Genomic DNA, 283,821 nt, shown 5'->3' with positions numbered 1-283,821 from the left:
AATAAGAATCATAAAAAAATGCACTAATCTGTTAAAAAGATGCCTCTTTTCCCCACAGTAATAAAATGCAACAGATTATATTTACATTTCATTTTCAAATATCTGTGCATATTATTTGATGTCCGTGCTCTGAAGAAACAGAAACAAACAGAGGTTTCTCTTCCTTGCTTTTCTTTCAATGCCAGGAAACGGCTTGTTGCTGGCCCCATCTTTTCTCTGGTGACGTTGATGCCTCTGCCAGCTCTTTACACATGTCGCCTACTGTCTATTACTGCGATACGTAATGTACAGTTCGAAGCCACAGAACATTGTGAAATCATGCCTTTCTCTCCCTCCTGACTCACACCTTCCACAGTTTTAACCCAGAATGAATGCCCACCTCTCCCTATATTTCTATATTATCCATACAATTGTTTCTATATAATACATTTCTAAGATTTCTTTAGTGCCATTTCAATCATCAATTATCAACTCAAACAAAAGCTCTGCTTGCCCTTTGTTATATCAGTGTTGCTCCTGAATTACGAATGCTAAGTGCGTGAGAAACTGCAATACGACAGACAGACACACACTCACACACACAGCCCAACTCTTTACCTTAATAATAGCTATTGCTGAGTCAGCTGGACAGTTGATAGCTTTATTGTGTTAATTAGACCCTTTTCTGTCTAAGACTTATCTCTTCCTTTGTGTGTGTAAGAGACATACTGTATAGTGTAAAGTGATTAGAATACAAACATGGCAGGTTTGGAATATGTTTATAATAACAGATTGGCAACTTTTTAACGCTACATGACAAAGATAACTAGAATTCTGTAAGGGGCAGAGCAATCGGACCCAAATGCGGCATGCTCAGGAAGGTGATCCAGGAGAGCCGTCGGAGCGAACCGAGCAGCAGAAAACTGTCCGGCCATGAGCAAACGGAACCTAGAGGGCATTCGCATTAAACTCGGGGTCGGAGAGGTCTTTACCAGGACAGAGGTGAGGCAGGATGTCAATAACAGGCAGGGTCGGTACCGGTGATCAGTCAGTAAGAAAACACTGGAATGACTTGCATGAATGCTGAAGATAATCTGGCAGAGAGGGGACAGGAGGCAGGAGCTTAAATACCGGGATGATTACTGATTCCGAGCAGGTGAGTGAAATGATTCTTGGAAGAAAAACTGTGACAAATTCAGACGTAATCGATGCCTAATGTTACCGAGAGCTCCCAGTTCATTTGAGTGGGACAACAACTCAAAGAAGCTGGCGACTGTCCCTGCATAAGGTCGGCAAACTTCATAAAAATGTACACAAATACAGTTTCAGGTCTCCAAACACTAATGATGTCTGCTATTTCTATATAGTAGAAATTCTCAATTAAGCCGAACATACATAAAGGCATCATTGGGATGCACACACTTTTAAAAGTTACTATAAATCAGATAGATATACATCATTCATACGATAGAGCTTAAACTCACAATAATTATAATATGTATATATAATTATAATTGTAATGAAATGAATTTGAAAGCTTCCTCTTATCTTAAAAGAAATTAATTTTCCTCTGAGGTGCTTTCACTTAAATATGAGTCCTTGATTAGATTTGGATTTGTGCATTTTGCCTTCAGAGGTGCCCTGCGGAGTTTTTGTGTAAACAAACAAAAGCTCCATTTATATTCAGTGTTACTCCCTGGAAACTGTCCTCAATATACTAAATCCTTGAGGTCTAACAAGCATGTGGACTCAACACTTCCCCCCCAAACCTGCACTCCTAATGGGCAAGACCAGAAGTTTTCCTTTTTGTATGATTTGGTCAGAGTTTATGGTATTTTACACCAATACTTTTTTTTACCCCTTAAAGGAAAATCACATTATTGAAGTGTTCATTAATAGTTTTATTCCAAGGGAGGTAAGAATTATCAATAAAACATACAAAATCAACATAAATGCTGAAAAATGCATATAAGTTGCTAATTTAAAAGATGGGTGAGTAAATTTATTGTAATTTTAGCACTAAAAATGAATATTAGGCCTTCTCTACGACTAAACAGGTTCCATAACGAGGCTCTCTGTGATGCCTTTGGATCTGTGGGAGTCATTTGAAAGGAAACATACTTATCAAATTCAAAAAAATGGAAATGATCATGTCAAACAATTTACACTACATCTACATTTACAGTGAAATCATCACGTGAGCCTTAAATCTCATCGGCCGCCATAATCACTCACGACAAAATGGATCCATCCATCCTGACAGGATCTAATAGAGAAACACAGTTTGGACTAATAAAGTTATGTTTTATCCCTGAGGTTCCTCTCAATTCTGCACAATAGCTTTGTGTCCGAAAGAGTTGTGCTGCTGCCAAACCATCACATTGTCACGAAAAGAAGTGAGATGAGCTGCACATTAACAGTAAAAATTTAGTTTGAGGTCAGGACTCATCCTGAGTGTGAAACATCTTCAAGGTGTACAGCAAAAAAGGTCAATTACTTTCAGATAGCGCTGATGTATCAGAGGATTAAAATAATTAGGAACCCACCCGTAATGTTCCTGCAGTGTATAAATTACCCGCAGTACGGTACAGCACTCAGCGCCCCTCACACTTGCCTTTGCTCTCTGTACTGTGCTCGTCTACTCTGTAATGAACCCAAACTGAATCAATTAATCTTTTAGCTCCAATTTAATGGTTACAGTTTTTCTGTTTCAAGTTTAATGCACATGTATTTCTATTGCTTATTTTCAGATGATCTTAAAATCTAAGATTACACATTGGTTATTCATGTTTACATAATTTGGTGTATTTTCCCTTGAAAATATGACATATTTTGAATATCTTGGCAAAAATCCCCATGAGACTTGAAAGGTTTTTTGGAACCAAGGTACAATTCAAAAAAGAAATAGCAGCCTTTTACTTCTAACCTTATTTAAAGTGTTGGTGAATTTTGATGAACGATTGACCTGGTATCCAGCTGAAACAAACGATTGTGAACTTCAGTTAAATGACAGTTCCACTGGAATCAAAACTGTTTATGTACTACTTTATGGTGCCCTGTTTGAAATGGAAGAATTTAACGTCTCATAGCGGGTAATTAAAGCACAGATGATGAACTTTATTGCAGGTAATTACAAACTTGGTGGCAGTCAATATTGTATCTTGGCTAATAAAGCCAGACTCAAACATCACTGGATGGCAATCATGCTAACAGACATTAATTGTGTGAGATGGTTAAAAAGAAAAAAATAAGACAGTTTATTTGCCAAACTGTGTTCATACTTAAAAGTATCTTGAGTAAAGAAGGTGTCGTCAAAGGCTGAAGGCCACATACAACATAGTTTTAATTAAAATCCATGAAAACACCCACGAAAAATCCTAAAAGACCGTCAAATACTCAATGAAAGAAATTTGGGAGTTCTAAAAGCCTGTTCTCAAGGTCTCATCCAGGCAGAACTTTTTTCTATTCTATTTTTTTTTTTCAATAGAGAACTATTGTCTGATTGGTCAGGGATTTGGGGTGGGCATGGCTACAGCAGGAAGCACAAATATTGTCTATTCTGCTGGTGTGAAAGTTAAACAGCAATGATAGCGTTGAGAGCTGCTCTTGACTGAGCTGGTAAGAAATTACTAAGATTTTTTAAGCATTGTGTAAAGGACCATAAAGGCTGTCTTGTGCTGTCCAGGATGAAAATTGAACATCATGCGGCAAAAATGTGGAGTTGTCCTTGGTCACGGCTCTGACGGTCGTCTTACATCACACTGTGAGATGGATGCAAGGACAGTTGTGAACGTCTTGCGACCAAAGATAAAAATATGATGTCAGAAAGGGAATATGAGTTCTATTTCTCCTCTTCAGATGTTTTTCTGCGCACATTAATGCCAATATAAGAAGAGTTCCAGCCTGACTAATTTAGCTAATCTGGAACCGGGACAGACTCGCAAAACACTTTTTTTTAACATTACTTTTAAAGGTACCTACAAACCATAATGGAAAACGATTAAAACATGCCAAAACATGCCTTTTAACCTTTTACTAACAGGGGTAAACATTTTCCAAAGGACGACACTGACAAAATACAAACGGAGATAGCAGGTAGAATGCCAGGGATAGCAAGGAAAAACAAACATGATCATGAGCGCAAACAAAGGATGGCACAACCTGAATTAAACATTTGGTACAAAAAGGAAATTATTCCCCTCTACTGGCGCTAAATCATCAAACCCCTTTTAGTGCCCTCTCTGCTACCTCATCATTCTAAATCCCTGATGCGTGAAACACTGATATTATTTGTATTATGTTTAAAAAGATGAAATTTTTGGTGGCAATGTGAAACTACATTTGGATATAAATAATGGCCTCCCCATCGTGATGTGCCAGCGGCAGCAGGACGTCATTTTGTTTGTCCATCTCGCGCGATATCACGAAGGGCGGTTTGAGGTGAGAAATGTGATCCAAACTAATTAACATTTGGGTCCAAATCAGCCCGCGAGTGTTCGACAAAATGACTCGTTAATAAGGCTGAGTAAATATTTATTGGACAGCAGTGATCTTCACAGTGTCTCCCTGGCATTTTCAGGAGAATGTGACACACAGTAAAAGACCTTTTCCCGTCAAACTTCATCATCCCAAGTGACGAACAGAAGATGGAGACGCCCACACATGCAGGAAGACAGACAGTCATCACGATGAATATCTTTCCAGAGAACACTGTTTTTTTCGGGGAGGGGGGCAGCATTCCAATATTTATGGCGGCGTGTATTGCATGGAAATTGTTCACGCAAGTCCTAACAGCTCTCAGATCGCACGACAGGAGACATTTCAAAACAATCTATTGAACAGCTGTGTGATTTCATAAGAGGGCATCAGGTTTCCTGTAGCTACTGTGTGTGTGTTCATGTAGAACAACAGAGAACTGCCAGCATGGTTTTGACAAATATGATGTTCCAAAAATAAAAGTTTGCTTTACTGAGAACAACCACATAGTGCTAGTGGAAAAAGCAAAGCCTCGAACAAGCTAACTGCTAAGCAATTTTCACTGATCTTCACTTTGGCTTTCAATAAACAACGAAGTTGATCATAAACTTCTGAATTTTTTTTCAATGACAATAAAACAGCACATTTTCCTGGGAAGGCTCACATTTCATGTCTTTCTCATTTCATCATGAAACTAGTAAATATTGGTCCTAATAATAATTTAATGGTCTGTCCACTCCCTGTCCCATATAAGGTCACTCGTTGTCATTGTTTTCTTCCTTTTCTTTATAATTCTGCCTCCCCCCTCCACCCTACTCATTCTTCTGGATCCCTAAACAGTTCAAGCTAATTAACAAAACTTTTTAATCTTTTCCTCACTCTTTCATAAGTTATCGTCTCCCTCCACTATACCCCTGCTTTGGCTTGCTCCTCCCTCAGTGCCTCCATCGGTGCAGGCCAAATTTACAGACCATCCTGGATAAGGAAATGTTTTTGTCACTGACTTTATTGCCTTCTACGGACTAATTATGCTGAAACAGTCCTTGTCTCCACGCAAGAGCTATGGGTGCCAGAATTCAAGAGGTTAGGAAAAAAATTGGTTCCGGTGGGAGAGAAAGAGGACAGGAAGTGGCCTTTGATGAATGAACCAAGGATCCAGCTGCCTGAGAAATGAATTAGAGCCTAAAGTCTATATGAATCCAGTTTGATGACTGTTATATGATATATATCGAAGTTAGTGTATCATACACACCGAGAAATGCAAGTCTTGCTTTTTCTATAACTGATATGACAGAAATTATGTTAGCAGATATTTGGCTGACAGGAATTTTTGTTTTTTTCCCATCATTCAGCAGGTTGGTCATTTAGAGTCTTGCACTAGCTTAAGCAATTCAACTTTAGTTATATAGCCTCTGTGACAATCACAGTTGCCTCTAAGTACCTTACAGAAACCTAGAGCCGGACCCCAAAATAGGCAATGGTGCAAAGGAAGAAATTCCCTTTTACTGGGAAGAAACCTTGAGCAGAACCAGGCTCATCTGGGGAAGCTGACCTGCTGATGGTGAGCCAGGTAAAGGAGGAGGGAATTGGAAGATTGGGCAGGGCAAAGGATGGAAAGAGGAGAAGAATGGACGCATATGTCATCCATGCACCCCAATCCCAATAGATAAGACTGTACTGGTATATATCTGGCTGCTTCCACTTGACTGTGCACCTCCTTCTTCACTGTGTTGTCCCCTTCTTGCTAACTTGGACTCCGGGTGGCTGAGGACAGCCTTTGCTCCTGCACATGCTAAAGCTGGACCCCGTTCCCTTGGTGTCGTTGGGTTTGCTGCAGCATTTCTTATGCATCAGTCCAATGAGAAGCTGCTGTACGAGACATTATTAAAGATAAATCCAAATGAAGTTAAATGATATTGGTTTAATTTACCGCATCTCCTCAGGGATGAGCTCTTAATTAGAAGAAATGTTAAACAATTGACCTTTTCCAGCTTGGAAAATACAAAGACAAACCAAACTGTAAAGTTAAAAGGGTATTTACAAACTTAAAGATGGGAAATAGAGGCTCATTCAGCTCTTTTATCCTCACTATGGTGGTTTAAAGTGTGACCTACATGCACATTTATTACCCCTTGACTACTTTATTGTTTGATTTTCATGAGCGCAATCAAAAGGCTCTCCTGTGCAACGATGCACAGAAGTTAAGCACACTTCTGTGTCACATAAACATTGTCTCTATGTCATTAAGCGCCTCGCACCTCTAGGTATTGCTTTTTTAATTTACGCGTCTGCAAGCAGCCCGGACAACAGACATATTCTTAACCAGCCAGTCGATGTTCACTGTTTTGATCTGGGTGTTCTTGTCCTTCCTTAGCTAATTATGAAGAGTTCTGAGGAAATGACTCTTCATCAGGACTTATTTCTGCGATAGAAGAGTTTGATGCTTCGCTGCAAATCAGTGTTTAGCTGTGTGTCTGATGTTGCGAAGTGGTCCAGGAAGAAAGGTGGCAGGGAAACAACAAGCGCTGATTCAATCTGAGTCAGTAAATGATCAAATCCACACGCCATTAATGGCTATCGCTCCGAACACCTTGAAGGTTTTTTAATCTGACAAAAAGGTTTATGTGTTTGGGTTTTTCCAAGCATCGCACACTGGGTAAGCAAATTCAGCAGATCTTAACGCCTTCTCCGCATTGCACCTGATGGGGAGAATACCCGGCACATGCAGTTTTCCAATCCTCCTTCACCCCATCTAATCCCCGCGTTCGTCTTTGCTTCCATCTCTTTCACACCACGGCGGCCTTTCTTCCCCATCTTTTCCTCGCTCCGTCTTTCATTCTCTGTTTCTTGCTCTCCGTTTCCCATTCTTTTATTTTCAGTCCCTCGCTACCCTGGAAGAATCATTCAGAGCACAATCGGCACAAGACGTGAATACAGAGCAGAGCCGCCCCCCCCTCCACACACGCACACACACACACGCGCAAGCACAATGAATGGCTGAACTCGATGATGAGAACACAGAGTGCAGCGAGCTCTGTACTCGTCTCTGCAAACTAGACTTAAACTGCTACTTTACTTTCCCCCTTAGAACTGTGCACGCAGTCTTACACGAGGTCCTCTTGTTGACCTTAAAGATCTTTAACTCACAGAACCCCTGTGTCCGTATGGATTTTTGATAGCTCCTGCATTTATTAAATCCAAACTAAATATCAGAGATGACATGAAGTATAATTATTGATAATTAGTGCATCAGTGTAGGACTGTTAGGGTTTAAAGTTCAAGGCTTGGACTGGTGAGCAGTGCTTTCAAGACTGAATATTGATTTCCTCTGGCAGGCCTGTAGTTTATATATAGCAAGCTTTTATATCAGTTCATTAAATAACTATACAAATAATTGCTGGATATGTGCTTCATGTACTGGTATACAGATTTATAGTAATTGAATAATCTTAGTGATAATATTGTTACAAAACTATAGTCATGGCTGTGTGTATATTTACACATAGAAATGCTGTAAGTGGCAAGGAACACCGACTGAAGCTTTCAAAACAATTGATTTAACCTACTACAAAGGTTTTTGGCACGAAAGCCACACAAAAAATAGATGAGATTGTCCTGCTAAATATAAATCCAATCAGGATCAGGAATATGGTCGATCCAACTGCCAGACGTTTCCCAACCTCTGATAATCACTGCTGCAGGTGGAAGCCATTAAACACATTAAACCTTTATTTAGAGCAGATTACGCAAAATAAACCAAAGGGAGGCTTATTGGATTACATAGTGGTCCTTTTAACGACTGAAAATATACAAAACCATAACAGTTCGCTATTGTACATGTGCAGCCTATAAAAAGTCTTAGAAGCCCACGTTTAGCAAAAATAACGTTGATCTGCTTATCTGGTTTATTACCTTGTTCAAGTCATATTCTTTTGCTAATGATCATTAGCTGTGTAGCACGTGTGGTTTCCTCTATGATTTTTCTTTCACTGAACCAGCGTAAAGACCTCTGCATCTCCCAGACAGGAATAAATATGCTATAGAATAAGAAAAATAGAATACATCTGGCTATAAGCGGCTTATTTTCCATTTTATCAGCTGCTGACACACTTGAGTGTCAGCAGAACCTGTAGAACCTCTCACAAGCCAGGAAAGGTCTGACCCAGGTGGTTAAACCAGCACAGGGGGTCGGGAGGAGACCCTGCCCACCTTCTAGCCACCATGATAGCATGTGCCTCTCTCCTCAGGAAGGAGATGCAGGTCCAGAATTGAATAACTACGTCCTGGATCTCCTTGACTTCCAAACAGCAGTTGTGCTGCCTGGCATATCTTTGGCAACCTAAATCTGTTTATCAGGAGCTCCATTAGTGACTCAGGAGGATCAGACATGGTAGACGTGTGCTGAAGTGCGACACCTACGCACACACAGCGGAGTGCAACCCACCGAGTCCCTAATGTGTTATTAGAGATCAATATTTCATTTCCTCTTGTCCACCATCTAGATGCTGACCGGCACCCTGTCCTAAGCAGGCAGCTCAGGGACGTGAATACACATGCTTACACAAGCGCTCCCACAGCCAGCACACACACACACACATTGACGCAGGGAGACATTTGCTTTGACTGACGCATTGTCCGCACTGTGCTGACATCTCTCCGACACTCCATCCTCTTCCAGATGTGCGCTGCTGTTTACTCTGAACTGAACGTTTTAGTATTTGACTTTGTGTGTCCGTCATCATTTCACACGTAGTCGGAATAACGCTGTTTACACGTTTGAGCAAGGTCAATGTGCGTGTCTGCCTGCATGCCTGTGCTTTTGCTTTCTATTTTTTTGTGAGGGGTGTTTGCTGTTGTGTTTAGACTAGATCAGGGGGACTAATAGTAACCCAGTGAAGAGGCGTTTAAATGCAAATTCACAGCGGCACGGTGAAGGGGAAGGGAGAACGGCGAAGTGGGGACAGAGACAAGTTTGAGGTGACAGACAGGAAATGAGGGATTTAGTGAGAAGGGAGTTGAAAGATGGGAAAAAGCAGATGCGGCGATGAAAAGGGATTTGGTAGAAGGGAGAGAGACAAGAGGTCAAGAAATAAGGATGGACCATACGCTCTTAAAGAGCAAAGGAAAGATAAAAGAAGAAGAAAGGAGAAGGTGTAAAAGTAATTGAAAGCTAGCAGTGGATGGTTGAGTAACTCTGTGCTTGACTGAGACAGAACCGTGTCTACCTGCGAATGTGTGACAGGGAAACCAGCAGTTAAAGTCCAAATGTTGCCATAGTGATAATTAGAAACACGTCTCGCAAAAGTGAAAATTTGTTCATGTCAAAGCCAGAACCAACTGTGAACCACTTCAAGAATAGCAAGTACCTGAAGTAATAGGATGGACACTGTAAAAGGAGACAAATTATATGAATATGTGCTTGCAAATGCCCAATAAGAACATTTAGTAATTCAATTATTTTCATTGTGATTCATTTAAATTTGGAGCGCTTCAGAGTTCTGTGGTCTGAGACCAGATTAAGGAAAACAAATGGAGACATAGGAAGACAATCTTTACTAGCTACGCCAAGCTAATCAATTAGCCACCTAGCAAGATTAAATAAAAAGTCAGGACATAGTACTGAGATGTTAGACACTGTGTATAGTAATGCATATTGTACATTAATGTTAAACCAAATCATGCTGATCGTGTATCTCTGCCTATATTATATGCATTTCCAGTAATGTAAACATGAAAATTCAAGCACTCTCAGTATCATGTCTGCTGTGGGAGGTCAAGTGTTTTAATGGACCACTTATAGCAATGAAGCACTGGAAAGTGCTTTCACAGTTTGCTCCACTGTAGCAACAATTTACACATTTCTCTTTTGACACTGACCCGGCCAATCTGTTTTTGCAAAAACTCTGCACACCAGGAGAAAGAAAGCTCTGCTGACAATTTGATGCTTTTCTTAATTATTTCACCTTTTTGCTTTAAATAAAGATTCGGTAAACATGGCGCTCCAACTGTCCGAACATTTTTCTCCATTAATTGTGTTTGTGTGCTCATGATGCGTGTCATCTGCCTGTTCTGCTAAAGGTCTCGGCTCGTGTGTCAGAGTTTTGCTGCCTCTGAGCCATTAAGACACAGCTCTGACAAATGGCGCCACTCCTACACACCAACACGTACAACCATGTTTTTGTCATCCATCCCTCAAGAGAAGCTCCAGCTCCTATGGAGCTTGCTATTGTCCCATTTTTATGGGATGGAGAAGTGGGCCTCTCTGGCGGCTGACGTGTGGCCCACCTGTGCAGGATCCTGACGATGGCCATCTGCACCAAGCTGCCTCTCTAAATTGACTCACTGTGCATCACATACTGTTTTATGCATGCGTAATGAAGAGTTCTATTACTCGTTGGAGTGTATGAGCTCATCTAAGTGTCATTGTGCAATGCATTTACGTTCTCGGATACTCGAGCAGGGGAGATTTATGCGCAGAGCAAAACGATGCGCACGTATAGAGAGGGAACTGTCGGGGTCACACCAGTGTATTTAGATAAATGAAGAATGCTACATTATAATGTTTTGTACACGTTGTGTAGTGTTCCGTGATGGCTCTGGGAGGTCCTACAGGAGGCTCCTATAGAGAACTATAAGAGATTATATATGTTAATCACAAAACAAGGTTCCTAAGGAAGATTCAGTGTCATGTAAACTTTAATCTTTTATTGTTTTACACAATTAAGCCAGTGGTTGTTAGAATCTATGTAGTCTAACATCAGGACAAGGTTGGAGTGAGAATGTGTATTCAAACAACTGTGGAGAACTTGAGGAGGGTCCAAAGAGACAATGGTGGTAACCTGGGGATGTGAGGTTACTTTTAACTCATTTGAATAAAAAGTCAGAACAACAAACACTAAAATAAACAAAAATCCAACCCATAAAAAATACCAGTTCTTTGATGGATTTGGAGCTGATCCCACCTTCAGTGTGTATTTGCTGAATAAAATACTTCTAAAAAGCTATCTAAACACAACCAGATTACCACATTTCCATTTCAAACAAAACATGTCCTCAGTCGTCTATTTTGAGATCCGTGGTCGGCAGGTTAGCGCACATCAATAGGTGTTGTGTAAATGTAAACATTTCCAGCGTATCTGTGTATAGGTGTTGACCTGTGTAGGTCTGTGGCTGAGCAGTAATTACCATCCGCTCCTGTAAAGAACTCCTGCAGGCCTGTAATCAGCCCCCATAATCAGCCACAGTAGACAATAAACACAATGTAGACAATGTTTTTCTCCCAAATTCTGGGTCCATCCTCTGACTCTTGAAGAAGATGGAAGCATTAATCTGTCACAGGCCAAAACTTTCAAGGATGCACCTGAAAACATGTGAATTCTAGTGTTTTATAACCACTCTGTGTGCACTTGGGTTGGTTAAGCTCAGGCTTTTGTCCTCCTCAGTCCCCCTAAATGTGTAGATAAAGTAAATAGGACACTTTGTTCTTGTTTCTTGCTGATTAATTAAGGTCACTTTACTTTATTCTGTGCCTGAGACTTGAAGATTCAAACAGAAAGGAAGCTTCAGTTTGTGCCAAAATGTCTTGCTTTGTACGCACAAATGAGGTGATTTGATTAGGAAAATGAACCATTATCTTTGGGATTATTAGCTAACGATCTGATTTATTGACATGTAGTGGCAATAAGCCCTACTAGAATATTCACTGCTGCTTGGCCAATAGATCGATATCAAGTATACATTTTCTTTCCTTTTTTTAAAGAAAAAAAAGAGTGTGCTGCTGGAGAACAGCAAAAATACGTAAATGATTAAAAAAGCTTGCAGCCCAACCATAGAAGTCCCTTCTGTAATAAATCTGTATTACCAGGATTGACCACAGAAGAGTTAAACATACAAAGTGATCTCCTGATGTGCAGAGACATGCAGGCCAAACTGCTTTTATTACTCAGGGCAGACTCAACATGCCTCCTGTGAATGAGCAGCAGCACAGCGGTGATGGAAAACACCCTTTCGGAAGGCAGGAAGCTGTCTGCAGGAGGGTGGTCATCTTCATTTCCTGGCTGGGCTGAGAGATACACATAAAAGGAGATAAACTTTATAAACGTTCTAACATCAAACAGTAAAAAAGCTCCATTCTATCAGCCATGACTCAATATTTAACATTTATCATCAAGTCACATAGCGTAATGCGAATATTTTGACAATACTACAAAAACAATCGCTCCCTGTGTGCCTTCTTTCTTATGATTGTTCTGATAGAATATTACATTTAGATATCACTCATGCTTCTAGGTCTACATCCTATTTCCACTGAGAGCACTGCAGAGTGGAAGGTCTATTTTAAGTGCCGTTAGAAAGCCGTGGCAGCCAGCTATATTTAATAAAAGCCTTCCGAACGCTGCACCAATCTCTCCCTCCCCAGGGCTATCTGAATTTGACTAGCCATGTCTGTTCCCACTTAATACGAAGTGGCAGACAGAAGATGTGTCAATCTCTTTGCTGGGGTCCTATCCATGGGTGCAGAAAACAAGAGATGACAGAGAAACTAATGGTTTAATATCAATGGAAGGTGGTTTTTACCCTTCACCTCACCTTTGCCTCCAATCCCATTCCTCTGTCGCACTGTGCACTCCTTCTTTAACCTCAAAATGCTTAAAATCTCCCTTTTATAAATGTAAGGCTAACCTGAATTTGTTTTTCAGTCTCTCCAAATCAATCTTTAAGCACTTAAACTGGTAACTTTGTCATCACTTCACCTTCAGTGTTTATTTCCGTCCTACTGCCGCAAACCTTTTATTAAAAAAAAAAAAAAACTCTTTCCTTATCACGCCTGCCGTCCACCCTGCGGCTCATCCTGGCGCCGCGCTATAGAGCAGTGTTTTACTGAAGGGCAGACCAGGCCACATGACTCATTCCTAGGAGCTGCTGCACAGGCTGGCCTGAAACAGAAGACTGGATCAGAGCAGCACCGGTGTGAGTCCAAGTGTCGCACTACAGGCTGCATTCGATAACGGTGGGCTGCTGCTGCTCCACAACATGAAATATCCATGAGTGAGGATGGGCACCCAGATGCCACTGCACCTTCTGAGCCTCTTAACAGGTGTGCATGTGTGTGTTCGTGCACACGCTGCAGAGTGAGGCCTTGAATGTGCATTTCACTAGCAAACTGAGGACATTTTGCAGGAACTGACTTGGTTTTAAGATTTTGTGTTATTGTGTGTGTATGCGAGAAAGGGGGGAGAGAGAGGGAGTGGGTGAGAGAGGCAGATGGAGACAGAGCAAGACAGAGGAAGAGAGAGAGGCAGAGACAGAGGGAGCGAGACAGAGGTAGAGAGAGGGAGGAGAGAGAGAGACAGAGAGTGAAAGAGAGAGGGATATTTGGCTGAGTTTAAAAGGAACTTAAAAAATGTACGTATTTTGCCAAAGCACCCATGTCTGTTTTGATATTCTCAACTGGTCATTTTTGCCACAACGTCTGTGGGATAATGCATGAAATACCGTACAACAAAAAGGTAAACAGCTTTCACACTATATTTTTTCTTAACAGCAAAAGATAAAATGTGTTCTGTTTATATATTTCTCTTTACTTTTACAAGCACTTACAAAGTAGCATCATCTTGAGGTTTTATTGTACTATAATTCTGACCTCTCCCAAACAAAACTCTAACAATCATAAAGTATAAAGTACCTTTGTGAATGAACAAATAATACCTTCGATAGAATTCAATTGCACGTGTCAACTGTTCATCCATCAACTCCTTATGGAACATATTTTTAAATGTGTACTGTAAAATCCATTCATGTTCCAGGTTCCAGGAAGAGCCAGATTCTAGGAATCTATTTCAAAGGCCTAGCCTGGGGATGGGGGGGATAAGAGAAGTCAGAGGAGGCAGGTGGGGGCACAAAGCCACTGGCATGAGGAGCAACAATGATCAGATCTACATTTGCTCTCAGCTGAATCCCAGAAAAGAAGACCCAAGTGAAGTAGAATCCATCTGATTTGGCACATAAAAAGTGCACATGGCAGCCTGAAATGTTTTTCTATTGTGAGGGGGCCGGTGTGGGTGCTGGTGTGGAAGCGTTTAAGAGGAGGTGAGGGAAGGGCCCTGGTGGGAGCCGGAGCAGACCGAGTGACGCTCCCTAACTGTGCTTAGGTTGCTGCTGTCCCAGAAACTCATGCATAACATCTGTGTGTCAGCTGGTCTCCAAGTGCATGTGTGTGTGTTTGTGTGTGTGAGATGAAGCAGAAGGAGTCGTGGTCTGTAGCCCCTGTCTGTCGTGTGGGGCCGCGTCTCCTTAAAGTCCATCGGGATTCCAAGCAAAGGAGAAATGACCCAGAAAGACGGGACACACAGCTGTACCAATGTCGAGGAAACAACTCTGTTGCCATCAGGCTGCGCACGGCTTGACTTGTCTCCGCAAACCTTTCAAACATTCAGAACACGAGCTGTCATTTAGCATTCATTTCTGACTGTTTTCCAGATTTTTGTTCTTCACTGGAAATCTGTTGTGGTCATTGTGCTGAACGTAATTACTGACATTGGTTAATGACCAAAAAGGTACTAAAAATGTTGTCATTATTTCTCCTGCAGTCAGTTTTCACATATTTATCCATCCAAATGATCACTTAATAGCACAGCTTTACTATATACAGACTTGTATTAGTCAAAAGCACACTCCACCTGATTTAATCCCTCTTTTAAAAAAGATTTACCAAGATTAAAGTTCGAAATTATTTCGAGCGTGAAGAAAAGTCCTGGGCAGGAGAGAGAAATTATGTATTTATTTTGTTTTGTATGATTTTTTAAAAATGATTTCAAATCGGTTTGAAAGGAGTTCTTGTCCTGTTGCCTTCGTGGTATCTGGTTTTGTGGTAACTGGGCCCACCCTGGGCTGTGTACGCATCAGTGCGTGTTATTTACATATAGATTTACTTTAATCAAATACAGGTGAAATGAAAACTTCTGAGTCTTTAATAAGAAAAAAAATCAATTTTATGTGGAAAATGAGTGTTTTGAAAGCAATGCCTGCACCGCAGTCCTCTGTGGTTTAATGTCAATAAGAATTCAATGTTGTTTGTGCTTATGTGAGCTGATGGTTTGATTGTAGACAATGAAAATAAATACATTTCGCAGAGCTGCAGGCGTTTGATCAAATATCCTGTGAAGAGATTTGATAGATCACAGCCAGTCGAACAGGTTTGAACAGGTTGTTCCCTCTTTTAAAAGTCACAGTCACCACGGCGGCGTTCTTTAATCCAGCCGAGTGTGTGGAGTGGTTGGTTTGGGCGAGATGATTGAGGGGGGGGGATGGGAAAGCAACACCATCTGTGTCCAAATGTGTTTGCTCTTGTCTAGCATAAGGTGTTTAAGATGCACTTGCAGCGGCGTGCACATAATCTGTTCCACGCCATTAGGCGAAAGAAGAATGTGCATTCAAAAGCAGAGGCGATGCTGAATTGAAGACGATGGCTGATTGTGCATTCATTCAAAACGATGAAGGATGAAGTTCGGCTTCAGTGCTCCAAGGGTCCCATTAGATTATTGACTGGTAAAAAGAATAAAGTGAGATAGAGGACAAATTATACAAATTATTTTTCAATTGATATTTAAAGCTTCCGCATTTCCCACTGTGTTTATTCCATCACTTAGCCCTTAATTCATAAAATTATTACAAGCGTTGAGTCCAAATAACTTTGGAACGCCAAATAATGCAAAGCCAGGACTCAATATGTCGGCGAAAGCCCCCATCCAATATGGTTAAACAGATCAATATGCCAATTTTTAAATTGATGACAGAAGTACAAACTCACCGATTTTCACTGCCCAGTAATTTAAATGCTGCAAACACAATAAAATTCCAAACAATTCGCCTACAATCAGCAAAGTAAGTTCACCCAGGCAGCAAATTTGACCCAAAATGGCCCCCATACTGGCATGGGTATTGATCTGGGTACAAGTTATACAAGTCAGCAATTCTAACTGCTGAAGAACGATAGATAGATAGATAGATAGATAGATAGATAGATAGATAGATAGATAGATAGATAGATAGATAGATAGATAGATAGATAGATAGATAGATAGATAGATAGATAGATAGATAGATAGATAGATAGATAGATAGATAGATAGATAGATAGATAGATAGATAGATAGATAGATAGACAGACAATAAACAACTCCACAATTTCAATGTAATAAAAATATCTCCGACACTCCCAGACGATGAATTTCAAAAATGTCCAACTTAGTTTGCTTCATCATTGATTTGGTTTTGGTTGGCTTCACATGAGTCAGATTGTAACCATGCGTGTGCACATTAGGGTCCGTTAATTGCCTAAATTCTATGAGTGTCTACCTGGCGGCCCAGATTTAGACTGGAATGCTGAACCAGCGGCGTTCCGCTGTGATTCTACAGCCTGGTCTCGGTTGTGTTCTAAAACAACAGCAGGGACACACGTGAATGTTACCCTTGATTTGCAAACGCAGCCAGCTGACTCAGCCAGAGACAGAGTGGAGCAATCGGGAGTGAGGTCAAAGTATCGTTACCAAAATGACAAACCTCATTATCAGCTGTTCAATACATGATAGGCACTGACATTAACTCTGACTCAGTATCTCATTATCCTCTAATGAATGAGATCATCAATGAGCTCTCTTCTTTGATGCACACTCACAATTGAACCCACTCAGCAGGACCAACAGCCCAGCTTTATTTCCCATTACTGGTTAAAATGCTCGAAGTGTGTAAATGAAAGCCACAATATTAAAAATATTGTTTTCATCTGTGTCCCATGTCCATAGCAAAAGGCACTTGTGAAAGGCTTTATTGCCCGACGTAACTAGGCTCATGTTGACTCGTGATTCATCACTTCCCCAGCTTGAGTATATCACCTATCACACGTCAACTGCCGTGTAGGGCCCAGAATAATAAGAGCGGCTGCGGTCATGCTGTGATCTCTGCAGTTACCTTAATTTACAGAACAGCACAAAGCGGTCCAAACTTTTCCAAAGTGTTAAATAGGAGGGCTTTTCATCTTCATCTTACTTTTGATTTATCCGATTCCCTACAGAGCCTTTATGAGGGGGATGTAAATGCTGGTAGCAATGGCTGCCGTGCTGCAGGCGAGGTGACGAGCAGCTAACAAACTATTGCCTGGAGAGATCGCCTCTTTCCTGTCTGGAGGCTGGTGTGTTGGTGTGTACTACGGGCGTGCGTGCACGTGCGTGCGCCGTTGTATATTTGCATCGTGTGAGCGGCAGGAATCTCTGTCGGATTCTTGCAGCAGAGGCGCAAGAAAAAGGTTCTGTTTCCAAAAGATATGATTATAATAACAGGAAAAAGATGAAAACTGCAGAAAATGTCCTGTATTATCTCCCATGTTGCTTATCTATAATAGCACATTGTTCACCTGTTTATACCGTCTTTGGTTCAAGTACATTTCAGGACTTTGGGGTTGATAATTTAACCATTTAGATTTCTTTTCAAACTTTTTTTTTTTTTTTAAAAGTGGCCTCCACCTGGGTTATACTGTTCTTTCATCTTTTCCCACCGTCAAAACTCAGAGCTGCAGGCCTGGTTCTGAAGGCCGTGGCTCATCACAGGCTGGTTCTCCACCATTAAAGGGATCTACTATTCTCACACTTACACCTCAGTCACATAAGCTCCAGGGCACAACAGACGATCTGCTCGCACAAGAGTCCACCGTGGCCCCTTTCATCCTATTGAAAATGACCCTCGACTTTGCTCATTTCACATTCTGTAGCTCTGGAAAAATGGAACTTTAGGCCTACAATGATGTAATTTTTACTACTGGACAGAAACGAATCAAATGAGATTGAAAGAAGCCTAAAACTGTGGGGGCAGCTGCCAGGCTTGATATGAAATCACTCTTATGTCCACTCTTACATCAGTGTCTAACAAAAGCCCGACAATGCAAATGGATGCACACGCAGGAGGTGGCTCTTCTGTCCAGCTGCTAGATTCGAAGCTTTTCGAAGCAATGTACCGCCACTCCTACACTCACGCCATACTCTACAACAAGGAGCACGGAGTCGGATATTGCAGCTACAGCACTTCTTGTAATACACATGTCAAACCTCTGATTCACCAAATTCCATGTAATGATCAAGGAAAAAACAAAAACAAAACCAAGGCCCATCTATTGTAAGCTGCGAACAATGAGAGAGTGTGCAGAGAAAAAGGACAGATGGAGACAGACTGATGGGTGTGTTGGAGACTCACGATGCTTCAGGGAGAGTTGGACTCCTGACTCGATGTTAGTCTGCTGATTTATATGTAAGGCTGTGTGCCATCTTTCTCAGAGGGGTGAAGGATAGAGCAGAGATAGGTGTGGGGTGAAAGCATTAGATCACCTTAGCCAAGCGATCTGTCGATGAGCGCGGTCGTTCTTCAGGGAGCAGCCCCGCGTGTTCACATCAGTCATAGGTTTACTTGCAGGCACTTTTAAGGTTCTGATCAAAGTATCTGTTTGGTTCCGACACCTTACGTTTCTGTTTCACAGGTTCCATTCAACCCCAATGACAGCGAATAAAAAAATAAATAATGAATTGCTGAAACTAACAATAAAATAAGTGTTTGTGTGTCAGCAGCGGATTTGGATAAAAAGAGAAATGACTGCGACAGTAAAATGAACAAAGACATGCAAGGTTGTACAGACACACACACACACAGACACACACAGGCGCTAACTCCCTTGGCCAAAAAATGCCTGCGCTAAACCCTTCAAGCAATTAAATCGTTCCAATATCTCCGTATCCAATCACAAGACTTATGATTACAGCCATGACCAATGCGGATGAAATGCTTCGACTTTGTATATCTGCCACATTATTCAGCCAATCATGTTGGCCTGAAGGAGTGTGGAAATCACAAGGTTCCATAACCAATCCCAAACATTCAGGTAAATACATCCTAAGTGATTTACAAGACACTGATTTACTGACAATACTAGTACTACTACTACTACTACTACTACTACTACTACTAATACTAATACTAATACTAATAATAATAATCATCATCATCATCATAAGTATACTAATAATATGTATACTAACTAGTAGTATAACTGGATAATGAATTCAGAAGAATTGATTATGTATCAACAAAAGACTTAAATAAAAGAAAAAAAGCTTAATTTACTTAATATATAATATACTAAATTAAAAAAGTGATACCAACTTACTCCTAGAGGCCATCTGTTTTTTTGGATCATAATTGTCTCAGGATGTATTTCAGTAGACCTTTACGACACAGGTCGCATGCATTAGTGGTGCCAGCACAAAAGTGGTGCACGCAAGTGTGCGCGCACACACTGACAATGGTTATAAACATGCCAGAATCACTCAAAATAAAACATGAATGCAGTCAGGCGTGCACACGTGTGCATGTACGTAGACACATTGGGTGCAGACATCAAACAAAAGACATGCAGACAAAAGCAGAGACACACCGAGCGCTCATGATGACTGGGGTAATAGTAAAAGCCTCAGGGGGGATTTGCCCCAGGCTCCACTTCACATGTACAGTGGGATCAGTTGGAATACATCAATATTGGAAACACTGATGTAAAAAAAAAACATTGCGGCATCCTAAAGTTGTGTACCTGCACTTGTGCACAGGCTTTAAAGCAAGGGTTTTAATTTGCATGTGAACGTGCATCTATGGGAGCGGCTGCGCGTCTCCTGACTCAGAATGCGTATGTGGCCCATGCAGGTCAATTAATAATGCAGGACTTGCAGGGGTAAAGACGGCCTGTCTGTCTGTCTGTCTGGGCGAGATGTGGACGGGGCAGTGAAGGAGAAGGAGACAGAGGCAGACAAAGGGAATGAAGTGATGGGTGAAATGGGGGGGCGGTCAAAAGAGAACCAATATTTCGTTTTTCTTGAGGGACAGGATATCTAAAATGAATGTCTTTCATTTCAAAGCTTTAATTTATGTCCTCAATTATCTTGCCAGTTAATGAGCGCACACTGATACACCGAAGCATGTCTATCTAAAGTGACGTGCGTCTGCATGGTGCTCGCATATTATGTTTACCACGTGTTTTTACCTCACTGCCTCACCCCGTCTCCCGCCAGAACAGCACAGACTCAGGGCAATTAATTGGTAGTAGGGAGCTGCTTGTTTATCATTAATGTGATTGTCAGGTTTCCAGGAAATGATTTACGCTCCGTGAAAATAAATAACGAAGGATAATTAGCTGAAAACGAACTCATCGTTGCGGCCTCAGCAAAACTGACTGCGATTGGATGTGGTCCCGCTGCGGAGGAGGATGGGGAGAGGTAAAAAAGAGACAGGGAATATTAGCCTGAAGGGATTTTAAATGGATGAGAAGATGATTTGAGACAGACAGAAAATGAAAAGAAAGGAGTCATGGTTGGTTAAGGGGGGTTAATGTGCTACACCCAGCAGTTATTTTTTCACTATTCAAAACCTTTATTGGGGAATTGTGTTATTAAGACTGCAAACATGGCGTATACCTTACTGCGTTAGGGTCTGGGACGGTGATGGAAACAGAACCAGCGGTGATATCACAGTGGTCGGAGCTGTGCGTGTGCGAGTGCACAGGGTGTGCATGTGTTGTCTGTAGCAATGCAGGAAGAATGTGAAGGAGGCGTGGTAGGATGGACAGGAAAACCGAAGGAGGGGGCGTGAAACTAGAAAATGTCTTTCAAGAGATAAGAATGGAGCACAGAAGCAGTACGGCAATACATGACTGCATCGCTGGAGATGCAGTGGAACCTGTGGTCCAGGAAGAGGAAGTCAAACAGGAAAAGATGAAGAAAACAAGTGTGTCTGTGTGTGTATGTGTGTGTACATGCCTGCGAGAAGTTAATACAGATGCGGGTGTGGGTACCGACGTGAAAAGGATGGATGTGAATGTGTGCATGAATGAGAACGAGTGGTGGTGCAGAGAGGGATGAATAAGGGGATGAGTTGTTTTCTAGAGACAATAGCCATGGATCACTGGGTAAGAACTTTGGGGGGGGGGAGGATGCTTGAGAGACCAAAGAATGGGAGGGGGAACCCTGTGAGAACTGAGCTGGGGCGTGGGTGGAGTGGCGGGGGCAGCGTCAGGAGAAGGCGGGTGGGTGTGGAGTAGGAAAAAAAAGGATCTCGTATCATAATCAGCAGCTACGCCTCTGACATATTGGGAACAGTAAAGGGGCGCTGCAGCTTTACGCAGCCATGTCATAGCTGCAGGCAGGTACTGGATACTAGTTCCATCTGCAACAAAAGACTGTTGATACAGCAATGTCTGTTACCACGGATACTGTGGTAGCAAGAGCCTCATTTAAGATTGATGACTGGACCTGACATTTGGGTTTAAAGTGGGCAGCAAAGTGAGAGCCCTGTCTGCCAGGACACAGCGGGGATGGGGGGAGTCAGGTGAATGGAGAGGATGTCGGCCCATGCACCTGTTGCCGTTGTGAAGGACATTTTTTGTGTTTCTTCTGGTGGTAATCATTGTTTTTTCCTCAATCTAGTGCAAACCTGATGATTTCATGGCACAAAAGAACCGAGGTACTATATATAAATTATACATCCAGAGGGAGACAGGGAGAATGAGCGAGGCGACGCAGACGTTCCTCATTTCTATTACACAATAAAGGCATTTTGTTGAGTAAATTTCTGCTGGGAAACACAACATTATTTTCTGGTTTGTTTAATTTCTTTTATACACTGTAGACATCCGGAATATATTAAGATAAATATAAAGTCCCTTGCAGATGGAAGGTACCAGCAGAGGATGAGTTGCTGCAGTAAAGCTTGTGAGTGTGTGTGTGTGTGTGTGTGTGTGTGTGTGTGTGTGTGTGTGTGTGTGTGTGTGTGTGTGTGTGTGTGTGTGTGTGTGTGTGTGTTAAAATCACGGCTAGATTTTTGAGGACTGCGGCTTGGAGCCCTCGACCACATGTAAAATGTGGTTTGAATCTGCAACAAACCGCGGGGTTGAGGTGCAGAAGTGGGATGGAGAGCCAGATAAAAGAAAGGGGAGAAGAAAAATTGGGCCTGACGAAGGAGAGGAAGAGAGTTAAAGAAAAAAAGAAAGAGCCAAAGTTTGAGAAAAGAAACAAAGATTAAAAAAGAGATGAGGTCAGAAGCAAGATAAAGAAAGAGAGTGATATATGGGCATAAGGTAGGGAGGGAGGAAGCGAGGCAAAGAACAAGTGAGACAAGTCATGATGAAGACAAAGAGTAATAAAGGGAGAGGAGGTAGAGAGAGGGAGCAGAGCAACAGTAGAAGAGGGAAAGAAATAGATGGAGTAGCTGTGAGCAAGAGAAGAGTACAGGAGCGTTGGATTAAAGAAATAAATGCAGAGGAGGACTCTGGAGAAAAAGGAGCAGATAGGCGAAGGAAGGAAGGCAGCAGAGGAGAGAATGGAGAGATAGAACGAGGCAGCTGGGGGGGTGGGGGGGCAGGTAGGAGGAGAGATTAATAGTTTTGTAGATCTGCTCTTCTGTCGCTACCTCAAGAGTAATGCCTTTTTTCTCCCATTCTTACCTTCGTCCTCTAAGATTCCCTTAAAAAAAATCCCCGACGTTTTCAAATAAGCACAAAGTTACACGCACACCTTAAAGCACACGCCTGCGCGCACAATGAATATCTACGGTGATTCATGTAAGCTGTCTCTATTCCGCTGAGCATTTGCCAGCTCACTAATAGGAGAAATTCTTTAATACGGTGCCACTGTGGATTTCAAAGCCACTTACTGTGGGTTCATGCATCTCGACGCACCCTCCAAAGCCCGGCCACTCAATTTACTGTCATAAATAACCCACAACGTGGAGCAGGTTGCTGTATCCAGAGGGGATACCTGCAAGAGCGCGTGCGTCGATTGGCGCTGCAGTGCCTGTAATGACGTGGCGAGCAGACATTAAATAGTCCCATCTGCAAGTGTTTCTGGAGAGGAACTTTGATCTTGCCGCTTATGATTAATTGCTTGAGCACCATATCTGTCAGTGCCACTGAGGCTCCTGGGCCTTTCAGCTCAATATCCTCCATGTACAACATCAGCATGTTCAAAGCTTTTACCAGAACCTTTTGTCTGGGTTTTGCCTCGTGTGCAAAAGGGGGAAGGGGGGGGGACTTGCAGTGTGGTAAACTATGGCTATTTTGTGACTTAATGTAAAAGCTGCAGTGATTAAACAAGCTTTCCGACCTAATTTATCCTGGCAGGACTTTCGCTGCCACCCACTACACCCAGACAAAATCCTCCATCAAATTATGTTAATGACAGTGTGAAACATTTATAGGTTTTTAGTTCTTAGGGCTGCAGACGCTGCAGTTCTACTCCTCAGACTCTTTCTAGCCTCACCTGCAGGAAAGCCGAGTCCCTGCAGCTGACGCAGAGCTCTGGCATCATTAATATTTAGCTCTGGAATGCTAATGATCTCTCTGAATCATATCATCAAGCTTCAACCTCCAATTAACCTCTCCGGCGCTCTCTAGCTTGCCAGTCCTCCCCCCCCCCATTCCTGATGCTTCTCTGCACTTCCTCCGTGTCCTCTCCCTCTGACTTCCTGCATTTTGCTCTCTGCTGTCCTCCCTCCTCACTCAGTCTCTCTCTCTGGGACTGGATGCCTTTGCCTCCCTCACCTCTTTTTCATCTCTAACTCTCTTTGGCACACTTTGCCTCTCAAAGAATGAATGTTCAGACAGTATTCCCTCTGTGTTTATGTGCGTCTGTGTGTGTGTGTGTGTCTTCGTGTGAACACTGTCCAGAAACCTGAAAGACCTCCCCTGTCTTCCAGAGTTCATCTTGTCTCCTGAGAGGTCCTTCATATGTCCTTCATTTTTAATAAAGCTAATCGGAGATTGGTGGATGAACTTCATCACCTGCCTGTCACTATTTCACTCCTCACATTCTCAAGCTGTGATGACTCCCGAGAGCCATCTCAGGAGTCGAGGAGGCTCAGTATAAAGATGGCTTTCTTATCTTCATGTGTTGTCAAGAGCTTCCTCTCCAATCTGGGGTTCTAGGCAGGTTGAGTCCAGGCTAGTCTGATCATAAATATTGCAAGCCTGAAAACTTTGTACCTGCAATCTTTCTGACGTGTTGTTATTGATGCAGGGGAGGACCTTTGCATTTCAGTTGCTGTTTTTGTTGTATTTCTTTTTCATACAACAGACTCGTTTCTGCCTGCAGAAACATTCTTTGTTATAATGGCACCGCTGACCTGAAGAAGTTGTATAAAAAGCCCGTATAGCTGATGATTCTACCTCTGTCTTGTTGCATTTGTGTGATTACATGCAGTCATTAGTCACATTTTTGGGATGTGTGCTACACATCTTTCACACTCACATCATCTGCATAAAAAAAAAAATCTGCTGCTTTTTTGAACTCTTACTTTCAATTCATCGCCTCTTTTGAACTTCATGGTAAGTCCCAGGGCATCGAACTACCTTCAAACAGACACGCCGGTTGCACGCTGCAATTTTCATACGGCCACTGGGACGTCTCACTTGGTTCCATATCTCTGTTTCTGCAGATGGTTCTCTAGTTCCTTAAAAGTCAGGAGACCAGGATGTTTAAAGCCATTTTTCTGTCCCATTGCATCCAAATGCTGTATTTAACTTTCATTAACCAGTCTATAATCATAAACCTGTGTTCATTGGGGGGGTTAGACCAAATTTTGACCCTATTTTCCAGGTCGTGACAATGCGGTTGAAGCTCCAACATCAGTTGAGCAGCTTGGACAATATTTGTCCAAATGTGTGGACGAGTATGGAGTTATTAATAAATGTGTTAGTCATTGCTTGTGTGTGATTCATTCATGGATGAGTCACTGCGAAAGGACCAAGTGGGCTTAGTGGCGGACGCGGATGTTTCTGCACTCAAGGCGCCGAAGCTTAGTCTGACTGAACTACTTCAGTTTTGTCTTTAAAAGAAAATGTTGGGAAACAGCTAGGGTTAGGGACTTTTTTTTTTTTACAATATGATGATAAATTTAACCTTTTCAACATATACTCGCCAAAACTTTGCCGCAGGCAGAATTTTGTATGTGGCTAGGCTGCCATGACATGTTATGGCCACACTTTCCAGGAGCAAGTTCTGAATTTTAATCTGTGTGGTACTTTAAGGTTCCCAGTGTGTATTTTTTGGGTATCCCTATCTCAGGGCCTGTGGACTTTTGGTCTTGTTTTCAAAATGTTAGTGATGTTGATTCACATGATTATTTTATGATGTTGCTAAGGTTAACGACTGTGTTTATTGCTTTCTCTAATTTGGTGCTGGTTGTTGTTTTATCCTGTATGTTAGATTAGCTTCTTCCACTCGATTTCATTCGTCTTTATATTTAAGATACACTAGTGAAAAATAACACCAAATCATATAAATAAATGGTCAAATTATTCATTTTTATGCTCTTAACAGACATCAAAATTAATTTCTCTCAGGCTTTTTAAATGATTCTAGAGGATCTCAAGGATCTGTAGAACCATTTGTTCAAAAAAAAAATCTTTACTTGGGGTTATTTTTGGAGGATTAATAACACTTCTTATTACAGCGCACCTGTTAAAACACTGAAAAATAGGTTTTTGATAGATTCCCTACCTCCTCCACTCAGCAGGGATCCTGGGATCATGCACTCTGTGTGAGTCCTTTAACTCCAGCTGAAACCTACCACTTCACAACGCAGTGCAACCCACATTCCATTATATCACCGAGCTGGCACACAAATGAGCACGAAACACAAATGTTCATTTTTCTCTGCTGCTGGTTAAAAAGCTTTCAGGAGTGGATGCGTACAGTATATCCTCGATTAGCATCACAAAGTGTCCTTTTAGTGTTGTGCACTCAAAGGAAGCTGAATTAACATAACTCTTATTTATAAAGAGTATTTCCCAAGACTGAGCAACTTCTGTGAGGAACATTTTTAATTTTTAGTGTCTTGCATTTAGACCTACTGTGTTTTCTCTGTGAGGAAGCTGCTGCAAACCACACTTGGTGAGTTGAAAACATCAGATTTGACAATTAACAAAGGAAGACTCAAAAAGAGACAATATTTAGGAGAACTTGTGTGGAAAGGGATGTTGAGAGTTGAAAAAAGAGAGTTAAAAGAAGAAGCACCTTGTTTCTCATCCCAGGGGATGGAAAGTAGGCTGAAATGTCAAAAGGTCAAGGAACCAGAAGTCATGCTGGTGTTGAGAAAATTGGTTTTTCTAAACCTTTTCTTTCATCCAGAAACTTCCATCAGACACTAAAGCCGTAATAGGGTTTGACACTATTATAACCTCTGCATGTAAGCAACATTCAACAAGTCCAGCAACAAGGTACTTTGCCATCACCATGGTAACCAGAAGACTTCAACCATCAACCCTGCCTATTCAGCACCAGTCTCAGGGACACAGAATGTCCCTCTTAAATTCTTCCAAATGTGCTATTATTAATGTTTATGAAATGCCAGGCAATCAATAATCTGTAGCATGTTTCAAGACTTGATATTATAGATTAAGCTCTTCTAGATCTAAAGAAATAATTCAGACAGGCTTGATTCCAACATTCTTGACCCTTCTTATGATGCTGTAGTTCAACTCTACTGTGTAGTGAGTTTTCAACCTCTACAATTGTGCTCTTTTGTAAATGGCAATGAAATTTGATCATTTGTTCCACATTAACTGCTGGAATTAAGTTCTCATGCAGGTTCAGCTCCTATACAGAGAAGCTAAGCAGTCCTATTTGAATATTATCCAATAGCTGACACTCACACAGTGCACATATGATAGCTTAGAGACGCTGCTCAATCCTGTGCCCGCACTAACTGTTTGTAATGTATTAATTCCAAAAGATTAATTGCTCCATGTTAATGTATTAATTTTGACAACCCTAATTAAAACATGATTTAAATATCATATCTTTTGGCAAATTGGTTAAATACCCACTCACACAGCACAAATACATTAAATCATAGGAGACTTGGAGCCAGTGTTCCTCATTTACATACTCAAGGTCAAAGCATTGTCCATTGAATCTGCTCACACTGGGAAAGAAACATGCTGTAGAAGAAAAGAAAGAACATGTAACATGTTATCATTATGGTATTTGCACTCTTGAAAGCTGAGGCTTAAAAAAAGGAAATAAAAATGCAGTTGAATTAAGAGAAAGGACGAAGTAACCTTTTCCTAGGCTGGAACAGGCTTGCAGCTACTTGCACGATACTGGGACCATTAATATGAGTCGGCCAGGTTTAGAGTCTGTTTTCATGCAGCTACACTACTGAATAAAAGGTTTGCACAAATGTTTTATACTCCATTCCAACTTCGCAACGTTCACAGGAGCAGCCGCATTCCTGTAATTTCAGAAGCTCTTTGGATTGCTGGTCAGGAGCGGGAACCCGGCTCTTGCTGTCTTGTTGCTAAAGGAGGCATGACAAAGCTGAAATTCATCCCCAAATTTGTAAATTAATCATTCTTTTGCTAAATTGGATCCTAATACATGAAGAACGTTGAGCCTTTGACTCCCATCCGGTTCCTTTCTGCCTCAGCTGAGCTCAATGCCCGAGGTCTTCCTCCATGGTGTCATCTGGACCCAGCTGATCCCGCAGACAGACGAGCACCAGAAACATCAGAACCATATCAGTCCAAGATCACATCTCTAATATGAGATCCAAATGCTCTTGGCTGCCTCTGTGGTAAAAGTGGATCTTTCTCTCTCTCTCTCTCTTTCTCTCCCTCTCTCCATGGTGGATGTAAGAGTGGGGACGACCATTCACCTGCCTGTCTGAGAGAAGCAGTGTGTGGCCAGTTTAGGTGCTCTGCCTCTTATTGATGACATCTATGACCGAGCACGCCTGTCCGCCCCAAAGAGTACTCCATCCAAGCTGACCCTGCCTGTCTGTCCAAAGGCTGCCTCAGCAGCCACATCTCACACCTCTGGCCCTTTTCTTTACTCACTGCCCAAGATCCTGACCACACAACAGGGTCCCTTTAAAACAGGGCTCCTGATTCATGAATCAGGTTGTCAGGAAACATCTGGCAGTGTCCCATTTTAACAGGTAATATTAATAATTTGTCATTTTTCTGTTGTTATGCTACAGTGTCTCGTGCGCTCGTTTGTTCATCTCTTCGTTGGACTTCTGCAGAGCAAAAACACACACACGCGCGCACACACACACACAACACACACACACCTGTGGAAGACACCTGTTCCTGGACTCTGTTGTCCTTGAGATGAGCCAAACAGGAAGTAAAAACACTGATATATGTCTACACTGAGGATTGTCCTGAATGAATTACCACTTACATTGATGACTTTGACACTTTCTGAGGAACCAGGAACCTATTTATGCTGCAGGTGTGAATAAATGGTTGTAAATTTGGCAACATGAAGAGGCCCTTTTTAAAAAAAATTAACTCCCATCCCCTCCCCCACAGCCCTCAATTTTTTGTGAGGACTTTTAATACACTCACTGGACTGTTGCTAATGTATTGCAGTACATAACACTGCACACTTTCATCTCTCCCCTCCATTTCCCCCCTCCCACTCTTTTGTTGCAGTGATTGTGATGAATTGAGTCATCCTAAGTGTTTCCTCTCTTTGTGCATCCCGGGAGGATTTCAATCTCTGTTTTTGCCAACCCCACCTCCCTCTCCCATGAATCCCCTCACTCGCCGTGCACTCATCTCCTCATCTCTTCCCAGTTGTTCTTCCTCTCCCTCCCTCTCCATCCCTGCCCTTAAGTCTTAAAGCAGGAATCAAAGGACACTCTGAGCCCTCCATCACCTCCATCCTGCGGTAAATAGACAAACTGCATCAGACACAACGGGTGTTAGCATTACGGATGCATGAATTGTCATGCATATCAAATTAAAACCCTGGCAGCTGCACAGTGACACACACACACACACACACACATACACACACACACACCCACAGAACAAATTGTATCGCCGCTTATTCAGTTGCGGTCCTTTGCCGAGTCATGACCTCCAGCCATTCTGCATCATAACAGCCAATCAAGACAAGAGATTTAATCAACTGCTGGGCTGCATTACAGACATTGCTGGATGATGATATCTTAGGAAAAATGGATTTGTTTTTCACAGTCTCTTTTGGAAGGGTAACAGTTTAGGCCATTATTTGAGATGGCTGGACTTATCACTCTGTTCTGACTTGCATCCTTGTGAGCAGATCAGATGAACTGTTGCATGAAAATTAGTCACGCAACAGATATTTCATCAATATTTTGCAGGCCCGAAGCAACCAAAAACACAAACTCTATGAACTCATTCCCTCTGGGCTGTTCACTTTAATGTTCTAGTTTGTTTTCGAAATGTTTTTGAAAATGAGCAGTTGCCAAGATCTCACGAAAAAACGAAAAAAAAAGAAGTCCTAATCCACTTCATAAAGCTCTGTCACACCTTTGCCTGGTGGGGTTTTGCCTAATAGAGGCGAAGATCTTCCCAGTGAAAAGTATCAGCGCTGCTGCAGTCTGTGGGAGACGCCTTTGATTTGCCAATCAAGATGTGACTTTTGAACAACCGTCAATGCCTTCAAAGCCAAGGGCCCACTCAGTTTAACAGGCTCTGCGTGTTGCTACTCTCACTTCAAGAGATGGCACATCAAGGAGCTGTTAGTGTTGCATTTAATACATCTGTACAAATGCTGGATCATATAAAGAGAGGCAAAACCTGCTGAATCGCAAAAGCTCCAAATCTGTATTTGCATGAATGCACACACACATTCTGCCTTGTTTGGGCTATTATAGACACAATTAATTATCCAGCCCACTACCTGAACCCTCCGCATCACAGCTAACCTCGTGATTCTGACCCTTAACCTTAAATCCTTTGCTTAACCCTCAAACAGTCCTTTGAGGTAGGGAGGACCAGGTCTTGTCCTCACTTCCCAAAAATGCCCTTACTTAATATGTATTACAAGAACACTCACGCACGCCTTTTCATCGACAGTTTGATGGTCAGGTAATGTGAGATACTAGATGAAATTGAAGACATGCTTAATCGTTCCTGAGAGGGATGAGGTACCTTTGTGAGTTTGCGTTTTATGCAAATTTGACTTTTAAGTTTAGACAGTTGCTAGATGTCACAGATGAATCAGACACAAAGTATGTATAATCTCAGTCAGAAAGAGTTTTGAAATTAAAATGATAAAAAAAACTATGAGAAAAGAATATGCGACACTTGTGTAAGTTAGGTGTTAATGACTGTGATTCAGTGGCACTTCTGTGGTTCCGAAGTGTGATCCTTTTCAGTGCTATTTAAAAGTACATCTGTGACAATTAATTCAGCTACATTGCCGAAACAACTGTTCTACAACCAAACACATCATCAAAGTTTTTTCTGGATGATTAAATGTGTGTAGCACCTGCTGGGGATAGATAACACTGGGGAAAGTTTTGATCTTTACAGAAACAGGACAAAACACCCGAGGAAGGGAAGCCACAGTTGGTCCACCATGGACAGACGGACAAACTCACTCAGGTTAGGGAGGGGGGGTGGTGTTGCAGCTCCCAGTGGTCACCCTGAAAGCAAAGCTTCTTACCCTGCCCCATTAAGGTCGCACACTCTTTGGGCTGAGATCAGCATTTTCCGAGCTGTCTGAAATATTAACGTCACCAGCACCAGCAGCAACTCTCCCTGACATGAGAAGACATGCTCTAACAGTATCTAGTCCCTCAAAGGTGTCATGAGTGTGTGCACCATAACAAAAAGGAGTGTGTGAGAAGCGGGGCTTAGAAACACACACACAAGCCCAGATTTAAGAGGTTTTTTAAAAAATGGCAAACGTAAGGTCACGAGGAAGATTGTTCCAATAAATCTTGGTCACTTTTATCTGCCCTAATCAGTGATATTTGACACCCCTGACAAGCAAACGGAAGGAAGATGATCGATCACAGGTAACACACCCACAGGGGCCCCCACCCATGTCCAGATGGGTCAGAGCTGGAAGGCCACCATGTGACAAGTGCCCCAGCTGATTCCCCTTCATATTAATACGGTTCAAACCTAAACTAGATGGCTTGACTCTGGTTTTATGGCCGGTGGAGCGTTCCACAAGGAAGCCATGGCTGTAGTTTTTGCCTTTTTTTCTCTGCTCTCCCTTTTGGGTTGTTTTTCCAAGTGTCAGAAGTGACAAGTGTTAAAACACCCACAGCATGTTCAAAGTAGAAAACACAAGTTTAACAAGATCTCTGCACTCCACTGGGTGACACATCTGATGGAGGCTGGCAGTGTGAACTTGGGTCTGATGAGACTCAACTCTTGACATATAAATTTGTCAAGTTTGGATTCAGCTTCAACACTCACAACACGACTCTGTGAGGTCAGCACAGCCGCTGAATATCTAAAAGATTTTCATCTGGTGATTGGATCTGGGGGTGTGAGCCCAGACTGGCAAAAAGGGCATTTACAACAGGAATCATGACTTAGGAAATGAGGATAAAAGTTTGTTTTTCTTCTACATGTCTGTGTAGATTCTCAATCATCCAGGTCATTGTATCCAAGGTAGTTTTCTCTGTCAAGTGGACTGGGTTTCTTCTCTTGAAAACGTTTCATCTTCTATCCAGAAGGCTTCTTCAGTTCTGAAATCGCTGGGGAGAGAGCTTGAAAATATATAGCCCCTGTGGACCATTTGCATGAGGTGGTTCTTAAAGTCCTTTTTCTTCTACCTTATGCTGATCCACAGAGATTAATTGGTGAAAATATTACAGCTCAGAAAAGAAGTTCCTTTGTAAACTCCTGGAAACATTTCAGTCTTTAAAATTCCCTGAGGCATATACCTTCACACACTAACTATTAATGACAGAATTTATTTATTTTTTGTTCCTTCTAGATGTTAATGGTCAACACTACTGCAATTTTGCAGTTGGTTAATAAAAGTCAAACTAATCTTGGATGACCTGTTATCCAAATTTATTGTTCCTTGGTAATTTGGCCTTTGCAGCCTTTACATAATAGGCGTGATTATACATCATGTTTCAGTCGGAGGGTTAAGTTCTTGTCCATCAAGCTGATAGGAATATGATCAATGATGTTTTTAGGATATGAGAGGTTTATTTGTTCTTTCAGTACAGGTAACGTTTATGGTTTGAATGTACGCGTGCCTACAGTAGGATCTGGGTTCAGGCCAACATAGTAATAAAACGCATGACAGATTGGGCAACACTCTCAGACACAGAGGAATTCAGTGGGAAAGCAATGTCTATGAGGCTAAAACAAGCTCAAGAGGATTTATTTTAAGTATGGATGAAACAAACAGGCATTTACGTGTTTTGTTCCCGTTTTGTGTTCAGTTTTTCAAGTGCCAAGATTGCTGGCAGGCACCGAAGGATTTACAATGTGCTGCACACAAAATATTGATGCGCATTCCTCCAATGAAGGTGAAGAAAACTAGAGTGAATTTATCCTTGATACCTGGTGTTATGGCCTTCGCCTAGAAAAATCTTTGAAAACGGGTGGTTTTGTGCGGAGAGGCTCAATTTTGGATTCACTTAGGTTTATTAATGTTTAAAGCTAGGGCTACTTTAACAGTGCTGGATTTGTTCTCATGTAGCACTCAGGCTCAATGTTTCATGTTACAGTGAATGAAACTGAAGTTAAGTCAAGGATAAAGACACTAACAGTGTCCTCTTTACAGTAATGATGTAAGTCCAATATGAAAATGATGGAATAATCTCCTCAACTTTACATAAAATGAGGGCAAGAATCCGCAGATAATGAATCAGAAAGAGTAATAGCTGACTGTCAACTATGATGGTTTTGCTCAATTCTAGTTGGATGGAGTAATATATAATACATATATCAATCAGAACCACAGCTGGCATTGCTCATCTGAGTTGGTGGTGTGACATCGGTGATGCTAATAGATGAGTAACCGCCACGTCACTCTCTCAAGACGTGGTTGGGAATGAGCCTGTTTCAGACTAAATCCTTTGTTGTTCAGGAGATCGATACTTATTAACAGAGACTGACAGTTGTAGTTTCATCAGACCTTTTATTTTAACTGACATAGAGTTTAATGCTGATCTATTGATCAATTTGTTCAGTTTTGCTCTCCTCCTTTCTCCACTCCTCTTTGTGTCCTGTCCTATAGCCGCCCCCTACAAATTATCTTAATCCAACAGACCTCAAGCAACCGGGGTCTGCTGAAGGTTTTTTCCTGTTAAGAAGGAGTTTCTCCGTGCCACAGCTGCTCTAGGGGTTCAGTATTAATGTACTGGGGAAAATAAACCCACATTTTTTTCCGAAAATGTGAATAAAAAGTTTCCATCAGGTTTAGGTGCAGTATTAGATAGCAAAAGTGAATGAATAAACTGGTTGTTAAGAAATGTAGCTACTGAAAATATGCCAAGCAAAAATTTGTAATACTGCCAGAGTAGTGCAGTACTAACTTTTTCAACTCTTTGCATCTGTAAGAACTAAGAAGTCTGGATTTTTATCCCATATCAAATTTAAGTTAGCGATGTCATTTATAAAACACCTTTACTCTTTCTTCAAATAACCAGCCGTGCACGGTTAACAATCAACAGTCAGAAAATGTCCTTTCTTCAAGCACAACACAGTTTCACAGGAAACGTGTTTTTCTCATGGACATCCCAAACAGAAACTCTGACATACGTACAGCTGAGCTGACATTTCTAACCGTCAGGAAGAATCCTGTCAGAGTCCCTCATCGTGGGATGTGAATGTATGCGTGAGCTTGGCAGCGTGAGTATGTGATGAGTGAGTTTAGAGTAACCCTTGCCTTCAGTTGCTCAGGGCAAATATGTATATAAAGACAGTGATTTAATTAATTAAGACACTTCTGTTTCTTAACCTTCAGAAAGTCTTGAAGTTGGGACCAGCCAAAATGGAGAATGAGTATTTTGGTACTCAATATGTAGCAAATAGAAGGACACACACACACACACACACACACACACACACACACACACACACACCACACACACACACACACACACACACACCTCCTTCCTCTCATTGTGTCCAAACACACACTTATTAAATTAATTAAAGTCGGCATTTTGCAGCCACTCTGGTGCAAAGAAATAAATCACAGTGTCATTTAGTGCTGATGGGATTGAACCTCTATAAATAGTCATTTCCTGCTTGGCTTTAATTAAGTGGCACTACTGTCAGCTGTCACAGAACACAATTATCAGGCAGACCTATTTAGCAAATTCACCCCTTTGCTTTGTCTCTTGTTTATCCCTCTGTCAGTCTGTAACTCAGCACCGACTGCTTCGATGCCTGTCTCTTCTACCCCCATCATTATCCCCATTTTCACTGCTTCTGTGTTTCATTCTTCTCACACTGGTCAATCTAAGACTGTTTACCTTGTCTTATTTTTGCTTGATACCCCATGTTCCAGTCAGCCATTTTCTGTTCTTGTTTGCTTTGCCTGCCATTCCCTCTCATTTTCTACTCTACTGCAAATTGTCTTTCCCGACAGCTTGTTTCATCTCTCCTCCTTTGTTACTGACATCTGCCATATATATATATATATATATAATATATATATATATATTATATATATATATATGTATATATATACACACACACACACACACACACACACACACACACACACACACATATATATATACTATATATACTCGAGTATATATATATACTCACGCACTCTTTTTTGGTGTGCCTGCAACCAAGTTTCCCTTTAAGAAGACCTCCCCTATGTGTCCCTGCACATGCAAGCATTTATCATGGCAGAGGTGTGCGGTAGCTACAATGGCACGTGTTGACTTAACAGGTCTGGTGGAATGCTGATGGGGCTGCCCTCTGCCTGCCTGCATCCAAAAGCTCTGAAGCATGTGATTCTGCTGCTATAGAAAGTTGGAGAGATAGAGGGAGTGAGAGCAGAAAAGAAGGGTGAAATGCACCGCAAAAGAGAAACAGTGTGTTTGTGTGTGTGTGTGTGTGTGTGTGGTGTGTGTGTGTGTGTGTGTGCGTGCGTGCGTGCGTGCGTGCGTGTGTGTGTGTGTTGGGCCAAAGAAGACATCTAGAGATGTAAGGACAGTAGATGGAGGAAGTAAGAGAAGGACACTACAAGGACAGTGCCGAGAGGGGATGGGAGGATGTAATCAGGGACAAAGGACATGCAGACACACAGAAAATAGTATGTTACTTTGCACTTAGTGCACAACATGGTTTGAAGACAGTCGGTAGCTGTGTCTCACACACACAACTTTTCCTGAATATGCCACTTATTTAACCAAGTAATTGTTTAGTATTCTCTGACATGCTGGATATTTGGTTAGGTTCTTTTGAAGAAGGGGAAGAAAAAGGTCATATGTGCTATGAAATATTTAATTCACCCCTTTGGAACTGGTGAGATTTCATTTGGTTTCCACTTTTCTTTAAATCACAAACTTTACAAGATCTTGTTTGACAAAGATCAGTGCATCATTAGTCTCTCATACATCACACTTTTGGGAATTGCTGACTCTTTGATTCCATGTTGGATCTAGAGGATAAATAGTGAGCTCTGTCCTTTTTGGTGAGTGTGTGTTTTCCCCATTTTCCACACAATGTTGAAATGCAGCACACACACAAACCACTCAAGGGAGGCAAAGCCTAAAGTGAACCATGGTTTGTCACAAGTGGAGCAGCGGCGGATTTATCACCCTGGAAGTGTGCAAAAGAACGAGGAACAACACTTTCTCTGAGAGAGGAAGGACATCAGTTGCACACACACACACACACACACACACACACACACACACACACAGGCGCGCAAGAGCAGCATACAGAATATCTTTAACTTAAGATGGTTTTCATGTGCTCTTCTTGTCTACTTATTCTGTTTCTCTCTCTTACACACACACACACACATACAAACACACACACACACACACACACACACACACACACACACACACACACTCAAGCACACACACACAGATGAGAAAGTCCAATTATCAGCTGGCATTCCTCTCTCAGGGTAATTTAATGCATTGGGTGAAAGCTTCTCATTTATGTTTGGTAATTACACTCTCTCTGCTTTACACTCCCTTTAATAAGCTCTAACTTCGCTGCATAAACCGTTAGATTACATAGACACACGTGCGTGCACGCGCACAGATAGGAACCTCTGCATGCAGAAGCACACTGTCTGGATATTATGCTTATTTTTTGATAAGCAATGGCATAAATATAGCGTTAATGCACAGGTGCACACATGTACGGACAAACCCAAACTTTGCCCCCCGCCCAAGTCTAACTGACACCTTTAACTGTCGGCCTCAGTGCACCGCAACACTTGTTGCCACATTATCATCCAGTAAATTATTGTACTTGTTTTGCCAGTTGGCTGTTTCCCGTCTATAATTCATTTCTTCGTTTGAATTTTTATCAGGGATTATGTTTTTGCGTTATGGAAATGCCTGTGATTACTATTCATTATGTGGTTTCATGAATCTGACTCTTTTAAATTTATGTGAAACCGTGCGCGCGTTGAGACTCTCCAATTCGGATAGCTTGAACAGACACAAACGTGCGCGTGTGCGTGCTGTGAGCACGTCTGCATATTTCTTAAACTCGAGCAGTCGCGAACCTCCATCAGGCAGAGAGTGTGCAGCGACTGTCGATGGAGCGTCTGAAAGAGCAAATTATAGCTGTGTCATCTGCTTCAGTTCCCGTTTGAAAAACCCAAATCAGCCAACTCTTTCAGTCACTGCGGGAAAAAAAACACATTTAAAGATCTCCAGTGGCTTGGCTAATAAACATAAACATACAATGAATAAATGTCCTAAAATATATATTAGCCAAGACAAATGGCTCAAATAAAGTGGTGATTTGTTGTCACGGTGCACTCCAAATCCCTCCATATAAATGATTTTAAGCCTTCTAGCCACTTTTATGGCCACATTTGTATACATGCAGGCTGGCTCTACTAGGCCAGCATACACCAGCATTCAGCGGCTTCAGATCTCCACACTTTGTGTGGCCTCCACATTACCTCAAGAAAAAATTCTGTGTGAACCGTTTGGGGGTTTGCCCCTTCATCTTCGATGACCCCCCTCATGTTCCAGCAAGGTCTACAAAGACATGGATGAGTGAGTTTGGAGTCCTTACCTTTGCCTGAATATGACACAATGGGAATGAATTAGACAAGACTGGCAATTAGGTTTTCTCTTCCACCATATATGCCCGACCTCCCAAAGGATGGGTCCCCTTAGCACACCTCTAAACCACGAGGGCAGAAAGAGATGAGGCTGTTAGCAGCAAAGCCAGGGCCAGTTCCAAATTAGAAGAATGGGACATCATTATCCCACATGTTCATGTGTATGTTAAAGTTGTCCCAGTACTTTTGGCAATATGATCATTGGTGGAGATCTGAGGTCAAATCTGTCTTTGGGTTTGTCTTCAGTAACTGAGTAGTTGCTCTATTGTGGTTGAGTTTAGGGTGACGGAGCCTCTGCATCACTGAAAAACTTTGGTTTTCAGATCATCGTCCATCTGCATTAGGAGCCCTCCTCTCCCAGTTCTGATGCCTTTGTCGGAAGGAAGACAGAAACTATAGATCTATACATTTGAGAATTTATGTCTGTCTCTCTTCTTATCATGCTTACAACATCAGATTGGATGTGTGAGTTGAGCAAATCTTGATTGAATTCAATCAAATACATTTTAGGGGTATTTTGAGACAACTTCCCAAACACTTGAGCCAATTACAGTGTAACTGGCTCCTTTTCCATCTCGTTCATCTCAGAAGGCCACTTATTCCATGTGTGTGGTAGATGTCCTCTCAGCCACACAGAGAATAACGAATTACACAGCAAAGCAAGCGGATTTAAATATTTAGACTTTTTAATGATTCATGTGTGGAAAGATACAAGACATCAGAGGAAAGATACGCAATTCAATTTAACATATAATTGTGTATACTGATACTTTAAATAAGAAAGAAAGAAAGGCTAGAAAAACCTCAAGGAACAAGACAACAAACAGGAGGCCCAGCAGAGGCTCCTGCGAGGTACCATCAGGTTGTTCAAAGATTCTCTTTTGTTCACAAAGTTGTCTCGCTCGACTCAGGCTGAGTGTTTTCTGTCAGGCAGATCTTAAAGCACATGGCGAATATTTTAATCAAAGGAAATGGAAAAAAGGACAATGAAGCTTAGAGTAGCCACCGATGAATAATCTGCCCTGTTATTGTACTGCGTGTGCACTGCTACAGGACCAAATACATGCCGAGGATGAGGTGATTTAGATGCAAAGCTGCGCTTTGCTTATATCTGTATCTGGTGATTTTTGATTTAAGTATTTCTTTGACAGCCAAAACCGCCCTTTAATTTACGTGTTTCTTATTGCTTCCAGCTGTTAAGGGAAGTAATTTAGGGAGGTATTTTCATTTAAAGCTTAAAAATCTTAATTACAGATCTTAGTTATGGATTCATGATAGACAACAAAGTATTTCCTTACACATAAATAAATATATATGAAACAAAATCTATAAGATTTTAATTTGCTGGGATGGTTGTGGCTGTTCAAAGAGACGTTATCAGTGGCATACTAAAGGTTCTTGAGGACGGATGATGCTCTAGGTCTAGGCCATAGATAATTGGATGCCGTGATGTCACTGCTGCTGACTCAGCCTGATCTTTCACTTTGACTGGCTGGGAGACGTCTTACCCCCCTCTTCTGCCGCCACAGACGGTGGTTTCGGATGCCCGCTGATGTTAGTGAATATGGTTGGCTTCCTGTTTCAAGGCTGAAGCTGACCTGATGATCACAAATCCACATTAATTATTTAGAAAGAACTTTTAGGGTTGAAGTTTTTCTGGGATTATCTTTGGCCACTGGACAGTCCATGTGGCGGTGTATATAGCTTTAATGTCAGCTGTGGCACATAATCTATTTCCCTTTGCTTTGATCTGCACCACAAGCACGCATGTAAACATATAATCATAATTTTGTTCAAATTGCGCTTTCGTTCAGGCCTTCTAAAATGGTCAATCTTGTCTCTCCATTCAAATGAATAATCCAACCATTTGCTGCAATAACAGCTTGTAATGTCCTTCTGTTAAGGCTAATTATAGGCTTTTAATTCTAAGAGAGAACCTATTTTAGTATCGTATTATCTGCCAGCATGTCTCTCTCTCTCTCTTTCTCACACACACACACACTCACACGCTCACTCCACTCCATTAGCGATGCCTCTCTGTGATGCAGGTGCAATGGGGGTCACCTGGCTGGATTTAAATAATGCAATATTTCACCTTCCACCAAATTTGCTGTGGTTTCACGTCACTTCCACTGCAGCACTTATCTGCCCAAAATTGCTTTTATTTATTTTTGACACTCATTGCTTTTTTAAATCCATGTCTAACATAATTTTTGGCCCTTTGACTTATTTTGCAGGTGCTCAAACAGGCGAACCTCCTTTTAGCTGACCGTATATGCAAGCCCAATCAATTATTGCATGGTTTTAATTAATAATTTATGTTATTCACGAGCAGTGGTGTGAAAATGAAGTTGAAAGTAATGTGATGGGCTTCGGTCTGCCAAAAAGTTGTGCGCAATGGCAAATGGATTAATGCATATGTGTACAAATGCAGGAGTTCTGGACCAACATTCACTACCACCGCCTTCCCCCATCACACACACACACACACACACACACACAACACACACACACACACACACACACTTGTGGGTAGTGTCTAAGTGTTTGCTCCTATGGGAGAAGGTGGCTAATTTTGTCTAATAGCATGGCTACCCTTCATCTTCCCTCTGGGACCACTGTATTCAATTAACAACGGGTTATACCTCTCACTCCTCCACTGTTGATTGCCGCTAGCACTGACAAACTAATGGGGCATCATTCTACAGTATTTATGAATGCACCTTGCTTTGTGTTTTGATAAATTAAAGAAGGAGACGCAAGGATTATCGCATCATTTCGTCATAGACTTGGTTTTTGCTGCTTGGTTACTGCCTTCAGAAAATATTTAAATGGAATGAACCGATTCAGGGGTTGTTCGTGGCAAAGACTTTTGATTAGTAGCAAATCTCAGCCATGTTTAAGGTGCTATGGCTGATTGGAGGAGTGCTTAACTGAAAAATACATACAGACAGGACCTGTGTAGTAGGCATTACAGTCAGCTGTGGGCTCTGCTGTTTCATTTCTCAGGTCGGTCGGTCGGTCGGTCGGTCGGTCGGTCTGTCTGTCTGTCTGTCTGTCTGTCAAGTCCAAATTACCAAAAAGCAGAACAATTGGCTCTTTTTTCCCCAGGAATGACCTTTAACCTCACCTTCTGGACAACTTCAAAGGTCTGCATGGAGAGTGAAATGCTTAGAATATCTTTCACACTGACATCGAAGTCTCCTTTTGGATGTAAAACTTGTTAAAAATTAGACATTACTGGCAGCTGCATCTTGAGTTTTGTCACGTGAAAACTCTGTTTGATAATGAGCAGCTTTAAATAAATCTTTAACTGTCAATTACACAAGACGTGTTTTAGAAGTGCATTTAATTAGCAGTAAATCATACACCTCTGTTGATTTCACTTTTAATTAGTCTGCAGTAGCAAAGAATAATTTTCTTTGTGTTACTGTGCAACTTAGACTGATGGGTCAAAAATATGTATTTGCACTGAGTACAGGATCTCCAGGGAATCACATTCACATTTTTCAACTTTTCCTCTTCGCACAGGCAGCAAAGATGAAGAGATTCTCCAGATCAGACGTGTTCACAAATACATAAGATGGCTAAACATTTGTATAATGAGCCTGCTGGATTAAAATCCAGTTAGTTTAAGTTACCATACAACAATGCATGTGTGCAAAGGGCTTACTTAAGACTGAAATATGAATGTATACTTTGTCGAATTTGTGTAATTTTACCCTCTGTGAACGTCTGCCATCGTGATGGTGGGTACACTCGCACAGGCGTTTGGTTTTCCTGAACACCTTAAACATCTGTTTGCATTTCTTTGGGCTTCTCTTGCAGCAGTCGTCAGGCCCATCGATGAGAAACAAAATTACGGGAAAGTGAAATGTACAATTTAACTGATTGTGCCATCTGTAAGTATCCGCAGCAGCACTACAACAGCTGCTACTGTGCTAACACACACACACAACACACACACGCATACTCACACACAGACACACGCATCCTTGTACTTCTGTCTTTGTGAGGACTTTCATAGACATAATGCGTTATCCAGCTCCTAACCCTAACCGTCCCTACTAATCCCCTGACCCCGATCTAAACCCACTTCAAACATAAAATCACATCTTAACCCTCAGACAGCCCTTTGAAGTCGTGAGGACAGACCAAAATGTCCTTACTTCCTAAAAATGTCCTCATTTTGCAAGTAGAATGATCATTTTGGGTATGTAGCAAGTACAAGAACACACAAACACACACATGCACTTGTGCACACACACCACATACTATTTACCTTACAGTGATAACATTAGAACTATTAAAACTATATAAAGTTAATAGAGAATTAATTGGTCTAACATTTAAAACACTGGGATTAAAACATAATTACCAGCAGAAGCAGCTGAGCAGCCCAGAGGTCCAGTTTGCAAATTTCTTTGTGGAATGAAAATTTGGAAAAGGCAAAAGTTCTGATGGGCAGCTGGGTAAAGGAGGGGGAGAAGGGTGGAAGAAGTAAAGACAAACAGAGGAGAACCAACTCCTGCAGGACAGTTTACAATTCCTAAAGATTTTTAGAGTTTTACATTAATTCTTGATGTTTTCTTCATTTTCTGTCTCCAGCCTCAGCAGCCTTGTGGGCGATGTGGCCTTGGGTCTTTTCCGATCGTTTGACCTCTGCTGTTTCTTGCCAGCAGACAAAGAATCAAGCGAATGCTGCTCCTCCCTGGTGTCACTGCCATGTCTTCTGGAGCCCCGTGTTTGTACGTCCTTTCCCTGGATTGTTCAGACGCTGTCTCTTTAGGCGAGTGGGATATTCTGGGCTTTTTCAGCAGGGGGTCAGTGATTTCTTCTGGCTTGGAAGGTTTTGGATGATGTGTCGGAGAGGGATTACAGTTGTTACGGAATGGAGCGAGTGGAGCGGCCCGGCCTCCCCAGTAGGGATGTTCCGTCTCCTGCAGAGGACGACAGAGGAAGAATATACTAGAGTTAGTGGTGCCTGGCTAGTCAAAACTCTTACATTTACATCTACATTTACTTTACATTTTAAACCTATTTGACACAGTCGTGTTGTTTCACATTGGAAATCCGAGCGCAGCGGTTAGCACGGTTGCCTGAGTGTGTTAAAGCTCTAGGTTTCCTCCATTGGTCAAAAAGATGGAAAAAAAATGATAACCACTATTTATTCCCATACATGGCAGTTTAATTAATGGTTTATTTCAATAAATTAACAACAAAATAACAATCAAGCACTGTTAATAATATTAATAATATGATTAGATGTATTTGCAACACCGCATTGCTGCTTTCTCTCCGCTCCTCCTGGATAATCAACCATCCAACCATCATATCGCAACTCTGCTCAGGTGTTTACTCTAACATCCCTGCAAGGTTATCCCAGGAAACAGATGTCAAATCTACCCAAGGTGGAATAAAAAATATATTAATTACTCCTTGGGCCGCTATGAATAGGATAGTCACAGGAAGAGAGATACGCTCTCGCTGAATTAGCAGCTTTTTGAATGAATTGTTCTGCAACCCTGACAACAAAGCACCGCGCGCACACGACCTTGAACAGAAGTCGGTCCTTCTTTCCGCGGAGAGCTCATTCCAAAACTGTCACGCCTCTGTTGCGCCTCACCAACCTATATAAATATCACAGTTTTGTTGAACATAAAAGAGCAGCTACCTTTTAATAAGCCCAAAGGTGGTGGGGGAGTATGGAGTTGTTACTGAATGACTGCTGTTCCAACCCTGGGAGGACAAAACAACACAGTCGCAAGTCCCGCCTGGTCAGTCGATTTTCCATCTGTTTCGTGTGCAACTGCTTTCATTGTCTCTCAAATAACAAAAATGGGGATAACAACCCTCTTGCCTTTGGGTTCGTACGATCCATACATGGCATCTGCTGTGGCGTTAAGAACTGTGATAAAAATAGTGCTGATGAAAATCCAAAGTTCATTTAAGTTCGTGGACTGACTAAACTACCTGAACAGTTGCTCGCTTTCCTCTTGACCATCAAATCGGGAATCATCTCCTGCTGTCCCGATCAAGAAAAATCTGTGGCTACACGATACGAGTGAGTCAAAGGTGCTTTTGATTGCCAGCAGACAGTAGAAGCAGTCATGGAGTCCTAAAGGCCTTTAGACATGTGTGTAATGTCACCTGAAAACTCACTAGTGGAACATTGACTGCATCTATAAATTCACACTCGAGCATGGATTCATTTTCCCGTGATGGTGGTTGATGGGAAAAAGGAAGACAAATGTTGACAGATGTCTTTACTGAAGATGTTTCATGCAATAAATGAGTGTTTGTGATGGAGTGCATAAATCTGCTGCCTCTGTTCCCACACGAGGGCCAGACCAGATCCTGCCATTCCATTCCATTAGTGAAACAATTAGCAAGGACAGTACTTAGCAAAACAAAACAACATAAAAGCCATTAAAAGGTTTCCCATTTGAGAAGAGTAAGTGCTTTAGCATGATGTTGCTTATTAGCAGTGCCATGCCGCTACTTGCCCAAGCTGTGTTACAGCTCGGAATTTAAAGTTGGGTCTTAAGCTCAGCGTGACACAATAAATATGTGTAGCTACCAAAGTGGCCAGCTGCTTTGAACCTTATCTAGACCCTTCTGTTCAGTGTGGAATCAGAGGAAAGATTAGTGCAACATATTTTAGCTGCAGAGTTGCTCTATTTACCCCCCGTTCCTCTAAACCAGCAAACCTGAAGGAGTCCTACCCCCTGCAGAGGGAGACGGCTGATGCTTCTTGCAGCACATTCTCGCATACCTGCAGTGTTTGCAGATAAATAGCTGCGTGTGTGAGAGTGCGTGCATGGGCGTGAGCGTGCATTGCGTGCAGGAGTGTGAGTCTGACTCTCCCCATATTCAAAATAATGAAAATGAGTCGGTGCTTTGAGGGACGTCTCCAAGGGTGAATGTGCAAGCGGGCAGACGTGCACGCGAGATAATTCAGTCTGCTGCAGCAGGAAAGTGTCATAACAAATTATATTCACCGGAGGCACGAACTCCTGAGCTCAATTTCAACTTGATCCCAAATCCATGAAGGAGTATGTAAATATATGCGCCACATGGAAACATTACAATGCTACGCCACTCCATCTAGCAAAATATATTCCTATCTGGCATCAAAGTTTTCCTTCTTTTTCTCACTCAGCAACCCAATTAGTGTGTGTTTCAAATGATCTACTACCACTGCAGTAGTTTTAAGTTTCCCAGAGCGCATACTCACAAATTCAGGCATCACAGAGGCCCATTTTCCCTCTATTTGTACTTGTTTGTCTGCACTTTCAAACATTATTTTGCTAGATGACAGAGAGGCCTGGTCCTTCACTTTAACGACGACTGCGTTGTCTTGTCAACACGCAGGTGTGCCGGATGTGGAGGATTTCACATAAAAGCTCATTAACGATGCGGCAGCGGCGCATGGTCAATAGGCCATAGTTGGCATCTTAAATCAAGAAGCTGCCAGTTTTGCATTGCAATTAAAGGACAAGATGTAATGCCATCTCTTCATTATAGAGCTTGGGTGCATTGTTGGGGTTCTGAAGGCATTAAGCGCAACTCCGGTCGGCTCTTAAATCACAGCCGTATCATGTTTTGCTAATGACATGAAAAGCTGTTCTCGCCCCCATCTCCATTAATCGCGTGGGCGCGCTGAGATAAAACCTGACAGCGTTCACAATACCAGAGTGATAAATCTTGGTGAGGGTGGGGGCTTCACACTGGGGCCACACGCCTAATAACGCTAATTACGTTGACATGGCTGTGGAGGGGCACAATCATCCACCTGCACTTACACAAGTTACAGATGAGATGCGTGCACCTTTGGGAATAATCAACCACGTGTCCTTATGTTTGGCTCCTTTCCTTTTTTCATTCCACCAGCTCGACGCTGTATGTTGTCAGATAATCATGCATTGTTAATCAGCAATTAAACACCGTAAGATAACACTGGCTGTTTAATATGTGATTAATATAATTAATGGCACAAATTAAAAGTGCATCGTATTGGTTGCAAGACTGTGTCGAGGCGTCAGTGTGAGACCGCAGCCCGTTCGTCTGCACTTTATTCTCTGTCAGAGTTGAAGACGCAATGAAGAGAAAGAGAAAGATACGGGCGTCGTTGAGGTTCAACAGTTTAATCGTGATACACCTCTCTTATGTTGGGAATGAATAATCCTCAATGTTTCCCTGCAGTTTCAAAAGAGAACAATGATTCATTATGCTTCTCCAGTGGCAGCAACAGGTTTTCCTGGAACAAAGCTCCTAATCAGAATGTGGTGCGACAGCATTATGAGCGAACTGAAGGAAATCTATGGAGCCAGTTGATCAGTTGCCTGTTTCTCCGTATTGACTGACAATTGAGTGATATGCGAGGTGATGCAGGAGGCCGGCACAGGCAAAAGAGATTTGAAAAGTTGTTAATGGCGGCTCAAAGAATATCTCCCCAACAGGGAAGGACATAAGAAGTGGCACTTGTGATAAATTGTCCCAAACAAGAACCTCTGCAAAGTAAAGCCAGGCAGGGTAATTGCTGCGATGCTAATATTTGATAATCCAATAAAGGCTTCTAAAGTGACCAATGATAGCCACGAGCACAGCTGGGAAAGATTTCATTTTGCTCTCAAGAACACAAAAAGGAGGAGAAATTCTCTTATGGATAATGAGAGTGAATAAGGGATTTAATACTAATGGGGTCCTTCTTATTTCAGTGAGATAGAGAGCAAAGAATATGAGTGGAACTTAAATTTCTATTCAGAACAAAACATGTCCCTCAGACCTTAATGAAAATGTGATTGAATGGACCGTTTTGTATAATAAAAGACATCCTTTGAAAGAGTATGTACACAGAAATTTCTCAAAAAATGTGCTAATTAAAACCATCAAGGTAAGGAAGCAGTTCCTTAATTGTTTTGAGCAATATTTTGAGCATGTGCAAATACACAGCAGCAATACATAGAGCTCTCCATTCTTAGATTCTTTTCAAACAGGATACTAAAAATGATGTTTTATATTCTAAATCCTGTCATAAATAAAGCAAAAGGGGGTTTAGAAAACACCGCTAAACATGTTGGCTTTAACACCCCCACATAGCGAGATGTTTAAATAAATGTGTTCCAAAGTAATTGCTAATTAGACGGAGGCTCTTCTACATACCACCGGGGAAACAATGAGGCTGTTAAATGAAATGAGTAGGGATCAAACTGAAGGAGGCTCTGAAGCCTCAGCAGTGACAGGCGCTTGTTAAGCAATTGCAGTCAAACATGTGCACGGAACCCTACAATAGACGCACACACACATCCATTCACTCATCTCCTGACACTCAAAATACTCATCTGACACTCAAACGCCGGCAACTGACAGCTACGACATGCTGCCCTGACAGATCAAACCTGATTTACAATGCATGTGTGTGTGCGCGCGTGTGTGTGTGGATGTAGAGCGTGTGAGAGAGAAAGAAATAGTGTGTGTCGGAGAGAGTTCCTGTGAGATGGAAATGAGCAGAGTTAGGGGTCAGAATTGTAAATTTGACTGTCACATATCATGTCAGTCACTGTGCCCTCTGTACTCTCTCTGTCCCTCACACACACACAAACATGCCTACACACACGATTGCACCACCAACCCTTCCAGCTATTCATTCCAATCTCCAGGATAATCAATCAGCATGCTCTGTGTTATTTTGCTTCATTTCATTTTCTCATTTCCTTTTTTTTTTTTTTTTTTTTGGATTATGGTGTGGTCAAATGTGCAGCTCCTCAAGAGGAGGCAGTTGAGATATCTAACAGATTTCCTACTGGGTTCTACACCTGACAGAGGATGACATGATTTCTGATCATACAACTTAGTGGTGGGGGCTCAATGTTTATGCAACAGAGACCATTTTAATCCACGACACAGTTCCTACCGGTGCTGCAAATGTAATGAGAACAACGGTGGCGTGGGAAAGTTGCTCTGACCTCAAAAATGACTTTTCTTTAACTACTTAGTGCCAATGTGACTAAAGTCAATAGCAAAGACTGTTTGTGTCAGGGGATAAACAGAGAGTAGTGCTGGTGTTTAATCGTCCTTTGCAAGAGCTTTACGACTGCAAGAGCTCTATGACTCGCACTCAAGCACCTAAAATGCTAAAACAGTGTAATGCACTATACTGTTGTTTATTGTGTATCTGATTGTATTCTGACCGACAAGGTCCTAAGAGGCCTAGCTCCATCCTACCTGGAGGAGCTAGTGACACCTTACCAGCCCAATAGACTGCTCCGCTCTCAGAATGCTGGTCTACCTGTGGTCCCCAGAGTCTCTAGGGGTAGAATGGGGCGCCGAGCATTTAGCCATCAGGCCCCCCTGCTGTGGAACCAGCTCCCCGTCCAGGTACGGGAGGCTGACTCCATCTCTACTTTTAAGATTAGACTTAAGACCTTCCTCTATGGAAAAGCTTATTGTCACTAATTCTGTAGTTGTAGTTATTATCCTAGACAGACAAATTATCATAATTAGAGGGTCGACTAATTATTAGGTTAACATCTTAGTTATGCTGTTGTAGGCCGAGGCTGCTGGGGTTCAGAAACATGATCACCTGACAGGCCTCTGTCACCCCACTGGGTCATACTCTGCTCTGCTCTGCTCTGCTCTGCTCTGCTCTCCTCTCCTCTCCTCTCCTCTCCTCTCCTCTCTCCTCCTCTCTCCTCTCCTCCCCCTACATGAGCCTGGTCCTGCTCAAGGTTTCTTCCTGTTAAAGGGGAGTTTTTTTTCCTGATTGTAACAGATGCTATATAAATAAAGATTGATTGATAAAGATTGAATAGTGCATACAGTATTTAATGCAAATGTATGTATTTGTGTGTGTGTGTGTGTGTGTGTGTGTGTGTGTGTGTGTGTGTGTGTGTGTGGACTGTGGGGGTGGGGGGTGGAATAAAGCCTCAGGGCATCAGCAAAGGTTGCTGCTGAGGGAGTTCCCCTAAAAGGAACATGCATCATCCCTGACTCTCATCTTGATTTTGCATGCTACAGATACGATCACACCAAACCCGGCCTCTCGCCGCTGCACCACCACACTCTCCCCCAGCCTACAGACATCCTCGCTCATCCAAATGTTTACTCGATACAGTTTTCCGCTTATTCTCAGAATGGCACAAGCACTCTAAGTCCCCCCTGCAGGCATTGCACAAAATAGGTAAAACACTGCTGCCAGGAGATGAGCTGCAGAATATGAAAGTCTCAGGGGCTCAAAACAGTTCCATTTGAACGTATTTACTATGGAATCACTTGCATTATGGAAACTGTGTTGTCTTGAATAATAACAATAGTAATAACAAAAAAAACGCCTCACCATCATGTCACAAACTCTCAGGCATCACCCACAGTCGATGTCTTTTCAGTGAGAGGCTGCCAGATGAGCCAGAGGGAAAATGTCTGGAAAACCATAAAGAACCTGCTCCACTACTCACAGGGCTACATATCCCTCCCACGCAGTAATGCACGTGTCTTTCTGTTGTTGTGCATCTGATAAAAATGTCAAACTAAAATCTAAACCCCATAGCTAGTGGCCATTAGAGTGTTTAGTAAAAGCAGTTTACAGTAGGACTCTGTAGGAGCCTCAGAATATTCATCCCCGGGCGCTTCTTGCATCTACAGCCTGTTAGTGATGTCTGTGGTGTGTCTAGTTTCTACATTATACTGGAAGGAAAGTCAGAAAATGGAAAGATCTATAGGGCGGGTTTCACCTGTCCTCTCGCTGAACATAGAGAATTTAATAAAAGCAGCAGAACAGGAGATCTACAGTGGTCACGGTTGTAAATGTCAAAATGAAGGCCTCTCATTGTACCATAGAAATTACTGACCTCTTAGATTCCTGCTGTGCTTTAACAACATGTAATAGTCTCACTGAAGAGCCAGTAGAGTGTGAAGGATGTGGAGCCTCTGCAGGGTAGCTGTCTGCTCCAACCTAACCCCCCGCCGTTCCGTGAGGAAAACAAATAAAAAACCTACCGTGGATTATAATAATAGATGTTCTTTTAAAATATGTTTATTATAATATATAGCTTTGATCTGCCAACACCTCTTGCGAGAAAAACTACTTTAATCACTATGAGACCTCCTCGCTACAACATATATTAGCCTTCGCCCCGATCTTTATTAGCCCTCACCCAGAACGTTTGCACTTTATTGGGCAGTGCAGTTGGCAGCGGTCAGCTCACCCTATAGACCGGTGGGCCCATGGTGATCACTTTATGCTCTGTAGCTTGACCAACCAGTCAGTTGTGTCATCTCTCCCTCTTTATATTTGGAGATTAAAGAAGCCGACAGGTCAGTGTCGCCCTGTTAGATGAGGAAAAAATATTCATTTAACAGAAGCTTGTGGTTAGTTTCCGCTGCTGAAGCGGAAAGAAGAAATGGCACAGACAAAACTAATAGACTAATCAGCCCGAGCAGGTTCTGAGCTCTGTTTAGACATTCAAATAACATTCATTTCCACTAACTGACCTGAGAATGAGGACACATTAGCATGGTATGTCAGCGAAAATATTGATTCGCCCACTTCCTGCGTGCACAAACAGAACCAGGCATTGTCCTAAATAGTGTGGTTCACTTGCTGTGAGTGTAAAAGATGTTTTCAAGTGGGAGGAAGAAGCAGCGGACGGAGTTGTATACGTCCCCAAGAATCACACTCTTACCCGCTAATTAGCCGCCTGGATCGGAGATGAGGAATTGATGTAGGATAACACAGACTGCATTCTGCGCTGACACGGAACACGGAGCCAGGCGGTCCATGGTGACTCTTCACGTGGCTGTTGGAATATTCATCAGCATCTTCTGTACAGAAAAATAGCCTCCATCCATGTTAATCACCGAGCCAAACAGTACGACATGACACATTTTTGCTATAAGGGAATTATTCACTGAACATTTGTTGTTTTTAGCTTGTTACTAAACTCAATTAACAAAAGCTGCTGCAAATATTATATTTTTTTGACTATTGTTTGGTTTACGTGTCTCCAGTGTGTGAAAGTGTTTGAAAGTGAAAGTTTGAAAGTGTTTATTTGACACGAGAATGAAGCTGCTTTGTCTGCGTGATTTTAGCTAAAACGTCCAGGACGTGGGTGCTGCCATGTTGCATTGATGGTGTCATTTGCTCAGCAGCATTTGGGAAGCCGCAGTTGTCTCAAGGAGAGTTCAGCTGTCATTCAAAATGGTACTCCTCCTAATTACAGCTATAAATGATGCATAAAAACATGGAAAGCTCAATAATACTGTTCACAAACCTGGTCAGAACCGGATCGCTCTGAGTGGAGCACAGTTTAGGAGCCATGCAGCAGATTTCTGAGCATCCATACGTCTACATCCATCGCCTGTAAACATTTTGAATTCCTCTTTAGGCTCCGTGCATGTGTGCGCTCCGGAGCCTCTATGTTTTCCTGCTGTCATTCCTGCTTTCCTCATTTGTTGCAAAATGCATGTGCAGCTCTCTTTCTCTACTTTTTTAGGTGTGATTAGACAGGACAACTCACGCCCCTGGCAACTCTGTTCTCAGCACTTTAGATATGAAGGCTTGTACGATGTGTGTGTGTGTGTGTGTGTGTGTGTGTGTGTGTGTGTGTGCCACCCCTTGTCAGACTGAAACGAGGCCCATTTTCACTTTGACCCCCTCTTTTTTAACGAACAGCCGCCGCATATGCCTCAGACTGGAACAGCTCTGGGCCTTCATCTATTAAAGGTCCAACCACCCGACCGCCATCGCATTTAATTTTAATATCTCAGTAATAAAAAGATGCTTACACGGCAAAATGAGTATTTCCCTGAGACCTGTGTGCCGCAGTCAGAGCCTGCCTAGAAACCCGTATAAGCACTTAAATACATGCCCACGCACACATAAATGCATTGGACAAGGTCAATGCACTCAGCCAATTATGGCCAATGAGATGTTGCTTTCTGTCTGTATGCGCAGTCTTTGCATCGTGTGGCATGATTACATGTATATAAGACTTTCTTTTGATCCCTGGGGATTTACGTGTGTGTGTGTGTGTGTGTTCACACCCCACATCACATGCCCTCTGTAAAATCTGAACCTTTTCTCTTATTTCTGTACTCCCTTTCTTTCCTCCCTTGCGTCCTCCTGACACAGTGAATGCAATTCCCGGTAAACAGCACAGATATATTCTCTTTAATTTTAATCAGTTCAAACACAATGCAAAATCATTTCGCTAATGGCCCAAATTTATTGTTCTGTTCCAAATCAATTCTTTCTCTCCTGGAATAAAAGACACATTTGGTTTGGAAGGGAAGTGACCTTCATTGCTTTCATCATATCGCCTCTCAAAAGTCTCACAGGAGCTCAACAACTTTCTGCCCCCAGTTGATTGTTACCATGGAAATGCAGCTCTTTGCTCAGCTGTATTCACCATTTTTGCTTATTGATTAATTAGACAAGTGTCTGTTGGCATTCTGACTGCACCTAAACTTTGCTCTCTAAACAGGTTTCCAGTCATTCAGTGTCTCTTATTGGTGATAAGGTTAAAAATGTTAAAGGAAGGCAGATTTGGCTCAGCCCATTTATGGAGCCCTGAACTCAACGCTGGCCTCAGCACGACTGGAACCTGCTCGTTACTCATCCGGACACATTGAAAATTTTCGGGGTTCATTTCAGGGACACAAAAGGGGTAACATCAATCCACACTATTACATGTAACAAGATTGGTTCAATCAGGAATAGATTACGCAGGCAGCGCTCCCTCCCTCTGTCTGGCAGCTTTGTTAAAGCCATGATGAAGGGGCAAAATATATTCATCGAAAACAGTTGCTGCAGTGGGTAACAAATTGGCTCCCAATAAACAATAGCCGAGCCCGTGTCGGGCTATTTGCCGCAGAATAAAAACGAGTGCATACAGCACTGCAGAGCAAAACATGCCCAAACAGATCTATTATAAGCTGTATTGATCCATACTCCGAGATGGGCACCTCGCAGCAGCGTGGTGCGCATCAGCATCGTACGCTTCGAAAAATAGAATTTCCCATGAGAAGATAAATGTAGCTAAGCCAGGAGAGAAAAAACAGAAAACAAATGATTTTGCCAGTCGGGGTGATGAAGAGCTCATCTTTCTGTGTGATATTAGGACATACAAGTGAGTTGGAACAAACAGGGATTCCCTCCTCCCATCATGCTAAGTCCATCTAATAAAGCAGGTTGAACTCTGGTCAGGCCATCAATCTCAGCCAATGGAAGAGTTGCTCCGTCTGCACTGCTCACCCGGGAGCAAACACAAGTACAAGTCCAATGTGCGGATCCCAAAGAATGTAATTAATGTGAGGAAGAGCAGAGTAGGATTGGATCACTCATACATGGGCAAACGTGGACGTTAATCTCTCCAAGGAGGATATTACATCATGGCCTGACATTCAACAAAATTACATGAGACACCTTTTCATTAAAGATATATAAAGCAGAGAGGGGAGCGCACCGGCAGGGACACCTGAAAGTTGGACGAAGCAATTGCTTGGCATTAACTGTCGTCCTTCATGGCCAAACGTGTGTTTATTGACATCACTTTTCCCTGAAAAATACGAAGGTGCATGTTTGGGGAGAGAAACGATGGAGAAATAATGAGGAAAAAAATCAAACCTTTACGCGGACAAACTGTTCAGCAGGAGCCTGGCTCGACTGCGCAGATCAAGCAGCGAGCCAACAATTAACCACGTGTTTGTCACTTGTGGGAGTTAAGTTTTTAGCTGAAGGAGGCTGGAACAAAGTCTCTTTTTGGCACCGTTTCGTTGACTGGCATCTGTTTCCTGCATTAATTTGGGAAAACAGTGACTGGTTAATGTGTAGTTACGCTCTGCAGGCATTAAAGCCGAGGATGCTGCTCCTATATCCTCCTGCTCCTGCAGCTTAGATTTGTCTATCGTTATTTCTGGCCATATTCCACATTGGAGGCGTCTTTAAACCCTTGTGTGACTTTGACCACTGTTGTGACAGGAAAGGAGCCGTGGTCCTTACTGACGAGGTCGATTTCGTTCTTTTCTTATCTTTTCTTTTCTTTTCTTCTCTTGCTTTTAGTTTTTGTCTCTGCTCCTTCAGACCTCTGTGGGCTTAAAAAATCAGCCGAGCAGTTCCATTATAAAGACCTATGTGCACAACTAATTCCAGTGTAGGATGGGAGCATGTACAGGACGAGCGCAATGCAACCGCTCAAAGGCTTCATTAGAATCTTGTTTTTTTCATCCAGAGATGAACGGTTGAAAGTAAACACTGAACAATATTTAAAGGCCATCCTCTCTGTCGAGTCTGTAATTATGACGCTCGCCATGGACTCTGCTATTGGAGATTTAAAATGTTGTTTTCAGTGATTTAGTCTGTGTAAATGTAAAAAACAGAAGAGCTACAATACAAGTCAAAGAAGCCATCACATCTGATCAGTCTCTTTACTTTTAAATTTGCAATTTTGAACTAAAAATGCATGAAATCATACAATTCTTTTTGGGTGAAACCGGACGGACTGCAACATAACTGTTGCCCCCCCGACATCCCTCAGCTGCTTCCAATGCTACTTCCAGATCTTCCAGGAAAGCAGATGGTCTCCATTGTTACCGTAGTGATCCCTAAATGATCTCAACTGTTTCGAGAGTTTTGAAAACAGCCTGAATGGATGTCTAGGAGAAATTACTGCTTGTGTTGGGACAGGGAGCCCGCGGGGTTTTTAAGAGAGGCAAATAATGTGATTTAGCCTTGCTGCCGTTAAAGAGTTAGCACTCTGAGCCATTACTAGTTAGGAGCTGCTGCTCCCTTGTGTGGGGTCATTTTACAATGTCTGGAGATTTAACTGCTGGGATTCATGTTCTTAATTCTTCTAAGAGCCTCAGAGTTTGATAACATCGTGCCATTGGGTGGTCTTCGACCTTCACACCGTCCATCACACCAGTCCGGGAAAGAAAACAAATTCGATAAAATTGCAAAGAAGGAAATGATTCAGAACATCGATGCTGAGGGCGTCTTTGTTCTTCTGCTGGATGAGAAAGAAGAAAGACGCCTTAACAGATGACTAAACATTCCTTTGTTTTTATTTTAAAATAGTCAAATAGTCAAACGTACAAGGAAAAAAAGAATAATTATAGGACAATAAATTAGGACAAATCTTCTTTGCAATAAGGCAGCAGCTCAACGTTGTCATACATGTGTGCAAGTCATTGGCTTTAAATTTTATTTTAGCATATTTCAGGTAGAAACATTTTCAGATCCTCTATTTTTCTCCTTCCCTCCCCTCCCTTCCTCTCTCTCTCCCCTCTCTACCCATCTCCTTCCCATTCTCCCTTCTCTCCCTCTCTCACCCTCCCTCTCTCTCTCTTCCTCTCTCTCCCTCTCTACCCATCTCCTTCCTATTCTCCCTTCTCTCCCCCTCCCTCTCTCTCTTCCTCTCTCCCCCTCCCTCTTTCTTGGATTTGCTGAGTGTGGATTGTATAATGAGAGAACTGTGACGTTTTGCAGAAGAAAGAGAGAAAAGTAAGCAAAGGTGGTTACAGGGGGTGTGGGGGAAAATTCTTGGTCAAGGTCTTTTGTAATAAGGAAATTATCATGCTGAGGTCTCACTCTGCACCTCCTCCACAGCCTTCCTTCCTTCCTTCCTTGCGCTCTTTTACTGTCAACCAGTACCTCCTTCCTTTATTCCCTGTCACAACCTACTTTCTCATCACTTTACTTGACCTTGGTTCCCACCTCACTCACATTCCCGCTTGTATCCCTGCCTCCCAGTTCCTAAAACCGTGTTTATTTTCCATTGCGTCCCTGTTTCCTTTATCACTTTTTCTTCTTCTCCTCCTCTTCACTCTTCCTCCCCCTTCTTTCTCAGAGTTCCTCTCGGCCTCGGGCAGTACTCTGCTGCTGTAAAACCTCTCTATCAGTGCAGCCCTGCAACAGTCACTATGACACTCAGTTTCACTGCGGAATTGCCTGATTTACCACATGCATGCACACGCATGCACGCACGCACGCACCCTTTTTGTGGCGCAGACACAGTGTCACTGCATCTTCTGCATCACTAATAACAACATTGGATCCTTGTGCACGAATGATTCAATTTAAATGTGAACAAGTATGACTGCATATATATGGTGTGTGTGCCTGTGTGCATGTGCATTGTTCCAGGGTGTGTCCGCTCTCCCAGTTCTTCTCCTCCAGCTCCCTCCTGGTATCTGCATCAGCCACACCAGCATAAAGGTCACACGCTGCAGCAGCATTTGACTCTGTCGGCTGTTAAATAATAACATTGTTATTTACCGATTGCGACCCCGGTGCGGAGCCCCGCAGGGCCCCGCATGGCCCCGAGGCTCCATCATCTCTCCACAGCATCACTCCAGCAGCAAAAGTGCCAGTGCCAGTGTGCACTGGGCCAGGGGCCAGTTTTTCCAGCATGTGTTGTGCAGCATCCCACCTTAATCTACACGCCACCACAGAAACTGATTCGAAATGATGCGTTAAAGACAAATAACACATCAAGAAATTAAGAGAGAAATGTTGTGGAGAAAATCTGTTTGTGTAAAGCAAAGATGGTCAAAGGTAAGGGAGTCAAAAACAGCATTTGTAGATTTTGAATAACACACTCCGGGCTGTCAAGAGAATATTGACGTTCTTGTCACATGTTGACGAGGGCTTTTATTTCCGATTCTCCTGGAGGCCTTGACAACAACATCCCACCACTGGCACAGATGACAGCCACAGCCTCTATTTCAGTCACATCTGAAGAGTCAAATTTTAAGTTCAAGTTTCAAAGTTTGAGTTAGTTCCATCTGCTATTTTAAATGTAGACCAAAAAAGAACAACAGAAGACTAAATAACTGTTGCAAATGTGCTCTAAACGTTGATCAAACTGGGGTGGAGAGGGAAGCTGCCCCTATCGGAACAAAAATAACACATTGGACCTTGTATTTCCTCCGATTCTGAAGCTCAAAGCTTTACACCCCACCCCAATGCATAACAACGACCGAGGTCAGCTTGTTTCCATTATTACCTGTTCATGCTGTAGGTACCTCAACATCCATCACCACGTCTCAACTGACACAACCCTGGGAAGATTGCGTTTGTGATAAAAATACAATGACTGCCATCCCCGATCACCGACACTGCCTGGTGGGGGTGCGAAATGTTCCTCCCTGGCGTTATTAGAAGAACAAACTACCGATGTGATCGTGTTGGTCAAAGGTCAACGGGGATCTCCTGCCGTAGTGTCATCTTCAACTGGGTATTAATTTTTAATATTTGGCACTTTTAAAGTCGTGGACCAAAGTATTTCTGTTAATATTGTAAAACAAAGGACAGAAGGAAGCTTTCATTGCTGGTGAGCATGTTTTTCCTGTCATTGAGTGACTCTTTCACTGTTCCTGTATGATGTTTTAAGCCTCTGAGGTTTATTTTAATTAGTCTTGTGTAAAGTTAAGGTAAATTGGCTGCACTGCTGCGAGGACAAAAGAACTTTGGTCCATTTTAGCCATTGGTTGACCGCTCCTTAAAATTTCGTTAGAACCCTGTTTTTGCCTGTAGACTACAGTAGTAACACTGTGAACCGGCTAAAACTAGCCCGATGTGCTCATGAATGCTGAAAGGGCTCCACAGCTGAATCCAAAAATGCTTCCAACAGACATAAGGGGCATTTCTACTCACATTAAATCCATTACTGTCAAACAGCAGTGGGAGATCCGCGTGTAAACCCTTCCCAGACCTATCCTAGTGGCACGAGTTCCCTTTGCTTGGATGGAGTTTTCTTGTTGCCATCATTTCACTGGTACTCCTCAGCAACAGTACTGACTCAAGACATGCCATATCTCTTGTCTTTTGTGTTATCTCAAGTACCTTTTCTCCCAGGAGCTTCGTACAAACACTACGGAGAGACTAAACCTTCCCCCCTCCAGGTGAATGGGCTCCAAATGTGAAATCAGCTGTCTCGCTGTGTTTTTATAGCCTCAATCTTTGTGTTGCTCTCAATGTCCATTGTACATCTGTGCATGGAAGGGTGTGCGCTTCCACCTGTTTATGAGTGTGTATGTTGAACCTTCTGTTGCCTGGCCCAGATTACTCAGCTAATTGCTCCTTATCTGGTGACTTGTCAGCTCATATCATTGTGAGTAAGGGAGAGGCCTGGGAGAGCAACATACTCCACCTCCAGATCCTCTCCCTTTCTCTCTCTTTAATGACCATCAGGAGTGTTTTGAGTGAGACTGGCCTGTGCATATGTGTCTACATGTTACTATGAGACAACAACAACATACACATAGAGAACATATTTAGCTATTGCTGCATTCAGGGAAGATACCTCTTTGGTAAATATTGGTCTGACACATTTTGGGTTGTGGATCCTTGAGAGTTTCTCCAGTAAAGCTTTTAGGATTTGTTTGTGCTGTAAGAGACAAAGGATTATTGTGTTTGTGGAGAAAAAAAAAAGAAATAGATTAATGAGGATGAAGAGATTTCAAAGCTGGTAAGAGAATAGAAATGAGAGAAATGACTTCAGTCCCATCAGCTGTAGTTTACATCATTGCCTGTCCAACCTTAACAAGACAAACTTTGTTACCGCATCTATCACTGTAAATGCTAGAAATAATAAACAGGGAACTAAAAGAAGCTTTATAGCTTAGACCTCACTGTTAGAATAAGCACTGAGTCCAACTATCCTCTGTTATTAATCAGATATTATAGTTCAATCAATCAATCAATCAATCAATCAATCTTTATTTATATAGCGTCTGTTACAATCAGAATTGTTTCTAGGCGCTTTACAGAATCCCAGGGCCTGACCCCCAACAAGCAAGTGGCAGGAAAAACTCCCCTTTAACAGGAAGAAACCTTGAGCAGGACCAGGCTCATGTAGGGGGACCCTCCTGCTGATGGGGGGCTGGGTAGAGAGAGAGGAGAAGGGGGGGAGCACAGGTAGAGGAGAGAATAGGCAGAGATCATGCAAATACATTAATTATATTAATTATAATAAACTGCCCATAGAATTGAGGAGAGGAGAGGAGAGGAGAGCATGACCCAGTGGAGTGACAGAGGCCTGATCATGTTTCTGGACCCCGGCAGCCTCGGCCTATAGCAGCATGACTAAGATGTTAAAAGTAGAGATGGAGTCAGCCTCCCGTACCTGGACAGTTATACATATAACTGGATGTAGTTATATGTCCAGTGTGAGTTAGGGTGAGTGATTTAAATAAGTGAATATGGATTTGACACTGATTGTCCCCACTTGGACCCAGTGACCCAAGAAGCCTTGCTGTGGTCAGCTACCTGCAAGGATGTCAACAGTCTGATGGTGTATAATTTAACAACTAAAAACAGAAATCCCATTACATCCTACGCCTTGCATCAGTCTTGGTCCATTATCAAATGCACAAATCTAACAAAATATTTCAACTGGACATCTCCTTTGACCCGCATTTCTGTTTTATCAACCTCAGAAGGAACTCCTCTCACAGTCAACCAGGATGAAGTCAGTCATGCCTTTGTCTTGTCCAGTTTGGACCAGGCATCGATCAAAAGTCCATCTCTCTCCTCCAACTAGTGAAAATGCAGCGGTGAAGCTTCTCAGAGGTGTTTTCTGTCCGTCTTAGAATTCATTTAAATGTCCCTGTGTGGCCGCCAGTTAAGTGGGTGGCTGACACTGAACGTGCCATCCTGCAGCCTGCTGCAGCCTGGGGTTGGGCCCTTTCTGCTTGTTTCTAAGTTGGAGATTAAATATAACTGAGCTTTAAGAGGATCCGTCCAATTTTGAACAACCTGCCCAAGGACAAAAAGGTCAGTTGGGTCAGGGGATTCTTTTAAATCTCTTCGTAAAGCCCACTTTTATGGACAGATAGTCTCTTTTAGCCCTTTTTAGTGTCTAAAAAAGGAATATTTCTTGTTTCCTCGTAGCAATTGCTCAGAACATTTCTATACACCTTTAATGTTGCATATTCCACTTGTGGGTTTCCTTTAGTCTGATACAAACACACATGCACTTCTGGTTGATGGAAAACTACCTCCTGGCCTACGATCAGTTTGATGCCAAACATAAACAACTGCCAAGGCCGAACATCACTATGACAGTAACGTTTGACATTTGACCTTTCTTTATACTGTGTGTATCAGAGCATCAACTTATTTCTTGAATTTGGATGGAAAATGTCTCTCTAAGTTCACTTAAGGTGTCCATTGAGGGACACTAATCAGAAGGATGGGAACGCATGTGACCCTCGCTGCAGCTGTTATGGTGAATCAACATGAAAGGAATAAATACATGTCAGTGTGTATGTGGGCTGCTGCATGTTCGTACACCACCACGAGTCAACTATAATTACCTATTCATGCACGTGTACACTATGCTTTTGTTCTTTGATCAAACTTTTCATTGGTGGCTCAGCAGCAGCTGTAATTGGTCTCCGATAGGAATCATCCAGTGGGTAGCAAGCGAGCTAAACCGGGTTTGGATCATTTCCTCCAAAATTTCCGCCTTCCCGCTCTTCCCTGACGCGTGGTCAACAACATCTCTGAGCTGGCCACCTTTTGCCAATGAAGGGAGGGAGAAACGAATGGCATAAAGGATAAAGACAGTAGGTTTAATGGTCCACTGTGGCTGTGTTGCCTACATCCATCATGATGCCAGGTTGTCATGCAGCTGGGGGGCTCTGCAGCCGTGTCTGGTTTGCTTCAAATTCCTGCTACCTCATTATGTCATCTTCTTTTTCTCTGTCTGCTTAATAAATAGACATCTTTAGGAGCGGAAAGTTTGCCGCTGTGCTGGATATTTGTTTTCAGTGCTTTACTGGCAGCCCATCATTTCCAGGGTTTCACTCTGCTTTTCGGTCTCCTCCTGCTTCACTTTCTCTTTTTAACTGAGTTTCTGTCTAACTGTCAGTCTTCCTCTTCCTCTCACTACCTGCCTACTCATTCACTCACACTCTCCTTTGTCCACATTCCTGTGTGTGTGCACATGAGACTTTCTCCATTCTTTTCACAGAGCATCCGCGGATCCAAGGTAGCGGGAAAAAGATAATTCCCTGGTTCTGTGTGGGGAGACACGCAAGTAAAAATAGAGAGGGTTACCTTTCATGTTCAATTTTAAAAGAATGTTTGAGATTTCCCCAAGATGATTAAATAGGAATGACAAGGTCACACAGACATATAGACTCATGTAAACACACACACACACACACACACAAACACACACAGAGGCTGTTGAAAACAACACTAGGATGTGCAAAACATACAACTGCAGAAAAACATGGAGAAGAGAAGAGAAGAGAAGAGAGAAGAGAAGAGAACAGAACAGAACAGAACAGAACAGAACAGAACAGAACAGAACAGAACAGAACAGAACAGAGCAGAAGAGCCTGAGCAGTCAATCCTGCAAAAGCAGCAGAATTGATTTGCTGTCTTCATTGTTCTGCCATTTTTCATCGTTTACGTAATGAAGCAGACTTTGCGCACATGTATGTTTGCATTTTGGCACTGCGTGTGTCTGTAGCATTTTCATTTTTGCATGTGTGTGTGTATATTTACAGCCTTATTAAGGCTTCACTTTTAGCGCAGAGCTGCATCGTATCCCCAGAGACCAATTATCTGACAGGGTTAAAGAAACTCTCTGGTGCCAGAGATGGGAGATTGTGGCATTCTGACAACACTCCAACATGTTTCCTCAGGCATGTGTGTGTGTGTGTGTGTGTGTGTGTGTGTGTGTGTGTGTGTGTTTTGTAGTCAAAACCCCTTGATAGATTACAAGTTTGTCACAAACATGGCTTTCCAGGGTCTTCGTCTGATTAGCTTTGGATCCAAAACAACAAGCATTACCTGATGAAGCTGCATGTCGCTGAGTCGACACCGTTGTTTGCTCAAGTATTCAGGATGGCTCTCAGTCACTTCCTAACTATAGCAGAACCTCACAAAGGCACTGTGGCACAAAATGTTGGAGTTTTTCTTTTTTAAATGAGTGATCATGGATTCAGACTGCGTCCATGTCCCAGGGAAGGGATGAATGGTTTGATTTTCTCCCCTCTTCCTTTTTTACTTACCAACCCCCCTCCCCGCCCCCTTAAAGTCTCTGAAGTTCCACTCTCCCAGTCTTGTATATTCAGTAGGGTATCTTTGCGCACCTTTCCTTACTCTCATTTTTGTCTCATCATGCCTCATGTTCTCATCATCAGCGATGGCAGGAAGAAGGTACCGTGGAAGAAGATCCACTTGTGGTCGTGACTAGTTTTACCTTTGGCCATATTCCTTTGCAGTGGACCCATTTGTCTTTCTAAATATTCTCTTGTTTTTGCTGCCTTGCGCCTCTTCCTTTTCCGACTTTGACAAATGTGTTCTTTTTATTAGCAGAAAAATGGAGCGTTATCGTATGTGCAGCCGGGAAACAAACAACATTTTCAGTGAATATTTAGTATTTTGTATTTAGTAGTTTGTGTTTATCCACTTTAGACCTGCACTACATTTGTTTATCGTAATATAAAAATAGTGTCGAAGAGGCAACATGGGACCCCCTTCCCATGGGCTCACCACCTGCAGGAGGGGCCAAGGGGGTCGGGTGCATTGTGTTTTGGGTAGCGGCCGAAGGCAGGGACCTTGGCGGTATGATCTCCGGCTGCATAAACTGGCTCTAAGGACATGGAATGTCACCTCTCTGGTGGGAAAGGAGCTGAGTTGGTGCGCGAGGTTGAGAAGTTCCGACTAGATATAGATGGCCTCACCTCGATGCACAGCAAGGGCTCTGGAACCAGTCTTCTCGAGAGGGGTTGGGCTCTCTACCACTCTGGAGTTGCCGATGGTGAGAGGGGATGGGCAGGGGTGACAATTCTCGTTGCTCCCCAGCTCAGTGCCTGTATATTGGAGTTTACCTCGGTGGATGAGAGGGTAGGCTCCCTTCGCCTTCGGGTGGGGGGACGGATCCTGACTGTTGTTTGTGCCTATGGCCCAAACAGCAGTTCAGCGTATCCACCCTTTTTGGAGTCCTTAGAGGGAGTGCTGAAGAGTGCTCCTTCTGGGGGCTCCCTCATCCTCCTGGGTGACTTCAATGCTCACGTTGGCAATGACAGTGTGACCTGGAGAGGTGTGATTGGGAAGAACGGCCCCCCTGATCTGAACCCGAGTGGTGTTTTGTTATTGGACTTCTGTGCTCGTCTCAGATTGTCCATAACAAACACCTTGTTCAGGCATAAAGGCGTCCACATGTGCACTTGGCACCAGGACACCTTAGTTCGCAGATCGATGATCGACTTTGTGGTTGTGTCATCGGATTTGCGGCTGCATGTTCTGGACACTCGGGTGAAGAGAGGGGTGGAGCTGTCAACTGATCACCACCTGGTGGTGAGTTGGCTCCGATGGTGGGGAAGGATGCCGGACAGACCCGGCAGGCCCAAACGTGTTGTGAGGGTCTGCTGGGAATGCCTGGCAGAAGGAGCTTCAACTCACACCTCTGGGAGAGCTTTGACCATGACCCAAGGGAGGCGGGGGACATTGAATCAGAGTGGACCATGTTCCGTGCCTCCATTGTTGAGGTGGCTGACCGGTGCTGTGGCCGCAAGGTGGTTGGTGCCTGTCGTGGCGGCAATGCCCAAACCAGCTGGTGGACACCAGCGGTGAGGGATGCCGTCAAGCTGAAGAAGGAGCCGTATCGGGCCTTACTGGCCTGTGGGACTCCTGAGGCAGCAGATAGGTACCGGCTACGGCTGTTGCCGAGGCAAAGACACGGGCATGGGAAGAGTTCGGTGAGGCCATGGAGAACGACTTTCGGACGGCCTCGAAAAGGTTCTGGACCACCATCAGGCGTCTGAGGAAGAGGAAGCAGTGCACTGTCAACACTGTGTATAGTGGTGATGGTGTGCTGCTGACCTCAACCAAGGATGTTGTGGATCGTTGGAAGGAATACTTCGAGGACCTCCTCAATCCCACCAACGCCTTCCAGCGAGGAAGTAGGGCCTGGGGACCCGGGGATAGGCTCTCATATCTCCGGGACTGAAGTTGCCGAGGTAGTCAAAAAAACCCTCGGTGGCAAGGCCCCGGGGGTGGATGAGATCCGCCCAGAGTTCCTTAAGGCTCTGGATGTTGTAGGGCAGTCGTGGTTGACTCGACTCTGGAACATCGCTTGGACATCGGGGGCAGTGCTGCTGGATTGGCAGACCGGGGTGGTAGTCCCTCTTTTTAAGAAGGGGGACCGGAGGGTGTGTTCCAACTATAGGGGGATCAAACTCCTCAGCCTCCCTGGTGAGGTCTATCAGGGGTACTGGAGAGAGAGGGTCCCCGGATAGTCGAACCTTGGATTCAGGAGGAGCAATGTGGTTTTCGTCCTGGGCGTGGAACAGTGGACCAGCTATACACCCTCAGCAGGGTCCTCGAGGGTGCATAGGAGTTTGCCCAACCAGTCCACATGTGTTTTGTGGACTTGGAGAAGGCATTCGACCGTGTCCCTCGGGGGGTCCTGTGGGGGGTCCTCTGAGAGTATGGGGTGTCTGGCCCGCTGATACGGGCCGTCTGCTCCCTGTACGATCGGTGTCAGAGTTTGGTCTGCATTGCTGGCAGTAAGTCGAACTCGTTTCCGGTGAGGGTTGGTCTCCACCAGGGCTGCCCTTTGTCACTGATTCTGTTCATAATTTTTATGGACGGAATTTCTAGGTGCAGTCATGGTGTTGACGGGGTCCGGTTTGGTGACCTCAGGATCGGGTCTCTGCTTTTTGCAGATGATGTGGTGCTGTTGGCGTCATTGGCCCGTGACCTCCAACTATCACTGGATCGGTTCCCCGCCGCATATGAAGTGGCTGGGATGAAAATCAGCACCTCCAAATCCGAGGCCATGGTTCTCAACCGGAAAAAGGTGGAGTGCCTTCTCCGGGTCAAGGAGGAGATCCTGCCCCAAGTGGAGGAGTTCAAGTACCTCGGGGTCTTGTTCATGAGTGAGGGAAGAATGGAGCAGGAGGTCGACAGGCGGATCGGTGCGGCGTCCGCAGTAATGAGGGCTCTGCACCGGTCCGTAGTTGTGAAGAGAGAGCTGAGCCGAAAGGCGAAGCTCTCAATTTACCGGTCAATCTTCGTTCCTACCCTCACCTATGGTCATGAGCTTTGGGTAATGACCGAAAGAACAAGATCACGGGTACAAGCGGCCGAAATGAGCTTCCTCCGTAGGGTGGCTGGGCTGTCCCTTAGAGATAGGGTGAGAAGCTCTGCCATCCGGGAGGAGCTCAGAGTAGAGCCGCTGCTCCTCCGCGTTGAGAGGAGCCAGATGAGGTGGCTTGGGCATCTACTTAGGATGCCCCCTGGACGCCTTCCTGGTGAGGTGTTCAGGGCATGTCCCTCCGGTAGGAGACCCCCGGGAAGACCCAGGACACGTTGGAGAGACTATGTCTCTCGACTGGCCTGGGAACGCCTGGGGATCCCTCCGGATGAGCTGGAAGAGGTAGCTGGGGAGAGGGAAGTCTGGGCTTCTCTTCTTAGGCTGCTGCCCCCGCAACCCGACCCGGATAAGCGGTAGAGGATGGATGGATGGATGGATGGATGGATGGATGGATGGATGGATGGATGGATGGATGGATATTACAGAGAAAAAAGAAACATGCTGCTTTGTTGCCATTTTAATTCATAGAGAATCCTGTAAAATGCTCTTTCCAGCCACTCATTGCTTTGTGTCTGCAGCTGAATTTGAAATGTATCTGGGGAAGTTGAATTATGCAAATCAATTTATGAGTTGAATCTACAGCCAGGAATGGAGGGAAGAAAAGTTCATTCAATAAAAATGAACACAATTCCCTTAAACCAATGACCTAATGTGATTGCTTTAAAGCTGCTAACTCAGCATTTTATCAGGAAAAGAAAATTGAGGTAAACATCAGACCTGAAACTTCACGACACCTCATGTCCTAAAGCAATGGCCCATAATGATGTGAGATAGAACCAACAGGGAAATAAAGACGCATATCTGATATTGTTAGATGAGGTTTTTCAATTTGAGGGGACAAAAGTTAGGAACTTGTCACTAAATATTTCAAATATGATGATCAGCAACAAGATAAAAAAATGTATTAATCCTTGACAAAATGGAAGTGGGAGAAATGTTCACAGTAGTTCACATGCAAAATACTTTCATCCCCGGATGCTTTCTTCAATGCAAATGCCAACTGCAGTCTTGGCCTCTCAGATGTAAACTGTGTTGGGTTTAGGTGAAGTTCTGCACCTAACATGTACATACTTTCTCCCTAGATACATATATACTCACATGTGGATCAGTTTCAGCTTCATTTGTAATGTTGCTCTATTAATACACACTGTTGCCAGGAGTTTTAAGGTGGTCATGGCAACATTGTGACCAGGGCATTTGGAGATATCACAGAAAGAAAGTGTAGGTATGTGCAGCATCGTTTCTTATCTCTGTGGAGTAGAGACCTGCTTTACTGTCAAATGCTGAGTAGATGGTCCATTTTATAATCTTAACTTACACCAAAAACTAAGATGTGCAGCAAACTGGAGAGTAGTGAAACAGCAGGAAGATGCAACATTAAGCCCTAAAAAAGGTCTGTTGCCCTGATTGCCCTGAGGGCTTTTTTAATTTAAAAAAAAACAACTAAACATACATCTTGACAAATATATTCTTTGTGTCTGAAGTGTGCGTGTATGTGTGCATGTGCAGATTTATACTGGAGTGAGGTGTTTGGCCTGTTCAAGTCAGAGGCTTTGGCTGAAGATCAAGCCTCCATGGACATGCTGGTCAATGGTAAAGGGGCTGTTTTCTAGTGACCTTTGACCCTTCAAAGCACTTTACATTAAAAGTATGCATTTAGGCTTTCTAAACTCACTGATGGAAGAACAATTTAATGCTTGCATGATGATGGCCTTTTCCCATTTTAGAAGAGAGGAAGATTGGGGAAAGAAAATAGCTGGAGTTTGGAAGAAAAACATAACTGTGAAAATGTTCCCAGGGTAGAAAACACATTTATTTATTATTTATGTCATATATGTATATAGTCATTTATATTAACAGAAAAAATGTATTTTGAATGCCAGTATGAAAACATAAGAGGTTTTCTATTATATGTGTTTATTCTGAGATAATGTTTTGGTTCTCTTTTAGTGAATCAAGCCAGTTTTAAGTCGTAATTGTGTGAAAACTGTTGCAGCCCTGAATGCAAATTTATATATTCGCATGGGTTCCTGTTAGTAAAAAAGAGTTTATAAAAAAGGCCCAGAGATGAAAACGTCTTTGATGTAGAAATAGTGGGACAGAAACTGTATTGATTAGGAATAGTATGCTAACATGTCCAGAGGGCCTCCTAACACACAAAACAAGCCCATGCATATCAAAGTCCTCATTGCAAAAAACCCAACGCAATTTTAAATATTAATTAGATAATTTATTTATCGCATCACAGCGTGAATGAAAACAACACAATGGACGAAGGGAAAGTTTGAGGATGTTTCTCTTTTTTATGGGCTCTAATTTTTAAACGCATTTGTCAAACTCATGTAGCACTCATCTGCACAGCCCTTATTGCACATGCACAAAGACACAAGGACACACACACACACACACACGTACATACAAACACAAACCCACACTTACATACAAGGTCAGACTCCTTAAATACACATAAACGTGTGCAAAAAGAGTAACAGGTTATTATGAGTTTATTAACATTATCCTCTCTTTCTCTCTTTCTCTCTCTGATACAAACACACACACACACACACACACACACACAAACTTTATCCTCTCACCACTTCTATCTCTCTCTCTCTTGCTCTGGCACAAACACACACACACACACACACACACCACTTATATTAACTTTGTTCTCTCTCTTCCTTTCTCTCTCGCTCTGTCTCTCACACAAACACACCCCCCACCCACACACCCTCACACACTTACATGCAAGTTCACGGTTCACAGAAAAACACATGCAAAAAAAACCCGGTTATTATCAGTTTATTAACTCTATCCTCTCTCTCCCTTTCTCTCTCCCTCTCTCTCACACACACATGCACAATCACACACACACACACACACACACACACATACACACACAAAGCCAAAAGGATATTCATCTCTTTGGAGCAGTTGCCTATGAAAGGTCAGCCTGTGAGTTATGACAGTATCTCCTGGATGCAACAGCCCCACAAAAGTGTGGGTGACAGAGCAGTGAGTGTGTATCTTTTTAGTAAATGGTTGAGGGATGCAGACACAGATATGGAGAGACTTGTCATTAATGAGCGTCTGGTGATGTCGCAGGGCACGAAAGGTGATAGGGGAAGGAAAGTTTGAGAAGTGGGTACAGAAAAACCTCTGAGTCCACGACAGCGAACGACAGGTTTGAGAAAAGTCAAATAAAGGAGAGGTTCAGCGAATTTGGTAGTGAGGGAGGAACAGAACAAATTTGGAGGGACAAAGCTGTGAAAGAGAACAGACAGAGAAAGGAGGCAGAGGGACAGTTCCAGGAAAGAGGATAGATTGGCACATGGGACAGGGTCATTCATGCTAAATGAGAGGTGTATGTCAATCTGTGTGAGCTTTTATGCAAATACTGTGTGCATGTGTGTGTGTGTGTGTGTGTGTGTGTGGTGTGTGTGTGTGTGTGTGTGTCTTGGCAGCAGCATAGGGGCAGATGCTGCCTACGCTCCAGGCCTACTGCTTTACGGGCTTCTGCGGAAATGTTGCTGTGCCAACCTCAGCTCTCATCTGCAGCCAATCACACGCGGCAAAGAGCTAATGCGCAGACACGGGCACACATGTACACATCCACTGACAGGAACACGCACTCACCTGCAGCTGCGCATGCACCGAACATCTATAATGAGAGACAGAGATAACAAATGGAAAATGTGTGTGTTAGTGGTTGTTCTGTTCATTAAAGTGCAGGGAACTGAGTGTGCCTGTAATCAGCAGGAGGCTTTTAGAGCAAACACACACACATGCACATGCACACACACATGCACACAAACACATATATATACACACACACACGCACACACGCACACAAACACATATATATACACACACACACGCACACACAAACACAAACACATATTCACATTGAAGGCAGGCACATGCACACACGAAAACCTGCTTGGCTACTTATCGAAATCATTTAGGGATGATAAAGAACAGACAGGATCAAAAGCTATTCCAACCTTTTTTTAGTCTTTGCTGCAGGTGATATTTAGCCGCACCACGTTGCTTGCGAACCACACATGGAAAATATTTCCCTTTCATTTCATCTAGACTTTGATGCTACATATTCTGTTATAATACCAGCCACTTGTGTGCTGCTGCTGGTGCCTCAATCTATTTACAGAGCCCGAACAACAAATGTACCAAGGATTCTTGCAAATTAAAACTTTACTTCAGCAATTCCTTATTGATGGTTCACTTTTTCTTTTGAAAACCTGTTGTTCACCTGGAACATCAGGATAACAAATCTATTCTCTGTATTTTTGTGTTTTATGTTCAAGCCCATTTTGTTTCCCCAAATTATACAGTAGTTAAAAAATAAGAGAGCCAGTTTTTAGAAAGATTACTTGGGAAGAACAGCTCAGAAGGACGGACACGTGGGGTAACAGGGCAAAGAACGATGTGCACGATGTGAACGATGTGCACAGAAGAACAAAGAAAAGGCAGCTAGAAAGATACATGAGAGGAGGGCAGAACAGGGGGATTGAGATGAGAAACTAAGGGAAGAGAACAAAGTGATACAGAAGGGGAGGCTGAAGGTTGAAAGGTAGACAGACAGACAGGCAGGCAGGCAGACAGACAGACAGATCACAACCACACTGAGGCTGGCCGACAGCTGTGAGAGCAGAATCTGATACCGTGACACACCAAAATTGGTGCACGTATGCAGTGGCAGGAAAGGCATGTGGTATGTGTGTGCGTGCACGCCATGTGCACAGATGATGGCAGCCTCGTAGGGACCACGTACACATGCTCGTGCTACCCAAAAGAGCCAAATTACACATAAAATATTAATGGCGCAAAGCAATCAGCAAAAATTGAGACGGGGAGAGAAAAGGGGGAAGAAGAGAGGGGAGGGAAAAGGGGGGAAGTAAAAAAGACAGATGAAACTGATATGTCTGCAACAGAGTGACAGTGACGATCAGCATTTTTTGTTGTTCACAAAGAGCAATAAGTTACTTGTTGTGACAAAAACTCCTTTCTACAGGTGAGAGATGACGCAAGAGCATTTTACCCGCAGGCACGTGCACTTAGGTACATGCGTTTTCACTTCTGAGTGTTAATTCTTGATGATAAAGCACAAACACTCAAGTGTCTTTGTTCTCTTAAGCACCTTTCCGCCCCTTAAAAGCTGCAGGTAATAACACCATCCATCACTGGCTGGCTTGCACACGTGTGCATGTGATGTGTGGGTGTGTATGCATTCAGCAGAAAGGTCAAAACCGAGAACAGTTTGCAGAGAAATGGGGAGTGGATGGGGTATCGCTAACCACAGGAGTTTAATCAGAAGGAGAAATTACACCAACCTCCATGCGCTCATACGTGCACACACAGAGGACATTGGACATCAGCTGCTTGCATGCATTAGCACACAGCAATGGCGTCTTCCTAATGAAGGGGGAAAACATTGTGGAACGGCATGTCTGGGCAGGTGTAGGGAGAAATAAACAGATAATGGGATCAACGCCGCCACGATTTCAGGCCATTCATTACATCACTTAATCTGCTCCCCACAAAGACTGACTTGTTTCTTCATCTTTTCATTAGGCAATCATCTCTTGCTGGCATCTGATTTTCTTTTTGCATTTTCCCTGTTTTTCATACCCTGGAACATCGGCCATCGCATCACCTCCCTGGAAGCTTAACAGACGCTCAACTGCAGAGGAGTCGGTCAGGCTGACACACAGCTGACAGCAGACTCTTGCTGCGCTTAATTTATCTGGCTGGATGACAACTCCAACATTATTCTTGCACAACTCTTGTTTTTTAGGTTGTTTTTTTTCTTTAAATGGAGCAAAAAATGATCCCGACCCCCACCCCCCAACCAGATGAATTAAATGCTGGCATCAGCCGGAGTTTCATTGTGCAGGATTTATGCACGCTGCTGGGCCATGGCACTTTACTTATTGCACAATGATTTGTGAAATTTAGCTAGAAAATGACTTCAACGCTAGCGCGATGTTCGAGCAGATGTCAGTATATTTGCAGCCAACTGCAATTTCCTCTTAGTGTACCTCAAGGAATTTGGCTACAAGTAACTCATTTCTGCTGCAAATGATTCAGAGCCTGCTGACTCCTTAATAATCTTCTACTTTCACCGTTGGGTAGCAAATGCTCAGTAGCAATCCTGGCTGTTTAGGACAAAAATGCACATTACATCAAGAAGTCTATGAAAATGTTAAAAAGATCTCATTTTTGAAGACAAAAAGTTGTGTCACTTATTTACATGAAGCATTTCATTTCAGCTGTTTAGAGTTTCTAACTTTTCTCCTTTTTTCCACAGCTGGAGCTGTTGCAAGCAATTTTCTAGTGAAGTTAAGTCTGTACTGTTTGTGCCAACATGACTGTTATTCTGATGATGGGGGGAAGAGGAGGTAAAGCTTCCTGATCTTCATTAAAAATGACTCAGCTGCTTTTTTTTCAGTCCGTCAGCATTTCCAAAGGCGGTGAGGTTCCAACAGAGCTGCTCGGACAGCTCTTGGGAAGAACGGAGCCTTGAATCAATCTGTTACCAGCAGCTGTGGGAGCTATTGTATATTACGTATTAATTTGCTGGAGGGTCAGGTAGCAGCCTCACAATAAAGGCTCATATATAGCTCATATTGTTTACAGATATTTCTGAGAATGGATGAGTGAATTGATCCTGTAAAGTTTGAACCGTCTGAAGCTGTGAATCCCTAAAGGGGATTTCAATAATGGATCAATAACAAGAATGGATCAATTATACGATTCATTCTGCCACTAAAGGGCTGAAAGCAAGACGCTCGAAGAAGTTCAAAGAACTCAACAAAACTCATCGTAGGAAATGTATAAACCCAATTAAACACATTAATTTGTCCCCAAGTAAACACTGTAAATATTTGTGTTCCACTTGTCACAAAAAAATCTAATTTGTGAAAGAAATGAAAAACATCTCGTTTCAGAAATAACTCTGGGTTTGGACCAAGATGGTGGCGTAAAAATGTAGGGATAGTAAAATATATTGATATATGAAATAATAAAATATATTGTTGTATGGATGACTTGATTACAAATTTTCATTTCTGTGACAACAGTTGTGAGAAAGAAAGTGGTTTTACACCATTGAGATCGTGAAGTGGTGGATTGATACGGTTGAGATTGTCCCAAGGTGAGAACCCAGAGCCTGAACCCTGACCAAGCAACAGTGGTATAAGAAAACAGGGCAAAACCTTGAGCAGGACCAGGCTCAAGGACCCTAGCAGGCAGGGGAAAAGAGGAGGACAGAGAGGAAGGCCATGAAGAGGAGAGGAAGACACATGCCGCACACATGCAAATTAGTTCTTATTCTGAAGATGAACTGAAACTGGGTCAGTGGGGCCAGAGGTCAGTGCACAACTATGGAGTCAGCAATGCCAGGAGAGAGAAAGACAGAGAGAGAGAGAGAGAGAGAGAGAGCGAGAGAAGAAAAATACACCAGAGAGGAGAGGAGAGGAAAGGAGAGGAGAGGACGAAGCAATAAGGTGAGAGGCCTGCCTATTTTGCCTGTAGCAGCCTAAGTAAAGGCCAGATGACTCAGTTGTAACAGAGCAACACGGTAATGACTGTAGGGATGGAACGGGTGACTGTAAGCTTTCTCAATGTAATCACAACTATAGGAGACAGTCAAACCAAACATTGTTAAATGGGCATCAACGTTTCAAATCTTACTCCTTGTGGCTCAGGATGCCTAAATGTTACTGTCCCACAGTGCAGCAGCCTGGCGTTAATATTAATATTAAGATTAAGATGTACTTTATTCATCCCCGTGAGGAAATTGAATTGTAGTAGTAACCTATATAAAGTATAGAAACAGAATAAATAAATACAGATAAGATTAGAACGTTATAAGCATATATACAGCATATATTATAAGCATATATATATAATATATACATAATATAATATATACATATTATATGTCCATATTTGTGTCCACCTGCAAACCTGCCCTGTTGAGGACAAGTCGTACAATTCACATGATTGACCCTGACTCTACTTAGTGGCACTGGAGACACGATCGAATCTTCAAGGCCTTCACTTGGCCATGACGAAAGAAATCAGAGAGCACATGCCAGTCAAAGTCAGGATGATCGCATGAAACAGCTTCATCTAAAGAAAGGAAAATAGCAACTCTGGGCTGTGTGATGAGTGTCGACCTGGAGAGGCAGCTGAAAATTGCAGCTAGCATCAGCTCTCATCATGCCCATAACTGCTGAACAACTTATCCTCCTCAGCCTCTAAGTGTACATGAAGCAATGGATGTTTGAAGGGCAGAAGGAGGAGGAGAGGGGAGGGTATCTAGTACTGATGGAGGCCTCTCAGCGCAATGGCCAAAGATGCAGGTCATTCAGTCTGGAGCTTGTTCCCTCTGCAAGGCCATCACCGTGAGGGGGGCATCCAGGTGGCTCTGGCTGAAAATGGGTGACACGTGGGCATGACAAAATGCCACTTGGAGACAGGCCGAGGCCTGAGCAACTGTAGTCAGGTGGTGTGTGTGTCTGAGGCAAGACCTGACGAGCCAGAACACCGAGGAAAATGAAAACACAGAGAAAAGGTTAAAAAATAAAGGGTAATTAAACCAAGAGAATTATCAGTACTGTGTGTTCGACAGGACATCTTGACAGCCTGGCCAAGAATTAATTGTATATATGACAAATATGACAAGGTTGCTTGCTAATTTGTGCTCTGTAAAGAGGCAAACCACACACACAAGAACAAATGTAACTAATTACTAATAAATCCTCATCACAAAGAACAGTTTAAATGCTACAAGTCATAATTGAACATGTGAAATCACTACAATATATTACAACATGGATGGTCTCTCATATCCAAGGAAGAAGGAACTGCTCTCATGGTCCAAACACATGTCCTGTGACAACCTTGCAACCTGTAAAAGATGGGATAGGCTTGGTAATTACATTAGTAAGTCCATTATTTGGGTTTATTTTTGATAATGCTGCAATTCACAGTTGAAAAACAAATTTGTGGCTGTTGTCCTGCTCTGAAACAGACAGTGACTCATGTAATGGGCCAGTCTGGCCCACCTGTTTATGTTCAGTGTAAAATTGCCGGTTTCCATAGCAACTTAACCTTTCAAAAGTCAAGAGAGAGTTCAGGAATATTTACAATTTACCTGTCTAGAAATGGTTTGGGTTCAATCGGTCAACCTTGGTAGTTTACAGGAGTGGACTGTGAAGGATGTGCAGGTCAAAGAAGGCTTTTAGAGGGCTGATTTTGTGGCCTCTGGCCTGAATCAGGGTCCCACCACATATTTGCCTCTCTTCTGCTCTCCATTTCCATGGGGTAGTTGGATGGTGTCCTATAACCTGCCAAGCTAATACTTTGGATTCTGCAAGTTTCTAAAGAGGTCACATTTTTGAAAACTTGTTACTTTTCTCTGTCATGATGTGTGTAAAAAATAAATGTGGTACTTTTAGATCTTAGTAGTAGAACCACCCACTCTCAATATTCCATCCACTCATTTGTTATAAAACAAAATAAAACTGGCTTGTAGCTTATGCAAGTTTTTCAGTTAGTTAGTTAGTTAGTTTAAAACACAAATGTTCATCCAAGTTTGACCAAGTCACCACAAAAACCACTTCAGCCCCCTCAAAAGGAACCATTCTGTATCCATCCAATCAGAAAACAGAGATGAAAGCAAAAAAGAAAAATGAAAGCAAAAAGAAAACCGGGCACATACAGGAGGCAGTGACGGAGACACAGCGTATCCCACCTGAGCTGGAAATTCCCAATGGTTTCACAAGCTAAAAGGAATCTGCTAATCAAGCAAACTCACTGCTCTTTTAAATCTGTTTGAATTGTACTGCCGTGTGACAAGCCCTCCGTGTTAGTAATCATCACCTGAATAATTAGTTACCTCCGCCCAGTATATGTTTGTGTCACAGCCCCATTCCCCCAGTTCTCTCCTGTCCAGGTAATTTTCCACTCCACCTGCCAGCCACTCCCGCCCCGTCAGCTCAACTCCACTCACCTGCAAGCACAGCTGCAGCCAATTCCCAAACGGCCCAGTTTATAAGCCTTCCCTGCACTCTCAGTCCTTGCCAGATTGTTCTTCTGCTTTGATGCGAGACTTTCCAGCGTTATTTCCCTGCCGGATTACCTGTTACCGACCCTGCCTGTCTTCTTTCTGCCTGCCTCGCCTGTTCCCTGGAAAACCTACCTGCCTTCTGCCCCTGACCATGACTTCTGCCTCAGCGTTTCTGGTTCCTGCCCGCTCTCCTGGTCCTGACTTCTCCGCATGGCCCCGACTTTGCTGCTGCTCACCCCCTGTCTGCTTAGATACATCGTCGGCCTCATCTCCTGTAAGCCCCGTTCTGTCACTCCTGCCCGCTGTAAACGGGACTGTACGGTTCCGAGGATTCACGTCCTCCCCCCTCGGTTCCGCACTCCGACTCTGCTCGACCCAATCCCCGAGCCTGAAACCCACTGACTTTGTGTGGGCCCTGGGCCTGAAGAACGGACTGTTTCCTGTGCTTCCTTGTCTGTCTGAGTTCCTGTTTGCCCGTGTGCTAATAAAGGTCATTACCATGGTCCAGTTTACCAGAGTGCTGCTTTTGGGTCCAAATTGCACCCGTCACATTTTGCCCTGTTTTGACTATATGTTGGTGTGTGTATCTATAGATGATATTGAAGCTGCTATTCTGCTTTCATTTATATATAAATAAACCATAAACACCAGAGACTTCTAGTGATTAGCTGGTGCTGCTCCATCTTTGTGAATAAAATGTTATTGGTTTACATCTCTAAATGTCAAAAATGCCCCTAATGCTTTAGCGTCTGGGGTTCAACAGCTGGTATTTATTGAGAATCCTGAATCTTTCCTGTCCCCCCCCCCCCCCCCCCCCTTTTTTTATTTTCAATAAACAACTTGTCAGTACAAACTTTTAAATCTTCCAGCAATGATTGTGCCTCAGGCTGCTGTTTGTAATTTAACCTTAGCCTTTAGAAGAGCACATTCTCCCAGTCACAATCTGATTCCAGCATTAATCAATAAATACTGATCACATTCCTGCCAAAGTAAATTGCTTCATCAAAAAAACTGCAGCAGCTGCCTTTTTTAAAAATTGTTGCAATGTCATTGCCAAATTAAAGTAGGTAAAATATTAACATAATCAGTGTAATATTACGATTATTAACTAACAGTCAATTATTTAAAATCTCATTAGGTTCATTTTTGCAAACTAACGTGAAGGCAGAAGGTGTCTTGTTGCATCTCTGGTTATATTTTCCATTACACTAAATTATAAATATAGTGTGTTCCAATCCCATATGGGAGTTGTAACACTATTACGACTCCCATATGGGATTGGAGCCTTGGGTTCATTATCAGGCTATCTGCAGGTAGGTGGGCGGAGCTACATCATGGATGAGTTTCACCTGGACAGGTGGGGTTTAGGTTACTGGTATACTGTAAAAGCTGACACTTTGAACGGCAGCTGTTGGTTGGTTCGGTTATGTTTCCTACTACCTTCCCACACACACACACACATGCACACTTTTACGGATATAATACATTACCCAGCTCTAACCCCAACCACCTGACCCTTACTCCAACCCTAACCTATAACCAATTCTTACCTCAATTACAAACCAAGTCTAAACCCTCACCAGGTTCTTGGATTTGTGAGGACGAACCAAAAGCTCCCCACTTCCCAAAAATGTTCTCATATTACTGGTGCATTTATCAAGAACTCTCTCTCTCTCTTTTTTTATGTTGTTTTGTATTTTGAATGTCTCTCAGCATGTTAGTAATTTATTTCACTCTCTACGTGAAGTCTCCATTCAAATAAGGGTCCTTAGTGTCATGTACTTAACATCATATGTTATTCATACATCATATCCATCTTATCCAACATGTGGAGGAAAATCTAGGACACACAACAATCACACCTACTGAAATAATATTATGAAAAAAGGGTCGCACTGAAATGCAAAACCCACATTCTTGCTGTGTCGCATTCTCACCTTTCACAAATTTCAGAGTTTTCATTCTTTAGCTTTAAGGCACTGAGCCGTTAAAATGTCCTGAGAAATCACTGTTACAGTACATGTAAACAACTGTAAACATGAACAGGAACAATGTTCCCATAGGGGTCACTATACAGATAAAACATGAGCTTACAGGATCAGTCAGAATCTTGCTTTGGAGATATGCCTGTGCACAATACGGCACCACAAGACAGCTAAACAGCTAGAAGGTATTTTTTTTAAAATAACAAAGAACCAACGTGTAGTAGTTACTGTAAATGGCCACATCTATACATACATTTATGTAATGAGGTGTTCGCACAAATGGTTCTATGTTGTATTTTCAACACACCGTAAAATAATTAAATCAAATGTTTTGTTATCTTTAATTCCATTTTGTCAATGCTGTCTTAACACCCCAAAAACTAGAGGTGAAAGTAATTTACTTGATGGAAAACTTCGCTAAGGCCCTGGTCTTTTGTCCTTTATCTTCATTCTTGTTAGTCTTGGCTTTTCCTGCTGTTTATATGTGGCAGCAAATTGTCAGTATTCTCCCCTTTTAAATATTTGACAGGTTTGTTTTGTATTTTTCTTCCGATACTGGTTCGACTGTTGTGGCACAAATGATTTGGCTTCTGTTATTCTGGCTCTTTCATGTTGTTTTGAAAGAAGCTTCTAACTGCTGCTTTGCTCAGTCTAATTTAGCTGAAACTGGCATTCCTCCCAGAGCCCACCTGTGCTACAGTTTTCCACTCCTCTAATTATTTCAGATTACATTTTTGTCATTATAATATTAAATCTATCTTGACAAAAATGTTATCTTGGAAGCTGTCGTAGATTATCCAGAATAATGGGGATTTTAAACAGTCGTGTTTAAAAACCTTACACTCCTTTTAATGGAAGGTCCATTATTTCACGCCTTAATACTTTTTAATAGAGGTAATTTGCTCTGTGTTTCATCTCATCCCTTAAATCCCAGATATCATTATTATTACAAAGTTGCCTTTTATGTCTAATGCAGTCAAATGCAATAATTTACTGTTATTATTCAGAGCATGTAACCATGTCCAATGAAATTGTATAAAAAGTACGATTAAAAGCCTTTTAGCTGCATGTAGGAAAATGGAGTAGTTTTAATTCATACAATCTAAACACTGCAGCCACTTTAAATCTGCATGTAACCATACTTACGACAGTGTGCAGCAACTGTCATGCTCATGCCTCTGCAGACTCCTCGGATTAGGACTTCCTCAAAGGTCACCTAGAACAGGACTCAAAACCATGGAAAAAGGTGCAGGTGTTAAGTTTTAAAAATATAGTGACTGTGTAGAAGTGTGAATATGGAATTAGTTAATGTCTTCCCTATTCATGCAGACCATCACTGAATAGCAGTGGTAATGTCAGGGGCTGACAAATGATTAAAAATCAGGGAGCCCCTGTGAATTCATTTTGGTTAATCACAATGAATATCCATCCGTTATTAATCATGTTTCAAGTTGTTAGGGCAAAAAGACACAAGACACTTTATTTCAACCATTAAACAAATAGACTCCAAGTATAATCTTCATCATCCTGATCATCCTCAAAAAACTTTTTACAGCTTGTGTTCAGAACCACATCAACCCTTCTGCAGTTGTTTTGGGTTTTTTTGCAATCCACTTCACAATCATGCCAGTCAGGTTGTCAGACAGAGGCTTAGTGAGAACCCTGATGTTGTGTATGGGGGGTTCAGCACAAGCCGGGCATCACCAATGTACTTGCCGAGGAATCCCAGAATAATCTTTGCTTCTCTTTCATGTGGGACTCCTGGCTGGAAGTGAGACAAAACTCCCTCCTGCATGATGTGGAAAGTATTTTATATCTGTCAATCTGTAAACGTCCCATCAGAAAGGCTAATGCAGTGCTGAGAATGGCCCATCTTGATCAGGTCGATTGCGCAAGCGAGTAGTGCTGGAGCACCAGTTTCCCTGGTCTTCCCGGTGAGTGGGATTTTGCATGCCCTGCACGGGTCTGCTTGCCCAGTCATGATATTTTAAAGCAAGTTTCTGTTGGGGAACATTTGGTCGCGAGTGTTTATGTGCATATTACCTACAAACACGTACCACACGCTCAGACATAATCGCCCAGGGGGGTTATTCCTGTGAGGAGGATAACAGCCCGGCCACCACAAATGTATCCTTCAGGAAAGCTTTGAGGAACATGACAAAAAGCTCAAAGCTCTGACCTGACCTCCAAACTCCCCAGGTCTCAAACCAATCAAGAAACACAGAATGGTACAGAACAGAGGTATCACACACACGCACACGCACACACACGCATGCGCGCACACACACACACAACACACACACACACACACACACACAGACCCCAGTAATCCACTGTCTTTGTTCAAGTGAAAGGTGCTGTAAGAGGCCTCCTGTCCAAATAAGACCAGTTTGGATGGAATAAAGAGGAAGTGACACAATATTTGGCAGGTTGTTTTAATGCTGCCAAGCAGTGAGGAACTCTACTGACACTCTACTAATCATTTAGAGCTTCACCATTTTACGTAAGAAATACAAAGAGGGCCATTATAAGATAATGATACAATAATGAGGGATTAGCCAGTATCATATATCAATGCTTGGGGTACACGAGCACAGCAGGTGTCATTAGTGGGGTAAAAAAGGAGGAAAATTAGTCATTCAGTGACTGGGATAATAAATTCACAGATATCAATGAAGTGTATTATTAGTATCTATTATGGCCCACAGCAGTGTTCTTTAGTTTAATGTGAAAATGTTGCATTTTCAGACTCTAATAATCAGGTCTTTTGTGTGGATTTCAACCAAATGTTATGGAAGTGGCACCACAATGGAAATCAGCGGAACCATTCAATCATGATAATGTAACAGAAAACAAATCCAGAAACATCCGGCACGGCTACTCAAAAGTCAGATCTCAGGTTGTGTTTCACAAACGGATGCAGTCGGTGGTGTGAGGTTACAGCAACTGATCGCCCCTGACAGCAGGAAATCATGTGCGCGACTGCGCCGAAACAGAAATACACAGCAATCGATAAACCCTGTCGTTTATTTGGGTTGAAGGCCCAGAACCAAGAAAATGGTAATGGGGCTTTGGAACATCCACTGTAGGTAAGTGACTTTTATTGAGGAGTTGCTGGTGTTTCATCAGAGCTGAGGCTCTGCGTCATGTGCAATTAAAACATCCAACTTCATGAAATCATGAAAGGGATTATAAAGTCGCAGATCTACAGTCATCCCACATAACCCTGTAGGCTTTTTTCAGAGTTTGTCCTCATCACTCCTCAGATATTGACAGTTTGGGAATTTACATGCAGACTCTGAGACTCTTCAGCCTCACTCCTTTTTCCCTTCCCATCTCTGCCTGATTAAAACTTCAAGGAGGAGCGGCTATGTCGTCAGAATATTCTCCTCCTATTAACACTTCCTGTTTACGGCAGTATCTGCATCACTTGGAGCCAACATCTGCCATATTTGATTTGCCGGGTCACAGACTGATACATCGGTAAGAAACTCACAGATAATATATCCCCTGAGTGTCGTGCAGCATGTGGAGAACAAGCAGCACAGACAGTCAATGACATGAACACGGCTATCTAAGACTCCTGCCTTTAAATACCCCGCAGAATAATGTGTGTCTGGCAAATTGATCTTGCTACTTAGTGCCGCAGTTGCCAAATGCTATGAAAACGCCTGTGTCAAGATTGTCTAATTCATTTTTCCAAATTCATCCATGCAGTCGTGCACGGGAGCTGTGATCCCCCTTTGTGACAGCACAACTGTAGATTAGGCCTTTAGGCTATAACGGATGTCAACCCAGGTTATGTTTCCCCTGCCTTCAACTACAGCAAGCCAAGAACACACGCGCGCACACACACACACACACACACACACACAGACGCAATGTGTGCACACACGCAGAGATGCATAAAACCACTTTTCATTCAATATGCAAATTGAAATTGCAGTTCATTTGCTGATGAAAGGGGATTCGCGCTCAATTATATCTTAATGGGTTGGATATAACGGTGTGTTCGGGCCACAGATTCTTATCAGATTGGTTTTAGGTCAAATCTCCTTCAAATTTCCTGAATCAGATGAAGTAGTAATGGCCTACGTGAGCTGACCTGGCGCACTCAATAAACGCACCCCGTTTTATTTTTTATTTTTTTACTTAAAGCATTTTTTCTTATCACGCACGCTGTGTGAAGTGTTTTTAGGGCTGTACTGTTAATGCACATGCGGCGTCACCTCCAGAGGGCGTGAATGCGCCAAAAGCGCATCTTTACCTTTGGAATGCGAAGCACGTAGAGACGCCCCTTTACACACTTAAGTTCTTCCGAGATAGGGTGAAGAAGAAAGTGGGAGTGGGGGTGAAACCCAAATAGGTTACTGTAGATCTCTGCAGTTTTGGGGGAGTTGACTTTTTCAAGGCGAAAACTGAGCATTTGGTCCTTTAATATATGGATATTAGAAAGGCAGGATGGGAGCAGCAGAGCAGCAGTGTGAGGGGAAGGTCGGTAGTGTTCAATAGTATCAGCACCGCTGCTGCATTGCGCTCTTCAGCGAGCAGGCCGGTGCGCACACGCACAGCACCGTAGCTCCATCAAAATGAATTCGCTGCGTGTGAGGCAATTTCCTCACTCAGGAATATTATGAATGAATTCTTTTACTCTCCTCATAAAAAACAGCTGCAGCAGCAGAAACACGTCAGAGCAGAGGCCACATTTCTATTACAGCCGGATCACTCTGCTTTCTCTGCGCCTGTCTTTGTCCTCAAATGAATATGTGAATAAGGATATTTTCCCCCCACCAGGAGCTGTCACCAGCCGGGACACGGAGCCATTTAATCTCGCTGTATGACAGGAGGAGGAGAGGTCCGTCCTCTGCTAACCGACATACATGCACACATGCACGGCGACCCAACACCGCCTCTGCTGCCTCTCCCGTTACAGCTGAGCGATCGAGTTGCGCGGACCAGGAAAATGTTGCAGTAGCGAGCAAAGAGAGAGAGGGAGGGAGAGAGAGAGAGAGAGAGACTGCAGCATCGCTTGAGATTGGCAGCAGCAGCAGTCCCAAGCAGTGCAGGTGAGAAGGAGAAAAAAAGAATAGGAGGAGGCGCATGAGGAGGGTTGAGAGAGAAAGAGAATGCGGGACTCTCTCGCAGAGACGCATCTATAGTCGGTTCATCACCGCATCACCAAGACGTGGTTTCCCGGGACTCTGCTGAATGAATTGAGGGCGTCAGGATCTCCGTCTTAGCCCATCAAGAAGCAGTTTGACTTTTCCCTCTTGATTTGCGTGAAGACAATAACAGGAGAAAGTCTCCATTCCCGCATCCTTGTAACTTGCGTGAAGCTATCCGACAGCTTGGCACGTTGTTCCACTGCGGGAAAAGAGAAAGGAAAAGCAACTCGATCGGAAGGTAAGAAAAGATCCAGTTGTGGGATCCCAGCGACTTTAAAAGCGATTTTTTTTAAATTCCTCCTTTCAGAACGTGGGTTCTTTTTGCTCAGCGTCCGGAGGGACCGGCTGTCTTTTTAAAATCCTTTGTCCGGTGCTGCATTGCAGTTTCCAACTGGGAAAGCCGTGAGAAGTCCCAAGTGTGACTGGAATGTAAAAGAAAGAACTTACAAATGTTGTAGATGCTGATACGCGTCCTCTTGTGACTACGGGATAGAGCTCCGATTTACGCCAAAGAAAGGAGTGAGACAAGTGGATTAATCGAATAAGACTGAGCAGTTTCTCATTCTTCACACGAGGATGGATGTTTTCCATAGCTCTGCGGTATGAACAGTCCCGCAAGACAATGCAAATTATTCTATGATAGAAGTTAAAAAGACGCGACTCTTTGTGCGGGGGGCGGACAGAGAGGGCACCGCATCGCTGAGGTGAACTCCGCTGCTCCGGACGTTCGGCAGCAGTGCTCAGAGAGCTGCGAGCAAGAGGATCGGAGACATCAGACACCCACGTTTCGGGGCTCAGCGCATCGAGGAAGGAGGGAAGGCGATCGGGCAGGCAGATAACGGGTGAAGGAGAGAGGCGGGAGGGGGACAGAGAGAAGGAGCCATGCAGAGGCTTGGTGCAGTGCACTCCTCCGTGGCGCAGGCTGTCAGCATCGTGGTCTTAGTGCTGCAGCTGCTGACTCAGCTACCGGGAGCCAACTCTGCTCTAAGGTACCGGGTGGCGGAGGAGGGCCCTCCTGATGTCAAGATTGGAAATGTGGCCGCCGACCTGGGCCTGACTGCAGGCACGGGCAGCGGGGACGTCACATTCGCCCTGGAGAGTGGTTCCGAATACTTCAAGATTGACAATGTGACAGGCGAGCTTACAACGGGCCCCAGGCGCATTGACAGAGAGAAACTCCCACAGTGTCAAATGATATTTGATGAAAACGAGTGTTTCCTGGACTTTGAGGTGTCGGTGATTGGGCCGCTGCAGAGCTGGGTGGATCTGTTCGAAGGCCGTGTGGTCATAACTGACATCAATGACAACACACCCTCTTTTCCCTCACCTGTACTCCAGCTTTCAGTGGAGGAAAATCGCCCGATAGGAACCCTTTACCTGCTTCCCACCGCAACAGACCGGGATTTTGGCCGAAATGGCATAGATCGATACGAACTTATTCAGGATGGTGCAGCTGGAGCAACTTCAACCAGACGCACAGCAGGAGGGAACCCAGTTACAAGAGTGGATGGAGTCGGTGACCGGAGGGGCAGAAACGGGGAGAACGGCGGAGCCAGGAGCACGGTGTTTGAACTACAAGTTGCAGATATACCTGATGGTGAAAAACAGCCTCAACTTATTGTAAAAGGTACATTAGATCGGGAGCAGAAAGACTCATATGAGCTCATCCTGAGGGTTCGAGATGGAGGAAACCCACCCCGGTCCTCCCAAGCCTTACTCCGCGTGTCTATCACTGATGTGAATGACAACAGCCCACAGTTCGAGAGGTCCACGTATGAAGCTGAAATGGCAGAAAATGCCCCTCCGGGGACACCTGTCCTCCAGGTCAGAGCGTCTGACCGAGATGTCGGAGTTAACGGCCAAGTGGAGTACGTCTTTGGAGCTGCCACTGAATCTGTCAGACGTCTCCTCAGACTGGACGAGGCTACTGGATGGCTGAGCGTTCTCCACAGGATCGACAGAGAAGAAGTGGCCCAACTGAGGTTCACAGTAACAGCGAGAGACCGAGGTCAGCCGCCCCGAACCGATCGCACAACTGTAGTCCTCGCCGTGCGGGATGAAAACGACAACGTCCCAGTCGTGGAGATCCGAAAAATCGGACGGATCCCCGTTCGAGACGGAGCAGCGTTGGTGCCAGAGAACGTCCTGGTGGACACACCAGTGGCTCTGGTGCAAGTGTCGGACAGAGATCAAGGAGAGAATGGGGCCGTGACATGCACAGTGGTGGGAGATGTGCCGTTCACCCTGAAGCCAGCGGGTGAAACAGTTCTTCCACCCCTACCTGCTGAAGACGCCTTTGACAGGTGAGGTGAAGGTAAAACCTAAAGCTGACTGAAAACAGCACTAATGGTTGTGCGTGTGAAAATGGGGGATAAATAAACAACCACATGAATTAAGCATTGCAATTTCAATAATAATAGCTCACTAATATTAGCACCCCTGGGGGAAAGCTCGCAGGAACACCGATGATATTTTGTGAAAGAGCTGGTGCAATAATTCAATTCATCAATTAGTCGATTGAAAGGAGCTTAACGGATATTTTTGGTAATTAATTTAGGTTTTTTAAGAAGACGTCAAATGATTCGTTAATAGGGTCACTTTAATTTATTAATGTGTTTATGATTTGTGAGGCTCCTCTCATCTCTGTGTAGAACAAAAGATGTAATGTGGTGACGTCCCTCTAGCCTCTATGAATTTGTATTTAATAATAACACAGAGCTTTAATAATGCTTAAATTAGAAACCATTATTGATGTGATCATTTGATTAGTACCTGATTAATTGGCGATGAAATCATCAGTAATGGCAACTTTTGTTCCTGAGAGTCAAAAATATATAGAAATGCAAGTTATAATAATCAAGATCCTCTACAGCTCTCAGCTGCTGCGGCTCCAGGAGGTGTTATTATGAGATGAATATGTAAAGAAGTTAGAGAACTGTTGCTCAAGTGAGACCTTGCATGAAAATGTCACATGAGTTCAAGCAGAGTCGCTGCTTGTGATCCTTTAAACCTCCCATAATCACACTTGTAGAAGCACTTTTGATAAGTTAACTGTTTGGACTTTATTATAACCTAGTTCCTACGGTGGTGACTGCAAATGTCAGTACCTTCCACTTCAGTTCTAAATCTCTTTTGTATGGAGGGAAATGGAGGAAGTTGTTTTGTGTCATCAGAGCTGCTACTTTTTGTGTGATAATGCTGGCCTCAGGGCTGTCCTGGACTAATTCAAAATCATTGCTGTGAGAGGTCTGCAGCCACTTGATTACTTGATTTGATTAGAATTTCTGTAATATTATGGATGACAGAGGCACAATATTAAAGTCTCTACAGTTGGCCGTACTATTTACATTGATTCGCTTGATTTGATTTGTTTCTGTGTCATTGGATTCCAGAGTCTTGGTTCGTATTTGCAACAAACTCATTACAAAATATTTGCGTTGATTCTTTTTGATATGAAAAAATAAAGTGTGTTTAATATGTGTGTTTAAGTCAACATCTGCATAAAGAGGGATTATTTAATTGACTTCTATTTTGTTTGTGCTCTCAGTAAATCAATAATTTTTTTTCTTCTTCACAGGAATAAGAAAAAATACTTTTTACACACTTCTGCCCTGCTGGACTATGAGACCACCAAAGAGTACAGTGTGACCATTGTGGCGGTAGATTCTGGTAGCCCCAGTCTGTCCAGTAATAGTTCTCTGATGGTGCGGGTTGTAGATATCAACGATCACCCTCCCACCTTCGCCCAGAGTGTTGTCGAAGTTCACTTTGCTGAAAACAACTCACCTGGCGAGAGAGTGGTCACCGTTGTAGCCACAGACGCAGACAGCGGTAAGAATGCAGAGATTGTGTTTTCTCTGGACCCTGCTGGCAACGGGCCCTTTTACATCGACGCAGATAATGGGGATATCCGTGCAACGGGGGTCCTGGACCGTGAGCAGCGGGAGAGGTATGAACTGAGGGTTATTGCCAAGGATAAGGGCACTCCATCTTTGCAAGGCTCAGCAACCGTTGTCATTCAGGTGACCGACCGCAATGACAACGCGCCAAAGTTTGCTCAGGAAATTTTCACATTCTATGTAAAAGAGAACCTACTTGCCAACAGCCCAGTTGGCATGGTTACCGTGACTGATGCCGACGAAGGTGAAAATGCTGAACTTAGTCTGTTCATAGAAATGGATGGCAGCGACGGGAGGAAGATGGGAGGGGAAACAGAAGATGAGAATGGTGAGAAAGGGCAGGAAGAGGTGTTTTCCATAGAGAACAACACAGGAACTATTTTCTCATCAGCCTCCTTTGACCGAGAAAAGCTTTCCATCTACACCTTCCGCGTCCGGGCTGTGGATGGAGGGGAACCCCGAAAAACTGCCACCGCTACCGTGTCGCTTTTTGTGACAGATGAAAATGACAATGCCCCTTCCATTACCTCTCCTGCCAATGAGTCCTACACCCTCCTTCCGCCTGCTAGCAGCGCCCGCACCGTTGTCAGGACGGTCAAAGCCATAGACTCGGACACTGGCCTCAACGCAGAGCTTCACTATGCTCTTGTTGGGGGAAATCCCTACAGACTGTTTGAGATTGGTCACACTAACGGAGTGATCACCCTGGCTGAGCCTCTGGAGCGGCGTCACAGAGGTCTACATCGCCTGGTGGTCCGGGTCACAGATAGCGGGATCCCGTCGCTCTGTGCCACTGCTCTGGTTCACATCTTCATCAACGACAGCCTGGCCAACGCCTCACTTGTAGAGGCACAGGTACTTATCTCTGTGTGTCTCTTACTTTGTGACTTTGTTCTACCTATCTGCAAAAACTCCCAGTAGTGTCAGTGACGATAAGAAGATAACTTAATTGCTAGAAAGAGCTAAATGCAAATTTTGCAGACATTCTGCCAGAATAATTGTGCCCACATTTCTTCCAGACAAAGATCCCATCTTCATTTTAAGGTTCCTTTTTTTTTTTTTTTGGCAATGGCCTCTGTGGCGTGGCTGTTCATTGTCCCGCTACATTCTTATAATGACTATGTGGTCAAAACTGTCACAAAGTGGTTGTGCTTTTATGTTTGCGAGAGAGAGAGAGAGAGAGAGAGAGAGAGAAGGGAACAGAAAGAGAGCATTATATGGATGAGTATCTCAGAGAGCCAGAGAGAGAAAGAGAGATGGTCCTGTCCCACTTTTGGCTTCAAGTATGTTTACTTGAATAGAAGTTGTACTTTAGCCTCATCCGTCACCATAGCCCTGAATATCGATGAGGACTGAAGAGGGGGTGTTTCATTGTGGCCTGTGCTGCAGCCTATTGCAGTCACACGTGGAACAAAGCCAGAGAAATGCACTTTCTAAGCAGTGATATTGACAGGAGGAGATAGAACGGGGGATTTATGTGTATTTCTGTATTCTATATAGCTCAGGAAGACAGTAAGATTAGTGTTTGAAACATCATTCTGGGTAAAGAGGTAATTGTCTCGACTCAAAGCCTTACTGAAATACCAGAAATAACTGTGGCAGCATGGGCTCAAATTTAGATCATACTATGCTGTGAGAAGTCCGTTTCTCTTCTTTATCACGATCATATAAATAAGAAATAACTTCCATTTAGTGATTTAAAAGGACTGAGCTTTAAATTCTGCTAGTTATTAATTGCTGAACCTCCATTACTGGTGAGGGAGATCTTAACTAATGATATAATCAGCTCAGTGGTTTGCGGTTTGAGTGTTTCTTTTGAGCGTGTGGCCTTTTAACCTCCTTTATTCCTTCTCTTTACCCAATGGAAGGAAAAGGTGCTCTGCTGTTAGGTCTGTGCACATTATATGTCGTAGACGCATAGCTCTGTGCTCTCTCTGAGAGGGGGAATAGTGTGTGTGTGTGTGTGTGTGTGTGTGTGTGTGTGTGTGTGTGTGCGTGTGTGCGTGTGTGTGCGTGCGTGCTTGTGTGTGTGTGTGCGTGTGCGTGTGTGTGCGTGTGAAAAGTGTTATGTTGCACTTTTTATAACCTCATTTCTTTGGCTTTGTTAAAACTTCAACAACAATGCTCCTCGCAATACTGATGCTTTCAGCAAGTTTAAAACCTGCTTGTGGTAAACGCTCATGTCAGCTTTGTCAGCTTCTGTCAAAAGAAAATAAAAGCGCTTGGTCGACTGTGAGTGATCTACAAGTGAGCAAGGTGTGCTGTACAACAACTATCCTGCTTGGTTCCATAGCAACTGTTGCAACAGACTACATACCGGTAAACACTGCAACTATGACAACATCCAGCTTTAAGCGCCACCTTGATTTGGCACTCAAGACTTTTAGAAATTACATATCTCGTTTAATATGAAGTTGAGATTTTGAACTTGCCTCATGCGGAATAAACTCAGCATCCATGAAATAAGATATTACAAGGTGCTGATTTGGGCCGGAGCCAGGGGGCAACCATTCTTTAAATGTGGCACTGCAACTTAAATATATTAAGTGCAAATTGAACACTTAAGGAGATGAGCATTAGAGCAGTTAGAGGAAGATATACAACAACAGTGTTGAAAACTTAACACTAGCGCACGGTGAATAATGTGTCTCAGGCTTCGAATGCATCAACACTTAAAAAAATAAAAGTCCTATTTGTTTACTATAGTTTTGCTCTACGCTCTACCTGGCAAAGTAATTGAGTAGACACCATTGAAGAGAGAATACCTCCATCACATAATGAAGTCGAGCTGACTGGTGGATAGATGCCAGATGTAATTAGGAAAGGAAAACGGCTTCTAACGCAGCAGAAAAGGTGTTTTTTTTATCCAAGGATATTGGGTGAACCATGCTTTTGGTAATTAGCTACAATATAATGTAGAGTGTGAGCTGGAACAAAAGTGAGATATAAGCTGTATTTCCTCGAAGGGGCTTGGAAATGGGAGTTTGACCAGTTGTGTATTAGAGAATAGATTATTACACTATTATTGTGATCAGGAAAGGTGGTAGTCAGATAAAGTAGTTAATATTATTAAGTCTCATTGATAGTATCTTTTTTCAATTTTGGTAGCAGCTGCCATACTGCCAATATTTGTTCATCAGAAACTTGGGTCGATAGTGTGGTCAAGCCAAAACTTCTCTTTGTTGCAGTATTGGCACCTTGAGTAACAATCAGATAGCAGAATCTTTGGGGAGCGGAACAGATAGAGTGTAGTGATGGCCAGATGGAACAAAGCTCATGCAGCAGAATGAAAGATTTCCACAGGGAGTTTGGGGATGCGTCAGAAAGCAAAGCAGTCACAACACAGCCGTAAAGGTCAGTGCATTTACCCTGCACACCTCCAGTCGGAGACAAGTCTGCAATTTATAAGGTCAGGTAAATCCATAGTCACACAAACTTGGCTATCGTACTTCTAAATCGATGCGCACATGGCTGCTACTTGTTACTTGCCTGTTACTTTTCCTCGCCTGTGTATGCAAAAACCAGCACACGGTGCAGGGCTGCAGCGGACCTGAGACATGTCCAGCAGTAGGACTGCAGACAGGGCAGTGGATCTTTGGAGAGCACAGAGCCTGGTAGTGGAAAGAGAATAATGTAAAAGAACTAAAACAACTTACTCAAGAAATGTAACTTAGCCCAGAGTTGGATAATGATAAAATAATGAAATATAGTAGGGTCCCATTCTTAGCTTGAGGGCAGACAAAAAGTGAATAATGTGGTTCTCCATATGAGTAAGCCTAAAATGCTTCAGATAACATAATAAGCAAGTTACACAGTACGGTTACACAGAACTGTTCTCTCTCTCTCTCTCTCTCTCTCTCTCTCTCTCTCTCTCTCTCTCTCTCTCTCTCTCCCTCTCTCTTTCTGTCTGCAGTATTGGAAATACCCCAGCTTGTACTCTATTTTAGTTGGATATTGCAAACCAAATGGAACTTTCTCTCTTCCACTCTGTCTTCACTGCATCTTTTGCTGCTATTCCTAAAGCAGCTGGGATTATATGAATATATAATTTGCAGTCTTGGCGGAAGGATGTATGAGCCCTGAGACACAGTGTCACCGCTGCCAAGGTTTATTGTTGTTGTTGTTGTTGTTGTTGTTGTCGTCGTTGTTGTTGTTGTTGCTGCTGCTGTTGCTGCTGTTGTTGTTGTTATACAGATTATGTGTAGGTTAATATAAAATATCACACTGCATGTATGTATGTGTGCATGTGTAGAATTGGGTTCATGTTGGGGTTAGAGGGTTAGTTGGGATGTAATGCATTATATCTACAAAAGTCCCTACGAAGATATTGTGTGTGTATATACGCATAATTTTGTGCTTGCCTTGTCTTTGTTGTCTTCTCCTTATACAAGATTATCCAAATATTGTTGGAAATGTATGGATTAGAGATATTCAGATTCTTGACCCCTGTGGCCTGCCATTATCAGGGATGTGCAGGACGCCACTGCCACACTGCCTCCTGTCAAGCAGGGTTCCAAAAGCAGTAATGGCTGTGTTTGTGTTCCAGCATAACCCACTTTCTCCTAACGATCCTTTTATCCTCATTAGTGTATGAGCTCTGGGTGCTTGTGACTGAACAGTCCTGTATATGTGCTCATAATGGGAACAAATTTATGTTTGTGAACAAAGATAAGAAGAGATAAGATAATATCACTCTGTCTACACCAGTTCTTTATAATGCAATCTGTTCTATATTGACCAAAATGGATTAGCATGGATTTGCGTTGAAAACAATCGTGCATAACAGGATCGGATTCAAAAATGCAAAAACAAAAGATTCCACAGGGCAAATGTATTTACAATCGCTCAAGCCCTAATCTACTCTTTCCTCTGTGTTCAAATTGTGATAGAAAATCCTCAATGACTCTACGCCTACGTTGTCATTTGGCGTGTTTGTGCCTTGGGGGTGTCGTCACAGGAGGCCTTGAATGTGCGCGTCCTACCTGTTTCTCCCACCTTCTTCTCTTACTGTTCCTGAACTCAGTGTCAAAACTTTCCTTTTGTTCTTTTCATCCGCTCTAACGTGTAATGCGCTCATTTTCTGCTTCAGTGCAGAGGAAGCAAGCTCACCAGTAAAGACTTGCAATGTTGCAGATGGGAAGTGTGGAGACTTGTACTTGTAGCAGCCATCTGTGTGGGAATAATGAAGATGTTACCCTGTTTAAGCCCAGCCATGAGTTTGCTTCATTTAAAAATGCTGTTTGATGTTATTCTCTTCCTCATGTCGGCGTTCACAGCTCGTGCCTTTTGTTGCTCATCTTCCTTTACCTTCTAACTCTTTTTTTGTTTCTACCCCAGATCGCCCGTAGCCTGATAGCTCCATTGTCGCTCGACATCGCAGGAGACCCTGACAGCGATCGTGCGCTGGGGAAACAGCGTCTGTCTGTTGCCATTGGTGTCCTGGCAGGGGCTGCTGCCGTCATCTTGGTTATCCTACTTGTTGTCACGGCCCGCCAATGTGGTGCTCAGGGCAAGAACGGGTACGAAGCTGGCAAGAAAGAACCGGAGGAAGACTTTTTCAGTCCTTCGGGGGCTCAACCACAGGTGAGCCGTGGCAGGGGATCAGACCGTGGACGCAAACCTCGACGGGATAAGCGAAGTGGAAGTAGTGGCAATGCATCCGCTGGAGGAGGGAAGTCTGACAGGTCACTTTACAGTGGCATCGTCACGGTCAATGGGCTGCGTCGCCATGCCAATGATGATGAAGAGGAAGAATTGAGCAGTGCCAGTGACCGCCTAGCAGCCCGCTATTGTGTGGTGGATGATGACCCAGGCAGCCCGCGGATGGGCAGTGGCAGGAGGCACCAGTCGAGCCCAGATCTGGCTAGACACTACAAATCCAGCTCGCCGCTCCCAGCTGTGAATCTGCAGCCACACTCACCCCCAGCTGAAGGAAAGAAGCATCAGGCGGTCCAGGATCTGCCCCCCTCCAACACTTTTGTGGGCAGTGGGGGCTGTGTGGGGAGTGCAGGCTCCAGCAGCAGCAGCAGCGGCGGTAGTGGCAATGCAGACGCCATGTCCTTGGGATCAGACCAGTGCTCAGAGTATGGCTGCCACACCGGGAACAAGTACAACAAACAGGTAGGAGCTGCAGAAAAGGCCCCACCCAACAAAAATCCCACATTTTTCCAACTAATGCTTCACAGAACGTCTCAATGCGCATGGATGCAGCTGTGGATCTGCATCCTGAGACTTTGAAGAGTGTGATGGTATATATATGACCATGTCACACCGCAGTCCATGAATTGTACATAAACACGCATGACTTTATTTGCAAGTGTGTATATGTGTCCACATTTGAATAACCCTGTGGAGTTCAGTCAGAGCCAAGTTATAAAAGCAGTGGGCAAACAGTTGCTTCCTGCGGGGTAATTGGTCATTTTATATTTTCTTTTTCTCTTATCAAACCGCTAACTCCCAATTATCTAGCATATGCATGTCTATACTGAATAGCTTATAACATTAACAGGGTCTTTTGCAGAGATAATGGTCGCACTGCCCTCAGCCTTTGCTAAGAAAGACACAGTTGAAAACAGAAGTCCTGCTGACACATAAATACTGCATAGGGACAGTCAGTCAGTCACCCCTCAACCAAGACAGACACGCACACAGACACACACACCCTTCATCTATCATCGTAGACACACTGACACAGCAGGGTCTCCGTAGCCCACGAGGAGAGCTCCCGAGAGTGATGTTTGACTGACAGCTAAACCTTCTTTAAGGGGCGGTGTCTCATTTTCATGACGGACAGCTCCACATTTATCCTCCCTGCGGTGAAAAACTGCTGATGCGGCCATTAAAATGAGCCAAAGAGGAGCTTCTTAACTTAATCAATTCATACATGTGCACTCAACACGCACGCACACGTACACACACTCCAGAGGTTAATCCATTACGGAGTCAATCCTCTTAATCTGCTGTTCCCAGGGAAAGAAAATGCTTACTGGGAGAGTTTGGTGTTCATGCTTACGTCCCGGCGCATATAAGGAGACACGACGACACGCAAACTGACAGCGTAATGAATTATTGATTGCAGGGGGTAATTAACTCCCCTGCTGCAGTGAAGCGAACCACCTCCCGGTCCGACCCCCAAAATATCAGTAGTTGCTTATACATCAGTGGGTGTGTGACACTTTGGGCGCACGTGTGCGTCGGTTTTCATGTCGGAATTTGTTAAGTGAGCAGGTTTGTGTTTGTGGGAGCCTGTCACTTTGCTGGAGGGTTTGCTCATTTCATGAAGGCATACGCATTTTAAATGTGAGTGCAAGTGAGAGATAGATTCAGAGAGTAATAGGTGGTGAGTTTATGCCAAATGCAAGAACTGGGACGCTGACAGAATTTGGAATAGCATTAGATGTGGGAGAGAATTATAGGTGGAGAGGAGGAGATCAAGTAAACTAGATTGGTGGAGGGTTCAAAGATACTTTTACTGGGTCGTTAAAACTTTAAAAAACGTTCATCAGAAGTAAGCACATCATTAGGCTATGGAGGGGATTACAGATGGGGAAAACAAGTGAAAAGGCAAGTAATTAAAGTAACTGTAAGGATTATATATGGGGGTACGATTAGAGAGGTAAGGAGCTGATATAGCGGCTTTGTTTGACTGGGCTGTTATTTAGTTTCAAAAGTTAAAAAAGGCAAAGAGAACAGAAGCGAGGAAGGATATTGATATCCAGGCTTGAATAAACACAAAAGTGAGCAGATGAAGGAGTAGGATAACGAGATAAAGGTAAAAAAAGAGTGAAGGATAATAGGTGTGCTTTGCTTTGTTTCTCTACCAAATCCTTTTTGTTTTATTTCACAAAAGGAAGACAAGTTTTCAATTTTTACAGACAATTACTCGCAGAACGAAAGGCAACAAAGTGAACACAAGTGATACAGATTCTGAAATAAATCCACAAGATCCGCGAGACATTTTTCTTTGTTGTGCTTCTGATGATTTACATTCCTAAGTGAGTGCTGACACTGATGGAGAGAGGACGAATAAAGTGTAACAGACAGGGAAACGTCGAGGGGGGCGGGGGGGGCAGTGAGCGAGGTCCAACGTGCTTAGCAGCCAGTAAGGGAGAGTGGACTGTTGAGATGTGGGTCATCAGGATACCCGCTGGCATTGGGAGACATGAATGATCAGTCACATGGCACCGCAATCAATATGAGCAAAGTGACCTCGTTCTAGTTTTAAACTCACAGCATACACACACTTGACCCACACTCCAACACACAGCTGCTTCAACTCAATGGTTGAAGACACTTCATCTAAATGTTTCTTTGACTGTTCTATCCCAGTTTCATTTCGCCAGAAATCCAGTACTCTATGAAAAATCAATTCCAATTTTAATTGAATCATTCACTTTTTCCCAGGAGCCGTTAGCACGATCTGCTGCTTCTTCTTCTCTCCATCCCATTTACCGCTTTTTTGCCAAATGCATCACCATGAATATAAACATCCCTCCTCTGCATCCGTCTTCTCCTCTGGACTCTGACCTCTGACGATAAGTCCACTCAGCACTTTCCTCAGTCCCACTTCTTTTACTGTTGTGAGCACTTTCTCTCTGGACTCAGCGGGGGGTTTGTTGCAGTGCCACAAAGGCTGATTGGAACAACCCACACACACACGGGCATGTGCGTGCACACACACAAGTACAAAGTGGAATCAATGCAGCCAGCATTAAAGGCCCAAGACTGCAGTAGAAACAGGTGGGTTGACAGCACACTTTCACAAACCTTGGTGAAGGTCAGAGTTGGGATATTAAGACGTGTGCCAATGTTTTGATACAGCAAAGACTGGCAATGAGAGAAGAGTTTTGTGGTTATTATAGCTCTTCCATCCGGTCTTGTCCATGTAATTGGACTGTATGGACGGTAACTGCTGGAGAGATTAGGTCTACTGGATTATAAAATTGAAAAGCAGCTTTTCATTTTCGACAAAATCCTTCCAGGATTAAATGTGATGAGCGTCTGTCAAAGACTCGCAGTCTCCTCTCCCTGTGCTCAGCCATGCCTCATGAGCACATACACACATACATCTCCAGTAATGCATTCGGGTCATGGGGGTGAAGGCATTGTCAACCAAACACACACACACCACACAGCACAGACAGACACACACAATGGAACCATCTCGTGACCCCTGTCACGCTACCAATGAACTGATGAATTTATTAAAGCTATTATGGCTTTATGCCGTGAAGCTGTCCATATGCTCGTGGGGTTTAAGAGGTGAAGAGGTTGAGGTTAAATGAGAGGTGAGAAGGACAAGGTGGCTATAGTGAGTATCACCCAACGCCGGACTGAAAGTCTACGTAGTGACCCGAACAAGGGGGGGGGGGGGGGCAATGTTGAGTCAGTGGGCATTGGAGAGAGAACGTGAGCCACAGGGAAACAGGAAAGAGTGAGGAAAACAAAAGGGGGGGGGGGGTGGATGAAGAAGGGTTTGGACATTACTCGAGTCTAATGTGTTGGTGTTAGTAGCTCAGGCTGTTGAGGTGTAACACATGCTCATGCTGTAAACATTGATTTTCCGCCTGACTGGGATCATATCTGGTTCACATCTGCAGCCCAGGTTTACCAGCCACGACCAGACAATAAAGAAGTGCAGCCTTAAATACTGCTGCTTTTACGCTCTGGTGTCTTTAAATCCATACTAGTGGTGATGATGAACCAAATTAAAAAAGGTCAACTCTAACGCCTCTCCACAACCTGACAGACCCATATTGTGCCCTATAGGGAACTATTTCCTCTGTTTAATATGCCAAACTGTTTACAAATTAATTTGAATGTGGACATTTGAATTTGTATTCACAGATGTTTGCCACTGCTTATAAGCTAAATCCAGACTTTGGTTGTCATTGCCCTTAATTGATTCACCGATCTCCCAAGGTCACACAGAAGTCAGAGCAGTCCTGTCCTTTATGGGATGTAAATTTGATGCCATATTTATATGCTATCACATACATTACAGCTTTATTATACTATCTCATTTCAGTTTGGAAGAGGCGGTAGTTTGTGACAGGGACATCAGCGTCTGTTGGCATGCAGCTTGGGCCTTGGGCCTCAGATGCTCGACCCCAGAAGCCTCAGCGTTGTCGTTTGTGCCGTGTAACAGGATGTGCTTGTGAGCATTTGGGCTCCGTGCAAATACATTTGCAGTAGGTCGTGACGGATTTGCTGATTCATTGGCAAGTTTGTGCGTGAGCGCCGGACGTCAGGGGAGAGGACAGGAAGGCAAAAGGCGGTGAGAATCAGGGGAGTGTAATTGTGGGAGGCAGACAGAGAGAAAATGTCTGTTTCTACACACATCAAGGTCACCCAGATCCACATGTGATTGGAAGTTCCCTGTCTGTTCTGGCACCTTACCACACAATATAATATAGCCTAACCGGCTGATAATGTTACTTTGGCAACATGCCCTCCCTTCAGAGTTTGTTTTAAACTAACTGTAATGGCAAGAATGTGGGACTAATCATTCTCACGGACCTGTGCAGACATGCTGAGGCAGGGACACACTGCACAGACATTGTGTGATGTTTGATTTTAACACACGTGGACGTGCCGGCTGAAATGCGCTCTTGTGTGCGTATAATGGCTCATAATTACGCACCCTCCCCAGTTGCTCATACTTTTCCCAGCGAGCAGACTGATAAGAATATGATGACACACGAGTGGAGGGGAAAGTTTTCTGGCTCTTACATCAGTTTCTTTTCCATTCCCACTGGATTGACTCATGCACTGTGTCTGCTGAAATCATACGCATCTGTCGGGCCTTACAAACATGCACTGCCGCAACCGGCTGACACACACATGGTCGAACACACACAAAGACCTACATAGCAAGCCCCTCGCGGAGATGCTTCCTTTTATTTGCTTTTTGAAGACTCTACTCTACGTTGGGCTGCTCCGCATTCAGCCGGCCTTCCTTAAAGCATTACCTTAATGGGTGTCTGTGGGCTGAGCAATTTTACCCAATATTGCGAGACAAAAGTGCTTTTTTTCTAGCGCCAAACAGAGATTCCAGACATTTTAGTTGCCCGTTGACTGGTTTCATCCATGTACACAAAGAATTTCCAGTGCATTAAGCTGAGCTGAATTAAATTGACGTGAATAGCTTTTGAATAAAACGCAATTGGACTTCAAGTCAGCTCACTTATTGAATCAAACTGAATTGCAAACTAAAGTGACTTTAACGTGTTCTGCCTTCTTATGAATGTTGCCAGTATTAATGCAGTGGCTGATATATAACAACTGGATAAGAACTGATATTTAGCTTGTTTTGTGTGACATATGGAGATGCTGAGAACTCCTTTCACGGATGACCTTGTAAAGTCACAAAAGAGTGTCAAGGAGTGAAAAATTATTATCAAATGTATTCTCCATCAGGATGCCATAGCTTTGAATGGAACATGAAGAGTTATTAAAAATGATGGTGACACTGATGCTTGTGGTATTTCGCTGCCTGGCATAACATAACATCACTTTAGGACAAGCACTCGCTCGTGCCCTCTGTATTGTCATGAAAAATACATGATACGAGTTGAGTAGATTAAACCTGAAAAAAATATGTAACCAAATGTTTTGTGCAAAGGGAGGCAAAAGAGAAAGTCTCCTTATTAAAGCTTTGTGAGCACCAAAAGCTTGATTGTTTTTTTTGAAAATTGGACCGTGAGAGATGCCTCGCAGCTAATAACAGCTGACAGATGATTGGTCAAATTAGGCCGCCGATTGAATCGGTGATTCAGCAGCTTGGAGCAAACGTTTAATGTCCTTGACTCTGTCTTTGTGGACTTCTGTTATTTTTTATAAGAGCCGCACCCAATCACACTGCGGAGTAAACCTGTCGGAAGTCTGCGAACACACAGTCGGGCGTGATTTATTTATCTCGTGTGTTTGAGAATTAATCTTGGCGCCATGGAACCGACTGCACAAATTTGAAGGGGAAAGTGTGCTGCCAGAAACCTAATGTTCAAACTCAGAAACATAAGGCCACCAGAAAACAAGTGAGCTAACAGCAGCACATTTATACAAGCACGATAAGGACAACACTCCAATTTTCAAGCAGGCCAATATAAATGATTTGACTCTTCCACACACCGCTCTGTTCCTGCGCTCTGTAACTCATCCAATAAAAGTATCCCTTTCCAACCCTCCGTCCCTGATGTCTGTAGTAGGCACACAGTCACACCCACATCCTCCTCCATCTTTCTTCCACTTGATTGATCGCTATGTTCTCCCAAAGCGGTTTCATCCTTTTTCATCACCCTCCATCTGGACCCATCTTTTCAAAACAATTTCTAATGGTTACCAGTTTTTTGGTTACCAGTTTTAACTCTTTCCCAAACATTTAATAGTTTCATGAAATTTAACGAGCAGCTCTGAACACCCCTTCGAATTCACTCCTCCTTCTTCTTTTTTCTTTATTTTTTAGACTTTAATTAACGTGAGCTTTAATCTTTGCTGTTTTCCTGATTGGAGGAAATGAAGCATGAGACCAGGAACTGAGCCTAAGGTGTGAATATCTGCAGCGTGCAATATGGTTTATGCATTTTTGCCACTGGCAAATCGCATTTCTCGCCGGATATCAGCTTATTAGATCTAGCGTGAGTGTGAAGACTGCCCCTCGTAGCGCCGTAGTCCAAAGCCACTGTTTTTGCCCTGGGCTAAGTGTAGCCATCTGTTTTGGAATTGTTGGTGGAAGATAGATAAATCGGAAGATTGAGATGGAGATAGAGGAGGAGAAATGGAGAGAAACTGATAATAAGTGGAGGAGGAGAAAATAAATTCCTGGTCAGCACTCGTTTGTCACCAAACTGCATTGGGGTGGGGAGGGGGCAGGTGAGGTTTATGAGAGTGTGGCACGGAGATGAAGGGAAGACAAATGGGAGAAAAGGCAGAGCTTCAGTAATTGTGAGGGGGTGTGGAGCTACAAAATGAGAATGTGCTTCCAGGTATCACCTAGGGGTGGAAAGCATAGAGTGCAGAGAAGCAGGAGATTGGATGAAAAGGATAGCATAAGGATAGTATAAAAAGGCAAAGAGAAGAAAACTTTCCAGTTGGAAAAGCTCCATTCTTTGCGCTATTTTTTTGGGGCGTCTGTGATTGAGAGTGAAAGAGAGTGACAGCGAGGGCTCCAAACCTGCACTCCAGTTACATAAATGTGAGTAGGCAGATGCTGTGCCTGCGGCTACGGGCTATATCGTACCACTGACCTGGGCCGATTTACCGGAGCATCTATGCATGTTTTCCTGCTTTCCTGTTCAGCCCCGCTTCCTTGTCACAAGTAGTCCTGATAAGAGACGTCCACCACCAAGACAGTGCTCGCACGCAGCGAGGAAGGTAAGGCTGAACTACAAGATCTAGGCGGTCAAGCCTTGAGAGAGAAACCCCCCCGGGTGCTCTGAAACAGAGGCATTAAAATAGTTTGACCTCTTTGACATCGGCAGGCTCACGCAGACTATATTAGTGTTCCGTCAAACCGCACTGGACAGTTTCAGCTAACATTGTTATCTCTGATATGTAAAACAGTTTGATGTGTATTTTTATTCCTTTCTACAAATTTCAATACATATGAGGAGTGAAAGGAGCTGGGCTCCTTCGATGCCCTACTCTTCAATGAACAATTGAATTGAGCTCAACAACTCAAAGGAACATCACCGTAAAGGTGATTCCGTAATGAGTCAACGCTACAGCTACAAGTCGCGCATGCATTATTTAAGAGGCTCTCTTCTCCCGTGTCACAAACACTGAGATCCTGAGAAAACAGCAAGACAGGAAAACAATCAACAGAAACAAAATAAGCCACTTTTATTGAGTATCATTCAGATCCCCAGATCTGCACCTCAAAACAAACCCACCTCATAAAAAAATGTATTCAAAGTCATGCAAATGTATTTGCTAGTTGGGTCCCAAACAAGTTTCCATGGGGATGAAGTGGCAACCTCTAATTAGCTGGATAAAAGCAGGCTTACTTCAGAGCCAGAAACACCAGAAAGCTTGGAAAGAATACGGATCCTACATGCGTGGACACAGATGTAGCGAGGAGGGGATTAATGCATGGTTGGAGCACCCAAACGCAGTATCATGCTACGATGTGAGGCAGAGCTGGAGCGTGTCCACACAGATACGGTTCACTGCTGCACTGTGCTGGGGCACGCACATGCTCACTGAGCGGTCAGTCTCCTTTAAAGGCGTGAATCAAGCATTGGTCGCGGCATCGTGTTAACACGAAAGCTTTCATGCCAGTTTAAAAGAGCCGGCTTTGATTAGAATTAGATCTGCGAGAGTGTTTCTTAACGCTGGGTCATGCTGACAATGGCACTTTTAAATCCCCGTCGCAGGGAGCCGTCCATCAGAAATATGTCCAATCGACGTTCCACCTCAGTATTGTATGGGCTTTTTCTTTTCCTCATTTTTTTCTGCTCTTTTTTCTTAAAAAGGGCAGTAGTCAGACATGTTGCTGTGCCAATTCTGTGTAACTTCCCAACCACAAAGGGAAGGCAGCATCTAAGTTTCAAGCATGATCAAATAAAAAGTGTTAAAATGATGCCCTTGACTGTTAATTGAATATCAAAGGCTTATGTTTTCGGGTGCCCGCATGAATTTTACAATACACTCTGATTGTACCTGGACCTGGTATTGAAAGCTATAATAATTCCTTCGATATTCCCATTTGGGATCTTATGTAGAAACTGAGTTGACTGTTTTCCAGAGAGATAATTTTATTCAGGAAAGGTTGTTCTGCAGCTCCTCCAGGTTTTTGCAGACTTTTCAGTTTAACTTTTAGAAGTTGTGGTTTCACTTCTAATTCGTTATGGGCTTACTTCAATTTGCAGAAAAGTGTCTCAGCTGTTTTAAGCATTGCATATAACTTGCAACATAACCAACATTGGTTAAATGTCAATAACAAAAAAAAGACTCAAGAACTTGCAAACATATTTTACAATATAACAAAACAGTTGCTTTTTGAAGACATATATATATATATAGTATATATATATATATAGTATATATATAGTATATATATATACTATATATACTTATATATACTATATACAGTATATATATATATATACTGTATATTAGTATATTAAAAAAGCAATTTTCACAATTGCCTTCTTATACCCTATAAAATGACATATTAAAGGTGAATTAAAAAGATATCCAGTGGATGACATTTCTTTGTGGCTCACAATGGTGCACACGACACAAAACAGTTTATTGCCACTACAAATGACACATCCAAAAACTGGACCTAATATTTGTTGGCAAATGTCTCTGTTTGGGGGACATGTCTCTGTCTTCTGTGCTGCTGACAAGGAAGCAAACATCCACCAAGCCGGTGTGACTACAGTTATTGGTCAGAAGAGCAGAAAATTCACTACAGTTGAATAGGATGGAGAGGCCACATCAGCACTGCAATATCCTAGAAGGACTCTTTTATGTGTTTTACATGTTTTTAGTGCATCTGTACAGTTGAATCGGGGTGGAAGAGCAGCCAACTAGTTCTTACTGATCGAGGCCACAGCAGTTAAAAAGCTTATTTATTATACTCCACAAAAGGCATGTCGCCATGTATTATACTTACTAAATGTAGAAAATATTCTGCCATAAACTTGCCCATATTTATTAGAAAGAACAACTACATAGGCCCCCACCACCACCCGTTAATATAATCGGCGTTTGTTGCACACCCACGTGAACGCATAAACACAAGTGAATTAAAATCAAAACTCTAGTGTATTATGCCCATCATGGCCAATTAGTGCAGGATATGTGCGCAACAAACATGTTTTCAATCGCACTTTTATTCTTTTACTACCGAGGCCGTGAAATAATTAGCATTTTTAAACCTTTTTAATGCCATGAGTCACATAATAATTGAGCCGACTCCCTGAAACTCTGCTGGTTGCGACTTCAGCGAAGTTATTTCTTAATCTTAATGCCGAATCATTGTTTTCAAAGAGTTCTACTGAAAGTGAAACCACGTCCGTGTCATTGTATGTTTGAAGTGTGGGGAGGAGGTTATCGATGGGTGTAGATTTCTCATTAACTCTCTTCCATCCTTCTCCTTCCGCTCAATGGCCCGACTCTACACTCAGTCTCCAGTGTATGAAATGCCCACATGCACATGCACACAAACGCACGGGAGCACACTTAGATATACAGTGTATGTGCAGACATGGAAGCGGTCTTTAATGTGTATTAGAAGCATACTTTATAGAAAATGAAAGCCATGTTAATTCTACAGTGATGCACAGTTACACACAAACACACACACACAATGTGCTCAATGTGTGTTTGTGTATGAATATTTTCTTCTCTGCGTCAAAGGAGACTGAGCCTGGGAATGATTGAGTCTCTTTCTGCGTCCGGCAAAAAGGGAATGAGAGATGTTGCAGAGGGAGAGAAAGAGTGCACTGTCTCTTCCTTTAATGTGTGTGCGCGTGTGTTGGCGTTCATGTTGTCTACCCAGTATAACGCCCTCTCTGTGTCCGCAAGTCACTCAAACACACTGAGACGATTGTCGGGAGCTTGGGCGAGACGCCCCAAGACATTTCTGTGACACCGTGTCTGTCATGGGGGGTGATAGGGCCGCCACGGGTTCACTCACGCACAGGCGTGCTCGCTCACTCATGTGCTTTGATGGACTCTGCTGTTTTTGTCTTTATTGTTTTACAGTGGCACTAATATGCATGTAAGTCATGTCTGTGTGACAATCGGATAGTTTCGACAGTGTGCGCTCGCGTTTCCAGGCCGTGTTTGTTTGTGGCTGACAGCACATTAGTCTAAACTTTCCTTAACCTTGTAAAATGAGTGACGGCAGTTCTAAACTGGCAGGATGGATTTTGGTTTTTGAGATGTTCCACCGTGTCTGTGTCTGATGTGGCAGTCCGTCCATTCCTTCTGAATAAAAAGGAATTCCAGAGAGGAGACTGTGCAGCGGCAAGTGAGGGGAAAAAATGTAAATAAGCAAAGGTCAGATACTGTATGATACACTGAATAATCATGAAGGAGGAAGCAAAAGAAGAACAAAGCTGGATCCTGGTTTCGGAAGATGGAGGGGAAAGGGAGTTGGAGGCAGACCTTGCTTTTGTTTCCACGTGTCTTTGAGGTCTTTTATTGACTCTATCTGTTGTTCACAGCAGCACTCCTAATTACTCTCAACAGGGAGGTTGTGTATCTGTGGACAAGCCCGCCTGTCCAACAACCCCGTGTGGAAGAGGACATATCTTTAGCCTCAACCCCTCTCCTCGTCTCTCCGACGCAGGCCCCCACAGTGAAGTGATTGTTCTCTCTCCTCTTGTCACCCGTAATGGACAATAGCAGTGGGTGGGAAAAGTCTGTTCCTAACACACTCACTATTAGTCTAATGGTCGTCTCACACACGTGCACACTCAGAGTGGACAGTAAATGGTGTCTAAATAGCAAGGCATACATATGTATGGTCTCTCTTACTCACACAGGCACACAGAAGGCTGCTTGTACTCTGCCATCCTGTTTGCATCTTTTTTGACAATGGCCACTGTCACGGATTTTATAAGAGTTGACTGTTTTAGACGCCAGCAGTGGAAAGCGCTGAACACCATAAGCACGCTTGCACATGCAATGACAAAGGAGCTAATCTGAATCATGGGGCATTTGTCCGGTAAGCCTCGCTTTACGTCTAAGTCCACCAGCTTTTGTGTGGGTTTTGTTTTTCCTCCCTATAGACGACACCACACCGGCAACAAAAGGATGCGCATTTCAAAGAGCATTTTGGATTTTGAATGGGGGCGGTGATTATTTTGTTTTTAGTGTGAATCTGCTGGGCAGAGAGTCCAGATGGAGATGGGGAGTAGTGAGAAAGCTCAATGGCAGTAAATTCAGCTTGCTGGGAACAAAACTGTGCTGGGTAGTATTGCAGTAGACCTGCATGCAGCGCTGTAATCTCTCTGTCTCATGCTCTCACTCTCTCTTCCTCTCTCTCCTCTTCTGCATACACACACACACTGGCGCACTTACAGTAACTACTTAGAGTCTTGTTAATGAGCAGTGGCCACAGGCTTTTTCAACAAATGCTCGAAGTAAGAGAAAATGATTTATGGTCTGCACGTTTGTTTTATGTTGGTACAACTGCTCAGTGGTACAGACACATCCGTAGAGAGCGCGGCCAGTTCTTCCGCTAGCAGCCACGAGGGGGCCGGCAGCATACTGCAGCAGTGGTTAAAGCAAGGCAGACAGGGTGAGAGAGGGACCGCATAGTAGAGATCAGATGACCTCGCTGCTGCAGTTAATGTTCTTTGGCGCGCAGACACAAGGCTACGGCTCTCCCTCGTTCCGCAGGGCTGCTGTGTAACAATCTATTGTGGTGCTCGGAGTGGTGTTGCTGAGTGTCTTTGCATCAGGGCACAGATACGGGGGAGTAGAGCAAGAGAAAAGGGAGGTGTATGTTTATATTGCCATTTTTCCTTTCTTTCTTTCTTTCTTTCTTTCTTCTTTCTTTCTTTCTTCTTTCTTCTTTCTTTCTTTCTTTCTTTCTTTCTTTCTTTCTTTCTTTCGTTCTTTCTTTCTCTTAGCTGGCATAAGACAATTCATCTCTCTTAGTCTTTCCATACCCTTGCTTGTTTTTTGCCCCTTTATTGCTACTGCCGTAACTGCCCCCCCTTTCATGCCCCCTTTCCTCCTTCTTCTCCCTGTCTCTCTCTCCCTCACCCCCTCTCTTCCTTCTCTCTCTCTGCAGTGCAGCACAGTGATTATCATTCCACTCACAGAGTAAGGCCTGATAGTCAGATACTGCTGAGCACCATTCAACATCACCTGCTTCTAGTGGGAGCAATGGAGGGAGAGAAACTGAGACAGAGGAAAAGAGATGATGTGGGTGGACAGGGGTGGAGGTGGGGTGGGGCAGTTGCAGAATAAGAGGGATGCAAAGGAAAATGACAGAAGAGTAAATGAAGGGTGAGAGAGGACAGGAAATATTGAAGGGCAAAAAAAAAATAGCAGTGTTGAGAGGGGAGGATTGCTCTTACTGCAGAGGTGGTCCCACTGCAACATACAGGCTGCATACTTGTGAATGTTGGAGCGTGCGTCTGTACGTGCACACCTGCAAGGGTGTGCAAGCATGTCTAATGCCAGGATTTGTGCTGTCTGCTTTGTGCGTGTGCATGCGTGTGTTTTCTTGAGAAACAAGGCACCTTGACTCATCAACATCTGTGAGTCAGACAGGTGAAGAAATTCCGCTCAGATTGCTTCATCTGTCCCTGAGCTGAGTTTGAACCTGTTTCCTGGATTCTGCAAATACCACAACAGTCAATCGTCTCCCCCTTGACATTATTCCTTCTCTGTCTCTGCCCCCCCACCCCCACACATACACACACACACACACGCACACACCACCCCCAACCTCAATGGTCACGTACAGCTCATTCTTTTCCCGGATTTTCTAACAGGAGCTTTCCCTGATTCATTAGTAGTCATAAATCTATTAAGTTCTTCTTTTATTTGTCATCTGTCGCTCTCTCCCTCCATCTCTCCGTGCCTGTCCCTACCTGTCTGACTGACCTAAAGGGTTTGCTGTGTAAACATGACATCTGCTTTTTTTCCCCATATTGCCCCGGGAAGCTGCATTCCAAGTCTGCACGTCACTCTTGTGTGACATGAGGTCTGAGAAGCAGTTTTAGATCTGTTCTATATTTAAATCACCAGTGCAGATATGTCATTGTCAAATGAATTGTTAACACATCTGTCCTCTCCATGCGGCCCTTGTGAGACACCTCCTGACAGCTTTTTTCACAGTTTCTCCTCTCCGCTGTGTTTGATGCACAAATTAACCTGTCAGCAGCAGGAAGTTTCAAAAGGCCCCCCAGCAGCTCCAGTGAGCTAATGTAACCCAAGAACAAGAAAGTTTTGACCAGATGACTCAATCATTTAGTCAAAGTTAGGCTTGGGTTTGTTTTATTAATTGGCCCGACCAGCACTCCGATAGAACGGCAGGGATGAAAGAAGTGACAGAAGAAAGTGCTGACGCGAGATGCTAGAAGTCACAGAATGATTTGCTGCTGTTTCTGTGGATGAAAAGGCTCCTTTGATTTCTCGTTAACAACCCTAAAACAGCCTCATGAAACATTTAAACATGCAATGGAGCGTGTTCAAATGCTGCTCAGGGGTTACAAACAGTTAATGCACTCTCAGAATTCTCCAATATTTGATAAATCACTTCACTCTCACCCTACTCTCAAGATGAGGGCTACACTTTAGCTGTAATAGCACAGCAGAACTGACGGATTCCCAAACGGAAGCAAAGGTCGTTTTGACTGATCAGCATTCCAGATATGAAGTCTGGACTGTACCCAAGTTTTGTCAACAGCAGCATATTAGTTTTCGCTGTGCGGGATGGCAGCGGAGCGCAATATCAACTTACACGTTGTGCTCAGCCGTAGCTGTGACCGGCCGACGGCCGTCATTCTATCAGCTCAAACATCTTCAGGCCGTAAATAATGTATCGCCTTATTGGACACAGGATGAGGTGACAGATTTTGAAGATGTGCTGTCATTAGCAATGCCTTTTGTGATTAAAATGCAGTGTGTGCACTGTCCCACTTCATCAGTTTAGTCTCAGTTACTTATTTATTCAATTAGTTGTTTTGCCCCTTTTTCCACAAAACACAAAAATTTAAGTCAGGACCACAGCAGTCTTGGTTTTTACATTTGCAGTGATTTGTAGTTGCTCTTCAGGAATTCCTTTACCGTACTTTTACGGAAGGTCTTCACCTGTCTGTGAGAGCACAATAGGTAAATTGTGTTGCCATCTGTCTGTGTGATAAAGAGCCTTTTTCAAATGTCCAGACTGAGAGAGGAGGGGTCAATGCTGAGGAAGGATTTTACAGGATTCATTTCTCACAAACAGTGTCAGACTGCAATAGAACATTGATCATCTTCTTCTTCTGTGAATTTATTGCTGGTCTGCACTGCAGCGGGCTGCTGTGAGCTAACAGCAATTTACATAGCTGATACAGCCATTATTAGTGTTATTAGACACCAATTTAAACATTCTTTGCTTCCCAGTCACTGGAAGCCACATTTTACATATATTTCTGTAGGTCAACCTGCCAGAACAACCGCTGAGCCGCTTACTTAACACTTAGTCAAATATCATGTACCTACAGGCATAAATCGTGTGAAGGACAAGTTGCAAGGACATGAAGCTGCAAAGCTGCACCTCCGAATCAGCATTAGGAGAAACTCAGGTGTCTAGGGGATTACAAATCGGACGTCTGGTGCCTGCTTGATTGACATTTGTTTTGCAGACCTGTCCAACTTCTGCCTGCGGCTTCAAAACTGGGTGAAAACTTAGTTTCTACCGCTGGTGCTTGTTTTGGTTTTGTTTGTTTTTTTACAAACAAATGTAAATATGCAGCAAGAAGGAGGGCTGCAATTGGGATTCTGGGTGAAGTGAGACAGAAAATATAATCATTTAGTTCACGTGCGGTGCAAATGTAAACACATTAAGAGACTATAAATGATCTCATGTTGTCAATCAGGAAAATCAAACTGGATCGGGCACCAACTTCCGATCTGAGCGTTGCTGAAGCCCAAATTTTGGCTAAGCAGAGAAGAGGAACTAAACAATAGAATGCATATGTAACTAACTAATGAATAATGGAATCAGCCATTACCGGCGGTGGCTGCCTCTTTACCTGGATGATGTGAAACATAAATGAGGCTGAGCCGGCAGCCGACAGGAAACGCGGCCCAAGTCCTTCAGCCGTATTTGTTGTTTTGGTTTATGCATAAGCCATATCCTGTCGATTGATTATGCAGGCCACGGTTTAGCCAAACAAAAACACATCCGAATCTGCTCTCAAACCTGCAGATGTTGCACGTACATACGCAAACACACGTGTTGAATATGCAGACACATGTAAGGAGAAGACTGTTAATTAACCAGAGCTCGTTAATTCTCTTTGAACCAACAGCGAGGAGGTTTATGCACTAATTACCTTGATGACTGAGGCAACCTGTGCACGCACGCAAATACACACTCTCACAAGTTTTAACACATCAAACACACATGCGCGCGCACGCATAAGCAGCTCCTCACAAGCTGTCATAACACAACTCACAGGCTTTGAATGTCTCACACTCATCCGCCAGAATGAAACGCAAGACGTAAAGGTGCGATGTCTCACTCAAGCACATGAACACACACGTGCACTGCAACACACTTTTGCCCTGAAATGAAAGCTATATTAAGAACTTTTTTCCCTACAGTTCCTTCAGAGCTGTGAGATTTGGATGATTAAGTTTATTCTAAGTTCAAACCATCTTCCCTTTGTTTGATTCACACAGATGTGCCAGAAATAACTCCTCAACAGCTTCCATATCGTACGAGGATGCTCATGCATGTGCACGCAAAGACACCTATTCAAACAGACTCATGCAAGACGGGCCAATCTTCCGTGTCAACTGTAATGGCTTGTGTCCGATTAAGGGGAGCGTTTGGTTTATGTCCTCTGTCAAACTCAATTAGATTTCCATCAGCTAATTCATAGGCCACAGAGGACCAAGTTGCACCAAAAAATGCAAACATACAAACTGTGAGCTTACTGGTTTAGTCCAGTGAATGGTTGGTATTAAATGGGTGAAATGGAAATGTTAGGAAGGGGGACTTTGGGACACAAAAGGCAGGCTGTGCAAATAGTGGGCAACCAGAAATCCAGGAAGGTAGAGGAGTTATGGGTCAATAAAGGTAGTGGCGCTGGAGATAAGAGGTCAAGGATATCATTGATCGCCACATCATAAAGCTGACTGACAAAAGATGAAGCAACCAGACAGGAGTTTAGTGAACAAAGTGGGCGGCAGGACAAAGAAAGGTGTTGGCAGGATGAGAAGCCAAACGGACATGTGAAGGAGTGGAAGACACAGTCGGACAGAGGAAGGGAGGATGGAGGGGAGGAATCGAAATTTATATTATCAGGGTGAAGAAATGAAAGAGGGCAGCTCTGGCCAGAGAGAGGGTCAGAGGGAAATTGAATTAGATAAAATCATGGCGACCAGATGAGTTTTGTTATGAACCACACAAACCTGTACACAGCATCCTGAACCAGACAACATGTTAGTTTCATTACTCCCATTGTGGTTTTAACCACATTTAGGACAATCTGAGGGGGACAGATGCAAAAATAGGAGGGAAGCTCCTGCTGATGGCAAAGGAGAAGAAGCAGACAGATACAAAAGAGAATGGGCATACATCATACATGCAAAAACATTATTTACACTGTGTAAACAGTTAAAGCTGATCAGGTCAGTGGGATCAGAAAAAGAGGAGAGGAGAGGAGAGGAGAGGAGAGGAGAGGAGAGGAGAGGAGAGGAGAGGAGAGAGAGGAGAGGAGAGGAGAGGAGGAGAGGAGAGGAGGTTTATGGCAGCATAGCTAAGATGGTAGCCAAAAAAATCCGCCCTGTTCTAAATACTATCATTAGTGTGACTACAGTAATGACTGTAACTACAGAATCACTGACAATCAGCTTTCTGACAGAGGAAGGGTTTTAACTCTAATTTTAAAAGTAGAGCGGGAGTGAGCCTCCAGTACCTGGACAAGGATCTGGTTCCACAGCAGGGCGGCCTTTATGCTCAGCCCCCCATTCTGCCTTTTGAGATTCTGGTAACCACAAGTAAATCAGCATTCTGAGAACGGAGTGGTCTATTGGGATTATAAGGTGTCATTAGCACCTCCAGATATGATTGACCTCGGTCTCCGATGAACCTTGTAGGTCAGGAGAAGAATTTTAAAAACTTTTTTTGATTAAATGGGCGGCCAGTGAAGAGAAGCCACTTTAGGAGTCAGGCGATCTCTTTTGTCAATGCCTGTCAGAACTCTAGCTGCGGCATGTTGGATCAAATTGGGGGTTCTCATCTGGACATCCTGATAATAATGAATTACAATAGTCCATCTTGGAGGGAATAAATGCCGGACAGACTTTTCAGTATCATGCTGAAGAATAAAGAAAAGGCACGTCTCGAGACTGTTTTTTTATTCCTTGTTAAAGAATAGATTTTGGTCAAAGGTTCGTCCAAGATTCCTCAAAGAGAGCTCAGAGGCTATAGAGATACCCTCTAGAGTAATGATGTGATTTAAACTATTCATGAGAAATTTAGGACCAAACACTGTGACCTTGTTTTGTCAAAAATAAGAAGAAAACTTGAGGTGATCCAAGACTTTATGCCTCTATGAGGAGCTTCACTAATTCATCTGTCTCTTATGGTTTCATGGATAAATACAGCTCGGTGTCATCAGCATAGCAATGAAAATGTATTCTATGCTGCTGAAATATGTTTCCTAGGGAAGAATGAACAAAGTAAAAGGGTCATTGTACAGAGCCTTGTGGAACTCCAAGATTAACCCAACTATGTGAAGAGAAGGCATTATGGACATAGGAGTAGAATGGGGGGCAGAGCATTTAGCTACCAGGCCCCCCTGCTATGGAACCAGCTCCCTGTCCAGGTACGGGAGGCTGACTCCATCGCTACTTTTAAGATCAGATTTAAAACCTACCTCTTTGAAAAAGCTTATTGTTGCTAATTCTGTAGTTCCAGTTACTATCATAGATAGACAAATTATCATATTTAGGGGGTCATCTAATCATTAGGTCACATGTTAGCTATGCTGTTATAGACCAAGGCTGCCGGGGTCCGGAAACATGACAGGCCCCTGACATCCCTGACAGGCCTGTCACCCCACTGGGTCATGGTTTCCTCTCCTCTCCTTTCCTCCTCCTCATCAAGCAGACTAGTTATGCTGATTCCTGTGTAGTTTTTCTGCTTCTCTTCCCCCCCTCACTATTCATTTACAAGTATCGCCGCCTTTGGAGCTGCATGATGACCTCCGGCCCCGCTTACCCTTGTATAGTGTATTTTTGTGTGTGTTTCTGTGCCTCTCCTCTCCTTTCCTCCTCCTCATCAAGCAGACTAGTTATGCTGATTCCTGTGTAGTTTTTCTGCTTCTCTTCCCCCCCTCACTATTCATTTACAAGTATCGCCGCCTTTGGAGCTGCATGATGACCTCCGGCCCCGCTTACCCTTGTATAGTGTATTTTTGTGTGTGTTTCTGTGCCTCTCCTCTCCTTTCCTCTCCTCTCCTCTCCTCTCCTTCTCCCTCTCCTCTCCTCTCCTCCAGCAGGAGGGTCCCCCTACATGAACCTGGTCCTGCTCAAGGTTTCTTCCTGTTAAAAGGGAGTTTTTCCTTGGCACTGTTGCTTGTCTGGGGTTAGACCCTGGGATTCTGGAAATCGCCTTGAAACAATTTTGATTGTATAAGACGCTATATAAATAAAGATTGATTTGATTTGACATGAGGGTATCTGATAAATATGATATGAGGTTGGCCATTAATACAAAATCCTAAAAACTGCTCTGCTTTAATATTATCAATCATACGCTAACATTAAAAGGTACATGACATGACTAATGGTTTCTAAATTTGTTTTGGATTGTTTAATATCAAGGGGCACCATTTCAGTCTCCACATCAGCCTTGAGTTAAATGAAAAGATGAAATCGCGTTAAAACAATTTAGTCTTGAGTGTTAAAAGTGGATAAAAACAAACACCGTTGTCTGTGCTAACACCCGCCTTGCTTTGGGCAAACACAATAGGGTACTTAAAGAAATATGATAGCTGAGTAGAAATAATACGGACATATCAGAAGCACAGTTACTGACAATAATCCACAACTCTGTGGTAATCTTATTTCCCTACAATATTGGGTTTCTGGGCGGAATCCTGAGAGAAAATGTGTTTGCTCTTGTGTTGTGATCACTAATAGCTTTAACTCTTAATCATTTAGTGATAGTTATGAGTGAATTATTCCAGCATTGCCATTATTTTAACAGGTTTCTTGTTTGGCAGCATACTAAGTCACTAACTACAGCAATTGTTTGACATATTGATCACTGATTGGGGGTGGGGGGTTCCTATCACAAGAAAATTAATAATCCTTTCTCTGTCACGATGTTTCTCACCCACTTCTTCCCTTTCTGTGCCATTGCCCTTGGTCCTAAACTGACAGAAAAGAGGTTGGACTGCTTCATCAGAGCTCTAAAAATATGTCGGTCCCTCTGTGCAGGGTTTGAGATGAAGCCACAGAGATTCCAAGAACTGCTGCTTTTCCATTAGGTTCTAATATCTCTTCCCCTGCCTCAGTCTCAGCTCACTATTTCTGCTGTCAGTCGCCCTGCTTTCATCCCCGCCTCGCTCCATAATGGCAGGAGAAACATGTGCTCTATTAATTTCCTACTTCTGCTTAATTAATTTTGCCACGTCCCTGTCTCCATGCGAGTTGAAATGTTTAAATGCGCTTAATTCTTTTGCTGTTTGTACGGAAAAGAAGAATTGACTTAGTCTGGATGTTGGTGCCAGACGTCCATCAGTTTCTCTCCAGATTATCCCGAAGCTACATTCCGATCTTAGGTTTTCCCCCCACCCTAATCTGCGTCTTGTCTCTGTTGCTTTCACTTCTGCGTTATACAGGGCAGATGTAAATTGAAGGGATTGTAATTTGGCGACTGGATAAATGAGCATGAGCAGAGATGCAGGGGGGTGTTGGGTGGAAGTAGGCTTCCTGGTGCAGAGTGGTCCCTCCAGGCCAGAGGGAGACATTTAACTGTCTCTGATATTTTCTCAGCATGGATGTATTACAGTATGCCCCCCATAAAGTCGAAGCTGCTCTGCTAACTAGACCAGAGTGATTTGTGTGCTGAGATGTCAACAGCTTTGATGCTCAGTTTGAGTGAATGATGTCAGTTCTTAGTGAATCACCAGCTATTCCACTGCAGCACGGACAGAGTTGATGGCTACTTGTGTGTACTGACAAGGATGGGAACCGCGTGAAAATATAGACTCTGTCTCTTAGTTTTCAGCCAGACCTCACGGCAGTTTATCCACAGAAAAATGACTAATATTAAAGATTCTGAATGGGTTGGGGGGTGTCATTTAATAGCAAACAATGAAATGGAAAACCTTCTGAGCAAATCTGCAAAGCATATGGGTTTCAGAAGAGTGACACTCCAAATTTGCTAATAAAGCAATTATACACAGCAATGATAGCATATTTGGAGCTGATTTAAAATTCAAACAAATGGACAGAGTTTATTTGCAACATTTCACAACTGCATGGTTCCACGTTTTACGGAGCAACAGTGTGACTGTATCAGGCAGGTCTGCTGTTAATGGTAACACCAAACCTGCCTGATACAGTCACACAGTCGCCTGACGTTGTGGCACAACACTGAACACGAAAGCTTGCAGAAAATCCTCCCAGCAGTGACATGCTTCCCAAGGCTTGGATCCAGTTAATTAGCCATGGCGGTGACACGATCAACTCGACTGCCGTCTCCCATCTCCTTAAAAAAGCAGACGAAGTGACATCTTGGCATGGAGTTATTCCAATGCCAAGATTTGGCAAGAAAGATCACTTCTCTGAGGCAAATCTCACCAGAAGAGTTGCACTATTGTTGGTGTTTATTTTTCCTGCATATTTGAAAAGCGAGTGCTGGACACTCTTTTCCAGGGTAGGAAGCATAATATTGACAAAGCACCTGACACAGCAGCGGTGTTTTTGTCAGTACACTCTATATTGCCAGCTGCCACTTGTAGGCACATTTCCAACTGGAAAATAAGGCCAAGGTTGGTAAACATCAACTGCATCCTGCAGCATCAATCAAAACTGGGATTAAACCCCCCCAACACTTAAAGATGCTGTGGTGGGTTAATTATTATTACCCCTGCATCGTAGCATCTAAACTCATAATCAAGGCAAACAAGAACAGATAATCTCAATATGTCTGTGCAGACCCCTGCATCAAACAGTCTAATCCCCAGATTTAGGATCTCAGATTAGGCATCCTGGATGATTAATACATTGTGTGTGTGTGTGTGTGTGTGTGTGTGTGTGTGTGTGTGTGTGTGTGTGTGTGTGTGTGTGTGTGTGTTTTCCGCAGGGGACCCTTCGCCGAGTGACCTTCTCTGTGGTCAGCCAGCCTCAGGACGGCGGTTGTTATGACAGCGGCCTAGAGGATTCGGAGACTCCCAGCAGCAAGAGTTCATCGGGGCCACGCCTGGGAGCCCTGCCGCTTCCTGAGGAAGGCTACGAGCGGACCACCCCGGAGGGCAGCGTCGGGGAAGAGGAGCATGTGGAAAATGGTCAGAGCAGGCAAACAAACGCAGGCATTGAGAAATTACGGAAAACATCATAAATTCATCTTTTCATTCATTGCTGAAGGTCTTTGTCTTTCAAGGCCATTTTTTCACACACACGTGCACGGACACATGCATGTGCACGCAGGTGCTGTAAAACCTTGACTTGTCATCAAGGTTTTTGAAGGCTTTTCTTTTCACGCAGGATGGAATTCCTTTCTTAGTATCTTTTTTAGAAGCTAATGCACAGCAAAATGTCCCTGTCAGTCAGCAGCTCAAAGCCAAGAAATGTGTTTGTACCTTATAACTTTTCGATTTCAGGTCTTTGTCAGGGATCAAGAGTCGCAAAAAAAAAACAACGTCTTTGCTGTTTCTTTTCTTTGTGGTCATGCTGGAACCATAAAAGCTCCACGTCAGCCCTGGCGACTACATTTCTAAGGGTTAAATGTTACATTTCTGCTGTCTGAGTTTTTATTTACTGTTATAAGATTCTCCCTTTTTTTGCTGTTGCTCACTGTTAAAAGTTGTGTTTGCCTTTAGCACAGTATTGATTATTCTTGGAAACCAAATGGCCTCCTTCCATGATATTAGAATAACCTTTGACCTTACAGGACATGGACTGTGGATCATTGGTGACCTCAATAACCTCTTGAACCAGTTGAGGGGTTGTTGTTGTTGATGATGATGATCATGATGGTATCTGACATGCAAAAGTTCTGTCTAAACTGGAGTCGGCTTGAACTCATGTCAGTATTCAAAGTGAACAGTTCCTGAACGAACACCCCTGATCATCTGTGTGTGATCAAAGTTCTCAGAACAAATGACGAAGGCTAATTTTTTAACCACCTATCGACATTTGTGGTCATTTATAATAATGAACATCTGAAAAATGCAGAACACAACCTCAGCTGTTTCATTTGATCCAGCTATGTATTAAAACCATAATTCCTTCACTATGTGTGAGGCCATTAATATTTATAACCCAAATTTGTGGCAATTATCTCCCCTTGGGCTTCAATAGATGTTTGATTTGACCTCAGGTTTCACCTTTCATGTAGTGCTTAATGTTCTTTTAAAGTAAGCAATTTCCATTTTGCAAGGACATCATTTTTCATGCTGATTTTTTATTCTTTTCTCTCTCTTACGAGCTTTTTCCCTCACTGCTTAACCACCTTCTTACTCATGTCTTCCTCACCTGATGTTTCGCTAATTTCTCCTGGCCTTGGACCCAGTGCAGTCGTACGTCCAGCCACTGCCCCACACACTCACCCCCTCCTCCATAGAGTATTTTTCTGACTGCTCTGGTCAAAACCATTAAATGATGAATTTCTAGGTCCCTGAAAACCGTCATTAACAAGTAACGTTTTAGGGATTCATGAGAGCTTTTCAGCAATTTCAGCCTTCAAGATTGGCCACTAGGTGGTGTTTTCTACAATCGCACACTTTGAAATGGTCAGCTCTTCTTTGCCAGCTTGTATCATCTTTATTTTCTCATTCTCTTTTGTACGTCCAGATGCCAGGCAACTGCCAGATGTCGCTCTGACTGGAAAATGTACCAGGGACTGCGATGAGTTTGGCCACTCTGACACTTGCTGGATGCCCATCCGGCCCTCACCTCGCCAGCGTCAACGCCATGGCAGCGACCCTCCAAGGCTCTCGACCTTTGCCCCCGGAGACGATAACAACAACCTTCGCCGTAACGATCACGAGAGCGACAGCGAGAGCGCTGGCAGCGCGGGGAGCTCAGAACCTGGCGTTGTCAGCAGCGAGAGATTACCACTGGCCAACGGCGACCCCCTCGGCACCCTCAGTAGAGGAGATCGCAACAGGAACGTGGGCGATCACAACCGTAACCTTCTGAACCGCAAGATGACGTCAGCATCCTACGACACGTTCAGCAGCGCAGGCCTCGGACGGCGCCAGCAAGAGGAGGAAGGGGGAGAGAGCCAGAACCCACCTGAGGTCATACCACTGACGCGGACAGGAGGGGACTACAAGACCGCGTCCTGCCTCACGCTGTCACGCCGTGAGGTCTACCTGTGACAGCTCAGCAACAGTGCAATCATCACCACCCAACACACTTTTCTAAAACAAAAAGAAGACAACAAAACAGATTGAGATCTTACCTGGCAAGTTAGGAATTTAGACCTCCTTTTTAAACTTGTGACAAAATACCAAGTCAGAACTGCTGTAAATCAAATTGGACCTTTTGGATTCCGACATATATTTAAAGGCACTTAAACTAAAGCAAGCGATGGATCATCGCTTTGGGGAGGATTTAACAGGAGTACTTTCTAAAAGAAAAAAAAACGCTTTTTTTTATCCAACACTGAGGTCGCCGAACGGCAAATATTCTATTCATGGCCATGTGGAGGAGGATAACTTCACTCTTCTTTTTACCTGAATCCAATGCATGTCTGACCCTCCCAATCTGGGTGAAGAAGAGAGAGCTGAATCTAAGTAAAAACCTGATGCTATAAATATTTTGGCACACACTTTGGTGCATTTGCTGAGGCTACATCGAGCCTGGACTCAAAGGCTGAACCATCTGCTGAAGGAAAACACTGGTCTTCAGAGAAACTGACAAAAAAGAAGTAACAGGCATCAATTTGATTTCTTTGGCTGCAGCTGAAACCAATCAGACTCTGTGTTGTCCAATCAACTAGATTGTACCACAGCGGGAGCCTTCGAACATGCGCTTCATTGGGTTTGAAGTGAATTTTAAGCAGAGTACATGCGGCTACTGTACAGTTATATATGACTTGAAAAAAAAACATGCTCACGTCAATCAGGCATAAAAACACAATTAAGTCAGAACACAGCAACAACTTTAAAGGACTTCTTACAGTAATTAGACATCATTATCTACAACAATGCTCTCTGGTAGTGTGTAGTCTGGCTAGTGGATTTGGTTTTTTTCCCCTTCCTAAACGCCCCGTATGTAAACCGTGTATTATATGTGCGCAACTGATGCAGCATTTTTTGCCTGCTGTCAGCCGCCGTTTCAGAGCAGACTGAGGTGCTGTGTTCACCCGCACTTTACAGTAGACAACGTGTCATTGGTGCTCTTATGAACTCGAGCCGCACACATACATGCACGCATGCACGCGCTTAGCATACAGATCTAAGCATGCAAACACAAATTCATGGTGCGTCCGCGAAATGTGAACACGCACGGAGCCACGGTTTGTGACACGATTCAGTGGCTGTGTAACATAGCATATCTAAAACCGACATTAACTTTCATCCTGAAAAACATAAGCACAGGCATACACACAGCATATAGCCAGTATTTAAGCATAAAATGTATTAAATAAGTACTCATCTGTGACTGATGTTTGAGGCTACGTTAAAGGGAACTTCAGACATCTTATTTGTCATAAGAAAATGTGGGAACATAAAATATTCAACAACTGTAAGTAGGACTTGGGGAAAAAAAACTCCTGTGAGGAAAAAATAAGAAAAAAAGGACTCTGCATGAAAGAAAGATAATGCTAACTTTTTTCTCTCGTTTAAAACCACATGCCTTTTTTGAATACCACGCCTATTTGGAAACATCTTTGCTCCCTGCGTGTGCTAACGGGGGAAGACTGCTGGCGGCGAGGGAGTGAGCTTCAGTAGGTTCAACTGTTTATCGTGGCGCAACTTTAGGTCAACCTTGGGCCTTTTTCTCCTGTTTGCACAAGTCGGTGTAAAAGGGTGCCACGGGCCAAACACGAAGCCTTGCTGCAGCCTTTCACACAGTCCCACACGCCCGTGCTGCTGTGCTGGACTGCACAGATAACGCGCTCCTTTGCGCTCGTCCTTCCCAGCAGCTACTCTACTTATTCAGACACACTCGGCTGCACCGGGCTGACGAGTGGGTGAAGATTGGAGGCCGGCACATCTTAATTCCCATCATCAGTGTGTGGTTCGGTGGTGTGATAGGGATAATAGGGTTAGGTCGTCCCTCTGGTCTTCACATGTTTCCTTTCTCTCCTCGTCTCCTCTGTTGATCTGCACTGATCTCATTAATGTCTAAGTCCGAATGTAACGGTTCTGGATGTTTCCAGTCTGCGTCTTCACTTCTCTGGCTGTTTTGGATAGGATAAGGCGAATAAGACATGCTCACCGTGCTGTGAGGGAGAAATTTAAAGGTTAACAAACAAACTGTGGTCACTGTGGACTGTAAGTACCATGATTTCATCTTTTACTCCGCAGCCTAAGAAATGATTGCCCACGCTTTATTTTTCTTCATTAACTGTATATATGTCCATCTTCTCATCTGCTATGTTAGACCACTGATGTACTTACTCCCTAAGCCTTTCACGACCCCCTTAATCCCCAACATGGCTGTTTACGGAGCTCCGTTATTGATGGACTGTGCCCGGGACGTAAAGAACACTCGAGGCCTGACGCATGAGGGTAATCGGCTCAGAGAGAATTCACATAAAGCAAAGGTGTGAAAACAATCACAGCGTCCTGCAGGATGTGGTGGAAGCACTGAGAGACTGGGGACACGCTCTCTCTCTCTGGGAGAGAGAGATGCGCAACAAAGACTCGGACATTGCGGTTTATCGTCACCGCGTGGAAAGAGACTCTTGAAACAGCTCTGATGCTTCAAAGTGGCAGATTCCCTTTCTTCTGCAAACTGCTGTTTTAAGGCAGTTCTTTTAAGGCGCCTTTCAAACTCCCCACCCCCACCCACCCCACATCTGGATTGAAAGGATCCTGCTGTACATTAATCTCTTTTTTATACTGCACGTTTAAACATGACTCTGTTTCTGTCATTTGCAAAACAAAGACGGGAGACTGACAGCGAACGCCGAGCCTGAGATCTGTCACTTACATCTTTAAAAAAAGGAAAAAAAACAAACAAAAAAACCATCAGACTTTAGCGCACGTCATGTACCTGTCATCTCCCACTGCTGTAACCCTTATAGCCATGTAAGATAAAACGTACACTGTAGAACAGACAACTGGAAACAATGGCATGCTTAAGGTCTTCAAAATTGCACTTGAGAAAAAAAGAGGTGAAAACAATGTGTTTCTTATTTTCCTTTCTTTTGTTTTTTTATGGGGCTGGCTGTGTTTTTCTGCTTCCCCCTCTCCTGTAATTATATACTAAACTAATTGCATTTGCTATGTCGCGGAAGGACGAGGAGCTGTCGGCGGCTGGTTTGGTATGAAGTTGAATCGTGTAAAAGTTTGACTTTGACATTAAAAAAATTCAAACACACACGTCTGTCCGCATTGTTTTTGTGTTGTTTGTATTCGTTCCCCACAAGGAAGGCAACAATAAGACAAATGGAAACTGTATTAAACTGTGTTTCATTGTTCTATTACAAAAAAAATCAAGTCTATCCCATATGGTAATTATATGATCCAGCTATACATCATCTCTTCTGATTTTCAAGGTCACATCCTGCAAATCTTCCGTTTTGATCCAACCAGAACAATAAACCCCGTCCTCACTCATATAATTTCCGTCAATAACTCTTGCTTGTGGTTGTCTACCAATCTGAAAAGAATGTATTTCCATGCCCTATGTTATTTAAATGTGGCTTCATATAAGAACTCTATGCTTAGAAGTTTGATTTTCTTCAGTATCCTGTTAGAGGGAAACTTTTGGAATATATTTAGGAGGCAATTTGTTCGTGGATTTATCTGAACAGACTTCAGAGGTATTAACTGCACGCTGCAAAGATTAGCGTGAAGGACTCTGAATGTCAAAGAGCGACACTTTGTGTCCAGTGTGCAACACTGACACCATGCGGCCAAGAGTCGACATTACCTCCATTGTCCGGGAGTCGCAGGGAGCGTTTCAACCTCTGGTTTTACTGATCGGAACGGAAAGAAAAAATATCTTTACAACAATTTTACCAAAAATTCCATCTTAAGTCTATTTAGAATGTGCGTGTTTAGCACATAGCCACGCATGTTTATTTCCTTTTACAAAAATCTTCCTTCATTAATACATACCCATTAAATTAATAACCTGTAATTACAAATGTGTGTTTTAACATCCTTGGTTGACTTATTTGATGTAGATGGACAATGTTTACCTGCTCTTAAACCATGCCTTGTGTCAAAATATAATTTTAAAATGTCATTTTGCTGTGTTAACCAGCCAATAACTGTTGTGATGGAACTGCGAGCATAAGCTTTTAACTCCAAATAATGAATTACTAAACATTCTTCTGGAGAGAAAAAACCCCAAAGGTCCAATTTGGTGTCTTGCAATAAAGTCATAAAAGCGAGCACAAGATATTTATTGATGCCGCGCAATATAAAACATGTTGCCAACATTTCTGGCTCACTTAATGTGTCATCAGTCATCTTCATGCTATGTCAGCTCAGTGTCTCTATGGCATCCATAAAAACTGGATAACTGGACAAACTGCCACTTGGGCAGCAACAAACAACATCAGTTTCTCTGAACTCTTAATTAAATCCTGGGAAATGACCCCAAGGGAGCTACAGGTTATTGATTAGAAAGAGAATACCACAAAGAATGTGCTGGTGAAACCTCACAATCTCACACACTCATACACCCTTCACTATGATTTCTGGAGCCATCTGCTCCAGAGGTCTGTCCCAATGATCATGGCCTTGTGTTTTAGAATTATCCTTTCATGCAGAGAGAGTGGGAATCAGCACCAACACAGCCACGTGTGAAGCTATGCAGAGCTGCAAACATCCTTCCTTGATAACCTTCCAGGTGCTCCTGGATGTAAGCTTCAATCCTTCACACGTTGCTCCTTCATTTTTGCTCTTTTAGCGGCTGTTGGCGGCATCACTCTAAACCTATGGTGGCTGTTCTGACAGCAAAAACAGATCTGGCTGTGTTAGATGTAAACAGGATTCCTGTATTAGCCTTGAGGTACTGAAGGAATTTCAAATGAATTCTTAAGATGCAGCAATCTTCATTCTTAAATGGCTAAAGCAGGAAGAGCTGCACAAATTAGGTTTTTAGTATTTTAATAACCTAGGTATTGGTTTAATTGGGTCTGGTATGTTCTGATTTACACCATATAATGGTGACAGCTCTAGTTTCAGCTAACTAAATGCTACATGCTACATAGAAACAACAAGCTTAAACTGCTGACAGAAATTCATTTGCTTTTAATTTATACTTGCCTTCCCAGTTTCACATAGTGGCCATCTAGACATAGTGTTTTCCTAAACAGGGGTGTGAGAACAAGGTGTTGTTCCAGCATTTATGGAGTAATTTGCAGTTTGCAGAGATTGCAGAGGTGTGTCCGCTCTTCTCTTGTCAGCTCTTGCCTGCTGGCAGCTCCTGGCTTCTTCTGATTTTCTGAAAGAGCAGGCCTGTGTTGTTGATGCTGTTGTTGTTTATTGGGTTGAACTTCTAATTGAGAAAGTTTGTTGCTTGTGTGAGAGCTGCATTTGTGACCAGGCTGATTTGTGAGTCAATCATGCGGAGCTTGGGGCTGTAATTTTGAAACTTGTAATTACTTCTGTGTTTTATTAAGCAGAAGTTAAGTGTGTTGGTAGTAAGGCACATCATAATTAGGAATCTTTGCTTGGTGGCAGCTTATGTACAGAGGCCATCCGTCCATGCCTCCACCCAGGTAGTGGGCAGGGCCACTACCTGGTTCAGGCCCATCAGATCCTCTAGACACCTGCAACTCATCTATGTTCAATCATCTGCGCCTGCCTCCTGCTTAAGAGGCTGATTCCTTCTTTGACCTTTGCCAGTTCATTGTCCTCTCCTTTGATTTTTGCTCATTTTGCCTCTCTTCTGTCTGCAGACTTCCTAAACCCGAGCTCCACTGCCCATATCACCCAGCCTGCTTCTTGCTTAGCCGTGGTTTTATCTATGCTGAGAGTTGTTGGCAATCACGCTGTTCATTTTCAGTAAAAGAGCTAAACCTGATCTTGTAGTGTGAGTCTGCATTTGTAGGGTCAGATCCCGTCAATCTTAAAATATCGATCTGTCCCTTTATCTATCTCTAATCATGCTTTCCTAAAGCTTAGCATGTATTGTGTCTCTAAAGTCTCTGCATTCAGAAACCCACAGTGCTCATGCAGGCAGCAGTGGCTTGTAAAAACAGTTTTAGAGGAAGAAGCATTGGGCAGAAACCTGCAGATATCAAATTTAAACATGACTAAATAAGACAAATGTATCAGGTAAAGTTGAGAATTTTTCTTTCCATGTAAAAGTTTAGATCTGCTTGTAGGAACTCATGTTTAGGACAGACATGATTAACAGGAATGATACAAATTTGGACACATATAAACCTCACTGACAGTAAAACCTACCATTAGCATAATCTGCATCGACAGTACTTCGTCATACTATGACATTTAGTTCTGGTTGTTATTTACTGCATTTACAGGGTTTTTTGGTTTGTTTTTTTCATGGCAGCATTGCTGGATGCAGCTCTGGAACCATCAATTGGGGAAGCGTGTCACAGCTGTCTGAGTAATTTGCCATGATGGAGCCTTCTGTTATTGCCAAGCAGCATCCCGTTCCTTTCAAGGGATACTTATGACACCTGTTCCCATTTCTGCACAGGCTAAACACACAAAGCTACTATTTTCCACAGTTTCCTCACCTCTGTGATTTCACATCTGCTGGAGAAGCTGGAGAAAATCCATCACTTAAGGTTTCCAAACCTGAATATTCCATGGCTTTAGTTTGATCCCAGAGCAGATGGCAGCGGCATGGTGGCCTCTTTTGGTTTCTCTGAAAGTGACCTGGAACAATCATAATGCCTCCTGTGATCTACTGCACTTCACCTTCAGAAGCTGAAAGTGTTTTCACCCTCAGACAGCCTGCATCTGATGAAGGTGAGGAACACGTCGAGTTTGGCACTGAGGTCTGCCTAATGTCTGCAGATTACACGATTGAAATTTATATATACCAACAGAAAAAAACCTTCCAGTATGTCGAGCTGGATTTGACTGCATGAAAGCAGCAGTTTGACTGCACGATTGGCATCTTGCTACCCATCATTTCCTTTTCAGGAGCTGCCTAAGACCAAGTGATGTCAATTTCTGCAACGAAGAAACTTGAAAATAAACCCAGCCGATGCTTTCAAGGACTACAATAAAAAAGGAGAAATTCCTCAGGGACGACAGATGGCTGTATTAATAGTACAGATGTGGCAATTTGTGATAGATTGTGCTGTGACACATTGAGAGTGAAAACATATTCAATATTCAACAGCCCCTGTTGGAGTGCATTTTTTATTGGGTTATTATAGGATGAAGGGACTTTTTCAGTTTCACATTTTCGGAAGAAAACCATCATATTTGCCAATATACTTCATATAATCCTCTACAACATATAGAGTATATACACAGTTTTCTAAAGTATTAGGAAGTCAATACATCTGTTTTTATTATTATTTTTCAAAGTCTTCCATAGTGCTAAATTAGTTGTGTGGTATTATAGTTGACCTTAAAAATGACTATGGAACGTATTGATGACATGTTTAATATGCTGCTCTGTTGATAGTAATTCTGCATGGTCAGCTTTAACTGGCTTCTCTTAACTGCATTTGGATTCAGTTACATTTTAAAAACATCCAGACTCAGAGTCGGTTTGCTGCAGAACACTGGTCATTTTAATAACCGCAATTATTGAAAATGTCACCGACTCCATCGAAAATAAGCAACGTAAATCAAAAACATGAAAGAAATGGAAATAGTGTTTGAACAAAGGAAGGGGTCATACAGAAGTTGATTCCTGGCAGCCAGAGATCCACCTAAAGGTGCTTTCAAACGGGGAACCAGGCAGAGATCCAGATATGATAGAACCGGCAGTAATGAGGGAACTGGGCAAGTGTCTTAAAGATGACCAAGGAGTAGAGAGTTGTTCCTATGACAACAGAACCCTTTTTTACACTGCAATTACAACACGCAGCAACATAAAAGGCACCTGTGTGAAGGATTGCTTGTTTTTGAGGAGATGAAAAGTTGGAAGGTGAACTGATTGTGGAAGAGGCGTTCATTAATTTCCACATTTCTCCTCAGTTCCCTGTAGCGGTTTGACTGTGTTTCCATGGTGAACAAATTCCTTTTGAAGTGTTGGAGTTGTTTTTGGAATCCCAACCTCTCAGAACTCTTCATAGGCTTCATCACAGCTCTTTTCAGAGGCGCCGTCTCCTCACGGTTTCTCTCTCGGAGGGCAGGTTCAGGTGTCCACTCCACACATTCAGACTGAATCTCCAGCACCGCTCCTTGACAGTTGTCGCCTTTTGAATACATCCTATCTTTGATGTCGGGTTGCTTCTGCAAGAGACTCCAACTCTTTTGGGTTGAAGGGTGTGACACTTCTTTCTCATAAACGTCACATTTAAAGGCTCTCTGCAGGGACGTGTTCTTCTGGCTGCTGTGACTGGAGGTGCGACCCCTCCATCTCTCATTGTGTCATTCACAAAACACTTTGGCTCTCTGCGCTTCCTCATCCCTTTTTCCTGCTGTGTAGTGTTGTGTGGAGTTGCATCTCCATGTGGCTGGTCTTCAGATTCTCACTGATGCACAACCAATAGTCCTTCATCTATTTGTGGAACTCTTTTCTATTTCCATTTTCCCAGATACATTTCTGGACACATATTTTATAGACTGTATATTTTCTGTCTGATGTTATTCGCGAGGGAATCGTGATAGCTGGTCATTCTCTTTACACCATGGCTGTCAACATTTTTTTCCAGCAGCCTTTCAGAGATTTTAGATTACTCCTATGGCTTTCTGTTTAAACTTCTTATTTCAGCTCCAAGTGTTTATGTTGAAATGGAATTTGAGTGTGAAATGTAAATTGAGTGCAAAAGGAAGGGTTGAAATGGAAATTTAGGAAGGGTGTGGTGGAGACTGGGAGAGCAGATGAGTCCGTTCGCCACCTCATGAATTTACAGAAAACAAAGGCGCCCTGAAGTTCAAAGGAGACCTGCGTCAAACGACTGGGGGGGGGGGACATTCTCAGTCATTCAACTTCTTGCGCCAGCCGGAACACATGCTGTGAAGGCACCAAACACATGCGGTGCATGCAGATACGCTGTGAAGACGTCCTGTGTCCGCGCCTCGGAGGCGGGCCAGATCAGAACTGTGTACGTTTAAGCAGAGATCTCTCTGCATGCATCCTTGTATGTATCCTGACCGACTGACTGGAATAAACCATCTCCTATGGACTAACTTAGATTCATCGTTTACTTCTCCAAACGGCTAAAGTTCCGCGACAATGTCATTTCTTGTTCTTCCCCTTTTTTGTCTTCTGCCAGCCTTTCAATAATAACTAATGATATCAGTCACTGTGATATTTAATAATTAGCTTTTTGCAGCCTTCTAAGTGGCTACATCAGGAAAAACTGTCATAAGGAGCAGTTAAAATAAATGTAACATATAATCTTAACAATTTATTTGGCAAAAGTTTGTTTCTACAATAAATGATAATTGTTTTATGAATCTGCCATGAAACGTCAACATCTTCAGTAGCAATTTTAAAAAGACATGCAAAATCTGCCGCAGGAGTCCTGAAATTTTTTAATGACCCAATCTCACTCCTGAGGCTGAGCTGAGCTTTAATGACTTTAAAAATTTGGGGATGGTTTACAGGTCATGGTCTAAAACTCCACATACATCAATAAAAATGACATGAACATTAAATTCTGTTAGCTGTTGAGGGTTTATTGCTGGTGTGTTGTCATCTGTATGTTGATGTGAACTTGTGCATTAAGTCGCCTCTGGAAATAAAATAAACACGTATAAATGATCACGGTGCAAAAGAGCATGATTGTGTTTAAGTTTATGAGCGTTTAGTAATGAGAGTAAACATAAAATCCCAGGCTAAATGATCGCCTTGTTCAACCATTAAAACAGCCAATTTAATGGTCCTGCTGAAATCACCGCCGTGCTGTTTATTCATGTGCCCACAATGCACTTTTATGATTGATAATAATACATTTTACCAGAAGTGTATTTAGGAAATGGGTTTGATTTGATTTAACACCACAGAGCTTTTAGGTCGTCACAGCATTCGTTTCTGTGGTTGCAAACTTCTATTATTTATCACGTTTATTACCTGATGTCGTTTGCATTTAAGCTTAATGTATTCACTTTGCATCCCAATAGTGTGTGTTAGCAGGGCAGAAAATCACCCGTGCTCACTCCCTTTTCCGTGTGTGTGTGTGTGTGTGTGTGTGTGTGTGTGTGTGTGTGTGTGTGTGTGTGTGTGTGTGTGTGTCTCCAGGTATATGTAAGTCAGTAAGTGAGGTGGGGTGGGCTTGTGTATGGCTCCGTCTGATCCTCGGTGTGCTCCTGGTCCCCTGTTGATGGTACCGGCGTGGTGAAGTTATGGCATCCCAGTCTTACTACAACCAAGTGTTAAAATAATTAACTTGTCACACACAAATGTTCAGTTTTTTGAGTACTCTGCATTAATCCATCCACCCACTCATTCATCCATCCACCCACCCATCCATCCATCCATTCATTTGTTCATTCATTCGTTCATCCATCCATCCATCCATCCACCCACTCATTCATCCATCCACCCACCCATCCATCCATCCATCCATCATCCATCCATCCATCCATCCATCCATCCATCCATTCATCTGTTCATTCATTCATCCATCCATCCATCCATCCATCCATTCATCCATCCATTCACTTTCTTTTAACTGATTAACCCTCATTACTAATCAGGGCCACCAGGGCCAGTTGGGTTGCTGGAGTCCACTTGCTAATCGTCCCAAGCTGGACATGAAAAGTAGATTAAAAACCTGTTTAAATTTCTCTCAGAATGTGTGGGTTAAGTTTCTTAACTGTCTAAAATGAATGATGCTTAAACAATGCTTGGGGAGGGGGGGAGAAACCCAGGGCACGTTTTTGTTTGAGCAACAGTCAAGTCTTTATTCACCATTTGTGGTTCCATTGAAGACAAACAGCAACAAAACTGAGTGACAAAGAAACAAAGCTATTTAAATTTTTACCAAGAAAACACCCAGGTTCAAAGAAATAAGGACATATTAAAAAGCATTTAAAAACTTGTTAGCAAAATGTTGAGAGCTGAAGAAAATAGAGCTCAACAAAACAATAAGGATCTAATTAATCAGAAAACCATCACTTGTCTCACAGGTTTGTGACATTCTGGTAGGCAGAACGATGTGCTTGTATGCAGTTAGTGGGAACTGAAATGTTTGCACACACATCTGAGTGTGGGGGTCGAGTGCAAATGCTTTAATGCGAGTTTCAGCAGTAATGTTCAAATGAATGGAAGCGTGGCTGTCGCCACAGTCGGCGTCAATAAAGCTTACACTGAACCACTCCAGGAACACGATTGTGCTGTTTAATACAAGTGTGCTTTAAAACTGTTGAAAGGATTCAGCCACCATAACAATAAACCACAAGTTGTGCAATATCTAAAGATTTTACATGCAATATGTATAAGGGTCAAAATCACCATACAGAGCCTTTGTGAATTTTCTACCATTTTTTTCAGTAGATCAGACAATTTTAACAGCTACCTTCAAAGATGTTGCAATGAAGTTACTTTTACACCCACTTTTTAATTAAAATAGCCACAGTGGGGATCCAGGACGTGCCAAAATCACATACACCCAATCCGGGAAATGGTCTAAAATCAAGAAAAAAACATTTTGCTGGCTTAATATTAAAGTGACATGTGTGGGAATATTTGAATCTCATTAATTTGGAATATACTGATGATGACTGAGCATTTGTGATGGGACATAGCAAATGCGCCTTCTGGTGATATTGACCCAGAAATGATATACTTAAAGCTGGGCTGTGCAGGATTTTAGAACTTCCAATTCATCCTAGCCCCCCACAAACAATCCATGCAGGCTCAGTGCTGAAACGTTCCAAAGACTGATTCAGTAGTGAAAAGACTTGATTAGCTGAAGTTACAACAGCAACAAAAGCTACTACTGACACAAGCTCAAGGCTTGTCAACATCCACCAAGTTGATATCGTGGGGTTTTTCCATTCAGTCCTGCATAACCCACCTTTAGGACACATTGACATAATTATTGCCAAGATGCTGGAGAAATCTGTCATTTCTATTGCCGAACACCAGACGGGTATTAATAGAAGGAGCACCGTGTCTAAGCAGACCCACACAGCACAGGTGACAGAAGGAATCAGGGTAAAGTCATGCTCATGGGAGAGGGGATAACATTAAGACATGACACAGGGGACAGCTTTTAGTTTTTGGAAGGGGGTTTACATCAGACATGTGTGTCTGCGTGAGCACGGGTGAGTGCACATACGTGTCTGTGCCCCAAATGTTTGTGAGTTCCTGACTGACGGTGGTTCTATGTCTGTTTAGTGGAAGTATTGATGTGCTTTTCTTTTACCTCAAGAAGAACAAAAACCACCAAAGTGAAAAAGACGGTCCTGAAAAAAGAAATGCATTCATGCCAGTGTGCTCACACTTCCTGTACACACGCAGACACACACGTACACACGTACTCAGAGTTCAACCAAGGCTGGTGATGTTGGAGCGACCGCCAGGGGGCGCTACAATGCGGTGGCCAGACCGACGAGGAATGTTGTCATCAATTTGTGCCCCTGGAGACATAATTACAATAATCTATTAAGGTAAATGAGACAGACAGACAGACAGACAGACAGACAGACAGACAGACAGACAGACAGACAGACAGACAGACAGACAGACAGAGATAGATAGATAGATAGATAGATAGATAGATAGATAGATAGATAGATAGATAGATAGATAGATAGATAGATAGATAGATAGATAGATAGATAGATAGATAGATAGATAGATACCTGACAGGCTAAAGTTGGACTGGTGGAGGTTGCGTATTGGTGGTGGTTGGTGTGAAGTGGGGGACGTTTTGGCTGATGGTGCAGGAGTGATGTATTTGGGAGTTGGGACCATGTCATACACAGGGCCATCATACATCCCACGCATCACACCTTGATTGACCCTTACCTGGAAAGAAAACACATAGAGACGCAGCATTTCTTTAAAAAGACTCGAGCCTGAAAACCCAGCGTGTGGAGTGTGGGTTGACACTTACAAAAGAAGCCACGAAGCCCTCAAAACTAAAACCACATCTTGAGAAGAGCCACCCCACTCTAGCTGGGAAGCCAGTGGAGTATGTCAAGAGGATAGAAAATGGACTAATGGCATTTTACTGCTGGTTTTTGTCCACTATGATTGGCAGAGTAGAGTGAAGATGTGATTTTCTGTGCAGAGCTACCATCATGAACCGTGGCTCAAGAGTGTTTCCATTGCCTGAATGAGCACTTCCTGAGATGGAGGAAACATGATGGTGTAATCAGTCACATACTTGACCGGGCACCTGATGCTAAATGGAAACACTGTGTTTCTCAGCACAACGGCCTCAAATACGGTCCGAAATACAAAAAATATATATATTTTAATACATAGATTTACAAAATATACAGACAATATAGCAGAAAATCTTAAAGGAGAGTACTGCAGCGCTAACAGATGTGTGTTCCGTACCTGGTTCCTGCATTTAACACGCTGATAAGCGTAGTCTGGGAATTGTTTGCGGGGAATAAATCGTCCGGTGCCCTGCTGAACCTGCAGATTTCCCTCTTCATAAACTACTCGACCTTGACTCAACACCAGCGCGGGACCCCCGCGACACTCCAGACCCTCAAAGATGTTGTAATCTGAAGCCTGCATGTAGAGGAGAGAGAAGACATGAAAAAGAAAATGGGAATGAGGTTCAAAGAACAAAGGAAATCCCTTTGTTCTCGCTGACATTCATGATTGCGACCCGCTTTGTAATTTCAGCAGACATTGTATCTGAAATCCCAGAGAAGTAGTTGGAGGGATGGGGGGGGGGGGGGGGGGATAAGTGTAACATTCGGGGTGACAGTTGAATAGGAAGGGATGGAGGGAGAGATAGTAGCACAGAATGGGTGAGGGGCGAAGAGGATTATACCCGAAAGCTGGCACCAATCTGGATTAGAGTCAGAAGGAGCAGAGCAGATTGAATACATCAACCAAAGCCTTCTATCTTTCACTGCACTGCACTCAAAAGGTGTTATCATTTCAAAGATTGTTTTGCCATGTAAATGACAAAAAAATGCATATTTATGTTTCATTATTTTGGTTCAGACGCCCTTGAGACGTTAACCTTTAATTTGCATCAATGAGATTTTTTAAATGATGGAAAGGGATTGAAGGAAATTTTGCTTGAGGCATTAAAAAGGTTTTATTTAAAAAGTCTGATAAAATGATATTGTTGTCTCTGACTTGTTCTTTTTTTTTAATTATTCACAAAATCCCGTCATATGTAATAGTGTTCATGCCCTGAACACAGCAGACAGCCTTTCCCCTAATTTCCTGCCATTTTCTCTTCTTTTTTTCTCTCGTCATCTCACCGACTGCTGAGTTCTGGCAGTGATGGTCTTCACGCTGTCGGGGTCCCAGATGACCACGTCGGCATCAGAGCCCACGGCAATCCGGCCTTTGCGTGGATAAAGGTTGAAGATTTTCGCTGCATTGGTCGAAGTGACAGCAACAAACTGGTTTTCGTCCATCTTCCCCATGGCCTGACAGACAGAATCTTGAGCATTTAGAATGTACGAACCTTTCACAGATACAGGCGCTATATTAATGCTCACCACAGCTTTGTCCCAGACGAATCCCATCCTCTCTTCAACCCCATTGGTCCCCTCTGGGATCAGGGTGAAGTCATCTTTGCCAATTGCTTTCTGGGAAGTGTTGTATGCACAGTGAGCGCTGCCCACCACCTGGAGGTCCCCGCTGTGCAAATATATATGAACTCATCAGTGTGGCCCTAAAGGTGCAGGTCTCAGTGCCAACTGTTGAATAAATAGTCAGCTTTTAATTTGGTATGTACTTCTGTTCACCACTAGGTGTCTTCAGTGAGCTCTGGGGCAGAATAATGAAATGTTAAATAATGACCTTGCCAGGATTGTGGAAAAAAACTAAAATAACATTCCATAAGCCTGAACTGTGTTGATCAAAGACCTGCATCACCAAAATGCAATCAATTATCTTTTCGATCTGAACGAACATAAGAGGCTGCTTTTCGCACAATAACTGCCTGATTACTGGAATGTCAGGCAAACGTGTTTTTCTTTGCACCTCTTGAACTAAAATTAGATCCTGTCACTTCAGCAGGAGCTCAGGCAAAACAGCAGTATGATGACACCACTGGCATGACAGCAAGGACCCACCCAGAAAGTCTCAGAAGAAGAGGGGAGGAGGCATGAAATAAAGGAGGAAGTGGAGGCTCCTGGTAGCCAAGGCAACAGATGATGAATAATTCTAGTTGCTGGTTGCTGTGCTATTTACGGAATTGAGGGCAGTCAAAATTGTACAGCAGGATACTCCGTGCATTGTGTGTGTGTGTGTGTGTGTGTGTGTGTGTGTGTGTGTGTGTGTGTGTTGATATCTATTTATACATAGTATATATTGTATGTTTAAAGTGGCTGCTAACGTGGGCTTGATATTTTTCAATTAAATGTTTAAGCCAACCAGGAAATACTGATAATGGGCACTGATTTTCACCTTAATTTCCTCTCCATCTGGCTGGGCCCTCTCACTGATGCAGGTCTGACATTGTGCATTACACTTTGCCGTGATATGAATACTAAACTGATATCTAAGCACAAACAGAGTTAGATTAGTGTAGGTGCATCTTCAGAGTGTCCTATGGCTAATTTGCATTTCACTTTCTGCAGAGGTTACAGCAAATTAGGCACACGCTCTGAATTAATTCAAAGTAATTACATGCTCCAGTATTCCAGGAAATATACTTTAGCTAAAGGCTTATCTTAGAATCATCATCATCATATACTGCAACATTTATGTGACCTTCCAATTAAAGGAGGATTAGTTGACTTAATGTGTGTGAGTCACAGAAAAGTTTCAGTAGATACCAAGCCAGAAGCGTGTGTAGATGGTCCGGGGTTGTAGGGTCGGGGCTCAAAGGTGGAGATGTCACGTAAGCAGCTGCTTTGGCCCAGTTCTTGCTAAAATAGTGAGAACCATCTGTGGCTAGGCTGGCTGTGATCGGCTCCCCGAATACAACAGATCCTGTCCAGAAGGATACAGAAGACAGAAAATGAAATATGCTGTTTGAGTGTGGCTGAGAAACACTGGGAAACAAAACAACATAGAGGAAGAGAGAGTCTGACCCTTCCTACGGGCCTGCGTGATCGTGTCAGCTGCACTCTTGCTCATCACCTTGGTGATGTAGACAGGACAGTTAACACGGCTACCCAGAGTGATGGCGCGGAATACTGCTTCAGCCTCCAGCTGCGATGCGGTACGTAAGAGGAACGTTAAAGGGACAGACCAAGAGAAACAGTGAGACGCATCAACGTGTTATTACCTCTTCGGGACGACTTAGTGGATGGCCTTCCGGTCCAGTTATTCCCATTCCGAGGATTTTCTTCTGCTCCTAAACAAATGAACAGAATTATCTTAAAACCCAAACAGTGACTGTCGACTTTACATTGAGGAACTCTCATGTCATATTTTAACCACCAGAATGCTGCTTCGGTACCCTCACCTGAGTCTGAGAGTGGACAATAATAACTCTATGGCCTGTCATACTATGAAAGAAATTGATGAATCAATTACAATCAATTACAACATAACCTTGTTGCTATGTAGTGGCTATTGTTGCGTCACCCACCACTGATTTCATCCTTAATTTGTGGTAACTGTGGTTAATGGAACACACATTTTGTTGTCATTCATCAATCATTAGCATCATCCTCCCATCAATCATCATTGGTTTTACCATATCTGACATTTAAATAACAACCAGCATCTCACCACTGCTGCCCACAGCCCTGTTACGTCATCACCATTAGTATAAAGACAGGCCGTGCCCAAGTCGGCTTACAAAAAACCCACAAAACCAAAATAGACCCTGAGTCACTCACTGAAAACAGCTCATGTATAATGTTTGGATGATGAGAGTTTCTAGTATTATTTCACAGCAGGAAATTTAACAGTGTGTTAATTTTACTGGCTGTTGATGACGGCGAAGGAAAATATGTGTTAAGCGACACTTACCTGAGCGATCAGGTCCCCATTTTCAGCATGAACTAAGACCACAGCGCCAAGCTGTTTCAAGAAGGAGAAGGCCTCATAGAGCTAAGGGAGTCCCAAAACACAAATGGGATTATTAAACTCTCCAGATTTCAACCTAAACACACAGGGTTGAGTAAAATAATCTTTGTTTGGGAAACCTACCTCTGAGTCTGACAACTGGTACACATCCTTGTAGGCCATGTACACTTGGAAGGAGTTGATACCTACAACATCATACATGATTACTGGGGAAGATTCAAAAGCGAATCAAGAAGATCAAAGTTTACCCAGAGGGGCGGGTGGGGGGAGTGAGGGTGGGGGCATTTCCAAAAAGGCATGGTAAAAGAGAAGTACCATTGTAACATTTACTTTTGACAGAATTCGGGCAGGCAGGCAGCTGCCTCTGCTTATTGTACGCCCTTTGTTACAGCTCTCCCAATAGTAAAGTCTTTTCTCCTTACTTAGAACAGATTACATGTGAAGTGTCTACAGCGCCACCATGACAGCATTGTAATGAGTACAACAGATTTCTACCCTGAGTTCCATATAAGAGGATTCAATTGTGGGCCAAGTTGTTTCTAAATCTGTCCCCATTGTTCATGTGAAACTGTTCCAACATTGAGCTGAGCACAAGTCTGAAACAGGAACTGTGCTGGATGAAATAGGGACATACCTTTTTCATGCACCAGCAGCTCCAGCTCGTCTTTAACGGCTTCATTCCACTGGGGGATGTCCACGTGCAGGGAGTAATCGCAGCACGCCTTCTTATCTGCAGCCTCCTGCCAGCATTCAAAGGCCTCTAGCAGACTCTCGCCAGGTTGTGGGGTCACATGGTCGACTGATGGGTGGAAGAAATCAGAAGTATAGATGAAAAGATGCATGCTAGATAGACAGATGGATGGGCAGACCGGCAGATGGATAGACAGACAGAGAAGCAGATGAATAAATGGATGGATGTGCTGTACAGACATATAATGTACACAAACACTGTCTGACTATATGTTCACAAACCGTACACACAAACTTGTTTAATTCCACACTCACATTGTTCTACAGCAACGTCTGTGCAACATACATTGAGATCTTTTTGTGTATATTTGTATACATAGAAACCCAGTGAGTTTGCAGTGGGGCAGCAGGACTCACTGATCATGGTGGTGCCTCCTGTGATTGCAGCCTTGGTGCCCTGACAAAAATCATCCACAGGTCTGGTGCCGAGGTAGGGCTTCATCAGGCAGGTGTTGACATCAATCCCCCCTGGCATCACCATGCGGCCATTAGCCTCGATCACCTTGACATCGCCGGGCAGAGCCAAGTCCTCCCCCACCTGCCTGCCGAGGTAGAAACAGAGAAATGATGGCCAACGTGATGGCAGTGGTTGTATCTGGGTTTTCAGGGGTGATGTGGAAGAGGTCAAGAGTGAATGAGGACACACTTGATGAGTCCATCCTCAATGTAGACATCAGCGTAAAAAGACTGGTCGTCGTTGACCACCCGTCCTCCTTTGATCAACACTTTTTCACTCTATAAAAGAGAGAAGAGAGAGAGAGAGACTAAAAGACTAAACTGAGTTTTAATATTACACAATCACTTAAATAAACCACAGCCTTACACTAATATGGAGACACTGGATTATGAGAGTGGACAGAAATAAATAATATAAATGGCTTCTTCTCATTATAATCTCTTTACACTAAATGTAATAATATGATGACCTTTGAAATGTGTTACATCCTGTACCAGTATGGATGGTACCTGCCTGGCAACAGTAATGGGAAGATGCACTGTCTCCATGGTAACCAGTGATCACCCATGGTTCAGATGTGCTGCAAGTTGACAGTCAAACCGAATACTTCTGATGGATGCTCTCTTTTTTCCGTCTGCAGTGTGAAATTTAGCTCAGATGTTTTTTTTCATGGATTGACAGATTGCAGGATTGAGCGCAACGTTTCTCAGTTCACATTTCTGATGTTTCCAGCAAGCAAATGCAGCATGCAAGTGAAGGATCTTCTGTTCTCTGCCACTTAGCTAAGAATTTAATCCCCTCCTTGCCGGTATTGGCAGCAGGGATTTACGGACTATATTGAAGAGATTCTCCGGCCACCGTCTCTGGCAGGACCGGAACGCTCACCGTCAGTTCGGGGATACCGTTCTTTTCCTGGTCCCTGGTCCCAGACATGCTCCGTCTTTCTGCCCCCGACAGTGAACCCTTACAGCGGCTTGCGATGCAATCGGCGGCCCTTTGTTCCCAACGATGAATGCCGCGTTTCCGTACCGAGCGACGAATCCGCCGCTGTGCGCCGCCTGCGTCAGGACGCGTATGCGAGCTTGTGCGTGCGCGCCTGTCGAACGGGATCTTCTGTCCCTGAACGCCACGGGGCCCATTTAGTCAGTACGTCCATTTCAGAGCCATCCATTTATTACTTATTTACTTCACCTTGCTAACTGTAGATTATGATTCGCAGTGTCTGAATAAACACTATTGTGTGTTTACCGCGCCGGATATTCACACATGATCCTTGGCACACAAATGCAAGTGCACACAAATAGTGCACTTGAGTAATTAAAATGAACCTTTTGGGGCATTTTTTTCTCAGCTGCGTTGACGTAAAGCAACATGGGCAACCTGCACTGCAGCAGGAATGTATTATTTATTCAGGTCTTTGTGGGAATAAAAACGTAGAGTGTTTAAATGGGCCCATCAAGTTTTGATTGTCCACAACTCACCATCATATAATGCAATTGGATGAGATGCGAAGTCTAGATGATGCTTATGCATGCAGAAATATTAAAAGGCGTAAAAGAGGTTAGAAATCTGACTCTTTCATCCTACCTTCCCATCTGGGCTCTCCTTCCCCGCTGAACGTCTGATTTGGACACCTGGCCCTCCGTCTTCTCTGCCTCCGGGGGACTTCAGGGTCCCCTCCCGAGCATCGCCGGGCGTCTTCTCCGGCGGGTCACAAATGTCTAGCCTCTCCCGGCTGCCGCTCCTCGGGGTGCGGCTCCCTTTCCTCCCCACTGTGTAGTTGTCGAAATCTATGGTTTTGCTTTCGAACGCACCTTCCACGGAACTGAACATACCAAAGCTCTTCCTCTGCTTCGGCCCGGTGCTGATCGGTCCGGCCAGATAGACCGGCAGCTCATCCTCCCGGTTCCACTGTCTTCTGCAGTCAGACATGATGGCTTCCTCCTTCCGAGTCTGGGAAATCTGGACGAGACGAGGGTGGAATGTTGCGCGTCTAACGGGGTCACCGACAACCCCGCCAGTGAAAAACGGCTCTCAGTAACACACGCGCGCGCACGCACGCACGCACGCAGGCACACACCAAAATCGTATCACTGCTGCAACTGAAATATTTAAAGCAAAAATCAAAGTACATTATTTAAAGTATATTTTAGATATTTATTATTATTTTATTATTTTAATGTGTATGCCAGTGTGTGAAATGACAAATGCAAATCTCAAATCTAACTGATCATGACATCATTTCTCCTTTGATGTGGGGGGTAGATGGTGAGCACATGAGCGGATTAAACCAGCATGTGTCATCTTTTAACCCACATCTGGAGGGCGAGACAGAGTTAACTGCTGTTGTCATGGGGGGTTGGGGGTCTTTCATTGCACACTGAACTGTAAATCAGAGAAGCTGCTGTGCTGAGCAAAACCTGCAGGTAACTCAACCTCGTTTTACCTTTTATTATTAAAGTCACTGACCTGTGTGCTAATAGGATGGCTGCTGATGTGAGCTGACAGGGAGAGGTTTTTTTTTTCTTTTTTTGACAATTATGGGCTATCCTCGGGGAACAGGGATAGTGGGGTGGAGCGAAAGCTGACTTTTCAGTACTGGCTTAGTTGAACAGCTCCCTGAACACAACGCCCCAAAGAGCCACAACAGTCAAAGGACATGATATGGTCCATTGTGGGACACCATTAAGGCAACTGACCTAAGACGTCTGTAGCTCGCTCAATAAACCTTAAAAAAACATACATAGTGAGTGAGAATCAACCACGCCAGGATGACAAATCCTGGTATTTAATTTGGATTCTGACAGAATCAACATTTGTTCAAATCAATTCCATATTACCAGACATCAAGCACAATCATAAAGTCAACTGTTAAAGGAAGTGAACAGTCTGGTGAACATGAGAAGGGACTCTGAACTGCGAGAAGGCAGGTAATCCACTCTAAACCAATTAGAGCCATTTGGTGTTTGATAAGCAGTGAAGTCTGCCTATTAGAGACACATCTATTTCAAGAGGGCTGGCCATAAATAACGCTGTTGCTCTCACAAAGCAGAACATGAGAGTAGTACCAATGTGTGTGCGTTTCTGGTTTCGTGGAGCTGGAGTCCACGAGGCTTGGCAGGGTCAACAGACGCAACTCTTGACTTGACACAACTGAGGAGAAACTAGCATCAAACTGGTAAGTTAAGGAACATTTCTGACCATTTGGAGCAAATAAGTGGCGCAAGAGCTTCTACAACATTTATGTCTGGTACAAATAAGGTGTACGAGTAACAGTCAGGGAGGTGAAAATTGTGTACTTAAGAGTGAATACACAGGACATTAATAAGTCAAACCACGTGGTTTTAATGCTATTTAGTACATTGTTAAAATCTCTTCATGATAACATCATACATAAAGTGTAATCTGAGCAGATTTTGAGCCTGTCTGACAGGAAGTGGGAAGTTCACTGTGAAATGCGATATAAATTGTTCTGAAATGTATTTACTATATTTACAGTAAGTGAAGTACACATCGCTTTTACTCCCGCACCATGGAAAAGGGTTTCCCATCAACTCCTGCTGATGACAGCACCCAGGGGTCATGCCCTGTCCAGGACGGACCTTCTCAGCCCTCCCCCATACAGATCCCTCCTTCATTTGTCTCTGATAACACCTCCAAGCCAACAAAGTCTTCATCCTCCACAGATCTCCAAAACGTATCTTCCTCCTCTTCTCAGCACTCTGCTCACAATGGCTCCGGACTATCTGATTCTCCTGCAGAGGGATCTCCCTTCCCATCCTCGTATCCTATATTTGAAACTGATTTAATAGAAGATTCCACTCTGGCCTCAGAAAGAACCCCATTAGAGTCTTCTCACCAATCTTCTCCCAATCAAATTTCATCAATTCCCAAAGAGTCAGCAGCTAAGTTCTCCTGCAATACTGCAACAGATTCAACCTGCTCTTCAAACTCCACAAGGGCTTCTGCAGCTACCACTGTCTCCCCAATGAAGCGCAGCTTTGCTTCCATGGCCAAGCTGGTGATATTACAGGAAAAGCTTCGAAAATCACAGAAGAGAGATGCAAATGATGAAGAGGAGGGTGAGATTTCTTTTAACTCTGGAGCCTTGTGGTGGAAATATGAGTGTGAATGCTTGACTTGTCCATCCATCTGTCCATCCATCCATCCATCCATCCATCATCCATCCATCCGTTCATCCATTCATCCATCCATCCTTCCTTCCTTCCTTCCTTCCTTCCTTCCTTCCTTCCTTCCTTCCTTCCTTCCTTCCTTCCTTCCATCCACTTTCCACTTGGTTGGATATTTATTCTCTTGAGACCCAGAAAAAAAGATTTTTTTTACCTGAATGAAATTGTTGTCTTGGGTGAAATAAGAGGTCCAGCTTTAAAACTGTTGTCCTCTGGAGAGGACAAAGATGTACTGTTGGATCTCAAGAGGATATATCTTTTCAAGTTACATCAGAGAGCCATTAAATAAAGTGTCTAAAAGAATCTGGTCCAGAGAAGACAACACATTAAGAGTAAAGTAGAACACATAATTTTCTGTTTTACGGAGTTTACGGAGTATATATGTGTGTGTATGTATGTATGTATGTATGTATGTATGTATGTATGTATGTATGTATGTATGTATGTATGTATGTATGTATGTATGTATGTATGTATGTATGTATGCATAGATAGATAGATAGATAGATAGATAGATAGATAGATAGATAGATAGATAGATAGATAGATAGATAGATAGATAGGCAGACAGACAGACAGACAGACAGACAGACAGACAGACAGACAGATATATACACACACATATAGGGTATATATAGCTCTGTGTGGGTGTGGGTGTGTGAGGTTTTTCCAATTTAAGCACACCAATTGTTATGATTTTGATTAGTTTGTGAGTGATAATTCCATGAATATAAACCGACAACTTTTGTGGTTCAGCTGTAATCAATAATTGTCTTTATGGCCAACATTCTCAGTCTCGTGCATTTACCAAAATAAACCTTGACTAAAACTAGTTGTAATGCAGTTTTTGTTTGTTGACTTTAGTACTCGAGTACTTGATGATCAGCTTGTTTAGTATTGCGTCAAGCCAGCTTGCATTGTAGTTACGAACGTGTTTCCATGCTTGTTTAATGTCTCAGCTCAAAGCTACTGCTGTCTATTGTCTTTTTTTTTTAAAGTAGTCCAGATTTATATCAGAAGTCAAGCGATAACACAAAGAATTTCTAAAAAATATGCAAGTCAATGTATTTCATCCATTATCTACTCTACTTATTACTGTATGTTTTTTAGTTTTGCATTTTAGAGCTGTGAAAGTGCAAAATCATGGCTGCACCAAGAAGAAAGTATAAAAAGATCTCCTCTGCCTTTAGGCTACTTGGCAGTTATGAAGAGTAATAAAACTTTCAGCAATCAACAGCTTCTCCAGTGACATCAGAGCTGGTCCCAGGGTTGATAGAGGTTCCTGGGTGTGGCCACAGTCAGAAAACCCCACTTGAAGTGTTTAAAATGCACCTCAGCTCCACCACTAAGTTCTACTTGTTCTCACGTTGTTCTCAATGTTTTGAGGCCTGAAAGAATTTGTTGTATGTCATATGGATATGGATATGGATAATATGAACATGGCATATACATGACAGAGGCATCTCCTTGTCCTCTAGATGAAGAACCGGAGGAGGACTTGACTGTGGAGCAGGTGAAAGAGAAGGCCGAAGCTGGTGATGCCCCTGCTCAGACCCGGGTGAGAGAAAATACATCCACACAGTTTCAGTCCTGTAGGTTGACTCAGTCTGGCAGCACTTGTTTCTATTTCTGGCTGTTGGGAAGATGATCCCAGGCTTTCATATGCTACACAGAAATATCCTGTGTGTGTGTGTGTGTGTGTGCCTCTCACACAAACACACACTAATAATAATAATAATAATAATAATAATAATAATAATAATAACAACAATAATAATAATAACTGATGCTATAGTATGCATCGCACTATGTGTGCACATATAATCTTTTCTCTATTGATTTTCTAGACCTGTAAAAAATAATTAAATGCGCATAGAATAGCTGCTTAATATAATGGTTGTTTATCTGATAAGTGAATTGTGTGTATGGTAAAAGAGTCAGTTATTTAGATCATATCTCAGTGATACCAGACAAATAAATTCAAACACAGGTTCAGGGTTTTATTGATTTCTGAGTGTCCCCCTACACTACAAGCTGCAATTAAAATTCCTTCTCTCATGAATGGGAAGGCTCCTTTGGCAATGTAGATTTGTGAATCTAAATATCCGGGATGAGGAGTCATCCCCAGATAAATGCAAGCATAAACTTAAGAGGAGATGGTCCAGAAGGTTAAGATTAGAAAAAAGATAACCTGATACGTCACCATGGTCAGCAACCAATGCTGTACCCGGTAATTAGCCATAAAGGAGAATTATAGCTTAAAGCACAGGGAATTCTGGGATATGTAGTGATTTTTGATATCTATAATGTTGGCTGACTTTCTGGCTAACTGATCTGTGCCACAACTATAAACCACAATTAATAAAATAAGTTTCATTGTTTACTGAGACCTATTTGCCTTCAAGTTGACATTAGTCTTATTATAATATTCCAAATATGATTTCAACATGTTATTGTACAGGTATGCATAATTACGTCTGATGCAAGAAGTGTAACAAAATAACCAAGGAAAAAATTATTTTGCTTCAGCTGGGTGAGCACTACCTTATTCTTGCTGAAGAGAAGGACAAAGAGCTGAACAATCGCCTGGCTGTTGACTGGCTGATTAAAGCAGCTAAACAGGGCAGAAAAGGTGCAGCGAGACTACTGCAACGCTGCTGGATCCAGAAAAAAGGTTGATGCTTTAGAATTGGTGCAAGCTCCGCCCTGTCGGTGAGTTCATGTTTGTTGGTCATATCTGTCTATTTTTGTTCAGGAATCACGCCAGAGAATGAAGCTGATGTTCGCAGGTTGTCGGCAGAAAGCAAATTTGAGCTGGCCGTGCGAAAAGCCGCCATGATGATGTACTGGAAACTCAACCCAGAGAAGAAGCAAAAAGTGGCCGTGGCTGAGATGCTTGAAAATGTCAGCCAAGTCAGTGCACTGCAGAGTAGGGTTCACACACACACACTCATACGTGCACACACACACACACACACACACACACACACACACACACACACACACACACACACACACACACACAAACACACACACATACACGCAATTTGGATAATAATCTTTGACAGCATGTTGATATGTCAAAGCTAATTTGCTGTTAAATATACCATCAATACTGATTGTGATTTTAGGATTTACAGCTGTCATAGCGACAAATATCACATTACATGTAGGCCTCTGAGGAAATGTTTGCACCTCACCCCGTAGGTATGACTAATTCTCACCAGCAGGTGGCACTGCAAGGAACTTTCCCACCCCAACCTCAGTCCAGACCCAGAAAGTATTGGAGAGTATGGTCAACAGTGAGTGTAAGCATCCAAACCGACGAAGATGCTATAAATATATGTCGAGACAGGCATCGTGTCTTACTCTGTGTGATTGCTGCTCATGTGATCCAGCTACGCAGTCGATGGATCTGGATGACTTTGTTGAGATGACTAAGAACTACGCACAAGGTATCGTGCCGGCTGTGAGCCACAGCACCCAGGGGAGTGACGGGCAGGTATTTAAATGAGCCAACCCAAAAGAGACTTGGTTTAGTTATAGTGAAGGATGTTTAAACTACAGTGTGTTTACGCTAAAGATCAATGCTGAGTTGGCCTCATCAGGAAACAAGAAGACCCAGAGAAGTTCCTGGGGGTTTGGCCGAAGCAATTTGATGCTGGATTCAGAGCAAACTGGGGCCATTAAAAAGGCCATGGATATGAAGTTAATGGTAATTATGATCATAACTGAATTTGTCATTCTTGGGTAAATCTCTTCCTAAATTCTTTGTTTCTAGCTAGTTTTCCATCCTGATGACCTCATCTATTCCTTCAGATGCTCCAGTACCCACTCAATGTCATTGTTGAACTGAAGGAGCATTTAGTCGACTGGGCATCACGAGCCGGAGTCCAGTGGCTGAGCACAATCATCCCAACACAACATGTCAACGCACTTATTTTCTTCTTCATTATCAGCAACCTGACCATTGACTTGTTTGCCTTTGTTATCCCGTTGCTTGTCTTCTACCTCTCCATTTTCTCCATGATCATGTGCACCCTCCGGATCTTCCAAAGCACCAAGGTGACTCCAGTCCCGATATATAAAGCAATTAGAGTAATACTGTCGCACATTTAGAGAAATAGCCAGAAAATTGGCTACACTGACATCTTTCTGCCTCCTTTTCCTCCCCTCAATCTGGAAGACGTGGGAGCACTTCAAAGCCCTCACATCTCTGCTGACGTGCTTCGAGCCTAGCCTTGATGTGGAGCAAGCAGAGACAAACTTTGGCTGGAACAATCTGGAACCATACCTTTATTTTATCCTTTCAGTTTTCTTTGTCATTTTCTCCTTCCCTGTAGCTGATAAACAATGGATCCCATGTTCAGAACTCTCCACCGTGGCCATATTCTTCACTGCCGTCAGTTACAACAGCCTCAGTCATACAGCTACAACGTATGCACGCCGGGCAATCATCATAGAGGTCAGGCAGTACTCAACACAGGCATTTGATTAAACTAAATCATTAAACACACACTATGTAACCAAGAGGTAACAACAACATTAAGGCCATTTTAGGAGGTTACAGCAACATTACAACCTTTCTTGTTGGATAAAAGCAAAAAAGAAGTCCCATGAATTCTAGATGTGTTCGCATGGATTTTTCCTGGGTCCAAAGATGAAACAACATCATTTTCATGTGACCTTTTCATTTGGGGTCAGAGTTTGTGCCGCTGTGATTGCACCCATGGGAGTGAGTTCTGGCTTTGACTAAATCAAGACCGGGGTACAGTTTTCAATCAAAATATTTGTATCACTACTAATTACCACTGATTAAAGCTGGGAGTGATGACTGTTAGCAACACCAATTATACAATGTTGACTATTTTGTTGTCACATTTTCTCAGATCATAACTGTGTTATTTTATTCTATTTTCTCCAACAAAGGTGGCATCATCCCTCTGCAGCCTGACCCAGTTTTTACCAGCAAACCTTACGGCACTTCGTTTCTTGGGGCGCACCTTTGCCACATTGCCACTAGGGGAGTCAGTGGAGCTGAAGCTCAGTATACCCTGCCTGCTATATATTTACCTCTTCTATCTCATTTTCAGGTATGATGACATTTTTAAAAGCACTATTAGGCTCTTCTTTAAAGTGAAAATGTTTAATTTACATTCCTCCCCTGTGTGTTTTTACCTGCCAGCATGGCACGAATGCGTGGTTTCAGAGGGACTTACTGCGTTCTGGTTCCTTACCTTGTGTGCTTCATGTGGTGCGAGTTCTCAGTCGTGCTCCTACAAAATTCATCTGCTGTGGGATTGATCCGCACCTGTGTGGCCTATTTCCTCTTCCTCTTTGCCTTACCTGCTCTTGCTTTTGGCCTGGCCACCATGATGTGCATCCAGTTTTTAAAGTGGTTCCTTGAGCTGGAGCTCACCAAGATGATCGTTACCCTGGTTGTTTGTGCAATACCGGTCACCCTGCGGCTCTGGACACGATTCAGCATGTCAATTCTCAGTGTTTTCCATTCACTGACCCATCGCGGCCTGGTCAAAGTCATCCTGCTCTGCATCTCCATGGTCATGCTGTTCTCCTCAGTCTACGTGTACCATGCAGAGGGGCAAGCGTACAATTCCACATTGACTTGGGATCAGTACAACCAGGCATGTGGGCCCCCTGCATGGAAAACTAAAGGCATGGCCCAAACACAGATCTTCTGTAGCCACCTGCATGGACACAGGGTCACCTGGACTGGTCATTTTAGGCAAGTACGAGTGGCAGAGACAGAGAACGGAGCACGATCAGTCATCAATATGTTGCCATCGTTCATGGGAGAGTGGCTGCGCTGCTTATACGGAGAGAGGTATCCCAAATGCGACACCACAGTCACTGCTGGTCAGGCAGAAAATGGGACTACATCGGCTACAGCTTCACAGCAAGGGCTGCTTCAAATTCAAGAGGAGCAAGAGTTGTGCCAAATCAAAGCCTTGGCCAAAAAAGCCTGCCATATCAAGCGCTATGACAGTTACCGCTTTGATGTTACAGTGAGGAGAATTCAAGCCGGGGCTGTGGATGACCCAGCCATGGACATCGTCCTGATGGCCAGTCATGAGTTCAGACAAGTTTTGTTGAACCTGAACCCTGGAAATGTGGTGGAGTTCAGCACCAATTTGGAGGGGCATCTGGGAGCCAGAGCTCCGGCATTTGAGCTAAATGCAATCAATTGTGTGGACTGCTCTTCTTCTCTGCTGACTGGGGGCCGACATGTGAAGATTGAGAGGGACTGGAGAGGAGCCACAATGAGAGCCATGAAGTTCGCCTTTGATTTTTTCTTTTCCCCGTTCCTGTCTGCAAAAATCAGTGTGAACTTTCAATGATGCGCTTGAAAACATTCAGGGTCCTTGTTGATTTTCTCATTGTTTACAAGAACATGGGTCTGCAGCTCATTGCTCCGTGTTGAAAGCTTTAAAAAGCAACAGCTCCAGGAAGTGACACTTTTTTAAAGTCTTTTTAGCATTTAAGTCTAACTAGTGGACTGCCACAAATATGAACATTGTTGTAAAATCTATTTTCATTGAAAGATCTGATTGTAATCTTTACCACTGATAAACGACAGAACAGGTGATCTGCTGCTCAAAATAAAATGTTACCAGAGAAAGTAGAAAGATGAACATGCTGCCTTTGGATGTTATATTTAGGCCACACTGGAAAATGGAGTGCATGTTTGCATGTGTGTGTACATGTGTGTAAAATACAGCACATTCTGAACTTGACCCTGTTCTCTGCAAATGTAAATCATAACAAACACATGACTCTAAACTACACTATGATGGTAATGTGGTAGCACATCAAATGTTTACTCAGATTATATTTTATATTTCCTTGTCTGGTCTTAAAAACCTCTTGTCTTATGACTTCATTAATGTGGCCTTCAGCTACAGAATGAAAGCCAAAATATAATTTTTTTTATTATTATTTGCTTGAATTCTATTTCTTTACTGTGTGGCCATAAATATAAAGTCCTCATTTGAATCTGGTAACATAACAATGCAGGAAATATTAAAGGACTATATTTATTTTTGGTGTTCTTTCTTTTATTTTGGGTGTTCTTTGATTTAATTGGTTATATTCTCTCAACAGCAGTGAGGGTAAAACACAGTCAAAGCCAACTTTACTTACTGAGAAGTCATAACATTAATGTTTAAAAAGATTTAGCTTGCAATGTGTTAAACTATAGTATAAAACTAAATATACGATCAGCACAAAATATGTGCTCTGTGCTGAAGAACCAGTATTACTGTTGGACAAAAGCAACCACTGAAAAGCAACTACTTAAAAGTAACTATTTTAAACCAAATGTTTTTGGTTGGATTTATTAATCAAAAAGTCAGACAAACAATTAGTGCAGTTTTACATTATTTTATTAATGCACATTCCTTTCATTCACCTCATTTGAGCTTTGTTTTTAGGTTGTTAGAATTGTCTCTTCTTTTCAGGTATGATAGATAATATGCACTAGTAGCATTAACTAATGGGTACATGCTGCTGCAACTGTGCTGCTGAAGTGGCTCGGTGTATGTGTTGGTGGCTATGATGTGATTACATGGAACCTGCTCTAAATGACAGCTCGCTGTTGGAGATCTGAGTTCAGGTTATGGTTAGGTAGTCTTGCATTTTCATACTGGCTGGAATTCTGTACTTTAAAAAGAAAAAAAAACAATCTGGACAAGATAGCGAGAAGATTTTACAACACTGGCTGACATTGTTGCAGCCCCCAAGATCAAACAGAGCTTTAACCTTTTTAACTGAAGACAAGGCAGAAAGGTGGAGATCAAATTGTCTCATTTTCTTTCACAATTATGTCGAGTTAGAATGAAAAACAAACAGTGAGGAATGATCCAATTTCAACAGTACACAACCAGATCACACAATATTCCTCGTAGGGGTCAAGGTCACTTGAAAACAAAGCACTGACTGCTCTACAAACTGAACGTACAGGCTAGCTTGTGTTCCTGTGAGATTTGTGGTTTCATGATATTTAGAACCTGTGAAATGACACATTCGCACAATAAAACATTGTTGTTGTTGTTGTTGTTGTTGTTGTTGTTGAAGACAATACAGTGATAATGAGCTGTCTGTCCATAACATAATGGAAACTTTTCCTGTTTCTCAAAATGGGGATTTGTTCATGAATAATGAGCTCAGATCTTCCCCTTTTAAATACCCATAAGGCTGAACCGCATGTTCAAGGTTGAGCTCAGCATTTTGGGTAAACACATGAGAAGGAGCTCTGTATTCAAACGATAGTTCAGCCAACGGAATGAAGAGCAGGATCAGATTAAATGTGACCACTTTTTTTCTTTTGTAAACCCTTTTTTTTAAACGTGGAAAAACATTCATGTATAGTGACTTTACTCTAAGTATGCACCGTCAACTAACTGATGCTATAATTGTAATTAAATGTCAATACAATCATCAGTCAATCAATATCTCGCTGATAAAATTCAATGGATTTAAGATGTGTGTTACCATTCCTGAACAAAACATCTTATTGCCTTTTGAAAAGGAAATAGAATATTTACAGCAAAGAGTAAAAAGATTTTACACCTGTGAGAGGAAAAAGCTCATGTTTTTAAGTATCCTGTTGTCCTGGTGCCCTTATTGCAAAGTGAACAGGTCGTACAATTATAGATCATTAGTGCGTGTGATCTCTGAGAGCACTGCTCCGGCAGAGAGAACACCAGGATCAGGGGGCTGTGTAGAGCAACGCTTCTGATTGTTCCAGAAAAATTATTCAGCTTTGGGTGCAGGTTCTGGCAAGTTTATTGGGAATTCCAAATCAGGTCGGTCCTAAAACCAATTTCATTCTGTGTCAGAATGAACCAAAATGTTAAAATGGAGTATATCAGTGAGGAGTGCAACAATGTGAGGTCAACAGCGCTGAGTCATTGAAGAGGTGTCCCTGCACCTTTTTTACACCGCGCAGATAGGAAATGTTACGCAATATCTCAAACAAGTGGACCAAAACACATCTGGGTGCTGGAGATGTCAACTCCTATTAGAGTTGAGCAAAGAAAGCGTCACCTTCTTCTGAGATTTGATATATTAAAAGTCTCTGTGGCTTTGTCTTGAATGGTTTACCATCACAAACATGTGCTCAGCATGTCATAAAACACCTTCAGTGGATCTATTCAAACCCTCCTGGTTCCCTTCTCCAGCCCATTCTGACCAACCTCGGCCGTTCTCTGAGAGTACTGCGTCTGCCATTCCCCTTTATGTGTGTCACTGCCCCTGCGTCTCGGGGTTGACCCGATCCTGGAAGATGTACAGGTTGTTGGTGGCTGCTATGGCGATGATATTCTCAGATGGATGCCAAGCCATGTGCAGGATTTTCTTGGTGAAGTCCAAGCTGTCAACGCCCACATCTCCACGGCGACGCTTGCCCCCGGTGTACACCCTCCGGGTCCGCAGTACGGCCCGGGGCTTGCTACTCTCTCGCCAAGCCTCCAGCGTTACTCCTCGACCCGTCTCCCTGTCAAACATCCTGAAGAAGCTGTTGTAGGCGCCGGTCATGATGACGCTGGAGACAGACAGAGAGAATGGGAATGACTGATGGTGCAGAGTGATGCAGTGCCTCTAAAACACACTCTTCCTGCATGTCCGGGTTAAATGCTTCCTACGCTCTGACCTGTCGGAGCTGTTCCAAACGCACTCGAACTTGTCAAAGATGCAGTCGTTTTCATAGAGAGAGCACAGCTTACTCCTTAAATATTCATGAACCTGTGGAACAATCAGATAGTCAGTCATTCTTCTGCAGGACTAGTGAATGTGCACACTCTCTTTGGAGGTGTGATAACCTAGAAGTGTCTGATCTGGGGTATTATTGCTTTAAATAGAAAAAGACAGGATCACAAATTAAATTAATGCATCTTAAAAAGAATGGCAACGCAAACAACGACAAGGTTCTGCGACCTCACCTGATATGTCTCCACTGGACCCTTGTCCATGTTGAGGTCCCACACCTTGGCGGTGAGGTAGTCTCTGGTCAATAGGTAGCGTCCACTGTGGCTGAACTTGACGTCCGACACGGAGGAAATGATCTCTGAGAAGAAGGATCTGCTGCCCGGATCTTCAGGTTCTTCAAACACTGACCGATGACAGGAGGAAGCTAGATTTCTTGTATCGGCTACACTCACACAGAATCAGCAGGAGATGCTCACGTTTGGTGTGTCTGTCGCAGAGCGCCGAGGCTCTCATGTCACAGAGGCGCAGCGTGCCTTTGCTGCTGCTGTACACGAACAGGTGGCAGTGGTGAGGGTGGAACTCCGCTGATGTAATCACCTCTGTCAGATCCTCCATGTTGGCTGGTTTGATGTCCACAATATCTGAGAAAAAGTTAAGGATCGAAACTTCAAGGGTTGAGCGGTCACAAAAAAACATTTGGGGTATTTTTCTTTTCTGATTTCAGGATCATGCCCGGTCGAAAGGGTCACAAACTGACCCTGATCTGGAAGTGCATGCCTCTGCTGCTTTCCCTGTTCTATTTGCAGCAGTCCTGTGTGGTTCAGCAGAACATGTAGTGCTCAGTGAATAATTTAAACTATTTTTCCATCGATGCTCCTCTGATTTTCTAGGTCAGCTTTCATTTGAATGAGAAATCACCAAACACAGTCATTCGCACATGCACTCAATGAGCTGGTGTCAACACATAAATACAGACATAATAAAGGGCCTTTATGGTAAATATGACACATGCGTACACAAACATATAATCTATGTTTGTTCCAGCAAGTATGGGCACTTGTTATAAAGCTCAGATTAATACTCTATTCCACTGTAATAGACTAATGTCACTCATGAGAGTCTCAGATTGATGCATCACATTGTATTGAGTGGAGACTATTCAAAGGAAACGGTCACCCACGGGCATCCCATACTAATACTACTAAAAGGATATTAAAGCTGCGGTCTGTGATGTCAAGATGCCACATGTTGATACGGAGGTCGTCAGCAGACAGGTAGGTCTCCCCATCACTGTTGACAGAGATGGAGTTGACATGGTAAGTGTGCCCGTTGGAGAACACTCGTCTGGGGCGAACCTCTACCATCAGATCCGTGGGTTTCAGCACCGGCACCTTAGATGCCGGGATTGAAGGAAAATGAAGGGGAAAAACAGAGGGATACCAAAAAGAACGACAGTAAATAATAACAAAGCAACCTGAAACACAGTGTACTTTCAGCCAAATGGTCACGCGAGCTGGTGCACGTACCTGCAGGGAGGTGATGGTGGTCATGTCCTTGAGCCGTCCCTCCTCATCTTTCAGGTTGTATCCTTCCGGTCGCTTGTCTCTCTCACTCACCTTCCACAGTTTAATGGTCTTATCTAAAGATTTGCACATCACAGGAGACTGATTACACAGATTAATGCTGAAAATTGAGGAACGTGTTTGTTGGAAATAGAAAACATATTGTTCCTTCTCTTCTTTTTTAACAAAAACTTTGAGTGAAAGGTTGGTTCCATCCCAATTTTAAAGTTGTGGAATGAAACTATTAAAATTAGCTCATCAAGACAATAACATACAGTTTGCCATTGGCAGAGATGTTCATGTCTCATGGCACACAGGTGTCAGAAGCTATGCTGCCACAATGCTGGGAATATGACATTTGACACATGACAGTATTCAGGACCGGTGAGCTGTCCAGAGCTCATGTCCCATTGTGTACAGGCCAAACCACCAGGAACTTGCTAACACTTTGTGGTTTTTCAATATACATGGCCCTGATGTCAACATCAATGATAAATCATGTTTACTGTAAACGCCTCATAGTGATGATTTTTTGCTAGTTTGAGTTCATCCTTTACTGAGAATTTTGGTGTCACTGTTATCTCACCATTGGTCGAGAGCAAGAAATGTGCAGCATTCTGCTGCGGCAGCCATCGGATCTTGTTGATCTTTTCTTCAATCTCCAGACTCTTCAGGTAGTCAAAGTCTGGTTCATGGCTCTGGAAAGTGCTGTAGACATTGTACTCCCCTGAGTCCACCGTCTCCCCCACCTCCTCTGGTTCGCCTTTAGACTAAAATGTACAAAATTGTGCATGGGCAATGGGAATGCAAATGTATTAATCTGACAACTTCACTTTAAACTACACAGAATGTTGTGAATTTTCCAATATTCAGAATTTGGGCCATTATTTTTAATTTTATGTCTGGAAACTGACCTCGGTCTCCCTCTGGAAGATGACCACTCGGCCACCTTTATCCCCAGTGGCCAGGAGATCTCCAGTCTGGTTAAATTCCACTGTAGAGATGACATCAGCTGGGAGGAGCAGTTCAATAAAAAGAGATTAGCAACAACAGTGACAAAGAGACAACAGAACAGAGAAAATGAAGCAGGGAAACTATTTAGAATGGTGAGAGCAATGCTCGATGGTGCTTAAAAGAACCCGTTCAGCCATACCAGCCTCTCCTCTGGCACCACAGATTTCCATGACTCGCCATAACTGGCTTTCGTACCTTCAGTAACATAGTCTCGCAAAAAAGTGTGGTTGATTTTGGGACTCTCAGCGTCCTCGCCCATCTGAAGCTGAGGGAGGGTGACCCGCCAGTGCGCCCGTCCTGAGGGAAAGGGTCCAGTCTGTGCTCTCGCTCTCCACCCAGGCTCCGCCCATGCTGCTACGGCCTAGCAGAGTGGCCTGGGACAAGGCATCCTGGGAAACCAGCTGGCCGGAAGAAGACGAGACGTGAAGGGGATGGAGATGCAAGCTGATACCAAAATGGTTAAGACTGATGGGGTAGTGGAGAAGAGAGGAGAGGAGAGCAGAGAGTTGTGATGGCAGACAGTATGTGCACACAGCCTTCCAATTGATGTGCCCGTTGCTAAATATTTACCGCACACCTAGCAAAGACAGGTGCGAGGCCTACTAAGCTGTGGAATGTTTAAGAACAGTGTTGCTGGGAAGAGATATCAGTCTGTTTGAATGGTGCTATTAGAAATAATAATGAAATAGAGTCCACTGTAACATTTTCCTTTTGCAGCTCCGGTACTAGTTAAGACTGCTGAGGTGTGGTAGTCATGTCTCTCCAAATCTCTTCTTTACATCAGTTTTAGCTCAAACATGAAAACACACATATTCACACACACATGCACACATCAACTGACACACTAAAACAGAAACTCATCCATAGACCCTACTCAAATGCATAGTCCTTGAAAGAAATCAGAGGAGAAAGCGATGTCTCGCCAGGAGCCAGGCAGGCCTGCAGCACACCTACCGGTCCACCTGCTTCTGCTTCTGCTGCTTTTCTGGTCTCGCTGTTATGGTGAGGAGGAAGAGGAAAAAAGATGGAGAAGGTGGGGGGACAGTAAAGAGAGATTAAGGGTGTTGGTCAGAGGATGACAGGCAAAAGAGGAGAAAAAAGGGGAGAGGATAGCAAGCCGGATGGAGGTCCGATGCCTGCCGATGCTGCGGAGCTGATGCTGTGCAGCATCCACTGTGTCATGGCAGCCTCCTCCTCGAAGAGCCAATCACAGTACAGCTGTCACTTATGGACCGACCCACTGCAGATGGTGAAGATGGTTATAAAGGCCAGCAGAGGGAGCCATTAGACCATAACCTGTCTGGTATTTTCAGAGGCGGACCTGTAGGTGACCGTTTCTATCTTCCTAATCTGTGAACAATCATGTTCTCTGTATTCTTTATATTTGTGCATGTGCATATTCTTAGTCTTGAGCATATAGACATAACAATGAGATAAATAACAACGGTTAACTATCTAACAACTAAATAAATATTTAGTAGATCGTTTTTGCCAAGTCAGTCAGTGTAATATAATATCTGATGGTGTTACAGTGTAGCTATAATTAGAATTAACACCAAAAGGTTTCAACTTGGGTGGGAAAATATAAAATTTAATTCAAAATATTAAATCCTTCAGGATTTAATTTAATTTGCGGTTTTCTGTTTGGCAACGTATTAGTGAATTAAATGTTAAAAATGGTCACAATCTTAGATTTCTTCCATGATAGAGAGCCAGAAAAGAGGTAGAAATCTCCAAAACAGTTATAAAATCAACCATTTAATCGGTTGTCGTCATGCTAGTAAACAGCTGTCAAGAGGGTGCAGTATTGTTTTGTCTGCTAGGGGGCAGTAACGTCATTTATCGCGTAGCTTTGTGCTTTGTGCTGAAGAAGAATCAGAACGAGAGACAAGAGGACGAAAATGACAGGGCGCGCAAAAAGAAAACCAAAATCCGCTCAGGTAATTTCGCAGCTTTGAGCTCTTCTGAGTCACAGTCATGTCGTCCCCCTTAATGTTTGACAGCGTTACCAAATGCTGCGCGCGTTTATAGCGGTGGCCAAACGCAGTCCGTTAAGCCTTCTGGTGAGGGTTTGGCACGCTGTGTGAGCAGCGGTCAGACAACAATATGGCTGTAGAACTACAACGCTGCCTGCAAAAAGATGCCTTTTCTTTAATGTTCACCATCAGGGAATAGAAGAAATACACACCCTTTAATACCGGGACGGCTGGACAATCAGCTGCACATTAACGAAGATGCCGTTTGGATTAAGTCTTGCCGTTTAGATAAATTGGGTGTCGAGTTCATGTATAGGTTACCCACGCTTTATTTTATTTCTTTTGTGTTTAGTGTTTTAGGTTAAACGTGTTGGTTGTTAACAGATCAGCTCCCCAATAACCCCCCCCCAATCCAAACAAATTTTACCCTGGTGTATTTTCTATCATCCTCTGGAGTTAGAATGAAAATTGAATCCAAGGGAGGGGAAAAACTGCATATAATTTTGAAAATATTTATGATGGAAGACTGAAAGTGTTTGCTGATTCTGAAATCTGTAATTGTAGGAGTATTTTAAAACTGAACACAACCCTCCCAAACAGTCACACTGCATCCTTTTCTATTTTTGACTAAAACATAATTACATGCGAGTTTTCTATGATGACTATTAGGAGTCGAGCTCAGGGAGCAAGGAGGTGAAGAAAGCTCGTGTGGATGAACCCAAGGCCGGTGCGGTGACACCAGGGGATTCAGTTCAACGTGATGAAGTGGTCCAACTGTACAAGCTTCAAATGCCTGAAGATCTCTTCCACTTATGGGAGTTCTGCAAAGAGCTCCATCCGACGACCCCTGCAGTATGTTTTGCAATATTTTCCTTATTTGCTTTTATTATCAAAAACGTAACAAAAGTTGGAATTAGTAGAATCAAATGGATGTATCAAACTAACATGAGGCCTGAGGACAATCTTGCTGCAGTTAAAAATTATAATTATCCTTTTATAGATGCGCTGGATGCCACATTAGGCTTGAAGCTGGTTGGTCCGTTTGAAATTCTGTCAGGAGCTCATAAAGCCTCAAAGAAGTCCGTTCCAAACCTCCACCTTCACTGGAGGTTTTTTTATGACCCCCCTGAGTTTCAGACCATTCTTCTGGGAAATCAGGCCACTCAGCATCATATTGGCTACTACAGGTATTGGATATCTAACATCTGGCTGATGATGGGGTCACTGTAGTAGGAGCAATGTTGGCTCTCAACCTCTGATACACTCAAACATACTCTCTAAATCTCACAGAGATAATCCAGACTCTCTCCCTTCATTTGTTGGAGAAAATGAAGCAAAGAAAGGCTACATCATCACACAGATGGGGGATAATGTGTTTGCTGCTGTCCTGTGAGTGTTTCCCTGTGTGGGAGTGTGTTTTTTTTAATAATAAATATATTGATAGTGGTCCGATGTATCTTCTTACTATGCTGCATCATGTTCAAAATCTCTTTCAGCTTACACCTGTTGAAGAGGAAAAAAGAGAGAGATGTCAAAAAAGCTGGAGCAGAAACTTTAGAAAAGCTGGAAGGACAGCTGAGGGAACGGGCAGGAACACTGGGCTTGTCTTTGGATCAGAAGTCCAAAGCCATGAAGCAGCGAGACAGGAAGGTACCCATCGGGAAGGTTTTTACTTCTTAGAAAATCAGTTTTTACTCAATCAGTAATATTTATACATGAGAGAACAATTTGTCTGTCTTTAAATGGGTGAGATCAAATGAATACACTGATTTCTGTCTTTTCTGCCATCCGATGCATGATGGGAATGCTTTTGTTGCTCCATAGGTGGTCACGAAGACGTTCCACAGTGCCGGCATCGTTGTACCTGTTGATAAAAACGATGTAGGATACAGAGAGCTACCGCAAACAGACGGTGAGCTTCTCTACTTTTTACATGCTGTGAACTAATTAAGGCCAGTGTTTTGGAATGATGTCTTTTCCACTTTGATGAGACTCGTCCATCCCAATGTGATAAACAATAATCACATTCAATCAATGTTAAGTTTATTGTAATAATTGATTATTGAAGCTTTTAACACACATGCATGTATTTATTTATCAATATTCAGCTGGTCTCAAGAAGATCTGCAAGGCCATTGTTGAGGCCAACAGCGATGAAGAGCGCATCAAAGCTTTTGGACCGATCCAAGAGATGATCACTTTTGTCCAATTTGCCAACGATGAGTGTGACTATGGGATGGGTTACGAGCTGGGAATAGACCTGTTCTGCTATGGCTCACATGTCAGTTTTCCAAACTTTATTTCAAAAATGTAACCATTATGATCTGTTCACATCATGATGTTACTGTGTTTAATGGAGTTTAATAGTGTTTTCCTCATTTTTTTCCCTTTTTTTTTTGTCTTTCACAGTATTTCCACAAGGTTATCAGACAAGTTCTCCCCATGGCGTACAGCTTGCTGAATCGAAATTTGTTTGGAGAGATTCTGGAGTCCCACCTCTCCAAACGTAGCCATGACGACCTCGACCAACTTTCCTCGTAGTTTTAAAACACTAAAGACTCAGAAATGCATTTGGGTTCTTGCCGTTAATACGTATTTACTGTCTGTTGTTTGTTCAGTATTTTTTATGATGGCCTGGGTGCTGATGTCAACATCTGTTCAGTGACATCGTGTTTATAATTGTTAGATGTTTAATAAAGTATTTTTATATATAATGACCTGGCTGATTGTTTTGAATTAACATTATGTAAGTCCGTGTTGATGTGATACCATACATCAAAGATAGGGGTCTCTGTTGCTCGTCAGCTGCTGTCATGCCGCAGTGGCTGAGCCACCTCTGGCCCAGGATCCAAACCTGCAGCAGCAGTAAATCACAGATAGTTGGAAATCATTACAAATCCTATAGATTTGCCATGCATTCACTCTATGCGCAAATTATTTGAGACGGTCATGGGGTGGGGAAACTAACGGTATTAGTATTGAGTTGATGTACACAAAGGCATTGTGAGAGTGTACCGTTGTCTTATCATGACATGATGCTCTACGGAGACCCAAGATCCTTAGCACTTGGGGCCTTTTCTTACATTGCCCACAATATCTGATCTCAGTGGCCCATTTTACACTTATTGTCGGGATAATGAGAGAGAGAGAGAAAAAATGTTAATATTTTGGTACAACCTCTGACTGAAACGCCGTTTAAAGAGACCGCCTATATAAATAAAAGCTCTCTCCCTCTCTCTCTGCTCTACGGATATATAATATTATATTTACATTCTCTCTATGTGTACCATGTTCCTCCATTTCCCTCTTCCCCTCGATGCCAGTCCCCTGTGTTTTTACCGTCTCTAAGATAGTTATTGATTTTGACCTGTCGGACTCCATTAAATTTGTTGCTCAGTGAAGACATACAGGTCATGTTGGAAGTGGGGAGCACTGGAAGAGCACTGGAACACTGGAACTAGGACTACATTTATAATACAAAACCAATTTACATATCATTTTTACATCTTACGGTTGTTTCTTTTTTATTAGTTTTTTTTTTTTTAAATTTTGTTTTAGTACATGTAGCATTTAATATGCACAACCATTACATATTTAAACACTAACACGTCGTTATAGTGGTGCATTTGCGTAAGAGAAATGTTGACGTAACTGTTACGTTTGTTGCTTATTTCATAATCCGTGGTTGGGAAGAAATCTTAATTAAACTATTTCACAAAAAAAATGTTTTTATTAGAAGCATCACATGTTTGTTCATCGCAACCATGTAGCCACATATCGTATGAGGTGTTTTACGTTAATCATCCTACTTAACCTGTAATGGCAAAATTTCCGACTGTCAGCGAAGGAGTCATTGATCCTGCGGAGTTTCAGGGAAACGCGTCAAAGGCGCGTTCACGTCTCCATTCACTCGCGCACACAGAAACAAGAGCATCCCTGCAGCGCCCTTCTCGGTTTAACGAGCTGCAGCCACACTGATTGTTGGGCACGTTTGTGTTCAGACTGCCAGTGATGCCAGGCCCCGCCGAGCTGTCTGGATTTTGACACCCCGGCTCAGCGACCCTCGTCTGACCGCTTTACATCCGAGAGCCAGCAGCCACAACTCGAGCCGGAATGTCAAGGAGCTCCGAAGAAAGTCACTCCAGGGGCGGTGGCTCCGACAGTGACTTGAAAATGGCCTCTTCCTGCAACAGCTCCCCCGAGGGTGGACCTCTACCACCGCTGCACCAGAGCCGTATACGGCAGGTAGGTATCCGTCTGCACCGGGCGGCCCGATCCGCCGAACCGCTGCAGATGCTGATCAAAGAGCCATCAAAGGCGTTGTCCTCTGTGGCTTTACCATCTTCAGACATGCCTTCGTGTAGGATCGGACTGTTTTAATGTTGGTACGTAAGATGGTGTCTTTTGGGACTCTACAGTGATGGATGTTTACAGCTACTGGGGGTTTCACTGGTCACAGGCTGAGCATCCCTCTGATCACCTGTGATCAGCTGTCCCCCCAAAACAGGCTCTTTCAATAACATCTCCAGCTTTCAGTCTGTTTATTTGTGGTGCTGTCATTGTGGATTAATGTACTGGCCCCTGTGTTCACACTTATTTTGCTTCCTCTTTCCAACTTTCCAACTAATTTGCTGCTTATCTACCAACACATTGATGTGTAGTTGCTCCCTCATCTCCTACATGTGCTAAACTTCATGCATCCAAATTTTGTCACGTTTATTGTAACATGTTCGTGTGTAAACACACAAGTTTAGAGAGGTCAAGCAAAAACTTGTATTCGATCATCTGTTTTAACGAGTAAGAGGCCAGTGAGGGGTTCAGCACACTGTGGGCTGCACAGGTGACTCTTCCTGTCTCAGCACTCTCTCTCAGCTAAAGTGATGTCAGTGATGCAGTGTAGTGACCACACACACCGTCCGTGCACTCACTCACTCACTCACTCACTCACTCACTCACTCACTCACTCACTCACTCACTCACGCATAGACATCCTATTATTGGGTGGGGCCACTGAGCTCACTCACTTGGAGGCGCTCTAGAGTTATCATCAGCACCAGTCTCACTCGTGGTTTCCATTCATGTCCCCACACAGTAAGATTACAGCTTTAAAAGATTTATTTATGCTTATATTTTTATTTTTGAAGTTCTCGTTTGATAAAATGACAGTAATTTCTGGCCGATTTAGCTTTTGAGACGATGTTTGTTCTGCTGAGAGAACTTAAACAACAATATAAAATGAATCATGATCATCAAGATAAGCAATATAATTTTGATATTTTTTTTTTTCGAGGCTGGTGTAAAATAAACACACAATAAAAGACAAGAAGAGACACTGTAGATCAGAGGTCCGGCCCTCGAGGGCCACAGTCCAGCAGGGATTTCTCTCCTACCAGAGAAAAAATACTTTCACCTGAGATCCCCCTTTCCTTTGAAGAACCATTTACTTTACAGAAAACCCAGTTGGACCCTTGAGGACTGGATTTGTGCTGTAGATCATCACCACATACGCAAGAACAGATCCAATATTTCCTATATTCACTAAACATTTACAACATCAGAAATGGCTGCGGGGTTAAAAAGAATTTCCCACCGCCAATACTGGTGTTTAGCCTGTAAAAGTATGTCCAAATCTACCTCTGCTGATGGAGCTCAGTGCCAGTAGTGATGAAAACACAGATGCTGCAGATGTTGGTGGTGATGATAACGCGTGGTACACTGTCGGACGCCGGGTACTTTGAAGTACGTACTTTCCACCATCGCTGGTATTTGCCGCTGGCCCGGGGTGAAATGCATTGTGGGTTACCTCACTGTTCCAAGTCTACAGCAGTTACGTCTGATGCATACTTGTTAAAATGAGCGGAGCAAGTACAGGAAACCTGGCGTGTACTTTATGGCTTGCAGACTTAGAATTGGAACAGTTGGTACAAATCATACAGCGATTGAAGCAGGTCGGTGCAGCTGGCGAAGCTATTTTATCTTACCTTGAAAGTACCGTAGCTTAATTTATGTATTCTGCAGCAGAGACTCCATATAACATCTGCTGGTTCATCATTAAACCATCTGAGGGGATGATGTCTTCATGTCCTGTTATGTAAGACTGAAAGTCGCACAAGGATAAGTGGTAACTGTAGCTTTTCTTTCTAGAAGCTCGTCATTGTGTGAGAACACAATCAAATATAGCCACTAAAAGGTTATGGTGAGGTGGCCTTCAGTACAGACGGCAGATCTTTGTGTACCAGACACAAAGCGAGACGGCGCTCTGCGATTCCAGGCTCTTACTTGCAGATCTAAAAATATAACATGTCTCTGGTGTGATTGTCCTGGAGAAAAATAGCTTCTTCCCAGCCAACTGGCTGCACGTCCACGACTGTGTGCTTGCTGAACCTTTGTCTCTGGGCATTTATTCTGCTGAATGACTGCTCCTCCTCTGAGCAGTACAGGCGCTGCCTCATACCCAGTCAGCCCCCCTCCCCTCCACTCCAGCCAGGCCATGTGACCATCCAGTGGACACTTGAGGCAGAAATCAGTCCAGGACTGCATTTTATATCAATGTCTTTCCGACATAGATGATTAAAGACCCAACAGCTGTAAGATGGGACACTTTTTCTCTTTCACAAGAGATTTCACAATCACAGATTTCTCTCATTTTCTGCTTTGTCTCGCTTGTCGTTCTTTGTCATCATCAAGATTTTGTCTCTCTCTCCCCAACATTGGTCCCTATGTGATGATGCTGATGTGGGAGGTCAAATTTCACTGGAGCCTTTGACATTATTCCCTCCCTCTCCCTCTGTGTCTCTGCCCCCCGCTCTCTCTCTCCTGCCTCTCCGACTGTGTCTCCTCTCTGACTTTGTCCACTGGGATTGGTCTGATGGGATTATACAGGAAGAGAGCCTTAATGGAGCTCTGGCCTTTATTATATCACATCTATAAAGCTTTACATACATGTTCATTGGTGCAGAATTGCAACTCAGCTCTGTCCTTGAGGGTAAAAAGAAGGAAATCTAACCCAACATTTAACACTAACCTGTCCAATTCTAGCCCCAGTGTCAAATACCCCAGTGATTCAGTGCTTCTTTAAACTTGTGAGACAATTGTTTTGTCCACACAGAACATCTGACATGTTGTTTTGTCCAATACACGTTTGACCAGTTGGGTTTCCTGTGCACACCTATCCCACACACTGTAACTAATACTACACAAAGTACTTACCAGAGTTGTTAAAGCATCTGTTTGTTTCAAAGTGCACACAAATCTGAAAATGACCACAAGTCGACCGCATCAGCACCGTTACCATAGTTACCAAAGACATAAAAAAATGATAAAAGTCTCCGTGAACATATCTGCTGTTTCATGAGCGCGTGCAGACATTTCTTAGTGTGTCTTTGTGTGCAGTGACAGCTTCAGTTGTTCAGTTTGCGAGTTAATAATGTAATTCTTTAATATTTATTACTATTAGAAGGTTGTTTTGTTAGTTGTTTGTCGAAAAAACAATGATTTCAGAGCCCTTGACAATTTACAATATTAATCTATTGTCTATTATTGTGGGTGGTGGTGGCTAAGGCTGTCGGGGGCTGGGCTGGCAAGCAGAGGGTTCCCCAGTACGAGCCACGGTGCAAACAAAACATGGAAGGTGGTAGTCGGGGAAGTTACCAGCACTGCCAAGGTACCCTTGAGCAAGGTACCGAACCCACAAATGCTCACATGGGGCCCTACAATGAACTGGCAACCCACAGAGGGATGCAGATATTGTGCAGATCACACAGCAGCTTCCAGAAGGAAGCTGAAAATGTGAACTTACTTTTACAATATTGAAAAGTTTAAACACTTTTCACCATAAAGAACCCTGCTGCATCATTTAAAATGCTGTTAAAGCATCTTTATCCTAATTATTATTGCTGTTTTCCTGTTCTGAATGGCTTCTACGGTCTTGTGCTGTCTGCGGGGCACAAACCAGACATGTCCCAGAATGACCATGTTTGGGCCCAGTACTCCCAGTAGCATGGAGCCACTCAGTCGGCTCCATCAGATCTGATGCAATCTACTAGCAATGGTCATGAGATATTGACAGGTTTTGAGTCACTGTCATGTAAGATGCAATCAGAAAAGCGCTGGTATTTCTGTCTCGGCTCCAACGTCCATGTGGGTTGCCAGGTTTTCTATATTTGGGTGTCCTGACACCCCCAGAATGTGTTCACGTGTGTGGGCACCTCATGTGTATGCGGGGTGACCCAGTTACATCTGACACCCTGTCCCACTAGCCTGGTTGAAGGACAGAGTTAGCATCACCCGATGAGTCAGGGATCGTCATTGTGGGCTTCTATTCCAGAAGAAGATGTAAAATAATGAAACACAAAGGTTCAGAGGTTAAAACTGGAGCACAAACTGCAATACGTCTCGGTTCCTCGACCGACATTAGGTGGTTTTTTTGGACAGTGGACAGTGGGAGGCATTTAGATGTCAATTATTCATCAGGGCCTTATAATTCTGTTTCCCGTCAAAACGAGGGAGCGGCCTGCTTGGTGATCAATGCACTTCTCAGAAGCTCAGCTCACCTTCAAGTGAACGTTTTCACTTCCTCTCTCTCCTCTCTGTCCTGCCACCCGCTCGACGAAGTGAAGGTTTTCACTCTGGAAAATACATCACATCTTTTTGCCGTCTCATCGAAAATAGCCCGGCTTGTCGTTTGGCACACAGGAAGCGGATCGGCTGAATCACGGCACTTTCTGCTTTTTCTCGTAACACATCCACTCGAGCTCTTACACATGTTTAATTCAGGTTCCTGCAGTGCGATGTTATGTTTGGCTAATTGTCTGCGCGCTAATTTCGCCCTCTGTAGATGACAGCTTCATTAGCACTGACTCATATGACTGGTTGCTGCTGTGAATTTTAGGTCAGACGCTTCACATTTCATTGTACATTCATCTTGGAGGTGAAATCACTCTCTGCCTCAGTGCCTTCGCTGCCAGTCACACACAGAGGAGAGTGTAGTTTGCATTTCAGCAAGTGTACTGTGGCTGCGGCTGCTCTGTGTAGAGATAAATGCGTGATGCCTTCTACAGATTTTCACAGGAATTTGTGAGCCAGTTTATCTTCTCTTTCATAAACACCACAGGTCAATGTAGAATGAGAAATCCTTTAACGTCGGCCTATTAAAAGAAGACCAGTACACCAAACACTACAGCAGCCTTACTTTATACAGAGATAAGATGGCAGTTTTGCTCCTATTTGGTATTTTCAGGGGACTGTGTCCCATTTTATTACCAGGAAAACCAAACTGACATCATGTTTCCTGGCAGCCCTTCAGAGAGGAACATCATAAAAGAGCTTTACTGCCATTTGGGATACAGAGATATCACACCCTCCATTATGGCAGACTTTTGGATGTATTCAGCCAATGTCGCAGCTCCTTATAACAATACTGATGTGATCTGCATTTCTTGGCTTTATAATTCCTCCAGGGCTGCCACAGTTGGGGTTAACTGTAACCTAACCATAACCCCTAACCCTCACTCTAACCCTAACCATAACTCTAGCCCTAACCCCAACCCTAACACGAATCCTAACCCATAACGACTAACCCCTAAACCTAAATTTTAACCATAATCCATAACCCAAACCCCTAACCCATAACATCTAACCATGACTGTAACCCCTAACCCTAACCCGCTGCTCTAAAAGTGAGCTGTGTGGATAGGATGAGGTTATCACTGGATTGCTCCTTTGACCCATACATATCAAAGGTGTTGTTATAATATTTAAAATTAAGATTTGTTTCCCTGATAACACAGAGAAAACAGGTCAGACCAAAACAGTTTGAACTGAAACACATTTGAGCAGGCGAGCGATCCGTGTTCTGTGGCATATTTATCATCCAGCTCATAAATCAGAACATGGATGCGTTTTTGTCTTTAGTTACAACAGGGCGTAGTCTCAACTTTCTCCCTCTCTGTATCATATAGCAGCTTCAAGGTCACATGATCCATCTCTGTTTCCTCCTCCCTCTTGTCCGAGTGTCATTACTCAGTGTATTTGGGTGTGGCTCAGTCTGGTTTGCTAACGTCTGCTCTGCCCGCCTGAATTAGATTGTACTTTTCTGTGATTTGGTTTGGTTAGAAAGCTGGAGTGAGTGTCAGGAGTTTACTTTATATGTGACCTTTTGAAAACAAAAGAGATTATGCTGACATTCAAATATAGATAGAATTTCTGTCACGACGCTTTAATTTACTTTGTTATATGTTCATAGAAGACAAAATGTGCACTGGAGCCTGGCAACTTAACCAATACTTACGTGTGTGCACGCGTGCGTGTGTGCACGCGTGTGTGTGTGTGTGTGTGGCTTGCACACATCCTTGCTAATGTAATGAATTATTTATCCTTTCTTCAACACAAAAGCACATTAAATCTCTATTTGATGGTGAGTACAGCAATTAAGGAGACAGTTATTTGTTTTCTTGCACAGCGTTACATAATTAAGTCTGCGTGGCTCTGACGTTGTCTATCCAGCCATGTGTTGTTGCTCCCAATCACAGTAGTTCACCTTGGGACGTGAACAGGAAACTCAGCTTTATACGGATTTATGTAGTTTGGCTAATTTTTAACTTTATTGTTGGTTTCACATACTTTGCTTTTTTGCCTGCAGCTTAATGCAGCATTAACTTAATGCACCTTTCAAAGTGGTGAATGATATTTGCCTTTGGAGACAGGAGCTTTGTGAAGGGGATGAAAATGTTGTCATGAAAAATTGATGGTCTGAGAATCTAAATGAGTCATCTCAAAGTTCCTCCCCCATTAAATCTCAGATGTCTCACATGATGCAGATGCTCCAGCGCTCCATTATCGAGCAGGAGAATCATCAGCAACAACAATAACAACACCATCAGCACAGTCAAAATTTTGTTTTAAATTCTTCTGTTTGTGTTAATTCACACAAAAAAGAGAAAGCAATTATTAAAGAAGTATGTCAGCATTTTTATTCAAAAGTTATCTGTGAGTCAAGCTGCAAAATCCACTCAATCTGAAGGACACAAAGAGGCAAGGTGCTGACGTCCAGTCTGTTTCTAGCGGGTTCTAATGGGCATAAAAGCCTTCGGATCTATAAAATGAACAATAGACCATTAACTCCTGTGTCCAGTACAGGATTGACTAAATCAAGAGAAACAAGAGCTCGTATCAGATCTCAGTGGGGCATTCAGAGTAATATGACTCCTAAATGGATCCACACACACACACACACATGCACACACACACACACACACATACACACACTATCACAGCAAAATTTCAACTCAATCGATCAATAAAGCAGCAGATTCAGTCTAATGAATCTGAAACTTAAGAACTCTGACAATGCCTATGACATTTAGGATTAGGGTTAATGTGCAGCCTCAGAAATATCAGTAATGAGCAGGTACAACAAAAAGTCTAGCTAAATGTTTGGAATCCCTAATCAGTGATTCTTGACAGATTGTAAAACATCCGTGTTACCAGCAGGGGGTGCTGTAGTAGCAGAACAGACCGGAAACATCGACTATCTGCACCAGGGAGCAACGTGCCCGGATGCTTTCCACGCGCAGTGATTCAGCATATCAACCCCACCTGAGAAATGTTGCTGATGTTGTTACTGCCATTGATGGAGTCAGTGGGAAGGCGTCATCTTTGAGCAAACTAGAGGTTTGAGCTTGTGTTGCTGCCAATTCTAACATGAGCTATGTTGAGAGGGGGTTCAACCTTGATCTGCTGTGACTGGACATACACACACACAATCATATTCTGTCAGGCACCAGTATCAATCACTGTGTTGCAGCTGAGATTAGGACTGACCCATTTCCTCCTTCATGCAGGGGAAGCCCATTACTCAGATGATCGGGAGCACTTTCCATTGTTCACATTACACACGCCCCCCTCCAGTGTTCCGTGTGGTGCCCTCCATCATTTCCACCAAAGGAGAGCCTGTATCGAAATTCACAGTTTCTCCTCCTCTGCAGCCTCTTTGATTTTGTGTATTTGTTGATTTAATATTGATACATTTGGAGAAGGTTTGTTTTTCTATCTTTGTGAGGGTTCTCATTGACCGATGCATTGCCCAGCCCCTTACCCTGACCTCAAACATCAAAAATAAATGTTGAACCCTCACCCCCAAACCTGAATCTAGTCCCTTAACCTTAAAACCAAATCTTGACCCTCACACAGACATTGGAGGTTGTGAGGACCAGCAAAAAGCCCTCACAACCAGAAAATGTCTGTAATTTTCTGATTAAATTTGTGTTCCTCTCCTCACTGCATCGCTTGTTCACACACACATTAACCTGCATCATCTTTCTATCACAGTGAGCTTTTTCAGAGCAGTATTGAGAGTGAGGCTGCTGCAGCCAGCTGGCAGATGACATGCAGCTTTCCTGTGACTCGCCACACGTGCGCACAACACACATGTACACACACACACACAGAGCACATGTTTATTACCACATCTGTTCACTTGCAGTGGGGTTTTCACGTACAACTGCATCCTGTGTGTGCTTTGGTGACTGTTGGGATGGATCTCACAGTGATTGTCCCTTAACTCGTTTCAGGCTGGGATTTGCTCACGATCAGCTTCATCCTAGATTTTTGGTTTGGCTCTTTGGATTGCCTTTGCCAGTTGGTGAGCGACGAAATCATCACAGGTCCTGGAGGCATTAAGGCTAAAACAGTGAAGGTTTAGCAGATAAATTGAGATTTTAAAGAGAAAAAGGGAGGGTAGCAGACTGAAGTCATGGCCCACGCTGCTGCACACCTGAAGAAGGCTCGAGAACTTGAACAGAGCTCAGAGTACAAAGCTTTACAGAAAGCCAGAGAAAAGAGGAGACAGCAGCGCGAGAGAGCCGAGCGAAAGCGGCAGGTAAAAGTCGTGATGTCGTATTTGTATATCGGTGGATTTTGGCTGGGGTTCTTCACAGAATCTAAGAGCAAACTGAAATAATAGTGTTATCAGATATCCTTTACAACAGCATTTTTGTTTTATTTTTAATTGGAATCATGACTAAATTAATGCAACATTTCAATTCCAATGTACTTGTTGAAGTACTGACACAGTGTTTGACCAGTTGTGTTCAGTAAAATGTGATGGTACATTTATAACTTGTTATATACCACATGCATTGACATATATGCCTAGTACTTTAAAAATGTATCCAATAATAGCTTCTCTAATCTTGTGTGTGATGGAATTTCCTTGGCACTTTGTTATAGTTTAATAGGACGTTAGTTAATAGTTTTATTGCATTTCTGCAGAGCTGTTACAGAGTGCAGAATCTTACTATTGCTTCTTGTGAGAGCGGTGTTTGTGTTCGGGCTCAGCCGTTCCTGGACAGCACCACAGATGCGCTCTCCGGTCCAACCTAGGCCCAGCTGTCATGCTTCCCACAGCGGGTGTGGACACCAAGAGCTGGTGGTGGTCTCTGAAATCAGTGCATGCGATGGTAAAAATAGCCGATGCTAGATTGGCCACGAAGGTTGACTGTTTTACGGCTGCAGTTGTCATTCTTTTGAGACGGGACAGAGGTATAGACGGAGGCAGGACTGGGTCTTGGTTACTTACTAACAGAGGGGGCATTTGGGCACATTCGTTGGCTTCCCAACATCAAAAATGATTGAGTCTTGTAACACCAGGATTGAGGTTTGAACAAGGTGGTTTCTTCATTTGGATGGTAAACATGGGCAACGCAGCCGGATGTAATGTATGTGGATCGGACATCCTTGTAAACCATCATGGGAGTGACACAGACATGAACCATCACTCTGAGCTCTGTAGAGCAGCTGGTTCAGGATGTGACAATGATGAGTCTGTGGTAAGAAGTTCAGATAATGGCACGGATCATCAGCTTTTCTCTTAACCCTTTTCAATGAGGATGTGGTCAATAAAGCATGTTAATCTCTTCTACTGCTATGTGCATGTGCGTGCGTGCATGCATGTGTTTTATCATTGAACCGCTGTTACATATTAGAGTGTTTTATTCCCACTGATTCTGTCTTAACCCCATTGAGATTTAAAACCCATTGTCACTGAGATCAATGTAGCTGAGTGTAAAATGCTGATATGTGACTGATGCCATACACCTGTCCTGCATTATTTACCTGATGTCATCTTTGGTTTCCTTTTGCTGATCAGTCTATGTATGTCTGTCTTCACGTCTGCAGTCTGACAGTAACACCAGCTTTCTGCGTGCCGCCAGAGCCGGAAACATCGACAAAGTCCTGGACTTCCTGAAGAATGGAATAGACATCAGTACCTGTAACCAGGTAAGAAGAAATTATCAAGGGGAAACCCTGATGATGCTACTGCTCTTAATTTTGTGTCCAAATTTAGACTCCTGATAAACTTAAATTGTCTTATCTTGGACAGAAAAACACAATTTAGGGTGTCAATTTTGTGAGAACAGTGTGGAACAATCACTAATTTCAGATGTATATTTTACTGTATTTCCATTTCAACAGCATCCACCCATCAAGGTTTGCTATAGCACCCCCGCCCCTTAAAAAACAATGCCTATAGATGTTGCATCATTTACTCATCATATCTTTGCTTGTGATCTCTGTGTTGCCATGCAGCACATACAGTGCATGCCACTGTTTCTCTAGCTGGACAAAATTGTGTCTGGTTGTTAAACATGTGGAATCCAGTCCTGTCTCTGCTGCGGCGCTACGGCGTCACACCACAAAGATCCACAGAGTGGCTTTAAGAGGAGCTCGATAACAGGATCAGTTAGATCTTTGTTTTCCAACCATTCTCAGTTGGTTTGGACTGGTCAGTGTCCTTTGACAGCTGTTCTTCTCCGTAGTTGGCCTCACCCACATTCCAATAAGTGGGGTGGCTGCAAATTACTTCCCCCCCAGAGCCCCTCCATGTCAGTATGATTTACAGTAGTCACGAGGTGGCTTTAGCTTGAATGTGTGAGAGTTAGTGCGTGTGTGTGCGTGTGCATGTGTGCGTGCGTGCATATGTGTGTGTGTGTGTGCGCCGCCCACATTTTGTGCTGTCTCATTGTTGATGGCTTTGCAACTTTCCATTATCGTTATGCGCCAGGCTGCAATTGGTTGGCGGAGGGGGGAGCGGCATCGGCCCACCCTTAACTCTGCTGTTTGTTGTCAAGTTCACCATGGCTTTGTTTTGTTGAAGAGGGAAGCCAGACATGATTACACACATACACACACAACAAGGCGAGAACATGCCCCCCCTCCTGCAACAGGAGAATCCTGCCCTTCACAGTATCTGTCAAGGGTCAGATGACCATATCTGAGCCCTTGTCAGGTGGCCAAAAATGCAAGTGACATTTGTGTGTGTGTGTGTGTGTGCCTGTTTCTGTGTGTATTTCTCAGAAGTGTGTTTAATGAGTTACTTTAAACTTTAAACTTAAACTCAATTTATCAGTTCAGTTTATAATCCACTACTGTTAAATGGATGTAAAACCAAGGTTACACACTGATTTACACATCTGTGGTGCTAGATCTTGTTTGATCTCCTGTCAGATGGATTCTCTGTCCGATGGACGGACGGAAGGAAGGAAGGAAGGAAGGAAGGAAGAAGGAAGGAAGGAAGGAAGGAAGGAAGGAAGGAAGAAGGAAGGAAGGAAGGAAGGAAGGATGGATGATGGATGGATGGATGGATGGATGGATGGATGGATGGATGATGGATGGATGGATGGATGGACGGACACGGGGGGATTTCCCTTGTGGTCGTTGCTACTGAGGAATATCCTAGAAAGCAGTATTAGTGGTGTTGGGTCGGTGCAGAGCCAAGCGAAGTGAGCTGGCCAAGTTTCTTCAAGAGGGCCAGAAAAAGATGTCAGCTCTCCTCACAGCCAAAAGATTTTGTGAATGGCTAAAAAATATAAATTGCAATGATGTGACAATTTAGACCTCATATGAAAATGATGTTTATAAAAGGCAGTTTTAATCTGTGTATATGTGTGTGTGTGTTTGTTTGCCATAAGTGATTGTGCTCATTCATGTCACCACCAATTAAAACCTGGTCCGAATCTGTAATCTACCCCAAAATTAATCCCCAGTAAGTGATATTACTTTTTAATCTGGATATATTATTTCACCCCCTTCTACTTCCATTATAGCCAAAGTCAGCAGGCACAGAGATGCAACTGTTAATCTGGATTGGATGGAAATTTTCAGGCCTCTCTCCAGCGAGGAAGCACAACAAACGGCCACCATGTGACCGCTGCGTTAGGCTGTTTCCATTAGCTAAATGAAGCTTTCATTTACATCAGAGAGCCGGAGGAGATTTGTGTGCATGTGCACGCGTGAGCCTGGAACTGGGCGACTTTTATCCATCTACCCTGGAGAACATTAATGTAACCGTTAATTGAAATCCTCTAATGAGTTGGCATCATTTCTGCTGTGTCAGCAAGTCCAGCATCAAAGCCATAAAGGATGTAACGGTGTCCTCCTACATGTAAACGTTGACATCCAATGTAGCTTGTTTCTATGTAGATTAAGACCAGTAAAGTGCATTTACACACTTTCAGAAGATAAAATGATATGATGTTGCTTTACTATAATTTTCTAATTAGACCCACACTAATATTCATCCTATTTAAAAATTATTATAAAGATGGTAAATATGGTCTAAATCACTTTATTTACCTTTTCAAGCCATATAGTTTATCTTTGACATTTGACTATCCTCACGTACACACACACCGTGGCCTTTGAAGGAGCCCTTCTATTTTTCCTTTTAAAGGTTGACATTTTCTAAATATGTTTGTGTGTGTGTGTGTGTGTGTGTGTGTGTGTGTGTGTGTGTGTGTGTGTGTGTGGTGTGTGTGTGTGTGTGTGTGCGTATGTGTGTGTGTATGAGAGTGTGTGTCCTACATATCTGTGACAGTGCAGAAATATGACACCCCTATGGCTGTTTGGCATTTGGTAAAGAGAGAGAGAGACCATGTGAGTGTGTGTGTGCATGCACAGCATTTGTGCACAAGTGAAGGAAGGGGGCGCTGATCATAGAAGCTCCCCCACAGCTTGTCTGCTTCATCAGTGCAGAGCCAGGAGGCACCGTGTTTCTCTCTAATCCAAGTCAAGGAGCCTACAGGGGGGGAGAAAGGGGCACAGAGACCTGACGAGTGGTGCCCAACTTGAGGAAGAGGACTGGGAAAAGTCCTGCTGTGGACAGAGGCGCCATCCTAGTCCAGCTTGGCACATAGTTTAAAAAAAGGAAAAGATAGACGGACGCAAAAGAAGAGTAAGCAAGGAAGAGAAGAGAATAAAAAGTAAGGGAGGGGTTGCAGAAGGGACGGAGCAAGCTGAAGGGTCAGATCTAGACCTGTTATAGCAGGATCAGCACACATGGAAGACGAGGAGGACGAGGTGAATCGTACTTTTTGGGCTTGCACACGTGCATGACGCGATGTCGCTACCTTTATTCTCTTCATGAGCTACAGTTCTGGATCTCACGTTTTCCCTTCAGAATGGGCTGAATGCTCTGCACTTGGCTGCTAAAGAGGGACACAAGGACTTAGTGGAGGAACTGTTGGACAGAGGTGCACCTGTTGACTCGTCCACTAAGGTAGATAAAAAATAACTCTTGCATTTCATTTTAGTTTGTGTTACTGGTCATTAGAAATGAAGAAGTCAGTGGAATCCTGGTAGGATATTATACTGTCACTGTTGTGTTACTCTGCGAAAGCCAACTGAGACGCGTCATACTTGGAACGATACTAAACACCCAGTTAGGAATCTGTCACCCCGGAGCACATAAAATTGGTCTTTGATGTGATTGGCTCCCTGAGCCTCCTGTCTGAAATAAAGCACATCAAAAATACATCTCATTAATTTGCTCAGTCTCCGCCCACCTCAGTGAAATATGCCGATATTTACAGTGAATGCTTCTTTTTGAACTTTATTTATATTTAACTTTAAATTTTCACGTTATAATTTTCACTTTATAACCTCTCTGTCAATGAAAAAAAGGCTCCTCGACTCTCAGAGACCTTCAGTAAAGTAAGGATGAAACACAACTTTAGATTATGTAACTAAAATAAGCCTTGACAACACAACCAAAGGCCACCTGATGCTTTTGACAAACTTTTTTGCCTGACTGTTACTGAGTTCTGTGTAAATTCTTTAAAACTACTGATTGAATCAGGTCCAGTTTCTTGCAGCATCTCTCTTCATGTTTGTTCGTGGCCACATATCATTGATTTTCTCTGCAGAAAGGCAACTCTGCCCTCCACATCGCCTCCTTGGCAGGACAGCAGGATGTGGTCAGGCTGCTGGTGAAGAGAGGAGCAAATATTAACTCTCAGTCTCAGGTGGGGAAACATTGCAAAGCTGCCGTATTGTGCGACAGCAGGTATCTGGAACGTATCTGGTGTGTTCTCTGTTGCTGCAGAATGGCTTTACTCCGCTCTACATGGCTGCTCAGGAAAATCACTTGGAGGTGGTGCGATACCTGTTGGAGAACGATGGCAACCAAAGCATTGCAACAGAGGTAATATTGCATGTGTGAGATCACCAAACGTCACAATTACACACACTGAATCCTTTTTTTTTCACTACCAGGATGGTTTCACCCCACTGGCCATCGCCCTTCAGCAGGGCCACAACTCTGTGGTGTCCCTGCTGCTGGAGCATGACACTAAAGGCAAGGTCCGCCTTCCGGCCCTGCACATCGCGGCTCGCAAAGACGATACCAAATCTGCAGCACTGTTGCTCCAGAACGACCACAACGCTGACGTCCAGTCCAAGGTGAGGGCCCGTGGGGCCAGGAGATGCTGGTGGGGGAGGTTGGGACGTGAATGGTTGTGTATCACAAACAGCTTTATGAAACTAGCAGTATAACTTTAGGAGTGCTAAGACACTCCGCTCCCTTGTGTTTTCTTTCTCTTTGTGTGAAATTGTACTCATACCCTGTGTCTGAATGTTGTTATATGCCCGTTTCCCTGACAACCCTACGCCTTATCCCCAATTTTCTCTCCATGCGTGCTACCCAGATGATGGTCAATAGAACCACAGAGGTATACAGACTCACCTCTTCATTTGATTCCTTTATTTTGACCATCTCTTTGACCTCAACCAGTTTCAATACATACCTGAAGAGTCCCGCATGTCAGGATGATATAGCATTAATGTAAATGCATGAGTTAAATAAAACTGTAGACTACAGACCTGCATGGTTTGTCGTTATAGGTATGGTTTATTAGAATTTATTGTTCCATAGACTGTTGTATATTTGTTTTTCTTTGGATTTAGTTAATGTAATTAGATCATTTTAAGTTAATATTAGCTTTTGTTTCCTGAAATGTTATTCTATAATAGCTTCTGAGTTTTTTTTAACTTTTGTACCATTTACTTCTCGTAAAGTAAAAAGATTTCTTTGGTTTTCCTTTTTGTAAGAAGTTTTTAAGTTAACTCTGTTTTTTAATTAAATTGCACCATGTCTCTCAGAACGGGAAGGTAAGGATTTAACCCCTCAACCGCGTTGTGGAGAAACGTACACCTATATGGCTCATAAGCTATATAAATGTCCATCTGTCTGTCCAAGCTGATACACTCAGTCTGTAGTTGCTTTGTGCATTTCAGTTTCCACCATTCAAAAATGAAACAGTGATTTTGTGTCGTTTTTTTTTTGCTAGCATGGTAGATTTACAGGGTATCCACATGCATGATTCAGTGCATGTGCTGTTTCAGAGCCCGCTGAGCTCATCTTTATTTTTAAATTATGCCTTCTTGTCATGCTGCTTCTGTGGTTTCTTTCCTTTTTCTGTCTTTTCTTCTCTTCCTTTCTTTCTTTCTGTTCCCCCATTTTTCAACACCTTGCTGTTTCATGAATTCCCTCTCCCCTCTCTCCATCTCTCTGCCCCTTCCTCCCTCTTTGTCTCAAACAGAGTGGGTTCACCCCTCTGCACATCGCCGCTCACTATGGTAACGTGAATGTCTCCACCCTGTTGCTGAACAGAGGAGCAGCTGTGGACTTCACAGCCAGGGTAGAAACTTTCTGTCCTTCCTCTTACTTAAAATCCTGCGTGTTTTTTCATCAAGCTGGTGGAAAAGTGTGTTTAAAATGTAACAAAATGAACAAAATGGCATTTTAAACTTTTTTGAACAGCTGCACTCTTCCTAGTTATTTAGATGTTTTCATCTGTTTGCTTTCACGCGAGCATAAACTTAGCCCAAATAGGTCTTCGTAGAAGCCGTTCTGCGAAATGTGCCGTGTAATTCTAATGACCTTTGCCCTCTCGTTAGAATGGGATCACACCTCTTCACGTTGCCTCAAAGAGAGGCAACACCAACATGGTGGCCCTGCTGCTAGACAGAGGTGCTCAGATAGATGCCAAAACCAGGGTGAGACATCAGTTTTGATGTAATATTCTCAGTTCTCCAGCTGTGTCTTGAAGCTTATGTATTCTTATTTTTGTGTCTTTGTCAGGATGGACTGACCCCTTTGCATTGTGCAGCCAGGAGCGGACATGACCAGGCTGTGGAAATTCTATTGGACAGAGGAGCTCCTATTTTAGCTAGAACCAAAGTGAGGCTGTGGATGATAAAACGGCCATGTTTCCCATCATAAACTCAATATCTGACCTCATTTCCTGCTTTTTTTTTTACGTGCTCTCGCTTTTCTCCTTGCACAGAATGGACTGTCCCCGCTGCACATGTCAGCCCAGGGAGACCACATAGAATGTGTGAAACTGCTGCTGCAGCATAAGGCGCCTGTTGATGATGTCACGCTGGACTACCTCACAGCGCTGCACGTTGCTGCTCACTGTGGCCACTACAGAGTCACCAAGCTTCTGTTAGACAAGAAGGCGAATCCCAACGTTAGAGCACTGGTAGGTATTCAGAGGACACCATGGATTCATTAAAGACTTCCTAATGTCCTTTCATTTGCATTATCTTATGTATTGACACCAATATTTAACACATGGACCCTCAGGTTCCCCACGAATAGTGTCATTCTCTTCAAGAATATTAACCAACAACAGATCAGATTCAAGGCTAAAGTCTTTATCATTAATATTTATTATGTTCTGGACAAATACCTACTTTATGGTGTGACTGGAAGAAACATTTGCCTCTTATGTCTCTTTCTGCTCTGTCAGAATGGGTTCACTCCTCTCCACATTGCTTGTAAGAAGAACAGGGTGAAAGTGATGGAACTGCTGGTCAAGTATGGCGCGTCCATTCAAGCCATTACTGAGGTGAGACGAGTCCCACGATGACACCATATCAAAACTGCAAACACGTTACCAAACACACTGTCTCTCTTTTTCCTAGTCTGGGCTGACACCCATCCATGTAGCCGCGTTCATGGGCCACCTCAGCATTGTTTTGCTGCTCCTCCAGAATGGAGCGTCTCCAGACATCCGTAACATTGTGAGTGTGATCTTAAATGGGCTCTGTTTTAAGGACCACGTACAGTGTAAAGTTTACAATCTCTATTCCCAGAAGTCACGTTACATTGATGGACTCTTGGCAGTGTTGGGACAACCTCTTAGGTCTTTTAACTGCTCTCTTTCCTTAACGCCAGCGTGGCGAGACAGCTCTCCACATGGCAGCACGCGCCGGTCAGATGGAAGTGGTTCGCTGTTTGCTAAGGAATGGAGCATTAGTGGATGCCATGGCAAGAGTGAGTCAGCTGTCATTGTTTCCTTAATTTTTTTCTCAAATAAGCACATTTTTCTCTGCAGCATCAATCATGCAGCCTTCGCAGCTCTGGCTTGTCCCCAGCTTTACTATGATCTGTACAACCTTTCCATTCATCTACCTCAGGAGGACCAGACACCCCTTCATATCGCCTCTCGTTTGGGGAAAACAGATATTGTCCAGTTACTGCTGCAGCACATGGCTCACCCAGACGCTGCCACCACCAATGGTTACACCCCCCTCCACATTTCCGCCAGGGAGGGTCAGCTAGAAACAGCTGCTGTGCTGCTGGAGGCTGGAGCCTCGCATTCCCTTCCCACAAAGGTGAATCTAGGGCAAAATGTGGTGTATAATCACATTTTAAAATTTGACAATGGCTGAAAAGCAACAACTATTTTCCCTCCCTCTCTACAGAAAGGGTTTACTCCTCTGCATGTAGCAGCTAAATATGGAAACCTTGATGTAGCAAAACTTCTACTGCAACGCAAAGCTCTGCCCAATGATGCTGGCAAGGTAACAAGAACTTTGAATTATGTAAACCTCATAGACGTATCGTCATATTGTCCCACAAAGCAAACAGTACATTCACAGCTGCATAAACATGTTGTCCACTCCATGGAATCAAATGTGTCCTCCGACAGAATGGCTTAACTCCCCTACATGTAGCAGCTCATTACGACAACCAGGAAGTTGCTCTGCTGCTGCTGGATAATGGAGCCTCACCTCATTCTACTGCAAAGGTTGGACAAAGGCTTTTTAAGCTGTAGTTGGATCTCAGCGATGTCTGTAGTTTGAAACTGTTTATCTCTGTACCTCTAGAATGGCTACACGCCTCTTCACATTGCAGCCAAAAAGAACCAGACGAAAATTGCCTCATCCCTGCTGGAGTATGGAGCAGAGACCAACATCCTGACCAAGCAGGGTGTCAGCCCTCTACACCTGGCAGCCCAGGAAGGACACGCTGAGATGGCCAGTCTGCTGCTGGACAAAGGAGCTCATGTCAATGCAGCCACTAAGGTCATTTTCTCAAACTGTTGCCTTGTTCATATTTCAGGGCTAAATTTATCAATGGTGGCATGAGTAGGTCCTTTCATTTTGGCCATATTTAAAAGAATAAATGCTCATCGGTGATCATTTATTTTTAATCTGATGCCATTAAACTGGGACAGATATTGAAACATTAATTTATTGAGAGTCAATGTTTTTATGTTACAGAGCGGACTGACTCCTCTGCATCTCACAGCCCAAGAAGACAAAGTCAGTGCAGCAGAAGTCCTGGCTAAATATGATGCCAACTTAGATCAGCAAACTAAGGTATGAACCCAAACCCAACTCCCAGTCATCCATTATTGGAGGGGCTACCCCAGCTGCCAGGGAATGCCTAGACAAGTTTAATGACAGATTTTAAAATTCAACCACATCGTTAATGTGTTCTTTTGTAAGTCTGCTCTGTTTAATCAGGATCAGCCGTCAGTAATTCATCATCTGCCCCCTGCTGTCGCTTTAGAGGCATGACATTGTGTTACACCCACCCTGAGTTCACTGTACCTTCAAAGGCTGTTTAAACATGCTGCATTAAACGTTTACACTCTTTGACCTTGAACTATACCACAGCTTGGATACACCCCTTTGATAGTGGCCTGTCACTATGGAAATGCCAAGATGGTGAACTTCCTACTACAGCAAGGTGCCAGCATCAATGCCAAGACAAAGGTTAATTCTGGGCAGAAAGTGCAACAATAGTATTTCAACTTTGATAAATGGCTTTTTACAACGGTCGTTTTTGGTTCGCTCTGCAGAATGGATACACACCCCTTCACCAGGCAGCACAACAAGGGAATACACACGTTATCAATGTGTTGCTGCAACATGGCGCCAAGCCCAATGCAACCACAATGGTAACAATGGAAAACTATGTTTATATGTCAATTGTTCTCTAATTTTTGAAATAGAAAAATTTTATAATGTCAAAGTTTGGTGTGTAAGCTGTCTCTATCTGTCTCATAGAGCGGAAACACCGCCCTGTCCATCGCCAGGCGTCTGGGATATATCTCTGTGGTGGACACGCTGAAGGTTGTCACCGAGGAGGTCATCACGACCACAACGGTAACCCTGTGATGCAGGAATGTGTTGACATTTATCTGAAAACACAACTGACTTCTTTCCCCTCTCGTTGTATACCGTCACGACCATAAATATGGACTCCCATCAGACAATCACAGAGAAACACAAACTCAATGTCCCTGAGACGATGACCGAAGTCCTTGATGTATCTGATGAAGAAGGTGAGTCCTTTTAAACACAAAGGAAATTTATCAGATGGAAAAAAGTATTCGTTAAAATCCAGATGACATTGTCATGGGTGATGTAGCTTTGCGGCCGTGGTGTCTTATAGCTTTAAGGCTGGAAGATGAACCACTCACTGAGATGTCTGTGGAGCTGGAAGGTACAGCAAGATGTCTCACAGTTTGTTGTAGTTGACAGTATTGCACTGACTAAATTCCAATTCTAACAGCTCGCTCTTCGGGTCATAATTGTACTGATTTTGTTGTGCGTAAATGCCAACAGTAGGAAATAACTGCATGGATGACTGTTTGCGGCACCCAACATAACTTCCAATGCGTGATATTTTAATAGTTTTGTTCTGCTAATTTAATGGAATGACCCAGAGATGGGTGGTTCTGACTTGTGGACAGGGGAAGCACTAAGACTGTTGCTGTGATTAAATGAGCAGAGATGGCTATTTTTTTAAATAATTTGATATATTGTTGCAATACATCGAGTGGGTTTCTTTGTTTCCAGCTGCTATTCCATGTTGGGTTTGTTTGCATTTGCGCATGTAAACGTCACAGACAGCTTTTTATAAACAGAGACACATCTGATGGAAACACTGGGAGTAGTAGATGTAGTTTGCTGTAGTTGTGTCAACCACAGCTTGGTATGGTCTCTACACTGTGTCAATTTTAGAGCCCAGGTTCCACCCAGGTTGTTTTACTGATAAAAGTTAGAATTTGTGCCAAAAAGCTTTATTCACACACAGGTTTTACTCATTATAAGCACATGTATCACTAATATACACTAGTAAAAATCTACACTAGGGCCACCAGTGTAGGTTACTGAGATCACATGAACAGTCTCACATCTTTGATTCCCAGGTGAGGACACCATGACAGGTGATGGAGGAGAGTATCTCAGAGCAGAGGATCTCAGAGAGCTGGGAGATGATTCCCTGCCTGGACACTACTTGGATTTCAGTTACATGAACAACATGAACATGGACAGGTACAAAAACAAGCCAACACTCAGCTCAAGATTACAATCTTCATCATCATACCAATATACAGTGCAGTACCTCAGCTGAGGTGAGGAACCCTTCACACTGGCGCAAACACAGACATCAGAGTAAACATTAGGGTTGCTTTGCTGCAGGTCACAACACACTCCTCTTCATCAAAGCTTCCATCAGAGGGAGGGATTCTTCATCGAAGACATGCTCACAAGCCACCAGGTGAGGAACTGTTTATTTCGTTGTCATCTTTTTGCTTGATGAACCCCTTTTGTAAATACGGTTTTCTTGAAACGGACCCAGCGAGCCTTCAGAGGAAATTTCCTTTTTTGTTGCGTTTTTTGCAGGTGTCGGTTCTTTCTAAAGAGCACGAAAAGGACTCCTTCCGTTTGAGTTGGGGCGCAGAGCATCTTGATAATGTTGTGTTGTCTTCCAGTCTGCTACACTCTGGGTATACAAACGCACACACGCACAGTCGCGCACGCACGCACGTTCACACCCTGTATTGTATGTACAATTGCTTTTGTCAACTGCTAAATCATCTCTGAATCAGTTTACGTGGTTTCCGTTCCATTGTTATCTTCTTTTATCTTCACTGTGGTGTTCAGTCTTTAGTGCAGTTTCACCATAGATACTTACATTATTTTATTCTCCTATTGCCTCTCTACACTCCTTCTTCTCTTGGCTGACTTTGTGATTTGTGGTGTTTGTGTGTCTGTACATGTGTACGTTGCCGTATTTTGCTTCTAGCCGTTCCACTCCGTGCCTAGACCATGACAACAGCAGGTGATTTTATTTTGGCATTTTCTTTCCCTTCTATTGTTCTTATTTTTGGTCTGATTGCCTATAAATTCTCTCACTCTTCTTCTGCATGAATCATTGTGCACCATGGTACAGTTTTGAAACAGAGATGTAGAAAACATACAGTCAGTGTGTGTTCATAGATTTATTTCTTATTGACCATTTGCTAATTGAAACATAAAGATAGGTCTCGATTAATCTCCTTAGATGGCTTGTATTTTAGTTTCTTGAATGAAATCTGACAGTTAAATGAATTTCAACAGGAATGAAATACAATCAGCAACACTGAGGCCTAATAAATGTATATGTTGTTTTAAAATATGTCTTGTTTCAATGTTATTTGCTCTTGTTTGCATGGGAGCTTCTAATGAACAATTTTCAAGTCTGCGCTAGAAACACTATCAAAAAATAACATATCTTGATTCCCCTATGGTGCAGCTTCCTGGTCAGTTTCATGGTCGATGCGAGGGGGGGAGCCATGCGTGGTTGCCGTCACAATGGTCTGCGAATCATCGTACCACCAAGAAAGTGCTCTGCACCTACGCGCGTAACGTGCAGGTTGGTGAAGAGACACCGCCTGGCTTCTATGCCTCCTATGGTGGAGGGTGAGGGTCTGGCCGGACGCATCATTGAAGTGGGTCCTACTGGAGCCCAGTTCCTGGGGTAAGCCTTTTGTTGGCCTGGTCTTACTAATGGATGTGCCTAAACTGCTGTCCGGTGTGTTCATGTTTCTTCTTCATCCCCTTTGTGCTGCGTATGGATCAGTAAACTCCACCTTCCCACAGCTCCGCCCCCTCTAAATGAGGGGGAGAGTCTGGTCAGTCGTATCCTGCAGTTGGGCCCGCCAGGAACCAAGTTCCTCGGGTAGGGCCATGGTTTAGGGAGCCGCTACATCTTGGAAACTTTCACATTACAATCATTTTTTACTTTTTGAAATATTTTGTGACTTTTTTTTATATGACAGCTGTTGTTTGCTTTATGGTTGACTTATCATCACCACTCTCCTTATTAAAGGCACCAGTCCTCAGTTTTCTTTCTAGTTGCTTTCTGATCCTGATTTGAAGTGAAGAGCATTGTTTCATTACTTTATTTCACTCATCACATTAATGGAACTGTATTTCCTGCATTGATAAACCAAAATACAGCATAAGTTCTGATGAAACAAGCACTGCCTAGCAGGTGGTCTCCACACTGAACTTTTCTAACCAGTATCGCTTTATCTCGTCCCACCTTCAGACCCGTGATTGTGGAGATACCACATTTTGCAGCTCTGCGGGGGACAGAGAGAGAGTTGGTGATATTGAGGAGTGAGACAGGGGAGAGCTGGAGGGAACACCACTGTGACTTCACTGAAGAGGAACTGAACCAGATACTTAATGGAATGGATGAAAGTAGGAAAACTAAACATTATAACAGTTAATTTTAAGGCTAATAGACATCTTAAAGATCAGTAATAGTCAAATAAAACTGTTACCTCAGCCTTTCTGTACTGTCTTATAGCCTTCCAATCTTTTTTCTGATCACTGCAGAACTGGACTCTCCCGAGGAGCTGGAAAAGAAGAGAATATGTCGAATCATAACCCGAGACTTCCCACAATATTTTGCGGTGGTGTCACGAATAAAGCAAGACAGTCATTTGATTGGGCCAGAGGGCGGGGTCCTCAGTAGCACTCTTGTGCCGCAGGTTCAGGCAGTGTTTCCTGAAGGCGCCCTCACTAAGAAGATCAGAGTCGGATTACAGGTATTTTCGGGTTTTGAGAAATTGCTGGAAGGCAGTCGCCAAGGTTTCTTTCCAACTATCGGTGCCTTGTGGCAGGCTCAGCCAATTGATGGAGATGTGGTGAAAAAGATTCTTGGCAACAAGGCGGCTCTCAGCGCCATCGTTACGTTGGAGCCAAGACGGAGAAAGTTCCACAAACCAATCACCATGACAATCCCTATTCCAAAAAGTTCCAACACCGAAGGACCCACATCTGAGTTCAGCGGGGAGACACCCACCTTACGTTTGCTTTGTAGTATTACAGGTAAGTATCACAGAGATATGAATAAACAGAGAGCATATAAACAGCTGTGAAAAATAATGTGACCTTGTTTCAGGAGGAACCACTCCGGCCCAGTGGGAGGATATCACCGGCTCCACACCGCTCACATTTGTCAACCAATGTGTGTCCTTCACCACAAATGTATCAGCAAGGTAAACAATCTTCAAGTGTGGAACCAATTGATCTACCTAGATTCCTTTGAAAACTAATTCCACTAATCAATATCTTTATTTCCTTAAGATTCTGGCTAATTGACTGCAGGCAGGTTCAGGAGTCGGTCAGCTTTGCTTCTCAGCTGTACAGAGAGGTTATCTGTGTTCCGTATATGGCCAAGTTTGTCATTTTTGCAAAGACTCTGGATCCCATAGAAGCCCGACTACGCTGTTTTTGCATGACTGATGACAAGATGGACAAGACTCTGGAGCAGCAAGAGAACTTTACAGAAGTTGCACGCAGCCGAGATGTTGAGGTGAATCAGAAAATCTCCAACATTTCCCTTTGATATTATCGGGCGATTGCTCTGGGAATAGTGATGCAGGTTTTTCTGATTAGTTGTGAGTGTTTTTTGCTCCTTATACTGGCATTACAGTTTTTTAAAAATCCTTTTGGATTTCAAGTTGTTTTTTTTCTCTCATCCCCATTAAGGTCCTAGAAGGAAAACCTATATTTGTTGACTGCTTTGGAAACTTGGTGCCCCTTACCAAGAGTGGACAGCATCATGTCTTCAGCTTCTTTGCTTTCAAAGAGAACAGACTGGCCCTCTTCATCAAAGTATGGCTTCACCTCGTTTAAACATGGTTTAAGATATAAATTTGGATTTTCCAGAAATCCTCGTCATGCTATTAATTAACTGTTCTGTGACAATTAAACAGATTCGAGACACCACACAGGAGCCGTGTGGTCGACTGTCCTTCACGAAGGAAGCGCGCACATACCGTAGTCTTACCCACAATGCAATCTGCAACCTCAACATCACCCTTCCAGCATACTCAAAGGTTGGGATGAATAGTTCTCCGTTTGACTCTGTATCACAATCAATTATTCTAGTTAAATGAACTGCTTCATCCTTTTGGCTCCATTTTTCCTGTAGGAGTCAGATTCAGATCAAGATGCAGACGATGAGGTAAAACAACTTAAGTCAAGCAGACAAAAAGAGACATTATTATTGTCTCCACATTGTAACTATTTTATTAATCCTTTGCAGAGTGAAAAGAGCGAAAAGAAATGTAAGCTGAACCTTTTTTATATATCACACACAAGAGGTGCAGTTATTTTGTTCATTTAAGTTCAACTGGTTCTCTTATTTGCACCACTAATTTACTAACCTACTACTAATGTGTGTGGCTATATTTCTGTTACTAGCAGCTTCACTGTGGCTGATGGATTCTGTTATTCTTCCCTCACTTATGATTTAATTTATCTTTCAAAAACTTTGGTTTCAACACTGCGTAAGAATCCCATCTTGTTAAGAGAAAAATAGATGCAACAGTGTAGTATTTGTTTTGACTTTTATTTATTTATTTTACTATATTTTTTCAGGTGGCATGCTGACTATTTTTTCTGCATAAAAATCATTTATAAAAATTATATAACATGATAGTGATTTAGAATAATTGGCAATATGTTTTCTTAAATTTCTCTTTTTCCCTTAAATTTAAGAGAAAAAGTGATTTTCAATAAAATCAAAGATTTTGAATAGTAATATTTCTTTGCAATAGACATATAATGTAAAAGTGCACATATTTTGAAAATGTAATTAATTTAAGTAATTAAATACTTAATAATCCTCACATTCAGGATGATTTCTTTGCTTTTTCATTATAAGTGATTTGAAACATTAAATACTTACTTCTTACTAAAATTATCATTTGTAATCAATGTTTACAAGGATTTGTTTGGTTAAAATATGTTAAAACTTAATTTGTAGGCAGACATGACTTGTCGTGTCAGCAACAATCTTGAGCTTTTTGTTTGTTGTCTCTCATTTTGATCCTTTTGTTTCATATGTTGCCGTCGCTCTTTTGTTCTTTCCATATATATTTTGTGTTCCATTTCCAGACATTTTCATATAACTGAAATCAGTATTCTTCTATTAAGTTATTCCTGGCTTTGCTTGTTGTTCTTGTTGCTCCACTCCCTTCAAAACTTTTCTGGATCACATTATCATCTTCTTTTTGGTCTTTTTAAGACCCCTCTTAATTCTCTGCCCTGCCCTTCTGCTTGTTCTGTGAACTGGAGATGGATTTTTGATGTCGTTGTCTTGATGACAGTTTTCTGATCTCTCTCCCCCACTTCATTTGTCCCTTATGTTCTTACCCTTTTTGGTTTTGAAACTTTTCAAGATGATGAGTCTGAATCAACTGAGACATTCTCCTTGAGAACCAACCAAGTTCTTGACCCCGCCACCCTTGCCAGCCCGGATCTTCTCTCCGATATGTCGGATGTCAAAATGTCTATTGTTCTGTGTGCAGAACAAACGGAGCAAACACCATATGAGGAGAGAGATGAGGCTGTAGGGTCTTTTGGCATCTATGATCAATTTATTGACGAGTTAGAACGTGAGAAGATTCACAAAAGCTTAAACAGGAAACAGGACCTGCCACCAGGTGTTAGAGAACAGACTAAAATTGTTGAAATTCAGCATGCATCCATCACAGAACCACAGTTACAGGAAATTTATACTGGGAAAAAGACTTTCAGTACATCTGCCCCAGAGGTCAAAGACATGACAGGTATGATCTCACACCTTAGTGTGAACATGGATCAGTACTTGGAACAGAGAGCTGTTGTAATGCATGGCTCTCAAGAAGACCTTGTCCAGGATACATTTGAACAGGTTATTGTAAAGCATGATGGGAAAAGGCATCCTCCAGATATCAAGAAACCAATTAGGAAGAAACTCAGAGACAGACAACGTTCTGGATGTAGCAGCTCTGAGGGTGAGTTAGAAAGGGTGAGTTCTCAGGAGTCTTTAGATGGAGATGTTGTTCTTAATGAAAATGCCCCTGCAACCACTACTATTGTGGATCCCCCTGCATCTCCCCGAGTGGTGGAGACACCTCTAGGATCTATAAAAGACAGAGTTCGAGCTTTACAGGACAAAGTTGAAGAGGAGGCGGAACAAAAAGGCACTCCTGCAAAATCTTCCATCGCTACAAAGAGGACAGAGGCAGTCATGCCGGAACTCCCAAAAGTTCCCTTGTCTCCCAAATCCCCTAGATCTCAGACTGAAAGGTTAGAGGAGACTATGTCTGTGAAAGATCTGTTAAAAGCATTCCAGACTGGACAGGATCCTTCAAAAAACAAAACTGGGCTTTTTGAGCACAAACCTCTGGCTTCAGCATTGATATCCGAATCAGGCAATGGTGACACTGAACTGGAGGAAAACCCACAAACTCAGACTCATGATGTCACAGATTTTCAGCAGCAGCTTGATGATCTGACATTTGGCCAAACAAATACAGTAGAAATACCAGTTGACCAAAAGGAAGCAGTGGAAGAGTCACTTTTAAGTCCAGACAGAAACATTATAAAAGTGTTTGGGCATGAATCTGCTGGTTCACAGGAGGAGGCACCAGAAATATCACAGAAGGAAACGCTGTCAGTAAGAGAACGGGCAAAAACATTCCAGCATGTACCAGACCCTAAACCTGAGCTTCTTGATCCCAAACCAGTGGTTGGCATTCAGATGACTGAGCAGAGTTCATTAGAGGAGCCCAAATCACAACCTCAATATCCAGACATCTTAATTAGAGATGTTAAAGCTGAAAAACCAGATGGAGATCGAATGCCAAGCTTATCTAGAGAACACTCTGAGGACTCACACAGTGCCCCTGTGGAAAAGACAGTTAGATTTACAGATATTGTTATTTCTGATGATGGAAGTGTCATGACAAAGGAGACTCTATCTGTCAAGGAACTGATGAAAGCATTCCAGTCAGACCAAGATCCACTGAAGAGTAAATCGAAGCCTTTAGAACACACAGTATCCAAAGAGACGCTGGAAACATCATATATAAATCAATTTCACAATGAAAGTATTCAAAGTAAGGAGCCAGAATTGCAAGGCGAGAAGCTAAGTAGGATGGAGTTAGAGGAACCTAGCCTAAGCGTGGGTCAGGGTTTACCTGAAGACATGCATATCAGCCCTGATCGTAGACCTTCTGAAGACTTCAGTGCCGACATAAAGGCTGAGCTGGAAGAAAGTCCCGAGTACCAGCTTTTCAAACAGGGAGAAAACCTTACAGAAACAAAGAAAGAATATAAAATTGTAATACAAGAAATCACTGAGGCAAAACTTCAGGAAATACATGTTAAAAGGAAAACACCAACTCAAGAATCATCTGGGCTAAAAGACATGTCTGGAATGTTGTCCTTGTTGACCTCTGATTTGGATAAGTGTACTCAAGCCTTACCTGTAATCAGCTCCACACCAGAAGAGGAGATTATTCATGAAACTTTTCAACAAATTGTTATAAAAAAGAGCAAGGATAAAGAAATGACCGGCAACACTACTGATAAAAATACAAGTGAAACTGTTAGCAGCACATTCCTAGAAACAGATCAATCACCAAGAGAGGAAGACTCAAAAAGATGGAGAGGTGGAGAAGTGGAGTATGAAGAGCTCTCAATGAAAGAAGATGTAAGAGAGGAAACAACTTCATTTCAGCCGACTACCAAAGTGAAGGATGCCTCTGGCATGATATCCCTCCTGACAGCTGACTTGGAAAATGGCATAGACAGACCACTGAGTATCAGGTTCCCTGAGGAAGATGTCATCCAAGGACCCCAAGCTTTAGATGAGGAACAAAGGACAGCATGTGAAAGTACACAAGCCCAAGTTAATTTAGATGTGAACAATATAATAGGTGAAGAAGCCACTGAAGAGACAGATCTGGCAGAAGTCCTGCTGAAATCGGAATCAGAAACAGAATTCCAGAAAGTCTGCATTAACCAAAAGACACAATGTCAAGTAGCAACTACTGAGAAAAACATGTCAGGCATGTTGTTGCTTCTCAGTAGTGACTTAGATGAATATCTAAATGAAACTCCAGTAAGAAAACGGTCTCCACTCAAAGACAGTTTTGTCCATGAGGTGTGCAAAGAGGACACAAAGGCAAGTATTTTAGAAGACAGGATGGCTGGTGAAGAGAATAAACAGATCCAAAGAGAACTTTCAGCAGGCCCTGTCTCAGAAACAGCCTTTCAGGAAGAACACTCTAAAAGAAAGCCACAGCAGTTACAGTCTGTAATCACAAGGGATATATCAGGCATGTTGTCACTGCTTACTTCTGATTTAGATGAGTACTTCAAGGAACATCTACTGGCTGCACCAAACAACCAAGAGCAGGTGGTATCTGAGACCTACAAAGAAGTTATTTTGACCAAAGAACCTCCTGTAAAAGAAACACTCCCACCTGAACAACATGAAATGTCACTGGAAGACATTGATTTAGATCCCGAGAGGAGAGTTTTGGATAGTGAAATACAGGCTCCTTCCATTGAAACTATGCATCTGAAAGGTTTTTCCTCTGAAGAGGGTTGTGTTGAAACAACTATTCATGTTGAAAAGTCATATTTAACTGTTGGTGACCATAAAAACAATGACAAAGATGATCAAGGATTTGCTCATTCAGTCCAAACACACAGATACTTGCAGCAACTAAGTAGCTCTGGCAAACCACAACGGCCAGCCAGGTTGGAGAGCCTAAACTTTGTGGTCCCTGATGATCCAGCAAAGGAGCCATGTCATCCAGATTCACTTGAGGCAAGTCCTCAGGTGGAGGACAGATCCTCAAGGACAACCCCTGATTCAATTGAACCAGGCCCTGGAAGAGAATCTCCTTGTCCAGATTCTCTTGAAAGTAGCCCCACACAAACAAAGAAAACAGACCTTCAGATGCCAGCAAGAGCAGCTCTGTATGAGGATTATGCCTCCCAGTTAGAAGCATGTTTTGCGTACAATAAAGATATTTACAAGGATGAAAGTGAGGAAGAACAGGAAAACAATGTCATCCAAATAGAAAGTGAAATTAAGCAAGACATGCATTTGGAATCATCAAAAGAAGGGAATGTTGATGTCATCTTTTCTGACCCCAAAATATGCAGCAGTGAGAGTCTGCACATACTAACAAGACAAGACTCTGAGGACAGAGATGACGATGAGGAGAATGACATAATCGATAAACAGTTAACACCAGAAGAAAAAATGGTTAAAACATTTGAAGAGATGGAACTGGAGGGTAAAGAAAAGTCATCCAATACTACACCTCTGGAGATGGATTTATCTCATCACGATGATGCAAATGTCAATTTGATGAGTCAGACGGAAGAAATTCCCACAAAGCTCAAAACTGCTCAATCAGTAAATGAGTCGCTGTGCTTATCAGGTGCCGACAGAGTTGAACATGATTTCAAAACAGAGGAGGCTGCTGCACTTTCAGATTTTGTCTCTACATCAGAACATGAATCTCTTATTCTAGCATCTAAGGAGAAAGATCAAGCTTTTAATATGGAGACTGGGGCTACTGGGGAGAGAAACCTCAAAGAGGAACGGAAAACACTTCTTCTGTCACCTGATGAAAAATCCCCTGATGCATTTCATTTTCAAGAAGGAAAGTTGTTTGAAATGACCAGAGGGGGCGCAATTGATATGACGAGAAGAAGCTTTGAAGGAGATGAATGTGCATTTTTTCACATAGGAGAACTTCCAGTTGAAAAAGAAATGTCTGCACACACTGGAGAAGATCAACAAAGGTCTGCTGTTAAAGATTCAAACCTTCCGCCTCCATCAACTGCCGAGGATGACAAAATTGTTACTTTATTTGTCAAACCAAGTGAATCATCTCCAATTAATCTTGGAAGCTCTACAGAAGTTCAGCTTGGTTCTCCTTCCTGTGAAAGCTTTGGTCTGGAGTATTTTCAATCTACGGTAGCTGACCTTCAGTCAGACCCATCCATAACTGTCCATTTAATAGACTCAATGCAAAGACAACATTCTTCAGATTCATCTGACAATGAGAAAGAGCAGGAAGATGAGGAAGATCAGTGTTCAGTCATAGAAAGTTCTTCTTCAGCTCAACAGTCAAACATCCAACCAGAGTTCCAAGAATCACCCAAAATCATAACAGCCGATGCAACTGAGCGAGCAACCATGAAGGAGTTGCAGGAGTATGAGCTAGAGGGAAAAGTAGAAGAAAAGTCAACTGTGGATCGGAGGTCTAGATCTGAGGCCGATAGTGACACAGGTAAAACCTCCATTACAGAAAGCAGGACTTACTCTGATGGTAGTGAACCAACTGATAAGTCAGAATTTTTAGCTTCTAAACTTTCTATCACGATGCCACAAAACCCTCCAACTCAAAGGGATGACATTCAAATCTCTAAGAACACAGACGCATCTATCAGGTCTCCTTTAGAGACTGGAGATATAAGCCGCTCAAATCGTAAGAGCCCAGATTCTGTTGTCTTCACTTATGACATCCTGCCTCCACGCAGTTCAGATTCTGATTACAATCCTTTGCTGGTTGTGAAACCATCTTCTGAGACAGAGGATGTATTTAAATCCCAGCCCCTCCAGGATGACATGGTGAAAACTCATTCCCAGATGATCATTGATGACCAAACAACAGAATTTCCCTCAGGTATGGCCAGACTCTTTGCTTTGCCAGGGCCTTTGCATTCTCTTTTTTTTCCCGCGACAGTAAGACTCCATGGCATCTCCCTTAGGATATAATTTAAAGTTTATCGCTCACAATTCATAACATTTCTGTGTACTGTGATGTGTCCTACCTTGCTCTTCATCTCTGTGTTTGCATCTGTTTGCTTCTTTTGAAAATTACATCTCTGCTTGCATTTTTACAATCTCAAGATTGAAAGGTCATGTTGGGGAAAGAAGTAGAACAACTTTTCAGTGTTCAAAAAAACTGTTCCACTAATACAGCTATTACTAATAGAATAGTAGCATGCATTGTGCTCAGTAACCAATAGACTCTCATTGGTTACATTGAACAACATTTTACACAAACAGCTTTTTTGTTACTCTACTATACCTGTTCACAGTAGAAATCTGCATTTATTGCAGATATATAACTTATAACTACTGTAAGAGCACAGAGTGAATATAATTGTTCCCAAATGAAACATGAGACAGCTTCTGTATGAATTTTAAATATATAATGATTTTAGATATATTAAATAGCATCAATGTAGTTTTATACATGTAATTGTGGACTGGATAACAACACAATTTAATGCACTGATGGCATTGTTTTAGTGGATTGGGAGGATGATGCTGACAGGAAGGAAGAGACTTTAGCAATCATTGCGGATCTCCTCGGCTTCAGCTGGACTGGTAAGCTCTGAAATATATAAGTGTATGAAGTGCAAATTGATTAGCATACATCTGTTAGCATAACACAGACTTTGAGTAGGGTGGTGTACTGTTTAATATGAAGTGATGTGTCCGAGACCAAAGCCAATGCCATACCATCTTAACTATGTCACCCCTTCAATTAATTGAACTTTGATCACTTTATTTTCATCGTTCATGACAGAGCTGGCCAAAGAACTGGAATTCAGTGAAAATGAAATTCAGTCAGTCCGAACAAGTAATCCTAATTCGTTGCAAGAACAGAGCCATGCCTTGCTGCAGCGCTGGGTTGAAAGGGAAGGCAAGCATGCCACAGGTACACAATAGTTTTATTAGCAAAAGGCTACAAGATCTCGTGTCATATATAGCACCATCTTTGCTGTTTGTTCAGCACAACCTTGTGTTTGCTTTGCATTTTATTTGCTGTCTAATCTTTATTTTACTAATCTTTAATTCCTTTCACAGAGGACTGTCTGATTAAGACCCTAACAAAGATAAATCGCATGGACATCGTCCATCTTATAGAAACCCAGATGAATAAATCAGTCCAAGAGCAAACATCTAGGACTTATGCAGAAATAGAGAAGACACTGGACCACAGTGAAGGTAGTTATCTATCCTCAAACTCAACAATAAAGCTTTGAAACACCTGTTAGAACGACTCCACACACAGAATCAATGTATCGGGCCCCATTTGTGTATGTATTTCAGTGTCAGTAGCTCTGTCTTCAGTGCAAGAGGATGTAGAAAGCCCGAGAGTTGTGAGACTGGTGGAGTCAGACCGGAGACCACCTCCTGCTGTTTCCGAAGAGGATCTTTCAGTTGCTTCCCTATTGGACATTCCTTCTTGGGCAGAACCTGCTGGTCACTCTCACTCAGGGAGTGTGCACGGAGACCTGTTGGATGAACTGGAGATACCTCAGTAAATTCCTTAATCAAATATAATTACCATCATTCTATTTTGCAAAACAAATCTATTGCATAATATTTAACATCTCACAGTACCCATAATGGTCCTACGAGGCCAGCAGTCGGTTTTTTGTCCTACCAGGTGGCAAACCCCATCGCATGCCCTTTCTCAAAACATAGATGTCCGTACTTCGAAGTGCGTACTTTCCACCATTAACTTGCTGTCACTCACTGAATTAAAATGCATTGTGGAATACCTAGCTGTCCCAAGTTAAGATGAATCACATTGATGCAGACATTAAATGAGTAAATACATGTCTAGGTAACTTGGTGAATACCTGGCAGCTTGTGAACTTAGAATTGGAACAGCAACCTGTGCAGTGAATGACAATATTTCGCAAGAGCATGAAAATGTGAGGACGAGAGAAAATGGCAATAGAGGAAACTGGGATTCCAGGTAAGAGCAGGTGTGTACCTGGTGGGACAGAAAACCTGGCTGGATATTGCAGGACTGGGTTGGAGGCTGCTGTGGTACGTTACAGATTCAAGCTCTGATGTACAAGCCGTACACTATACAAGCAGAATACAGTGTTTGCAGATTATTTTTCTCAATGTGACTTTTCTGGATTTGCTATTTAATTTTGTAAAATTTGGACTTTGGCATATCGCAGAGTCATTTTGTGACTGGACATTCTTTTCCTTACAGTGAATTAAACCCAAATCAGTGGACTCCAGAAGATGTAGTTTCACGAGAACTTACAGCTTTCAACATTTCAGATGACAGAGTAAGTACGCTACTTACTTCAAAAGAAGCAGCCATGGTGGGCCAGACAAGTCACATGTGTGACCCCAAAGTGAAAGATCAGCAACGCTGTTGCAGTGTTCGTTTCATCAGACCTTTCCAAGGCAACACTCTCTGCCAAATCAATGTTGACAGCGGGCAAATCCTAAAATTAAAGCAATGTGGTTTTGAAGATGAGCAGTGCTGTGAAATTCAGAAGACTTTATCATCTGTAGCTATCAGAGACTTTGGTCTGAGCCTATTAGAATCAGACCACGCAGAGGCTGACTTCAGTGAACTTTGTGACGAGTTCAGCAGTATGGCACAACTTAGAAATTCAGATGAAATCACGGTCGAAAGACACTCAGACTTATTAGTGTGGCCATCAGCGGATCTCCAAGCATCGCTGCCTGTGACTGAAGATGACACAGATGTTGCTCAAAAAAGCACATTCTGTCAAGGGTCATCTACACTTCAAAACTTTGAAGTACATCATGTTCAGGAAAAGACCCCACTGGTTTCATCCATGGAGATGGGCTTCATACCTTGCAAGTCAACTAAAGAAGAAAACACAAAACAAATACTCAATAATGTGTATATTGAAAATATACCCTTTATTGACAACAATGCTGGTTCTTTTGAACCCCTTCTTCCTTCAGCTGAGCACAGCATGGTTAGATCATTTAATTTGAATGCATCGGTGAACATTCTATCACATAGTACGTCAACCAGTGGTGGTGGTTCTGGTTGTGTTAATACTGACAATAAGAATGTGATAGATAATGCAAAGTGTTTAATATCTAAAATGGAATCCTGTACGTTTATCCCTTTACAGCATTTACATACTGACATGACCCAACAATCAGATGACAATGATGAACAATGTCCTTTGACACCTGACTCCTGGGAATCTGAGAATCAGTTCAACTCATTTTCATCTTGGAACTTCAATGATCCAATACATAGAGTATCCTCCCCTGAATCTGTGATGTCAATTAATGATTATAGGGCAATGTCACCCGACTCTCCGCAGGCAGAAAAACGATTCCAACCACACTTTTCCAGTATATGGGATGAGAGACAGGGCCCCTCTCCAGGTTTTGATCAGCACAGTTCACCAGAATTTTGTAAAGATTTTGCTGAAAATATAAGTTCATCTCTCCCTGATGTTCAAACTCCAGTCTATTTCCAGTCTACAGTTCCTTATCTTCAAACAAAAGAAGGGTTACGTTTAAATGAGCCATCAGAATCTTTTTTCCCGAGTAGTTCTTTAGAGGAGGGAATGTGCTCCTCAGATGCAGTTCCAAATATTAATTCATGCAAGTCATCAGAAAGCATGAACCGGCCATTCTCACCAATATCCCAGTCGTCTCAGTGCAGTTTTTCATTTATTGAACTCTTACTCTCAGAACCTGTTCGTGCCAAACTAATGAGTCAATACTGTGATTATTATTTAATGTATTCAGGAGAAAATCAACACGCAATGCTAGTGCCACAACCATACAACGCCAATTATGGCAAAGAGAAACGTTCTGCGACAAATGATTTTCCACAAATAGATGTCAAAATGGAAAGCACAATTTCTTTAACTGAAATACCATCTCAAATCAGTCCACAATCATCAACTCGAGAGGAGGACAGTCCTCAATCTTTTGTTGATTACTGGCTTTCAAAATTATCACCATGTCCTCAAACATTATTACCAGTGTCATCAATTCATGACATAAAGGAAGAAAACACCAGAAAAAATATTAATTCACGGAATTTCTTTCAGAATACAGATTCGTGTAAAAGCGATTTGTCTTTTGATCACGAATCTCTGGAAAAATCCCTGAAGGGGGACTGCGAACACAACCCCCCTAATAAACTCATTGGACCAAAACAATTCCACTTCATTAAAAGGCCGTGTTACACCTTAAATTTTTCAAATGACGTGAAACCTATCAGTGATCAAAATGACTCAGTGATTTTGAATGGTACAAGAAATTTCAAACCAATTAGGAGTGAAAGTGGTTTTAACCGAACAGACAAAACATCAGAGGTACAGTTACAGCAATTTGATAGGGTTAGACAAGCAACTGTAGCTGTTTTAGAATCTGCAGTGCCAATGGCAGTGAGACCTTTTACATATGCAGATGTTGTCCGAGGCATTAGATCAGAAAACCTTGCAGGTTCACTTTTGAACACCACACATGTGACGCCATCATCAGATGAGGACCTCGTAGTAGCCACTGAAGATGTTTGGGCCACTGATTTACGTGCACTCTCTCCGGAGTCAGTAGTGTCACAAAATGAACTTAGAGCCCTCTCACCTGATTCCCCCATTCCTCAATTTGGATCTGGCCATGTGGACTGTGATGGACATTTGTCACATGAACGTTCATTTACTCCAGAATCCGCATGTTCTGACTGGGAGGGTGTTTTTTTGAACACAACACATATGCCCCCAGCATCAGATGAGGACATCGCAGTATCCACCGAAGATGGTTGGGCCACTGATTTACGTGCACTCTCAGCGGAGTCAGTATTGTCACAAAATGACCATAGAGCCCTCTCGCCTGATTCCCCTATTCCTCAATTTGGATCTGGCCATGTGGACTGTGATGGACATTTGTCACATGAACGTTCATTTACTCCAGAATCAGCATGTTCTGAATGGGAAGGTATGGATGTGTTTCTGGGATTCCTGTTTGAAGAAGCCAGACCAGATTCCCCTCAGTCTGTATTGTCAGACTTTGAACTGGATAGGTTGTTTGGAAGTAGGACACTGTCCCCAGAATCTGTGTCTTCTGAGTCATTCTTGCTTCAAGACGCGATGGACGACATTCGGCCATCCTCTCCAGCTTCGCTTGCATCAGTTGAGGAACACGATTTCTCCTCTGTCCTAACACGGGACCCTGTCAATGAGCAACACTGTAGTTATTACTTGCACTTGTCTGAAGGTAGATCAGAGTCACCTCTGTCAACGTTGTCAGACATTGAATATACTGAATTTTGTCTGGAAGAACTAACTGACAACAACCGACCAGATTCACCAGATTCCTTCTGTGAACATATTGAGGCCAAGCGAACATGTGCATCTGATTTAGAGTCCCCAGTTATAACAGCAGTCAGACCTCTTACATATGCAGATGTTGTACGAGGCATTAGATCAGAAAACCTTGCAGATTCACTTTTGAACACCACACATGTGACGCCATCATCAGATGAGGACCTCGCAGTAGCCACTGAAGATGTTTGGGCCACTGATTTACGTGCACTCTCTCCGGAGTCAGTAGTGTCACAAAATGAACTTAGAGCCCTCTCACCTGATTCCCCCATTCCTCAATTTGGATCTGGCCTGTTGACTGTGATGGACATTTGTCACATGAACGTTCATTTACCCCAGAATCAGCATGTTCTGACTGGGAAGGTATGGATGTGTGTCTGGGATTCCTGTTTGAAGAAGCCAGACCAGATTCCCCTCAGTCTGTACTGTCAGACTTTGAACTGGATAGGTTGTTTGGTAGGAGGACACTGTCCCCAGAATCTGTGTCTTCTGAGTCATTCTTGCTTCAAGACGCGATGGACGACATTCGGCCATCCTCTCCAGCTTCGCTTGCATCAGTTGAGGAACACGATTTCTCCTCTGTCCTAACACGTGACCCTGTCAATGAGCAACACTGTAGTTATTACTTGCACTTGTCTGAAGGTAGATCAGAGTCACCTCTGTCAACGTTATCAGACATTGAATATACTGAATTTTGTCTGGAAGAACTAACTGACAACAACCGACCAGATTCACCAGATTCATTCTGTGAACATATTGAGGCCAAGCGAACATGTGCATCTGATTTAGAGTCCCCACTTATAACAGCAGTGAGACCTCTTACATATGCAGATGTTGTACGAGGCATTAGATCAGAAAACCTTGCAGGTTCACTTTTGAACACCACACATGTGACGCCATCATCAGATGAGGACCTCGTAGTAGCCACTGAAGATGTTTGGGCCACTGATTTACGTGCACTCTCTCCGGAGTCAGTAGTGTCACAAAATGAACTTAGAGCCCTCTCGCCTGATTCCCCCATTCCTCAATTTGGATCTGGCCATGTTGACTGTGATGACATTTGTCACGTGAACGTTCATTTACTCCAGAATCCGCATGTTCTGACTGGGAGGGTGTCTTTTTGAACACAACACATATGCCCCCAGCATCAGATGAGGACATCGCAGTATCCACCGAAGATGTTTGGGCCACTGATTTACGTGCACTCTCAGCGGAGTCAGTATTGTCACAAAATGAACTTAGAGCCCTCTCGCCTGATTCCCCCATTCCTCAATTTGGATCTGGCCATGTGGACTGTGATGGACATTTGTCACATGAACGTTCATTTACTCCAGAATCAGCATGTTCTGAATGGGAAGGTATGGATGTGTTTCTGGGATTCCTGTTTGAAGAAGCCAGACCAGATTCCCCTCAGTCTGTATTGTCAGACTTTGAACTGGATAGGTTGTTTGAAGTAGGACACTGTCCCCAGAATCTGTGTCTTCTGAGTCATTCTTGCTTCAAGACGCGATGGACGACATTCGGCCATCCTCTCCAGCTTCGCTTGCATCAGTTGAGGAACACGATTTCTCCTCTGTCCTAACACGGGACCCTGTCAATGAGCAACACTGTAGTTATTACTTGCACTTGTCTGAAGGTACATCAGAGTCACCTCTGTCAACGTTGTCAGACATTGAATATACTGAATTTTGTCTGGAAGAACTAACTGACAACAACCGACCAGATTCACCAGATTCATTCTGTGAACATATTGAGGCCAAGCGAACATGTGCATCTGATTTAGAGTCCCCACTTATAACAGCAGTGAGACCTCTTACATATGCAGATGTTGTACGAGGCATTAGATCAGAAAACCTTGCAGGTTCACTTTTGAACACCACACATGTGACGCCATCATCAGATGAGGACTTCGCAGTAGCCACTGAAGATGTTTGGGCCACTGATTTACGTGCACTCTCTCCGGAGTCAGTAGTGTCACAAAATGACTATAGAGCCCTATCGCCTGATTCCCCCATTCCTCAATTTGGATCTGGCCATGTGGACTGTGATGGACATTTGTCACATGAACGTTCATTTACTCCAGAATCTGCATGTTCTGACTGGGAGGGTGTTTTTTTGAACACAACACATATGCCCCCAGCATCAGATGAGGACATCGCAGTATCCACCGAAGATGGTTGGGCCATTCAGTTCAGTGCGCTGTCTCCGGAGTCATTATTGTCACAAAATGACTATAGAGCCCTCTCGCCTGATTCCCCTATTCCTCAATTTGGATCTTGCCATGTTGACTGTGATGGACATTTGTCACATGAACGTTCATTTACCCCAGAATCAGCATGTTCTGACTGGGAAGGTATGGATGTGTGTCTGGGATTCCTGTTTGAAGAAGCCAGACCAGATTCCCCTCAGTCTGTACTGTCAGACTTTGAACTGGATAGGTTGTTTGCTAGTAGGACACTGTCCCCAGAATCTGTGTCTTCTGAGTCATTCTTGCTTCAAGACGCGATGGACGACATTCGGCCATCCTCTCCAGCTTCGCTTGCATCAGTTGAGGAACACGATTTCTCCTCTGTCCTAACACGGGACCCTGTCAATGAGCAACGCTGTAGTTATTACTTGCACTTGTCTGAAGGTAGATCAGAGTCACCTCTGTCAACGTTGTCAGACATTGAATATACTGAATTTTGTCTGGAAGAACTAACTGACAACAACCGACCAGATTCACCAGATTCATTCTGTGAACATATTGAGGCCAAGCGAACATGTGCATCTGATTTAGAGTCCCCACTTATAACAGCAGTGAGACCTCTTACATATGCAGATGTTGTACGAGGCATTAGATCAGAAAACCTTGCAGGTTCACTTTTGAACACCACACATGTGACGCCATCATCAGATGAGGACCTCGCAGTAGCCACTGAAGATGTTTGGGCCACTGATTTACGTGCACTCTCTCCGGAGTCAGTAGTGTCACAAAATGAACTTAGAGCCCTCTCACCTGATTCCCCCATTCCTCAATTTGGATCTGGCCATGTGGACTGTGATGGACATTTGTCACATGAACGTTCATTTACTCCAGAATCCGCATGTTCTGACTGGGAGGGTGTTTTTTTGAACACAACACATATGCCCCCAGCATCAGATGAGGACATCGCAGTATCCACCAAAGATGGTTGGGCCATTCAGTTCAGTGCGCTGTCTCCGGAGTCAGTAGTGTCACAAAATGACTATAGAGCCCTCTCGCCTGATTCCCCTATTCCTCAATTTGGATCTGGCCATGTTGACTGTGATGGACATTTGTCACATGAACGTTCATTTACCCCAGAATCAGCATGTTCTGACTGGGAAGGTATGGATGTGTGTCTGGGATTCCTGTTTGAAGAAGCCAGACCAGATTCCCCTCAGTCTGTACTGTCAGACTTTGAACTGGATAGGTTGTTTGGTAGTAGGACACTGTCCCCAGAATCTGTGTCTTCTGAGTCATTCTTGCTTCAAGACGCGATGGACGACATTCGGCCATCCTCTCCAGCTTCGGTTGCATCAGTTGAGGAACACGATTTCTCCTCTGTCCTAACACGGGACCCTGTCAATGAGCAACACTGTAGTTATTACTTGCACTTGTCTGAAGGTAGATCAGAGTCACCTCTGTCAACGTTGTCAGACATTGAATAATGAATTTTGTCTGGAAGAACTAACTGACAACAACCGACCAGATTCACCAGATTCATTCTGTGAACATATTGAGGCCAAGCGAACATGTGCATCTGATTTAGAGTCCCCACTTATAACAGCAGTGAGACCTCTTACATATGCAGATGTTGTACGAGGCATTAGATCAGAAAACCTTGCAGGTTCACTTTTGAACACCACACATGTGACGCCATCGTCAGATGAGGACCTCGCAGTAGCCACTGAAGATGTTTGGGCCACTGATTACGTGCACTCTCTCCGGAGTCAGTCAGTAGTGTCACAAAATGACTATAGAGCCCTCTCGCCTGATTCCCCTATTCCTCAATTTGGATCTGGCCATGTTGACTGTGATGGACATTTGTCACATGAACGTTCATTTACCCCAGAATCAGCATGTTCTGACTGGGAAGGTATGGATGTGTGTCTGGGATTCCTGTTTGAAGAAGCCAGACCAGATTCCCCTCAGTCTGTACTGTCAGACTTTGAACTGGATAGGTTGTTTGCTAGTAGGACACTGTCCCCAGAATCTGTGTCTTCTGAGTCATTCTTGCTTCAAGACGCGATGGACGACATTCGGCCATCCTCTCCAGCTTCGCTTGCATCAGTTGAGGAACACGATTTCTCCTCTGTCCTAACACGGGACCCTGTCAATGAGCAACGCTGTAGTTATTACTTGCACTTGTCTGAAGGTAGATCAGAGTCACCTCTGTCAACGTTGTCAGACATTGAATATACTGAATTTTGTCTGGAAGAACTAACTGACAACAACCGACCAGATTCACCAGATTCATTCTGTGAACATATTGAGGCCAAGCGAACATGTGCATCTGATTTAGAGTCCCCAGTTATAACAGCAGTGAGACCTCTTACATATGCAGATGTTGTACGAGGCATTAGATCAGAAAACCTTGCAGGTTCACTTTTGAACACCACACGTGACGCCATCGTCAGATGAGGACCTCGCAGTAGCCACTGAAGATGTTTGGGCCACTGATTTACGTGCACTCTCTCCGGAGTCAGTAGTGTCACAAAATGAACTTAGAGCCCTCTCACCTGATGATTCCCCCATTCCTCAATTTGGATCTGGCCATGTTGACTGTGATGGACATTTGTCACATGAACGTTCATTTACTCCAGAATCCGCATGTTCTGACTGGGAGGGTGTTTTTTTGAACACAACACATATGCCCCCAGCATCAGATGAGGACATCGCAGTATCCACCGAAGATGGTTGGGCCATTCAGTTCAGTGCGCTGTCTCCGGAGTCATTATTGTCACAAAATGACTATAGAGCCCTCTCGCCTGATTCCCCTATTCCTCAATTTGGGTCTTGCCATGTTGACTGTGATGGACATTTGTCACATGAACGTTCATTTACCCCAGAATCAGCATGTTCTGACTGGGAAGGTATGGATGTGTGTCTGGGATTCCTGTTTGAAGAAGCCAGACCAGATTCCCCTCAGTCTGTACTGTCAGACTTTGAACTGGATAGGTTGTTTGCTAGTAGGACACTGTCCCCAGAATCTGTGTCATCTGAGTCATTCTTGCTTCAAGACACGATGGACGACATTCGGCCATCCTCTCCAGCTTCGCTTGCATCAGTTGAGGAACACGATTTCTCCTCTGTCCTAACACGGGACCCTGTCAATGAGCAACGCTGTAGTTATTACTTGCACTTGTCTGAAGGTAGATCAGAGTCACCTCTGTCAACGTTGTCAGACATTGAATATACTGAATTTTGTCTGGAAGAACTAACTGACAACAACCGACCAGATTCACCAGATTCATTCTGTGAACATATTGAGGCCAAGCGAACATGTGCATCTGATTTAGAGTCCCCAGTTATAACAGCAGTGAGACCTCTTACATATGCAGATGTTGTACGAGGCATTAGATCAGAAAACCTTGCAGGTTCACTTTTGAACACCACACATGTGACGCCATCGTCAGATGAGGACCTCGCAGTAGCCACTGAAGATGTTTGGGCCACTGATTTACGTGCACTCTCTCCGGAGTCAGTAGTGTCACAAAATGAACTTAGAGCCCTCTCACCTGATTCCCCCATTCCTCAATTTGGATCTGGCCATGACTATAGAGCCCTCTCGCCTGATTCCCTTATTCCTCAATTTGGGTCTTGCCGTTGACTGTGATGGACATTCGTCACATGAACGTTCATTTACCCCAGAATCAGCATGTTGACTGGGAGGGAAGTATGGATGTGTGTCTGGGATTCCTGTTTGAAGAAGCCAGACCAGATTCCCCTCAGTCTGTACTGTCAGACTTTGAACTGGATAGGTTGTTTGGTAGTAGGACACTGTCCCCAGAATCTGTGTCTTCTGAGTCATTCTTGCTTCAAGACGCGATGGACGCCATCCGGCCATCCTCTCCAGCTTCGCTTGCATCAGTTGAGGAACACGATTTCTCCTCTGTCCTAACACGGGACCCTGTCAATGAGCAACGCTGTAGTTATTACTTGCACTTGTCTGAAGGTAGATCAGAGTCACCTCTGTCAACGTTGTCAGACATTGAATATACTGAATTTTGTCTGGAAGAAGAACTAACTGACAACAACCGACCAGATTCACCAGTTCATTCTGTGAACATATTGAGGCCAAGCGAACATGTGCATCTGATTTAGAGTCCCCAGTTATAACAGCAGTGAGACCTCTTACATATGCAGATGTTGTACGAGGCATTAGATCAGAAAACCTTGCAGGTTCACTTTTGAACACCACACATGTGACGCCATCATCAGATGAGGACCTCGCAGTAGCCACTGAAGATGTTTGGGCCACTGATTTACGTGCACTCTCTCCGGAGTCAGTAGTGTCACAAAATGAACTTAGAGCCCTCTCACCTGATTCCCCCATTCCTCAATTTGGATCTGGCCATGTTGACTGTGATGGACATTTGTCACATGAACGTTCATTTACCCCAGAATCAGCATGTTCTGACTGGGAAGGTATGGATGTGTGTCTGGGATTCCTGTTTGACGAAGCCAGACCAGATTCCCCTCAGTCTGTACTGTCAGACTTTGAACTGGATAGGTTGTTTGGTAGGAGGACACTGTCCCCAGAATCTGTGTCTTCTGAGTCATTCTTGCTTCAAGACGCGATGGACGACATTCGGCCATCCTCTCCAGCTTCGCTTGCATCAGTGAGGAACACGATTTCTCCTCTGTCCTAACACGTGACCCTGTCAATGAGCAACGCTGTAGTTATTACTTGCACTGGTCTGAAGGTAGATCAGAGTCACCTCTGTCAACGTTGTCAGACATTGAATATACTGAATTTTGTCTGGAAGAACTAACTGACAACAACCGACCAGATTCACCAGATTCATTCTGTGAACATATTGAGGCCAAGCGAACTGTGCATCTGATTTAGAGTCCCCACTTATAACAGCAGTGAGACCTCTTACATATGCAGATGTTGTACGAGGCATTAGATCAGAAAACCTTGCAGGTTCACTTTTGAACACCACACATGTGACGCCATCATCAGATGAGACCTCGTAGTAGCCACTGAAGATGTTTGGGCCACTGATTTACGTGCACTCTCTCCGGAGTCAGTAGTGTCACAAAATGAACTTAGAGCCCTCTCGCCTGATTCCCCCATTCCTCAATTTGGATCTGCCTGTGACTGTGATGGACATTTGTCACATGAACGTTCATTTACCCCAGAATCAGCATGTTCTGACTGGGAAGGTATGGATGTGTGTCTGGGATTCCTGTTTGACGAAGCCAGACCAGATTCCCCTCAGTCTGTACTGTCAGACTTTGAACTGGATAGGTTGTTTGGTAGGAGGACACTGTCCCCAGAATCTGTGTCTTCTGAGTCATTCTTGCTTCAAGACGCGATGGACGACATTCGGCCATCCTCTCCAGCTTCGCTTGCATCAGTTGAGGAACACGATTTCTCCTCTGTCCTAACACGGGACCCTGTCAATGAGCAACGCTGTAGTTATTATTACTTGCACTTGTCTGAAGGTAGATCAGAGTCACCTCTGTCAACGTTGTCAGACATTGAATATACTGAATTTTGTCTGGAAGAACTAACTGACAACAACCGACCAGATTCACCAGATTCATTCTGTGAACATATTGAGGCCAAGCGAACATGTGCATCTGATTTAGAGTCCCCACTTATAACAGCAGTGAGACCTCTTACATATGCAGATGTTGTACGAGGCATTAGATCAGAAAACCTTGCAGGTTCACTTTTGAACACCACACATGTGACGCCATCATCAGATGAGGACCTCGTAGTAGCCACTGAAGATGTTTGGGCCACTGATTTACGTGCACTCTCTCCGGAGTCAGTAGTGTCACAAAATGAACTTAGAGCCCTCTCACCTGATTCCCCCATTCCTCAATTTGGATCTGGCCATGTGGACTGTGATGGACATTTGTCACATGAACGTTCATTTACTCCAGAATCAGCATGTTCTGACTGGGAGGGTGTTTTTTTGAACACAACACATATGCCCCCAGCATCAGATGAGGACATCGCAGTATCCACCGAAGATGTTTGGGCCACTGATTTACGTGCACTCTCTACGGAGTCAGTAGTGTCACAAAATGAACTTAGAGCCCTCTCACCTGATTCCCCCATTCCTCAATTTGGATCTGGCCCTGTTGACTGTGATGGACATTTGTCACATGAACGTTCATTTACCCCAGAATCAGCATGTTCTGACTGGGAAGGTATGATGTGTGTCTGGGATTCCTGTTTGACGAAGCCAGACCAGATTCCCCTCAGTCTGTACTGTCAGACTTTGAACTGGATAGGTTGTTTGGTAGTAGGACACTGTCCCCAGAATCTGTGTCTTCTGAGTCATTCTTGCTTCAAGACGCGATGGACGACATTCGGCCATCCTCTCCAGCTTCGCTTGCATCAGTTGAGGAACACGATTTCTCCTCTGTCCTAACACGTGACCCTGTCAATGAGCAACACTGTAGTTATTACTTGCACTTGTCTGAAGGTACATCAGAGTCACCTCTGTCAACGTTGTCAGACATTGAATATACTGAATTTTGTCTGGAAGAACTAACTGACAACAACCGACCAGATTCACCAGATTCATTCTGTGAACATATTGAGGCCAAGCGAACATGTGCATCTGATTTAGAGTCCCCACTTATAACAGCAGTGAGACCTCTTACATATGCAGATGTTGTACGAGGCATTAGATCAGAAAACCTTGCAGGTTCACTTTTGAACACCACACATGTGACACCATCATCAGATGAGGACCTCGTAGTAGCCACTGAAGATGTTTGGGCCACTGATTTACGTGCACTCTCCGGAGTCAGTAGTGTCACAAAATGAACTTAGAGCCCTCTCACCTGATTCCCCCATTCCTCAATTTGGATCTGGCCATGTTGACTGTGATGGACATTTGTCACATGAACGTTCATTTACTCCAGAATCCGCATGTTCTGACTGGGAGGGTGTTTTTTTGAACACAACACATATGCCCCCAGCATCAGATGAGGACATCACAGTATCCACTGAAGATGGTTGGGCCACTCAGTTCAGTGCGCTGTCTCTGGAGTCATTATTGTCACAAAATGAACTTAGAGCCCTCTCGCCTGATTCCCCCATTCCTCAATTTGGATCTGGCCATGTGGACTGTGATGGACATTTGTCACATGAACGTTCATTTACTCCAGAATCAGCATGTTCTGACTGGGAAGGTATGGATGTGTGTCTGGGATTCCTGTTTGAAGAAGCCAGACCAGATTCCCCTCAGTCTGTATTGTCAGACTTTGAACTGGATAGATTGTTTGGTAGTAGGACACTGTCTCCAGAATCTGTGTCTTCTGAGTCATTCTTGCTTCAAGACGCGATGGACGCCATCCGGCCATCCTCTCCAGCTTCAGTTGCATCAGTTGAGGAACACGATTTCTCCTCTGTCCTAACACGTGACCCTGTCAATGAGCAACACTGTAGTTATTACTTGCACTTGTCTGAAGGTACATCAGAGTCACCTCTGTCAACGTTGTCAGACATTGAATATACTGAATTTTGTCTGGAAGAACTAACTGACAACAACCGACCAGATTCACCAGATTCATTCTGTGAACATATTGAGGCCAAGCGAACATGTGCATCTGATTTAGAGTCCCCAGTTATAACAGCAGTGAGACCTCTTACATATGCAGATGTTGTACGAGGCATTAGATCAGAAAACCTTGCAGGTTCACTTTTGAACACCACACATGTGACGCCATCATCAGATGAGGACCTCGCAGTAGCCACTGAAGATGTTTGGGCCACTGATTTACGTGCACTCTCTCCGGAGTCATTATTGTCACAAAATGACTATAGAGCCCTCTCGCCTGATTCCCCTATTCCTCAATTTGGATCTTGCCATGTTGACTGTGATGGACATTTGTCACATGAACGTTCATTTACCCCAGAATCAGCATGTTCTGACTGGGAGGGTGTTTTTTTGAACACAACACATATGCCCCCAGCATCAGATGAGGACATTGCAGTATCCACCGAAGATGGTTGGGCCATTCAGTTCAGTGCGCTGTCTCCGGAGTCAGTAGTGTCACAAAATGAACTTAGAGCCCTCTCACCTGATTCCCCTATTCCTCAATTTGGATCTGGCCATGTGGACTGTGATGGACATTTGTCACATGAACGTTCATTTACTCCAGAATCAGCATGTTCTGACTGGGAAGGTATGGATGTGTGTCTGGGATTCCTGTTTGAAGAAGCCAGACCAGATTCCCCTCAGTCTGTATTGTCAGACTTTGAACTGGATAGGTTGTTTGGTAGTAGGACACTGTCCCCAGAATCTGTGTCATCTGAGTCATTCTTGCTTCAAGACGCGATGGACGACATTCGGCCATCCTCTCCAGCTTCGCTTGCATCAGTTGAGGAACACGATTTCTCCTCTGTCCTAACACGGGACCCTGTCAATGAGCAACACTGTAGTTATTACTTGCACTTGTCTGAAGGTAGATCAGAGTCACCTCTGTCAACGTTGTCAGACATTGAATATACTGAATTTTGTCTGGAAGAACTAACTGACAACAACCGACCAGATTCACCAGATTCATTCTGTGAACATATTGAGGCCAAGCGAACATGTGCATCTGATTTAGAGTCCCCACTTATAACAGCAGTGAGACCTCTTACATATGCAGATGTTGTACGAGGCATTAGATTAGAAAACAATGCAGATCAACTGCAAACCTTTCATTTATATCTCCTAAAAAAATTTCATTTTGTGCTGATAACATTTATTTGGATGCCCTCTTTGACCACCCCAGACCAGATTCCCCACAGTCAGCTTCATCAGAATTTGACCTGTCAGATGTTGAGTATTCCAGCTTTTGTCTTGATGAATTATTTGACAATAACCGAGCAGATACACCAGATTCTTTCTCTGTACAGACTGGATTTACATTGCTTGATGACCAAACCACAACTCATATCCATGAAAAAGATTCATTATTATTTTCAATACCTCAGTCACAGCAACTACCTGTGAAACCTAATCCGGTATCTTTCTGTCAACCTCATATATCACATTTGTATGATCCAATGTACAAGCATCTATATTTGCAAACACAACAGCAAAAATACTTTGATCCTACCAGTTTTTCAATGATTTCTTATAGTTTATCACCCAATGACTTCAGAGTCAGTAATATGGGGCCATTGGGCACTGATTTTATTGGTAATCTTTCACCAACATCACAAAGTGATTCTGGAATTTCAAGGTTTGAAACAGCTGAAACTCTGTCCACTGGGCCATCTCAACATGCAATAGATCGTGAATGTCTCGAAAGTCTGTCAGTATCTGAGTCCAATCTTCCCTCACCTGATGGATTAGATCCAAGTGACTATACATTTTCATGCTCATCTGCTGAAGAAAGGCCACCCTCTCCAGAATCCCATGCCTCATTTGATGAGTTCACTGCCCTGACTCCTGATTCTCAGATTCCCATGTTTGACAATCAGCTCTTCGACTACATTGATTCGATGGATTCCAGATCAGTTTCTTTGAAAAGAGATACAAGTTCACTTCTTGATGTCTTCAATGAAGACAGGCCAGATTCTCCCGAGTCACTTGTATTTGACTTTCCTGAATCTTACAGCGACATACCGTGTGATGATGCGCGGTCATTTGTTGACCACTGGCTGTCTGAATTGAAACCGTCTGATCCCCAGGTTGCCGAATCAGTTGGAAATTTAGTTGAAGACATAACAGAAGAGACCAATAATCTGGACAACACAGTTAAACAGAAGACAGGCCCAACAGGTCTAATGGGATGCATGTGATCCTTCTATAGAAATAACTTTAGCTTCGTTAAAACCATTTTGGTCAGTGTTTCATTACAATATTTTTCCATATGATTGTTTTGCTGTGTGTCAGTAAAAAAACACGGCATCACCTGCTGTGATGTGACAGCTAGTTTTGACAGTGTTAGTGTAGAGACTGACCCCCCTAAATGGCTGCAGCCCTCCCTACAGCTGGCCCTGGTTTAGATCTTGCTACAGTTCTTGCTGCCCATATTTCCTTTCTCACGCTACTGTATCAACTGATACTTAAAAAGCCCCACTGCAGATGTGTAATAAAGGTTTTTGCTGTGTGGAACCCGAATTGAATGATTGGCAGGGCTGACTCATTTATAGGAGGCAAAATGCCGTGCCCAAATGATCAGAATAGTTTTAACGAAGTTAATTAGCTAATGCTAAAAAAAAAAAAAAAAAACTTTACTTTACTTGTTCCTGCAGTCCCAGTGTTCCAGTGTTGATCTTATAAAATCTTTTACTGCTTTTGCGTTGCTATAGTTAAGTAATGTTGAGTCACATGTTATGCTAAAACTAAAATTAAATGTCACCATGCTGTCTGGCTGGAAGATACAAACACACATGCACACACACAAAGCAAGCAAAGAGATGATCGATGAAATGAAGACCATCTGTACGCGAACCTGCTGTACCAGTTAAAGATGACTGCGATGGCCCAGTTTGGGCTACAGTCCTTGGTGTCGGTAAGACAGCAACAAGCGCTTGCTCCTCAGTGAATGCTGTGTTGCTCTTAATATGATAAACATGGCAGCTCCTGAAATGTGAATGGAGATGAAGCTTGTACTAATCATGAAAACACCCTGGCATGTTAGGACAATAGAAAATTATAGCTAGTAGCTTTGTTGGAACGATTTTTTAAATAATCCTCATAAACTGGTTTTGCTTTGGACCTAATAGATAAAATAATTAATTAAAAATGATATTATCTATTCTTTATAGTATATGTTATCACCCTCACCTACAGCCTACATCATTTACTTTCTGTTTGTAAGCAACCAGGAGTTTATCTAAATCACAGAAACAAATCTCAATGTAACTGGACTGGTCTGTTCTTTTAAACCAGCCTGCTGGTTTTGTTAACAGCCAATGATGTTATTTCATTATAAGGATTTATTTTACGAGGGAGGTACTGTGGCACCTGTTTTGACAGGGAAGCAAATGGCTATATTATGGTCATGCATGACTTCATAGATCAAATCCAGAGTTTCAGTGAAGTTCACTTGGCCCTTCTGTCATGTTTGCAATTTATCTTGGTTGTGATATTAAATACCATATATTTAAGCTACAGCAGGAACTCTGTCTCCTCAGATGGCCTGTTAGAAATGTGTGTTATTTTAAAGGTCACATTTATAACAAAGCAACAAACCAGTTCAAGTGGGCTTCAAGTGAATTTCCGTATTTGAAACACTCGACCAGGAATTTGAAAGATGCACGTTTTGTTTTGCTTTGTTTTTATTTCATATGTAATCACCAATCACCAGATTTACAGATTTTCCACTTCATTCTATCATTTTTTGCAGGAATCAACATCTTCCAAGACAAATCAGTCACAAACCACAACGCAAAAAACTATTCCTTCCACAGAAGCTCAGGGTTTTTCAGCGGAGGAACACTCAGATACACAAAGTAGAGAATTAACAAGCGTATTTGACCCAAATACAACAAAATCCAAAGTTTTATTGAGGGAGGGAAGCAGCTCACCTCCACAGACATGTGGAAGGTTGTCTGGTGTGAGCTCAGCGATCCCAGTCTCATCCTGTCAAGACAATCATATTGAGCAAGACTTTGCTTCCACAGGGTCCATTTCAATGTCACCAGAATCTGGGTCCACTCAGTCTTCTGTGCTGTTGTCAGGTCGTGAAATGCAGCTTGTGTTTAATCCAGAGGTGTTGCGCAACAGAGAATTTAGTGATGAAAGTCCCAAAAATGAACAGATTAACACATGTAGTGATGCTGAAGATACCCCAATGCTGAACATGGCATCTGCTGCACCGCTGGGGGAAGATAAGGAAAAGCCATTGACACAGTGTGAATTGATGTTCATTCAAGATGACTCTGAAGAAGCCAGAGTGGCACCTGAGGTAATGGAAATCTGTGATAGGGCCATTGATGATCCTGGATCCCCAACCGAGTTTGTTCAAGTTCCTGAATCTCCACATAGATTCTATGAAGTGTCACCATCACTGAACTCAGAATTTAATTTGGGGTCCAGTCAATGTGATGATCACCACACCGAGCAGCTTTCCTCACTACATCCGGAGAGGGAGGCAAACACTGATCAACATCTGGCACATCTTCCCCAGGAAGATTCTACAAATGAAAATTTTCAAATGAATGAATTGGACACAGAGGCATGCTGTTATTACTTAGAGCGTGTGTCAGAAGAAGTGTCACCAGTGAATACCCTGGATCAAAGCACACATTGCAAGGAAGTCTCGAGTGTTGACACCATTCAGAGTGAAGATATTTCGTCTCAGTCTCTTTCTGATGCCACTCCAGACACAGTTACTTCTGTAAGACATTTTAGCTTTGAGGAATTGGTGTTAGGCCCCTTCTTGGGTCCTCCTCCAATAGACACAGACTACTTTGGCCCATCAGTTACTACAAAACCAGAGATGACTTTGTCAAATTCAGAAGAAGCTCACAGCAGCACTCTTGGACCAGTGGACACAGTCTCTTCTTCCAGAAGCACCTCTGAATATACAGAGGTTGAGCACAGAGCTACAGGCAGTCCAGTGTGTGACTACTCAGACCCAGAGGGTTACTTTGACTGCAAACAGGTGGCGTCTGATTTTTCAGAGCCTGAGCCCGATCAGCCAAATCCATGTAATCGTCTCTACTCGTTTGGATTGCCAGAAAAGCCAGCAGGCCAAGTCCTGCTGTCCTCTGAAAGTGAAGATTATGAGGATGCTCCTTTTGTCCTTGAGCCTCCTCATGATGGACACATGGGCAGTGAAGACATACCGCACCCTTCAGAACCATCGGATGATGAATTCACCTTGTGCGAAGCTTCACAACCACACAGCAGCACTGACAATTATCGGACAAGGGTAAGACGAGCAATTGACATCGAGCAAAGGTGAAATCTGCAAGCTTTTCCCAAAAAAGGAATGGCCGCTAACCCTCTAGATGGATTCTGCAATTCCTTATTACCCTACCTGACTCAGCATGCTACTTTGCTTTTCAGATCAGCTTGAAAATTCACATTTATTAACAAAAGCTCGAAGCAAATGGATTGTTCATTTCAGTCTTCGCATGTGTGATCTTTCTTATATGTATGTCGATTTGCAGAGTGCTATCTTGTACTTTCCACTGTAAATAACCATCAAAATAGCTTTACAGCAGTGGAAAGTGCATCATATTACTTTGCCTCATGATTTGCTGCCAACATTAATGTCATAGTCTGATTCTTTCATTTGAACGTTGAATTTTTTTTTTCTTTTGGCCGGTCAGGAGATCAACGCAGAGCTCGGATCACTGTCAGAAAGTTCAGATGATGATTTTTTTACCAGCAGGATAGTGCGAAGGAGAGTTTTCATCCAGGTATCTAATGGAGCATGATTGGTGGAGGGTGCGACTCTAATCCAGCACTATTTTCACATTATAAGTACGTGACTAAAACGGTGGAATAAAGGAACAATTTGAAGGTTCTTTTGGGGATGATGAGAGAATCTTGAACTCTTGGAGAATCGTGCACACATGGCTGAACCTCCTGGTGGCGTTTTTAACTTTTATTTCTCCTGAGAATGCAAATTTGTTTCACCTATCCTGAAAAAAAGACTAACAATGAACGACTGTGCAACTCCTTCTGTCCTTTAAGGTTGATTTGAGTTTTATTTTTAACTCTACTTTTCCTGGCGTTTTTCTGCCTTCTTTCCTTTGTAGGCTGATGATTTGGCTGATCTTCCAACACAATCAGTGACAGAAGAAAAGTACAGGGATGAAAATGGACACATTGTTGTCAAGAAGGTACAGTTAATCTTACAGAATCTCTCACGTACACACCAGTTTTACTACTTTAACTTTATTTAGTAAACGTACAATTGAGCAACAATAAAAAAATGATTGTTTTGTTGACTGCATGAAACCTTTTCATCCAACAATTTCACGTGTGATCTCTTCAGATTACCCGTAAAATTATTCGGAAGTGTGTTTCTGCGGACGGCATGGAAAGTGAAGAGGTATCATTTGGAGGAGATGCCCAGGTGTCCGTCACTGCACAAGAAGGGGATGGACACTCTAAAGTGGTGAAAAGGACTGTCCTCAAGAGTGAGGGGGGACACACAGAGGTGCGGCTCATATCTGTGGTCATCAGTAAATGACATGTGTGTGTTAGTGCAGTTAGTTGTCTTAAGTTCAAAAAACAAAAATAAATATGTTCTTCTGATCTAGGTGACGTTTACTGAAAGCAAAGGTTTTGCCTCTTCAAGACAAGAGGCAGCGGACGAGCTTAAGATCAGTCGTGTTGAAAGGTCCGTAGTGGTGGAGGGTAAAAGGGCGGTGACACACCCGGGGGATCAGTCGTCGACTTCTGACCTTCCCTCAGATTGTGACAACTTCAAACAGGTTTGAGAGAAAATCTAGTCTTTGTCTTTTTATGTCCACACCTTCCAGCTCTATCACGTCTTCATCGTTTCCTCGTTCCATCAGCATTGTGTTCTTTTCCATTCACCAGGCACTAGTGCACATAGGCGGGTGTAGTAGAATAGAGCGCCCTCGTGTGGTAGGGAGGGGAACTGTTAAAGAAGCTGGAACTGTGGTCAGGAGGTGTGTGAGAGACGACGGATGGTGGGACTGCAGCATCAATTTACAACCCTAACAAATGTTTCACTAATGTTGACAAATGTTTAGCAGAAGCCACTAATTCCTAATGTGGCTCAGCACGAATATGTGTTCCACACTTTGATGGGCAAGTTTGCACGTCAATGGTTTTAATAGGGTTTTAATTTTGATATTTGTTTGTCTTTTATTAACTTGCATTATTTTTCTATTTAACTTCTTGCGATGAACCCTCTGACACCAAAACCTTCAAGTCTTTGGAAACATGTTTTCATTTCTATAACATGCTAACATTTTATACAGTTGTGTATTTGAAATTTTTTAATGTTTTATACTTTAGTAGAACCAGTGTTTGTTTCCTGTGCATTGAACTGTCTCCTCCACTTTGGCAGGGCCCACGTGCATAAAGGCAGCACCCTGAGAGGAGCAGTGGTGAAAGGAGCTGGGCAGCGCAAACGGGCCTCTATCGAGCACACGGACAAATCCAGAAAGAGGCCGAAAGGTGATCTCCAGCAGCATCTCCAACAGTTCTTTCACCACTACTGCCAAGAAGAGAAGGAGAGCAATGATGAGGAGGCGAAAGAGTAGAAGAATGTGTAAAACAAAGTAACTGTCCCCAAACCCCTGGCTTTGTCCAGGCTAAAATTTCCCTTAAACCTATGCATTAGCCACATGCAATCCCTGCGTTCACCGCAGCACCTCACTCACCTCTACCACAGTCTTCCCAATTAAGCCCTTCCAGATTAACTTTTGTTTGAGGTTCCCAACAAACTTCTCTGGCTTGACTGACCGACTTGGGTTTTTCGTTTCACATCCTGGTGTTGTTTGACTTGTGACCAAAGAAGGCTTTCTGCTGTTTTCCTGATTCATTTTTTGTGTAACCAGCTTTCTTTGATATGTTTGTCTTCATACTGTGGTAGAACAGCAGGAACAAGGAACCACAGCAACACCATTCAGTCGAAGATGCTTGTAAACCTCCTGAAGGTACAGAACATTTTACCCACAAAATGCTCTGAGGAAGAGCTCAGGCTGACGGGTGGTTTTGCTGCTCACATTTTTCTCAGATGTACTTTGAAAAAAAAAGACAAATACAGTTTCTTTCACTCTACTACCGTAATCTTGATTCAGGTTTTACAGACTGTCTCACTCACTCTAACTGCTGCTGCCTCTGTGTTTTGTGTAAGCTCTGTATAATCTGTCTTAAAATGATATATAAGATGTATATTATCTAGTCATCAGTAGGCTGGGAATCCATAATCAACCACATGAAGTAAAGCAGGCATGACTAATCAACATCCGTCATTATGATCCTTGCTTTGATTGCTTTGTAGTTGTAGGGATTGTACCTCTGTCTCTCTCTCACTTTCACACAGCATCTGTTGTAATTGTTTTTGTCTTTAATTGTTGCTCACCCTGTAAAAATGTTTAATGTTTGAGTGAGATACTGTTTGAATGTTTTCATGCATGTTTTTCATTGCTGCTGTGCTGCGAGTAGCTGGAGGTTTACGCCCATGTTATTAACTGTATTTTATGTTTTACGGTTCTTGTTTTTTGTGTGTGTGTATGTGTGTGTGTGTGTGTGTGTGTGTGTGTGCGTGCGTGCGTGTGTGTGTGTGTGTGTGTCTGTGTTTTTAGTTCACTCGAAGGAATAAAAAAAAACCTTGAATGTCACTGAGAGGTATCAGAATTTACCAAGTGGATGATATCGATTTTGGGAAGAAACATTCAGAGTTTTAAAGTGATGGTATTTTTGCTGTATTTATTGTTTTAATCTTGAGGGTTTTTGAATCATTTAGGACCAGGTATGTGTTTGTGTGTGTGTGTGTGTGTGTGTGTGTGTGTGTCTATGGTATGAAATACCTGTTTTTGTTGACAAAGAAAAAAATGTATTCCACACAAACTGCAAATGCACTCCTGAATGTCAGGAGGAAACACCTCCACGCTTTTCTCCTCACAGCATATGAGAACAGGCTCATTTTGGCAATGACAAATACAAGATACTGCTACACCAGACACACATGAGGCAGACTGATAGCTTAAATGTGCTATTATTTACTGTTACGAGCTTCACTACTGTGTGTATCTACATTTAATGTATTTATTTAGCGCTCACCATTGATTTTATTATTTAGAAAATGTAAAATGCAAACTAGTGGAAGTTCACTGTGACTGGTATGCTTTTAATTTGGAGAAAAAAATCTGCATCCTCTTTCGGTGATGATGACAGTTATATACATATACAGTGCATATATGAATATCTAAGGGCATGACTTACTGTATCAAAATTCAAAAAGAAAAAATGGCTGCAGTGTGTCTATTGCTGATAGAGAATAAAAGTATACAAATGTGATATTTGTGCACTTGTTTTTCCACCTTATACAGTATAAGTCCTTAAACTGCAAAATTAAGCGTCAACTTTTCGACGACCTCAACCTCAAGAGCATATGGTGAGCGGTGCTGCCCCCGCTTGGACGCTTCGGGTACTACAGTGTGATACAAACAAACTATAGCAAATATAAGAACAGCAAACGTGTCTGAAAATAATTGGGCTAGGTTGAAATTCTAAAATATACTAATACTTAAATCTCTAATACTATAAACAAACAGACCAACACAAGGGTGCAAGTTCAATTCCCTCTGGTTTTCAAATTAGTTGATTGATAAGTGATCAGTGTTTTGTCAAATGTGTATAATAGGAGCGGAAGTATAATCAATTCACTGATGTTTTGCATAGATGCTCCATCAGAAGGAGTCCAGACATGTTGAAGTTGAGGGCTAAGAATCATGCCTTAATTAATCTTGTTGACCTCAGGTTCATCATCAGCAGTGTCAGGTGTGTGTACATTAATTAAAACTCCAAGTTACAACAAGAGCCCACCTTTTAGCAGATTTATTTATTTCTTAAACATGTTAAGCCATCCATTGCTGTGCTGGCAACAGGTACACACCATGTAAGGAATGGTGCATCACACTGACATCATATGTTTAGTTAAAAGTAATGTCTATCATATGTTCCTTTTACAAAAAAAAAAGAAAGAAGAGAGAGAAAGACTAACCGACTGAATAGAGCAAACAGTGAGGATGGCTAAAACACCAGTGTAATCTTGCCATGGTGGCGCGGAGACCAGTGGCTGGCAGAAGCACTGATAATCATGGAAGACTTCCCATCATGCAACACAGCCACACTGGTTTGATACAAGTGCCCTTGCCTCCGCTTGGAGACGCTTACGAGGCTCCCAGATCTGCAGTCCCTGCCACCTGGTTAACTAACACCGAAGGTTGCAGCTTCATCATCTTCACTGTGCCACTGATAAAAGTAACACACTGGATATGGCAAGAAAGAGATGACAACAGAAAAGTCTACCTACGGCCACACAATACGAGTACAAACATGAAAAATGAATTTCTTTTCTTCTTTTTTTATACAAAACGTGAGGGCTGCTTTAGGCACCCAGGACCACTTTGCTCCTCCAGAGATGATTCATTTTTTTCTTTTCCACATATGTGTATATTCTGCATGTAAACAATGTCTGCATTATTGTTTATGCCAGAGTTCTGCTGATACCGGAGGATACTGAAAACAGTCGGGATGGGACTGATGCACATTAACGAATGCAAACAAGTCAGTGATTCACAAATCAACCAGAAGATATATTTGATCTTACTTACAGTTAACCCCCCCATGCACTACACAATAGTCTTGAATTGTCATATATTACATATATGCTACATTCTCTTATTTCTTATGTCACTGATATAAAGGCAAACATTTCAATGCAAAGTGTCAGCTGCTCTGCTTTTTCTTTACATTTAAATTAGTATCACGGATCGAAATGGGACGATTGAAATGGTGACTTAGCTCATAGCAAACATAAATGCAGCTCAGAAACTGGATTTAACGTAAACTCTTACTTCATCTGATTGCAAGAATAGCAATTATTTTCTTATAGTAATCAACAATCACAATGTATATACATCACCAGAACTAAAGCAAGCTCAGTTTTTTAAACATTCTGATCTTTCAAATGTTTTTTTTTTCTTTTTTCTCTACTTTTTTTTATTGCACACACATAAACACACATAAAAATACAGAACTAAATTCTGGGATAGCCTCCAGTAATAGTTATTGAAACAACTCTATATTTAAAATGCATACCAAAACATCTTAAAAAACAAACAAACAAACAAAATTTAAATATGCTCGTTTCATAATGTCCAAATACTGTGCACGGCCACCGCGGAGGTGGTTGCAAATGATGTCTGTCAATAAAATGCTTCGACAATAAAATGCATTAATACTGGTGTCCTGTGCGATGTTGTTGTCATAGCGAGGGGTCAGAGGTCGGAGCAGTCAGAGATGACTGTCCTCCATGTGTTGATGGGCTTTCTGTCGAACACATGTTGATATTAACTGCAACGCAGAGAAACAAAATCAGTATCAGCTATTGTATTAAATATTAACTGACATGTAGAAATATTCACTTTCACAGCAGATTCAGTAAGAGGATTAACATTCCTGCATTTGGCATGTTAGGCACAAAATTCACTCTGTTTCAGGTTTGGAGCAAAACCTTCATATACTGACCTTGTTTAGCTCCAGTACTCACACTTGGCCTGCTCTACTAACAGCCAGGATTTTTTGCTATTCTTACCCACAATTCTCTGCATAGACAGAAATAGGGCAAGGGGGGGTCAAAGTTCACACTGGAACGACAGTGTCATTTGTCCCAGTTGTGTGCATGCTGAGTACAGCAGCACAGACTTGGGACAGGCAGATGCAACATGTACAAAAAGGAAAGAGACTTTTTTTGAGAATTAACCGCAGTGATAAAGGAAGTCTGATTAGCTTCAAAGATTTCAGCTCAAATCTGGGCAGGCTGAGCATCGCTAGCTTTTCTTTTGATTTCTACAAAATGACTGGAGACAAGTCACATAAAATAAAACAAATACGCTTGACTGTCATTGTTCATCAGAGTTTGTTGTCCGTCAAACAAGCTGTCATCCCCAATTCTCTTTATATTATGATGAATCAGTGCTATAGCAACCCTGTGCACAGGATTGTGGGTAAGAGCCTCCAGGGATGCAAAATCTGTTCAGAAGTAGGACATTCGTGCACTCTTGCCATACTACATTTAGAGAATGATATACTGGGATGGGCAGGTTTTTTTCTAGGTGGACATTTTGCACCCCTGGACTCCACAATCCCATAGAAGATGTAAACAAAAACTGAAAAATCAGAGCAATCGGTTCCCCTGCTTACATGGAAATGCCGTGTGACATTTTGGACCGTGACCTATGTCCTTACTGTCTCTTACTGGGAGGGAATACTGGGTGAGCCAGAGCGGTGGAAGTGGATGTTCTGCCACCTGCCCTCGCGGCGGTGCCACACACGGGTTTCCTCAGACTGCATGGTGCGGGGCATGCCGCCAGCATCCATGTACTGCGTCAGTCGAATGTAGGCAATGCACGCTGCGTTTTCTCCAATTAGATGCACGTGGGGGTTCAACAGGATGGTGTGCACTGGTTTGTTCCCCTTGGACAGGGCTGAAATGGAAATATAACCTATTAGAGTGGTAGGATGGCTTCACCGTGATGCACCAGATGGAGGTTATTCTGCCATAAACTGTCCTCAGGGAGGAGGTGAATCGTGTACAGCTAGCAGATTTTCTCTGGACACGTCTGTATAATAAAGCTTTTTCACGGTATCCAGATTAGCAACTAATATTGGAGATAAACGTGAATAAATGATCCTGATCCATTTATTTTGGCCATCCATTTATTTTTGCCATCCACTCACAAAGCACTTCTGTCCTGCTTGAGCAGGAGTGCAAATCTACCTGTTCTAAAAGCAAATATCAGCGATTTCCAACAAACCGTTCTCAAAGTAAAAGCGGTGGAAGTCGTGTCCTTCCACCAGGTTGCCCAAGGCCTCGGGCTCAAAGGAGGTTAGGCCAGGATCACAAATCTTCCTGTTACACCAAATAAAACATCATCAGTAACAGAGAAAAGAGGTTGCAAATGATGAGCAGAAGCGAAGAAACTCACGCGTAAGTCTCAAAGTCTCCGTTGTTGATGGACTCAATCAGCTGCTCGGTCACTTTGATTATTTCCTGTTTGCGAGCTGCAACAAGAGTCCAGAAACGTCACAACGACAAGATTTCAATTGACACTCCGAGAGAGTGCAAATAAAATATCAAATCAGCTTTTGATGCAGTCTAGTCTACCAGTTCTAGCAGGAATCTAGCGTGATTTCAAAGCTATTAGAAACGGAAGGAGGTTTTTTAATGACAATATTGTTGATATTTTATTCCTAAATAAAGCCTTCCATGACTAATAGGCAGAAAAATGCAGGATGGCAAGAATTCTTTCACCCAACAAAGGTCAAAATGAATGGACACATCAGCTGCCCAGAAGCATTTGCAACAAAAGTAGTTGAAACTAAATAATGTGGACAGTTACCTTTAGAGTTATTGGTGCAAGCTGGGGGATATTAAAACAATTTCTTAATTTGAGCAACAAAAATACAGGTGGTAAATAGTAATGACACATAAATGATTTCCATTTCTTTCACAGCCACAAGGTACAAAAGGATCTGTGTGCGGGAGGGTGTATGTGTGATGTTTTTAAAGCAACGAAAGAAGGTAAAGAGGATGTTCGACAACAGCACCAGTGCCTAAAAGACACGAAGACAGGTCACAACAGAACCTTGGCTTCACAGGGGAGGGTAAAACAAACACGGCAAACAAAAATCTAAAAGCATCCGTCAGGAGCACGAGACCACACTTCAAGTTTCCTTTTCTGCAGTAATGGACAGGATAACAGGAGGGGATGAGAGCGGTGCAACTCTTCCCCTTTGGGGTGGGACTTACACTGGACCGAGGAGGTGGGAGTCTGTCTCGAGTCAGACAGCTGAGAGGAACGGTTCTTAGAGCTCGTGAAGCTGCTGACTAAGCTGCCCAGACGAAGGGCTGGTGAGGCGGCACAGGAGGGCATGTATGTGGGTTTCAGGTGTGTAAGTGTGTCGTGTGTGTGTGTGTGTGTGTGGTGGTGGGGGGGGGTCGGTAAAGGTGAAAGTTGTAAAGGCACAAATGTACATGTTGGTTTTGTGGAGCAAAGGGAGGAGAAACCCAAAAAAACAGAAAGAAAATTAAAACTGGTCACATAAAAGGGTGTCAGAGCTCCGACTGTTGGAGCATCTCACTGTCGAGGGCAAGTTTCACAAAAAAAATGCTCCAACCTTTAACGTCCTCGTCCTCGATGGTGGTATTAGCGCTCTCGATGGATTCCTGCACATGTAATACATCAACAAATGAATAATCACTATATCCACATAGCAAATTAGGAGTAGAAGTAAAAAAAATCCTCAAATTTTCTGTAACTCTAATGCTATTCTTAATATTTCCTCTATTACAATACACCATAAAAAAAGAGGAATGATATTTGTCTTGTTATAGTCAGTAAACCAGCAATGTGGAGGACCCAGACGGGCATTTGAGCCCTGACTATCAGTATGTCCAGATGAGCAGAATATATTATCAGCTGATTACATAACGTGCACAAAGTAAAGGTCAGAGGAGACACCAGAGGAATTATGGCTGCTTAGTTCTACCTTATTTCCATCCACAGGGTTGTGGATCACAGTTGTCTGTGGTTCCTACGGAGAGAAGAAGATGCATAAATTTGACAAAATAGCTGAATGAATAAAAAACAAACTACAATGTTTGAATAAGCTATGAGCTCTTTTTTCATCTTAGTAAACACACGTCTGAGCCTTTGTGGAATCGATCTGGATGAGCAGCTCAGGCGTCCTAATCACTCATCCCTTACAGAAGATTACAACATCGGTCTGCATCTGTGTGTACGTCCTTGTGCATCTGTGAGTGTTTGTGTCTGCAAGCTTGTGGGGAAGAGAAAGAACGATGAAAGAGAGAGAAAGAGAGACCGTGTGTGCTAATGTGTAATCATGTGACAGCAAACGGGGGATGAGAGAGACTTTGACATCATGCAGGGTTACAGTCATGTGGGCTGACATCAGCAGCCAGTCAGCAGACAGCCAATGAATGACCGCCAAGTCAGTTGGCGGTGAAGCATCATGCTGAGGCCAAAGAGCCGTCGTCCTCACTCTCCATCAACGCACAGACAAACTGAATAACACTTCCATGCGACACTCACTCCATCCAAGCCATTCCCAAATCATATCAAGCAACATTACAGCAGCACAAGCATGGCGTCGGTGTGCAGAGGCAATGCAGAGACCAGGGGTCCTTGCATGGGGAGCCAGGGTGAGGCAGAGGTAGAGGTTGACCCTACTGTGTATAAAGCTATGGTATTTCTGCGTGTAAAAGCTTGTCGTTTAAATTGAACCTGATAAATGTACAGATCCAGCAAACCCGGCCAGGTGTTGCCTTTGGGCCCTCATGCATGCTCATCTTCTCCAGATGGATGTAGGATTACGTCTTTCAAATCTGTATCCATGATGCTGGAGTTGGAAAACCAACTGTACAGCTTTTACACACCTTTTTATTCACGGATGGTCTGTGGATGAAGTAGACTCTTTAGCCTTCTTACCTCCTGTTATTTAACCCGTGCCCCTCCCCTGCCCCAGCAAAACTGAGGATGATCTAGAAAAATGGCCTGAGCCCTATTTTTTGGAAAGGATGAACCTCTTCCTCCCCCACAGTGGGGTGTGAGGTGGGGAGGTGAGGAGCTTTTTGTGGATGAAGGTGCAGGTGATGTTGAGGCTGTGTAGCTATACCAGTGCAGGGGCGGGGCCAGTGTCTTTAGGACTGGTGGTCACTATGTTGGCTTTGTTGTTGACCTGCAGGGGGCAGTGTAGAGGGGACATGACAAACATACATTTTCACACTTGTGCACACGCACAATGGCCACGGTCCATTTCTGAGGGATCTGAGTTGCATGTCTAACATCTGCCTGTACTTTGCTACAACCAACCAACCAACCAACCAACCAACCAACCAACATTGATGAGAAGTGTACACTACATGAGTTGTACTCCAGACACAACATTTCTCTTTCTGTAAATGAAGCTTGGCTTAATGAGTTCATTTCAGCAGATGAGTGGGACTGAGAGCTCCCCAGTAACCCTCTTAATGGACATTATTGTCATGTTCGACTCCAATTTCCAATGAAACACACATTCATCACTCGTCTCCTTCAGCTCTTTTCTAAATTTTATCTTTGGGTTCCAAAATGAAAGGTAAACATCTGGAAAAGAACAGAAGCTCGGAGAATTACTGAAACTAAAACATAATGAAAGAGAAGAAAATATCAACATTTGGAGCGGAATGGGTGCAGAAGCTTCCCCAAACTCACATAATTAAAATAAAAATTCTGTGTAGATAGTTTTAGATAAATCTTAACAGTAAGAAAAATAACATATCATGTGGAAAGACCTTTCTGAACTGACCATTTGAATGAGAACCTGTCCTGATCTGGTCTTTCAAGCCTCAGTTACTAGATTCTTCATTTACAAAAATCACATTATTTGCAGACTGTTCTCCAAAGGCAGATTGTAGCTGAGAGCAATGATTACACACAAAGCTCCCAGATCCACACATATGATCTCTCAGGAGAGCTGATTCCTTAGTATTGTACATGCATAAAGATGTGTGGGGAAGCATGTGCATGTTCTCTTCTGCATCAAATGCTAACTTCATATCAGACTCCAAATGCACAAACATGGCTGGAGCATCTTGGGGCTGAGAGCTGCCGGGGTTCATTAAGGAGACACCAGCAAAATCAGAGATGACATATAAAACTATTTTAACTGTGAGTGACTGTCGGCAGCGATGTCACATGAACAACAGGAAGGTTCCAACCTTAAAAACCCTAAAATCGGTGCCCACTGCTGGAGTGACTGTCCATGAATGATGATGTTCAAGGTGCAAAATGCATACAGTCATTTTTGGGTCTCAGACACTGAACGTTCCCACAGGCTAATGCAAGTGACCAAGCATCTCCTCCGCTGTGAAGAAGCCTCTCACCTTAACGCCGTCCGTCTTCTTGTTGAGCAAACTCTTGGCTGCTGTGGGAGGAATGACAGAGATAGCATGAGAGTTCAGCGAGTCCTGGGCCAGAGGCTACGCTACCATGCAGCAAGCATATCAGTCCACTGCGCTTATCTTCAAACTCCAGGTGCAACATCCATAATGCAGTGCAACATATCCATAGGATGGCATCAGCATTTATGCAGAGCTGCTTGCCTGTCATGTCATGAGGGCCCCTTACCAGGTGATGAAAAGAATGAAGCCCCTGTCTTCACTGACATGGCATTCTTAAACTGACTCATGCACATGAACCCCTCATACATCCTATAATCCCACTGTTTTCTTCTCTCCTTGCAACTGTCATTAAATGAATTCAAACAGTCATTTTTATTAGCAATTCATGCTGCAGCCTTTCCTGGATTATCTTGATCTAATAGTTGAACTGTATGTGAAGGGCCTATAGTTCTATAAAAGGCCCAAAACTTTCTCTTTTACTTCAGCATTTGTTCCCATGCATCTGTGAGGGTTAGAGGAGTAAAGCCTGAACATCCTGGCCCCGTAAAATGCCTTTTCATTCCAAAAATCTTACCTCAAATGGAAACCACAATCCAAACAAAAGAAGGAAATTGAGAAAGAAAGAAGGTGATGAATAAAAAGACACAAATGCCCTGATGCAGTTAACTGTAGAATGAAGACAGAAAGAAGGCTGAGCCTCAGAAAACAGAAAAAAAGATAATATATGCAAAAAGATATGAGAGGAGCTAAACTGAGCTCTGGTGGAAGAGCCAATGATCAGTCGATAAAAGAAAGATGCCTGTTTACCAATTGGTCCATGTTTGGAGAAGTACAATGAAGCATTAAGCACCTTTTCTACACACACACACACACATATATATATATGTGTGTGTGTGTGTGTGCATACATACATATACACACACACCCACACCCACACCCACACCCACACCCACACCCACACCCACACACATACATACATACATACATACATACATACATACATACATAGAAAAGTATCTGAATTATGTTTAGAGAAGCTGTTCTGTGGCTGTTACTGACATACCTGAGAAGTTTCTTGTGACCAGCAAAGTGGTCAATATGGCTCCCTGCAGTGAGAGAACAGAAGGAAGGAAGGAAGGAAGGAAGGAAGGAAGGAAGGAAGGAAGGAAGGAAGGAAGGAAGGAAGGAAGGAAGGAAGGAAGGAAGGAGGAAGGGAGGAGATGGAAGGAAGGAAGAAGGAAGGGAGAAAATGGAAGGAAGGGACAGAAATAGTATGTTTGATAAGCTTGCAGAAAGAAAGAGGAGCAGAGTAAAAGGGCAAGCTAAAGGTCTCAGAGCAAGTCAACATTCTGACATAAGGAGTCAGAAACACGGTTTGGTAATGTTGGGTCTCCAAAAACAGAAATATTAACAACTGCTGCATGTCTGACCTTGAGTTTCCTCCGGGCATTGAATTTCTTCAGGCACTCCACTGTCTCCTGCCTGTGCATCATGGAGGCTACGGTGGACCGTTGCTGCAGGTGGCAAGTGAGATCGTTTGATTAGACGTGACTGAAGGCCTGTCTGGGTGGACGCATGCGTGTCCGTGTGTATTTGTGCCAGTGCCACATACGCAGATCCAGGGGTGTTTAAGGGCCTCTGAGGCAGTGATGCGCTTGCTGGGGTTGATGGTTAACATCTTGTTGATCAAATCTTTGGCCTCAGGGGTTACAGTGTCCCACTCTGGGGATGGGAACTGGCAAAGAAAAGTCAAAGGTACTTATACAGTAAAATATCCAGCCTACTGGTAAAACAAGGAAGGTGACATCTTGACGGTGTTGATCTTGAGCTTTGTTGAGCATAAATGATCTATAACCAAACTTATTGAATTTGAATTGATGGAGTTTATTTTAGTTCATTTTGATTTTTTTCAGTTTTAATGGACAGCCCTGTTTTTAATTGTGTGCTTACATCATAGGCCCCAGCTTTGATTTGCTGGTAAAGGCGGTGCTGGTCCTCATCCCAAAAGGGTGGATAACCCACCAGAAGGATATATAAAATCACACCTGGAGGAGAGCGACATGTTCAGTTATGTGCTTTAACCTTAAAGCCTCAGTAGGCAAAATTTATTCAGTTTGACAAAAAAAACAAAAACAACAGAGAACATGAGTCTCAGCTTAGGTTGACCCAGTTACAACTTTATCTGCAGCATCCACTTAGCAGCTGAGGTGGCAGGATTTAAATGTCATTTACCACACGCCCACATGTCCACCGGCTTCCCATATGGGTCCTTCCTCAGAACCTCTGGTGATAAGTATCCTGGGGTGCCAGCAAATCCTGGAAAGGTCATTTGAAGGAGTGGAGATGTCATCATTCAGCGAGCAGCATACTCCAGCACATTTTCATATAGTTATCAAACTATTTACATCATTTATTTGAGTTTTAATGCCATATAGAATTATAAATACTCACCAAACCACGCCTGTTGGTCGCCCTGCACCTCGATAGCCAACCCAAAATCAGCCAACTTGACCGCCGCACCCTTCAGCTTGCTGGCCAATAAAAGGTTCTCAGGCTGTTGGGGCGAAAAAGGTGATGCTAATGTTCACAGATCTGGAATCAGGTTACCTAAACCAACCCTTGGCTTCATCAGTTGAAGCCAAGGGAGCCAAGGGACTGGCAAGTCTGTGAGTCTTTCCACCGGATTCTGTAATATCCCCTGTGTGTGCATATTTGGTGGCACCTATCCATCATCACACGTGCTGTCAGTGTGCACGTGTGACCATCATCACACGTGCACACTGACAGCAATCGTTTTGGCCATTAATACAGCATAAATGCAAGAACACACACACAGATCCTTGCATTTCTTTCTTTACAATTACAATTCCCCAGCCCCTTCCCTTAACCTAACAACAACCCCCCCCCAACCTTGACCCTGATCAAGACCCTAATCCTGACCTAATCCCAATTCTACTCTCAATCTTAAAACCCTGTTTTAACCCTCAATCAGTCCTTTGAAGTGGCCAGGACCAGCCAAACTGTCCTAATTTCCCACAGATGTCCTCACTTTGCTAGTAGAATGAGTATGTTGGTAGTCAATATGTAGCAAGAACAAGAACAAGAATAAGAACGCATACACAGAAGTGAAGAAAGGTCTTTTCTAACCTAAGGTCATTCTCACTGTGTCCTCTACTGAATAATGCATTTTTTAACATTTAGAGACTCCAAACAGTCAGCCTGTGAGGAGTAACTTCATGATTGACAAATCGCTGCACCAAAGTGACATCTGGACATATTTACATAATTCATACAAATTCATAATAATGATGGAAATTATCTGACAGCTCAAATTTGGTTCAAATTTCAAATTTGGTTGTCTTTATTACACACAAAAAATACTGAGATCCACTTTTATTATTTGCAATATTTTTTTGAAAGAACGTCATACAGAAAGCCAGATTATTTAATTTTTAGAGTCCTTTCTTGTGATAGCCCACCTGCCTGTCCAGCTCACACAGCAATGCACTGAAATAGATCAGGCCAGGTCAGAATGAAGGAGTGCCAGAGGTTGTACAAACCTTCAGATCCCTGTGAACGATCCCGTTAACATGGCAGTGATGGACACTCTCCAGGATCTGCTGTATGCAGTGGCTGAGGACACAAACGGGGGGTAGAAAAAGACAACACAAGGTTAATTAACTGAGAAGAGGAGAGGGGAAACTGTTTCATAACAGTTGATTATGTGTTCCACTTTCATGACAGGTGACTCTGGGGATGACGATGTTTTTATCACCTCAGTTTAATGTGTTATATTTTACAGACAAAGCTCGCAGTTATGATGGGAAGAGAGTAGTCTCTGTCTCTCTCTCTTTCTCTGTCTCTCTCTCTCTGGGGAGACAGTACTTCAACATAAATGTTGAAGGCGAGGGTATATGATTAATACCACCAGCTATATGTCATTAATCACCTTTATAAATATCTCTACCAGACGCCTCAGAGACAAGGCAGCTGTGTCACACCTCTGACACGACCATATGGGAAACTCACAAAAATACACGCTGCAGTATGTGTGTGTGTGTGTGTGTGTGTGTGTGTGTGTGTGTTTACCTGGCATCAGCTTCACTGTAATACTCTCTGGCTACAATATCTTCAAACAGCTCTCCTCCTGTCACCCTGTGGAGGGACGGAGGAAAAACTAGAGATCACATGTTTTTTGACAGTTTATACATGTTTTACGACCTTTCTGAACTGAACATACATTGCAAATGTTCCAAAATACTCACATTTGCAAAAACAGTTTAAATGCATTAATATGTCGTATTGTAATGCTACGTCATGTCGAAGCCATTTTGAAGTGTAGACAAATGTGTGGCAGAGTGTGAGCGTCAGTCTATTACTCACAGATCAAAAACCAGATAGTGGAAACCCTCTTCTGATATGCTGTCATGCAGTCGTACTAGACAGGATAATAAAAGAAGACACTGAACATCTCGAATATCACTGAAACGCTGAGCCTCTCAGGCAGGTTTGAGGTTGTGAAACACATTGGAAATCTTGTTTTTGAAAAAAAGAATAAACATATAATGTTCCATGCAAACATCTGAAGGTTCCTGCTGATTTGCTACAAGAAAGATACACATGCCAAATATACTCAGAGAGACCTTAAATTATACTTATGACGTGTGCAACAGCCTCTTAACTCATAAACACACATTTAGATGAAAGAACTGGGTCATTCCGGTCAATTGTTTAGACTTGGCTTCGAAACCAAAGTAGTTGCTGAAATATTTGACAGGTCACACAATAGTAATGAAACTAACACACTGTTGTATCACCAGCTAGTCCCATATTGGTTTTAATTCTCCACATACTTTTGATTCGAGCCCTACTTGTGTGACTAGAAATGTTTAGAGTTTTGAGCCTCCTGAGAGCCCGATTACTGTGGAAACCTGACAAGAATGGCTGAAGTTGGGTAGAAATGACTTTTATAAATTGGAAATAATCAAGGCAAGTGAAAGAATAGCAGGAGTGGATGAGTGTGAAAGCAAGATGGGAGGAGATGTGGCTCCTGCTGGAGGTAAAAGGAGGAGGGGTGTCGAGGATCAGTGGATAAAAGAGAGCATGGAGAGCGCTGCTGTTTTTCTGATGACTCAGCTGATAGAGCATGCAAATACATCATCATTAGACACACACGCGCGCGCACACACACACACACACACACACACACACACACACACAGAGTTTCTCTATCTATCTCGCCTTCTTATAACTGTGTCTGGAAGATGAATAGCCACAGCAGGAATCTCCAGAGACCTGAACCAAACGTGCTGCAGTGTGTTGATGTGTGCATATTTGGAGTTTGAGGACTCACCGATGTTGGGGTGCTTCAGTAAACGACAAATCCTCGCCTCCCTCTCCAGCTTTTGATGATCTAAAAGAGAAAACAGGAGACACAGACAGGGAGAATGCAGAGAACTGTTATTTTTAGTTCTCTTAATGATTATTTGGCATGATTGACTCACTGACTCATCTAAATTGAAGTTGGCTGTAAGACAGTTTTGACCTTGGGGAGGGTGCTCTGCATGTGATGTCAGTGTGATCTCTGTGAACATGACGTGTGTGTGTGCGTGCGTGCGTGCTTGTGTCCGTGTGTGTGTTGGGGGGGTCAAGTTATGTCAACTTGACACTTTTTCTTATCAGAACTGAAATGCTTAGCAAAAATAATGTGACCTGATATGTGGTTGGTTCACTGACAGCAGAGCAGCGACAGTGGCTTCAGCCTCCAGAGTTCTACAAGTTACATTTGATTTGGACTCACCAAACGCAAACTAAATGCATGTTCTTCACACCCGCCCTTTTCATTAATGGTCTTCCATAGATACTCAAAATCTTACATACCAAAAAAAGCTGGTAAATCTGTACTTATAAATGCTTTTATAATGCACTTATACCACAACATTTATGTTAAATATTCTATATTCTGGTTGTGAACAACCACTAAGGCACAAACACAATCTTTAGATGACTGGATCAGATAAGACCTTAATGATGCGTTCAGTGTGACCGCGTTGGCCCGGAAGCCCCCAAGCAGTTGCTCAAGTCGCTCGTCTATGGAAGAAACCAGAAAACTCTCCAGTCTCAGACATGGGGAGCCAAAGTCGGGCTCAGTTCAGTCCAACTGAGTCAGAGCAGCAGACGTTACAGGAAGTGACGCAGTACAGTGATGAGGTGACCCATTTCAGCGTAGCCAAAAGACAGAGTGGGAGGGAGAGGAGAGAAGGAGGGAGAGGAGAGGAGAGAGAGGAGAGGAGAGGAGAGGAGAGGAGAGGAGAGGAGAGGAGAGGAGGAGAGGAGAGGAGAGGAGGAGAGGAGAGGAGAGGAGAGGAGAGAGAGGAGAGGAGAGGAGAGGAGAGGAGAGGAGAGGAGAGGAGGAGAGGAGAGGAGAGGAGAGGAGAGGAGAGGAGAGGAGAGGTCCTACTTCTTTCTCCAAGTAAAATAGGACACCTATTTTTCTCTCCCTTCCTTCTGGTCTTGATGCTATAGTGAAACTCTGTGGCTCCACCAACAAAGACAGTTCCCACTATACATCCAGGAATATGGAGTGATTCTATAAGGAGCAGCATACAGACAAACCCAGAGCTGCAGCACACTTTCAACCCAACCAAATTGGCGAGCTCTCAAATGTTCTGTGAAACGCCAGTACAGTACGTTCACGGACTGAAATACTGTGCTTCCACATCAGAGGGAGGAGTCCGATAAAAAAAGACAGGGCCCTGTAGCAGCATGGAAAAATGAACACTGACTGCACTACGGCTGAAGGAAGAAACAGATTTAAATTAGTTTTCAGTTTTAATCCCAAAAAAAATTCCAACAATGCAAAGAGGTTAAAGAGAACCTTGAAGAAACGAGCCATGTTTGAGTGCTGGATGATTAGCAGGACCTTCTGAGGAAGGTCACCAGCACCGGCTGAAAAGATTCACGAGTCTTTTGCCTTTTTTGCCATGAGTTTGTGTTCCACCAGTGTCAGCACAGAGTAACACTGCAACACAAACTCTGCTGCTTTGCTCTGATGAAACAATGTGTCCCATAATAAAGCATTCGTGCACGTTCACGTCTGATGGGAAAACTTTTAAACCTTCAAAGTACAATAACATCTTGCTAACCTACAAATGTGATCGCAAAGTTAATATTTGATACGATGGCATTAGAAAGGCCAAATATAATGGTAATATTCTGTGACCAAATGTCTTTGATGCAGCACAGCCAACTCAAACATGGTCTTATACTTATTTTACAGATTGCTGTGTGTCTCTCTCTGTCTCTCTCTGTCTCTCACTCACTCTCCTCCACAGGTAGTCCACCTCCCAGCCGGCTGGACATCTGTTGTCTAGCAACTCCTGCACCAATCAGAGCATCAGGCCTTTCCTCTCCTCTGCAGTGGAACCAGCCTTGCATGCAAATGGCCGACATCAAGAGTTCAAACACTACGAGTCAACTCCAAAGCTATACGAGGGGCAGAAATGTCTGATTTTATCAGAACATGACTTTCTGTTTCACTTTTACATATATTTATTTTACCCAGGGGGAACTGAGCATGCCCCTTTTAATTTGGAAAGTTGGGCAGTTGTAAAATCACATGCTAATGTGCTAATATGCTAAATATGTAAACATATCTTCAGAGGTTTGCCTGTCTGTGACAAAAACACATTTGTGCTGGGTCAGAAGCATTTTAGCTGGTTGTGGTCAAGTCAGGTTTTATTCCAAAGTTTTTTCAAATGGTTCTTTTTACGTAAACCAACTCGCTGCAGTATAATTCTGCAGTCAAGAGTATGATATAAGAGAATAATGAGAGAAGAAACCCTAGAAAGTCACAATGCTACCGTTCTCAAAGATAAACAGCCTCTCTCACCTAAACTTAAGTCTCTAAATATGCAGGCAGGCTTTCCATGATCAGATATTTTACCTCACCTCACAAACCATAACCTCACTAACCCCCTAGCCAGCTTCTACCCTCAGCATTGCAAGCATGTATCCTTTTCTTTCATATTTAGGTCAGGCTAGATGCCAGATGCCAAATTTTTTCTCCATGTCAGCAGTTTGGGGCAGCAGATAAACCTTTGGGAAGACAGAATCAACAAAAGAATGATATTCCCACCAGAATCACTCCAAATCTATTAAAAATGAACCATTTGCAAGTTTTTGAGGTTGAATTCATTTTATATATTTTATTGGCAATATAAAAAACCTTTAATTACTCTGGAAAGTCTCTAACATTAATGCACCTGTTAATACACAGAGGTTAATCCCCACCTACAAGTTCTGTCTTCCTGCAGAACTGCTTGATGTTCTTGCAGGCGGTTTGTGTCATTTCTGCTACTGCACTGCAGCATAGAATCTCTCTCTCTCTCTTTCTCTCTCTCTCTCTCTGCCTCCCTCTCTAAAAAGCAGAATTTTAACACTCAATATTGCTTCAATATTAGCAAATTACCATGCTATTAAAACTATGTTGCCTAGCATTTTTATAACTTATTACAGTTTATGATTATCTGTCTGTTAAAGTGTGAAACAGTAAATAATTTAATCCCAATGAAAATAAACATTGGCTAATTCCAAAACCCCACACAAATCAACTAGTTAACTAAAAAAGATGTAAAGGCATGAACGTAGCATCCTCAGTGGCTACAATAAGTAGCCCCCATCATGGTTCCATTCTTCCTCTTGGCATAACTGGAGGGTCTAATGAAACCATTTGGGCTGCTGAGACATGGCTGTCCTCTTCTTGTGCTCACGACAGAAAAAAAATTATGAGGCAGATAATACAAGGTGAAACTATAGGTGCCTTGGATCAGAGATAAAGCTCTCTTTGACTACTCATAACAGTGGCACCAGAAGTACCAAAGTAACCGCCACAAGCAAAAATAGCCTAAAGTCTCGATCCATCATTGTCATATATATGGATTAAAAGGTGAAGTGCTTTATTTGATCTCATGATTCTTCAGCCATTTTAGGGTAATGTCGGTCAACGTCTTGTTCTTGGCTAATTGTTATTCAACTGAGAGAATTATTATAGGCTACTAAGAATTACAAGCTGCCACGGGCAGTTTACCATGACGATTTCCACTAAACACAAAGACGAAGATAAATAAGAGCAAGACACATCAGAGGGAGGACAGAGAGCTTTGTTAGAGAGGAACGGTGAATAATGCCTTTAAAAAACCAGCAGTTGAAAAGGACAGAGGCAACACAAAGCCCTGTAATTATGGAGCATCTTGCTTTTTCTTCAGTTTGTTTTCTGGAATCCACCATCACTTTCAGTTTTACAGGGGGGTTTAAGAGTTTTTTCTTATTATTTGAGCAATAAATCATCGTTTGCATCGAATTAGCGTGAATGAAGAGGCCAGTTTGTCAAAATTTTTCCCGACGTTAAGTTTTATCAAAGCTTTTCTTATTTATTAAAGGGGTTCTGGTCTGTCCATTTTAGATCGTGAGCTCTACTGGAGAGACTGCGCAATTGAACTATCAAAAAAAATGAATGAGGCTTGTCTCCTGACTTCCTGTTTTATTTTGAAAGGTGACTCGCTTGCTCTTCCCTTATGTGTCACCTGCCTGATTGTCCTCCCTGATTCCTGATGGTTTCCACCTGGTCCTCATTGTCCTCATGTGTCTGTGTCTTCCTTTGTCCTCTGTTGGAGTGCTTTGTCCTGTCACGCACTCCAGCGGTGTCCTTGTATTGTGCTACTCATGTTGTTGAATTCCTCAAGCATGGCTGTTTGTTTGTTTGGGTTTTGTCATTTAATTGTAAAACTGTAGTTAACTTCAGTTTTCACAATTGTTTTGTTTGCCTCTCTTGTGTGATCATTAATTTAAGGTAGTTTTCTGTAGTGTTTTTGTGGTTTATTTTCTCCATCAGGAGTGGTTTTTAGTTTAATGTCCAATAGCGTGTTTATTTTCTCACTTTGTCAAGAGGCTAATAGTTTATGGTCAATAAAGTCGGCATTTGCTGTTAATCTCCTGTTCTCAGCCCCGCTCTGACAGGTGGGCAGCATAAAAAGGAACAAAGATTGTTGACACACCTCAGACATGGCCAGACTTATATTAACCAATGATTAATCTTGTTTGTGACGGGCTGAAGATTTTGAACAGACTGGGAGAATATTATGGTTTTCATTGATACAGCTTGTGTTTTTAGTCTGACGTAAACAGAAATTAATTGTTAGCTGGAATTAAAATGCGAAGATATGGAAGCCTTGAAAGGGTTAAAGAGAAGAATATGAGCCGCTGCATTTATTTTCCTCTGTGTGTCGTTGCTGTCAGTGTGAACACACAAATGAGGATCGACTGAAACAAAAACCATGAGTGTCTGAGATTGTGCAAGTGAGAGAATGCCCAACACTTATTTTTAGCCTTCAAAAGCTGAGTGAGTCATGTGAGCCCCCTTCTTTACTTCCCTCCTATCTATCTCATCACCCTCTCTCGCTCCTGTTTCACTGACAATGACACAAGAGGAATGCAGGAATAACACCCCCCCCCCCCTTCAGCTGTAGAAATAGTTCATAATTCCTGAAATCTCTTCACTCCAATGGAAGGTTTTAGCAAAAATGTTTTATGATTTAAAATGTGCAGAAAAGCAAAACCAAATACAGGGCTGCAAAGACACACACAGAGCTGGAACCACAAATACGTGTGCTGGCACACACACACAGCAGATCACAAGGAAATGCTAAGTGACAAAATATATCAGAGTCATCGTGACAGGACACAGAGGGAGTGAGAGTTCTGCTTCAAGAGTGATACCGTACATCATCCACATGTACACAAACACTGGACAGAAATGTTGATTTTCATCCGCTCTTGCAGACCTCAGGACTGAGACTGGATCCAAAGGTCCAACCACATGTGACACAATTCACAAGTTAGGAACCTCAAGCAGAAAGCACAGCGTTTGTAGAAGATGTTATTCCTTCCACAATGATAGCTCATTAAAACACCCTCAGCAAGGCTATGTAAACAGCAAGTGCCTATTATACCTATTTAAAGAAAACAACATCTCCAGTTCTCTCTTTAGCACCTGAGCAACACTGACGAGTCGGCCACATACGCCTTCAACTCCAGAAGCTTCTTCACTAACAAAATTACAACTATTAGAGGAAAATATCGATCGCTCAACAGCTGTTATACAGTCATCAGAAACACCTAAAAGCTCCAATAAGCCCTTAAATTCTTTAGAACTGATTAACATTCCTGAGATGTCCTCTGTCTTAAGTAGGTCTACCACATGTCTCTCAGTCCCCAAGGACTGTTTGATATTTTGTCCTTGATTGGTAGTTCTGTTAGATGCCAGAGTAGTTTTTCTTTCGCATCAGGCTGCGTAGTCCTTGCTTTAAAAGGCTGCAGTACCGGTAATCAAACCACTGCTCAAAAAACCTCACCAGACATGTTAACAAATTACAGGCCTACCACTAACCTGCCCTTTCTCTGGTTTTCTTGAAAAGGTGGCGCTGACTCAGTTACTTGACCACCTGCAGTCAGTCTTTCTGAAATGTTTCGCTTGAGTCTTAGAGCTCATCCCAGGGTGGAAAGAGCACTACTTAGAGTGATAAAAGATCTTCTGACTGCTTCATCCACTGGCCTTGGTTGTCTACTTGATTTGTTAGACTTCAAGGTTCTGTCCATGGACTGATCCCTTTCACCGTGTACACGCTTCCCTTTGGAACTATTATGATGGCATGATGACGAAACAGAGCAGTAAGTGAAACTTCAGGCTCAAAGATATAAAGTCTTAGATGACCGCAAATGTCCTTCTTCTCAAGTCGTACAAAAGTGACGTCATTGTGTTGGGTCCTGGATTCTTCGGGTATAGATCACCCGATGCTGTTTCTTTAGCCTTTTAGTTTGTCTGTAAGGAATCTGTCCTTTATCTGGAATATAAAATTGTAATTCATTGTTATCAGGATGTCTGAATAATTCATTGGCGTGCCTCCATCTGATCCAAAATGCTGCAGCTAGAGTTCTGATGGGAATTGGCAGGAGAGATCACATTACTCCGCCCCTGACCCCTCTTCAATGGCTGCCCATTAAATCAAGAATAGATTTTAAAATACTTTTCCTGACCGACAAGGTCCTTAGAGGCCAAACTCCATCATACCTGGAGAAGATGATAGCGCCAGATCGTCCCAGTAGACTGCTCACCTTTCACAGTGCTGGTTTTCTTGTGGTTCTCAGAAGCTTTAAAAGTTGAAGGGCTGGCCGAGCCTTGAGCTCTCAGGCCCCTTTGCTGTGGGACCAGTTCCCTGTCCAGGTATGGGAGGTCTCTCTCTTTGAGAAAACCTATAATCTGTAGGTTATGTTGGGATGACCGAGTACGGAAACACAATCCACTGACGAGTTTCTCTTACTCTACAGGCTCATGGTTGCGTGTCTTCACATCACCTCGTCTCCTCTCCTCTCTTCTTTTATAGGTCATTGTCTGATGACAGTAATACTGTTTCTTGTGTGTGTGTGTGTCTCTCTCACTTTCTCTTCCCCCTCTCCTCCTCTCCCTCTCTGTATCTATCTACAGGTGTCATGAGTCCATAGTTGCACACTGACCTGCTCAGTTTTAGTTTAGTTTCTGCAGTATGACAATTTACTTTCATGAACAGTATGCATGTTTCTGTTCTGCAACTGTTTCTGTCCTCTCCTGACCTTCACACAGTCAGCTATCAGCAGGAGCGTCTCACTATATGACCCTTATGACCTTGTCCTGCTCAGCAGGTCTTCCTGTAAAAGCAAGCTTTTCTTCCTGCCACTCTGGGTTCCTGTGACACAACACAGACACTATATAAATAAAGTTGAAATAAAATGAATCAAACACACGCACAAGCAGCCTTGATCTGCCATATTTCCACCCAGCAATCCCACACTAAATCCCTGTAAATTATATATACTCACACGCACATTCACTTCCTTAAATAAGCACACACAATGGGGTGGTGGTTGGGCAGAGGTCATGATCCAGCCAGAGAGAAGGGAATCAGAGTTTAAATTCTCGGGCTTATCGCGGACAGTAAGCCCATATGTGACATGCGAACATGAGTGTGTGTCTGTGTATATGCATACAGTATCTAACATTCAGGGTAAATACACACATGCAGCATATGTATATAAACATATTTAGAGTATGTACGTACATGTACAGTATATTAATATCTATCTATGAGTGTGTGTGTTTCCACATGTGCATTTGTGAACATATAGTTCCACATTCAAATGTTGTGAGATCGCCCTTTGCAGTATTTTTGGAAAATCTCTCCCAGCATGCAAGAGACGAGACACTGAGCCGTCTGCTGAGGTGTCTGTTACAAACTCTGCACCAGGCAAGTGAAAGACGGAAAAAAGGAAGGAATGGAAAGAATGTAGACAAAGGAAAGAATTTAATATGAGGCAGGGAGCAGGAATAAAGAAGGCAGAGGAGGTCGGTGAATGGATCTGTATGTGTGAAGAGAGGAAAAATCAGTGAATAGAATACAGAAAAGAATGAATGAAAGTTCCTGCAAGAATGATGTTGGGCAGGTGAAGAGCAGCACTTAATATGAGGCTTCAAATTGAGGCCAAAAAAGTTCCATCTTGGTTCCATCAGACTGGAGAATCTTCTGGTGCTTTCAGGGTTCTGACCCCCAGCAGACGCTTCCTTATGGTGGGTTAATGTTTGGGTTGATTATAAAATGTACATGCAAATTGTGTTGGACTGGAAAGTGTTGCTGCGCAGCTGCAGAACGATGCTGTATCGTGTGGTATAACAGCAGCCACTGGCAAACACCCACCGCCATTCTGTGACCAACACGCCATTGGCTGACAAGGAGGAGGAACAAGGATAGCACGACATGCCATTGGTTAATAATCTTGAATATGCTCTTGGCAGTTCCTGGGCTGTGTGTGTGTGTGTGTGTGTGTGTTGTGTGTGTGTGTGTGTGTGTTCCAAGCCTAAAGCAACCAGGCCAGTGGCTACAATTACAGTGACGGATGTGAAAGAACTGGGTCGGCTTCACAAGAGATCTGCCCCTGGGACGACAAGACCAGCCAGAGCCCTGAATCAATACAACACACACACTCACACACAAACAACCATGCAGAAGAACGTCGTTCACTCAAGGTTGCATGTGACAAATGCTCCCATAGAAACAGAGGCCTAAATAAGTTACACCTGACAGCAGGACATGCGACAGCTGCATCAGACTGGACACATTTGTGGGTCTTTTTTTTCCTTCAAATGAACTTAATGAAATCCAAAATCCAGATGAGCCTTTGTGCCCGTTCTTTCACCCAGGCACGCATTTGCACATTTCCCCCCTAAAGATTATTTTAGGGGCAGCCATGTTCACAGCCCATCCACACATAAGGGACATGTTTTATGGAGTGTGTGTGTGGGTGCGTGAGTGTTTGTGTGTGTGGGGCAGATCATGCACGTGTTTGTGTTTACTACCTCTGGCGGAAAGCTTCTTGGTGTTGATGATTTTGGCAGCATATTCCTGTCCAGAGGAGATCTTCACGCACCTCCTGACCACAGAGAACGCACCCCTGGGAAGAAAGGGTTGGAACAATATTAGGTGGAATTTGTGGTAGTTGATCTACAGGGACCCTCAAAAGCAGAGTCAAGTACGAAGAGCATAAGCACGCTCAAAAAGGAGAAGCAGGTACTTTAAACTGGATGATTTCTAAGTACAACGCGCCAGTGGTTATAACAAACCACCTTTTGAATAGAAGAGTACTCACAAGCATAGCTCTTCAGAGAAAACACACACAGTGAACTGAACCAATGAACACTGCCCTCCACGTGGTGTTATTGGTGTTCCATGTATGAAGATTAAAAAAACAAAAACTAGGTCAGCTATATTTGAGGGAGGAGAGGAGCAGAGTGCTGCATCTCTCATCTCTAAGTGCCACCATGGACCCTCAGCTCTGCAGCCGTGCAGGCTGATTTTCTATTCATCCTCTTTCTCTGCAAACACACCTTTTCTCACACACAATAACCTGTTCTCTTCTTTCCTGCCACACATCTTCATTTGAGAGGCGAACGCCCCATTGAAGCCATAGCAAAACACAAATAACAAAGGATTTCTAAAATGAACCCATCTCTTTCTCTAACTGGGCTCCTCGCTGCTGCTGCTGTGGCTGTCATGGCCACTGTTTTAAAGGTTTCAGTCAATCACAGCACATCAAACAACAGGCCTTAAAACTGCTGCTAAACATACAGCATAATGTGTAGCATAAACATGTTATCTAACATCCTCTGGAGTGAGCAGCTTGCCACTGAAGCTTACCTCTAATTTATAGAGGATTTAGCAAAGGAAATGATCATAGCATCTTACATAACCATGTTACTTCCTGCAGTAGCACAGTAAAATTAAAACTGTAATAATATTTTAACATATTTCTTTACACCGTGTCTGTGGGTTTTTAAAAATCTCTTTCCCCCCATTTTCCCACTGAGAATCCAAAGTACCGCTGACACCTGCGACTACTTTTAAATGTTCCTTTTATTTTACAGTTGCAGCATCTTTTTCAGATTAGTACTGGGCGAGTGTGCATGTAATGGATTTAATTTTCCGTGGATTAGTGCGTATGTGAGACTGGTTGTGGTGCGGGGAGACATTACCATTATTCTGGTGTTTGATTTAAAAATCTTTGTGATCATTTTTAGGTTTTCAACCCAGGTCAAGCCCATATGTGGGCACATTATTAATGCCTGACAGCACATGAGCACAGGAAAGATAACACATCTCCATAGAAACACAGGTGTCCTCGATGGACACTGGGTTAACTGGGAACGCTGGTCTGAGCCTGATATCTATGTCGGGGCATATTGACCACATGCGGGGTCTTGGGCACGCTGCAGGTCAGGGTGTGCACAGGCAGGTAACAACCACGTCAGCGAGATGGCGCTCACACACATGCACAGCCACGAGGACGCGCGCGCAATCTCGGTTATGTGTTTTTTCCGACTGTCTATCTCTCTGGGGTGAGGAATTCCCAGTCTGTGTCTGCTAATTGACCTAAAGCTCGGGAATCAGCAAACAGGCGTCTGTTGACGCATTGACGGGGGGACCTAGGAAAAGGTCAGAGGGGCAAAGGGTCGGGGGGGGCGCTGTTTTTTGATAAGCGCGACGATGTTGTGAAAGGTGTCCGAATGCAATATCGGCGCCTGCACCGTACGGAGGCAAATGGCTGGTGGGATCATCCTGAAGGACGGAAGCAGTCCTCCAGATGTGGGATTCAGATAAACAGATTCCAAATACTGCCATTTGTGATAGATAGCCCGACCTGACAATCCGACCTGATATCGCTTGTGCACCCTCCTTCCCATCCCCCTAAACACGCGCGCGAACACACACACACATACACTCACACAACGCTATGCTCTTGCGCACGCTCACACATTTAAAGCACAGATGCAGATAGCGCAGAATCTGTAGGCATAAGCGGCCTATTACATAAGGGTCTGACATTTGCTACTCAGATTGTGCCAGATGATGAAAAAGATTGCGCCCTTACTTCCCCAGCTCCTCGAACAGCTGATATTCGTCGGTGAATCTCGTGCAGATGGTTAACGCCATCCTGACGGAGGTTCCAAGTGGTTGTGCGGAGACGCAGAAAAGGTGCTCGAACTGACGGCACGCACGGTCGTCAACGCCGCCCGGTTTTATTCTGGAGCCGCCAGCCGAGCGGAGGATTCATGCACAGATGAAACGTATGGGAGCTCCGACAGGATGCGGGAGGGGGTTGTTTTGCGGCAAATGACGCTTCGTGTACGCGGGTCCTTCGGTCTGAGCAGGAGAGCTTTCGACGTTTCTGGTGGCTGTTTTGTTGTTGCAGTATGTTCACAGGCAGGCTCCTGTCACTCTTCGGGCGCGCAACATTTTGTGTGCATCCCTGTGCCTCTGCATATCCGTCCGGCTCTGTGGCGGTGGGTCTCTCTGCGCACTACCGCACCTACCCCCCCGCCAGGCGCGCAGTCCCGCCCCTTCGCTGGCATCCTCTCAAAGAGCCTTTGCAAACAATACAGAGAGGATGAACAAGAAAAAGCCTATTAATGGCAAACCTTGTTTCTATACACACGTACCCATTATCGATGCCTCGGGGACCACGTGACGATGAATCAAATGTTAATTTATCATTTTATTTGTCCCAAAGATGGAGGATGTGTTCGAACGAGCCTTCTGTTCGATTTTCCCTGCACAAGGTGGAAGATATGATCATATAAGTTTACGGCCTCGAATGTGCAAATTGTACTTTGTCCCTTGTGAGTTAAACCCACTACGTATTAGTTGATTATTAGTAGGTCCCTTATAGATATAGGATTAAAACAGATAAATGCTATTTCAAGTGTTTTTTTTTAACCCCCAAATGTTTTTTTACACTTTAGCTCACACAAATCAGTCGATGTATCAATTATTTCTGATTTCTTGTCTCACCTGGCTTCATCCATGTGTAAAGATCCTTTAGCGAGAGACATAAGTTATGTCCAGGACAAAATACTCTCTCCCTGTTTCATGTATTAACTTTTCCTGTCCTCTTTTGCACTGCAACATCCTCAACTCATGTTAAGGTTAAGCTATATATAGTTGTAATTGGTCTTTCAAGGCCTTAAGGTCAGGTATTGCTAAGACAATAAGCGTTTTGCCTGTTTCCACCTTCCACCTGTTTCCACTGAAGGCTCACGTTTATCAGATGTTTTCTGCAAAGGGCTTTGCACAAAGGTTCTTCTTTATGTCTTTCAGTCCAGAGTTCTGAGTGAAAAATCAGAATTCCGAATTTAAAGGCAGAATTTTGAGATTATTCAGAATTCAATCTTCAATCAATCAGTCAATCTTTATTTATATAGCATCTGAATTGTTTATAGGCGCTTTCCAGAATCCCAGGGCCTGACCCCCAACAAGCAACAGTGGCAGGAAAAACTCCCCTTTAACAGGAAGAAACCTTGAGCAGGACCAGGCTCATGTTGGGGGACCCTCCTGCTGATGGGGGGCTGGGTAGAGAGAGAGGAGAAGGGGGAGGACAGGTAGAGGAGACAATAGGTAGAACATGAAAATACATTATATTACCGTAATTAAAATAAGCTGCTGGTAGGGTGGTAGGGTCAGTATACAGCTTATGAAGGCGGCGATACCTGTAGATGTATACAGAGAGGAGGGGGGGAGAAGCAGAAAAACTACTCAAGAAATAACATCATTAGTCTACTTAGGAGAGGAGAGGAGAGGAGAGGAGAGGAGAGGAGAGGAGAGAGAGGAGAGGAGAGGAGAGGAGACCATGACCCAGAGGGGTGACAGAGGCCTGGTGATCATGTTTCTGGACCCCGGCAGCCTCAGCCTATAGCAGCATAACTAAGATGTTAACCTAATAATTAGACGATAATTGACTTTAGTGTTTAGGGAAGGGTGTCATTGAACTAAAAACATAACTATAGCTGATTGGTTTTAGTTTGAAATTAAACAGAAAATAAAATATGCACAAAAGCATATTATTAGTATGACTTATACTAGAAGGAAGAGGGAACCGCTGATATGTGATCGTTTTGACTCCACACGATGGAAGAATAAAGTTATTGGTCATTAAATACTCGAATGAGCGGTCTAGTAATTGGAACATGGGGCCTCTAGTGGTGAAAGTGGGGAATAGCAACAGCCTAGGTCATAAAATAAGCATAAATCATGTATTAATTATCATTTCCAAATACATTTTCCACAAATATACAAAAATGAGTTGTGGTAAATATAATTTGTGGCATTTGATGTTTGATAGGCTTCTCATATTGTTTTGTTCACTCAACACAAATTCATGATGCAGAATAAATCTAAAGTACTATCAAATATATAAATAAGAAAGAGAAACACAAATTTCCTTTTCACTTTTTTGGATTTTAATTCATCAAAAGGTTGCTAACGAACATGACAAATAGTTATCAGAGCCATTCATTCACATTTAATAAATATTAAATTCTATAAATATTAAATAAATAAGCATTCAAGCTTTTAGAGTAAAAAATAATAAGAAGGAAGGAAGGAAATGCAACAATGCTGAATAAATACAGTAACATGTTTGATACAAACATATGAGATCTTGAGTTCTCTTCTCATCTCAAGCCTTGATCAGAAGGCGGAGCAAGTCCTCAGATATGATTGTGATCATTTCTTTATATTTGGGGAGGAATACTTTCAGGTGCTTTCGTCTAAAAAGGTAGCGCTTGTTATTCTGGTCTGGCCTGTTCAGCGTTGTCTGCTGCAGGGGGAGCAAATAAAAAGAAGAATCAGTATGTGTGCCTCTTTCCCACCACAATGCACTTAGGATCAGCGTAAATTACTGTTCAACAGCACTGCAAACCCACCTGGACATGATCTTGTTGATGACCTTCTTCACCCAGGGAGCTTTAGGATCCAGGCAAACTTCTTGCCCTGACTCCTTCAGAGTGGCACTGCAACACCAAAAGGAGCAGATTTGCAGTCGGTTAGATGAAAGTTTGGACAAAAAGCTTCAAATGAGATCTGAAACCGGATCCTGGTCTTACATGATCTCTGTCTCTTCACAGTGGGAGTTGGGGGGAATCAGCTCCACCTTGCCAATGTGGCGGCCGATGGGCCGACTCTCTGTCTGGATGCAGCGGCAGTGCTGTTCCACTCCGAGGCTCCGCAGGCTCATTCCTATTGGGAGGCAGCAGCCACACATGCTTACAAAATGCAACTCTTTGAGCAGAAACTCAAATGCATGCAGGGCAGCACAGTCAGATATGTGAAAATCCAAAACTTACCATTGCTGATAGCCAGGAATGCCAGGAGCACCACGAGAGATGTGAGGAAGACTTTGCTGCACATGACTGAGGAGTGTACAATAAAAGAGGCTGAGCAAGTGTCCTTTTGATTCCTTGGTCTTTCTGCTTTTCCTTCCTTGGCTCAGCGCTGCTGTTTGAATCAGGTGCTGAAGTGTCAAGCTTTTATAGCCGTCTCGGAAATGAGTCATTTCCCCAGATGAGGAGCGTTGCGCAAGATAGGATTCTTACCAGTCAAGAGGGAATTTACAGTCAGGTAGCCGTTTTAATAAGTGGAAAAAGCATAGCATGCGTGGAGTCACGCATAGTTCATTTGAAAAAACTGTGACTAAAAATCTGTCACTGTCTTGTTGTGAAATAAAGAAATAGCGAATGTCGTGCTGGTTAGAGATTGCAGCATGTTGAAGCATTGCTCATACACAGTTCACTAATGATGGGGATCCAGCGAATTCTAATTCACTGACTGTACACAAGTGTATAATTACTTTTTTACCTCGTCACCTAAAAGGTCACTTTCTTACAGAAACATTTCACTGTGAAGAACCCGTAAAGAGCTTCCTATTGTATTTCGGCACTGGGAAACGCATGTGAGCTCCTTTTAGTGTTTGGCAGCATTCAAGACCACACAAACAGTGATTTGTAAACTAACACACAGTTGTTTGTTCCGCTTCGGTGAGCGTAACAATCAAAGCCACGAAGAGTGTGTATGAGAGGGGAGACAGAGAGTCCTCTAGGTGGAATTTACGGTAAGATCTCTGCAACATGAAAAAGATCTGGCACTTCACTCGCAACTATAATCTTTATAACTGCATCCTGATAAAATAAAGGTATAAAGGACATTCATCAAAGAGATGCTGACTCATCAGTGACGGCCTTATACGAACCATAATAGGCCGTGTGCTGAAAAATTTTAAGGGACTGATGCAACTTCAGCGAACTCAAACATGTTTTCTGGTACCCATCACGTCATTGCAACTATTGTCACGCAGCAGAAGGAAGTGGTGTAACCATATGCTGCACATGATGAAGTTTGTTTAATAGCCATTTCCTTAATTCCAATACTGCTGACTGGTGCAAAAAATGTGCTTGGAAAGAGATCATTTTAAGATTAAGATTAAGATTAAGAAGTACTTTATTCATCCCCGTGAGGAAATTGAATTAGTAGCAACCTATACAAAGTATAGAAACAGAATAAATAAATACAGATAAGATTAGAACGTTATAAGCATATATACAGCATATATTATAAACATATATATATATAAATATATACATAATATAATATATACATATTCTAAGCATTATAAGCATATATACATAAATATAGAATAAAATAGAAATACAATTACAACATAAACATTACACAATTATTGTTATTGACTGGGTAATGTTCTTATAATGTACTGTAAGTTTTTACAATGAAAAAACACATCTCCCAAGAAACTTGAACTGAAATCAGTCCCTTGTGCTCAGTGAAACAGACCATCAGTCATCAACCTCCCTGTATTAAATCTCAAAATTAATTTTTATTTGCATCATTTCATAAAAATTGTAAAATTGGCCAATTCAGATTGTGTACGTTGTATGTTTTATGTATGACAAAGAGAAAAAATATATGGTTTCTTTTGGCGATGCAGAATTATGTGCTGGAATCCCATTTATTTTGCGCACCACCGTGACACGTGGACACCGAGCTTTTAAGAGGAACTGCAATGGATTGATCAGCAGCTATTTGGATTTTCCCCCCTGACTTCACACAAAACTTTCGTTATTGCGTCGTTCTTTGTTTACCCTCAGAACACAGCTGGACACAACTGTGATGGGGTTTTATGTTGTCATACCATGTTAAAAATGGTTGCCAGGTGGTCCTTTCTCCAGGAAATTCCTGGATTAAGATTAAGATTTATTTTTTTTATTTTTTTTTATACACGTGCAAGATAAGACACGAGAGAGAGGTTTCGATGCTTTATCCTTTACAATGACTAACCAGACCAACATAAACTACCGGTATATGATACCTGCAGAGAAAAAAATCCCGCAACAGAAAAAAGGCTTGAAAACAATTGCTGGGAAAACCAGGAATGACTCACGGGTCTGTCAACACCCAGGCTTTTTCCTTTTCCTTTGTTGTCCTGTTTAAAAGCCAATCTGATAGGTCTGCTGGCTTACACTATAATAACAATAAATAGGCTGGGCTAACAAGCAGTTGTTGACACTATTGATACAAACATGAAGAAACAAGAGCCTCAGTTGGGAAATTCAAGGTTTGGGAATTTGACACTTACACGCAGCTGAGGTGGGAGATGTTTATACTTCTTTCCCTTCACGTAAAGCGTATCAGGCTATCTGTGTGAGGGTGTGTGGCCCTACATTCCACACGTGTAACTGGATCTCTCTGACATTTGGCATCAAGATAGGACAAGCTTAGTGATTTGCTTTGCTGCGTTTTTACATTAAACCACACAGGTGAACCCCATGGAGGCTCAGATTTAGCTCTCACAACACATGGCACTAAGAAATAAACCTTGCTTTGCATAAACACAACAGGACGAAGACAGAAATGTCAAAATCAGGTTGACAGTTGGACTCAGATACAACAACATTCTTAAAGATAAGAGGAGTTGTAAGGATAAAGGAAGTTGTAAAGATGGGAGAAGTAGATAGAAGACAAGGAATTGTGAGGTCCTGTTTGACATAAATCTTGTGTGCACCAAATAAAAGAGGCGAGCGAGCAGCAGACGAGCAGAGTTGACAGAGGAAGCCTGAACTGCTGCTCAGCTCTCACTTGCAAGGACTCCAGTTGTTTGCGTGTTTTGTCTGAGTCTTAACATAAGAGTAAAGAAACAGCGCGGGTGACAAACTTCACCCTCACACCAGTGTCCTGAATATCTTTGCTAGCTGGGTCATTATGAGACATATTAAATGAGGTGAGATTAATTTGGGAAAATACTGCTGGCAGATAAAGTAACAATCTGTAAATCCCTCAGCTTTATTCTTGCGACACAATCATGTAGTCATCAGTCCGGACGGTGACCTAGAAAATTCTCTATTTACCCACTTATTAAGCACAAGAAAAAAATCCATGTTCAGAGATCAGAGTTGACTACTAATTCTGTCTGAATGACAGGAAATACCACTGAAGTCAAGCCTAATGTGCTTTCCAGGTTTGTCATGGAAAAGTTATACTGTGTGGCTTTAGACATCAAATGTACAACACAATGTCTTATGAAAGAAAGCAGTGTCAGCAAAAGTGTTGATGTTGATTGCACCAGATCACATATAAGAATCAGCGTGGATTCTTGGTGCAGACGTCACCATTTCTTGGAAAAGTGTGCACCCTATCTGTGCTCCCTTTTACATGTGCACATCACCAATATATGCATTTGCACAAAACAACCAGATGCTTATGTTCATGTAACACGTGCCTGTATCTGACTGTAGGACTGTTACTTTATGTGTGAATCCCAGCAAAGAACAGATGGTGATGAGAATGAAGATGAAAACACCAAACTTCTGAAAATACCAAAGCTAAAAAGTTGGCTGGCACGAGGAAAGGTGCTGGGACACTTTCACTGACATACTTACAGCCATGTATATGCTACAATGCTGCTATGTGTGGCCCTTGGTGCAGATTGCCTGGTCCACACGGAGGGGGTGTTACACAGGGACTCTTCATCTCCTCTCCTCATTCATCTTCTCCTCTGTGTCAAGGCTCAGCAGCTTGAAACATCCCCGAGCTCTCTTGGCACGTCTCACAGCTGTCTCCACACCACCTTCTATCCATAGTTCTCTCTCTTCCTTTGTCCTTGTCCATATTTCTTTTCCCATCTTCGTCCTCATTTCTCCCCCCTCAGCCAGCCATCTCTGTGTACCGCAGCCTGCCCCCCCATCACCTTATTCTCAGTCTGCCGCCATGAGTTCAGAATGAGGGGCCATCTCCTCAAAGAGACCGCTGTCTATCGGTAAGCAGCTTCTCTGGAGCAGAAATCTGCCCGGCTTTACATGTCTGGTTGCTTCGAATGCAGCTGATTTAAAGGGAGGCACAAATATATATATGGTAATTCTATAAACTGTCAACTAAAGGCAAATGTGGTTTGTTACCGTTTATCATCAATTACAATTACAATAACGTAATAATAATAATAATAATAATAATAATAATAATAATAATAATAATAATAATAATAACGTAATCGTGACTCTAATAATGATGCTTATCGATGAGCGCGTCCTATTTGTATACGAAGGTGCGGGGGGTACGACTGGGGTAATTTATTATAAATATCCTCTACAATTAATTATCTCCACCTACCAAAAGGGAAATGATTAGGCAACAGGCAAATCTAATATCTAATAATATCTAATTATAAACACGTTTGACATTAGACCAGGTTTATTGTAGATTATTATAAATTACTGACGGTTGGTAGAGCTGATCTACTTGCACTTCTGTACGGAGATAGACAAATGCTGCGTGTATAGAACTTAAAATTGATTAAATTTAAAAGAAAAAAAATAGTGGTACATGTCCCACTCTTCTCAACAGCTTTAGTTTAATTTAGGAGACATTTGCGATTTAGTTCTTCTGTGTTTGAAATTAACTTATTCCTAATGTCCGTTTTATACCAATGTTACTGAAAAGCAGTTGCACAAGGTACAGATTTACTCTACCTTAATGGTACTGCATTGTAATAGAATAACAGTTTTTTTTTTTTTTAAAAAAAGAAGGATTCTGCATTAAATCTTTAAATTTTATTGTGTATTCCTTGGCGACCATGTTACGTGTTACTTCCCTTTATCTTCATATGTAACCCCTGATAAATCCTTAGTCACCCTCTGGCAACCCCATGTTTGAAAGTCTAGTGCCATCACTGACGTGGTTTTACGTCATATATGAGTCCTATGGAAAAATGGAAATTCCTTGGATGGATCGTATATTTGTATGAAGACCACCCACTCCGCGTAGGAATCATGCTGAGATCCATACGTGGCCGCTACATGTGATGCGAGCCTATGATCTAACTGGTTCTCACTTCCAAAATGTTGACGCCCTCTGAAGGGAAGCGGAAGATGGTCGAAGATGTTTGTTTCGCGGTCTCTACACGTAAAATGGAATTAAATGAACTCCGCTTTGATTGCGCATCTGTAGCGCTCATCATGGATGCGTCGTGTTACGGGGACTGGAACCAGTGAGTTAAAGGTTCCTATAGGTTCCCACGTCTGCAACGTGTGCGGTTCGTCTGATGATGCCACACTAACAACAGGTGAGGTTTTAATCTGTCGCTTTTGTTGTTTTATAGCTCGTAAATGCTGCGGTTGAGATGAACTCATCACCGTGAATGTTGCACATTTGTTATTGTGTAAGGGTTGGCGCGAGCCTTATCTGCGCGTGCGTGTCGCTGCCTGTTTCCAGGTGTCTCTGCTGCCATGGAGGTTGGCAACCTCCCTGTGGAGCTGTGGCGGATTATTCTGGCCTACCTCCCCCTACCTGACCTGGGCCGCTGCTGCCAGGTTTGTCGTGCTTGGAGAGAACTGATCCTGTCTCTGGACAACACCCGCTGGAGGCAGCTCTGCCTAGGTTGTCCTGAGAGCAGACATCCCAACTGGCCCAGCCAGCCACACCTGGAGCCCCCATCCTGGAGAGAAGCGCTCAAGCAGCATGCCATTGCCACCCGTACCTGGACTCAAAATGGGCCAGAGCTCCAGTCTTCAGCCTGCCTCCTTTTTTTACGCCGTCGGAAAGATCGCAAAGTTTGGCATGTGGGCCCCGGATGCGAGTTGGAGACCCTCCGCAGTGCCCTTGTGGTTGCAGGTCCATACGATCGTGTGGTCCTGCACCCAGGGGTCTATGAGGAGCAGGCTGAAATTGTGATGAAGGTGCCAGTGGAGCTGTTGGGCCTGGGGCAACTGGGTGAGGTGGCTCTGCTGGTATGTCTGGAGCAGCAGTGTCCTACTGCGAGGCTGTGCAACCTGGTCTTTATGCCCCCGTGGTTCTCTACAGTGGTCTATAAGGTAAGAACCTCTTTATTGAGGTTCAGTAGCATTCGTACTGTTTATCCACCCAGCTTGGTGTTCTGAATTTTACAAATTCTGTCCAAGTTGAATTGCTGAAAGAAGGGAAAATTGTAATTGTGGTTTCCCAAGAGTTCTTCCATGCCATGGGTCAACACAACCAGGAAGTAGCTCTTGTGGTTTGTTTTATGTCTTAGAACCTGGTTTCACTGAACATGCGCGGTGGTTTGAATTGAATGTATGCTGTTGCAAATTCCTGGTGGTACTGACTGGAATCCTCTTTCTGTTCTTGTCGGGCATTAGACTTCATGGGGTCACGTTCAGTTCGACAACTGTAACTTTGAGGGAGCTCAGTTACAGGTCCGTGGTCCAGGAACGTGCCAGGCTCGCTTCTGCTCCTTCTCACAGGGCAGCTCAGCCCACCTGTTGGGAGTTGTCCTCAGTTTATTGGACAGCTGTGACTTCTCCGGAAGCGACACTGCGTCAGTGACAGTTGAAGGTCCTCCCGTTTCGGAACGAAACTGGGCATGTAAGCACTTGACTTCCCTTGCCAGGACATTTCCTTCATATAGGACATCTGGGAACAACAGCAGCCCTCCCACTGACCTTCTGGTCCACACTAGTGGTGGACATCAACCTCTAGGTGTCAATGTTAAAAATGAGCACATGAGCATGGAAGGCTGGCTGCACAAGACTGGGGTTGGGGCGGTGTGTCAGGCCACTGTGATTGAAGACTGTTGGAGTGAGGGCGAGTGCAGCGACAGGGAAGAGCAGATCCTGGAAGGGGGAGGAGGCTACGATGCCAAAAATCAACTAAACCAGTATTACAGAATCCCCTGTGACAATCACGGCCTTTCCCACTTACTCAAGCCCCAAAAAGACCGCTCTCCGCCAGTGGGTTCATCGCTGGATCCAACCCCCGTGGCCCCTGAACTCCTCACCTTTCAGCAGGAGCTAGATAGGGATCCAGAGGCGCAGATGTTGGCAGCGTCCACACTCGGCTGCATCGTCAAGCGCTGCCTGTTCAGGGAAGGGAAGGGCGGGGTGCACCTGTCCAATTATGGACGAGCTCGGCTGGAGGGCAACGTTTTCCGTGGGCTGAACTACGCCGTCCGCTGCATCCAGAACTCAACGGTAAACAGGATTACATTGGTTTTTACACAATCAGCCCTGGAATGTAACGGCACACTTTGGACTCTTGCGATCGTAAACGATTAAAGCTGTAGAGATACTTGACAGTCCTCTTCTCTTTGGCCTCCTTCAGATTGTGATGCTGAGGAATGAGGTGTGTGAGTGCCGCGCTTCTGGTGTGTTCCTGCGCCTCGCAGCTCAGGGACTCATTGCGGAAAACAACATCCACGGAAATGGGGAGGCCGGCCTGGACATCCGTAAAGGAGCCAACCCCATCATTGTGGTAGTATTGAGCGAAATCACGTGACCATTGTTTATAACGGTTGCCATTTGGCTTCGCTGCTGTTTTGTTGACGCTTCACTCCCAGATATAAATGTTTGGTCCTGGTTTACATTTTATACTCTTGTCTTTTGTACAAAAGTGCAACAGAATTCACAGCGGTTTGCGCTCAGGGGTCGTTGTCCTTGGGAATGGAAAAGGTTCCCTTCGAAGTAACTGGATCTATAATAACAAAGAAGCGGGTGTGTATGTTCTCTTCAGCGGAAATCCTGTGGTCAGGTAGGTTCACACATCTACTTTGTTTGGATTTAATTTCCTCGTTTGCAAAACCGTGCACGTTCATGGCAGACACTTTGTCTCTCAAAGCACTGCGGACCAGTAATCCAGTAATTAAATCAGGCCACCATTTTTCCCTAATTCGTCCTGTTCCCACATGTTCCTGGCACCATCTAAAAGGATTTCCATAAAATCTCCTGTGGCTTCACGTGACTAAACAAGCAAGAACTGATGCTTTTGCTAACTAATCCTGACTCAACTCCTGACCTCTTTTCTTGTGTTAGCGGGAATCACATCTTCCAGGGCCAGGCAGCTGGGATCGCCGTGAACGAGAATGGCCGAGGGGTGATCACAAGTGTGTAGGCATCTCGCACCTCCGCGCAGGGTTTTCTCCTGCCGTCGTTAACCTCAGAATAAAAGTGGTGCTAAAATTTCCAGATAACGTAATCAGAGAGAACCAGTGGGGGGGCGTCGACATCCGCAGAGGAGGGGACCCCATCTTGAAGAACAACTTCATCTGCTACGGCTACTCTGACGGTGTTGTAGTGGGAGAACGGGGTCGTGGACTCATAGAAGGAAACCACGTCTATTGTGTGTGATTTCAGCTAGATCTGTTTCATCAACAGTAACCTTAAAAGGGTCCTTAGATTTGGTCTTGACCAATTAAGTCTCTTTTTTTCCTGTTGTTTCTGAAGGTAACAAAGGCTGTGGTGTGTGGATTATGTCCTCCAGCCTCCCACAGCTCCTTGGAAACTACATCACCCACAACTGCATGTATGGCCTGGCCGTGTTCTGCAGGAAGGACCCGGAGAACATTGAGTCCAGAGAGGGCAACTGGCCAGGACAGGACGGCATGGGCGGTGAGGAAGGCAGCAGGGATAGGAGAGGGGTGGAAGGAGAAGGGAGAGACGGGCAGGAGAACCTGAACGAAGAGGGGGAGCTGTTTGCATGGGAGAGTGATCTTGACAGTGAAGATGAGCGCCACTCCGCTCGCCGTTCCATCAGCGTGGCCCTGGTGGAAAGCAACTGTTTGAACTTCAATGGAGGTAATAAACCTGTTAAACCTTTACTTCTTGTCTCCAATACTCTCATCGGCCTTCCCTCCTCATCTGTCCAGCGGTCGGACTTTATGTGAAGAGCAGCGAGCCCCTGAATGTGTTTGCGAACCTCATAAACAGTAACCGTGGCACCGGCGTCACCGTGCTGCAGAGCAGTCAACTGACCCGACTGGCAAACAACTGCATCCTGAACAATGGCTGTGGTGGAGTTACAGTGGAGAAGGAGTGCAGAGCGGAGCTTCGCGGTAATGGCATTTACAAAAACGGCGGCCACGGCGTCAGTTTTAGTGGCAACGGGCAGATCGTGGAGAACGACGTGGTGGGAAACCGAGGCTGCGGGATTCAGATCTCCAACAGCACCGACGTTAAAGTGAGAGCGCATTTTACAAGGGTGCACACGCAATTTTTCGCAATCATGTCAGCTCATTTTTGTTGTTAGGTTTTGCGCAATCGTGTTCAACCAGCACGAGGCTGTGGCGTGACCGTGCTGGGCCCGGTGAAAGGGGTCGTCCATGACAATCTCTTGTTCCAGGGCCAAACTGGAACCAGAAGAACACTGTTACAGGTGGATCCTGGCAATGATGGCTGCGTGCTCCGCAACAACAGTATTCTCACGCACAGCAACAGGTCATTTAAATCTATATCTTAACGTCTAGATCAAGAGTGGGTGACAGTTTTCTGTTAAAAACAGGATTTTAAGTCATTTAAGTGACCAAACCCTGGTTGGATCGGTACAAGATTTTTGGTGGCTGTTCTTTGTTGATCAAAATATACCAGTCGAGCTTTTGTCGGAGGGGATCGAAAAGATTACAGGTCCAATTAACTTGAAAGAGCCTCTGATGTATTTTTATCCCTTTAATGAAAAAGATGGCAACACATTCACATTATGCTATTTTTTTGTTGCCTCTTTTTTAGCTTTACATCTCCGGCCTGGGTTTTGGAAAACCCACCACCCCGTCCACTGGTCAGCTCCCCTTGTGGACTCTCCTCATCTCAGTGCCCTTCTAGACTTGGAATTTCCATGACAACCAGGATAAGTGCTACAGTAGAAAGTGGTTGCCATAGTGGCAGCATGTTTTGTTCCATTCTTTGAATACTGGTGAGTGCTTAAAAACTTTGATAAATGACGTTCTCAACAGGGATATTTGTGTTCATTTAGCTGTGCGTAAACTCCTCTTGTGGAGTACATGATAAATTCCTCCGACTGTACCTGATCGGACTTGAGAGATGCACTAATAAAGTGAAGTCGCCCAGTTTGATACTGAAGATTAAAGGAATAGGACATGTAAAATGTAAATATAAATGTGACGACGCTGTAATGTTAAACAAACACCACTCATTTGATTTTAAAGTGAGGTTTTTAGCTGCTCAACAGTAGTTGGTCGTCTTTCATGACTAAAACTGGTGAATGGGTGACAAATGATCATTGAGAGTTTAGCATTTGTACTTGCCTCGCTGCTATGAACTGGCACAAGGTTTAATGTAGTTTTAGCTGAGACGCTAGATGTCATACCTGACAGTAAAGCTGTGTCTTGTCTTGTACTGTCTCCATCACAATTAATGCATTTGTAAATATGCAGGTCACCCATAATGCTCTCGACAGTAGTCATGTAACACTATTGTTGATATTGGCTTTGAAAGTCTGTTCTGATAACTCAAGACGGCGCCTCCCTCCATTCTTTGGATTCCCGAGAAGATTCCCACCTCAACTCAGTCTCTCCTCCAGCCCAGACTGGGTTTCCTCTTGGAAAATCATTTACATGTGGATACAAAACAGTGGCACCTGTGACAGAATTGTCCTTGAAATGTACTTCCCCTTTGTTGGTTGCACTTATGGTTTTGCACTATTTACAATTAAATTTGCTTTTTTAGTGTTTAGCTAACCAGCCCTGACATATTCCCGTTCCTTATACTTGTACAGAATTGCTGCATCATACTGGATGGTAGTTCATCTGATGTTAGCTGGTTAGGAAGTGCACACTTAAAAATCCTAACGAGATTCGGCTTTATTATTCCTTTTGAGTGAAGCTGTTTCTTTTTTTATAGATGGTAGAGAAAAATTGTCTTACAGAAGCATATGCACCCCCCCCCTATACTATGAAGACAAAGCTCACAGACTCAGCTGTAATAGCTGGTTCTTGAAGGAAAATGATCAGTGTGCAATATGTGCTGTCTACAAATGTGCCTGAATGTCTTTGACCTCTCAAATGTGTCTTTTTTTTATCCTGCACAGTAAGAAACAAACTGTACAAATGAATCTTCACCACTTTATTTGTCTGAGTGCAGAATACATCAATAAACTCTTTTATGACACTCATCTCTTCACCACCTGTCTGGAGGTTTAGCGCATTTTCCGACGTTTCGGTCTGTCCCTGAACTGTTCGTATGAGACCAGGGGAAGAACGAGGGCGGCCTGTTTGTGTGCGTTTGTGTCTTGCAGTCCAGCCTCGGGATCCTGGACCCGAGGCGGTCTAATTAGAGTCAGTCTCATAGACTTTGCTACTTCGATCATTCTGTAGGGACACAAATGCAAAGTTATTTCATGATATTTTACCTTTTATTAAAATGAAATACATTTCAGATGATAAATCCTTACCTGGCCTCTGTGATTCCCAGATCACGATGTAGTAAGGTGAGGTCAGCGGTCATGTGACCCACATGCAGCAGCAGGGCCAGACAGTAGGCTGCTAATTTTGAATGCATGGATGAAGTTACAAAGTTCTGGACTCTAAAGAGTAAACCATAATATCAAGAATGAGCCAGTTTTGTGCATAATTCAATAGAACAGACAAACATGGGAATCGGAAAGTTGACAGTAGAAAAAAAGGATTTCACCAAATTCTTTAAATAATCATTAAATTGACAAATTCCAGAGGGTTCACACTGGATCTGCTTTACTGTGGTCCTACCTGCCATTGTTGAAAGTCTCCACAGTGAAGTTTCTGAACAGTTTGCTCTGAATGATGCGAGGACAGCCTTGCTCCTTCCCAACTGTGAGAACGGAAGCTACTGTTAGTCCAGTCGGATCGCAAAGGCACCGTTGACGTGCAAAACGCACTACTCACACTTTCGAGCAACATATTTCTGCTGCGCCAGCTTGAGGAGCAGTGAGAGGTAATATGCACAGCGTGACATTTTATCCCTCATCTCTTCACCAGCAGTTTGCATATTCTCAAGAATGTTCACAGCACACAGACACCTGGAATAATTACAAAATAAATAAAAAGCAGAACAAGGAATCGGAATTCAGCTTTATAAACTGTCCCAATGGCAAGCGTCATCCTACTGTCTGTCATCTCTCATCTTCTGCAGCTCCTCAGGGGTCAGGGCTGCCATCTTGGCTCCACCCTCCTCCAGAGCTTCAAACTCAGCTGGACTCAGAACTGGGAGCGTCAGTCAAGGACAGAAAACGGAACACAAACATGTCTGTCATAGGTGCGTTACCTAACCCAAGACCGATGTAAGCGGAAGCAAAGATGTCATCATCACCCATCGGTGGCAACTGTCACATCGGAAACAGATGCATGATGACGTGGACTGATTTGTTTTACAAAAGCTGTTACAAAAGCTCACATGGCCTGACTGAGTTTTGGGAGTTTCAACTATTCACGCATTCATGAAGAAATGTACAAAAAGATACGATCTTCAAATAGGTAGACGTTCTCGGGGGTGTCAGCGTCAGCATAGCAGGGGGGCAGGTGGAGAGCCAGCTCTTCCTGCGACTCGGCCACTTCTTGTTGCAAAGCTGAGAGGAGACAAACGCAAGAGAAATAACTGGCGATGCGCTTAAAAATGTCAGACTTCAAGCAGCTATATGTTGGCCATTTGGATAGAAGGATAAAGATGTGGCTTCAGCTTACCTTCCAGTCCCTTCTGCTCAATCACGGTGTCGGCAGCTTTAGCCACTGCGTGGTGCAGAGTTTCGCTGCACACCTGGTTCAGCCTGCGTGAGTTCAGAGATCTCTTCTGTTTGCTGGTGCCAAAAGCCTCAACCAACGAGTCAACCTAAGGAGGTTCCAGAGCCTTAGAATAACTGCAATATTTTAGGTCTGGCCTCTAAAACATGTAGTTGCTTTACCTTGTCTCTGTATGACAAGGAAGTGTCCTGAGCCTTTGTTGTCTCTACTGTTTCACCTGAAGAACAAACACATCAGCACTCAAAAACTGAGGACTTGCTTATGTTTTAACACTGAAAATATGGAGAGAAAAAAATTCTTTCTGGCAGGTCATACTGGAGATTTGACTCTTTATACCTGGTATAATAGGGCACAAGTTGAAGACCTGCGCACTATGCACCTCCATTTGCATGGTTTTCTTGTTCAACACCCCAACATAATACCTAAAGAGACACCAAATGACCACAGTTATTCATTGCATCCACAACAGCCAGCTGTTACAGTCACAACTCTGAGATGTATCCCAGTTTAACCAACTTGCAAAGGTTGTTGCATTTCAAGGAAGCTTCTCCAAAATTACTTCCAACATAGGACAATCGCTCTGATTCTGCAACCTAAAGAAACAGAACCAAGGAGAACCAAGGTCACAAGGGCACATAAACAGGTCTCCTTATACGCTTGTGCAACCAGACTGAGCCAAGAATGAAGTGGCACTTTCTCACCAGTATCCGTCGGTGCTTTTTTCTTGGGTTTATCTCATCTGTGTTTTTGTACATTGTGAAATCTAGTCTGTCTGCATTTTTGACACTTCCATTTGAAAATCGGACTGTAAAAATGACACAGAGTGAGCAAAGTCAGTACATGTTTTGTTATCACTATCATTACATTTCAATTTTTAGTTACTTAAATACAAAGTTAACTCTCGTAGTGATAAAATAAGAATTGCACGAAGACAACACACCTGATCTTATTAACGTCCCCAAGCATAGTAAATTATTGTAACTGCAGTTTGATATTACACATCGATAATAAATGGAATAAGGTGCACAAATACAAGTTTATAACTATTCTCCTACTATTCTAACAAACCAGCCATAGCATTTTGCTGCCTTTACCCACGTGTGTAACATCAGTGTCTGTTTAAAATTGAGAATGGGTAAAAGAAAGGGTAAAAGAAATCACGGACATCATAACAACGACATCTTCATTTTAACAACCAACGATGCAAATATGTATTATATATATACCAATAGCGACTTTATCGGAATCTTTCTCATCGCCGCAGCGCACGAACGAGCAGGACGCAGCCATCTTTGTTGTCAACAGCGACGTAAGATGATTACTTCCGACTTATTTCCGGTTTCGCAAAGGTCAAGGTAGTGATAGTTTTATTAAGACTGCAAGGTTGTGGATTAGACGTCACTGATCAATACAACAAGAATGAATTAAATGCTTACCAAGGAAAACAACAGGGCCAAACTTTCCACGTCGTGGTGAACCGTATTTCAATACGTTCTGAAATCTTCAGATACGCCTACAGGAACACAGCAGCGCCATCTTGTGCCGAGACAGGGACAATTTTGTGGAGGTTATTGACTCGTGAATAAGACACAGCGCCACCCTGTGAGTCTGGCTGGGTAGCGCTGTCTGATAATAGAAACACTAACACATCTTCCTCTTAGATATCGTAGTTATTTATTTATTTTCTCTTTACTTGCGTCCGCGTATGTGTTCTTATCGGCTGTTAAATGTGAATTAACCTCGAGGGCGACAAGGACAGACACCGTTATCAACGGCAGTGATAACAATCAATTCAGTAAGTTGGCTGCTAGTCAACCTCGGCGCAGCGTGTCCGAGTGGAATAGATTCAGGGATGTCTCAGACTGTTATGTCTGACTAAAAAGACTCCCTCGGTACTCGGTAAGCATTTCCACTGGGCCAGTAAATGATCGCGTTCCGTGTTAGATGGAGCCAACGGACGAGTTTTGCTGTGCACTAGCCAGCTAACCTTAGCCTTGTCCATTTGTGGTCACGGGCCTGTTTATGCCACTTACGTGTTTTCGGAATTTAAAGGTTTTATCCCAAATCTCTGCGTTTTAACGTGAAATTTGCCATCTTTTACGTTTTGTGTGTCATCTAAACAGGCCGGTGCTGTGATCAAATTCAGACACGCTAGGTAGTAGTCTTGTTGTCCATCTGAGGATGTTAAAACCTTTGTAACTGCTGTGTCCTCTGTGCCCTTTAATCCATATTAAAGAGCACCCCAACATTTGGGGAGATATAACTAGTTTTCACGGCAATGGTGCAGGATCTGTTGAACTGCAGACTATTTCACTAAACTGTCCCAGAACTATCATCAACAGGAAGTGCAGCCAACTGGTTGATCCCCACTGTATCCTTCTGATTGTGTCGGAACTCTCATCTTGGATCTCCACCTTCCCCTCTTTCAGAACCATGGACTTCCCAGGTCACTTTGAGCAGATCTTTCAGCAGCTCAACTACCAGCGTGTCCATGGTCAGTTGTGGGATTGTGTCATTGTGGTGGGCAGCAGACACTTCAAGGCCCACCGCTCTGTGCTGGCAGCCTGTAGCACCCATTTCAGAGCCCTGTTCACTGTGGCAGAAGGAGACGCCAGCATGAATATGATCCAGCTGGATAGTGAGGTTAGAGTCTGAAAATGCTACTTTCTGTGTCTCGGTCTAGTCGTGGAACAGCAAACTTAGTACCGAATGGCAGCTTATCACTGCACAATGGGTGGTGGTTACTGATTAATGATATAATGCTAATGAGTTAATGATTTTATTTCAGTTGTGTAAGGGGGACTTGCAAAGTTAGCGTAGTCACTGTCTTTCTGCAGTGTATTTGAGAAATTTCTGGAATTGCTTGAATAACGGTTTGCGTTTGTAAAACACTGCTGACAGGTGGTGACCGCAGAGGCTTTTGCCGCACTGGTTGACATGATGTACACCTCCACCCTGATGCTAGGGGAGAGCAATGTCATGGACATCCTGCTCGCCGCCTCACATCTTCACCTCAACAATGTGGTCAAGGCCTGCAAACATTACCTGACCACACGCACGCTGCCCATGTCCCCTGCATCGGAGAGATCCACCCTTCATCACCCTCAGCAGGAGCCGCAGAGGCTCAGGCAGCAGCAAGTAACGGATTTAGCGACGAACCCCCCTGGAGCGAGTAACGCTAACCTGGCGCCAAACACCGCCACTTCGAAACTGCAGCGCTCTTTCCTCCTGCAGCAGTTGGGACTTAGCTTGGTGAGCTCAGCACTGGGCGGGATGGAAGTGGACAGTGTTGAAAATGCGGGCTCCAGGGAGGGGATCGAACAGAGAGCCTCGTTCCCCATCCGACGCTTCCACAAACGGAAGCCCTCTATGACCATGGCTTTGTCAGAGGAGAGGCCCAGACAAAGGCAACGGCCCTCCACTCCTAACACGGGCATGCTAGGAGACGGAGGGGCGCATGCACGGCGAGAGGAAGGAGCATTACTGTCCCCAGACTCCCACAAGATAGGGGATGGATCCAAATTAGAAAGCACAATTGCAGGCCAAGTTAGGTTGTCCCAAGAAGACCCTCAGATGCCAAGTCAGTCGGACAGCGGACACTGTGATGGGGAGGAGTTGGGGAGAATGCAGGTTGGGGTGAACAAAGAGGAGGACATGGAGGAGCAGGACCATGGGGGCAGCAGAGCTGGAGTGAAGATCAAGTCTGCGGTGGAGGAGGATGCCAATGAACAGAAGGTAGTGTCATGTTTCTTTCCGTGAGTTGTTCGCACCCATGTCTGACGTGAAAAGATCTAAACTGACATTTACCACAAGAGAGTCCCCAGAATGAACCTGTTTTCCCTTCGTAGGTGGTGATTAAACGAGAGCCGCTGAGTTCCCCCGAGCCGACCGATGAGACCAGCGATGTGACCTCACAGGCTGAGGGCAGCGATCCAGCTGAGCCCCGAGGCCACGATGAGGAGGAAAAAGCTGAGCTCAGCCCTCAGAGCAGCGACCGCAGCTTTACTTCCGAACCTCGGCCGAGCTCCGAATCACTGCTGCAGCCCAGAGAGCAGCTTCATCTCAAAAGCAGTCTGGGAGGGGGCGCCGGCGTCGCAGGGGGCTTCGTCTGCAGTAACGGCCTGGCTGCTAAAGCTGCTTTCACTATTTCTTCTTTCCTCGGACCCAAAGATTTCAGGAGTGGTGAGACAGGATTGGTTGCTGGAGAAGATGAGCTCCCGAACACAACAACTGGCGATACACTCAAACATCACTTTCTAATGAGGCAGGAAGCTGGCGGACTATCAAGCTCCACCCCTTCCTCTCTTCTGCAGGCAGGTCCGCTGGAAGCCGAGAGTCGAACCGGCAACCTACAGCCCGATTCCTTTTTTCTCCGGTCTGTTCATGAGGGTTTAGGGGATGCTAGAGGAAGTGCAGGAGGTGGTAACGGAGGACATGAAGGAGAATACCCTTTTGCTTTGGATTTCCAGCACTCCAATCTGGGGCTTCACTCCTTGGGCCGCCATTCCCGAGGGGGGGGGGACGTGACCGTACAGGGACTGGGTTATCCGGGCTACAGACGCATTGCCCCAAAAATGGCTTCCCATCGAGGAGAGGAAGGAATAAACGGCGTTCTGCAGGATGCCACCGCTCCTTCATCAAGCTTGGCGAGCCCCCTGCTTCTAAACAAGTGTGGAGGCTATGAGATGAGCAGCAGTAGACCCACTTCCCTCCCCCCTCAGCTGACCCGAGCTTCAGCTGACGTCCTGTCCAAGTGCAAGAAGGCCCTGTCGGAGCATAACGTGTTGGTGGTGGAGGGCGCTCGAAAGTATGCCTGCAAAATCTGCTGCAAGACCTTCCTCACCCTCACCGACTGCAAGAAACACATCCGAGTCCACACGGGAGAGAAGCCGTACGCCTGTCTGAAGTGTGGGAAGCGCTTCAGTCAGTCCTCACACCTGTACAAACACTCTAAGACCACCTGTCTGCGCTGGCAGAACAGTAGCAGCACTCTGCTGTAGCCGCTGCCTCCTCTTTGGAGGATCAAGAGTTCTCTGAAGTGCTGACAGGAGCAGACCGGGGTCACAGCCAAAGATCAAAGTTGCAAATGACTTTACTGGGATGGGGTCAGCATCATAACGTGATTCGTGGTTACACATTTATGTGATGTGTAGCGTCTGCTCTGCGTCTGTAGTGACTGTGTAAATCTGACTGTTGTCTTCTGACTAGTTCCCAATGTGAGTTTATTTATGAAACCTGTAAGAACTGTTCATAACAGTGCACTGTACAAAATAGCAGTAATGTCTCAATTGGACTACGTTTCATGGACTTAATTTCCCCCCCCCAAAGTGCTTTAATGTGAGATGAAGGAAAAAAACAACATTGTGGACTCGAACTTGGTCCATTTCTAACGTAGCTGAGAAAACTCAACTTGGTGCAACTCAGAAAAATTCCATATTCATTTATGCAAGTCTGGATTTCATCCAAAATGCCCGTGTCTCCAACTTCATGCAACCTATTTAATCAATCTGAAGGAAGAAAAAGAAAACATCTCATAGCGGTGCCTATCGTTTTGTTTTGCACATGAAAAAAAAAACATGGCTGCATTTGAAACCTACAGGAGGAACGGAGAGAAACCGATGCCGCTGGAGTGAGAAGGACGAGGATCTGGGTTTAATCTTTTTATGTACGAGTTAATCAGATTGTCCTGAGAGAGACTCTGCGTGGAGGAACCTGTCAGTGTCCTTTGTAGATGTCCTGCTGTTTGTAATATCAGTGATTTGTCTTTTGAAACGCTGAAAACTGTTGCTTCCCCACATTCACAGTTAAGGTTAAACTTGTGAACTTTTGTCTGCGTACCTGCCGACATTGTTGTGGTTGTTATTCTTCAAATGCAAAGACACTTTTCTGCATTTTTAGGTCTGCCAGTTGGCTAAATGCCTGGTCAATCAGCTGGGGCACCTTTAAAATGAACATTTAATAGAAAACACAGATGTTACGAGAACGGTTTTGATTAGTGGGAATAAAAGCAGTATTTGAGGTCTTACCTGCCAGGGTAAATAATACAGAGTAGCTTTTTTTTGACAGGTTAGTGTTCAGAGTAGAATTTGTCGTTTTCTGCGTGAAAATGTATCGTGCTGTAAGTCACCACGCAGTTGTATACGGTAACGGCTCATTGTCTTTGCGCTGAGGAGGAGACGTAATCTGTCAGAAGTGTTTTTTATCTGAACTCTGTTGCTGCGTATGTGGGATTCGGCCTCGGGGTTCGGGCGGTTCTTAAAAAGCTACAGATTTGAGGAAGTTAAGCAAATGCCCGAAAGTGGCTTCTGTGATGTGTTAAATGAAGCTGTTCTCTGCAGCTGTAGCATGAAATAAAAGAAAATGCACTGACTGTTCGAGCAAAATGTCCAAATCTATGAAAACCTAAATTGATGATCAGATGATGCCTTGTGCTCTCGCGCGATAAAAGCCGGGACTTTGTCTCTGCCCTGCATCAGAGCCTCTTTTCCTCCATATCTGTAACCTGCTGTGTGAGATTTGCAGGGGTTCAATTGTACAGACTGTTTCAAATAAAGACAATGAGCACAAATGTGTTTTTTTTGGTAGTGACATTTTTGTGAAGATATGATCAAGAACAGATCAGATTGGACAGTAACAGGGTCAGAATCTGGCAATTCACTCAGGAGAGCCATTCATTCATGGCATAAAGCAGAATCTACAGTATAATTAAATATATAGAAATACAGATATTACAGTTCCAAATACAGCCAATCAAAGGAATATTTTGATATTTCGAATGACAGATGACAGTACAGATGAATGCGTTTCTTTACAGTTTGAGTTCCTTGATCATGGGCTCGCCCTGAAGGCCGAGGAGGAGGTTGTTTGCTGCCAGCGCCGACATCGCATTTCGGGTAGTATAGGACGCGCTGGCGATATGTGGGAGGATGACTGTGGGACGAGAGAATTAATATATGATAGAAGAGAAGTGAGCAGAGTCGAGTTGATGGAATAATGAGGGGCTCACCGCAGTTTTTGAGTGTAAAAAGAGGGTGATTAGTGGGCAGGGGCTCAGGGACGGTGACGTCCAAACCGGCTGCAGCGATCTGGCCAGTGGACAGCGCCTGATACAGGTCTTCCTGGTTCACCACGCCGCCCCTGACCACATCCGGAAGACAAATAGGTAAGAGTAATTCTTGTTTTTCATTTTTACTTTCTACCTGCTCCCATTCCGAATGGAAAAACCCATCTCCTCTGCCTGGCTGGATGTAATAATGGAACTGATCAAATATCTGGATTCTACATACAAAAAGAAGCACTTTGTCTATTTTTCTGCACCAGAGAGGAACTTTACACCAGTTACAGCACAAACTGCAATAGTTTTCACATCTCGCTTGTGCACAATGTATGTATAGAGACTGATTCTAGTACCGGCTCGTGTTGATGAAAATGGATGTGTTTTTCATTTTGGAGAAGAGGTTCTTGTTGCAGATCTCCTTTGTTTCTGGCGTTAAAGCGCAACATACGGCCAGAAAATCCGACTGCTTCGCCAGTTCGTCAAAAGACACTAAACCAAGAGACAAGGTTATTAACATGTTATGACAATACCAGTCAGTAAAGCAGAACTTTGCATCCATTCTGTTCTGGAAACAGAGATCACTGATATCAATCTGGGTCTTACCGTACTCTGCGTTGATGATGCTAGCTAGTTCAGGCCTGGGGGCCACATCTGTGTAGATGAACTTCTTGACTTTGAAAGGTGCCAGACGCTCAGCGATGGCCACACCTAAGAGAACCATCCCCCCGCGTCAGAGGGAAGAGGAGGCATGATGATGACAAGTACTGTACATGTGTAGGGTTTCACACTTGGTACACTCACCAATCCTCCCCAGGCCCAGGATACCCACAGTGCTGTTGGCTAACTCGTATCCACACAGCCACAGAGTTCTCCATGTGCCCCACCCCCCACTGATGGAAAATATGGAGAGAAAAAGAGAGATATAACCACTGGCAAAGATAGAGAGAGGGAGGTTGTTATGTAAAAATTACGTCTTGGCTTCATGTGTGGCCTCTACGAGCCGCCTAGAGGTCGTGAGCAGGAGGGCCACAGTCAGCTCTGCAACAGAATCAGTCAGAACTTCAGGGGTGTAACCAACACGGATTCCTCTGAGGGAAAAACACATACATGGACCCAATTAATAACACTATACACACTAAGCTATACATTTTTGGAAAAATAGAATTCACCTTTTCTTCAACTGATCCAAGGAGAGGTGGTCGAAACCTACAGACATGGTACTGAGCACCTTTAGGTTTGGACCTGCACAGCAAAGGTGAAAGACAGACAGCATTGTGACACCTGAGCAGGGTTTTCATCCTGCACTCCCTGTCCCCTGATCTCAGAGCACCGCCCACCTGCAGCATCCAACAACTCTGCATCGATCTTCTCAGTCAGCACACAGAGGAGGCCGTCAACACCTCTGACCCTCTGCAGCAGCTCCTTCCTGGGCACAGAGATGTCATCGGAGTCCCACAGCTCGAACTGCACCCTGGAGAAAAACCCCATTGGAGATGAAATTTTCTTAGTCCTTCGTCCAAACCTTTGATCTATACCATGTATATAGTGTTCTACCAGTATATGTTTGTGATATCGGGGAACAGCCTTTAGGCTACTAGTCTTATCGGACTAACTATGGGGCAAAGATTAGCGGTCCTGTTTACTCAAAGTAAATGATGAACTTCAGAGGAAACGTCTGACAACCATTCAGCTTTCTTAGTGAAAATGCCTCCTATATAGCTATACACAATGCTCTACACAAAGCTCATTTACTCACTTTCCAGATTCACGGAGGATCTTCAAGCCCTCGGGTGGGATCTGCCGGGTCACATACACCCGTGGCAGTGTTGACATCTCCCTTGGCGTACTACTCGTAAGACCCTCTGCCACTTTCAGCTGAGAAACGCAGATCGGCTGGAGCCGACGCAGCGCTGTCCGACTGCACAACATTGCCATGAGCGGTTAAATCTGTGCGAAAGAGTCCGAGAGATGAGCCGGAGTTACTTTGCTGTGTGCATGTGTGACTTTGGCTAGTGGTCAGGAGGAGGTCTCTGTGTTTGTGTTTGACCAATAAAATCAGAGGGAGGGTGTTTCCAAAGTCTAAAGTTGAAGTTTGTCCTTAATATCTAAACAATTTCAAACCATGTCAAACCAAGCCTCTAAAAATGAAAATGCCAATTGCATAAACCTGCTGAACTATGGCCCAAAATGTTTCTCTGAACATCCATAACACACAAATAAATAACGCACTGCCTATGCAACACTACATGCAAGCAACATCCAGCTGTGAATAAATATGTTTGCTGTTTTGTTTTTATACAGTCCAGTTTCAAGTTCGCACTTTTGTGCTTTATTTTCCTGTAACATTCTTCGTACTCCTGAAGATTAGTCTCGAGCTATTCTTTAAATAGGGCATTATGACTTTATAATTCCTAATCAATTGTGTCATGAAAACGTAACTCAAACAGGTGCATAGTGTTGCTCAGCAGAGACTTTTTAAGTGGAGTTAAAGCACATGTTAACGACTCTCTCTCACGCTGTGAGCGCGCACGCTCATACCTGTTGTCTCAGGTGACAACACGCTTTCTGATTGGTTCTGCCAGAAACACGCCCATGGATACGGAAACACCACTGGCGAATAACCGCACCTCACCTCCGATTTGAGATAGTCACAATGTTACACGATTTCAGCACATTTCAACGCAATAATAATGTAATCTCAACGTTTTAAACTTGCTGTTATTTCGTATGGCTAGTTAGCGTTCTTTTAATTTCCTTGTTTTTATATGGTAGTATTTTTAAACGAACTAGTTCCTTGGTCTAACTGCGCACAAATCACGTTTCACAACTGTTCATGTTGTAGCTCACAATATACTCTACAAGAACATAAATGTATAAACTTACGCATATGAAATATTAAAAGCCAATGAAAACAATTCAACAAGTAGGTATGTGTTTTACCATGAAGTGATGGCGTCACTCTCAGCAGTGTCAAATATTGGACGGCCCCAGTCACGTGACCGGATTACCCGGAAGAATTCCTATTTTTTTCTAACAGTCCCAGCCATTCATTACTCGAGATCATCGCGATACTGCGAGGTGGCTAGGTACTAATATTTAACCGTATCTCTTTGGTATTTTTGCTATTAGACAACAGGGTGATAGAACACAAAGAGGCTTATTCAACTGTGGGTTTCCTTTTGTTTTCTAACTTCTGGATCATCACTTCATAAATATCCCTCACTACCGGTGCAAGAGGCGCAGCTAGCTTCCTGTTATTAGCTGCTAACGCAGAGCTTCTGTCATTAGGTTTACAAATGAAGGTTTTTATAGACAACTAATCATTAAGTGAGTCCATTGTCTTAGGAAACCGCTGCACTTTTGCTAGCTTAGCGTTATTAGATTAGCAAAATTCAGAATTAGCCATTAGCTAGCTAACCTACAACAGGATGTTTATTTTATATCTTTGAAGTTACCTACCAAATTAAATTTGGATGGAACAATCACGGTACTTTACATGTTGACAGAGTTGTTCTCTAATATTTCCCACCTGCCCTCCCAGCATGGCCACAGAATCTATGGAGATTGATGATTCTCTTTACAGGCAAGTCTATCATTTTACCTATGTCACAGTCAAGAAGGACGGAAGTGACAGCAAACCTATTAGATGATAAATCTTAAATTTGATCTGTTTTCTCCTTCTGCTTCCTCCCCCATTCTTGTATACAGCCGCCAGCGATATGTGTTGGGAGACAATGCTATGCATCAGATGGCTCAGTCCTCTGTCTTTCTCAGTGGAATGGGAGGACTGGGAATTGAGATAGGTAGGCTTAATGTCACATTATTGCCAAGCATTACTCTAATCTAAGGGCCTAGCAAATGACATAGGTTTATTTCTGATTTTACAGCAAAGAATATTGTTTTGGCGGGTGTGAAGGTATACATTCATTACAAATCAGGACAATCCTCCTCGTGATTTCTGCTCTTCCTTTGTGACCTTGCTGTTTATTTTTGTGCAGGCGGTCACTCTTCATGACACAAAGGTGTGCGAGACCTGGGACCTTGGCTCGAATTTTTTTATCCGTAAGGATGATGTGTCGAGCCAGAAAATGAGGTAAAATATCTTATTATTACTGAGTAAAATCATGAATACTGTCATTTGTGCACATTATGCATTCTTATTCATTATACATTCATTATTTTTCTTAACTAGCCTCTTAATTTGTATCACAGGGTGGAAGCAGTTTGCAGTCGTGTGGCGGAGTTGAACCCTTATGTCCATGTCGACATATCATCATCTATTTTAGACAACAATACTGATCTTAGATTTCTCCAAAAGTATCAGGTATGATGTGACTTGTCAGCGTCTTGGTTGTAACCATCCTAAACATGGTTGATCTGTTGAAACTCCAATTTGGTTGGCTACTGTGTAAGGATTTGTAGTTGAGAAAACTTTTTTTATTCATTAATTGATCCGCATATGCTACCATTCCAATCCCTAATTACTAAAGGAAAAGATTAAATTAAATCCTTCCAAGATAAGAGTTTGGCTGATTTAAAACTAGAAATCAGCTCCTGTTGGCATTTATTGTCTGACTGCCTTCTCTCATCTCTCCACTAGTGTGTTATTCTGACTGAAGCCACAATCCGCTTACAGAAGAGAGTGAATGACTTTTGCCACTCGCAACAACCACCCATAAAAGTAGGTTGTCCTTTGTGGGTTATATATGTGTTGCATGTGGTGAACTTATCAAAAACATTTGTCAGTGTGGTAACAATTTTGGTGCCTCGTGTCCTCCACAGTTCCTCAGCTGTGACGCATTTGGCGTTTGTGTGAGGGTGTTTTGTGATTTCGGAGATGAGTTTGTGGTGTCGGACCCAACAGGAGAGGAGCCCAAGGAGATATTCATCCAAAATATCACTCAGGTGAATTGAATACTTTCTGAACTCTCATCATTTTCTCCTTTTAGAGGCCATTTTTGATACTCAAGCATCCTTTTATTACAGTTTTTGATGTTATTTTTAAAAGTCCTAATGGGGATATACATCCTGCATTTCAAGAGTGACCTTTGGTTTGGGAATATGTTATCTGCTGTTCTGTTTCCTTATTTTTCTATGGTACAATTGATGCAAATTTTTCCCTATTTTGACCATAATTTCAGAGCAATCCTGGGGTGGTAACCTGCATGGACAACCGACCACATGGCCTGCAGACTGGCCAGAGTGTTGTCTTCAGAGAGGTTAATGGCATGGAGGAATTGAACGGCACTGTGCAACATGTTTCAGGTATTACACACACTCTCTAGGTAATTTGTTAAATGCTTTTAATCGTCTGATACTTTACTTTTTATCTGTGTGAGACCAACAGAAAAATATTTATCACAGGGCTGGAGGGGAAAAAAACTCTTTGAGTTTGTGTATTTATCACATTTTGAACTGTTCATGCATTTATAACTCAAAGGAGTTATTCTTATTGAGGACATTTCTGACTGTGTGTGTGCGCCTGTCTTGTGTTTTGTTTGAATGTGGGTGGGCTGTTAGAAGTCCTCTCTCCGCACAGTTTTGCAATAGGAGACACATCCCAGCTCCAGCCTTATGCACACTGAGGATTTGTTGTTCTCATGAAAACCCCAAAGACGTGCAGATTTGTAAGTTGGCCGTTTGCCACATCCGTGTGAGATATGAGACATTTTTGAAAGTATATATACTTTTGTTTGCATGTCTGAATATCTATCCACTGATGCATTTCAGGAGACTCTGGAAAGGCAGCTGAGTGATCCTCAGGTCCTGACTCCGGACCTGAGTAAGCCAGAGGTTAGGGCTTCTATCTTTTTCGACCAACTACATCACCAAACACGTGACACAAACTGAACAGCCGAAGCTACTCACTTAGCTCATGCGACACACCTAAACACATCTTTTTAAATCCATCCCATCAGGCCCCACTACAAATCCATGCTGCCATGTTGGCATTGGACACATTCCAGGAAGAGCACAATCGACTTCCCAACATTGGGTAAAACTCTTCTTTCAGTTTCACACCAGAACGCAGTTTCTGTTGCTCTGATGAGAGTATTTACATTCATCCTGGCTGCACTGAAATTGCCTAATATCAGACATCCAGCTCTGAGTCTCAGATCTTTGTTCCTGCCAGGTGTTTACAGGATGCTGAGGTTTTATTGAAGCTAACTGAAGAGGTCAACGCAACTCTCGGGAATAATGTACGTAGTTTTCTTTTTTGAGCTGATGACATTACTGTGATTTCTTTGCTCAATCCTCCTTATTTCTTGTTAGGTTTCTGTGAATGCTGAGCTGGTGCGATGTTTGTCAAGAACAGCGAGGGGAACTGTTCCTCCGCTAACAGCAGCCGTGGGTGGCTTAGCCAGCCAAGAAGTTCTTAAAGCCATCACAGGGAAGTTTGCACCACTGCAGCAATGGGTACGTTACTGAACTGCTCAGCTGCTTTTCAGTACTGAACTTGTTCCCATTTGTTTCATTCTGTCCCTTTTCAAACCGTGACTCACCAGGTATCGATTCCTTCAGTAACTTAGTTTTCCTTCCACCTTTCTGCTGTTTAGTTCTATCTCGATGCCATGGAGATTCTCAGGCCACTTCATTCAGTCTCACCTGAGGAGTTTTTACCCCGTGGTGATCGCTATGATGGATTACGTGCTTGCATTGGAGAATCGTTGTGTCAAGAACTACACAAGCTGAGGGTATTTATGGTGAGTGTTGCAGCGTACAATTGGCTCATCGTATTCTGTAATGTCTTATGTGTTTATGCCCGAATTAAACCTTTGTTAATGTCTCTTCCAGGTGGGCTGCGGAGCGATCGGCTGTGAGATGTTGAAAAACTTCTCACTGCTCGGAGTGGGATTGTCCAAGAGTTCAGGGGAGGTTGGAATTAGTTGTATTCGCATGGATGACTGATTTGAATTGTTTAACGATGGTATTTTTCAAAGCGAGCACTTTTTTATCCGTATCATTTCTCAGGTGTGCATCACAGATCCAGACCTTATAGAAAAGTCCAATCTCAATCGTCAGTTTCTCTTCAGACCTCATCATATACAGGTGAAGAGATGAACATTTCCTGATCCCTGTATTTTTCTGCTCACTTCTCTCTCTGCGTTTGTATTTCTGAAAGTTTAATGTGAATTTTTCTTTTCTGATGCAGAAATCAAAGAGTACAACAGCTGCAGAAGCTACGTACGACATCAACCCAGACCTGCAGGTGGAAGCTCATCTCAATAAAGTGTGTCCAGCTACCGAGAGCATCTACAACGATTCATTCTTCTCCCGTATGAATGTTGTTGTAACCGCACTGGACAACGTGGAGGCTCGCAGATATGTAGACAGGTCAGTGCAAATATGAACTTCAGAAATGAATGTTCCAGATGCTCATTTCTATCCCAAATGGTCACTTTTTTAAAATCATTGTCTGAATTTACCAGTTAGATTAATGTTGTGTTTGCTCATGACATATTCATATTATTAAGAAAGGTATTTTTCCAGAACAATTGTACCTAGTGACCCGTGTTTGTGTGGATTTCTTCTTTTTTAGCCGCTGCGTTTCTAATCAGAGACCTCTTTTGGATTCTGGCACCATGGGAACTAAAGGACACACAGAAATCATCGTGCCTAATTTGACAGAGTCCTACAACAGCCATGTGAGCATGCATGGATTTGTGGTTTATTCCCTACATCAGCTGTTAGTTTTGCTCATGAATGTGTCATTTTCTTTGATTTAGAGAGACCCCCCAGAAGAGGAGATCCCGTTCTGCACGCTAAAGTCTTTCCCTTCTGTTATCGAGCACACCATTCAGTGGGCGAGAGATAAAGTGAGTGATGAAGCCCAGCAGAGATTTGTATTTTGTGGAGCTCCGTTTCACTTCTCACTGTAACGTCTTGACTTGATCTAGTTTGAGAACGCATTTGTCCACAAGCCCTCCATGTACAACTCCTTCTGGCAGAACCATCCTTCTCCTGAAGTGGTGCTACAGGTGAGACTCGCGTCTTGAGCAGCCATTTTATTGATGCGTGCTGGCTCGTAATACAAGCTTGTTTTGTGCACGTGTAGAGAATGAAGGCTGGGGAAAGTCTGGAGGGGTCCTTTCAAGTCATCAAGCTGCTACACAGACGCCCAAGCCAGTGGGAGCAGTGTATCGCTGTTGGCCGTCTAAAATTTGAAAAGTACTTTAAGAGGAAGGTAATAAAAATAAAGTGCATATTGAGCTCTTATCCTTTGTGTTAAAGTTTTATTGACTGACTGATATTTTCAATAAGGCCCTACAACTTTTGCACTCTTTTCCGCTCGACACGAGGTTAAAAGACGGAAGTAAGTTGTTTTTTCCCCAGTTTTAATTATGTGCCCTCAATCAAACACACATAATGTTTAAGCAGAAGTTGTCATGGTTTCTGCATTTCTGCTTTAGGTTTGTTTTGGCAGTCACCCAAGAGACCTCCGACACCTGTTGAATTCGACCTAAAGGACCCGTTGTGAGTGTTAACTGATTGTCAGCAAACTGGACACTTGTTGTCTTGTCAACTCCAGAACGTTTTATATCTGAGATGATCAAAACTCTCCTCTCTCCATCAGGCACTTTGCCTTTGTTGTCAGCACCGCTCGTCTTTTTGCGGCGATTTACAACATCTCATACTCGACACAGGTAGGTAAGACGAGTGGAGGGTAATGATGAACCACATGCTGTTCCTCACTTCTTTTGGCTTTCACAGGATCTGTCTGAGGAGGTGGTGGCCAGCATACTGTCAGAGGTCAGGATTCCAGAGTACAGCCCCTTAGACAAGGTTAGCATCTCTGCTGCTCTTTGACTCCAATGTGTGTGCGCGTTAAAAGCTAACGTCTCCATATGTGTCTCGTCAGAGTGTTGAGACAGACGAGACGGCAAAGAAGCCTGATCTGATCAAGATGCCCGTGAACAGTGAAGAGGAGAGGGAGGCCATTACTCACCTGGAACAGGCCATTTCTACTTGTGGCATCACATCAGGTGATGCGTGATGTTACATCCCTCAGCCTAAATCACGTTCGCGTTTGTTACTTTCAATCTCTCCTGATCATTGCCCTCTCCTGTGCAGAGAGGTTGCAGATGAGCCCCCAGCAGTTTGAAAAGGACGATGACAACAATGGCCACGTGGACTTTGTTGCATCAGCGTCTGCTCTGAGAGCCAGAGTTTATTCCATCGAGCCAGCTGACAGACTCAAGACCAAACGCATCGCTGGCAAGATCATTCCTGCTATTGCCACAGCAACAGCTGCCGTTGCTGGATTGGTGAGAACATTTGTGCTGTTTATTTCCAAGGGTATCTAGATAACTGCCAACTTTAATTTCAGCTTTAATTTTAAATGCCATAACGCATGTGCATTTAATGTGCTCAGGTGGCTCTGGAACTAATCAAGGTGGTTGGATGCCAAGAGTTTGAATCTTTCAGAAACTGCTTCTTCAATTTGGCCATCCCAGTAGTAGTGCTGACGGAGCCTGCCAAAGTTAAAAAGACAATGATCAGGTTGGAGCCCTTTTTTTGGTTTCATTTATTTACTCTCGTACTACTGAGATGTGGTTTCAACACTGTACATTTCTCATTGTATAATTCTGCTTCTTTGACCCTAACCCACTAAAAATATCCAAATCTGTTCGAATATTATCAATAACTTGTCATACGTCTTATATATCTGTCTCAGAAGCAACATTTACTTCTCTATCTGGGACTGTTGGACCATTTTAGGCCATGAGGATTTTACTCTGTCAGACTTCATGAATGCTGTCAGGGTAAGGGTATTTATTCCTGCTTTTCAAACCCCACTCAAGATTTTTACCCGTTGCATTTTACATACCGGTAAATTGTTTTGTGTTTATGCAACACAAATCTTTAGAGGGATTTCTTTTAATTTCCAGGAAAAGTATGGGATTGAGCCGACGATGGTCGTTCATGGTGTGAAGATGCTTTATGTGCCTGTGATGCCTGGCCACTCCAAGAGACTCAAGCTAACGTAACCTTTTCAAATTTCTTTCTGTCTGACATTTAATTATTTATGACAGAAAAATTGCTACTGTTGGTCTAATTTGGTCATTTTTAAAGGCATGTATTATAATCTCTTTTATTATTAACTGGCTTTGAAATTGTTGAACTTTTTTTCTCCTCACCATAGGATGCAGAAGTTGATCAAACCCTCATTGGACCGCCGCTACGTTGACCTCACCGTGTCCTTTGCCCCAGAGGCAGACGATGAAGACGACCTCCCCGGTCCTCCGGTCAGATACTACTTCAGCAGCCATGAGACACCCTGACTGCTTCCAGGGTGTCATCCTCTAACCTCACGTATTCCTGTGTAGCTTGTTTCCTGTAAATCATTGTACCCTGATAGCCTCAGATAGGACAAGATGTTATCTGGAGAGGACAAAGTTCCTGGTGCGTGTTTCACCCCTCTACCCTGCTTTACTTCAAAGAATGAGAAATGACAATGCTTTGGTAGCACTTGACTGTACCTGTGTACATATTTCTCATTATTGTTTCCTACTCTGGTCAAATGCACCGCTGCACCTGTGTTGATGCCTTAAATTGATGTTCTTTTGTGGTCTGTGGCAGTGAGTCTGACTAGAAACCATCTTTACACAAATCTCTGAACCCACAACCCTCGGTTGGAGCCCACCGAGCCCTAACGGGGGCATAAGTGGGACCTTGAAGTCAGTTTTTACTTTGCAGACAACCGATTCTCCTTCCTCCAGAGACTTTTGATTTAGACATTATTGCCAAATGTAAAATTAGAAGGACGAAAGCCAATGTGTGCTTGTGTAATTTCAACCCCCAATGACTGAATTTGCTTTAGAAGCATTAACAACACCTTTGGGCAAATAATCGTGAGATTAAAAACTTCATATCCAAATGCTTTTTGGTCGTTAACGTCTGGAATCACACTCATCATTGTTGCTTATCATTTATTTTCTGTGTAACTTTATTGATCTGTCTTTTTGACATGTATTTATTTACTTGGAACGCCTTTTTGATACCTTAGTGTCAATTTGAGCTTGTTTAGGTAAGGTCGCTGGGTAATTGTGATTCAAAAAGTACTTGAAGTAGCCAACATTACAAAAAACAAAACCACCAGACAATAATTCTAGAATCATATTTAATGGTTTTCCCAAAATAAATTTTGCTTTGTACAAATTGGCACAATAATTTGGGCCAATGTCAGAAGTGTAAAACAATTGTTCACAAGTTAAAATGGGGTATTATGTGATTATGACAGACAAGTATCTGATGTTTCAACAATAAAATGTCAAATTTCAAGATGTCAGCAGCAGATTCTCTTTGACATTTTTGTAGCACAAGGTTATCACAAACAAAAAATCTCAGGTTAAATGTAGAGGCTGAAAATACATAAATACTTTCAAAAGTTCATTCATATCATCTGCCATTTCTTGCATTTAGTGATTGATACTGTTCTCATATTTAAAAATACATCTCTTAAGTTTTAGCTTGAAAATAAATGCTTATCAGTTAAGGTTGATCATTGAGGTTAAATATCGAGGTCCTCCAGGTCACCCCAGCTGGGGCCTACCTTCACTTTGGCCTTCAGCTTGACGTAGAGTTTAACGGCCGTCTCCATCTCCCTCTTGACGATCTGAGCAACCTGACAGAAACACACCAGCAAAGCGGTTTACAGCTTTTTGCACGTACATTTGTATAGGAAATCCCAGAAGCCCCCACCCTGTGGAACATTAGGGACATACCTGGATGACATCATCTTCTGGGGTTTCATAGATGAGCTCGTCGTGCAGCTGCAGAATGAAGTAGCCCCCTCTGAGCTGAGAGGTCACAGTCCTGCACTGACTGTTGCCTGCAGCACAAAAGTGATTTCAGCAGATGTGACGAGCGTCAACACAAACCTATATTTATTCTTTAGAGTGGGACAAGAGTGGACCTGTGGGTGAGTGCTGGTGAGACGGTGGTGCAGCCGGGTACGTCTGTCTGAGTCGCTTTTGGATGTTGACAGTAGCCAGTTTAACGATGTCTGCCGCTGATCCCTGTACGCTTGTGTTCACCGCCTGTCGCTCAGCCTGGTGGAGAAACAATCAGGCTGAGAAGAGTATGCCGACTGCTGTCAATGCCTTCTGGATTCTGGGGGAGAAATGCGCTTACGTGCGCTTTCACGTGTGCATTTGTGTTGGTTATCCCAGGTAGGTATCTCCGCCGACCCATCAGAGTCTGAACGTAACCGTTCTTTCCACAGTTCTTCACGGTTTCTTTCAGGAAGGCGTTTATCCCTGAAAGAGGAACACAGGTGTCTGAAAGGAGCAGGCGAAAGCTTTCCAAGATTCTGGCAGCAGCTCACCTCTGTATCTGGTCTTGAAGGTCTCGATGTAACATGCTGCCTCATTCTCCTCCACTCCCATTTGCTCCCCCAGAGATTTTGCTCCCATTCCGTAGATGATACCATAACAGATCTGCAAAGAGCGGCACACGTCATCAGTCATCGCATGTTGGAGTACCAATGGGTTCGTTCTCATCGCCTTTCCCTTCTGGTTGTACCTGTTTCGCCTGTTGTCTGAGACCGTCGGTCACAGAACCTGGGTCAACATTTTTCCACTCTGCAGCAATGCATCGGAACACATCTGCCCCACCGTTTAACACCTGAGGAGATGATCGCTTTTGTCAGGAACGTCTTTACACAGCGGTCAACTTGTTACTCGTGCTGGAGACACCGACCTGTAGTAGACGCTGGTCCTTGGAGAGATGAGCCAACACTCGCAACTCTAGCTGTGAATAATCAGCAGCCAGTATCATCCCACCTGTGAGATGGATGCCATTTATTATAGTTTCAAAGAGCAGCGGCAATAAAAGGTTCACCTGAACCAACAAATGCCCCTTGGAAAAAAAACATATTAATGTACATATGCTAATATCCAGTGGTGATAGAATGTTGCTCCACTCTGTCTCTACAATAACCCAGAACAAAACAAAAATAGACAAGAATACAAATTTTAGAATCTACTTGATTACTGAATTCCCCTGAAACAACAGATGTATCTTTGCAGTAACCTGAGAAGGGCACAAAGGCGAGTCTCATGCTGATGGAGAAAGCAGGGCCTTGTTCTGCCCCTCCAGCTGCACCTGAAGGCACCACAGAATGCCTATTCTTTCTGTAACATTAAGAGAACAAAAAAATCTAAAGCCAAGCATCAAAACATTCACTCATGATCATTGACAGTTATTTGTCACAATTTGATGACTAGTTAAATACATTTGTGAGGATAATCAGGCTTTGCTATAATCCAAGGACCATGGTCTCAGGTGCAGATTTACCCTTTCTTGGTCATTACGTGGCAGCTGTCGTGTGAAGGTGGGCTCTTGGACACAACTGAGGCCATTTGAATCTCAAAGTCTTTGGGGACATTCTGTATGTTAGGTTCAGTGAAGCTCACTCTACCTGGGAGGAGAAGAAGGCCGGGTCACTGCATCCTGTACATCTACTTCATTCTGAACGCAACAACAGAACATGTGATTGCCGATTACCTGTGGCGGTGTGCGTCTGGGCGATGGGGTATATTCTGTCCATGGACAGTTTGGAGTGGTGCTTTTTCTCCCTCTGGAGCGGGAAGACCACTTTAGTCAGTGCATTAGTGATCCGCCTCCACTCCAGAATCACACCTGGCAGCGGGTGCAAAGGCCGAAGCTTCTCCAGAACATCCTGCCAACAATTATTACTTTAGTTAACAAATAGAATTAGATAAGTAGGTAAGATAAGTCAAGACATCACCTTGGTGGTGCTGAATTGCTTTCCAAGACGCACTCTGCCACCACCTCTCTTGCCATAACCAAGAGTCTTTTTACTTTTGGGGCCATTCACGTCACCATTTGGAGGGAGATGAAGCTCTAGGAATAACACCTATAAAGGTGTGAACAGATCAGTTTAGGAAGATACTCCTTCAGAACAAAGCAACTCAGCGCGGCATCGGACCTGCGCCACGTCATCGATGCTGGTGAGGGAAAAGCTGTGTCCTGCCAGGCTGTAAGCCTCCGATTCCAGAGCTGTGAGTTTGTCTTGCATAACCTGTTTTTGCCTTTCACACTCTGCAGTGCTGAAGCCCACTCCATTTAACTCCAGCAGAGCCAAGCACACCTGAGAAGGCATCTCCACGCTTCTGAAATGCTCTGACACATACACACACAGCTTCAAATCCACTATAAAGCTAAAAGGGCGGGAAAAACGAATGCGTGCTAGTGTTTGATTTCAGTACCGAGCACGCCGTCCTTCTGTAGCAGCCCGGTCAGATGGCTCATGACAGCGTATGTGAGCACGCTGGTAATTGATGCCCTGATTCGAGGACAGTGTGTGTGCGAGTTCCCTAGTCCACCTAGCAAAGTTAACTCTTCAGGACAGTAGACGGTGACCATGTTGGGTAGAGTCCTTTCCTCACTGCCAGGATCTACCAGCCAGCAAGCAACCTATGACCAACAGGCAAATTCACGTGCTGTGGATTTACATAACATGACAACATATGAATCTAATTAAAGATGATGTGATATTAGCCCGACAAAGAATGACTTCCCTCACCTTTGGATCTTCACAGCTTCCCTCTAAGCTGATGCCACAGCTCAGGACGAGCACCTTGTACACGTGAATGATGTCATAAGTGATAAGCACCGGGCCTCTGTGATCTGCTGATGGCTGACCCAGACGGGTCTTCACCTGCGCCAGCTTCTCCTCCAATGCCAAATCATCATCCAAGGGTGGAGGAGCCAGACTGGAGCTTAAACCTGAGCAGCACCAGACAGAAGAAACTCAGGAACGGCTGCTGGGTTAAGCTGTGTGCATGTATGTCTGCGTCTTTACCTGTGCTCTGCTCCCGCTGCAGGGAGACGTAGTATGAATCTCTGGATCCCCAGCAGACAGCCAGACCCACCAACACCAATCCGTCACTATCTCTTACTGGAATCCCATCGACTCCGTGGAGCCGCTGGTGAGCTGCTGATGCTAGACAGGAAACACATATACAGGTGAGGTAACATTTTTGACAAGTTACAGACCAGCCAACACACATGAAGCTCCTAGATTCAAGATTAATTAATAATACAAAGGAAAATTTGGATCAAAGATTTCACCTGAAATCTTGAACACGTTTTAAAATGCTCCACATTGTTGCAATGTTACTGAACGCAATGTCATTTCAAGATGTTTGTGAGTTACCTTTCTGCTGTCTGGGTTCCCTCTTCTCACAGGCCAAAGCCAAAGAGTATCGTTCCTTTGTTTTCCATTCCTTTATAAAAGTCTCAAAGAGGCGTTTATCACTCGCTGTGTCTATGATGGAGAAGGTTCCAGAAGAACAAAGTGATACATCCTGGGACAGCTGAAGAGTAAATCCTTCATCATCCACAGGTGATTCTACATTAGATGGAGCTTTAGGCTGGGGAGAAGATGGAGAAGCATGACCTTTGTTCATACTAATGCTCTGCTCATTGTGCAGTTTGGGATTTGGAGAAGGAAACGTTTTCAGTTGCTGGTGTTTCTGGTTGCTATCAGATGAAATATTAGTCTGCTCTTCTGGCTGATTTTCCCTGTGCCCGGACTGAGTTTGGGGACATTTCGTGACAGCGGGTTTCCGCTGCAGGAGGGTTGAAGGAGTTGACTGCTTAAGCGGTGGAGTGGCGAGAGGTGACTGGACAGATGAGGTGGTCAGTTTCACCCTGGGTGTGACAGGTGGCCTCTCTTGAGTTGGGGGAATAAGATCATTGGCTGAACCTGGTCTTCCTGTTGCGTCTTCAAAGTCAAGTCCTAACAGCTGTTCCTCGTGAGAATCACTTTCGGATGCAGCTGTGTGCTCGTTGCCTCTCTTGCTGACCCCCTCTATTGAGGCTTGAGGTAGATCAAGAAATTGTGCTGCGTGTGCAGGATTGTTTGCAGCGGCGATCGGACAGGGCTGGTCAGACATACTTGGCCAGCGGTCGAAGATCTCTTGCAAACCGGGGCTGCAATATAAAGTGTTTTCGGGTGCATTCTGGACAAGCGGGCATTTATAAAGGGCGATCTTTGAACACATTCCTTCCACTATCTGTTTCTCTTGAATTCCACTCTGGTCATTGTCTGAGCTGTCCTGATTGGCTTCCAGGGGGGTGGTGATGGGGTTCGGGCTTGGTTCTGATGTCTTAGGCAGACTATTCTGTCCACCAGGTTGTTTCTCTTTCTCATGTCTCGCTCTGTGCTCTTTGAGACTTCTCTCTGCACATTTGAGCACACTGCCTCTCTCCAGAAAGTATTCACCCACTAACAGTGAGTCCCCCCACTCTGATAGACTGAATGAGGATTCACCCCAACGGATGGCCTCCTGCTCTTCTGCCTCCTGATTAGCGAGAAGCTCATTGCGTCTCCTCTGGTCAGCCACTCCAATAGAACTCTTTTGTCTGACTTCCTGATCATTCGCTTGCTCCTCCTCTGACTGGTCAGAGACTTGATGTGGGCTCAGACCTGCCAGTAGAGCGCTGTCATTTAGGCTCTCAAACAGAAAGCTACTGCTGCTGTTGAAAATCTTGGAGGCAGATCCGTCCTCCTTAATACCTTCTTTATCAGCACATTGACTGGTAGTAACCTGTAACGAAATGCATATTAATATGATCACAATCACAAACATATGAATATAAACAGTTATGATTCAGGTTATTCACCTCCTGACTGTTGTTAAGAAAGAACTCCATTTGGCTATCTGTGATAGAAATGCTTAATCTAGAACATCCATTGTCACGTTCAAGCCTGTTACTTCCATCGCTCGTGGCCTTATCCTGCCCTTCCTCAGTAACCGCATTTTCCTCCTCTCTTATATTTTCTGTCTCCACTGAGCACTTCCTACCAATACCATCTCCACCTCCCTGTTGTGATGCCAGCTGAACAATCATTTTTTCCGTTTGAGTGTCCAGTTCAAAGCTGTCTCCGAAACTCTCCCCTTCTTTGTCATCAGCGTCCTCATCTCTGTCATATCCGACATACAGCTCAGGGGACGAAAAGGTATCGACCTCTGTGCCCTCTATCCTCCTTCTCTTGGCTTCAGGTAGGAATGTACTAGGGGGAGGAGACAATGACAGAGGAGAAACCTGTATGCTTGTGCTTACAGGAGCAGAAGCTCTGGCAGGAGTTTGAGCTGGTGACACCTGACCTTCTGGTTCTGAATCCTGGACTAAAGAACTTCCTGCAGGTGCAACCTGAACATTTACTTGCAGGCTTCCGTTGGTCTGTATGGACTGAAGGACCTTGTTTAGGACTCTTGCATGCTTCAGTCTACCTGGATGAACAGGTGAGGCAACAAGACTCGTGGTTCCATGTCGCTCTGATATGTTTGGAGCTCTGAATCGAGGGGGAGCTGCGGGGGACAAAGAGGGCGGAGGACGTGATATCAGCTCAGGGAGGGGGCTTGATATGATCTCAGCCAATTCTTGAGTAAGGCTCCTTTCATGAAGAGGATGGTTGACTTGAATAGTCTCTGATCTCAGTGATAAAATCCCTTTACTTTTGTTCATTTCATGGTTTTGTCTCTCTATTGGTTTGTTTGCATCGTCTTTGGCATTTATGCCAGTGCTCTTCGTGTCTTTGCAACTTTGCCTTTGTCCTGTTTCTGGCTCTGTCTTGTCTTTGTGCTCATCTAAATATTTGTTCACTATAATTTCACCAGGCTCCAAATCCTTCTGCTCTTTTGTTGATTCGATCTTCATCGCCTTGTTCTTGTGTTTATAGTCCACTTTATTCTCTTTCTCACATTTATCAGTGCCATTACAATCCATGCTCCTGGCCGTGTTTCTGTCTTGCTCATCTTTAATGCTGTTCATCTGCTCTTCATTTGGACTTGTAGATGTGATATGGACATTGTTTCTATGGCTGTCAGGGTTATCCATAGCCTCTGGTGGAAGAGTCGCTGGGTCCCACCGGATGCCTAACAGGGCCAGGTCTTCCTGAAGCAGCAGCCTGGCCTCTGATACAATCTCAGCAGCGGCCTCATGTTCTGTAATAGCACGTCCACTGGTGACCCAGACACAGCGGAGGTTGCGCCTCTCAGCTGCCTCCACCTCACTCTCATCCACTGCACGCTTGGAGCTGAAAAAGAGAATGTTTAACTCTAGCTTTACATCCTTGTTAACACTAAATCCCTTTTCATAATACAGACTGATAATAATGTCACCTTTTTGGTTTGTATTTACATGGTAAGATACAGATACATTTGCTTAGTGTGAGGCTGAATGACACTTGGTAGCAGCTACGTTTACCTCTTAAATGGAACTGCATTTCTCAGGGCCTTCTCCACCTCGGCAACAGTAGCCCTGGCCAGTTCAGAAACAGTACACAGGCCTTGTGCATACAGCGTTCTTGCCCGTGGTGCATTAAGAAGGGAAATTCTAACAAGGTCGACCAGCTCTCTCTGGATTCCAAAGCTCAGCCTGGTCTGGTACTGAGACAACAGCAGTTCCATGTTGTGCCAGCCCAGACGCTTGCAGAACACCATTACCATACCTGGAAGAAGAGCGGTGGCTTTGTAAGGTGCACAGTTGTGTGTCTGTTGTACTAGAGTTATAAATGCAGAATTTCTTTATCTGAGAACACCACATTTACAATTACACTTTGTCCTGATTATCCTGCTCAAGCAACTTTGCTGAAGAAGCAGAGTGGCCTGAGGCAAATATATTCAAATGTCCGCCAATGGAATGAAGTCTAGGCTGCATATCCACTTAAAGAGCTCCTGGTTTTTGTATTATGTATCAAAGAAAACGATTGGGAATCTCAATATGCACCTGCATAAGTGGCGGCAGATTGTTGGAGAGACTGCAACTGCCCACGGCTGCAACTGTATTTAGATGCCACTGTTCCTAATGGCACCTCATTCACCAAATCATGAAGCACAAGAGTCGTGAAAAACCTATGGCAAAGTTAAAATTAAGGAATGCGAATCACACACACGTGTTCAGTTGCAACTAGGTGTGTGCCAACATTTATTATGATGATTTGCTAATTGTAATGTAGGCATGGATGCCATGTGTGAAAATACCGTTTATGGACAGCCATCTGTCTTCGCTGCTTCTCCGTCTTTGCAATAAGTTTTCCACTGACAGATCGTGCAAGAAATCCTTCCTGGACGCCTACCAGCTCTGCCACTCTCTTCATCGATGATGAGAGTTGTTCCCAAAGACAGAAGAACTGATACCAGTCTATGGTAGTCCATTCTGCATACAGTGGTGTGATCTGAGGGGCATAAAGACATAAATGCTATTCTTTAGAGGTCTGCTGCTGTGTTTGTTGGAGAAATAAAAGAAGTTAAATAACTTGGGACAAAAATACATTATTTGTGTACCAGATACAATATGTGCAGATCATTTTCTAATACAAAACCCTTCATGGCTCGCTGGAGATCTGCAAATACAGCCAGAGACTCAGGAGGGGAGAGGGAAGAGGAAAGGGTGGCAGCACCAAGTTGGGTGGGACAGTAGAGCTCCTCTAGATGAACAGAAACAGAAAAATTATGTTTACCTTGTTCAGTAGATTTTATAATAAAACACAATGAATTGATGTAGAAAAAGCTTTTTAAATACTCCTAGCACACAAAAAATGTAAGAGGTGGAACCTTCTCCTATTTTCTGGATACTGATAAATTCGTTGTCCATCAGCCATTCAACACAGGCCTCAATGGCTCCTTTATTGGTCTCTTCCTCTAATTCCTCTAATTTCGAACTGGCAGCCAGAAGTGAACATGAAGCGTAGAGCCTGACATCCTGTGGAGTGCTGGCAACGCCACCAACAATGATCTGCAGGTTAGGGAAAAAACATGTATTTTTGTCAGGAAAAACTATTAAGTATTAGAAGGCACAGTGAATTTATACCTCTAGGATGGCTCGTAGCATGCTGGTAGTTACTCCTTCTCCCTCTCTTCTCACCAGGCAGCTACTGATTGGCTGAAGAGACCCCTTGAGAAGGCTAATACCATTGTGACGTTCAACCTCCTTGCAGACCAGCAAGCTCTCACCTGAAATCAAAAATACAGCCAAAAGATGTGTAAGATGCCCTTCTTTATTATTATCTTTCAAAGTCAAGAACAAGACTGTTTTTTCTCTCTTTAAGCTATTTTAACATAACTTTGTTACCTATTGTGTCCACCCCCTTTCTTCCAGCACGTCCAGACATCTGTTTGTATGTGAGTGGGTCCAGTAAGTGTCCGTTGAAGGTGGGAGTTCGAATGATGACCCGCCGAGCTGGGAGATTAACCCCTGAGGAGAGGGTGGAGGTGGCAGCCAGAACTCTGACCAGGCCCTGGCGAAAGGCTCCCTCTAGCACATCACGCTCATCAAAAGTCAAACCTAATCCAGAAAAAGTGATTTTAATCATACGCTGAGAAAAGTTGGTGTGGTTATGGAGCTGTGTAAGTGTGCTCACCTGCGTGGTGGAAAGCCACCCCCCACGGTACAGTCCTCTGTAGGATTGAGTCTAATCCAGCTGGAGTCCGTCTCAACTGGGCTACAACATCCACTAGTCCCTCCTGATCGAGAGGCACAGGTGGAGGTTCTGCCTCACCTTGATGTCCGTGGAGTAACAGTGTTATTCTGACTTTTGAACTAAATGGGAATTAAGTGTAAGTTATAACCCTGAAAATTCAAGTACCAGAATTCCTGAGATTGTAGAACTCTCTGGCAATGCTGTCGGCCAGTTTCTCACACCAGTTCTTTGAAGGGCAGAAGAGCAACACTGAGCAGCCCTCTCTTACAGTCTCATAGCAGAGGCTCACTATATGGTCATCATCCCCCTTTACAAAAAAATGCAATATAAATATGATTATTTGAAGCTTTAATATTAGAACAATTTAGTCAAATGAGTTTCAAAGATGTCTAATAAATGCATACATTTAACTATTAAAGTCCTTAAATATATTGCCTGACCTTTTCAACTATTTTTCCACAGCATATGTAACGCAGCGGCATTCACTTACCTTAATGTTAAGTGCAGGAACAAACTGTCGGACCACAGAAAGGTGCTTGCCGTAGATATTGCAGCCCACCTTGAGATATTCGTGCAATGGTACGGGTCTGTAGTTTGTCTGGTAAAGCTCTGCACCTAACCAGCTAGCCAAGAGAGAGAGGTTGGGCAGGGTGGCACTCATTCCAATGATTTGTATACCCTCCAAGAAAGACCTGCAAGTACAGGTGAACATATTAATGTAGGTAAAAGAAGGGGGGGGGGGAGACCCATGTTATGGATACAAACCCAGTAGTGTTCTGCTTCTGTGCAATATAGCAAATCTTGGTTAACAGCAGTTCCAGTAGGTATCCTCTTCCAGAGTCACCCACCATATGTAACTCATCCACCACCACCATACCTGGTGGAAAAATCAGACGTTCATATCACAGTGACACTGGGTGTAGCAAAACAAAAATTGTATTTTTACCAAGTAAACCCATATTGTCCTCCTCAATGAGTCTGTTAATAAGGGAATTGGCTTTTTCTATAGTGCAGACAGCCACATCCAGCGAGGTGAATCCCCCCGCAGCTGAAGTGCTGCCCATATATCCCTCCACACGAACTCCTGCCTCTTCAAACACACTCTACATTGTTTAAAATTAGAGGAAATGTAGATTAATAAATGACAATCAGCTTGATGTCAATGACAACATGCCTGTTTGAGTTTCTTTCTGGGTCAATGGTGCCTCACCTGTAGGTAATGCATCTTCTCTTTAGCCACGGAGACGAATGGAAGAATAAAGAGAGCTTTTCTTTTTGTTTCCAACACACGTTTCAACATCAGGAGCTCTGACACCAGTGTTTTTCCAGCACTTGTTGGGGCTAAAAATATTGAAGATAAAGCTTGAATTGCCTTTGAATAATAATGCTCAGATCATTTTAGAGTGACTGAGTGATTTCCTACCAGAGTATACCAAGTTAGCGCCCTGCAACACCTGGCCAACAGTGAGGCATTGAGCCTGCCATTCAAACATGTGGGTGACTCCATGCTTCTTGTATCGCTCCAGAACAGGCTTAGGTAAACCCCAGCTAGACAGCAGCAGCTTTTCTTCGTGACCAGTTGGAGCATGCAAAGACGTGGCTAAAAATGAAATCAAAAACATAATGGTGTGAAGATAATATTATGATAAATGACAGTACATATTTTAATCAGATTGTTGGATTATTAAATACACAAACCTAGTGTACTCTATTAATTCTACATTGTCTGTTCACACCACACACTGCAGTGACATATATTCAATGACATATAAAATGCTCTCACCTGGCTGAGGTAATGTGTCATTGAGTGGACTGAAACTTAAGCCACTTGGGGCTGTGAGCACAGAGGCTGACTGATTCTGTAATGATTGCTGAAGTTTGGCCTTCTTCATGGCTGCTGCAATGCAGGTGGGACTGAACAAGATGTAGTCAGTGGATACATTCAATGGTGTGTCAGCCTCTGTGTTTGTGTCACTTTTATCTTTGAAACAAGGAGAATTCTTTCTTCTGTAAGTCACTGTTTGACCACTGAAACACACAACGTATTTTTGAATAAAAATACATTCTCAGAGAGTGAAAATTTTAGTCAGTAGTGATGTAGAGGATGGTCATGAGTGACACTCACCGGTTAGAACTGCCTTTATTTTGAGCATTTATTTCTTGGCAAAAGTCTTTCGTGCTGAGAGAGGCAGCTGAAAACTGTGAGTTCTTAGCACCATTTTGTACCAGATCCGCATCTTCTGAATCCTCACTGAAGAGAAGTCTCTGAGCAAGTTGTTTGCAGCCTGCTCTCGATCCTGGTCTTTTACAATCAGCACAATTGCCTCCAAATCTGGAAAGAGGTGCTTGATCACCCTCTTTCTCTGCAATAAGTGATTTTGAGAAAAGAAATAAGATATCAGATTATTCTGGCTCTTTCTGTGCAGCTGCTGCTCATGACAAGGACAATTACCTGCACGTTTTGCAGGGTCCAAAGCATCCACGACTTGTTGTATCACTTCATTAAAAGCTTCCTTATTCTAAAAAAAATAAATAGATTTAAGTTGTGTTATGTTAATTTAAAGTTTGATTTAAAATAAAGTTGCATACCATAACGCTGTCTTTGTTAGTGTTGTCTGTTTTTTTTATTTTGCCTGATGGGTGACTGGTTTTCTGACATGGTTTATCTTGTGGGTCATCGGGAGCTTGGAAGCTTGCATAAAAATACATAATAATCACACATTTAAATGCCCAACCAGGAATAATTACCTTATGAAACGATAACTTACCTCCTTTTCTTCTTAATCTGGTGCTGCCCCATGTAGCTCTTTTTTTTCTGGGGAGGAATCGAGGAGCTCATCGCGAAACCCCTTTGACAGCTGATAACTAGATGCGTAAATGTTTATTAACATGACATCAGTTTTAAAAAATCACAAGACTTTGTAAACTCCACATCAACAGTGTAAAAAGTGCAGGAAACGAAGAATGGATTGCAAAAGTCAGAAAAATAAAACTATTTAGACTGTAAAGTATGAACATTTTCCGCCAGACTCATCTGAATCATCCGGACATCTAAAAATTCCGCGTTGGATACTTCGATGTTCCGCAAAAAACAGTCCGACGGGAAACACTTGAGTACAAACGTTCCATACTACTAACTACCACTGTTTCCACAATGTCGTACGAGTTATGTCTATTTTGTTTTTTGTTTTGTTTGAGGAAATAGGCTTAATTGCACAGTAGTCAGAGTAATTAATAATTTAACCGATGAGACATTAAAATGTAAAACCTTTACATTACAAAAGAACTAAAAAATGTCCATTGGATAACAAACTAACAGTTTGACTGTCTTCACCAAGC

At 43.2% G+C, this 283,821-nt stretch overlaps 14 protein-coding genes and 1 long non-coding RNA gene across 59 annotated transcripts in view; 7 read left to right on the top strand and 8 right to left on the bottom strand.

Annotated features, from left to right (window-relative positions):
* Positions 1-40,914: 40,914 nt before the first annotated feature.
* On the bottom strand, positions 40,915-42,514 carry LOC130527998 (uncharacterized). The gene is made up of 2 exons (XR_008951169.1): positions 42,152-42,514; positions 40,915-42,048 (listed from the first exon to the last, which is right to left on the bottom strand). It is a non-coding gene; the product is annotated as an uncharacterized LOC130527998 (long non-coding RNA).
* A 39,045-nt stretch (positions 42,515-81,559) lies between these two features.
* pcdh7a (protocadherin 7a) lies at positions 81,560-119,264 on the top strand. Its single transcript, XM_057035502.1, has 5 exons — positions 81,560-84,248; positions 85,523-86,699; positions 91,182-91,964; positions 113,851-114,052; positions 115,560-119,264. Exons 1-5 carry the CDS (start codon positions 82,828-82,830, stop codon positions 116,087-116,089), a joined length of 4,113 nt encoding a protein of 1,370 aa, XP_056891482.1. The 5' UTR covers positions 81,560-82,827; the 3' UTR covers positions 116,090-119,264.
* Positions 119,265-127,321: 8,057 nt separating this feature from the next.
* crmp1 (collapsin response mediator protein 1) lies at positions 127,322-136,390 on the bottom strand. Of its 2 annotated transcripts, none has more exons than XM_057036325.1 (14): positions 135,934-136,390; positions 134,536-134,624; positions 134,247-134,431; positions 133,774-133,938; positions 133,263-133,324; positions 133,083-133,163; positions 132,391-132,459; positions 132,194-132,314; positions 131,936-132,092; positions 130,652-130,793; positions 130,409-130,579; positions 129,519-129,698; positions 128,813-128,978; positions 127,322-128,587 (listed from the first exon to the last, which is right to left on the bottom strand). In XM_057036325.1, exons 1-14 carry the CDS (start codon positions 136,276-136,278, stop codon positions 128,496-128,498), a joined length of 2,025 nt encoding a protein of 674 aa, XP_056892305.1. In that variant the 5' UTR covers positions 136,279-136,390; the 3' UTR covers positions 127,322-128,495. The 2 variants fall into 2 exon arrangements, with proteins under 2 accessions (XP_056892305.1, XP_056892306.1); XM_057036326.1 differs by lacking the exon at positions 135,934-136,390 and adding an exon at positions 135,232-135,416.
* Positions 136,391-136,496: 106 nt separating this feature from the next.
* Positions 136,497-145,595, top strand: wfs1a (Wolfram syndrome 1a (wolframin)). 2 transcript variants are annotated; one of them, XM_057036324.1, is made up of 12 exons: positions 136,497-137,524; positions 137,845-138,428; positions 140,015-140,094; positions 141,066-141,210; positions 141,292-141,465; positions 141,767-141,844; positions 141,935-142,038; positions 142,120-142,251; positions 142,356-142,601; positions 142,723-143,001; positions 143,466-143,629; positions 143,722-145,595. In XM_057036324.1, the coding sequence occupies exons 2-12, from the start codon at positions 137,879-137,881 to the stop codon at positions 144,893-144,895; spliced, it is 3,126 nt and encodes a 1,041-aa protein (XP_056892304.1). In that variant the 5' UTR covers positions 136,497-137,524; positions 137,845-137,878; the 3' UTR covers positions 144,896-145,595. The 2 variants fall into 2 exon arrangements, with proteins under 2 accessions (XP_056892304.1, XP_056892303.1); XM_057036323.1 differs by having other exon boundaries at positions 141,764-141,844.
* A 326-nt stretch (positions 145,596-145,921) lies between these two features.
* On the bottom strand, positions 145,922-152,021 carry ppp2r2ca (protein phosphatase 2, regulatory subunit B, gamma a). 3 transcript variants are annotated; one of them, XM_057036327.1, is made up of 10 exons: positions 151,793-152,021; positions 151,034-151,303; positions 150,739-150,836; positions 150,411-150,594; positions 149,789-149,901; positions 149,476-149,653; positions 148,739-148,903; positions 148,496-148,665; positions 148,207-148,298; positions 145,922-148,098 (listed from the first exon to the last, which is right to left on the bottom strand). In XM_057036327.1, the coding sequence occupies exons 2-10, from the start codon at positions 151,095-151,097 to the stop codon at positions 147,801-147,803; spliced, it is 1,362 nt and encodes a 453-aa protein (XP_056892307.1). In that variant the 5' UTR covers positions 151,098-151,303; positions 151,793-152,021; the 3' UTR covers positions 145,922-147,800. The 3 variants fall into 3 exon arrangements, with proteins under 3 accessions (XP_056892307.1, XP_056892308.1, XP_056892309.1); XM_057036328.1 differs by having other exon boundaries at positions 151,034-151,239; XM_057036329.1 differs by lacking the exon at positions 151,793-152,021 and adding an exon at positions 151,713-151,729 and having other exon boundaries at positions 151,034-151,239.
* A 637-nt stretch (positions 152,022-152,658) lies between these two features.
* LOC130527165 (histone PARylation factor 1) lies at positions 152,659-155,531 on the top strand. Of its 2 annotated transcripts, none has more exons than XM_057035383.1 (8): positions 152,659-152,778; positions 153,484-153,666; positions 153,815-154,001; positions 154,105-154,203; positions 154,311-154,464; positions 154,639-154,726; positions 154,923-155,095; positions 155,224-155,531. In XM_057035383.1, the coding sequence occupies exons 2-8, from the start codon at positions 153,627-153,629 to the stop codon at positions 155,353-155,355; spliced, it is 873 nt and encodes a 290-aa protein (XP_056891363.1). In that variant the 5' UTR covers positions 152,659-152,778; positions 153,484-153,626; the 3' UTR covers positions 155,356-155,531. The 2 variants fall into 2 exon arrangements, with proteins under 2 accessions (XP_056891363.1, XP_056891364.1); XM_057035384.1 differs by having other exon boundaries at positions 152,728-152,778; positions 153,484-153,670.
* A 1,084-nt stretch (positions 155,532-156,615) lies between these two features.
* LOC130526723 (ankyrin-2-like) lies at positions 156,616-212,841 on the top strand. Of its 15 annotated transcripts, XM_057034555.1 has the most exons (52): positions 156,618-157,059; positions 166,990-167,091; positions 170,270-170,368; positions 171,015-171,113; positions 171,194-171,292; positions 171,364-171,549; positions 171,795-171,818; positions 172,689-172,787; positions 173,047-173,145; positions 173,231-173,329; positions 173,436-173,633; positions 173,904-174,002; positions 174,079-174,177; positions 174,332-174,430; positions 174,574-174,771; positions 174,862-174,960; positions 175,089-175,187; positions 175,267-175,464; positions 175,663-175,761; positions 176,062-176,160; positions 176,247-176,345; positions 176,455-176,553; positions 176,660-176,732; positions 177,603-177,729; positions 177,877-177,955; positions 178,081-178,184; positions 178,484-178,519; positions 178,973-179,197; positions 179,300-179,398; positions 179,771-179,925; positions 180,064-180,275; positions 180,351-180,558; positions 180,632-180,728; positions 180,817-181,045; positions 181,222-181,347; positions 181,449-181,571; positions 181,667-181,699; positions 181,781-181,802; positions 182,919-188,021; positions 188,127-188,219; positions 188,852-188,929; positions 189,132-189,263; positions 189,413-189,553; positions 189,659-189,869; positions 190,563-190,641; positions 207,233-208,762; positions 209,166-209,255; positions 209,598-209,681; positions 209,837-210,001; positions 210,105-210,278; positions 210,388-210,479; positions 210,884-212,841. In XM_057034555.1, exons 1-52 carry the CDS (start codon positions 156,928-156,930, stop codon positions 211,077-211,079), a joined length of 12,639 nt encoding a protein of 4,212 aa, XP_056890535.1. In that variant the 5' UTR covers positions 156,618-156,927; the 3' UTR covers positions 211,080-212,841. The 15 variants fall into 15 exon arrangements, with proteins under 15 accessions (XP_056890529.1, XP_056890528.1, XP_056890530.1 ...); XM_057034549.1 differs by having other exon boundaries at positions 156,616-157,059; positions 182,919-188,219; positions 189,680-189,869; XM_057034548.1 differs by having other exon boundaries at positions 156,617-157,059; positions 182,919-188,219.
* Positions 212,842-213,370: 529 nt separating this feature from the next.
* LOC130526724 (calcium/calmodulin-dependent protein kinase type II delta 2 chain) lies at positions 213,371-237,488 on the bottom strand. Of its 15 annotated transcripts, none has more exons than XR_008950840.1 (22): positions 237,026-237,488; positions 234,957-235,051; positions 225,867-225,926; positions 224,897-224,951; positions 224,603-224,668; positions 224,074-224,146; positions 222,965-223,067; positions 222,746-222,829; positions 222,464-222,558; positions 222,126-222,248; positions 221,944-222,027; positions 221,577-221,619; positions 220,496-220,536; positions 219,247-219,309; positions 218,101-218,145; positions 217,729-217,777; positions 217,361-217,459; positions 216,951-216,971; positions 216,537-216,612; positions 216,366-216,460; positions 215,752-216,035; positions 213,371-214,902 (listed from the first exon to the last, which is right to left on the bottom strand). XR_008950840.1 is itself a non-coding variant. In XM_057034565.1 (22 exons), exons 1-21 carry the CDS (start codon positions 237,085-237,087, stop codon positions 215,803-215,805), a joined length of 1,665 nt encoding a protein of 554 aa, XP_056890545.1. In that variant the 5' UTR covers positions 237,088-237,488; the 3' UTR covers positions 213,371-214,902; positions 215,797-215,802. The 15 variants fall into 15 exon arrangements, 14 of the variants coding, with proteins under 14 accessions (XP_056890545.1, XP_056890544.1, XP_056890546.1 ...); XM_057034565.1 differs by having other exon boundaries at positions 215,797-216,035; XM_057034564.1 differs by having other exon boundaries at positions 215,807-216,035; positions 237,026-237,486.
* A 1,879-nt stretch (positions 237,489-239,367) lies between these two features.
* cxcl8a (chemokine (C-X-C motif) ligand 8a) lies at positions 239,368-240,441 on the bottom strand. Its single transcript, XM_057034579.1, has 4 exons — positions 240,276-240,441; positions 240,036-240,168; positions 239,856-239,942; positions 239,368-239,749 (listed from the first exon to the last, which is right to left on the bottom strand). Exons 1-4 carry the CDS (start codon positions 240,337-240,339, stop codon positions 239,737-239,739), a joined length of 297 nt encoding a protein of 98 aa, XP_056890559.1. The 5' UTR covers positions 240,340-240,441; the 3' UTR covers positions 239,368-239,736.
* A 4,839-nt stretch (positions 240,442-245,280) lies between these two features.
* fbxo10 (F-box protein 10) lies at positions 245,281-251,367 on the top strand. 4 transcript variants are annotated; one of them, XM_057036543.1, is made up of 12 exons: positions 245,296-245,557; positions 245,707-246,305; positions 246,609-247,439; positions 247,570-247,719; positions 247,859-247,995; positions 248,277-248,347; positions 248,431-248,583; positions 248,688-249,038; positions 249,110-249,420; positions 249,490-249,677; positions 249,966-250,176; positions 250,258-251,367. In XM_057036543.1, the coding sequence occupies exons 1-11, from the start codon at positions 245,455-245,457 to the stop codon at positions 250,141-250,143; spliced, it is 3,072 nt and encodes a 1,023-aa protein (XP_056892523.1). In that variant the 5' UTR covers positions 245,296-245,454; the 3' UTR covers positions 250,144-250,176; positions 250,258-251,367. The 4 variants fall into 4 exon arrangements, 3 of the variants coding, with proteins under 3 accessions (XP_056892525.1, XP_056892523.1, XP_056892524.1); XR_008951119.1 differs by lacking the exon at positions 250,258-251,367 and having other exon boundaries at positions 245,294-245,557; positions 249,473-249,677; positions 249,966-250,190; XM_057036544.1 differs by having other exon boundaries at positions 249,583-249,677; positions 249,966-251,367.
* Positions 251,304-254,509, bottom strand: polr1e (RNA polymerase I subunit E). Of its 5 annotated transcripts, none has more exons than XM_057036556.1 (12): positions 254,404-254,509; positions 253,669-253,772; positions 253,484-253,560; positions 253,304-253,389; positions 253,129-253,184; positions 252,911-253,055; positions 252,691-252,795; positions 252,337-252,433; positions 252,116-252,249; positions 251,960-252,041; positions 251,647-251,778; positions 251,304-251,563 (listed from the first exon to the last, which is right to left on the bottom strand). In XM_057036556.1, exons 2-12 carry the CDS (start codon positions 253,720-253,722, stop codon positions 251,392-251,394), a joined length of 1,140 nt encoding a protein of 379 aa, XP_056892536.1. In that variant the 5' UTR covers positions 253,723-253,772; positions 254,404-254,509; the 3' UTR covers positions 251,304-251,391. The 5 variants fall into 5 exon arrangements, with proteins under 5 accessions (XP_056892536.1, XP_056892539.1, XP_056892534.1 ...); XM_057036559.1 differs by having other exon boundaries at positions 253,488-253,560; positions 254,404-254,422; XM_057036554.1 differs by lacking the exon at positions 254,404-254,509 and adding an exon at positions 254,194-254,290.
* A 52-nt stretch (positions 254,510-254,561) lies between these two features.
* LOC130527798 (zinc finger and BTB domain-containing protein 5) lies at positions 254,562-259,535 on the top strand. 4 transcript variants are annotated; one of them, XM_057036551.1, is made up of 4 exons: positions 254,562-254,762; positions 255,397-255,461; positions 255,869-256,702; positions 256,816-259,535. In XM_057036551.1, exons 2-4 carry the CDS (start codon positions 255,459-255,461, stop codon positions 257,965-257,967), a joined length of 1,989 nt encoding a protein of 662 aa, XP_056892531.1. In that variant the 5' UTR covers positions 254,562-254,762; positions 255,397-255,458; the 3' UTR covers positions 257,968-259,535. The 4 variants fall into 4 exon arrangements, with proteins under 4 accessions (XP_056892531.1, XP_056892529.1, XP_056892530.1 ...); XM_057036549.1 differs by having other exon boundaries at positions 255,397-255,610; XM_057036550.1 differs by having other exon boundaries at positions 254,562-254,866.
* On the bottom strand, positions 259,394-262,032 carry grhprb (glyoxylate reductase/hydroxypyruvate reductase b). The gene is made up of 9 exons (XM_057036560.1): positions 261,781-262,032; positions 261,362-261,495; positions 261,194-261,266; positions 260,996-261,112; positions 260,826-260,914; positions 260,628-260,732; positions 260,378-260,513; positions 259,974-260,104; positions 259,394-259,897 (listed from the first exon to the last, which is right to left on the bottom strand). Exons 1-9 carry the CDS (start codon positions 261,957-261,959, stop codon positions 259,776-259,778), a joined length of 1,086 nt encoding a protein of 361 aa, XP_056892540.1. The 5' UTR covers positions 261,960-262,032; the 3' UTR covers positions 259,394-259,775.
* A 926-nt stretch (positions 262,033-262,958) lies between these two features.
* On the top strand, positions 262,959-270,903 carry uba6 (ubiquitin like modifier activating enzyme 6). Its single transcript, XM_057036561.1, is given in 32 exon segments — positions 262,959-263,110; positions 263,566-263,607; positions 263,733-263,827; positions 263,912-263,940; positions 264,023-264,117; positions 264,237-264,348; positions 264,625-264,705; positions 264,807-264,929; positions 265,166-265,289; positions 265,548-265,651; positions 265,755-265,817; positions 265,943-266,019; positions 266,158-266,224; positions 266,298-266,441; positions 266,582-266,728; positions 266,820-266,900; positions 266,997-267,074; positions 267,178-267,359; positions 267,565-267,670; positions 267,752-267,841; positions 267,923-268,003; positions 268,081-268,209; positions 268,287-268,338; positions 268,436-268,499; positions 268,600-268,669; positions 268,737-268,808; positions 268,885-269,008; positions 269,097-269,290; positions 269,398-269,525; positions 269,701-269,788; positions 269,915-270,009; positions 270,169-270,903. Coding segments are annotated over 32 exon segments (3,213 nt in total). The 5' UTR covers positions 262,959-262,973; the 3' UTR covers positions 270,308-270,903.
* Positions 270,904-271,132: 229 nt separating this feature from the next.
* polq (polymerase (DNA directed), theta) overlaps positions 271,133-283,821 on the bottom strand; it is a 12,746-nt gene continuing 57 nt past the window's right edge. Inside the window, exons 1-37 of one of the 2 annotated variants that reach the window (XM_057036542.1) lie at positions 283,817-283,821; positions 283,251-283,347; positions 283,072-283,174; positions 282,935-283,001; positions 282,608-282,845; positions 282,266-282,510; positions 281,906-282,082; positions 281,693-281,823; positions 281,429-281,585; positions 281,248-281,359; positions 280,973-281,174; positions 280,648-280,789; positions 280,423-280,560; positions 280,134-280,346; positions 279,873-280,015; positions 279,617-279,797; positions 279,347-279,489; positions 279,044-279,237; positions 278,790-278,914; positions 278,268-278,511; positions 276,681-278,097; positions 275,209-276,604; positions 274,855-274,995; positions 274,576-274,778; positions 274,259-274,466; positions 273,979-274,172; positions 273,778-273,906; positions 273,534-273,708; positions 273,324-273,447; positions 273,060-273,160; positions 272,727-272,809; positions 272,550-272,651; positions 272,353-272,464; positions 272,160-272,284; positions 271,942-272,077; positions 271,751-271,857; positions 271,133-271,650 (exon numbers count right to left, since the gene is read on the bottom strand). The exon at positions 283,817-283,821 is cut by the window's right edge and continues 57 nt beyond it. In XM_057036542.1, coding sequence (XP_056892522.1) covers positions 271,537-271,650; positions 271,751-271,857; positions 271,942-272,077; positions 272,160-272,284; positions 272,353-272,464; positions 272,550-272,651; positions 272,727-272,809; positions 273,060-273,160; positions 273,324-273,447; positions 273,534-273,708; positions 273,778-273,906; positions 273,979-274,172; positions 274,259-274,466; positions 274,576-274,778; positions 274,855-274,995; positions 275,209-276,604; positions 276,681-278,097; positions 278,268-278,511; positions 278,790-278,914; positions 279,044-279,237; positions 279,347-279,489; positions 279,617-279,797; positions 279,873-280,015; positions 280,134-280,346; positions 280,423-280,560; positions 280,648-280,789; positions 280,973-281,174; positions 281,248-281,359; positions 281,429-281,585; positions 281,693-281,823; positions 281,906-282,082; positions 282,266-282,510; positions 282,608-282,845; positions 282,935-283,001; positions 283,072-283,174; positions 283,251-283,321 — 7,893 coding nt within the window. In that variant the 5' untranslated portion in view covers positions 283,322-283,347; positions 283,817-283,821 and the 3' untranslated portion in view covers positions 271,133-271,536. Of the gene's footprint in view, positions 271,651-271,750; positions 271,858-271,941; positions 272,078-272,159; positions 272,285-272,352; positions 272,465-272,549; positions 272,652-272,726; positions 272,810-273,059; positions 273,161-273,323; positions 273,448-273,533; positions 273,709-273,777; positions 273,907-273,978; positions 274,173-274,258; positions 274,467-274,575; positions 274,779-274,854; positions 274,996-275,208; positions 276,605-276,680; positions 278,098-278,267; positions 278,512-278,789; positions 278,915-279,043; positions 279,238-279,346; positions 279,490-279,616; positions 279,798-279,872; positions 280,016-280,133; positions 280,347-280,422; positions 280,561-280,647; positions 280,790-280,972; positions 281,175-281,247; positions 281,360-281,428; positions 281,586-281,692; positions 281,824-281,905; positions 282,083-282,265; positions 282,511-282,607; positions 282,846-282,934; positions 283,002-283,071; positions 283,175-283,250; positions 283,613-283,816 lie in introns of those variants that run through there. The other variant, XM_057036541.1, reaches the window with a different exon arrangement.

This window comes from Takifugu flavidus, chromosome 6 (assembly GCF_003711565.1).
Source record: "Takifugu flavidus isolate HTHZ2018 chromosome 6, ASM371156v2, whole genome shotgun sequence".
NCBI lineage: Eukaryota > Metazoa > Chordata > Actinopteri > Tetraodontiformes > Tetraodontidae > Takifugu > Takifugu flavidus.
The sequence above is the reverse complement of the archived record's forward strand: the minus strand, read 5'-3'. Positions and strand labels throughout refer to the sequence as shown.

Excerpts from the sequence above, each read along its gene's own strand:
- pcdh7a (XM_057035502.1), top strand. The coding sequence starts at position 82,828 with ATGCAGAGGCTTGGTGCAGTGCACTCCTCCGTGGCGCAGGCTGTCAGC. Across the intron at positions 91,965-113,850 it reads GGAACAAGTACAACAAACAG|GGGACCCTTCGCCGAGTGAC; the intron begins GTAGGAGCTGCA and ends TGTTTTCCGCAG. Across the intron at positions 114,053-115,559 it reads AGAGGAGCATGTGGAAAATG|ATGCCAGGCAACTGCCAGAT; the intron begins GTCAGAGCAGGC and ends TTGTACGTCCAG.
- crmp1 (XM_057036325.1), bottom strand. The coding sequence starts at position 136,278 with ATGTCTGACTGCAGAAGACAGTGGAACCGGGAGGATGAGCTGCCGGTC. Across the intron at positions 134,625-135,933 it reads AGGAGAGCCCAGATGGGAAG|AGTGAAAAAGTGTTGATCAA; the intron begins GTAGGATGAAAG and ends TCTCTTTTATAG. Across the intron at positions 133,939-134,246 it reads AGGAGGCACCACCATGATCA|TCGACCATGTGACCCCACAA; the intron begins GTGAGTCCTGCT and ends TCCACCCATCAG.
- wfs1a (XM_057036323.1), top strand. The coding sequence starts at position 137,879 with ATGGAAAAGGGTTTCCCATCAACTCCTGCTGATGACAGCACCCAGGGG. Across the intron at positions 141,466-141,763 it reads CCAAGTCAGTGCACTGCAGA|CAGGTGGCACTGCAAGGAAC; the intron begins GTAGGGTTCACA and ends AATTCTCACCAG. Across the intron at positions 143,002-143,465 it reads GCCGGGCAATCATCATAGAG|GTGGCATCATCCCTCTGCAG; the intron begins GTCAGGCAGTAC and ends TCTCCAACAAAG.
- ppp2r2ca (XM_057036327.1), bottom strand. The coding sequence starts at position 151,097 with ATGGGCGAGGACGCTGAGAGTCCCAAAATCAACCACACTTTTTTGCGA. Across the intron at positions 150,595-150,738 it reads TCTTCCAGAGGGAGACCGAG|TCTAAAGGCGAACCAGAGGA; the intron begins GTCAGTTTCCAG and ends TGTACATTTTAG. Across the intron at positions 148,904-149,475 it reads CATCACAGACCGCAGCTTTA|ATATTGTGGACATCAAACCA; the intron begins ATATCCTTTTAG and ends ACTTTTTCTCAG.
- LOC130527165 (XM_057035384.1), top strand. The coding sequence starts at position 152,740 with ATGACAGGGCGCGCAAAAAGAAAACCAAAATCCGCTCAG. Across the intron at positions 154,465-154,638 it reads TGAAGCAGCGAGACAGGAAG|GTGGTCACGAAGACGTTCCA; the intron begins GTACCCATCGGG and ends GTTGCTCCATAG. Across the intron at positions 155,096-155,223 it reads TGTTCTGCTATGGCTCACAT|TATTTCCACAAGGTTATCAG; the intron begins GTCAGTTTTCCA and ends TGTCTTTCACAG.
- LOC130526723 (XM_057034548.1), top strand. The coding sequence starts at position 156,928 with ATGTCAAGGAGCTCCGAAGAAAGTCACTCCAGGGGCGGTGGCTCCGAC. Across the intron at positions 167,092-170,269 it reads ACATCAGTACCTGTAACCAG|AATGGGCTGAATGCTCTGCA; the intron begins GTAAGAAGAAAT and ends TTTTCCCTTCAG. Across the intron at positions 173,330-173,435 it reads CTATTTTAGCTAGAACCAAA|AATGGACTGTCCCCGCTGCA; the intron begins GTGAGGCTGTGG and ends CTCCTTGCACAG.
- LOC130526724 (XM_057034565.1), bottom strand. The coding sequence starts at position 237,087 with ATGGCGTTAACCATCTGCACGAGATTCACCGACGAATATCAGCTGTTC. Across the intron at positions 224,952-225,866 it reads ACTGAAGCACCCCAACATCG|TACGACTGCATGACAGCATA; the intron begins GTGAGTCCTCAA and ends TATCCTGTCTAG. Across the intron at positions 216,036-216,365 it reads CCGCTTTTACTTTGAGAACG|CCCTGTCCAAGGGGAACAAA; the intron begins GTTTGTTGGAAA and ends TTTCCATTTCAG.
- cxcl8a (XM_057034579.1), bottom strand. The coding sequence starts at position 240,339 with ATGTGCAGCAAAGTCTTCCTCACATCTCTCGTGGTGCTCCTGGCATTC. Across the intron at positions 240,169-240,275 it reads ATTCCTGGCTATCAGCAATG|GAATGAGCCTGCGGAGCCTC; the intron begins GTAAGTTTTGGA and ends GCCTCCCAATAG. Across the intron at positions 239,943-240,035 it reads TGTGAAGAGACAGAGATCAT|TGCCACTCTGAAGGAGTCAG; the intron begins GTAAGACCAGGA and ends TTGGTGTTGCAG.
- fbxo10 (XM_057036543.1), top strand. The coding sequence starts at position 245,455 with ATGCGTCGTGTTACGGGGACTGGAACCAGTGAGTTAAAGGTTCCTATA. Across the intron at positions 247,440-247,569 it reads GCTGCATCCAGAACTCAACG|ATTGTGATGCTGAGGAATGA; the intron begins GTAAACAGGATT and ends GGCCTCCTTCAG. Across the intron at positions 248,348-248,430 it reads TGGCCGAGGGGTGATCACAA|ATAACGTAATCAGAGAGAAC; the intron begins GTGTGTAGGCAT and ends TAAAATTTCCAG.
- polr1e (XM_057036554.1), bottom strand. The coding sequence starts at position 254,257 with ATGGCTGCGTCCTGCTCGTTCGTGCGCTGCGGCGATGAGAAAGATTCC. Across the intron at positions 253,773-254,193 it reads TTCCGATAAAGTCGCTATTG|TCCGATTTTCAAATGGAAGT; the intron begins GTATATATATAA and ends TCATTTTTACAG. Across the intron at positions 252,250-252,336 it reads AAGATGAGAGATGACAGACA|GTGTCTGTGTGCTGTGAACA; the intron begins GTAGGATGACGC and ends TAATTATTCCAG.
- LOC130527798 (XM_057036549.1), top strand. The coding sequence starts at position 255,401 with ATGGACTTCCCAGGTCACTTTGAGCAGATCTTTCAGCAGCTCAACTAC. Across the intron at positions 255,611-255,868 it reads TGATCCAGCTGGATAGTGAG|GTGGTGACCGCAGAGGCTTT; the intron begins GTTAGAGTCTGA and ends CACTGCTGACAG. Across the intron at positions 256,703-256,815 it reads AGGATGCCAATGAACAGAAG|GTGGTGATTAAACGAGAGCC; the intron begins GTAGTGTCATGT and ends TTCCCTTCGTAG.
- grhprb (XM_057036560.1), bottom strand. The coding sequence starts at position 261,959 with ATGGCAATGTTGTGCAGTCGGACAGCGCTGCGTCGGCTCCAGCCGATC. Across the intron at positions 260,105-260,377 it reads ATTTTCATCAACACGAGCCG|GGGCGGCGTGGTGAACCAGG; the intron begins GTACTAGAATCA and ends GGATGTGGTCAG. Across the intron at positions 259,898-259,973 it reads TTTTACACTCAAAAACTGCG|TCATCCTCCCACATATCGCC; the intron begins GTGAGCCCCTCA and ends CTCGTCCCACAG.